Source organism: Argopecten irradians, chromosome 7 (assembly GCF_041381155.1).
Source record: "Argopecten irradians isolate NY chromosome 7, Ai_NY, whole genome shotgun sequence".
NCBI classification, from domain to species: Eukaryota; Metazoa; Mollusca; class Bivalvia; order Pectinida; family Pectinidae; genus Argopecten; species Argopecten irradians.
Window position 1 is genome coordinate 21750404 of NC_091140.1, and position 280028 is coordinate 22030431.

Genomic DNA, 280028 nt, shown 5'->3' on the forward strand with positions numbered 1-280028 from the left:
ACCAATGTGTCTATGAAGTTTCATGGAAATGTCTCTTCTGGTTTTAGAGTTATGCTCCGGAAATGATTCTTACACAAAAATCTGCCATTTTCAGCAATGTTTCCATGGTTACAGAAAAAAGTACAAAAAGTGAAAACCTTAAAATAGCAAAAGGCACTACTAGACCATCAGACCAATGTGTCTATGAAGTTTCGTGGAAATATCTCTTCTGGTTTTAGAGTTATGCTCCGGAAACGAACCTGGTACAAAAATATGATATTTTCAGCAATGTTTCCATGGTTACGGAAAAAATGCAAAAAATGAAAACCTAAAAATAGCAAAAGGCACTACTAGACCATAAGACCAATGTGTGTATGAAGTTTCGTGGAAATATCTCTACTGGTTTTAGAGTTATGCTCCGGAAACCATTCGTACGGACGGACGGACGGACGGACGGACGGACGGACGGACGGACGGACGGACGGACGGACGGAACCCATTTGTATATCCCCCGCCAACTTCGTTGGGCGGGGGATAATAAAAAAAATACAATGTCGTTAATTTTCTACGGTAAACGCATTATCAGTATGTCAGAAAGAAAAAATAACTAACATTAATTGATCAAGAAATCGGAGCCAGGTTGATCTGGGATTAAAAGAATAAAAGTTTGAATCTAATTGACGGCCATGACATGATGATAAGCTAGTGTCACATTCAGATCAATCGTTTTTAAAGTGAATAGTCGGGCAAAGAAAACAAGTCTAAATTTTTCATTGGCCTTCCAAAAGTTCTCACATATTAATACGATGGTCAAGTTCTGCTTAGTTTCCCAGTTCTGACCATTAAAGTAAAGAAAAGTTGAAAGCATTGAAAGCGAGGCTGTGTGGAAATGTAACCACGGACATAGTGAGCCGGGAGGACGTTTTAGAATTCCCATACTTTAAATTAATTTCTTCGTACGCAGACAGATTTTGACGAGAGATTTTTATTTTTCCATTTCATAAGAAATTATACTGGGTACATTCACACCATTTTTACCGACTTTAGCCATCCTTGCCCGACTGTTCACTTTAACATTAGTTTTACGTTTATTAAATATAAATTTATATAGGACAACTTCGATTTTCATCATTACCTATCATTATTTATTCATTTATACATAATATTGAGAAAGTGAAGACTTACGAAGTAACTCAAACTCAAACAATTGTCTTTGTCAAAGTATGAATCTTAACTTTGCTATCACTCCGATACTTTTTTGCATTAGCAATTCAAGCTTACTGATTATTTAAATGTTTTAAGAAAGAAAACGTATCACCCTGCTAAAAAGAATGACGCCACTGTTATGTTGACCTTACGTTTAAAACGTATCACCCTGCTAATTAGAAGGACGCCACCGTTATGTTGACTTTACGTTTAAAACGTATCACCCTGTATCACCCTGCTAATTAGAAGGACGCCACTGTTATGTTGACTTTACGTTTAAAACGTATCACCCTGCTAATTAGAAGGACGCCACCGTTATGTTGACTTTACGTTTAAAACGTATCACCTTCTTAATTAGAAGGACGCCACTGTTATGTTGACCTTACGTTTAAAACGTATCACCCTGCTAATTAGAAGGACGCCACCGTTATGTTGACTTTACGTTTAAAACGTATCACCCTGCTAATTAGAAGGACGCCACTGTTATGTTGACTTTACGTTTAAAACGTATTACCCTGCTAATTAGAAGGACGCTACTGTTATGTTGACCTTACGTTTAAAACGCATCACCCTGCTAATTAGAAAATTAGTTTTTTAACAAGTTTCATAAATTTAGTTTTTTCTCATTACGTATGAAACTATTACCCTGTCAAAGCGAGGGACGCCACTGTTACGTTCACCTTACGTATAAGGTTATGTCTAGTTACTCCACCAGGAAGTTCAGTAAGGTACTACACCTGAAAGTCATCCATCCGTGTAAACCTCTGCACACCATACATGTGATATAAGCAAACCAAAACTTGTTTACAAAACTAGGCCTATTGTTGTTTAAATTGATGTTCTCAAATATTGATTAATATTAATATATTGATTATTATATGTTTAAAAATACACAACAACAAAAAAATCCTAATCATAACAGTTAAATTTGGTTAAATCCTAATATACGTGTTTCTCTTTTAGAAACTTAATTAGTTTCATTCAAACATATGAATAAATCTGCAAAATGAAAATATCATATTACCACTTTGGCCTACAATTTAAAAATTATATGAAACTTAGTGAGCTCAGATTAGCGAACATAATTTTCTGTATAATGAAATGTGTAAAATTATAAACAAACGAGTAAACATACAAATGATGTACATGTATATGGTTTCTGTGGATATTGTTTTCGAACGACAGTGATCATGATATCACAATTGTATTTCACATTTAAGTAAGCACTAAATGATCTAATAATAAGTTATTCACTAATCGACATATACTAAAACAATGATAAAATTTAAAGTAAGGAATTTCCATTACCCAGAGAAATATCACTCATGGTATATTTCGAACTGGTCAAGTTTTCTTTCATTTGATGACAAATGAACTTCAAGTTGAACAGGGAACTGACGAATCGCCAGCTGTGAATCAAACCGCCCATGATACGTTAGGTACACGTGCGTTCGAGAGTAACACAATCGACTGACAAAGACTGTGTGATATAATTGAAATAACAAAATAATCATGAGAGTAATGTAAACATTCCACACTTAATGTACTTCCAGAGAACGATATCCACCATCTTGAGTTGTATAATAAAATTTGAATTGAAGTTTCGACCCTGATAGTGGTTAAATAAATATTGACAAATAAAGACTCGTGAATGATAACAGATAAACAAGGTAGGTGTTCCGTGAGAGAGAGCGTCCCTTGCCTAATAGCTTTTTGACACACAACTAACATATTTTGGTCTAAACTGGACCATTCGGAAAAAGATCCCACAATCCCTCAAATTCATTAATTAGTATGTCTATGTAGGTTATTTAATAAAAATGAAATACGTTTTAAACTCTATCTGTGTTAAGTTTCTCTTGAGTGACAGCAATTGAATCACAATGATCATAACGGAGATTAATCATGAAAAACCCATCACGTCTTTAAAAAGCAAAAGAGCATTTGTGATATCCTACACAGTAAAGCAATTCTGGTAGTCGATGGAACATATATCTTCATTCAAAAAAGTCACAACTTTTAATTCCAACGACGATCCTACAGCCTTCACAAGAACAGACCCCTTATAAAGCCAATGATGATTGTATCAACAACTGGATACATCATTTCTGCCCTTGGCCCCTACCATGCTGATGTAAAAAATAATGATGCAAGTATTATCAAGCATAACATTAACTTCAATATGGAAAACATGCGGGAGTGGCTGCAAGAGGAGGATGTTCTTATTGTGGACAGAGGTTTTCGAGATTTGGTTGAATTTCTTGGCGAGATAGGTATTGAATCTCACATGCCAGCATTTCTTCTAAAAGGACAGAAACAACATTCTTCCGAAGAGGTATTTTTATAATTCAAGTACACTTTATGTGTAATAATAATGTTTTGAAGCAATAATGCATTCATAATTTACACACACAGTGTACTTTGGCGCATTATAAATCATAAGTATAAACATATTGATAATAAGATTGATCTTTGTGGTCACTTGTTCAACACATTAAAACAAGTCCTCAAACTCTGGTTCATAGGTAAAGGGTTTTTATCCGGATACTCCGGCTTTCCTCCACTTTATAAACTGGTACATCCTCAAATGATCCTGGCTGATAATATGATATTTAACCAAACATTTCAAATCAAATATTGGCAATGACAGAAAAGTAGTTGAATATCTTAAGTTTATTACAGTAGTTTTGATACAGATATAGTCTGAACATTTGCACTTTTTAATTTTATATTAATGTTTGCACACTGTTTTGCAGGCCAACACTTCAAGACTTGTTACAAAGATCAGATGGGTAGTGGAATCTGTCAATTCAAGGATTAAACAATGGAAGTACCTAGCCAACATTGTCCCTAATACACAGATTCCTTATATTGGTGATTACGTCAGGTTGATCTGTGCCATATGCAACAAATATAAGGGACCTCTGAGTGCTGGGAATCCTGATGATGACCAAATACTTGCTGCAAAGATGAAGGTATGTGCACTTTAAAATTAACTTAAAACAATGTGTTGCTTTTTATTCTGTTATAAAGAATTACCAGATATTTGAAATAATTGATTGTGATGGCATATATTCTGAATACTCTGTAAGCTTTTTAATATGCAGATGTAATATTAGTATAGAAGTTCAAAATACGAGTAATTGAACAAAATTCTATATGCCATAATATTGCTTCCTTCCTCAAATATTGTTGATACAATGATTGTTTTATTCATAATGATAAAGATGGTAGACAAACAAGGAATTCACACAGCTGTTATGTTTTATTACTTATTCAAACAGGTCCTGAAAAAAAGAAGAATGTGCTGCAAGAGCGAGTAACTGAGGAAGGTCTTGATAGGAAAACACATGCATGGAAGAAGCTGGATGCAGCAGATGCAGTGCCAGATTTCCCTTCCATGAGTGAAGAAGAACTGCGTGATATCACTATCGGTATATACCAGCTACAGATGGCCAAACACTATACTCAGGAACACATGACAGAGGATGGTAGATTCCAGATCGTGTTAAATGAAGATTTTCCAGGAATTCTCAGGGCACAAGTTCAGAGCCGCCATACCTCATCTAAAAGGTACTGGCTGTGGGTGGAATATAGTCCTGCAGTTGTAAAAAGCTGGTATTGGCAATGTCAGGCTGGTGCTAGAGTGGTTGGAACATGTTGCCATATTGCAACAGTTCTATGGTATCTGGGGTATGCCAGACATTCTGTTGACATCTTACCCAGTGTCCAGAATTGGTCGAAATATCTACAAGATGCATCAGAATTTCCAGTGTTAATGGATGACAGTGATATCAGTGAGGAAGAATGAGATTGTGTAAGAATGGCTTTAAAGTTTTCTTGTTTACATCTGTGAATTAGATATCAGTATATCATGACCAGACTAATATATATTGGTATGTCATTTGAATTCTAAACCACCAATAAATGTTTTCCTTTCCAAGATTTGAATGTAAAAATCTGCTAGAGTACTAATGCTAATTGATGCATTTTGGTCACTTAATTTGTTTATCAAACTTTGACAGATATGTTGTTGTGAAAGGGTTAGTGTTTGAAATATTACCAATTTTAACTTTATGAATGTTTAACATTGACAGCAGTAATGCATGCAGATGCTTTGTAAAAATGATTAAATGATTTGATTGATTTAGACTCATTTTTAAAAATATTGATGTTAGACATAATCATCATATCATTCATCATTCAAACATTAGTATGTCATTGGTTGAAGTGTTTAAACTGCATATATAGTGTGGGAATTTTTCATGTTTTTTTTGCTTACACCTTGATCAGATTTTTCATGCAACATATATTAAGTGCTACTTATGCTAGTCAGTCCATTCAGAGAAGAAATGGTAAACAAAGATGAGATGATTTCCAATGATTATATATATATGTACGCAATGTATGCCAGTTTTATAACTAAACACATGCACGTTCTGGTTCCACTGACTTGCTGATTTGAAGTGCAAATGAAAATAATCTGGTACATATTTAACATGGCGTTTTAGTATCGTTTTTTCCAAATTAAGAAGCATTTATTTGTAATTAAGTAATGTTCTGCTTCTTATTAATTTCTAATAGTAATATAATAAATTCATTCTATGATTGTTGATGATGAAAATATCATGATGACGATGATGATTGTGAATGTGGTTGTGGTGTCGGAGGCATGTGCAGATGTTAATGGCTGATGTTTGAAAATATTTTATGATACAACCATACACTTGTATTTGTTGCTGTGATAATTGCAGATTAATTGATATGTCAGTATTATCGATAGCAATAATATTTATCGATAGTAATAATATTCTCAGAATATTGATAATTACTTTTAAATTATTGTTGATTGTACATGTATGCATGTTGATTATTTTTGTTAAAAGTAGCATTGCCAGTTATGTAATTTATTCGGTTATTTTGTACTGAATGAATGAAATAGGAATGGATTATAAAGGGATAAAGAGGGGTACATGACATAACGTGATTTACAGAACAGGATGCGAACCTCTGGCACACCGTGAAAAGTTGTAAGTTCGTAAGTCACTGGCGCGGCTGAAAATGCTCGTAAACTTGGCCTGCTGTACATCAGAGTCTGTCATCTTTCATTATTGCACTTGGGAATTTCAATAAATTAAGAGTACTGCCATTTTTCTTTTTTAAATTGTGAGTGTATAATAATTATTGTAGATAGAAGTTATTCTAATCATCTTTATATCATTATTTCATATTGTGTCTAAATGTTTGATAAATGATGTTGTTATGTTCTCAATAATTTGATTGATATAAACTTTCAGAAATGTAAAAACTGTCTTGTTTTTATTTAACATTATCCTTAAATAACAAAATTACAATCTTTCTGACAGCTGAAATACAAAAAGGGAATAACCAAAACTAAAATTTCAACATCTAAAAAAACTTGTTATGTTGTGTTTTGAGTGCCTAGAAAATTGTTGTTATAGAGAAAAATTGGTTGCTATGGTGTTACTATGAGCTGTAAAAGGATAAAGTTTTCTGAAATGTGACATGCTTTGACTATTTCATATTCATGATACATAATGCACACTCTCCCACTAAATATAGAAGTTGGGACATCCTTAAAGTGACAAAACTGTCTATTTTAGCATGAATACAGTATACTGGTTGCCAGGCCTGTTGCTAGGCAACAACATGTCAGAATGCTTTGAAATAGTGTTTTTATAAATCTCATATATTGGTGAAAATAAGTAATGAAAATAAAAGGAATCTGTGTTGGGGCCAAAAATGGCCCTTATTGCACCTACTCCTTTGTATTGGTATATTTTAATAGTACAGTTATAAAATACACTCCCAAAACAAACAAAAAAACAAACAAACACTTTGCCAAAAAAAAAACACAGACAAACCAAATCCCGCACTATAATATTGTTATTGATATTGTTGATTATATCTCGCCGTTTATGTTTATGTTTCCTAAATGTAAAAGCGTAATTGCTTCCAGCTGATATTGTATTGAGATAAACATTACGTCAAGTAGGCTTTGCTTTGATAGGTTTCTCGTATCAATAAATGGACCAGAACGTACCTATTTTCATTGAAGTATATACGTTTATATAATGGAGAACTTCTTTAACGACGTATTTTTATTGAATATCACTACAAGTTGAAACATATCTTTCAATATTTTCCTGTTTAAACCGACTTTATACATGCAGTATATCTTCTCCAACTTGATCTCCCATTACTGGAATACCCCCCATTCGCCGAACTGATCACATGGTCCCGACAGTGACTCTTTATGTTTCATGTAACAAAGCCCCGCATAGCTCGAACTGCTACCCGTCGAATACCCCTTATTCCTCGAACAGTATCTTATCCAATTTAATACTATTTAACCATCTACTCTTCAAGCAGGTGTTTAACTATTCAGATTTGTTTATCTACAACATGTTGTATTCATTTCTATCCAATGTTATGACTATTACAAACAAAAGTCACTTTTATGAATAATTGAAATGCTCTAAAACAAAATGATAGTGTTTCTTAGCATACATGGTTTGTCATAATTCTTATTCAGAAATAGATCAAAAGAAACCTAAAGGATATCCTCGTGAGAAATTTGTTCAGTTTGACGAAATTTTATCTTGTGTGTCATTAATTAACAGTCAGGGTCACATGGAGTTCCAAACTTTACTTGTAATAAGAATCCATTGTATTCCCAAACACAACATTGATCTTCAGAAAACACAAAGTCACTTATTTAGTATGTGTAAGGTTAAAAACATTTTTTTTAAAATATACAAATAATAAGTCACTTAATATATAATAAACTACTTGAAATGATAAAATGACCACAGTGATCTGCCAGGGTTTTCTAAAAACCTAAATGTGTACATCTAAATCCTAAGTCTGTTTGCACTCGATATATAAACCTGTTTCTTAAGTTTGAATGTCTAGCTATTATAAAGCGAAGAATTTATACATGGTTTTGCTAAGACGTACTGTCGGCGACATTCCTGGAACTTCACGACACTTAACGTGGCTGATCGTACCCAGTTTTGGAAGGATCTGATGGCGACGGATTGCCAGGAGTGGTAGGCTTGACAAACTGGCCATTAGTTGGAGGAATTCCCGAGGTGCTGCCGGTACTGGATTGGCGAAAAGAGGGGTGAATATCCGGGGTACTTCCATTCACGGATCGTACATAAGAAGGTGGTATACCCATGGTTCCTATTGTCCCGGTTTGGTCATACCCGGCGTTGTAGGGGTTGGCTGTGTTGCTGGGTGTACCAATGACGCGCTGCTGTGTGTTTCCCGGTATGACCATCAACTCTGTAAAACAATAGAAAGACCCATAAATCTTACATTAGCTGATGGATATCAATTCAATAACAACAAGGTCAACGATATCAACAGAAAAGATGGTTGCGCCCATAAAAACATGTGGTGTCTGTTCCAACAATTGATTGGACAAGATTGTCACCTAAACGTCTGTCGGAAGCGGATTTAGGAGAAATTCATGACATTAAATGTGACCTTTATACACAGGGATAAATGGACAATATACATTTTATATTTGGGTCCGAAGATGACCGTAGATCTACGATATGAGTACTTACGTCGGGCTGGTCGTCGTTGACTGGACATACATCTTTGGGTTCGTAAACAAATACGAATCACGATGAGTATGATGAGAACTACAGAAACTCCTCCAACTGTGACGTAGCTAAATTGTGAAACAAAATCATGCTTAAAAATAGTCACAATACATACGACAAAATAATTAACTTCGTTAGATATCCATCCTATAGTACCAACATCGTGAAACAGCGTTACGTCAAATATCGTGTGTCAGATTATTTGATTTGGCAGTTGTGCTATATGTTATCGAGTTATTGTTCAGGACCTGAAACCTGTCGCACAAGGCCATGGTAAGATCTGTATGCACTGTTCGAAACTTTCAAATTTTAGCACATATTCTTTTCAAAGCAAGTAAATAAAATGTCGTAAAATAATAATTAATCGTTATAAATAAAAATATCATACAGCGAATTGTTTGAAATTGGACTTATATAAAAAAGTATCTACACAAATAAAAATCCTGTTAAAAATGCTCCACCGCCGACAAAGCATAAATGATATTCATCATTTGAACAATAATTAGTGTTTAATCGTGTGTATGTATGTATAATTAACACAAAAAATAATATAAAATAATTTACTTCGCCTTTGGTACATGCGCAATCAGTACTTCATTCCATATAGGATATAGTAGCACGGAAATTTTTTCGGGATGCAATTAATTATTTTTATATTTTTAACTTGAAGTAAAATTAGCAGCTCAAACTTTTCAATGGTGATAATGGTGTAAATTAAGTAACTTTTGTAACTGAAGAAAAATACTAAATCGTCTGCTCCTGTTTTTGATAGTGAAAAAAATACCATTTGTCAGCGGTGGAGCATCTTTAACAGTATCTAGCACCCAAAGCTAGGAAAAAACAAACTTTCACGATCACAAACATTATTATATGGCTGTGTGTTTTGCTCGCTCCTGATTGGCTGAAACTAACACTTTCCCGCCACGATACAACACGATATCAACCAGAAAATTCCGAACTATGCATTGTGACGTCATCCCAGGTTGATATAAGATTCCAGAACCCCCAGGTCGTACCCAAATATAGAAATCTTGAATTGTGACGTTCTGTAAAATGACGTCACAATCACTTCACAGGTTGATATAAGATTCCAATAGCTCCAGGTCGTACCCAAATATAGCGCAAAGGGAATTTCCGTGACGTCAAAAATCTATTGTGACGTCATCATTCAGCGAGATGTAACGGATAGCAGCAGGTTTACTGGAATCGATGTGACTCTGCAAATATTTGTGTGTGCATTTTTGTCAGAGTTTTCAAATTATAATTAAAATGGTGTTTTCTCTATTTTATTGATATTATCAGCCTTTTATTTTCCTCCTCGAAATTATTCAACCGGATTATTGAGTATCGGGGAGAGGGGCTACTCAATATCATGAAGAGGAAATACATGTACATATACATGTAGTCAAATGGTTTACATTAAGTAAATGCCATATAATAAAACAGATATCGACCTGTTTTCAGGTGGATACGGTGATTTATCAACCCTCGAAAGTGATATAACCCTCCGCCTACGGCCTCGGGTAATATCACTTCCTCGAGTTGATAAATCACCGTATCCACCTGAAAACAGGTCGATATTTGTATAATGTCAGTTTTAACTTTTAAGTTACGCACAACGTATTTTTAGAAACAATGTATAATCATGGTGACATCATAATGACAATTGCTATGGCAATTTGTTTTCATCCAATGAACGAAATTTGTGACATAAATATGCCACCCTACCAACCCATATATCACTAGATCGGATGTCTTGACCGTGGCGATACTCTAACATCTAGATAATGTGTAAGGTAACAATTTACCTGTGGGTGGATGTCCAACATTCGGCTTCTTTTACTGCAAGCAAATGCGCTTATAACTGATTTGTTTGAAAAGAAACAAAATATAGACAGAAAAATCGAGCACTTACATCATAAATGAGAAGTTGGTAAATCATAACGTCTCAACAACAATAAATTATTGGATCAAAAGCCAATTGAATACTTCCAATTGTTGTAAAAACTCTTTTTAGTATCATTATATGGTGGCTGAACTTAGTTTCTTGTATGACTGGAAACATGTTAAAAGAATTTGAATACTCACCAAGAAATACCAACAGGAAAGCGGCAACAGAAAATAGATGTTGACCTGAAGGCGCCATCTTGTCAATACAGGTAAATTGCTGCACGCTTAAAAATCCGTTGCATTGCCAGCTTTTAGGCAGACGATTCTACTTGTATCTCATAGGTAGAGAACGGTTCGTACCTTCGTGTCTAACATACATATTTACAAAACCATGCAGTCTGAGTATTGCTGAAGCAAAACGTGTCCCCTAGCGTAGGTCCTCCATAAACTATTAAAACTGACTTAACTAAACTATTAAACATGGGCTAGGAGGGTCCCATATGCACCCCTCCCCCCCCCCAAACCTCCGAACCAATATTTTTCTGAACACCTACCCACTGTCACAAATCCACAACAATGTTAACATTGCATAAGTTTGGGATGAACCCATCGATTTCGCTAAAAATTGAAAAATAGTCATACATTAAAACATTTTTCAACCGAAGTTAGACAAAAATGAGGTTATACGGGGAAAATGACCCACAATTAGCAACCAGATACAGGAAAAAAAATCCAATATATGGCAGTGATTATTACGCCAGGATAAATGAAAAAAAAAAATCGGATTTTTTTCAAAGCTCAAAAAATGTGAGAATTTTTTTCAGCAAATTTTTCATATATTAGTGTTTGTACCGCATCAAAAAAATGGGTTTCCCATAAACAAACTATTCTATTCTTCTAAGAATTTTTGAAAACTTATCAAACTTTTAACAACAACAACAACTACAAAACCAATTTGATTAACATGTTATAGGTTCCGGTGTATGACCGTACATCAAGATGGCCACCATTCTTCGAATTTACACCAAAAAAAAAAAAAATTGAAGAATAGTACATAACACAAATATTATGTTCGAACATAAGTTGTAGACAAATGTGGAATCAAAATGGACCACAATATTTTTTTAAAACGTCATAATACACATATCAGGACCAAAGTAAATCCCAATATATGTGTAGTGATTTGTACGGAAGAAATAAAAAAAAAAATATTTTTAAGCTCAAAAATGGTGATTTTTTCAGCAAATTTTTCATACTTGGCTTGACGCAGCAGAAATGTTCCCAACAACAAATTATTACTCGTAATCAGTTATTTAAACTCCGATCAATCAGTAAAAAACAAAAACAAAAACAAAAATATATAGAAATGCAAAAAAAGAATTATTATTTTATACCCTCAATTTTGTAGATTAGCAGCGTCTCAAAAATAACACAACACCTACCGATAGCGTAACAAATGTAACCTAAGCTAAGCCTGTGTTTTCCGTTAATATCATTTAACAGTTCCCAAAGCGTTTGTGTCTTTGAAAATGAGCACATTCATTGTTTTTTCCTGATGCATAAGCATTAAGCAAAATGTCATTAAAATGTGTTACTACAATGTACACTTAAAAGGTCTTTCACTGGTTTCTCAAAGGATAATCCATATAATCAAAGTGCGGTAGGTTTTCTCCGCCTCAGCTGACCATTATCCACTGAAGAGACTCGGCATATTCTGGATAGCAGTACAATGCAGTCCCGATCAGAGTACACAGAGATATCAGTATCCTATTTCATCGAATGCCAGATCTTAAGTCTTCGATGTCGAAGAGATCATGTTTACACCTGCATTAACCAGTTGTTGTTTCTAGCCATTTAAGACCCAAGTCCATGACCAGAGTTCATGATCAGGAATAAACAGTGTCCAGGGATGATGCATGTGATGGGTCTCTCTTTCAAGATTCTAACTTTATCGTACGTATATGCTGTTTGTTTCAGACATTCCCCGGCATAAAAATGGAAATTACACCAGATGCACATTCTTACAATGGTGGGAAGTTGGTTCTCTTTAGCACATAACTCCATAATTCGTATGAAGTACAATTCATCAATGGACCCTCGTGCAACCATAAATGGCACAGGTGATATCATCGAGGTCATTAATGAGGGCATAAATGTTTAATGTTTTTTCATTGGTCTGACTTTTCCCACTCCCTTGAAGGTGCTGGTTGTGTCACATCTGGTGTATGCGCAAAGAGACCATTGAAGACTCTCCAGTAAAAAGTTCTCTAAAGTGCTTTCCAGACTTGGCAAAGAGTAAAACTTCACTGCAGACCTCATTTATGACCTCAAAGAATCCACCTGTGCCACCTACGGTCACTGAGTTAAAAGAATGAGGAATTGTGCTTCATACGAATTAAGGAGAACCATCTCAACCCTCCGCAGAATGTTGATCTGGTGTCTTTTCCATCATGCCGGGGAAGTCTGGAACATCATATACGATATGTGAATCTAGGTGAAACTAGGTTGGAAACAGGAAGAGCTCCCACATCCCTGAAGCCGATGTTTCTGATCTTAACTCTGACCATGGACAGTTGACAAGTTAGAACCACGATGGTAAACCCGGTAATGTAATGTCACATCAGGTCACCGAGGTCGAAGACGACACTCTGGCGAGAAAGCACGCACAACGAAAATGATTAGCATTAAGAACTAGTGAAAGAAATATGTGACACTGTAGTAACCACTCTTATATTTCCTTGCGTTATACACAGGAAATAAACAATGGATGTGCTCATTCTAAAAGACACAATATGTTTCGAAACGTGTGTCATGGTATTTACGGAACTTTAATTTGATACCCTATAGCTATTAGTTAGCGTTTTGCTGTAATAATTCAGTTTGAGAGGCTACTAGCCTACAAAATTTTGAACATGAAAATGGATTATTTTGAAGTCCCACTTAGATATTCAGCCAACTTTAAATTCAAATTTGTTAAGATATAAATCGTCAATAGCCAATGTTATATTCATGAAATTCCAAGACACCAGGAAACTGTAGTGTTAGCGGTTTGGAAAAAAATGCCGCATCCGGTAATGTTTTGTAAACCAAATGATGGGTATAACAATTCTCTTTTGCATTTCTATATATTTTTGTTGTTGTTGTTTTAAACAGATTCATAAGAGGTCAAATAACTGATTGTGAATAATAATTTGTTGTTGGGAAACAATTTTGCTGCTTCAAGCCAAATATGAAAAAATGCTTAAAAAATTACCATTTTTGAGCTTAAAATATTATTTTTCATTTCCTGCGTTCAAATCACTACATATATTGGCTTATTGGTCCTGACATGTATTTGTTGTTCTATTGTGGTCAATTTTGATACCTCATTTGTCTACTTCAGTTGAAAAATGTCAATGTTATGACTATTTTTCATTTTTCAGCGAAATTCGAGATGGTGGCCATCTTGATGGACGTCATAACCGGAATTTATACGATGTTAACATTGGTTTTGGTTGTTTTTGTTGCTTAAACTGATTGACAAGTAGTCAAAAAACTTTTTATAGAAATAATAGATTGCTGTTGGGAAACATTTTTGCTGCGTCAAACAAAATACGAAAAATTTGCTGAAAAATTCACCATTTTTGAGCTTTAAATCCGATTTTTTTTCATTTTCCTGCGTAGAAATCACGACATATATTGGATTTTTTGGTCCTGATATGTATTTTGTTGTTCTATTGTGGTCATTTTGATACCTCATTTGTCTACTTCGGTTGAAAAATGTTAATGTTATGGACTATTTTTCATTTTTTAGTGAAATTCGAGATGGCGGCCATCTTGATGGACGTCATAACCGGAAGTTCATCCCACTTATGCAATGTTAACATTCGGATTTGTGATCAGTGGGTCATAAGGGTTCAGAAAAATATTTGGTTCGGAGGTTTGGGGGGGGGGGGGGTGCATGTGGGGACCCTCCTAGCCCATGCCTACTTTCGTTATATCCACACCTGGACAAACTGGAACCAGTTCAGAAGAAAAAACAACTGTCCATCACAGAGAGTCCAGGGTTGGATATACCATTGTGATAGTAACCCCTGGAGTATTGAGGATACATGCTGTGATAATATTAAGCTATAAGATGTACATAAAGAATCAAAGAATAAGCGAAGTCCAGACAATTATTTTGTAACAATAACAGTGGTAGCATTACCTACATCTATCAATCATAAAAACTTGATTGCACGTTACTTTGATGATTTTAAAATTATTATAGGTGTTACCTCCCTTACGGGCAGGTATCCATTGTGACGTCATTATTTTGTGTAATCGAAATTCACGTCGTTTTCTCTAAAAAGACACTACGCTCGCAAAAACGCATCATGTCACAATAAATCGCTGCACATAAGGACAGATAACTCTGTAATATGCAAACTGATGTTCTATTTTCATGGACATCGGAGTTGGTAAGATGTACTATTTATCAAAAACATGTGTTGATATTGGATTATATCCTCCCAACAGAAGGGCCAAACAGACCATACTAGGATGATTATGTTATGACGTAACATACACGGTCAGACAATTGAACTAGTTTGTAGCAACCAAATTCCATCAAACTGTTTTAGTATTCTAAGAACCTTTACTCAGTTATTGTAATAATCATAAACTTTTGAAAATAATTGAAACGACAATCTGTACTTTTCGCTTTTCTTTAACACGCGAATATATTAATATGAGTATTTTGCTCAAATATAAGACAAATGGAGACAAAATGAAATATTGAGTGTAAAGTACCGTTTTCTTTATAGAAGACCACAGAAATTTTTAAACACTTTTATAATTTGTAGAATCACGACTGAATTATTCAAAAAAACACTTTTAATCGTGGGTAGGTATATTGGATATTACCTTTTAATGGAAAGCATACCACTACTTCTCTAACCTGACCAGGATATTTATTAACGTGCAGTGAATTAAACCAGAAACCACATTCAAGCATGCAGCTTTCTGATTCATGCAACCATTTCATGTAATTTAAATACATTTTCTAGATTTCGGATAACAGCTCTTTAGATTCCTTTCCTTTCAACGTGTACTTTATTGGTTTGAATAAATAAACAAAAAACAATGTTTACTCATTTTAATGTTTTAATGTATGTTTTTGGTACATCCTGTTACGTATCAGTAACTAAGGTTCGTATATAGGGCCATTCTATTGAATTTTAACTGCAAGCCTATTGATCACTACTCTGTTGCAACTAGACAGAAATATCTGATCTAGTATTATTATGAACCTACGGAAGTGTCATATTAATAGAAAATATGTCGTTATAACCACTTATGTATCTTGTAATAACGACCTTAGGTATGTCGTAATATCGAATAAGTATCTCGTAATGCAATGTATGGCATAATACCGGCTTAGTATCTACTTAGTGTCCTACTAACAAATAAGTAATATCGTGATAACGACTTAGCTTTGTCGTAAATAACATTGTTACAAAGTCGTTTATTTAAGGAATAGAATAATATTTGCTGTTGAGATTATGAGGGTATTAATGATAATGGAGCACGTGTAAATTATGTAACTCCGGCGAAGCCGGGTTACATAAAATTTACACCGGGCTCCATTATCATTACAAACCTCATCAAAATAAAAAAATATATTCCTTATATTTACAGTTTTATACGTAAATTAATATTATCTATTCGCGCGACAGTTGCATATTTTTTTTATTAAAATACATATATTTTGTTCTCTCGCGTCATCGTCAACGAATGCGATTGACCAGCTGATTTTTAGAATCGAGTCATTCATATCGTCCCACCAAAAGTGGGGTCATGACCCCACGTTGCTACACCAACGACTATTCCCGTAACATAGAATCGCCGCACGTGTTGCACTATAAATATACACTGATAATGATAACACTAGAAAGCATGGTTATTGAGTCCATGTCAGTGCAAACTGTAAATGTAACGACATAACCAATTCGTTTTTACGAGATTACGGTATAATTCAATTTTGAATTTTATGAACCAAAACTAACATTAATGTAAATTGTACCTTGTTATTGGCGTTCAGTTTCCTTCCTGTGAAACGTACGGTTCGATTTTAAACAAAATAACAGTTTAATGTAACCACATAGAACTCGAGCAAAGCACCTATAAATTTCATTAAACAATCATCATTATCACTATGTATGTCGGGTGATGGTACAACTTGTAAGACTATATTTGGTTTATAAATGCACAAAATTTTTAGATAGATACTGTCGCGTTGACGTTTTCTGAGCATATCCTGAACCAGTGAAGCGTGTCGAGTCTATTCATAGTATTGGTCATAGCTAAAAATGATCTCACAGTTGACATATCACACACATATGGCTTATAGGTAATCATTAAATCATTGAAAAGAGACAATTAGAAAAAAATGATCATGAAAAGAAGGTTGGTTCAGAAAAATAAAATTCAACCTGTCTATTTTGGGCAATTCCAAATTCCAACATTTTCATGAAATATTTTCTCTCTCGTCGTAATACGTCAAAACGGTTAAACTATCAAGGCCACTGGTAAAATGTTCATTCCTCTTGCATTTAAGTTCTGGAGATAACAAATATGCTCAAAGTTCTCAGACGATTTTCATAATTCGATGTAAAATATAATTGTTGGTGAATAACTCTGTAACAACAAGAGATGATTTCTTCAACTGTTTATTGTTACATTTAAGATGTGTGAAACTAAATATATGTTACTGTACAAACGATTAACACAAAAGTTTCATTCTTATCTTAAAAGTCTACCTTTTATTGGGAAATAGTTTGTGCTGAAAAGTCGATAATACTGGGTTGAGGGAACAGGTTTATCATAGATGTGATATAATACAATAAAACAAGAAATCAACTATGATATATTTTTGATAGAATAACAAGTATTTTATACCTCACTTTCATTTAGAATGTTCTGATTGTATCAAACTCGATATGGCCATTGAATAGTTAGATTATTTACACCCGGAATTGGAGGGGGAGGAATTAACCAGGGAATCTAACCCCTCAGCAGAAAAATGACCAATAACCACAGCAAAATAACTTGGAAGCTCGCACGTGGACCGATTCTTTGACGTCATATGCAACGTCAACCAACAATTTATTTTCTTTTTCAGCCCGACAAATTTAGTAACGCTGTTGGGAAATGAGTATGTCGTGTCAAAAGTGAAATTCTCGCTTTCAAATTCTTATTGGATGCGGCTAGGTTCAGGCGACCAATAAAAACGCAGTTTTTGTATGTCACCAAATCTGAATTGAAGTGATAGTAGTGACCTACATTTGTAAATATTGAAGCGTACAATGACTGTCAACAACCGCTCCTAGCGGAGTCATATTTACTCAATTATAAAATTTAGACCAGCGCTTAATGAAGTACATGGATACGTTGCTCTTCAAACAGATTGGGAAAGTAAATACGTGCGTGGTTTCTGTTTCTCAAAGTTAAACAAATTATGCAAAGATAAACTGCGATCTCCTGACAAAATTGGACACTGATGCATGAAACACACTTCGCTCTCGAGAAAATAGTTCTTTCGAGGGAGACATTTCTACAGTGGCGTAGCGCCCGTGCATGCTTGCATGCTCAAGCATGCAAAAAATAATCTGACTTACATTTTTGTACAGTCAGAAAAAACACAATATTTGAATACACGTAACGCTGCAGAATATAAATTACGTATGAATTCATATGATATGTCCAACTGTATGCCTAACATAATTTTGTGCACATTTGAAAGACTTGAAGATTGGCCATTCTGGAAACTTATTAGAATGGTCTATATATTTCCGGTTACCAAGTTGTTAAATTTGATTATGTTTGAATCTTGTCAAAGACAGTATTAGACTTCTTCACCAAAATCCATCAAGCAAATGTGGATTTTGAATCGGGAAACACTTACGAATACCAAAATAAACAACATCGCATGAAAAGTTAGAAATATTCTAAAATATTCTAAAAACGTATAATTATATTAAAATGATATCAAAACAACTAAAATAGCAATTGCAACATGTTCTTGGCCTTAGTAACGAAAAAGTGAATTTTTCAATTTTGGTTCGCTTCCTGCCCCGTTAAAACGCGTGATAAACCATTTTGACAGTGGTCTTTGACTCGCTGTCATAAACAAACCAACACGTAAGCTTAATTTTAATTTTGTATAAAATATTCGCCATTAGTTTTTCATCAGTTAGAATAACACAAAATACTCCCATTGCTTAAAAATTTAATTTTTACAGCCAAAATCCGTGTTTTTGTTCGAGCACTTGTCAGGGGAGTCTAGTATAGTACGATTATATGTATATAAACAAATCACCATTGTTCTAATTTTGTGCATAGTTTTGCATGGTGTATCACCTAAATATCGTGACCTCCATTTAACCATTGGTACGTCCGTTAAAAGTTACCATAGTTCTAAGTAAAATGGTTACTACATTGTAACAATTTCCCGTCAGCTTCTGGGGGGCTTCGCCCCCCATACCCCCTACCGGGGCTTCCCCTGGATCCTGAGCAGGGGGCTGTCGCCACCTGCACCCCCAGGCATGCAGGCCTATCCAGACCTAGCTACGCCGCTGTTCTAGATGTATCCCTCCACAGAGGCCATAATTGTGTAATAATAACATATCAAATAAACAACCCTACATGTAAATATAATATACATTGTCACAGACAAAAGTATATTATAACACAGATTAATAATTAACAGGTGTTCGAGAATAATATGCGATCTCAATGCCATCGAAAATAATCATAATGCCTTAAATCTCTATCAAATCCAGGGAGACATTCAGTCTCTTATGAAAATCCTGTGTTTGTTTGTTTGTTTTGTTTGTTAGATTAATTAACGTCCTATTAACAGCTATGGTCATGTAAGGACGGCCTCCCATGTATGAGGTGCGTTGCGTGTATGTTGTGCGAGGTGCGTGTTTCGGGAGACTGCGGTATATTCATGTTATTTCTTCTTGTATAGTGGAACTGTTGCCCTTTTTAAAGTGCTATATCACTGAAGTATGCCGCCGAAGACACCAAGCAACACACCCCACCCGGTCACATTATACTGACAACGGGCGAACCAGTCGTCCCACTCCCTGTATACTGAGCGCTAAACAGGAGCAGAAACTACCACTTTTATAGACTTTGGTGTGTCTCGGCCAGGAGACAGAACCAAGAGCCTTCCTCGCAGGGGCGAACGCTCAACTCAAGGCCAAAAGTGAGGCGGTGCGAGGGAGGCATTAGGAAGAAGAGAAAAGATAATATCCTAAATTTAGTCGCCTTTTACGATCATGCAATAGGGGCAGCAGGTACAATTCTAACGCCCTACCTGCAGGGCCAAAAAATATCCTGTGTGAAAAACGAACAACCTGTCTGCGGTTACTACAATTACTCTTAGTTTAAGGAACAATTTAAATTGTAATCCTCCATTAGAAGAATATTGATGTAAATTGGGCGAGGGGAATGTGAGGATGAAGATCAACATCGTATCTAAACACGGGGTACTTTTGATGGGATAATGGTGAGATTCCAGGTGATCTTATTCTGATATCAACAAAATTATCCATCGAGCAACATTACAAAAAGTACGATACACACAATGCCAAAGATAATCAGAGACAAATAAAAAATCACGAAACGACATCCTTAGTACTAGTATTCTCTAATCAAAAGTAAATGTGAAAAAATTAACCAATCACACCATTATTATGTTTATCAATGCTTTGCTAGCTATAATATGAAACAGCCAACAAATCAGTTTCCATAAAGTTTTTTTTAATTGCGTATTAAGTTTACAAGAATTCAGTTCACGCTGTGTAAAAGAATGTCCTTTAATTTCGGGCGAAATCCGTTGATTGCCTTCACTTTAAGTCCCCGAAATCCGTATGAGCTCGGGGGTGTTTGCACTTCACTGGTGGATATGGTAAGTCCATACATCATCAGGGGATGTATTGACAACCACTACAGAAAGTCAAATGCTTCACTAACCGTCTCTCCTGTTTTTTCAAAAATGGCCTCTACTTTGAGTTCGGTGTGACCGAAGGTCATTTGCACCTTGACTTGTCGGTCACGTCCTTTAGACGAATCTGGCAGGAAAAGTTTCAATTTCCCTATCATGATACATTCGGCATCAGTTACGTACAAAGGTGCACATGTCATGTTTGAAGACACATAAACGGGGAAGACCATATAAGTTTGATCGGCCCTGGCAGGTTGATATGACCGTACTACTTGAGGCTGTCCGATGTCGAAAGGATCGCCAGCCTGCACATGGACGTCGAATATGCTATGACACCAAAAGTTTCCATCAGAACTTGTAAAAAGTTTTGAACTGTCGTGTACTGCCATTTTAAATGGGTATGACGTTTCTATTCCATATGTAAATTTGCAAACTCTCGACTTGATTGCTTGCGGGTCTTGTCCAAATATGACAGTTCCTTTAAGAACAGCTAGACCAGCTTCGTTTGGTACAATGAACCGTAGAGTTAGAAAGTTTTGCTAATTTCGTCCTGAAGGATAAGAGGTTCCGAAAATCCACCGACCATAAAGATACTCTTCACTCCTCTCAAATTCGGCTCCTCCAGCAGCTTCTTCACATGCGACACGATATGCCTTGAAGGGTCGTCAAACATTTGCTTCGCCAGATCTATACAGACTCGAAGTTTATCACCTGTGACTGAGAGTCTACCTTCGAAACATGGCAACGATTTCACAATCGTGGAAATATCTCGGCCGGCCATTCAAATCCTTGCATGCATCGTTCAACGTGGTTGGAATCTTGAAGGTAATTTTATCATTGGTGGCATCATATGGCTTCATTGTTCGTTTTTTCACTTCAAACTCGCGGAAGAGTTCCATCATGTCATATTTGTCTTTTTACATAAATCGTTCTAAAGCATCGCTGCCAACAATATTAGACAGAAGGAGTTGGTAAGCTTGGTCCACCTTAGTACCTCCCCAGTCTCCACCATTGGCCTTGTGGATTTCTCTCAGGGATCCATCCCGCTGTGTACAGTTATGTCTATCGTACCACCTAAAAATAATTATATTTTTTTTGTGTCCTTGTAAAATGTATTTGTTATACCGTATAGACGTGTAGACGTGGCAATCACTGCATCGTATATATTGATATATCGATAAAGTGGTAGAATCGTGTCACCACGACGAATATCATAGCATCAATAAAGCGATAAACTTCGCATCACTATGGCGATATAATAGCACAGTAAGTAACCATACGGCGACATCATAGTATCAATAGATCGACATCATAGTATCAGTATATCGACATCATAGTATCAATATATCAACATCATAGTATCAATATATCAAAAACATCATAGTATCAATATATCGACATCATAGTATCAATAGATCGACATCATAGTATCAATAGATCGACATCATAGTATCAATATATCAACATCATAGTATCAATAAATCGACATCATAGTATCAATATATAATACATCATAGTATCAATATATCGACATCATAGTATCAATATATCAACATCATAGTATCAATATATCAACATCATAGTATCAATATATCGACATCATAGTATCAATATATCGACATCATAGTATCAATATATCGACATCATAGTATCAATATATCAACATCATAGTATCAATATATCAACATCATAGTATCAATATATCGACATCATAGTATCAATATATCGACATCATAGTATCAATATATCGACATCATAGTATCAATATATCAACATCATAGTATCAATATATCGACATCATAGTATCAATATATCAACATCATAGTATCAATATATCGACATCATAGTATCAATATATCGACATCATAGTATCAATATATCGACATCATAGTATCAATATATCAACATCATAGTATCAATATATCAACATCATAGTATCAATATATCGACATCATAGTATCAATAGATCGACATCATAGTATCAATAGATCGACATCATAGTATCAATATATCAACATCATAGTATCAATAGATCGACATCATAGTATCAATATATCAACATCATAGTATCAATATATCAACATCATAGTATCAATATATCAACATCATAGTATCAATATATCGACATCATAGTATCAATATATCGACATCATAGTATCAATATATCGACATCATAGTATCAATAGATCGACATCATAGTATCAATAGATCGACATCATAGTATCAATAGATCGACATCATAGTATCAATATATCGACATCATAGTATCAATATATCGACATCATAGTATCAATATATCAACATCATAGTATCAATATATCGACATCATAGTATCAATATATAAACATCATAGTATCAATATATCAACATCATAGTATCAATATATCGACATCATAGTATCAATATATCGACATCATAGTATCAATAGATCGACATCATAGTATCAATATATCAACATCATAGTATCAATATATCAACATCATAGTATCAATATATCGACATCATAGTATCAATATATATACATCATAGTATCAATAGATCAACATCATAGTATCAATATATCAACATCATAGTATCAATATATCGACATCATAGTATCAATAGTATCAATAGATCGACATCATAGTATCAATAGATCGACATCATAGTATCAATAGATCGACATCATAGTATCAATATATCAAAACATCATAGTATCAATATATCGACATCATAGTATCAATAGATCGACATCATAGTATCAATAGATCGACATCATAGTATCAATATATCGACATCATAGTATCAATAGATCGACATCATAGTATCAATATATCAACATCATAGTATCAATAGATCGATCATAGTATCAATATATCAACATCATAGTATCAATATATCAACATCATAGTATCAATAGATCGACATCATAGTATCAATATAATAATATCATAGTATCAATATATCAACATCATAGTATCAATATATCAACATCATAGTATCAATATATCGACATCATAGTATCAATATATCGACATCATAGTATCAATATATCAACATCATAGTATCAATATATCAACATCATAGTATCAATAGATCGACATCATAGTATCAATATATCAATATCATAGTATCAATATATCAACATCATAGTATCAATATATCAACATCATAGTATCAATATATCGACATCATAGTATCAATATATCGACATCATAGTATCAATAGATCGACATCATAGTATCAATATATCAACATCATAGTATCAATAGATCGACATCATAGTATCAATATATCGACATCATAGTATCAATATATCGACATCATAGTATCAATATATCGACATCATAGTATCAATATATCAACATCATAGTATCAATATATCAACATCATAGTATCAATATATCGACATCATAGTATCAATAGATCGACATCATAGTATCAATATATCAACATCATAGTATCAATAGATCGACATCATAGTATCAATATATCAACATCATAGTATCAATATATCAACATCATAGTATCAATATATCGACATCATAGTATCAATAGATCGACATCATAGTATCAACATATCGACATCATAGTATCAATTTATCAACATCATAGTATCAATATATCAATATCATAGTATCAATATATCAACATCATAGTATCAATAGATCGACATCATAGTATCAATATATCAACATCATAGTATCAATATATCGACATCATAGTATCAATATATCGACATCATAGTATCAATATATCGACATCATAGTATCAATATATCGACATTCATAGTATCAATAGATCGACATCATAGTATCAATAGATCGACATCATAGTATCAATAGATCGACATCATAGTATCAATAGATCGACATCATAGTATCAATATATCAACATCATAGTATCAATATATCGACATCATAGTATCAATATATCGACATCATAGTATCAATAGATCAACATCATAGTATCAATATATCAACATCATAGTATCAATAGATCGACATCATAGTATCAATATATCAACATCATAGTATCAATATATCAACATCATAGTATCAATATATCAACATCATAGTATCAATATATCGACATCATAGTATCAATATATCAACATCATAGTATCAATATATCAACATCATAGTATCAATAGATCGACATCATAGTATCAATATATCAACATCATAGTATCAATATATCAACATCATAGTATCAATAGATCGACATCATAGTATCAATATATCAACATCATAGTATCAATATATCAACATCATAGTATCAATATATCAACATCATAGTATCAATATATCAACATCATAGTATCAATAGATCGACATCATAGTATCAATATATCAACATCATAGTATCAATATATCAACATCATAGTATCAATATATCGACATCATAGTATCAATATATCAACATCATAGTATCAATATATCAACATCATAGTATCAATATATCAACATCATAGTATCATATATCATCAACATCATAGTATCAATAGATCGACATCATAGTATCAATATATCGACATCATAGTATCAATATATCAACATCATAGTATCAATAGATCAACATCATATTACCAATATATCAACATCATATTACCAATATATCAACATCATAGTATCAATAGATCAACATCATAGTATCAATAGATCGACATCATAGTATCAATATATCGACATCATAGTATCAATATATCAAAATATCATAGTATCAATATATCGACATCATAGTATCAATAGATCGATATCATAGTATCAATATATCAACATCATAGTATCAATATATCAACATCATAGTATCAATATATATACATCATAGTATCAAGATATCAACATCATAGTATCAATATATCGATATTATACTATCAATATATCAACATCATAGTATCAATATATCGACATCATAGCATCAATAGATCGACATCATAGTATCAATAGATCGACATCATAGTATCAATAGATCGACATCATAGTATCAATAGATCGACATCATAGTATCAATATATCGACATCATAGTATCAATATATCGACATCATAGTATCAATATATCGACATCATAGTATCAATATATCAAAATATCATAGTATCAAGATATGACATCATAGTATCAATAGATCGACATCATAGTATCAATAAATCGACATCATAGTATCAATATATCAAAAACATCATAGTATCAATATATTGACATCATAGTATCAATAGATCGACATCATAGTATCAATAGATCGACATCATAGTATCAATAAATCGACATCATAGTATCAATAGATCGACATCATAGTATCAATATATCGACATCATAGTATCAATAGATCGACATCATAGTATCAATATAGCGACATCATAGTATCAATAAATCGACATCATAGTATCAGTAGATCGACATCATAGTATCAATAAATCGACATCATAGTATCAATAAATCGACATCATAGTATCAGTCATATATATCGACATCATAGTATCAATATATCGACATCATAGTATCAATATATCGACATTCATAGTATCAATATATCGACATCATAGTATCAATATATCAACATCATAGTATCAATATATCAAAACATCATAGTATCAATATATCGACATCATAGTATCAATAGATCGACATCATAGTATCAATAGATCGACATCATAGTATCAATAGATCGACATCATAGTATCAATAGATCGACATCATAGTATCAATATATCGACATCATAGTATCAATAGAATCGACATCATAGTATCAATATATCGACATCATAGTATCAATAGATCGACATCATAGTATCAATATATCGACATCATAGTATCAATATATCGACATCATAGTATCAATAAATCGACATCATAGTATCAATATATCGACATCATAGTATCAATAGATCGACATCATAGTATCATATATCGACATCATAGTATCAATATATCGACATCATAGTATCAATATATCAACATCATAGTATCAATATATCGACATCATAGTATCAATATATCAACATCATAGTATCAATAGATCGACATCATAGTATCAATATATCAACATCATAGTATCAATATATCGACATCATAGTATCAATATATCAACATCATAGTATCAATATATCGACATCATAGTATCAATATATCAACATCATAGTATCAATATATCAATATCACATAGTACCAATATATCAACATCATAGTATCAATATATCAACATCATAGTATCAATAGATCGACATCATAGTATCAATATATCGACATCATAGTATCAATATATCAAAACATCATAGTATCAATATATCGACATCATAGTATCAATAGATCGATATCATAGTATCAATATATCAACATCATAGAATCAATATATCGACATCATAGCATCAATAGATCGACATCATAGTATCAATAGATCGACATCATAGTATCAATAGATCGACATCATAGTATCAATAGATCGACATCATAGTATCAATATATCGACATCATAGTATCAATATATCGACATCATAGTATCAATATATCGACATCATAGTATCAATATATCAAAACATCATAGTATCAATATATTGACATCATAGTATCAATAGATCGACATCATAGTATCAATAAATCGACATCATAGTATCAATATATCAAAACATCATAGTATCAATATATTGACATCATAGTATCAATAGATCGACATCATAGTATCAATAGATCGACATCATAGTATCAATAATCGACATCATAGTATCAATAGATCGACATCATAGTATCAATATATCGACATCATAGTATCAATAGATCGACATCATAGTATCAATATAGCGACATCATAGTATCAATAAATCGACATCATAGTATCAGTAGATCGACATCATAGTATCAATATATCGACATCATAGTATCAATAAATCGACATCATAGTATCAGTATATCGACATCATAGTATCAATATATCGACATCATAGTATCAATATATCGACATATAGTATCAATATATCGACATCATAGTATCAATATATCGACATCATAGTATCAATATATCATGACATCATAGTATCAATATATCAATAAACATCATAGTATCAATATATCGACATCATAGTATCAATAGATCGACATCATAGTATCAATATATCGACATCATAGTATCAATATATCGACATCATAGTATCAATATATCGACATCATAGTATCAATATATCGACATCATAGTATCAATATATCGACATCATAGTATCAATAGATCGACATCATAGTATCAATATATCGACATCATAGTATCAATAAATCGACATCATAGTATCAATATATCGACATCATAGTATCAATATATCGACATCATAGTATCAATAGATCGACATCATAGTATCAATATATCGACATCATAGTATCAATATATCGACATCATAGTATCAATAAATCGACATCATAGTATCAATATATCAACATCATAGTATCAATATATCGACATCATAGTATCAATATATCAACATCATAGTATCAATATATCAACATCATAGTATCAATATATCGACATCATAGTATCAATATATCAACATCATAGTATCAATATATCGACATCATAGTATCAATATATCAACATCATAGTATCAATATATCGACATCATAGTATCAATATATCAACATCATAGTATCAATATATCAACATCATAGTATCAATATATCGACATCATAGTATCAATATATCAACATCATAGTATCAATATATCGACATCATAGTATCAATATATCAACATCATAGTATCAATATATCGACATCATAGTATCAATAGATCGACATCATAGTATCAATAGATCGACATCATAGTATCAAGATATCGACATCATAGTATCAATAGATCGACATCATAGTATCAATATATCAACATCATAGTATCAATAGATCGACATCATAGTATCAATAGATCGACATCATAGTATCAATAGATCGACATCATAGTATCAATAGATCGACATCATAGTATCAATATATCGACATCATAGTATCAATAGATCGACATCATAGTATCAATATATCGACATCATAGTATCAATAAATCGACATCATAGTATCAATATATCGACATCATAGTATCAATATATCGACATCATAGTATCAATATATCGACATCATAGTATCAATATATCGACATCATAGTATCAATATATCGACATCATAGTATCAATATATCGACATCATAGTATCAATATATCAACATCATAGTATCAATATATCAACATATAGTATCAATATATCGACATCATAGTATCAATATATCGACATCATAGTATCAATAGATCGACATCATAGTATCAATAGATCGACATCATAGTATCAATAGATCGACATCATAGTATCAATAGATCGACATCATAGTATCAATATATCGACATCATAGTATCAATAGATCGACATCATAGTATCAATATATCGACATCATGGTATCAATAAATCGACATCATAGTATCAATAGATCGACATCATAGTATCAATACATCGACAACATAGTATCAATACATCGACATCATAGTATCAATATATCGACATCATAGTATCAATAAATCGACATCATAGTATCAACATATCGACATCATAGTATCAATACATCGACATCATAGTATCAATACATCGACATCATAGTATCAATAGATCGACATCATAGTATCAATAGATCGACATCATAGTATCAATAGATCGACATCATAGTATCAATAGATCGACATCATAGTATCAATATATCGACATCATAGTATCAATATATCGACAATCATAGTATCAATAGATCGACATCATAGTATCAATATATCGACATCATAGTATCAATAAATCGACATCATAGTATCAGTATATCGACATCATAGTATCAATATATCGACATTATAGTATCAATAGATCGACATCATAGTATCAATATATCGACATCATAGTATCAATATATCGACATCATAGTATCAATATATCGACATCATAGTATCAATATATCGACATCATAGTATCAATATATCGACATCATAGTATCAATATATCGACATCATAGTATCAATATATCGACATCATAGTATCAATATATCGACATCATAGTATCAATATATCGACATCATAGTATCAATATATCGACATCATAGTATCAATAAATCGACATCATAGTATCAATATATCGACATCATAGTATCAATAAATCGACATCATAGTATCAATAGATCGACATCATAGTATCAATATATCGACATCATAGTATCAATAGATCGACATCATAGTATCAATAGATCGACATCATAGTAAATCAATAAAAATCGACATCATAGTATCATATATCGACATCATAGTATCAATAGATCGACATCATAGTATCAATATATCGACATCATAGTATCAATAATCGACATCATAGTATCAATATATCGACATCATAGTATCAATATATCGACATCATAGTATCAATAGATCGACATCATAGTATCAATAGATCGACATCATAGCATCAATAGATCGACATCATAGTATCAATAGATCGACATTATAGTATCAATAGATCGAACATCATAGTATCAATATATCGACATTATAGTATCAATAGATCGACATCATAGTATCAATATATCGACATCATAGTATCAATAGATCGACATCATAGTATCAATAGATCGACATCATAGTATCAATATATCGACATCATAGTATCAATATATCGACATCATAGTATCAATATATCGACATCATAGTATCAATATATATCGACATCATAGTATCAATATATCGACATCATAGTATCAATATATCGACATCATAGTATCAATATATCGACATCATAGTATCAACATATCGACATCATAGTATCAATATATCGACATCATAGTATCAATATATCGACATCATAGTATCAATAAATCGACGTCATAGTATCAACATATCGACATCATAGTATCAATATATCGACATCATAGTATCAATAAATCGACGTCATAGTATCAACATATCGACATCATAGTATCAATAGATCGACATCATAGTATCAATATATCGACATCATAGTATCAATATATCGACATCATAGTATCAACATATCGACATCATAGTATCAATATATCGACATCATACTATCAATAGATCGACGTCATAGTATTTTCTTGGCGTAAGTTTTTGATACGTTACTGTATAATATGACCTTAGTCAGAGATGCAATCAGAGCACGTACCTCCAGCGTCCAACACCATATATTTTGACCCCGGAGTAAAAGCATGCACATCATCCTCTCCATTCCGTTCCACGGGTTGGTACTTGCAGTAGAGAGATGCAACTTCCGGTTCTAGGGCGATCATCAAATGACCCTGTTCGATACCAGACTTCAACAAAATACGGATCATGCAGCATGTTATATTGAACAGGCTCTACTCTACAAGGCTGATCTCTAGTTATCAATATTTCATATTTTATAATTCAATGCTTTTCGGTTTGACAAAGATGAGTGAACAATGTCAACACCAATAAACAGTTTGAAAGGATCTTTATTGTTGTATTTCATTAAGTCTTGAAGTTGAAATCAAATTATTTTACATTTGATGGATTTATCTAGTTACTATGGTGGCATATTTCTGCCATCGAATTGCCGACTTACGACTTAATGATGTCGACATAATTAAGGCATTATGTCGACATCATATAGGAAGATGTCGACATCATATAGGAAGATGTCGACATAAACAGAAGAATATGTCGACTTACCACATGTACCTGCCCACGTAATGATTCCAAGATAATTATGTAGAAAGTCGGTAACTCGGCGATTAATCGTGTTTATGCTCGGGTGTGACACCGACTTGTCAGTTATTGATGTCGACATCTAAACTAAAAGATGTCGACATCTGGTCTTGAAAGTGGAAATCAAAGGCCACTCTTTCATGACGCACTGTGTATATGCAGCAAGGTACCATACAGCAGAGATCGACGTTGATTTTGTTAATTCAGGTTTTTATTTATTTGATTTCAAAATTAAAAATTGTGATCCTGCACATCCCGGCCATGCAGCTGTAATTAACCTACGTGTACGTAGCTGTTAGTCCGAGCTGAGGAAGTTAGAGTGCAAGAGGACTCTGCTTTGTACAACGAATTTCCATCCTCTTGGCCATAATTATTTTTAATATAGGGGTACATTGTATAACCGTGGGTTGGAAATTCGTTTAAAAGCTGTGTGTGTGTTTTGTGGATTGGCATTCGTACCAAGTCTATGTACTACATACCGTACTATACTATATTAAAAAATGAATGAAAAATTAAAAAAATGCAAAACAATGATTTTTTTCATGTTTTATTTTCTTGCGAATCACGAAAAAATACCAGTTACGTAATTTAAAAGCCATAAAGGTCACAGTACAGGTACACAATACACATTGGGAAACCAGCTTCACTTGTTAGCTTGCCCTGTCAATACATATATATATATATAGGTAAATATTTACATCCCTCGATACACTTATATAAAGGCACAATGAATTTTTGTTACGGTCTTAATAGCCAGATTCAACCTTTGGTCCTGCCGGGACTATTTTTTGTAGTAAAAACACGCGTTCTTTGTAGTCAAACGTGGTAAAAAAGTCACGTGCTTATACTTCATTCAGGCCATTGGCCGGAGTATACAATTGTATTATGGGTAACTAGTGATCACGTGATTGTGTGTTTACTTCCAAATATGGTGATAGTTTGCTTGCCATTTCTTCGGAAAAAGTGATCTATTTGAAAATATTTGAACTCCAAAATGTTATTAATATTGCATGCATATGATTCTGACTTGCACATATGTACTGTTTTACTATAAATAATGAACTGAAATGAGTTATAAAATTGTCATTTCCTCGTTTTGTAAATACATGATGTAATGCGAATTTACCAATTCAATAGGTCTAACCGTCAAATCAAGGATCAGCGAAGATCGGCTACTCCCGGCTAAATTCGTAGAATTATAAATTTATCTTGATATATATATAATTACCCGCTTTAGGTTTCAGAACAGATACATACATTTTTTATAACACAGAGAAAATAAGATCTTCGTCAAAAGGCCAAATTATATATACTAAATACCAGGTCAGAGAAAATTACTCTATTTGGAAGTAAACACACACTCATGTGATCACTAGTTACCCATAATACAATTCCATATTTATTTCGGCCAATGACATGAATGAGGTATAAGCGCGTGACTTGTTTTACTACGTTTGACTACAAAGAACACGTGTTTTGTGCCATTATTGGGCAAATCCCCCGCGGATCGTGGTTTCATTTCCACCATTTGAAATTGCTAAGCAATACTATCATATAATTGTTTATTTTCTTTACAAACAAATAGTTATAAGCTTCCGTGTAGCGCACTTAGCTTTTTGGGAATCTAATACATGTGTACACATACTAAGGACACTGATGTGCATGCACGGGCGTATGTGCTTACATGGCAGCTTCACACCTGGTAATTTGGGACCTAGGACCTAACTCATTGTGCTTCGGTAGGTTCCGTACGAAAATGTATCATTTTGTTTGTCAGAAATACTCTTCATATACTGAAAGGTCTCAAGGCCCTCTACCAATATTGTGAATTTTATGGCCCTGGGGTCTCAGAATTGTCCCCAGGGGATAGGGTCTTTACCATAGTTTATATAGGGAAACACATTTATGAGCATTATTTGCTCAATTTTCATATGAAATGTAACAGATATAATGGAATCAAATACTTTTCATAGATTAAAAGGTTAAATTGATATCATCACTGACTGATTTCATGGGCCTGATAGGCCAATATATGGTGCTTATATACGGTGTATGTCTTTGTTTCACTCTGTATCCGAACTCAGGTGACCAATCAGAAAACAAAAAACATGGCTGACAGGTGGCTATTACTGCTATTTAAATAAATAGACTTCATTTTTAGTTTTCCCATGTTATAAAACATTTCCAAGAGGAAAGAAAAAGGTAAAGAATTACAGAAATAGAGAAAAGATCCACCTTTTATTGGCATGATTTACATCAGTCAGTAGTGGGTACCAAGTTAATTAAACTTTAATGTGCAGCTGCAGGGGCGTAGGAAGAAAAGGGTTCTCCTGCACATTTTTCGTACTTCATTTTAGAAATTTTTGCAGCTTTGCGGCACATTTCCTAAAACGTTCAATCACGTTACGTTCAAACCTTTAACAATAAAAATTCAATATACATGAACAAGACTAAAAATGTCCATCAAGGGATTCTACTATTTCAAAAATGTTTCTTAAAATTTTAATTTGTTTATATGTCTTAGCAAGACAATTAAATCAATTCATTATTTTTTGAGTTAATCAACAATGTGCTGAAGGTGTGAAGCCGGTAATGATATGACGGCATTCACAATTACAATTTCTAGAAGCAGGTAACTTTAAGTCGCTTTAAAATCCTCAAAATACATCGTAAAACTCATCTTGGCCATTCTAAATCGTAATATTTTTTTTTCCCGGGGGAGACCTCCGGACCCCCAAAACACCAAAATCTCGCGCACTCGGCGCTCGCAAAATCATCTACATAGTATTTTTTTTGTTTCCGGGTGAGACCCCCGGACCCCCCCCCCCCCCCCCCCCCCCCCCCCCCCAACACCAAAATCTCGCGCATTCGGCGCTCGCAAAAAAAATCATTACAATACATCGTAAAAATTACCTCAGCAATTCAAAATCGTCATATTTTTCTGGGGGAGACTCCCGGACCCCAAACACCCAAATCTCGACCCTTCGTCGCTCGCACGCCATTTTGCTTATTCATTAATTTCCTGTTAGCGTCGCCACTGTCTAAAGATGTGGATGTGTACAAGGATTATATGTAATGATTTATGAGAAAAACATGAAAGTATATATGGTTGCGTGTTGAATTAATCTCCTCGTGTGGGAGTGAAGTCTCAAGTGTCTTTTGACCGGTGTAACGTTGAAAATGGACCCCCGTTGAAAACTGACCTCGGGTCATTTTTCAACGTTGAAAAATGACCCCGAAAACCGTTGAAAACTGAACTTCAGCGCACTTTTCACACCGACCCGTTGAAAACGGACCCCGTTGAAAAGTGACACTTCTCAGGAAAAGACAAAGATAGGCTATGCCTGTTGTCTGATCCCATTGACACATAACATCTTTTGTACAACAACACCACACAACACAACCACACCACAACACACAACACAACAACACCACAACACACAACCACGCAACAACAATACAACACCACACACCAACAACAAAACACAACAACAACACAACACGACACACAACATCACACACAACACAACATATCACACAACAACACGACACACAACAACACAACACACATCACAACCACACGACAACACAACACACAACACAACACCACACAAAATACAGCCACATAGCATCCAACAGCACACACAACACAACACACCAATAACACACAACATAACAACAACACAAACACACAAAACACAACGATGATAACAATACAAAATTTCATTTCAAATCGCGGTGATTACGTAATTTAGATATCAGCCTATAAGGGGGGGGGGCTTATATTAAGAATGGCGATAACAGAATTCGAGAATTATGTTTGTGCAACAGCTACATATGTGAATGCACTAAGGTCATTTTCAAGAGACCGTCCGTTGAGAGTTTGCCAAGGTCATTTTTCAACGGTCATTTTTCAACAGACCTGCCGTTGAGAATTGACCCTACACGCTGTCAATTTTCAACGGCATGTTAAATTTTCAACGGCATTCGGGGTCCGTTTTCAACGTTGAAAACTGACCCGAGGTCAATTTTCAACGAAGGTCCATTTTCAACGTTACACCGGCATCTTCCAGTGTCTGTTGTAAGCAATTTACAATCTTCTTAATAACCAAGAACCTCATACATGGACATGATATTGGGCCATAGCATGCTGGGATTAAGGGATACAAAGTTTGTTCAAATCAATGATCTTGACCTATGTGCCAAGTCACAGGGCTGAGACATATCTATTATTTGTTTAAAAGTAAAACATTATTTATAACTGTGCATATCGAAATTCAGGTGACTGTTAGATATATATATCCTTATTGCCTTCTGCTCATTCTCAACTCTCATCCATTTGTAAGCAATTCTAACAAACTCCTTCTCCACAACATGGTTTTTCTCACTTTACAGCAAGTTCAAAAACAACAACAATAAAATTACGATCATGAATATTTTGTATTGTTATTTATTTATTTTTTTTTTGCAAATTTTCAGCAAAACAAACATGTTTCAAATTATATTAATACACATATTTGATTAATATATTTAATCTGCATTTATTTTTTTAATTAAAAAAAATGAAAAAAAAACCTATCCTAGCAAATGTACATGGTTTGTCATTTCAATCAAGGGAGATAATCCGTTTTGAGGGATTCTCCACAAAGTGGAAAAGTTAAGATTATAATTCACTTTCCATGCATTATTCAACCAAAAAATTAGCCTGGGACATTTCCTGGTCAACGTCAATTATAATTTCAACACAAATTTATTAGATGATGTTTCAAGTAATTTTCAAGTATATACATGAACTTTGACATCTGGCACAATATGTAATCTTCAATTTATCAATGTTTCACAATCAAGTCTACTCTAAGCCTTCTGTAAGCTAACACAAACTCTGCCTTTGTGTGATATAATTCAAACAGGGTTCAAAACACAATGGAACACAGCTCTATACAGCTCTATCTCACCTGGCCCACATATTTTGGTTCCCGTTGGATGGAAGGTGTCCTAAGAAATGTCTCGTTGATAGGCGCTGAAGGTTGTCTCCCTTCTTCCTACCTTTAGATTCTGGTCCTGTAACATCAGCCTCCATGAAAAGATCGCAGATAATTTCTATTCTGAAATTGTGAAATTAATAGATTATGAGAATGTTAACTTTCATGACTTCACACAAAAAGCTTTTGATGTAAATATTTTATGCTCCCATTTAAAGATGATCCACCGCTGACAAATGGTATTTTTTTTTATCTATCAAAAACAAAAGCAGACGATTTAGAATTTTTCTTCAGTTACAAAAGTTACTGACTTTACATCATTACCACCATTGAAAAGTTTCAGCTTTTCATTTTACTTGAAGATAAAAATATTAAAAATAATTAATTGCATCCCGAAAAAATTCCGTCGCACTATGTCCTATATGAAATGAAGTACTGGTTGCAGAGTAATTAATTATTTTATTTTTTGTGTGTTAATTAGACATATATACACACGATTAAACACCAATTATTGTTCAAATGATGTGTATCATTTATGTTCTATCGGCGATGGAGCATCTTTAAAACATTCATATGTACTTGATCAAAGTTCCGGATTCTTTATTGTTTTTTTTAGCATTAAAATGCAACTTCAAAGCCCAAATTATTGAATCCTTAAGAATTAAGACAGATATATTTTCTTTTCCATAGTACATATGCTTCATCAGCTGACGTTATGTGTTTGTACTTGTATTTCATCACCTTGATACCCTTTGAACAGAAACACATATAAATAATATTATATATATTTCTGCTTTGAAGCACTGGGTGTTGACTCATTTTTTTGTAAAGACTGCAATGTCAAGGACATGAAAAAAACTTCTTCCACCATTTCAATGTCCAACTTAGGAAAAACCAACAATGCTTTAAAGAATTTGAAATAAAAATAAACTCATTTACTGACGTGCGCATCTCCTAGCATTTGTGATATAGTATTTACAATGTAACCAAATCTTTTTCAACAGATTAAATTTTAATGGCTCTCATATTATTGATCTATCAACAAAGTGTTTAGCTGTAAAAATTCAATTTAGTCTGACTATTTGACTTACCTGTCTACTGCTCCCACGCGCTTGTGTAGCTCAAAACACAGTCAGACGGACAATTCTGTTGCCATTATGTTGATTCCATTACATCTGCTACATTTCCTATGAAAATCGAGCAAATAATGCTCGTAAATGTGTTTCCCTATATAAAACTATGGTAAATTTGACCCTCTCCCCTGGGGAAAATTCCGAGACCCCATGCAGGGCCATGAAATTCATAAAATTGGTAGAGGGCCTTGAGACCTTTTAATCTATGAAGAGTAATTCTGACAAACAAAATGATATACTAATATAACCAGTAGTATCTAGGCATTTTCGTGCGGAACCTACCGAGGCATAATGTAGGTCCCAATTTAGCACAATTAGCCCGTGCATGCACATCATTTTCCTTAGCATGTGTACAAGTACATGTATTAGATTCCCAAAAAGCTAAGTGGGCTACGCGGAAGCAAACCATTTGTTTGGAAAGAATTTGGAAATTAAACTATGAAATGATAGTATTGCTTAGCAATTTCTAATGGTGTAAATGAAACCACGATCCGCGGGGGATTTGCCCAATAATGGCACAAAACACGTGTTCTTTGTAGTCAAACGTAGTAAAACAAGTCACGTGCTTATACCTCATTCATGCCATTGGCCGAAATAAATATGGAATTGTAATATGGGTAACTAGTGATCACATGATTGTGTTTACTTTCAAATATAGTGATTTCTCTGACCTGGTATTTAGTAATCTTATTTTCTCTGTGTTATATGTATCTGTTCTGAAACCTAAAGCAGGTAATTACATATCAATATAAATTTATAATTCTACGAATTTAGCCGGGAGTAGCCGATCTTCGCTGATCCTAGATTAGACGGTTAGATCTATTGAATTGGTAAATTCGCATTATATCATTTATTTACAAAACGAGGAAATATCAGTTTTATAACTCATTTCAGTTCATTATTTATAGTAAACAGTGCATATGTGCAAGTCAAAATGATATGCATGCAATATTAATAACATTTTGGAGTTCAAATGTTTTCAAATAGATCACTTTTTCCGAAGAAATGGCAAGCAAACTATCACCATATTTGGAAGTAAACACACAATCACGTGATCACTAGTTACCCATAATACAATTGTATATTCCGACCAATGGGATGAATGAAGTATAAGCACGTGACTTTTTTTTACTACGTTTGACTACAATGAACGCGTGTTTTTACTACGAAAAAATAGATGCAGATCTATGTATCCCGAGTTTGGAGCTTAAAACCTCAAAAACCTAACATACGAGGAACGCTTAGAAAGACTAAATCTTCCAACTTTACAACATCGGAGAACTAGAGGGGACATTATAAATGTTTTTTAAAATAAAAAAACATAATATGATCGTAGAGTAACTGAGAACTTTTTGCAAATGGACAGTACAGGCAGAACGACAGGTCACTCTGAGAAAATTTTTAAGAAACGTTGCAATTTAGAATTAAGATAGAAATATCTTCAGTAACAGAATAGTAGACATATGGAATAAATTGCCGCAACATATTATAGATGCAGATACTGTATACAACTTTGAAGTAATGTTAGATGAACACTAGACAAACATTTGTTTTAAAATCTAATAGTCTATATTGTAGGATCATAGCCATTGATATACTGGAATTTATTTACTTATTTTATGAATGTATATATTGTTGATATGGATATAGAGGCTTCCAGCCTGCATCCATCAATTGTCCTAATAAATCCTAATAAAACTGCGTTCCGGGAGGATTTTTAGTCGAAAGGTTGACCGTAAGGAAAATTCGTTGTGCCTTTATATAAGTGTATCGAGGGATGTAAATATTTATGTATTTATATATGGACAGGGCAAATTAACAAGTAAAGCTGGTTTCCCAATGTGTATTGTGTACCTGTTCTGTGACCGTTATGGCTTTTAAATTACGTAACTGGTATTTTTCGTGATTCGCAAGAAAACAAAACATGAAAAAAATCATTGTTTTGCATTTTTTTTTAAATTTTTCATTCATTCTTTTAATATAGTATAGTACGGTATGTACTACATGGACTTGGTACGAATGCCAATCAACAAACACACACAGAGCTTTTAAACGAATTTTCAACCCACGGTTATACCCCTATATTAGTAAATAATTATGGCCAAGAGGATGGAAATTCGTTGTACAAAGCAGAGTCCTCTTGCACTCTAACTTCCTCAGCTCGGACTAACAGCTACGTACACGTAGGTTAATTACAGCTGCATGGCCAGGATGTGAAGGATCACAATTTTTAGTTTTGAAATCAAATAAATAAAAATCTGAATTAACAAAATCAACGTCGATCTCTGCTGTATGGTACCTTGCTGCATATACACAGTGCGTCATGAAAGAGTGGCCTTTGATTTCCACTTTCAAGACCAGATGTCGACATCTTTTAGTTTAGATGTCGACATCAATAACTGACAAGTCGGTGTCACACCCGAGCATAAACACGATTAATCGCCGAGTTACCGACATTCTACATAAATATATCTTGGAATCATTATGTGGGCAGGTACATGTGGTAAGTCGACATATTCTTCTGTTTACGTCGACATCTTCCTATATGATGTCGACATAATACCTTAATTATGTCGACATCATTAAGTCGTACGTCGGCAACTCGATGGCAGAAATTGTTACGTCTGGGGCTGATGACAAACATCAACAACACGTGTTCGCCATTATAGAACTACTTTTTATTGACTAACAGACAGACAGGTTGTATTCTTACGCAGGGCGTAACTAATGACTGGAACCAAACTATATAAATCCGGATCATAGCAAACTAAATACATAACATTTCCTCCCTTCCAATTTAGAAGTACCAAACTATGAAAGATGTACATGTTTCTCAAATGCTGTTTTTACCGTTACAGTTAATTTATTTATTATATATATATGATGTCCATAATGATCAGTCAATGAATGTTCTATCACGATTATTATCTAAGGATTTATCAGAGAGTATCTCTCGTCATACACCTTAAAAGTTATAATGACTAGACAACACATAATGACTAGATTTAAGTATATGTAATTTGATGAGTACTATTCAAGACTTAGTCTTGACTGATTGCACAGGGATTATTATGCCCAAATACACAGTGCCACTGCCAATCAGGTTTTATCCCTATTGATAACGATATAGTAGTTCACAAATCTAATTTCACAGGGGCACGAATGTTCTCCCTTTTTGGATAGCGTCGTGTCTCTGTTGGAACTGAGTTGGCTGGCGGTGTCACTACCTCCAGTGTGGCTGGTGGAGCCGTGATAGTTTGTTGGTACCGGTATAGTCGATGGTGCTAAGCTGACTGGTGGTGTCGGTGCAGATGATGGCACCATTACCTCTGGTTCCGGTTCCATAGCGATCTGTGTTGCACGAACTTGGTCTGTATGACGTCTCCAAATACTACCATTGCCAGTATCAACTTTGTATGAAAGCGGACCAGTTTGTTGTGTAATCTGACCTGCAATCCACTTTCCCCCTCCGCGATAGTCGCGAACCAAAACTTGCTGGCCGGTCTTAAACTGGCGTACTTTAGACCCACAGTGAGAAGATATCTTCATTCGTTCCTGTCCCTTCTGAACTCTCGCGAATACATTTGGTTTGAGACAGTCTAATCGAGTCCTCAGACTTCTACCATACAGTAATTTTGCTGGGGTTTCGCCTGTTGAAGCGTGTGGTGTGGTTCTGTACTTGAGTAAGAAGTTACTAAGTTTATGTTGGAGAGATCGGTTGTCTCCCTTGGCTTGTTTCATAGCCTGTTTAAAGGACTGTACAAAACGTTCGGCAAGTCCGTTTGTCCGTGGATGGTACGGTGCTGAAGTAGTGTGTTGAATGCCGTTCTGTTTCAGGAATTGTTTGAATTCCTCACTTACAAATTGTGGCCCGTTGTCCGAGACAATCTGTCGTGGCATACCTTGTTGAGAGAATAAGATTCGTAATTTCTCAATGGTGTGTGTGGCTGTTGTAGACTTCATTGGGTAGACCTCAGGCCATTTACTGTGAGCATCAACAATGATGAGAAACATACTGTTGAGAAACGGCCCGGCAAAGTCAATATGGAGCCTATCCCAAGGGGTGGTTGGCCACTCCCAGGGATGAACTGGTGCGGCTCGCGGTGTATTACTCGTAGATTGACATCCAGAGCAGGACTTACACATGTTCTCTCTATGTCCGAATCAATGTTTGGCCACCACACATAACTTCGAGCAATGGATTTCATCCTGACTACGCCCACATGCCCATCATGAATTTCCTGTAGTACTCTTGTTTGTAGCGTGTTAGGGACGATAACTCGGTTACCCCATAACAATACATTTTGATGTACGTTCAGTTCTGTAGCACGGTTACGAAAAGGTTTGTACACATCGTCACATGGAAATTCTGTACTTCCTTGTAGAACAGCCTCCAATACTTTCGACAGTACTGGATCTCGCATTGTTTCCTTGCGTACTTGTGTGTCCGACACTGGTAATTGTTCTATCTGTGAGGTATAGAACAAAGATGAGGTGTCTGTATAGTCACCCTGAGTCTTTAAAGGAAGTCTGCTGAGTCCATCAGCATTTGCGTGGTTATGAGTGTTCCTATACTCAATGCTGTAGGTGTGTCCAGAAAGAAACATGGCATACCTTTGTAATCTTGCTGCGGTCATGGTAGGTATCGATTTGTTTGGATGCAAGATGCTGACCAGTGGCTTGTGATCGGTCACTAAGGTAAAATGACGTCCGTAGAGATATGTGTTGAACTTTTGTACACCCCAATAGAGACCCAAGGCCTCCTTGTCGATCTGTGAATATCCCGTCTCAGCCTTTGTCAGTGATCGTGAAGCGAATGCCACAGGTCGCTCTGTTCCGTCCTCTGTGATATGGGAAAGTACACACCCCAATCCATAAGGTGAAGCGTCGCATGCTAGCTTTACTGGAAGCTTAGGGTCATAATGACAGAGAACTTGTTCCGACGTGATAAGTTCCTTTACCTTCTGAAAAGATTGATCACACTCGTCTGTCCAGCACCATTTGTTGTCATGCTGTAGTAGTTGATTCAGTGGTGCCTCCACAGTAGCTAGGTTAGGAAGGAATCGGCGGTAATAGTTTTACCAATCCCAAAAATGAACGCAGCTGTGTCATATTCTCTGGTTTAGGGGCTTTCACGACTGCCTCGACTTTATCTGGAGATTTGTGGAGTCCTTCGCCATCAATGATATGGCCACAATAGGTGATCTTCTCTTTAAAGAAATTACATTTTGACAAGTTTGCTGTAAGGTTGTAGCTCTCCAGCCGATCGAGTACAGTGTTAATGTTCTGTAAGTGCTCTTCATCAGTTTTACCACTAATGATCATGTCATCCAATATGCATGAAGTAAATGGAATGTTCTGTAGGACTTGGTCCATAGCCTTTTGCCATATAGCCGGAGCAGATGAAACTCCAAATGGTAATCTGTTATACCTAAACAGACCCTTGTGAGTGTTTATGGTGAGCATTTCCTTCGAGCTTTCCTCCATTTCCATCTGGTTGTATGCATTTGTCAAATCAATCTTTGTAAATTTCTTGCCTCCAGCCAGAGATGAAAAGATATCCTCTATCTTCGGTAGAGGATAATGCTCTACCTTCATCACTGGATTGATTGTGACCTTATAGTCACCGCACACGCGCACTTGTCCAGACTTCTTTAAGGCAGGAACAATAGGAGACGCCCAGTCACTGTACTGTACAGGACTAATGATGCCACTATCCTGTAGTCTTTGTAGTTCAGCTTCTACCTTGGGTTTTTAATGAATAGGGTACGGTACGAGCTTTGTGAAATTTAGGCTGTGCGTTCTCCTCCAAGTACAGCTGAGCCTTAATACCTTTAAGTTTTCCCATTCCAGTAAAAACAGTCTTGTGTTTATCAAGTATTGCCTGTAGTTCCTTCTCTGTATGTGAAGTGTTTGTATCCTGTTGTTTTGAAGCCTTCAAATTATTGATTTCTTTCCAATCGAGCTTGAAATGTTGTAACCAGTCCCTTCCGAAAAGTGCTGGTCCCTTCTGTCGTACTACTAGTACGTCTAATTCAGCAGTTTGGTCATTGATACTGACTGGTATCCTCAAAGCTCCCACAGGTATTATTTGTTCCCCGGAGTATGTCCGTAGTTTTATTGTACTACGCCTGAGAGGCCTGTTGCTGAAATGTTGTTTATATGTCACCTCAGGTAAGATGGATACTGAGGATCCTGTATCTAATTCCATAGGAATAGTGCTGCCACCTATGTTAGGTTTCACTATGATAGGGTTGACAGTGTTTACATTGTTAATTGTGTCCATTTGGAACATAGGCTCAAATGTATCATATCCCTCCTCCCCAGGACCTTCATCTACATACCTCACTGTTTTTCCATGTCCAGATTTCTTCTTAGACATACATGCAGCAACAATATGTCCCTTTTTGTTACAGAAATGGCATGTAGAGTTCACATGTTTACAGTTGTCGAATTTGTGTGTGGTTGCTCCGCATCGCCAACAGGGTTTGAAAGTACGAGTAGATTTATTCACATGGCCCCCTGTTGCTCCACTAGTATGATTGTTGTGATTGGAGTTACCTCCCTTCCCCCGACGTTGTGTATGGGAATTTATTTTATTTACAGGTTCTGAACGTTTGTGTTGTAGCTCGAGTGCATCACGACTAGCTGTTTCCATAGCGACAGCAGTTTTCACAGCCGTTTCTAAATTAAGCTCTGTCTCAGCAAGTAGCCGCCGTTGTATGTTGTCTTTATGAATACCACAGACAAAACGATCGCGTAATGTGGTCTCCAAGTGGTCTCCAAAATTACAGTGTATCGAAAGTTTCCGCAACTCTGCGATATATGACATGGCGCTCTCGTCCGAACGCTGATCTCGTTTATGGAAACGAAAACGCTCGGCGATCTCTGACGGCTTGGGGCATAGGTGGTTCTTCAATATAACAATGATATCATCAAAAGTTTTATCAGCAGGCTTGTCTGGAGCACATAGGTTTTTTAATAAACCGTAAGTTTTAGCACCAATTACTGTGAGAAACGAAGCCACCTTAACATCACCGTCAATGTTGTTTGCGGTGAAATAGAGTTCTGCCCATTCAACATATGTTTCCCATGACTCGATTGAGTCATCAAATTGTCCGATCTTACCAATAGATCGAGTGTGACGTTGTGGTGCGTTTTCACCCATTGTCGTAGGTTGTACCACAATCCTCGTCGCCAGAAATGTGTTACGTCTGGGGCTGATGACAAACATCAACAACACGTGTTCGCCATTATAGAACTACTTTTTATTGACTAACAGACAGACAGGTTGTATTCTTACGCAGGGCGTAACTAATGACTGGAACCAAACTATATAAATCCGGATCATAGCAAACTAAATACATAACAGAAATATGCCACCATAAGTTTCCATGCACAAAAACAAACTTATTTAAAGGAAAGCAATGATCTAAAGATAACATATTTAACTAAAACAAACGTGAACATTTTAGTTTTCTATGGTTTAATTCATTTATTTAGGGAAAGGTATATAAAGGACGTGTTTGGTTATGTGATGTAGGTCGTCCTCAGAATTGTTACAAGATCATTTTCATATCTTGTCTCACTGTTTATAAAAAAGTGCTCTATAACCGTGTGGTCTATCAGTTCAAAACCGCACGTTGATTTTTACCCAATATATCGACACGCACCTGTCACCAGTTGCGGACTTCTTCTCGACTCACGTTATACCATACATATCCCATCATTAGTAATCTGTTATTGATGTAGTGTCATGACAATTTACACAATTTACGAAGTCACCAGCTTTCAGATTATAAAGAAATCGATACGGTCTCAGACACAATACATTACAAAGTTTTGTTCCCTTACGGGTAGGTATTAATTGTTACGCAATTATTATGCGAGTTACACGTCATATTTTTCAGTGAAAACGACGTAATATTCGCTCATGAAAAAATGACGTCACAATAGATAACTACCCACAAGGGCAGGCAACTTTGTAATATGCAAATACTGAATACTTATAGGAGAGTTTTGATGGACACTGTCGGCCAGTGTACATAAAACATAAAAGGAAATTAATTATACGCTACCTTAGCCACGATAATACAGCGGTCAGCGGACCCTCGATAATCCGTCCGAAACCCAAATCGACGTCCAGATTATTGAGGGTCCACTGCATGCTGATTTTCTGTATAAACTCAACTAAAAAAACTTACCACTTCCGCTGCCTCCCGCATAAACTGTTTCGCGCTGTCTGACCAGATTGCCGGGACAGTGAGGACCCAGAGAATTTCCGACTCTTTCATGATGCCCTTGGTTTTACATGTCGTGATGGCATGATCCTTCAAATACTTGATTGATGCAGTAAAAACCTTGTCCGCTCGCATGGGCTGGCCCTGATCATCTTTGAGGGTGAACGATCGATTTAAAGACTGCGTTGCAAAACAAAGAGAAATAAAGAAGTCTCTTTAATTCAATGAATTGGCGTTACGATTGTTGATCAAATACACTTTTAAAATGTCACAATGCGTTTCGTATAGCGTAAAACAGCTGGATTTGTCGTATTTATAATATAATACATCGCGAACATTAATTACCGCGAACATAAGTACCTTTACAGATATATCTTTATCAATGGGACTGATTCATGTACCACGTGATATCTGATAACGTTTGTACGGGACTATTGTTTCTATTGGTGATGGAAGACGTTAAAAGAGGATATCCCGCGCTAACGTCATTTCAGCGGGAATATTGCAAAGAGTTAGATTCCATCACCACTGGAGAAACTAGTCCCACACAAACGTTATCGGGTATCACGTCCCATTAGTCTCTTTCAATATCATATTGCTATCTAAGACATAAAATGAAGAGGAAATGTTAATTAATTTACAATTATTTTTATCTGATCTATCGTCACAGTATTGATCAACATATTTTAGTGTCATATTTTATTGATGTTAGTAACACATACCAAGTTTTCGAGAAGTTGCATTTTAAATCGTTGAAAATAACGCCATCCATTATGTTTTTTTAAGGTCAGATTAGAATATTTGTCCTCCGCTATAAATCCAAAGGAGTGGAATTCCTCATCGGGACTGAAGAGAACAGTGGTAGAAGTCTTCAAAGATATCAGGTTGCCTGACGCTGCAGTCCAGTAATTGGATGACACCTGTAGTGGGTCTCGTTGGAATTCGGCGCGATACGAGAAGGCGTACCCCGAGTATGTAGTTCCAAAGTCAATGGCGACATCAAGTAGATGTGGCCCATCAGGAGGTCTCCTAGCTGCACCTAGAGCTTTAGTAGCATCAGCTGGGTCTCCACTAGATCTGAAGTGTTGATCAATTGTCTTATAAATTCATTTTTTTCTAATCTCAATTTAAAATTAGGTTTTGCTTTGTATAAGTCTTACGACAATGAAATAAGACTCATAAGTCATTGTTTTATTATTTATAACATTCATATGTTAATTTAGATATGATAACCACTTACGAGAAAAACTTGAGTTATGCCTCTGAGAATACAAATAAATATAGCACTTTGTTCATACACTAACATATAAATAAGGGCACTATAAACAGATTCATTATGGAACTATCTTTACCACGAAAATGATTTTAATCAGGTTAGCACATTTAATATGTATTACATAAATGTAAATACTATTCCTACGCTCCAAAGAAAGTATTTTAGCTCAATCATGATTTAGCCCAGAAACGACAATGATTGGTAAATCATTATTGATGCAGATATGATTGGATCATTAAGTATAGAACTCATTAAACCTAATTGTTTTAATAAATCTCCACATACTGCTTATTCGTGGACTTTTTACTGGAAAAAAGACCACGCTTTATCTTCTTCATAGTGAAAGTTTCCTCTTTTGTAGTCCTTGATTACATCTGAAATAATAATAGTAGATTTTACAGCACATATTGTCTTCTTCACCAGAAATTTCACAAATTGCACCAACATTTTAAACATAATACATGTATGTAACAGACCATCCTGAGTGGATTGATCGATTATCTATTAATCAAGTACCCAAATACCTATACGTATATAAATCTATACGTTATCAAACATATTTCCATTTGCTTTGGACTGACTACTATATAACGTTACCAAACAAAAAGGGAATTTATAAGATCATACATCTTCTATAACTAACGCGCGTTATTCAATTTGTCTGTAATCCTTTGAGAATTATAGGACCATAAATCACCCCAAGAAGGAAGTTTAATGCTGAAATTATTCTCTACATAGATAACACACGAACGTCCTACATATGGACCCTGCCAACGTTGTTTATATGCCCAATATGCCTGTTGCTATGTTGTTAACTCGTAAGTTGCATGTAATTTTGAAATCTGCTATTTAACCTATCTAAAATTTACAAATAAATGTTGAAAAGAAAAGTGTATTATTTTTCTCTTCTCTTGAAGAATTACAAACAATCAAAAACATAGATCATGACATGGGACAGATTAGGATAACGAGTTTTAAATTAAATAAAACCTCACCTTTTTATCTTTTTACTTCCTTGTAACATTAAAGGCGAAGTAAAGGACTAAAGAAAACAAATGCGCGTAACAATGTCATTGTTATCATATTTTACGTTATTCAAATTCTAAAATTTTATCAAGTATTCACAATAAGTTGCCAATCCTTAAATAATATTTTTTCAGCATAAAAATGATCATTTTACTCCCTGTAATCATCAGGTAACCACGGCCAAATCTATTCACGCAATTATTATATTTACTTATGTGGTTTGATGGTTTATTTGGTAATATGTATCTCTTTACATTTATCAAAGTTGTATGGGTCATAATTTCCATACTGGCGAATCAGGAAAAGCTTTTAATATGTTATTCATCACCAAAAGTCACCAACATCTTGACAATATCAACACCTACATGTACGATGCAGAAGTTCAATCAAATAAAGTTTGACTGCCACACTTATATTTACGGATGAGGTCATACGGTCATGTGATCTGCAATTTCATTTCACATTTCACATTGTTATTACTGTATAAATTGAGGGTATGTTTCATCCAATCATTCGTAAGGCATAGAAACATGAACCTTTACATAAATAAATGCTGTGTTGTAACTAATGTTTATAAGGCATTAAACCCTTTGTCTGTCCATTTGAATGATTTTACAGTTTTAACTCATCAAACCTTATGGTCTGCAATAGATAACCGAAGCAAAAATAACTTATGAAATGTTCATCTGGTTATGGCACATATAGATTAGAGGTATATATATCCATGCATACTTACTACCAGTCAGCTTTTATCTTCCATTGCTAGTTCAATAGTTTTCTTGGTATCAAAGAACATGTATGTATATATATATAGTGACACATTGATAATCAATATGTGGACAACGCATGCACAACCTCCAAAAGAACTAAGAAGACAGATCTGCAAACAAGTTCGATTATGAGATAAGGTGGTCATATGGCAAAGTGGTGTCTCTTTAAAGTTTTCAAGAAAAAAATTAAACACTTACATTTGTACATATATACATGTACGGTAAACAAACTAGGTTATAGTTCGAGATAGTTCTCGTCAGTAAAACGTCTGATACATAACTTTCATTTTGCAAGCTTATCAAGAGGGACGCAACCATTTTGGGTCAACCTAAAGGATGACGGTAGGTGCTGCTGTGGTTGCGTCACTTGAAGGAGTGACAACGTCACCACGCATGCGTCTAACTTAAACAGAGGTAAATGGTACTTCATGTCATCTCGGATGAGGTTGTGTTGGTGTAGCATGATGTAAATAGCCTCCTATATTCCTCGCTGCTTACATATCAGGTCAACGGTATGACTAGTCTCCATGTCATATTCTCAGAAAGCCGAATGAAATGTTATAACTCCGTACAACATGCCACAAGGACCTGGCACGAATTTTTTTAACCAACAGTATACATATATATATATTATAGTATTAAGGGTATGAACTCGGCGGTTGAGAAAACGGACCTGAATTTTTTAAGACCGTGATTTTTTTTTAATTAACTGTCTCTATACACCATTGACGTACATCTAAAGAGATATAAGTTATCTTTCCACTGAGTGCTAGCTGAACAAAATTGGCCAAGTATTGACCAAGTTATGGCCTGGTGAATCGTGAAATTTACGAAAAATATGCTAGGTAGACATTTCCCTGTCCGCTCGAAATGTCATCTCGGCTCGAACGGGTACCTTAAAAACCAAGCCGAAATCACAAAAACAGGATTGTCAACATTATCCATAACTGTGTTCATCCACAATCTCCTTTGGAGGTGTCATGTCCCGTACTTTGTAGAAACTCCATTTAAACATCATGCTACTCACTTATATTAACCAGTGCGCCATAAAACATCCCACTCATAATCCGTGAAAAGAAAAAATTGCATTGCCAACTGAAAGCAGCTTAATGCTGATATTTACCATAGATAACATTTTTATAATATTTGAATATTTAATGGACGGACAAGACATTTTTCCGCGTTTAAATTATGATTAATTTGCTGGCAGTCCATAAGCAACTTAATGTATTTTATAATTATTCCAAGCTATGGCACCTTAAAGTTAACATCGATAAGACGAAAGTTATGGTTTTTGGTAGAGGGAATCTATCTCGAGATATAAGGTTCACTTTTAATGGTAACAACGTGGAAATTGTGAAAAATTTCAAATATCTTGGTGTTTATTTCACCAAAAATGGCTTCACGCAGTTTAATGTTAAGAAATTATATGAAAAGGGTATAAAAGCGATGTATGGTGCCATTGCTAAATGTAGGAGTCATAATCTATCTATTGATTGTAATTTAGATATTTTTGATAAAGCTATAAAACCTGTTATATTATACGGTTGTGAGGTTTGGGGATTTTGTGATTATAAACTTTTAGAACGTCTCCACCTTAAATTTTGTAAACATATTCTTAAGTTGAAAACATCAACACCCAACTTCATGGTATACGGGGAACTTGGTAGATTCCCATTATCTATCAGTATTAAAGTTCGCACGATTGGCTATTGGGCAAGGATGATAGAATCATCACATAACAAGCTTAATTATAAACTGTTCCAGATTACTAATAATTATAATACACAGTGGTTAAAATGTATTAAAAGTATTTTTGAAGAATGTAATCTTGTTAATGTTTTCGAGAGAAGGGAATTCACTAGTTCACATTGTTTGAAAAAAGTTATTTTCCATGCCCTCAAAAGTAATTTTATATATAGTTGGAAAAATGATGTTTTCAACTCTCCGAAAGGTACCAATTATAGAATTTATAAGCATGATCTGATTTTTGAAAACTATTTGATTGTTCTTCCTCCACGTCTGGCGAAGGCCTATTGTAAATTTAGAACATGTAATGTAAAACTAGCGGTTGAATGTGGCAGATGGATTAATATACCAAGACAACAACGATTTTGTAGCATGTGTAACTTAAACGAAATTGGAGATGAGTTCCATTATTTATTTAACTGTACTGATGATCACTTAGTATCCAATAGAAAGAAATTTATGTCTAGATACTATTATGAAAGACCAAATACTTTTAAATTTGATACTCTATTTAATTATGTAGTTAACAATGAACTTATTTCACTTACAAAATTTATAATTATTATACAAGACAGACTTAATTCAGTTCATTAATATAACCAGTATATTATATATGTATATTCTAGTAGATGTGTAATATGTACTGCACTATTTCATTGTTAATGCTGTTTACATGTATATGTCCTGTTTATATATTCTCTACACTACTGTTTGTATGTTTACGAGAATAAAATCTTTGTCATTGTCATTGTCATTGTCAATTGAACAACTTGCAAATCACCACTAAGGTTATATGCTAGCAGTGCTTTCCAAATTAGTTACAGCTACCCTTAGATTATCTGACTCAGGCTACCTTTTACCTAGATCAGAAACTTAATGTAATTAAGGACTTTTACCTTATATTGATGTGTTTCGTTTGTGAAGTGTCTGGTGTGTGTTTTTGACGAATAATTATAACACGAATCCAGTGAAAGATAATAGACTGTCGATTACATAATGGATAGTTCTTACAAGTCCCGATTAAGTTTTCACATTTACCTTCCACATAACTATCAAATTTACGAAAACTTCCCTCACGAAGCTATATAGCATGTGTGTCGTTTCTAGAATAAAGCAATTCTGTTCTACATATAAGGTGTTAGAAGTGCGTCTGATATCCCCATTGCATGATCGTAAAAGCCGACTAGATTAAGAATTGTGTCTTTTTTATTCTTCATGGCCGCCTATTTTCTTCCCAACGTCTCCATGGACATAGGATCTATTTTGGCAATGAGTTGACCACTGGGCCCGTTACCATACAAATATTTTCTCAGGCAGATTTTTTACTAAAGTTTATGATTTTTACATAGTAAAACATCTGTCTGAGAAAGGTTTATGGTGCCTGGCCACCGGTCTCTTTGAGGAAGGCTCTGGGTTCCGTCCCCTGGCCGAGACACACCATACACTACTGTAGTCTACAAAAGTGGTAGTGTCTGCTCCTGCTTATAGCTCAACATGTAGGGGTTGGGACGACTAATTTACCTGCTGTCGGTGGAGTGTGACCAGTTGATATGTGCTCGTTCATTATCTGTTGGCGGCGTGCTTCATTGTGATAGCATTATTAAAAGACAGTTCCAATATCACAAAAATCCACAACCAAAACACTGTAGTCGTCCAAGCAAGTACGCATTTCACACACGCAACACACCGCATGACTGCAGGTCGTCCTTAATGACTTTGACTGTTGGTAGGGAAAGCTAATCCAACAACCAACAAACCATTTGCTGATTTTAAACACTTTTCATAATCTAACCATGTAAGTAAAAAAGTACTAAAATAATGATCTCACATTCTAATTTTTGCTTTAGACATTTTAGGATGTTTTCGATAGACAGTGACTATCACAGTTATCTTGCTTTGTGGATGGGCATTTGGTATTTGCCGAATATCGGTGGATGTCCTTTCAAGTCGTTGCCTTGCACATTTCAAGCTTCAGTGTCTCACAATATTTATTTTAATACTTGATGAGATTGACGTTTGCCTTCACCTTGCTGATGATAATGAAACAAGCTTCATAAATTTGAAAAATACCTCAACAAATTAACGTGTAATTGTATATATTCTCTGTGTATCACTTTCTGTTTTAGATACATCAATGTTGGAGGAAGTGGCACTTTTATGGTCATGGTTTTCTGCATAACTTGTTGTTTACGATACAAACGTTTAGTGGAAAGGCGCCATTCAGATACCAGGCGTAAGTGTCCATCAACATATCAAATCCAATGTAAAATTCATACTATTCCTACAGCCTAATGTTTGTATAAATCATGTGCATTTGTTTTAAATCTTCACGCCATAAAACCATCAATATACATTAAATATCAATATTTCTTATTGTGAAGGCGCTAACAGATTCCCAAACTGTAATGATCTTCAATGGCTAAATCAGCTATGCTATTAGGCATCTTAAAGGTCTTTACACATGTAAGTAAAATTGACCATTTGGCCACAATAACCGTCAGTGCCTCTGGTTAAGATATGGTTATTTTAACAAATTGGCATATTTTGCCCAACTATCTGCATTCATTCGCTTTCAGTATTTGGTTATGTAATCGACGACTTGGCCTCTGTACCCAGGGCCATGTAGATTTTGTGTGGTCAAGTGATTTGAATTTTGTGTATTGTTGAAATTGTTGTGGCGGCTATTGTTGTCGGCAGTCATTTGGCATTAATTGTTAAGCGGTAACCAATATAACATTAACATACAAATACAATGATAGAATTAACATGCGTAGTATTATGTGTTTTAATCTTATTTTCAATGAAATATTTGGATGATCTACCTCCTTCAATATGTAATTGATTTGGTGACGCATTAGAAATATTTCCATGTACACTGTATATTAAAGAATACTTACTGACTTGATCAGCAATAGTACATTGTAAGCTAAGGTTTGTTATTATATCGGTATCATTAGGTGTGAGTTACTATAAGTACTACACATAATTTATGATCTACTATTCAAATTAAGTGTCCCGTGTGTATATAGATTTAGTTCAAAGTTGTCCTTATTCTATATTTAGCGTGTACCTCTCGGTACAGCTATAAGTATTCCATGATGAATGCAAGTCATATAGATCTCAAAATTGATGTTTGATACGAAGATGATATATATTTTACACTTCATTTACTCATCACACCAGTAAAATTACTTACTTGTAAATAACGGTTGTGGGTATGAGGATACCTCGGATGATTTTTTCGTGGTTATGGGTTGGTCATTTTTGCCGTTACTGCATTCTTCCAATTGCATCCTCTTACAAAGGTCAATAAATCTCTTGCTAACACAGTTGAGTCCACACATAATCCCTTTTCATGGCCAATCAGAATTACGCGACCATGAATGGATCCGGCTGAGCAAGTGTGGAGTCGGACATAATAAAACTATTGAAAGAGAGAGGTGATTTATGAACTCACCCTGTTGTAATGATTTGGCCAATCAATTTGTATCTCGAAATTGAAAAGGACCAACATACCAATGTTGACAAGATTTTTAAAAAGACAATGCAATACGAAAACTCAATGTTGACAAGATTTTTAAAAAGACAATGCAATACGAAAACTCAATGTTGACAAGATTTTTAAAAAGACAATGCAATAAGAAAACTGCATTTATTTAAATGAGCTTCAAAAACGTTCTAGAAGTAATGTTAGGGTTAATTATCATATGATAGCTGAAAAGCAACTTTAAAGGTAATGTATACTAAGAAAACGTTTTAACTCTTCAGTAACCTTTATATTAACAAATGACACTTTGAAATTGACCGATCGCTAGGTGTAATATAGCCATGCCTCGTGCTCGCAACTCACGTGTACCTATTTAATGTCGGAGCAAACGTAGAATACACATTTGAAAATATATGCATTCTATCAATTAAGAATGGCATTGGCTTTAAATATAATTCATTTACACAATTAAAGTTTCCAACAATTTGTTTTAGTTTTTTACCTTTAACTTTTGCGCATTTTCTTTCGATCGTTGAACGGAGCTTGATAATAGTCCCATTGCAACATTTCCCAGAGTCAAAATGGGTAATGACAAGTACAGGTTATTGCATTGCTTTTGAGGAATAAGTGATATATTAGACTCCAGGGAAGCGAAGGTGTGACTAGAAATAACTGAGTCAATGTATACTTCTTAGGCCAAAAAAATGTCTGCTTAGGGTTACATTGGCAAAAAAATAGGGTCGGTCGGTCTGTCGGATTTGTTTTCTTTTTTTTAGTGTTTTTCACTCTAAAATGATGGCCGGAACCGGAGTCTGAGATTGAAATCCCGACTTTTTAAAAACAAAAAATCTTCGTTTGATTTACATTATGCTTCAATACTAGGAGTACTCGAATTTTAATGCATTAGTTTACTGCATACTTCCAACCACTCATAACACAAAAACCATACAATAACCTTTACATTCACAACCAACACATTGGACGTGCGTTAATTCTTTATTTGTTAAAATACCGTGAGGGGTTGTTGTAACAACCGAATATTGTAGATAAAAAACGACATATGTAAAGGATGGTATACCTGGTGTACCGCTGCACTATCAGTGGCTGATCCGATGTAAAGGATGGTATACCTGGTGTACCGCTGCACTATCAGTGGCTGATCCGATGTAAAGGATGGTATACCTGGTGTACCGCTGCACTATCAGTGGCTGATCCGATGTAAAGGATGGTATACCTGGTGTACCGCTGCACTATCAGTGGCTGATCCGATGTAAAGGATGGTATACCTGGTGTACCGCTGCACTATCAGTGGCTGATCCGATGTAAAGGATGGTATACCTGGTGTACCGCTGCACTATCAGTGGCTGATCCGATGTAAAGGATGGTATACCTGGTGTACCGCTGCACTATCAGTGGCTGATCCGATGTAAAGGATGGTATACCTGGTGTACCGCTGCACTATCAGTGGCTGATCATCCGATGTAAAGGATGGTATACCTGGTGTACCGCTGCACTATCAGTGGCTGATCCGATGTAAAGGATGGTATACCTGGTGTACCGCTGCACTATCAGTGGCTGATCCGATGTAAAGGATGGTATACCTGGTGTACCGCTGCACTATCAGTGGCTGATCCGATGTAAAGGATGGTATACCTGGTGTACCGCTGCACTATCAGTGGCTGATCCGATGTAAAGGATGGTATACCTGGTGTACCGCTGCACTATCAGTGGCTGATCCGATGTAAAGGATGGTATACCTGGTGTACCGCTGCACTATCAGTGGCTGATCCGATGTAAGAATAGTGCACATGGTGATCCGATGTAAAGGATGGTATACCTGGTGTACCGCTGCACTATCAGTGGCTGATCCGATGTAAAGGATGGTATACCTGGTGTACCGCTGCACTATCAGTGGCTGATCCGATGTAAAGGATGTATACCTGGTGTATGCACATCAGTGGTGTCCATGTAAAGAGGATACTGGTGTACCGCTACTATCGGTCTGGATGTACCTGGTGTACCGCTGCACTATCAGTGGCTGATCCGATGTAAAGGATGGTATACCTGGTGTACCGCTGCACTATCAGTGGCTGATCCGATGTAAAGGATGGTATACCTGGTGTACCGCTGCACTATCAGTGGCTGATCCGATAAATAAACGGATTGAACCGTATTTCATTAAAGTAAAACACAAACTGTGGTGCATGTAAAATACCGTATAGCAAGTTATTTTCTTTTGTCAAAATTTCGCGATGGTGACTTAAATCAAAGAAAATTACATTTCAAGGATATTATGTCGTGTTCTGGCAAAAAGGGAACTTAAAATGTAGATATTTCAACTATTACTGTATTTGACCCACTAAGCGCACGGGGTGCTTAAAATCGAAGCAAATGAAGGGGTGCTATTAGAACCAAATTTGGACTAGTCTTCCATAAAATAACAGCACATAGTAAGCCATAAATCAATTTGTACTGAAATCAACACAGAAACCGATACAGATTTCATATTTTTCGAGCTGTATTTAATATATTTAAGTAAAGTTAAGGCCTAAAAGGAGGGAGCGCTTACAGGGATGGAAACTCTTATTGGGTGACGCAATATTAATCTCCGACATCACATACAATATAAATACATATCAGATAAAAACAATAACTCCACATTCACCAAATCTTTCATACAGTCTATTTCTAATAAAGGAGGAAATCATACAGATATATTGGCAACATAAAATGAAATTTACTGGCATATGATGATGATATCAACATATGTATATATAGTATTCTTTATATAGCATTTCAAGATAGTAATAATCTAGTGAAAAATTAGGAGTGTATGTAAACATCATATAATATTTACATCATTTCTACATCATTTATATAGATATTTCATATAACTTTATATATACATATTTTCTATGTAAGTTACATCACCGGGTTTGGTTTGATTGGCTTAACATTCAAGTACATCCTGTCCCCTGGCCGAGACACACCAAAGTCTATAAAAGTGGTAGTTTCTGCTCCTGCTTAGCGCTCAGCATACAGGGAGTGGGACGACTGGTTTGCCCGTTGTCAGTATAATGTGACCGGGTGGGGTGTGTTGCTCGGTGTCTTCGGCGGCATGCTTCAGTGATATAGCACTATAAAAAGGGCAAGAGTTCCACTATACAAGAAGACACAACATGAATATACATGTACCGCAGTCTCCTAAAACAGTAAAAACACACACCTCGCACTGTCCTTACATGACCATAGCTGTTAATAGGACGTTAATTAATCAAACAAACAAACAAACAAACATCCGGGGTCATTGAAGGTCAGTTCAGGTTTACAAAGTGTAAGAAACACCGGGGTATCCTGATAACAACAACCGACCAGCAGTCAGTACCTGACAACTGATCTACACGAGACTTAATTCGTGACCTAGAAGAGGATGGCATATGGTAGGATGTTAAAAACGCCCTCTTTAGTCGGCCCCTACATCACCGGGAACAGATCTAGAAGACACGACAACCGATTTATAGGTCCAACATCAAAACCACACACCATAAATTCGTTATTCTAAGGATGTGGAACAGACCAATCAGCATAAATTTAAAAAGTGGTCTTTATAGCCAATCAGTCTTTATATACAGGAGTCTAAAATTGGCCATTTGGACCATAAGAAAGTGGACTTAATAGACAGGTGGTCTTTATACAGAGGTGCTCGCTAAGGTTGGTTTTACGTTCAACGTTGTGATGGCAGTATTTCTTATGTATTTTATCTTATTTCATCAATAAAAATGTGACTGCAGTATTGTGAATGTATATTTTTTTCATCAATTAATTAAATATTTCATCTTCTTTCATCAATAAAGATGACGATGTGACTGCAATATTTTACACGTATTTTATCTTATTTCATCAATAAAGTTTTGACTGCAGTATTTTATATTCATATTACCTAAACTTTTTAATTAAGATATGATTGCAGTATCGTTTGATGGTTTCCGCATAACATCTGCAAGGGTCATCTGTTATAGCAACACAAATCTCGTCTTTTTATGTATTTTTTTTTTGTAAAAATTATCTGCGGTATCCTGGACAGTTTTCACCTTTCGTACAATGAGCAATCCATATTCCAGTAAGGAATATTTCTCAGGACAACGAAGTAAAAGATCACCACACACCACACAATTTTAAGACCAAAGATCATATTATTTTGCTATCCTTAACGAAAATCTTCAATAAAATAAATAAATAAAATAAAAAGTGAAGTATTAGACACTGACATCATCTGAACGCGTGAATGAGTATAGTTAAACATAATATCCACATGATTGAGTATAGTTAAATACAATATCCACATGAATGAGTATAGTTTTAAAACATAATATCCACATGATTGAGTATAGTTAAACATAATATCCACATGATTGAGTATAGTTAAACATATGAGTATTTCGCCTTATCATATTACAGAGTTAGTTCCCTTGCGGGTAGGTATCGATTGTTACGTCATTATTTTGTGAGCGCAATTCACGTTGTTTTCTCCGAAACATATGACGTTACGCTCGTAAACATATGACGTCACAATCAATACCTACCCGCAAGTGCAGATAACTCTGTAATATGCAAATTCGGAATAGTTAAATACAATATCCACATGTAAAATTTCCATATTTGTTTTGTACATTTGGTGTTTTACCACTTCCTAAATTTGATATGTACGTATGCCTTACAGCACCTTTTGTTGTCACAGCAACAGCAACAGAAGCAAATACAGCAAGAAACGAGAAATACCACGGCAATGATCATAATGATGACAATCCATCTGTAAAATAAACAAAACATATGCTGAGTAATTTGAAATTGACCAAAAGATAGATCAATACTTATTGTTACATATATAATAGACCTATTTTAGGGATTTTTTAGTATAATAGGGTTTGACGGAGAAAACCCCTTTATCAACGATGATTATATTTAAACAAGAGGTCAAAGGACTAAAAGCTGTCAACATTTGCAATAGTCAAGTAAGAGATGAATTAAATATGGTGTCGTGGCCATTTTGGATTTGTGAACAATCCTACAAATAAAAATACTTGATCGGGACCATATACAATGGCGTATGCATGATGTACATATTACGTAGCTCACGCATGACGTTTTAGTCTGGTATTAAACAAGAAAAGGAAATGTGTTTTGATGTTTAAGAATTCATAAAGCTGATTTTGTTAAGAAAGGTTCTAGTCTCATTGTTCACCCATGCGTTCAGCCGTGTTGTTGCATCAATACTTTCTGATTTTCACTTTCCTTTTCTGTGAATAGCATTGATGACTCAATCTGATTAAAACCGCCATTATACACTACGTTATGGTGTATAATAGTGATCTGTATTTTATTCAGATTGATTGATGACTAGGTCTAGTATACGATGTTTTCTACCAAGGGTGGCGCAAAATATTATTTTCATAAAATCACAGAAAAGGAGCATTCTTTAGACTCCATAATCTCAAATTAAGTCTTCCTATTTTTTTATACGCACACATTCTGACGGAAATAGTCGACACATAACCAGGTCCTTTCACTGCTCTCGGCCCGGAAGTCAATGTCGTCACAGCAGTAATACCGTTTTGTGTCATTAGAAGACTTGTAGCAACAGTAGTCCTTACACCACATGACCTCGTTGCCCTTGGTTACGGTGGTGTATGATGGATTGGTCTCTGTACTATCATTAATATCTACCTTTCCAGTATGTGCTAGGCAACACTCGCTTCCAGCCGCCCCAGAAACTATGGAAATAAAATGTTTTACTTATATTTGCAGATCATGAGGATAATATGATTGTATTAAACCATTTACGAATATTTTGAAAATATAAAAGTGGTCATTTACAATAATGGCGAGTTAGTATGGAAAACGGACATCGAAAAGAGATTGGAGGGGTGAATTAGAAAATGTTCAGCATCTCTATAATGACTCAACCGATTAGGAATAACGTGCAATACCAGATCGAACAGAAACGTATCATGAAACCACCAGACATATGTCACCACTTCCGACATATGACTATCCGTTTGTCATTTGGTACTGTATTCCGTAGTATACAGAGTGGTGATTTCGTGACTTAGCCGTACAGCCAAATATTTACTTTGAATCTTTAATTAATCATAGGAACTAGCCTACCATAAACAGTATGTGGTAGGAAATGTTTAGGATCTCTATGGACTCAACCAAATGTGTGACTTCAGCACTGTGAACATAAAAGGTCCACTACCTAATCTAATAACGACGGCAATTCCTCAGAATTATCAATCTCGTTTGACATTCCATTTTTAAAAAGTCGTTTCGGAAAGGTACAAAGCCTTTTTAAAAGAGAACAACAATTTTTCTGTTGATTGTTATAAATATTATTGCCATAAATGGTGAAAACTATTATCATTACTAGTCTAGTAATTAATTATTATTAATTAGAATGCTTTAATGAATCTTGATATATTTCATCCTTTCACCCTTTTAAGGTATTTATTTCTATCTAGTATTTGCCTATTTTCTTGTATGTAAATCATCATTATTGTAGTACGATACTCTATGTTAATATACATGTATTTTTAAAGCTGATAACGAGAAGAAATTTCGCTAATACTGCATCACACATATTTATAATAATATACTTAAGATGTTTCAAGCTAATACTGCATCACACATATTTATAATAATATACTTAAGATGTTTCAAGAAGTTAAAGGTCACCACGTGCACCATTCTCTTAGGCCTACCTAACAGGCCAATGCCAACAGAAACACAAAGTATCCAGGCAGCCATCTTCTCATCCTCGGTAACCCAGGCGATATATACACTAACGTAATATCCGGGCCGACGATGCCATCTTCTGTAACCGTGGGATGGATCGCAGGTTTATTTATAGAACGGAACGAATTCTATGTCGTCATTTCCGGAATTGAACAAGGTGCGTGGGTACGTTTGAATGTGTCTTATCTCAGGAGAATGTCATTATTTAGTCCAATAATGTACACTGCATCACAAAACTGTCACGTAAGTATTCTTTTAACACTATTTGATAGCGATATTAATATGTTAATCCTCAACATTAGGAAAGAAGTTGAGTGAGCACCCCGCGCTTGTATAACCCGCAACCCAAAACGTTCCTTTATGTCCGGAACCGTTGCGCATCATTGGTATTTTATAGACCTATCCACATCAATCCGCCATCTTGAAATTTTAGAGTTATCCTCCCCTTGATCGGAGTAAAGACACTTCCGGTTTTCGTTACGTACACTGTAATATAGTAACAGCTTACTACCTTTGGAACGAATTTTCCCGATTTGTTACACGTTTCTTTGCTGTGTTGCTGCTAATATTATTTGAATTACATATTTCCATATATGTAGGTGTTTTTTTATCGTAAATATTGGATAGTTTCCCAACATTTTCGTTCATTTTTTTTGAGTGGGCGTGGCCGATATTAAAGTTTCAGTGGAGGGTTCATTCAACTTTGTAAGTCCGATCTTATGTCTTCCATCTTCCCCGAGAATGTATTAAAGCATGGTGAAAATAGCATGTGGTAATGTATCCACTTATTACGATAATGTATGCGTTTATTCCGACATTTTCTCACTAAAACCATCATATATATGTACCAGAAACATGCAATGTATACAGGTTTTTGTATACATCTTACATGTATATATATGTGTATGTTTGTGTGTACATATCGAAGTTTTTAAAAGAACTCGGTACATTCACTGGCATATCATGCCTAAATTCCAAACTAGAAAATCAAGATGTTCGTCTGCAGAGTGAGACTGTTTTTGACCTTCAATTGTACCTTTGAAAGTAATTTACAAGTACATTGTACATGATCCAAATTGGTGATGAAAACCACTACATGTAGTTCACGCACCGTGTTTACCTCTCATATGTGGTGTCTATTAAAATATAGGAGTCTTGTCATTTGAAATAGAAATACAATGTATGTATGATTTTTTTCCTCATATAAACAGCACCCTTCCATCCAAAAGTCTAAAATACAATAATGACATTTGTGCATACAAAGATTTTTTTTTGCATATGTTGTAATATTTTCCATGTGTTCTTTCTGCACCCAAGGCTCTGGAAATAAAACTGTTACATGCAGCTTACCATCACCAAATGTATTGCTTATGTTTATCCTACTTGTAATAGTTTAAATAAATTATTTTTGTGAAGCCAAATCTTACATGGATTGACTTGTACCTTGAAAGGTTTGCTTTATGAAAGACTTTGTAAATGATGATAGTCAATTCATTCTAATAAGATTTTTTAATGCCAATCATGATATGTAGGCCTACCTTTATGTAGATAGATATATTTCAATATTTCTTTTCAAAATGAAAAGCACACTCTTTACACATACTTCATAGCAATATGTTGGTGATTTATTAGATACGTATATCCTGAAAGTGGACATGGTTTCAAGTAAAAAAAAATAGACAAATATGAAATGATCTAATCCTAAAAGCAGATGACAACAATAGGTACAGGTATTTGTTGCTGTCTAAATGAAGAGGAAGCTGAATGAATGTACATGTACAGTATGTACTTGTTTTTTTGTGTGTGTATATTTATGTGAATTGTACTCCACCGCCTTCATGAAGAAGTTAAACCTGTTACCTCTTCCATTTTTGTGTTAATATTTTTTTAAGTGAAACATAGATTGTCAACAATCAAACAAATTATTTATAGATTGATGATTACTATATAGTACAAATAATGCAAGTACATACATCAAACCATGTAGTGATACAAATGCACTTTGATAATGTATGATACTACAGTAACTTATGTAAAAATGCATAAAGTCTTTTAAGAATGCAGTAACTATTCTAGAAATATACATCTATACATTAATCTCATTTTAGCCAGTATGGTACCTTCAAACTTAAGAAACATAGAATCAGGGATCCTATATATATACATGTACATGTATATCAAAACTGGGAAGAAAACCTGGCCTATCTACATGTATTTTACATATTTAATATACATTATGTATATATACATGTAAATCAATACAATAATTGTAAATCTCTTGTAAAGTTACAGAAGCTAGTATACTGCCCAAAACAAAAGAAAACAATATCTTCAAATCTTGGTATTTCCAATATGACAGATATCTTGTAGTCTTCACTAGCCTCATTGAATTTTCCCTTTATGGGAAATGGCCATGACAATAACCCATAGGGAAACTGTGAAACAATTTTACACTATGTAGCTTATATATATTAAGTCACATCATAGATAATGGTAATTGTAGGTAGGTTTGAAGACAAATTTATTTATTTTTGTAATTGGAAAATGGATGGTGGGACATAGAGAATTCTGAAAATTGATTCTTTTATGCCCTCTTGAAAATATTCAAGTTCATATGATCTTTTCCCTACCAATGCATCCAGAATGGGTTATTATTGAGGTTAGTTTCAAGCAAGGATTTATAAGTGTCTGTGTCCTTGGTTTAAAGATTTTATAGCTCTCAAATCACTGTGACCTGGCTTTAGGCAAGTACAATAGCCAAATATGCATTTTAATCGTCACTACAAGTACATTGTTGCAAGACATAAACATACACTTATACATGTACACAATTACCACATTAATTTAGACTCTAGAGGAAGATAGATTGCATGTTTCCAGATGTGGTTTATTAGATGACAGCTTCAGGCTACAGGTACGGTACATACTAGACTTTTAAGTGGGGAAAGTTTACAGGTTATGATTTTTAATTTCCGCAAATTTTATTATGCATGAAAACACACATACTGTAAATGGATTAGGTAACAGGCTAAGTCTATATAAATCTTCTCCATAGTGGTGTAATACATATATATTGATTATATTAATTTAGTTTTATTTAACTACTCCATACACACACACACACACATATTCATTCTCTTTTCATTCCGGTAGGCTAATGGTTTATATTCAATCGTCGAATTTAATTAGGATTGTGAATATGGACTTTATGTGTACATGTATAAAAATATTTATACATGAATTATTTTTTTATAACATTAGATAACAAAAGGACATAAATTGGAATTTGTACAAATGGTTAGATATACATGTAGTTCAACAGAGACAATAGAGATGTCATCTTAAACATTTACCAGGTAGTTGCAGAAATACATTTATACCGTGTGACTTTGGACAAGATAAATCATATCGGTTCCTATCTTCATGTGAATCTATGTCACCAAAGTGGGCAACTCCATCTTAAAAAAAAGAAGATCACTGCATTGTTTCTATTGACAAAGATATTATTTCAATATTCTAGAATTATAATTCAAGAATATAGCAGAAATATGCAGTCCAGCAGGATTTTCATTATTCATTTTAGCTTTAAATATACCTAGCAATGGTGCTAAAGTTATATCAGGATGGAGTGTGTTCCAAATTGGCATGACATCAGGAAAGAAGCTATTGCCAAAATTGATCTAAACGAAGAAGAACCTACACTTTATGTTACCTCAGATTATGTAGTTATGTACAGGTTATGATAGTAGAAATGTGTACATTCATACAAGTACATATATAGATAACAAGATGTTGTTAACATAGTATTACTTTATTCAGTCAAAATACATTAACTGACATAAGTTTGACATTCTGTCAATAATAATTAGCATCAGCATAGTTTTAATGTAAATAAATGTATTTCTATGAAGTTTGTGTTGGTATGCGACACGTCAATCTACTACACGTACATGTACCTGGTCGAAGCAGATACATATACATAAGTGTACATGTGTATTATGAAGACGCAGTATTTACATATAAAAATATATTGATCTATTTCACTGAAAACGGCAACTTTTAAGTGCTAGAATTAAACTAAAAACGTTTACAAAAAATAGGATATGTAGACGTTATATTTGTACCTGTCAAATTACAGTCAACAGTAATACAGGGTGTATATGTAAAGTATCTACAAAATGTAGGCCTACGCGTAAATTGTATTACGGCGATATCATCATACCGCCATTATCACGTCACCGGCGACTTAGATTCGGTAGTTTTTGCACTAAATTTAACTTGACAGTTAACAATATTCTTTCATGATGTTTAAGCAACAGTTCAATATCCAAACGTAACTCACATATACCTCTAACTTTTCGTAATTAACTAGTTTTACGTGAAAGATCGGCTGACGTTTACTACCATACAATGCTCTGTCCATGTAAACCGGAAGTTGCTTTACTCCGGGCGCCACTATCGCTTTACAAAGGACGATAACTCAAAAAAAGTTATGTGGATACGTCTATAGATGTTCTAAAATAAGGTCGTTAGCCTTATGATAATTTCAGGTAGAATAAAAAACACTGAACTGCATATAAATTTAGAAATATAACTTCATATTTATGTCTTCATTTATGGAATTAAATGCAAGGCTCAAGTACAATATTATTTTCCACATAAACAATTCTATCCCTAATTGACATATCACCAGAAACATATGTTTCTGATATCACATATCCAGGGCCATCTGCAGATCGGTATATTATATTATTGTGACAAGAGTTTCATTGGTCTACTCTAGATCTGGTATTGAATGTGTTCAGAATTGATATGATGACAATTCCATGAACAATATAAAGAAATACATACTTAATAAATCAAAATTAATTTTCAAAAAATAATGTAATATTCATTACAAATAGAGTAGTAATTTCAAAAATATCAATGTATGTTAATCGGAATAATGTTCATGACAATTTACAATTGTAATTTACAATTTATTTCAGATATGACTGCATGCAGTTTGATAGATTCATAAATACATGTATGGTTATATTTTAGGGCATTGACCACAGAGCCACTTGGACCCCACATGTTTGGCCTTTTCAAATGCCCGGTAAACAGGCAATGGCAAACACATTTGATGAAAACTTTTAAGACATTCATTGTCTTCACAAGTAGCCCAAAAGATTGACCTTTCTTCCAAGCTTACCTCACTTTGATCGCACGTGCATACTTTGCATATCAAGTCAGATTCTGAGGTAGGCAACTCGCACTGGTGGGATGATTCAGGAGACTGACAACTTTGTGATACGTCCAACTCACAGAATGATGATGAAGACGGTTCATTTGACTCGTCAAGAGAAGATAGACACAGAGGTTGAAGTAGACTGAGTGGAATTAGCGCAAATAGGACAAAACCAATCACTGTTTATTAACAGACTTAAGTCAACCTCAGCATGCACGGAGGTTGGCAAGTAATCTCTGTGAAACCAATGACAGCAATTAGCATTGTCACACCCAACCCACAGAATCCCATTGTCCTCATCATCTGTCATCCCAGTCGCCTTGCACAAATTTGGCCGTCGGACCCACCTGGATTAAAAGTTGTAAAAAGTAAATGATCAGTTTATTAGAAATTAACTAAATATTCACTCATGAAAAGTTTTACTAAATGTTTTCGCCAGATTATATCCAATGACTTGGGAATCATTAACACAACTTACAAGATTTATGCAAATTTTGATCTTCCATTTTGAAATAATTTATAAGTACCTTGAGTGATCCAGATTTCGTTTTTTCATTGTCAGTAGACAGTAGTAGTGATGTTGTTTTTTCTTTGGTTCTGAAAAAAAAGTCAAAAACACTTGTAAATGAACATTCATACAGTTTCCATGTTTAATACTATTTAAAAAATTTGGTTAACAGTTTATTCAATTAAAATGACTATAAGAAAATTTCTTCAACTACCTTTTTAGAATTCCTTTTCCTTTTTGATTGTGTTTCTGGCCCCTCAGAAGTGTTACCATTGTTTTCCTGAAAGCAATTACAAATGTATATGTATTCATGTGACTTTAATGAGGAATGCCAATTCCTGGTAATAGATATAGTACACTGTGTATATTTGTTAGTATTTTCATTAACACATTTTTAATTTTTAAATCCTGGATGTCAACCTTTTTATCATATTTAATTTCTAATATTTTCAATGTATGGCCATTTTAAATTGGATATTATATATTATTGTTACATGTATATATACCTCCAACATCGATAAAGCAGAAGCAAATATGTCTAGTCCATGTGAGGTCTTTTGTTGGCTCTGAAAGATAAAGTTAATTGTAAATTTGAGCACATTGAATAGCAAAAAGAAATTGCTCTCAAGAAAGTTATGAGTTGAGCCCCCCCCCCCCCCCTCCCCCTCCCACCCCCGCACTTATTACCGTCATTTATTACTATTTCAACTGCATCTATCTTGGTTCATATTGATATGAAAGTGTAATTTTAGTTTGATTTTTTACCTTTTTCAAATTTCTTCTCCGTTTTGGATGTTTTATTATTGGCAACTCTAGATCTTGATCCGTTTCTGTTGTCCATTGATCAGCCTGACTTGATGTTTCCTGTAAACATTTCCCATTCTTATACAATGCCACAATTTATCCTTTTTATAGCATGATAAAAAAGAATGAAAGACCATATTACATAAAACTTTGTACATGTACAGTGTACATGTATATATTTTATGAATAATTTTGGGACATCTCTATATTTTTTTCTCTTATTAGTGAATGTAATTATTTTCACTATCTATTAAAGTTATATGTGCCGTATTTTTCATAGTCACGAACCAAGAAGAGCTTTTAATATGCTATTCAACTCCAAAAGTTACCAACATTTTGAGAATTACAATACTTTCGATGTATAGGTTTTAATTTTACAAGTACAAAAAGGACTGAAAATGATTTTTGGCAGTACTGCCAAAAATCATTATATTAACATCTTCAGTGTAATGAAATGAGTACATACGGTCAGACCATGAAGCCATCTTGTTGTCCACAATTTCATTACACATTTTCACAGTATTATTAGTAATTGTTAAGTGATTTCTGAAGGTATATTTCCATCTAAACATATATATGGCATAAAAAACAAGAATTTCACAGTGCATAACCAATGTGTTCTAACTAACGTTTATAAGGCATTATATACGATTGTCTGTCCATTTGAATGATTTTCACAGCTTTATTCATTAAAACTTATGGTTTTAAATAGATTATTGAAGAAAAAATAACATGTCCAAATTTTCGACCAGTTACGGCACATATAACTTTAATGTATCACAATTAATTCAAGGAAGTTTGAAATTGTTCAATAATGCTGATAGCAGTTTTCTTTTTCTGATATATAGGACTTTTTATTCTTTATATCACATATAAAAATCTATTATATATGTACTTTTGATGATCTCTTCTTATTGCATTCCTTTGCCTTGAGTTGATTGACTATTTCATCACCAGAATAAGGTAAAGTCAAGGTCATTGTTAATAAGTTGGATGATTTGTTAAGTAAGCTAGGCCAAAACAAATTATATGCATGTTTCAGGTTACATGACTGAAAAAAATAGGGTAGGTCGGTCGGGAATTTATTGTATTTTTTTTGGCCTAAGCATCACATTTATTTCTTGTTTCAATAAACATTTAAGAAAAAGTTATAGGTTAAGTAGGTGTTGGAGGAAGAATCATTTTATTCTTTCATGTGAAGCTGCAAATGGAATATTTTAATTCTTCAAAATAAGAGATGTCAAATGGATAATAGTTTTAAATCTGGTATTGTTGTTCACCTGTTATAACTCTTGATGTTGTAACTATTCTAGTGCTTTTCTGTTTTTTAGCAGTTCCAATAATTGGAAGGAATATGTCTGCAAGCTCAGCTGGAATCAGACCCTGAGTGACCAATGGGTGACCTCTTACAAACTGGCCACATGTTTCACACAATGGGTCTGGTCTACAGATAGAAGTGGATTGGTTATCTCCCCCTGGACCAGGTTGTGAAAATTCTGGGTCACATGGAGTAAGCTTCCCCTTGTCTTTTGCATTCTCATCAACAGGACAAACCCCACACTTTGGGAATCCAGTTTTTATGTTGTATGGACTAAATACTTTGTCCACAGCTGTCCTAAGAACCTGAGCAAATCTAGAATATAAAGGTATAATTCCTTTATTTATATTTTGATAGGAATAAAATCTCCAAGTCATTTACATTTCCTTTTTTAAGTTTTTAATTTTTTTTTATTTAAAATTTATTTCAAAGATAAAATTATAGCTCAAAAAGTTACACCATTCATTTAGGAGACACATACAAGAGCAGATACATTTGTATTGGATAGACCACATGATTTATGTTGATGATATGAATATGATACTATAGATTAATTACCTATTTTTTCCTATAATCAGGTTTGGATTGGCATAACCCAGACTAACAGCCAAGCCAGTGACAGCTTTTTTTAATGGTCGGAGGAGAGCGACATCTAATTGCTGTAAAATGTGGGTGGTATGTGGAGGTAGGCAATACAGCTCTACCTGATTATCCCTGGCTGTCTCCACAAGATCAAGGGACAAGTGGCTCTCATGGTTGTCCATGATTAGCAACAAGGGGCGCTCTTTAGTGGCATGGACAAGAAACACCTGCTTGAACCATTTATGGAAAAGTTCACCATCCATGTAGCCATTTGGAGAGGTTCCAAAAAGCCAGTCACCAGGAATTCCTGAAGAATTAATTTACAACTTATTTGAAAATATGTAATCATTGGTAATTTTGCTAGTTTTCTTTTACTTCTTTAATTAGCATTTTTCTAATAATTGAAGATAATATTTTGTTTCTGTTCATAATGATATAACACATTTATGTAAATGTAGAGTGAGTGTTAAATGAGTTTATGTATTTCATTATGCATTATTCTTTTAGTCGATTTATTATATGATAACATTGGTTTTTTAGATAACTTCGTGAAATCACATACCATCTCTATATGCTCCACTTGGAAAGCTTTTCTCATATATGACAAAAGTTGGAAGAACTTTGCCACCTCCAGACACACAAACATTGGCCGTAGTATGAGAAGATGTCACAACTTGTCGTGAATGTGAATGGGTATTTGTAACACACACCCTGTCTTCAGCAGCCAACCCCTTCCCAAACCCAGTTTCATCGACATTGTATATCTGGCTGGGTTTATTGCCAAGATCTGTTTTGATTAACACATAAGTAAGTACCACATTTGTGTGTAGGAAAAACATAATTACAAACAGAAATGATGACTTAAAATAGTAAAGTGCTAAAAAAATACACATGTACCTGAAATTGTTTAAAAAGGGAGATAATCCATTCCAATCATTCATTATTTGACATATTTTCTGTGATGTTGTAAATGTAAAACACTTGCTTTAACACATTGCTTACCAATAAACATGCATTCAATATTTCATATTGGTACTACTACAAGCAAAACTTAAAGGAGAATCCACTAAATTGAATACTTTTTTATCAATTAACTATTTATACATATTGTTGATCACACTGTTTTGATCTTGAATTTTTGTTTGAACCTACCAAGTCTCTCTATTGTTTCCTTTAGAAGATTGAAATGGTTCATCATGACTGTAGAATTTGACATTCTGAGCCTTCCCCGATCCAGAGTCTGGGCCTTCCTCATTTTAAGTTCTGGATGGCATGCCAAAAAGCTTCTAAACCACTTGTAGGATGGACCATTCTGTCCCACATTGCTGCTTCTTCCTTTTTTTTCGTGATTATACCTCTCACAAACAGTTTAATTATCTTAAAAGTGAGGGGAAGTGAACGTTCTTGGCAATATTGCATATAAGAAATGAGATGCACCTCTTCCAGCTGTGAAAGAACTCTAATAGGCTGGCCTTTAAGTTGATCACGGCAATGACGTTTTAATGTCATATGGCTAATATGGTGTTTCTTTGCTGATTGCCTAATGGGCTTGCCAGTTTTGACCTCTTTTATTGCATCTGTCAGGCGACTTTTGTCGTAATTCTTTTTTTTTATTTGACTAAATAAAATAAATGAGAGAAAGTTTTCAGGTTGTTTTATCATTTCCATTATAATTAAGAATTTAATCAGATTCAAAAATTTTCCTTATACACAGACATTAGCTTTACAGGAAAATTCGAATTGAACATCATTAAGAGCTTGGTATTGGCCATGGATTGACTTGACTTGTTGGAATTACAGAACATTTTCTTTCTATTTGATTTATACAGCACAGAATTAAGTTCTAATTTAAAGCGTACATTGGAATGTGATGTAGGCTACAGAAATGTTTGTCTCTTTTTAATGTATTAAATGTATTGTTCATGAATAACTCTATATAATAATAGTTCAAAAAAATTGAAAAATCCGGATTTTTTCAAACATTATTATAGAGCACCTGCCTGACCGACATGCGCACATGATCAAAGTAAAGTAAGATGACCTTATACCTTATAAAGGGTGAAAATAAATTTTCTTTTGTTGTATAAAAAATTAGTTAAAAAATCATATTTTACAAATTTTTTTATATATTTTTTTTCCAGAGAATTTTACATATTCAGAGATACATGGTTATTTCACTCACACCATACACACCCACTCATGATCACATCATATTCAGTATGATATCATTATATTGCCATCTTCATATATCATCATCATTCTAAAAAAATTACCATCACATTCACATCATTCAGCCTCATCAATGATCATCATTCGTACACGCATCATCATTAATTAATCATACCCATATACTATTATTTACCAGAAAAATTATTCTATTATAATCTATCAGGTAGTTCTCATCAAAGATAATCATAAACCGATAGACCCACTCACATCATCATTCAACATGACATAGATACAATATCATCATAATAAATCATCATCATCGACAATGATCATCATATACACTTACATCATCACTAATATGATATCAATACGATTGTCATCCTCATCAATTGCCATCATACCGACACACAGATCATCATCCATAATGATATCACTGTTTTATTACTATTCTTATCAACAACACATTACATTATTCATCCTTGTCAATTCTCTATCACCCTACATGCATACTACAATAACATTACATTTCAACATGACTTCTATATATAGTATTATTATCAGAATTCCCTAACCATTATCATACATAAAATGTGATCAAATCAAAAATCTAAATCTCTGACACATTCATACACACTTAGAAACCCAAGCGGACATACTTGAGACACGCACGTACAAGTCACACTCACACGTACAAAACACACACATATACAAGACAATGAGAGAGAGACAGGGAGAGGGGGATGAGAGAGAGAGACAGGGAGAGGGGGATGAGAGAGAGAAAGAGTGACAGAGAGACAGGAAAGAGAAGGGATATGTGAGAAAGAAGTGAATGTTCTGAGAGTAAGACAGAGAAGTAACATGTGGAAAGTACCAAAGAAGGCTTATATACCGGCGGTCCGGCGTCAATTACTACAAGAAGCTTTACTTTTCTCCATAACCGCTGGTCGAGATTTAATAGTATATGGGGCTACAATTTTACAATATGATGCTAAACCCCCGGGGGGCTGAGGGCGGGGCCAAATAAATATAGAACAACACATGGACATATAAAGAGTTGAAACCAAATGGGATTACAATGGGCATCCTTATAAGGGTGGGGTTACAACAAGTTTGGGGTATGGCCACATATTTTTCTCCTGAAATAAGCATGAGATAGTAAGTGTATCGTTTTTCTTGGGTGTTCTGAGAAGGGGTAAGCCCCCGGGTGGCCCTGAGGGGCGGGGTATAATATTACTCTTTACCATAAGCAATGTGTCTCTGAATTTTATAGTAATCTTGAATCAAATTAACCAAAACCTTAACATTTAATGAATCATGTAAGCATGTGGTTTTATATATTTTTGTGTTTAGAAAATTTAGTGTAAGAAAATTAATTTCATTGTCAATTCTGTTGTAAATATCGTTGCTTGTTTATTTATGGCAAAGGGAATAATAAGAACTTCTAATAAAGCTTCAAAGCTTGTCAGAAAATTTTGAACCTCATTGCATTCCCATAAGATATGATTATTTGTCTACCATCTATAATGCAAAAAGTACAGTGTGTATTATTTGTAAGACAAGTCTTGTAAATAAAACAGTTGGTCGATAAAATATTATGGTTTATTCGAAATTATAACCATTGGAATTTAGTAATGAGATTCACCTTAAATGGAAGAGAATATATCTTTTTCTATGTGTCAATATTGAAATCAAATATAGTTCCCCATTTACACTGAGCAAGTTTAATATACTGGTGTTTTCCTGTAGAAATACAATAAGCACTTTATAAAAGTCCTTAGAACCTTTCTTCTTTTTCAAAAAGAATTTCAAGGTCTGTAGATATATTATTGGGAATGGTAAAACACTGTTTGTGAATTTGATTTTTAAAATAATTGTTAATGCTTCCTAACAGTCCATGAAACCGAAGATAGTTTGTTACATTGCCATGTAACTCACAAAATTCTTCGAAAGAGTAAAAGGAGCAAGTTGTTTTAGCCTTCATTAAATCATTTATTATCATTATTCCATTCTTAAACCAGTTTAAAAAAACTGGGGGTTTTTATCAACAACTATATTCTTATTATACCACAAAGACGCTTTAAGCCCAGAACTATTGTATTTCTTGTACGGTTCTTTTAATCTAAGTTTTTACCGTGCATTAAATCTTGGTTCCATAAAACATATCTATTGTAAGCTTGACTTCGTTTTATGTATTCACAACCATAGTTTGCTAAAATATGAGGATTTATCCAAGTTTTTAAAATGCATAACCATTTTCCATCTAGGCCATGGGCTAGGAGGGTCCAACATGCATTCCCCCAAACCTCCGCACCAATATTTTTCTGAACCCTTATGACCCACTGATCACAAATCAAAATGGCCGCCATCTCGAAATTCACTAAAAATTAAAAAATAGTCATAACATTGACATTTTTCAACAGAAGTAGACAATGAGGTATCAAAATGACCACAATAGAACCTATTCTGACCTAAAAATCCTTCTTATCCAGTCAAGTTTTAAATTTCTCCTCAGGATTTGGTAAAGAAATGAATAGATGTTTCAACTTGGATATCAATAATCGTTTTATTATACTAAACTCTTCCTATTGGAGTCAGCTTTCTTTTACTCCATCCTACAAGGCGAGTATTTCACCTAGGTAGCGTCCTGATTGAAAACTTATCTGATCAGACTTTATTAATTTATCTAAAATTAGTTTATGTCTACTAGCTATTGAACCAGAGTCAATTTTATAAACAATATTTAAAAAGGGAGATTGGTCTCCAATTTTTTATGAAATATTTTGATTTATTAGCCTTAGGAACATGTATACAAGTAAGTATGGCTGACATTAGGTAACTGATAATTGACCATTTAAAAAAAATTAATAAAACGTACAATAAAATTCCCTAGTTGCTTCCAAAAACATTTTTTGAAATTCTGAAGTAAAACCATCTGACCCATGGCTTTTATTATTTTTCATGTTTTTAAGTGTTTGACAGCTTCTTTTAAACCTTCTTAAGTAATTGCCTCTTCTTGGTTTAATTTAGGGATTTCGTAGTTTCCTTGAAACTCATTTAAGTTAATGTATGTCCCTGATATCACTTGCTATCCCATGTAGCTGTTCGTAAAAAGATTTGAAAATATCCCCTTGTTTTGTGATAACTTCCCCATTATCCCGTTGTAATTTTGGAATTGTTTTTGATGCGAAATTCCTGTTTTCTAAATTGGATAAATAATATGTTGGCTTTTCAGCTTCATCAATCCATACTCCTTTGCCCTTACCATAACCCTTTAATTTAATGTATGCGAATATCTTCTATTCTTTTTCTCTGACTCAACTTTTCTAAATCTATATTAGTCTGAGTAAGATATTGTTTTTTCTCTGATTTCTAATAATAGGATTTCCAAAAATAGCTGGTCATCTATAACTAATTATAACTCTGAATCAGGAATGGTATCGATCATATCTACATTGTATACAGGAAGACAGTATCGAGTCTTTATTTCTTTAATAATTTTATTTATGGCATTAAGAAAATTTTGGTCGCGTAATAATGAATTATTAAATTCCCAAAAAGCTCTACCTTTATTAAATCAATTAAATTTTAATGTATTAGTTGTGTATGTGGAAGGAATGATCTGATCTATAACCCGAATCTATGTGGATACTGGTGGTTTGTGTTTGAGAGACTGTGGTATGTTGGTGATGTGTCTCCTTGTGGTTTATGTGTGCTTGAGAGACTGTGGTATATTGGTGATGTGTCTCCTTGTGAATACTGATGGTTTGTGCTTGAGAGACTGTGGTATGTTGATGATGTGTCTCCTTGTGGATACTGGTGATTTGTGTTTGGGAGACTGTGGTACTTTGTTGATGTGTCTCCTGGTGGATACTGGTGATTTGTGTTTGGGAGACTGTGGTACTTTGTTGATGTGTCTCCTGGTGGATACTGGTGGTTTGTGTTTGAGAGACTGTGGTATGTTGGTGATGTGTCTCCTTGTGAATACTTGTGGTTTGTGTTTGAGAGACTGTGGTATGTTGGTGATGTGTCTCCTTGTGAATACTTGTGGTTTGTGTTTGAGAGACTGTGGTATGTTGGTGATGTGTCTCCTTGTGGATACTGATGGTTTGTGTTTGGGAGACTTTGGTGATGTGTCTCCTTGTGGATACTGATGGTTTGTGTTTGAGAGACTGTGGTATATTGGTGATGTGTCTCCTTGTGAATACTTGTGGTTTGTGTTTGAGAGACTGTGGTATGTTGGTGATGTGTCTTCTTGTGAATACTTGTGTTTTGTGTTTGAGAGACTGTGGTATGTTGGTGATGTGTCTCCTTGTGGATACTGGTGATTTGTGTTTGAGAGACTGTGGTATGTTGGTGATGTGTCTCCTTGTGGATACTGGTGGTTTGTGTTTGAGAGACTGTGGTATGTTGGTGATGTGTCTCCTTGTGAATACTTGTGGTTTGTGTTTGAGAGACTGTGGTATGTTGGTGATGTGTCTTCTTGTGAATACTGATGGTTTGTGTTTGAGAGACTGTGGTATATTGATGATGTGTCTCCTTGTGGATACTGATGGTTTGTGTTTGAGACTGTGGTACTTTGGTGATGTGTCTCCTTGTGGATACTGGTGGTTTGTGTTTGAGAGACTGTGGTATGTTGGTGATGTGTCTCCTTGTGAATACTTGTGGTTTGTGTTTGAGAGACTGTGGTATGTTGGTGATGTGTCTTCTTGTGAATACTTGTGTTTTGTGTTTGAGAGACTGTGGTATGTTGGTGATGTGTCTCCTTGTGGATACTGGTGATTTGTGTTTGAGAGACTGTGGTATGTTGGTGATGTGTCTCCTTGTGGATACTGGTGGTTTGTGTTTGAGAGACTGTGGTATGTTGGTGATGTGTCTTCTTGTGAATACTTGTGGTTTGTGTTTGAGAGACTGTGGTATGTTGGTGATGTGTCTTCTTGTGAATACTGATGGTTTGTGTTTGAGACTGTGGTATGTTGGTGATATGTCTCCTTGTGGATACTTGTGGTTTGTGTTTAAGACTGTGGTATGTTGGTGATTGTGTCTCCTTGTGGATACTGGTGGTTTGTGTTTGAGAGACTGTGGTATGTTGGTGATGTGTCTCCTTGTGAATACTTGTGGTTTGTGTTTGAGAGACTGTGGTATGTTGGTGATGTGTCTTCTTGTGATACTGTGGTTTGTGTTTGAGAGACTGTGGTATGTTGGTGATGTGTCTCCTTGTGATACTTGTGGTTTGTGTTTAGACTGTGGTATGTTGGTGATTGTCTCCTTGTGGATACTTGTGGTTTGTGTTTGAGAGACTGTGGTATGTTGGTGATGTGTCTCCTTGTGGATACTGGTGGTTTGTGTTTAAGACTGTGGTATGTTGGTGATGTGTCTCCTTGTGGATACTGGTGGTTTGTGTTTGAGAGACTGTGGTATGTTGGTGATGTGTCTTCTTGTGAATACTTGTGGTTTGTGTTTGAGAGACTGTGGTATGTTGGTGATGTGTCTTCTTGTGAATACTGATGGTTTGTGTTTGAGACTGTGGTATGTTGGTGATATGTCTCCTTGTGGATACTTGTGGTTTGTGTTTAAGACTGTGGTATGTTGGTGATGTGTCTCCTTGTGGATACTTGTGGTTTGTGTTTGAGAGACTGTGGTATGATGGTGATGTGTCTCCTTGTGAATACTTGTGGTTTGTGTTTGAGAGACTGTGGTATATTGGTGATGTGTCTCCTTGTGGAAACTGGTGGTTTGTGTTTGAGAGACTGTGGTATATTGGTGATGTGTCTCCTTGTGGATACTGGTGGTTTGTGTTTGAGAGACTGTGGTATGTTGGTGATGTGTCTCCTTGTGGATACTGGTGGTTTGTGTTTGAGAGACTGTGGTATGTTGGTGATGTGTCTCCTGGTGGATACTAGTGGTTTGAGTACATGTGCAGGTATGTGTGACTGAGAAAAATAATATATGATTGGATGCAATATCAAGCTTCTAAGGTTTTGTTTAATCATAAGCAAATTCCTATTTTCAAACATGACTTTTGAGTATCATGTTCTTGATTACTGCTGCCATGAGAAGCCCCTGGTTGTCTTACTTTCATCGGACATTATTCCGAAACCTGTGGCCTCTCATCTCTATAGAGCAACCATTCAAGTTGCTGAATCCTCTCTTAAATTTGTTGTAGAGAATACCAGATAACATAAATACCCTCTGTAGGCAATTAGTTTAGGCAGGAATACAAGTCCCATGGTGCATTTCACGCCAAAAATCATATCTATAACAATTGTATCTATTTTCAAATATGATGCTTCGGTTAGATAAGAGAATGTTCATATCAAGTAAACAGAATACGAAAGTAAATTTAGAACATGTTGAAGTTATTTTTCCTATTAACCAGGCAGTTCAAAATCAGAGTTAGATGTTTTAGCAAAGATGTGGAAATTATCGTTTTGAGATGTATATTATATTTATTTTTATGTCTTTGACCACTGATTTGGTCAATTAAAGTCTATGAAAAATAGTCGAATCCTCGATATACGGCATGATTGACCATTTCAGTGTAACCAAAATGTTTCATGTGGTAGAAAATCAGACACTCAGCTATGGGTTTATAGGAACTCAGCAGTTAGTATTTTAGTAATGACGTAATGTTTCAACAGTGTTTTATCGTGATAAACATATAAAATTATTGGAATACTGACTAGCGAATGATGTCACAAGAACTTTCTATCTCTGATAAACTATATTACAGACATATAACAGAAAAAAAGAAACAAAAACAAGACGAGATAGTTTTTTCAACTATTTTAATATAAATATGCATCATATTTTGAATAACAGTTTTGAACAATGAAGAAGTATACCTCAGCTGGACATTTAAAGTGTGTCTATTGGGTTTAATAAATATGATATCAGATCATTAATTTATTCATACCTTTCAACTTTTTTAAATTCTCTTTTCCCTTTTGCTATCAATTTCAGTGATACATATTTAGCCAATATTTCCACATGTGCATGAATTATATCATTTCCAAGAAAACTTGAATCACCAAATTTACAGAAGATCTGTAATTATGTTGTACATTTAGAAGAATGACTTTATAAGGCAAAGCTTCAACTTTCCTTTCAAACTTTCTCCTTACATTTTTTACTGAAAAAGCGTGCTTTTGCAGTATTGCTACGGCCCGGATGACCCACTAATTTAAATGCGATTGACCTCTCATTTGCATGCGATTTTTTCTTTTTTCCTCTTTCTAGAACAAATATGCTGCCATAGTGCAGTTTAATTGTAATAAACAACTTCTATGGCATTTCATTAAATAGAATAGTTTCAAACATGTCTACAAAAACTATAGCATGAACGTCTATAATTGAAAAATAGTGAGGATAATTTGCATCAGTGGTAGCGATCGGTGGCCTAATTCTCGCCAGTCGTTTGCATATATTTATGTAAACATCCGGTTTGGGTAACACTAAATAAAGGAATTGTCAGGATTTTGGTATGTAAGTATCTAATTGTACTTTGATGTATACATTCATAATCTATTATATAATGACAATTTTTTTAATTCATCGTGACGTAAGAAAGATACAAAAGTTGTTTGTTTTTACATGTATTATATTGATAGTCATTTTGGAGAACAGGTACGTTCGTATATTGTGATCATGTCATTACGATGGCCCACTGAATTTAACCAAGTCTCACTCAAACAGACGCTTGCTAACTACGTACGCATCAAGCGTCTGGGTGATCTATGCAGAAGCTAACAAACACGATAAATTCTGAGTTACGCTGGCTCCTTATCATTTCGCACGGATTGTCAACTAACGCATCCTTTCATTAACGAGGGAATATTTAATACATGGATACAGATACAATATCGTGACACTCAGGAATAGTGTAAACGGCCGAATGTAAACAAAGACGTCATCAAGCAAAGCGGACCTGTGATGTACATATAACTTGCAAGTCAAGAGACATTTTCCATTTAATTATCAAGCGTAATAAATGCATTCTCATATCTGAAAAACACCGAAGAATATTTGAACACTGCATGTTGCAAGCCACCTTGCTAGTAAACCACGGAATTCTTTTCGTATTTGGAGACATAAGCAGTGAAAATCGTAAGTTTCATTTCGTTTTGCTTCTTTGCCTATCATGCCTATGGGTCGGTATATTATTATATGAACTATTTGACAGACATCGGCACATGAAGTGAACTTACAACATCATGAGTATGTGTGAATTCCTGCTAACATCCATATAATCGACGTTTTATTTTATTACAACGCAACGAACAAAATTTAATATCACTTTAAATTTGAAGTAGTTTGTTGTTATATTAGCAGTTGACAAGATTCATTTTTGGTATTATTTTCTAATGCGATGACATCAAATTTAATATTAATGCATGAGTCAATTCAATTTACCAGATTGTCAATATGTCTATAAACACCACAAATCATGTGTTTATTTGTAGGCAAAACAATGCATGATATAGATCCATAAAAAATACGTACATATGTGTGTAATACACATGTGAATACAGAATTTCTTTAGATAAATAGAAGAATTGTAATGCTAGATTTATTTAAGACAATTAATATCTGGGATTTCGAAATTGGCGGTATGAACTTAAAACATCGATTAAACAGTCACTACATATAGTCCCGAGATCTCGTGCACAGCAAAATCCCGTCAAAGTCTCGGTTAATATAATTTCCGGAATATATAGCAACGAAGCGCACCGCAGCTTCGTTACATATAACTTCATGGATTCAGAGAATTTATAATAACACTTACCAAAATAAACAATAACCTGTGCACTGTAATATATCATACATGGTAAATTTACACTTGCTCAATATTACCAGTATTTGGTTTAAAGTAAGTTTTGCTAACAGTAAAAAGCATTGTATTTCATCAATGTGTATCAGGTATAGGAGACAAATTAATTATGATGCTAATATATTTAAAGATGCTCCACCGCTGACAAATGGTATTTTTTCACTATCAAAAACGGCAGCAGACGATTTAATATTTTTTTTCAGTTACAAAAGTTACTTACTTTACACCATTACCGCCGTTGAAAAGTTTGAGCTTCTAATTTCACTTCAAGTTAAAAATATAAAAAAAAAATATAAAAATTCTGTAGCACTATATCCTATATGGAATGAAGTACTGATTGCGCTTGACCCAAAGGCAAAATAAATTATTTTATATTTTTTTTGTGTTAATTAGACTTATGCATACACGATTAAACACTAATTATTGTTCAAATGATGAATATCATTTATACAGCTGTCGGCGGTGGAGCATCTTTAACTCAAAGTACTTGTATACATGAGTCCAATTTCTTCCTTTTGTCATTGTTAGATGATTTCTGTAACTTTTTTTATAACAAATTAAGAATATTGATATATATGTTAAATTTTATAATTACAGGACTCATTGGCTAGTCATCTGAAGCAGATTCATAATTGTTGAAGACTGGAGATTATCAGGATTACTTTGGAAGCAGTGAAATGATTCTAAGGATGACTACCAGGCATATATTAAACTAGCTGCGACAACATACATGTAGCTCTGGACAACAGGCATATGGGTTGGCGCTTCTCATTCGCATTGTTTCATAATGCCAATTAAAACACCAAAATACAAAAAAAGTAAATCCAGTATATTTGCAACTTTTGCAAAGAGTTGTCACCATTTGACATACTGCCGATTGTTGTCTGTGGAGAGATAGAAGGTGTTTAAACTTTTAACTTCACAGACTGACTCACGTGTTAGTCTTTCTGTTTTGTTGTAAAATTCAAACAAACAAAAAAGAGTTTTCTTGGCTTGAATGAAACACACTATATATGTTCTGACAGACGGTCATTATCAGAACTACAATTCTGTCCCATTGACTGTAATGTTGCAAAACATCAAGTGATGACAATTAGCGAGTGTCGAGTAACTTTGCATTTAGATATATATAGAAATATCCTACATTTATAATATAATATAAACTGATAATTTATTTACCCATCATCACGTCTGAATTATCATTACTACAATGTATATTTCAATGATTCACATCTGTGACACGGCCATATAAGTACATTGTATATGGAATGACATTCATTTGTTTGCTACAACAGAAACATATTAAACAGTTTTACTTGTTGACTTTGTGCAGTGTGTTCACCAAAATGACACAAATTAACACTTCTGGTGACATAGCCCGTTGGTTGTTCCCATCAGTTGATGCCTCTATCAAATGTTTTTACAACTGTTTCTGATCTTGTTACCAATACATGTATAAACAGTTGTAAGTAATGTGACATTAACAACAAGTTGCCAATAATGTGTGATTACATGTACGTTAATTTCATATCCTTAACATAATTAAATGGGGAAAAAAAACCTTTAAAACATAACAAACAAAGTATTTATTTTAGTACATAAACATAAAAAACCCATCATTGATTTACAAGGTCAAGGGGAGTAACTTGTAGATGACAATTTCAAAATTGACTAGGGTACACGAAATTCGGCAGTCCAGAAAATTTGTAATCTGGACGGTTTAGGCTGGGAACGAAGGTGTCCAGATTATCGAGAGTCCAATGTACATGCATATGTCAATGTATACAAATAACACACTAATTTTGAGAATGGTTGTTTTAATATGCTGTTAAGAATTCTCAGTGTCCATTTTATGCATTATATAGAGACAGTATCATACTGAATCTGACTTTGATATGACTTTTCTTCAATATTGCAGCAAAGTATCAAGAACTGCTCATTACTTACTAATATGCCTGAATACATTGTGTGTATCACAGAAGAGAACTAGAAAAAAATAATGTATTGTGATGTTATTTCATGTTTGTATTAAAGTATTTTTGAATAAACATAATTCAAAACAATTCAGTTTTGATTTTGATGCAGTAACCAATTCTTTAAATGAACATTTGACCCTTAGTTTTTGTCATTTCATTTCTTCTCTTGATAATTATCTAATTAATTGCCTTTTGCCCTTTCCTCCTGTAATAGATCTGTACCACATAGTTCATCGAAAAAAAAATACTTGTACCGTATTTATTATATGCATTGCACATAGTTCTTTATAAATGAGGTCTGTAAACAACATTTGCAGCATAAGCCATGAACTTTGTAAAAATGCCATCAAGGGATATCCATGTGTCAGATTATACTTTCTTCTTAATGGAGTCTTAATGTTTCCCTTGTTGTCATTTTACTGCAGATTGTTATTAGCTGTAGGTCTCCATGGCCTTGTCCTCAAGATCAATTATCAAATAATCATAACTACAAAATTTTTTCTTTATTTTGTTATTCAGACTATTATATTCAAACATTAGAGAAAAGGTCACATGACACTGACTATAAATATTTGTTGAAACTGTTGAATTCAAGATAGGTTCAAAGTTCAAATCTAAAAGAAATTTTCTAGCATTTTCTCAAAATCTTCTCATAATTTTTAGATTCATCTTTTGATATGAGGAGGAATGGTTGTCTGCAATCTTAACAATTTATCCAAAATTAATGAAATGAATACTTGGAAGATAAATAACCCAACTAGATAATGACATGAGACTTGCAAGAAAATACACACCCTAAAATGTTACTAATGACATATTTGCCTTCTTTGAACTAAATTTTTGTTACATCGATGCTTTTTCAGTTCAGTACTTACAGTACTTTGATTCTCCTTGCCTGGTACATCTTTCCAAACTTTCGCATAAGATCCTGATACAATGGCCTGACATCTTGTGGCATTTCTGTAATCCCTTAAATATCCTCTCAATTTGTCGTGTAATCCTGACTTGTCGAGATCTATCCGATCCTGTAATTTTCTCTGTGTTAATGAAGTAACATTCAAGAACAGCCAGATAACAAAGATCGTCGGAATGTGGAGTTTCTCTTGTGCTCCGCCTGACCATAGTTCTAACTCATCCTTGATATGGAGGAGATAGTCATTTTCAGGATCATAAAGACAGACAGTAACATGCTCAGATGTTGCTCCAAATGTTGGAATTAAGAAACCTGACAGTGTTGCTGACTGCATGTTAACTTGAGCAAAGCCATTTGTTATAGCTTGAGCTAAAATTTGATTCATCACTTTATGTTCTAAGAGAATAGATTCATCCTCACAATCATTAACTTTCATCTGTTTAAATGGCGGTACATCCCTGCCACTGTCCTGATCATCCTCATCGTCATCATCTGTCTTAATTCTTTTTCTTCCAGGAACTGTAACAGCCATTGTTTAGTTCAGCAGTATATCTACTCTGCCCTGCCATGTTCCACTCGCACCTGTTTAAAATATGGATGTATTGGAAACAAATAAAAGCTTACCTATTACACTAATCAATACAGCTACAAATAAAAGTTTACCTATTACACTAACCAATACAGCTACAAATAAAAGTTTACCTATTACACTAACCAATACAGCTACAAATAAAAGTTTACCTATTACACTAATCAATACAGCTATAAATAAAAGTTTACCTATTACACTAACCAATACAGCTACAAATAAAAGTTTACCTATTACACTAACCAATACAGCTACAAATAAAAGTTTACCTATTACACTAACCAATACAGCTACAAATAAAAGTTTACCTATTACAACTCAATACAACTACAAATAAAGTTTACCTATTACACTAACCAATACAGCTACAAATAAAAGTTTACCTATTACACTAATCAATACAACTACAAATAAAAGTTTACCTATTACACTAACCAATACAGCTACAAATAAAATTTACCTATTACACTAACCAATACAGCTACAAATAAAAGTTTACCTATTACACTAACCAATACAGCTACAAATAAAAGTTTACCTATTACACTAATCAATACAGCTACAAATAAAAGTTACCTATTACACTAACCAATACAGCTACAAATAAAAGTTTACCTATTACACACCTATTAAAAGCTTACTATTACACTAACAATACAGCTACAAATAAAGTTACCTATTACACTAACCAATACATAAATGCTTACCTATTACACTAATACAATACACTACAAATAAAAGTTACCTATTACACTACCAATACACTACAAATAAAAGTTTACACTACAATTACACTACACCAATAAAGCTACACAAATATAAAGTTTACCTATTACACTAACCAATACAATACAAATAAAAGCTTACCTATTACACTAACAATACAGCTACAAATAAAAGTTACCTATTACACTACAATACAGCTACAAATAAAAGTTTACCTATTCACATAACAAAAGCTACAATAAAATTTCACCTATTACACTAACCAATACAGCTACAAATAAAAGTTTACCTATTACACTAACCAATACAGCTACAAATAAAAGATTACCTATTTCACTAATCAATACAGCTACAAATAAAAGTTTACCTATTAACAACCAATTACACTAACCAATACAGCTACAAATAAAAGTTTACCTATTACACTAATCAATACAGCTACAAATAAAAGTTTACCTATTACACTAACCAATACAGCTACAAATAAAAGTTTACCTATTACACTAACCAATACAGCTACAAATAAAAGTTTACCTATTACACTAACCAATACAGCTACAAATAAAAGCTTACCTATTGCACTAACCAATACAGCTGCAATGATATATTTGTTTTGATAAAATTTGTATAACTTTATCCTGAGTTATTCCCTTGCGGGTAGGTATCCATTATAACGTCATTATCTTTCAACGAAATTATCTAAAAAGTATGACGTTACATAATACATTCCCAAACACATGACGTCACAATCAATACTTACTCACAAGGACATGTAACTCAAATACAAAACATCTGTTTCACAATACCATGATTGGCTTTGATTTGATACATTCCATATCCTGTTTCAAATAATTAGGGCTTTTCACCATGTGGTGAAAAGACCTATTGTTTTTGTTCTGTTTTTTATTATTATTCTTCTACACTTTTTTTTGTGTCCAAAAGATCTTCAAAATGGTAAGAGGTATGCCAATGGCCTTATTGTTATATTGTATGGCATGAGTTGAAGGGGTGACCGCAACATTTTTAAGTAGGTCAAAAATCCAAGATGGCCGCCATGACGTCATACCTAAAAAGTTTAAAACAGCCATAACTCAAAAACCGTTTAAGATACAGCAAATATTTTTGATGTTTTATGTAGATCGTATAAAAGACTAACTTTTATTCAATTACAGCAATTAGGTCAGAGGTCAAACAAAAAAGTTCGCTATGGGGTCAAAGTTCGCGAATTTTTATTTTTTTTTGATTATCCGAAATTTCTTTTTACATATCGATGCAGAATGTCATTCTGATGAATTTGGTGTCTTTTATTTGTTGGTAGCACTTCCGGTTAATGCTGTATGCCATTTTGAAAAACAATCCTTTGATCTTTGCTAAATTCCCGCCAAAATGTTTAACATTATATATTGTCGAACTGAATGACTAATATAGTCTGTAATTGCTATAGAAAAGACCCCTCTAATGTTCTCTAACGTTTGATATGATTTTTATCTTCATCAAAAAAACGATATGACATAAAGACAATGACTACTGCTAGGTTTATTATCGGGATTCATTAGTAGTAAGTAAGACTCATGATGGATTTAGACTTTGCTTGATATTGAATATGAACTTGGATAGCACAAAAACTTTCTATGTATGAATGAAATCAAAATTGCAAATGGAATGCTGTATGACTTTAATGATTATAAAGTTCCTTAAAAATGAAGATTGGAACCAAGGTCATTTAAGGTCGTGCCAGGTTTAGGAGGTAGAGTCAGTAACTTCACTTAGGTTTTAAACCTTGAGGTGGAGGGCTAAAACCTCTGAGGTGGAGGGCTAAAACCTCTGAGATGGAGGGCTGTGGTAATACGGTATGTCTTAACCACTTGGCAATTGCCATCCTCTTATAGAAGCCAAAGCATTCCATAAATCTTCATATAAATCATTGAATGGAGAAAGCTAAGATACCCGTATAATCTGTGTTAAATGTATACCACATATATAAACCCTGACATCTCTCACCTAGCCTCCATCACATTTGTCAACCTTTAATTTGTATATCCCTATCTTAGTGTGAGAGCCCGCTGCCGATCTAGATCCCCCCCGCTTCCTACGCCCCTGTATTTGTCAATAACATCATTAAGAATTTGAAGAAATTTTTCATATATGTCATTAACATCATTTGAATGGCCAATTAGAGTATCTCAGTCTATTGATTGTAATTCGTTATTAATGAAATCCCAGTTGGCACTTTCAAATTGATAAAAAGTTTTTTTGTAAGATTTTTCACGCAGTGTTTTGAAAACAAGATTTAAAAGAATAGTACAATGGTCACTACAAGTTGGAGGTAGTACCTCAGTGTTACTAACAATGTTAGGATTGTTTGTAAAAAAGACATCAATACTTTTAGCAGATGTGTCAGTTATGCATGTTGGTGTTTGGATTAGGCTGTCTAGTTGGTATTTTGTTAAAATAGTGTGTACATGTGAAGTGTTGGGGAGTCTCATCATGTCCTGATTGATGTCACCAGTAATGATTACATTAGTGTTCAAGTCAATCAAGTTTTCTATAAGATCATCAAAATGTTGCCAATAGTTAACTCTGGAGTTAGGTGGACGATAGATGCAACACAAAAGATTTTTTTTATTAGAGGTTTGCACTTCTATAACTAAATTTTCAATATTGGGGTTTTCCAGATCAGTTCGTCTGGTAGATATTAAGTTTTCTTTGGTAAAAATCAGTATACCACCTCCATTATCTTTTTCTCTATCTCGTCTGAACATAACTGGGTGTGAATTTAGTGCCAAGCTATCATCAGTTATAGTGTTGTTTAAGTGTGTTTCAGTTAAGCAGACTATATCATATTCCGAAAATTCAGTTTCAATAATATCTGATTTGTTTCTAAATGATCTCACATTAGAAGGAATAACTGACAAGTTAGATAGGTAATGTCTCTCAGGGGGTTGACCAGGATTGGGATGAACATCACCACTTAGAAGTATTAATAAAGTTGACAAATAGAAAATTAAAAGAAAAAGTATTTTATAATGTATACATATGACATTTATGAAACCGTTTGGGCTTAGTAGAAAAGTGTAGTCTATTGGCCCTGGATTAGGATGGATGTCACCAGATAGCTCCAATAAGAAAATACTCTGATGGGCAAACAAAACATTTTTGATTTGCATAGCAATAATTTGAATTATTAACATGTATAGGGTAAACAACAAATAAGCACTTCCACACACACATTCATACCAAAAGTAGAGATTAATATACATTTTAATAGAATATTACTGCTAACTTTAGTAGGTAGCAGTTCAATTAATATAAGAATTACTCTGAAAGAAGAGTATTTATGTAACATAGACAAGTTGTTATTTAGTTGCGACTTCACAAAGGTAATTAATTAAGTAATATTTGGTCTAAATATAGATCTGTGGTTACATATAAGATAATATATATACAAACAGCAGTTTGGATACAGTCAAAGGGGGACAATAAAATAAATAAAATAGAGTAGCTAGAATAGTATGTACATTGTAGCTTGTTAACAGCAACAACGGATTTGAATACAATCAAAGGGAGACAACCAGTAAATATAGTATAGCTTGTAATTGGCAATAATTGGTTTGGATACAGTCAGAGGGAGACAACCAATAAATAAAATAGAGTAGCTAGAGTAGTTTGTAGCCTACATTGTAATTAGCAACAACACATTTGTCCTGTTAATTATCTAGTGATAAGTATTTAGGTAAAAATTATGAGCAGAAAACACTAAAATACAATATGTAAAAGCCAAGTCTTGCTATTTTTTTTAAATACTCAAATTATTTGATCTATTGATATAATATAGGCATTATTGCTAACTTATTAGTGGCTATTTATATCACTATACAGCCATAAAAAGGAGAGATATTATAACATAGTACAAGAATAGCTAATACAAGGTCAACTCATAAACTCTGAACGAGATAGTTTTAACTAGTCCGCTAAACCTGCCTATATTATTAGTTTTTTTTTAATTTTTTTTTTGCCTAATATATAGTCAGCTCGCGGTACCTCTTAAAAATGTGAAATCGTAGGCCAGATTTGGCTACGCTACGCTACGTCAGCGGCATATTTCTAATATATATATATTTGCAAAAAAAAAAAAAAAAAAAAAAAAAAATTAAAACGCCTAATAATATAGGCAGGTTTAGCGGATCATGTACACGTCTGTTCTGTAGCTAAAACCGGCAAGGTATACATTATAATTGGAAATGGTGTAACAATAAATTAACTGATGTGAGCGAATATAATCAGTATAATGCATAAGATCAAAATTAAATTCAGGGATAACTCGTAGAATTACAAATAACGTTTCGTATTTCTTCACGGCTATGTGTAATATGTATTTTAATGCGTTCACGTATCGATATAGATATTATGCTCATCATAAGCGACCGTGCTTAGTCACATGACTTCAAAGACTCGATCTGACCGTTGGTCGGAATATTCCCGCTTAATCCATTGTTCATGAGAAGTCCGGCGAACTGACAACACAATTTTGAGCTTCCGAATTGCAACACTTTATAAAGGCAAAAGGCAAGTCCGTTCTGAACATTTCATTTATATGATATATAATATGATATACAATACAGTATTGTTTAGATTTAAAGACTTATTAACAAAGTCTTACATTCCCGTATGTGAAGTAATACTGGCATAAATCACAGGGACCTGGCAAGAATTTTATAACCAACGGCAACGGTATTTATCTCTCCTCTCAAAAAACCTAAAACCACATGTACGTTTTTTGTATTGTTTTTCTCTTTGTTTGATATAATATGTGAGCCACCGAACATTGAACATACTCATGAACATATCTCAGTTTCTACATGCAATTTCTACATGTGCACACATCACAATCATTTGAGTTATCGCACAAAATTACAATTACATGTATTTTTTTTATGAAAACCATGAACTTCTCAATATTTTAAGGTTTAAGACCCTGTTTAAACTAGTGATGTTTTTGTATGCCTATACATTGTATATCACTGTATTCACTTCTTAGGTGTATTTGCATAACATACATATACATGTACCTTAGTTACTAAACATCCTCGATATTCCAGGGGTTCCGATCACTTACGATCTCTATACGAGCAGAGATAGTAAGTGATCGGAACCCCTGGAGTATCGAGGATGGTTACTAAAAAGTGTCAATGCATCCGTACTAACTTTACTAGATATAATACTGTTGACTCTGTATAGGCTGATGTGTTGTTTGTAAATTTTGGCAAATTATGCAAAAAATGTAATTTTTCAGTTTTGCATGTCCACAGGGTTCAGTACATATTTCTGTCACCAAACAACCATGTCATTATGTTTACTAGTGTTTATAGCATGTAGTAGGAACGCTGGTTTGACCGGATTCGACTTTATAAAGGCATACACATATACATTGTTTGGAAAATTTGACATTATTTAGGTTTTCTTCAACTACAGCTTAGACATGATATATTAAACAGGGTCTTAAACCTTAATTGCCCATTCAAGATCTCATTTTACACTCTTCTATTTCAGGTTATACACGGTTATTTCAGTAATACAAACTTTATTCTAGTCCTACATATTTTACTATTAATTTGTATGGATATACATGTAAAACCTGGTCAAGGCACAAACACTGATATATTGACTATATTCCACATAAATATTCGCAGCTTAAGAAATAAAATAACTCACCTCCAAAACATTGCAGGTGAATTCCACGTATAGTATGCATCACCGAATCTCATTTAGACAGCACTATTTCTGATGACGATATACAGACCGTGTACATTCCTATGGTGGAGGTGTTGTCGTCTATATATTTTATTATATTTATGCCAAACGTTGTCTTGACTTAGAATTTCCATCAGGTGAAGTCGTATGGGTAGAATATTCTTTAATAATTCCTCATACCTCCTTTACACAGTTACAGACCCAATGATAGTATAAATCCTCTTTGGGAACAATTTGAAAACTCCACTGAAACCGCACTTGATGAAAATCGGCATGTAATAATAGTTGAAGACTTGAACATTTGACTCTCAGAAACCCGTCACATATACTTAGTGATAGTATACGTCCATATTCCTTTTCCAATGTCATACACTAACCTGCACGTGTAGGTCAAACGCGCGCTTTGTCACTAGATCCCGTACGCGTGCTGGTCAGCGATGCGTGCGAAATAGAGCTTGCCGGTGTTATCGATGTATGTAGATCACGATATATTTCTGATCATGATATCGATGCCACTATGATTGAAATGTACCAAGGATTTATAAGTGAGATATACGTCCTTGAATGTACTAATAATTGTTTACGTTCGATCTGGTGACCATGGTATAAAAATGCTAATTACCGATCTTATACAAAATATGCCAGGTCCCTATGGTTGTTATTTAGAGGCGCTCAATCATGTAATGATATGAGTAAATTTTTTTTTCTGAAAAAAAAAAATACTCGGACCATGCCCATGTTTGTATTCCCACTAAAAATATTATTATAAGACCTAATGATAAGCCGTGTTTACCTATGAATTACGACATGAAATAAGAGTGAGAAATAGGTTACATAAAAAAAAACTTAAACGTAGCTATCCATTGCTAAATTTAGATAAATTTGAAAAAGCAATAATTTTAAAACGCAGAACCAGGGAATTATTTTTCGCTAATGTAAATGGACTATTAGACAATTTTGCCAAAAACAACCAAAAAGATTTCTGGAAACTTCTGCGTAATTTAATAAAGGGTTGTGATAGAGTTTCTAATATCCCCATTAAGATATCATGTTAATAATACTATTATGGTAGATAATGAACGAAAAGCTAATGTTTTAAACGATTACTTTATATCTATATCAACCTTATGTGATACTGGTGTTCCCTTACTATATGTTAATACCAGAACACAAAGTCGTTTGGGCGATGTTTTTTTTACGCATACTGATATTATCGATATTCTAAGTTCCTAGACATAGGCAAAGCTGTAGGTTTTGATAAAATATTACTGTAATAAATATATATATATGTATACTGTTGGTTAAAACATTTCGTGCCAGGTCCCTGTGGACATGGTAAATAGACTTATCTGATTAAAATACTTATAACCACTCCGTTCAAAAGAGGATCTGACAACATCCCATAAGAGGTCATGTTCGCATGACCTTTATACCACCTGTACATCAAATCAAAAGCATTTTCTACTCCTAGCTACATCAATTGAAAACGCCATTTCGTCCCAGTATAAATATACACTTAGCTTTGTTGTGCTCTTTGGGCGAGATGACTATGTACATTAAATAATTCTGACTGGTTTTTTTAAAACTGTTTCGTCCCAAAACAATTCTGGCAGCAGCAATATTTTTCAAAAGGTCACCAGAACGTGACCCCTAATGGGATGTTGTCAGATCCTCTGATCAAACGTGCATAGTGATAATAAGGATCTGTATCTTAATCAGATTGGGACTAGTCTGGAGTAGCTGGGGCTAAAAAGGCTAACTTTGGTCATATTTACTGAGCAATCGGAACTCCTCGGGCATTCTCTAAAGAATACAAATAAAAAAAGAATATTTTCTCGTTTACGGAAAGTGATGAAGGTTCCCGATTGATTTACTGAGTTAAAGGCCCTCTGGGCCTCTTGTACTTATTATATTTGGTGATTTAATATCCTGGTTGAGGATTATTTTCAGAAATTACCAGAGATTATATAGTACATGTAGTTTGTGTAATACATAAAGGGAGACAATCTGTTCCCACTCTATAACATTAGTCTAGGGGAGACAATCCATTCCTTTATAACATTACCTCCCTTTAATAGATAATGCTTTAATTTCTTTTTTCCTTTTCCCAATTATCATTTCATCTTTACAATATATATAAACATATAATTACATATACTCCTATACATACACTTTTACTCACTTTCACACCCCCATTCAAATTTCTGATTTATATTGGTCAATCAATCTATATCCATCTTTCCATACTTTTGTTAGCCTTCTTTTTTCTTATAAATAATCATAATCTTTATTGTATATTTTCAGAATATATTCCACACTCATTTGCTTTCATTCTCTTACTCATTCATCATGGTTTAAGATAAAAACATAAGAAACATTTCGTTATGATTTTTAGTTATAATTCTTTAGTATATTGTCACTGTAACTTTTTGTAATATAATTTTTGTGAATTTAGAATTAAGTGTTTTTATACCCCGCCCAACGAAGTTGGCGGGGTATATACAAATGGGTTCCGTCCGTCCGTCCGTACGAATGGTTTCCGGAGCATAACTCTAAAACCAGTAGAGATATTTCCACGAAACTTCATACACACATTGGTCTTATGGTCTAGTAGTGCCTTTTGCTATTTTTAGGTTTTCATTTTTTGCATTTTTTCCGTAACCATGGAAGCATTGCTGAAAATATCATATTTTTGTACCAGGTTCGTTCCGGAGCATAACTTTAAAACCAGAAGAGATATTTCCACGAAACTTCATACACACATTGGTCTTAATGTCAAGTAGTGCCCTTTGCTATTTTAAGGTTTTCACTTTTTGCACTTTTTTTCTGTAACCATGGAAACATTGCTGAAAATGGCAGATTTTTGTGTAAGAATCGTTTCCGGAGCACAACTCTAAAACCAGCAGAGATATTTCCATGAAACTTCATAGACACATTGTTCTTATGGTCTAGTAGTGCCTTTTGCTATTTTTAGGTTTTCATTTTTTTGCACTTTTTCCGTAACCATGGAAACATTGCTGAAAATATCATTTTTGTACCAGGTTCGTTTCCGCAGCATAACTGGAAAACCGGTTGAGATATATGCACGGAACTCCATAGGCACATTAGTCTTATGGTCTAGTAGTGCCTTTTGCTATTTTAAGGTTGTCACTTTTTGTACTTTTTCCTGTAACCATGGAAACATTGCTGAAAATGGCAGATTTTTGTGAAAGAATCGTTTCCGGAGCACAACTCTAAAACCAGCAGAGATTTTTTCATGAAACGTCATAGACACACTTTATGTAGGACTTCTAATTTTGTATTATGCTTTACTTTTAATTTAATATACATGCAGTAAAACTCAGATATATCAAACTCAATTACTATGAACATTCACTTAATTCCTATGTAACTCGTCGCTGTTTAAAACAAATCAAAAATCGCACTGTTAGCTGCTGAACTTTGTTAAAGCTAAGATCAATTCTGGTATTTTTCAAAGAAGCAAATATTTTTAAAGTCGGTTTCACTTTGTTAAAAAAATATAAATATGTTTGTATATATTCTTCAATTGCAGTTGGGTTTTAAAATACTTTCCCTATACTCTGACTAGCATATAAAATTAATGCATTAATTGATTTAGCTCTCCATTGGCGGGGGATCTGAATGACTATGTCCTTGTTTATGATGGCATCTAGTTTATCTTTATACAAATATCTTGCTATCTATACAGGTGGTCCTGAGATGTATTGTCTCCCCTTCATTGGTCAGCCAATCAAAAACGTTTTGCAAACTGATCGTCGCCGAGCTGTGCAGGAGATCAAAGGGATCCGAACTATTTACCGTTAAAAGTTTTGCTAAATAATAAGCGGTATCGCTGTAATTGAAATTTATTGATCATTTTACACTTGAACAGCAAGCTGAAAACAGCTAACCGGGTGTCTCTCAATCCATTTGATATTTATTATAATTTAATTATATTAATTAACTATATGTTTCAGTTTTCCCAGATCCATTTGACGACAGGAAAGGCAACATGGTAAGCATCCTTGTATGAAGACGGATGGTTCACCTCCATGAATGGTATACTTGAGTCGTGAAAAACTACCAAGTGCATTTAGGTAAGTATACTCTCACTGTGACAACACCCGGTATATCTGCCAGGTTAATGCATTTTCATCAATTTGTGCGCAAATGTGCCATGCGACATTGCGATAATGTGCCATGCGACAGTGTGTTTGTCACATGGCTCATTGTTGTATTGTCGTCATGTCGCCCATGCGACAGTGCGACAAAGCCTAAATCAATCACCATAGAAATCAGAAATATCTAGTTTTCGACTTATCAATTGGAAGGGAAAGTCGACCATATTGATTGACGTTTCGAAATAAGCAATTGATATATATATTGCCATTACAATAATTATGTATTTTCTTCTCTCGCAATGGTAACCACGATGTTTCAGTTTTCCGAGGCCCTACGACGACAGTAAGGGCAACATGGTAAGCATCTTGGATGACGACGGAGGGTTCACCTCCATGAATGGTATACCCGAGACCCGAGTGACGACAGGAAGGGCAACATGGTAAGCATCATTGGATGACGACGGAGGGTTCACCTCCATGAATGGTATACCCGAGACCCGAAGTAACGACAGGAAGGGCAACATGGTAAGCATCATTGGATGACGACGGAGGGTTCACCTCCATGAATGGTATACCCGAGACCCTAGTGACGACAGGAAGGGCAACATGGTAATCATTAGATGACGACGGAGGGTTCACCTCCATGAATGGTATACTGGAGTCGTGAAAAACTACCAAGTGTTTTTAGGTAAGTATACTCTTACTGTGACAACACCCGGTATAAAATGTGCCATGCGACAGTGCGATAATGTGCCATGCGACATTATGTTTGTCGCATGGCTCATTGTTCCAATGTCGCATTGTCACACATGCGACATTGCGACAAAGCCTAAATCAATCACCATAGAAATCAGAAATATCTAACTTTCTACTTATCAAATAGAAGGGGAAAGTCGGCCATGTTGATTGACGTGTTAAAATAAGCACTTCATACATATATTGCTATTACAGTAATGATAGATTTTCTTCTCTCGCAAATGGTAACCACGAAACGTGGCCGTTGTTGGAGACTATATGTTTCAGTTTTCCGAGACCCGAGTGACGACAGGAAAGGGCAACATGGTAAACATCCTTGGATGACGATGGATTGTTCAATTCCATGAATGGTATACTGGAGACCCGAGTGACGACAGGAAGGGCAACATGGTAAGCATCCTTGGATGACGACGGATGGTTCACCTCCATGAATGGTATGCTGAGAGTCTTGAAAAACTACCAAGTGCATTTAGGTAAGTATACTCTCACTGTGACAACACCCGGTATATCAGCCAGGTTAATGCATTTTCATCAATTTGTGCGCAAATGTGCCATGCGACATTGCGATAATGTACCATGCGACAGTGTGTTTGTCGCATGGCTCATTGTTGTCAATGTCGTCATTGTCGCCCATGCGACAGTGCGACAAAGCCTAAATCAATCACCATAGAAATCAGAAATATCTGATTTTCGACTTATCAACTGCAAGGGAAAGTCAGCCATATTGAATGACGTTTCGAAATAAGCACTTCAAATATATATATTGCCATTACAGTAATGATATATTTTTTTCTTTCGCAAATGGTAACCACGAAACGTGGCCCTTGTTGGAGACTATATCTTTCAGTTTTCCGAGATCCGAGTGACGACAGGAAGGGCAACATGGTAAGCATCCTTGGATGACGACGGATGGTTCAACTCCATGAATGGTATACTGAGAGTCTTGAAAAACTACCAAGTGCATTTAGGTAAGTATACTCTCACTGTGACAATACCCGGTATATCTGCCAGGTTAATATATTTTCATCAATTTGTACGCAAATGTGCCATGCGACAGTGCGATAATGTGCCATGCGACAGTGTGTTTGTCGCATGGCTCATTGTTACAATGTCGCATTGTCACCCATGCGACAGTGCGACAAAGCAAAAATCAATCGCCATAGATTTCAGAAATATCTAACTTTCTACTTATCAAATAGAAAGGAAAGTCGGCCATGTTGATTGACGTGTTAAAATAAGCACTTCATATTTATATTACCATTACAATAATTCTATATTTTCGTCTCTCGCAAATGGTAACCACGAAACGTGGCTGTTGTTAGAGACTATGTCTTTCAGTTTTCCGACAACCGATGACGACGGTAAGGGCAACATGGTAAGCATCCTTGGATAACGACGGATGGTTCACCTCCATGAATGGTATACTGGATATCCGAATGACGACAGGAAGGGCAACATGGTAAGCATCCTTGAGTGACGACGGATAGTTCACCGCCATGAATGGTATATCCGAGACCCGAGTGACGACAGGAAGGGCAACATGGTAAGCATCCTTGGATGACGACGGATGGTTCACCTCCATGAATGGTATACTGAGAGTCTTGAAAAACTGCCAAGTGCATTTAGGTAAGTATACTCTTACTGTGACAATACCCGATGTATCTGCCAGGTTAATGTATTTTCATCAATTTGTACGCAAATGTGCCATGCGACATTCGATAATGTGCCATGCGACAGTGTGTTTGTCGCATGGCTCATTGTTTCAAATGTCGCATTGCGACAAAGCCTAAATCAATCACCAAAGAAATCAGAAATATCTGATTTTCGACTTATCAAACTGCAAGGGAAAGTCAGCCATGTTGAATGACGTTTAAAATAAGCACTTCAATATATATATTGCCATTACAGTAATCATATATTTTTTTCTTTCGCAAATGGTAACCACGAAACGTGGCCCTTGTTGGAGACTATATCTTTCAGTTTTCCGAGATCCGAGTGGCGACAGGAAGGGCAACACGGTAAGCATCCTTGGATGACGACGGATGCTTCACCTCCATGAATGGTATACTGAGAGTCTTGAAAAACTACCAAGTGCATTTAGGTAAGTATACTCTCACTGTGACAACACCCGGTATATCTGCCAGGTTAATGTATTTTCGTCAATTTGTACGCAAATGTGCCATGCGACAGTGCGATAATGTGCCATGCGGTAGTGTGTTTGTCGCATGGCTCATTGTTACAATGTCGCATTGTCGCCCATGCGACATTGCGACAAAGCCTAAATCAATCACTAAAGAAATCAGAAATATCTAATTTTCGACTTATCAAGTGCAAGGGAAAGTCAGCCATATTGAATGACGTGTTAAAATAAGCACTTCATATATATATTGCCATTACAGTAATGATATATTTTCTTCTCTCGCAAATGGTAACCACGAAACGTGGCCGTTGTTGGAGAATATATGTTTCAGTTTTCCGAGACCCGAGTGACGACAGGAAGGGCAACATGGTAAGCATCCTTGGATGACGATGGATTGTTCAATTCCATGAATGGTATACTGGAGACCCGAGTGACGACAGGAAGGGCAACATGGTAAGCATCATTGGATGACGACGGATGGTTCACCTCCATGAATGGTATACTGAGAGTCTTGAAAAACTACCAAGTGCATTTAGGTAAGTATACTCTCACTGTGACAACACCCGGTATATCTGCCAGGTTAATGCATTTTCATCAATTTGTACGCAAATGTGCCATGCGACAGTGCGATAATGTGCCATGTGACAGTGTGTTTGTCGCATGGATCAAATGTGCAATGCGACAGTGCGACAAAGCCTAAATCAATCACCATAGAAATCAGAAATATCTAACTTTCGACTTATCAAATAGAAGGGAAAGTCGGCCATGTTGATTGACGTTTTAAAATAAGCACTTCATATATATATTGCCATTACAATAATTATATATTTTCTTCTCACGCAAATGGTAACCACGAAACGTGGCCGTTGTTGGAGACTATATGTTTCAGTTTTCCGAGACCCGAGTGACGACAGGAAGGGCAACACGGTAAGCATCCTTGGATGACGACGGATGGTTCACCTCCATGAATGGTATACTGAGAGTCTTGAAAAACTACCAAGTGCATTTAGGTAAGTATACTCTCACTGTGACAACACCCGGTATATCTGCCAGGTTAATGTATTTTCATCAATTTGTACGCAAATGTGCCATGCATGCGATAATGTGCCATGCGACAGTGTGTTTGTCGCATGGCTCATTGTTCCAATGTCGCATTGTCGCCCATGCGACAGTGCGACAAAGCCTAAATCAATCACCATAGAAATCAGAAATATCTAATTTTCGACTTATCAAATAGAAGGGAAAGTCGGCCATGTTGATTGACGTGTTAAAATAAGCACTTCATATATATATTGCCATTACAATAATTATATATTTTCTTCTCTCGCAAATGGTAACCACGAAACGTGGCCGTTGTTGGAGACTATATGTTTCAGTTTTCCGAGACCCGAGTGACGACAGGAAGGGCAACATGGTAAACATCCTTGGATGACGATGGATTGTTCAATTCCATGAATGGTATACTGGAGACCCGAGTGACGACAGGAAGGGCAACATGGTAAGCATCCTTGGATGACGACGGATGGTTCACCTCCATGAATGGTATACTGAGAGTCTTGAAAAACTACCAAGTGCATTTAGGTAAGTATACTCTCACTGTGACAACACCCGGTATATCTGCCAGGTTAATGTATTTTCTTCAATTTGTACGCAAATGTGCCATGCGACATTCCGATAATGTGCCATGCGACAGTGTGTGTATTGTTCCAATATCGCATTGTCGCCAATGCGACAGTGCGACAAAGCCTAAATCAATCACCAAAGAAATCAGAAATATCTAATTTTCGACTTATCAACTGCAAGGGAAAGTCAGCCATATTGATTGACGTTTCGAAATAAGCACTTCAAATATATATTGCCATTACACTAATTATATATTTTCTTCTCTCGCAAATGGTAACCACGAAACGTGGCCCTTGTTGGAGACTATATCTTTCAGTTTTCCGAGACCCGAGTGACGACAGGAAGGGCAACATGGTAAGCATCCTTGGATGACGACGGATGGTTCACCTCCATGAATGGTATACTGAGAGTCTTGAAAAACTACCAAGTGCATTTAGGTAAGTATACTCTCACTGTGACAACACCCGGTATATCTGCCAGGTTAATGCATTTTCATCAATTTGTACGCAAATGTGCCATGCGACAGTGTGATAATGTGCCATGCGACATTGTGTTTGTCGCATGGCTCATTGTTACAATGTCGCATTGTCACCCATGCGACAGTGCGACAAAGCAAAATTCAATCACCATAGATTTCAGAAATATCTAAGTTTCGACTTATCAAATGAAAGGAAAGTCGGCCATGTTGATTGACGTGTTAAGATAAACACTTCATATTTATATTACCATTACAATAATTCTATATTTTCGTCTCTCGCAAATGGTAACCACGAAACGTGGCTGTTGTTAGAGACTATGTCTTTCAGTTTTCCGACAACCGATGACGACGGTAAGGGCAACATGGTAAGCATCCTTGGATAACGACGGATGGGTCACCTCCATGAATGGTATACTGGATACCCGAATGACGACAGGAAGGGCAACATGGTAAGCATCCTTGAGTGACGACGGATAGTTCACCGCTATGAATGGTATATCCGAGACCCGAGTGACGACAGGAAGGGCAACATGGTAAGCATCCTTGGATGACGACGGATGGTTCACCTCCATGAATGGTATACTGAGAGTCTTGAAAAACTGCCAAGTGCATTTAGGTAAGTATACTCTTACTGTGACAATACCCGATGTATCTACCAGGTTAATGCATTTTCATCAATTTGTGCGCAAATGTGCCATGCGACAGTGCGACAAAGCCTAAATCAATCACCATAGAAATCAGAAATATCTAAAGTTCTTCTTATCAAATAGAAGGGAAAGTCGGCCATGTTGATTGACGTATTAAAATAAGCACTTCATATATATATTGCCATTACAATAATCATAATTTTCTTCTCATGCAAATGGTAACCACGAAACGTGGCCGTTGTTGGAGACTATATGTTTCGGTTTTCCGAGACCCTAGTGACGACAGGAAGGGCAACACGGTAAGCATCCTTGGATGACGACGGATGCTTCACCTCCATAAATGGTATACTGAGAGTCTTGAATAACTACCAAGTGCATTTAGTTTAGAATACTCTCACTGTGACAACACCCGGTATAACTGCCAGGTTAATGTATTTTCGTCAATTTGTACGCAAATGTGCCATGCGACAGTGCGATAATGTGCCATGCGACAGTGTGTTTGTCGCAACATTCATTTTTCTAATGTCGCATTATCGCCCATGCGACAGTGCGACAAAGCGTAAATCAATCACCTTAGAAATCAGAAATATCTAATTTTCGACTTATCAACTGCAAGGGAAAGTCAGCCATATTGAATGACGTTTCGAAATAAGCACTTCAAATATATATTGCCATTACAGTACTGATATATTTTCTTCTCTCGCAAATGGTAACCACGAAAAGTGGCCCTTGTTGGAGACTATATGTTTCAGTTTTCCGAGACCCGAGTGACGACAGCAAGGGCAACATGGTAAAAATCCTTGGATGACGATGAATTGTTCAATTCCATGAATGGTATACTGGAGACCCGAGTGACGACAGGAAGGGCAACTTGGTAAGCAACATTGGATGGCGACGGATGGTTCACCTGCAGGAACGGTATACTTGAGTCGTGAAAAACTACCAAGTGCATTTAGGTAAGTATACTCTCACTGTGACAACAGCCGGTATATCTGCCAGGTTAATGCATTTTCTTCAATTTGTACACAGATGTGCCATGCGATATTCCGACAATGTGCCATGTGACAGTGTGTTTATCGCATGGCTCATTTTTCCAATGCGACAATGCGACAGTGCGACAAAGCCTAAATCAATCACCAAAGAAATCAGAAATATCTAATTTCCGACTTATCAACTGCAAGGGAAAGTCAGCCATATTGATTGACGTTTCGAAATAAGCACTTCATATATATATTGCCATTACAATAATTATATATTTTCTTCTCTCGCAAATGGTAACCACGAAACGTGGCCCTTGTTGGAGACTATATGTTTCAGTTTTCCGAGACCCGAGTGACGACAGGAAGGGCAACATGGTAAGCATCCTTGGATGACGACGGATGGTTCACCTCCATGAATGGTATACTGAGAGTCTTGAAAAACTACCAAGTGCATTTAGGTAAGTATACTCTCACTGTGACAACACCCGTTACATCTGCCCGGTTAATGCATTTTCATCAATTTGTACGCAAATGTGCCATGCGACAGTGTGATAATGTGCCATGCGACATTGTGTTTGTCGCATGGCTCATTGTTACAATGTCGCATTGTCACCCATGCGACAGTGCGACAAAGCAAAAATCAATCACCATAGATTTCAGAAATATCTAAGTTTCGACTTATCAAATGGAAGGAAAGTCGGCCATGTTGATTGACGTGTTAAGATAAGCACTTCATATATATATTACCATTACAATAATTCTATATTTTCTTCTCTCGCAAATGGTAACCACGAAACGTGGCTGTTGTTGGAGACTATATCTTTCAGTTTTCCGAGACCCGAGTGACGACAGGAAGGGCAACATGGTAAGCATCCTTGGATGACGACGGATGGTTCACCTCCATGAATGGTATACTGGAGACCCGAATGACGACAGGAAGGGCAACATGGTAAGCATCCTTGAGTGACGACGGATAGTTCACCGCTATGAATGGTATATCCGAGACCCGAGTGACGACAGGAAGGGCAACATGGTAAGCATCCTTGGATGACGACGGATGGTTCACCTCCATGAATGGTATACTGAGAGTCTTGAAAAACTGCCAAGTGCATTTAGGTAAGTATACTCTTACTGTGACAATACCCGATGTATCTACCAGGTTAATGCATTTTCATCAATTTGTGCGCAAATGTGCCATGCGACAGTGCGACAAAGCCTAAATCAATCACCATAGAAATCAGAAATATCTAAAGTTCTTCTTATCAAATAGAAGGGAAAGTCGGCCATGTTGATTGACGTGTTAAAATAAGCACTTCATATATATATTGCCATTACAATAATTATATATTTTCTTCTCACGCAAATGGTAACCACGAAACGTGGCCGTTGTTGGAGACTATATGTTTCAGTTTTCCGAGACCCGAGTGACGACAGGAAGGGCAACACGGTAAGCATCCTTGGATGACGACGGATGCTTCACCTCCATAAATGGTATACTGAGAGTCTTGAATAACTACCAAGTGCATTTAGGTAAGTATACTCTCACTGTGACAACACCCGGTATAACTGCCAGGTTATGTTTTTTCGTCAATTTGTACGCAAATGTGCCATGCGACATGCGATAATGTGCCATGCGACAGTGCGATAATGTGCCATGCGACAGTGTGTTTGTCGCAACATTCATTTTTCTAATGTCGCATTATCGCCCATGCGACAGTGCGACAAAGCGTAAATCAATCACCATAGAAATCAGAAATATCTAATTTTCGACTTATCAACTGCAAGGGAAAGTCAGCCATATTGATTGACGTTTCGAAATAAGCACTTCAAATATATATTGCCATTACAATAATGATATATTTTTCTCTCTCGCAAATGGTAACCACGAAACGTGGCCCTTGTTGGAGACTATATCTTTCAGTTTTCCGAGAACCGAGTGACGACAGGAAGGGCAACATGGTAAAAATCCTTGGATGACGACGGATTGTTCAATTCCATGAATGGTATACTGGAGACCCGAGTGACGACAGGAAGGGCAACATGGTAAGCATCCTTGGATGACGACGGATGGTTCACCTCCATGAATGGTATACTGAGAGTCTTGAAAAACTACCAAGTGCATTTAGGTAAGTATACTCTCACTGTGACAATACCCGTTATATATGCCAGGTTAATGTAATTTTATCAATTTGTACGCAAATGTGCCATGCGACAGTGTGATAATGTGCCATGCGACAGTGCGACAAAGCCTTAATCAATCTCCATAGAAATTAGAAATATCTAAAGTTCTTCTTATCAAATAGAAGGGAAGGTCGGCCATGTTGATTGACGTGTTAAAATAAGCACTTCATATATATATTGCCTTTACAATAATTATATATTTTCTTCTCACGCAAATGGTAACCACGAAACATGGCCCTTGTTGGAGACTATATGTTTCAGTTTTCCGAGACCCGAGTGACGACAGGAAGGGCAACATGGTAAGCATCCTTGGATGACGACGGATGGTTCTCCTTCATGAATGGTAAAAAAGAGTCGTGAAAAACTACCAACTGCATATAGGTAAGTATACTTTAACTTACATAATTGTAAAGAAATTATTCTAAATAATGAATGTTTATCATTTTTTGCAACTATACGTCATTCGAGAACTCGACATGCGCCATGCGACAGTGTGTTTGTTGCATAGCGCATTGTCGTACTTGTCAAATGACATATTGTCGCACTATCGCATGGCATATTGGCGCACTGTTGCATGAACCATTGTCGTATTCATTGACGTTTCGAAATAAGCACGTGATATATACTGCTATCACGCTAATTATATACCTTTTTCTCTCGCAAATGGTAATCACGTACGGTGGCCGTTTTTAGAGACTATATGTTTCAGTTTTCTGAGACCCGAGTGACGACAGAGAGGGCAACATGGTAAGCATCCTTAGATGTCGACTCATTGTTAACCTCCATGAATGGTAAACTGGGGTCATGAAAAACTACCAACCGCATTTAGGTAAGTATACTTTGATTTACGTATTTGTTAAGAAAGTATTCTAAATAATGAATTTTTATCAATTTTATCGACTTTTCGCCATGCGATAACTCGACAATGCGCCATGTGACAATGTTTTTGTCGCATAGCGCATTGTCGGACTGTTGCATGGCATAATGTCGCACTGTCGCATGGCGCATTGTAGTATTGATTGATGTCTCGAAATAAGCACATCATACATACTGCTATCACACTAATTATATACTGCTTTCTCTTGCGAATGGTAACCACAAGAGGTGGCCGTACCATATGTTTTAGTTTTCCGAGACCCGAGTGACGACAGGAAAGGCAACATGGTAAGCATCCTTGGATGACGACAGATGGTTCACCTCCATGAATGGTAAACTGAAATCGTCACGAACTACAAACTGCATTTAGGTAAGTATAAAAACGTGACAAACATATATCCAGAATATCTGCTCATATTAATTGTAAAGACACTGTTATAAATATTGAATTTGTCTCATGGTCGCATGTCATATTTTCGCACTGTCGCATGACTCATTGTCGTATTCATTGATGTTTCGAAATAAGCAAGTCATATATACTGTTATTACAATAATTATATACTTCTTTCTCTGCAAATGGTAACCACGTGGGGTGGCCATTTTTGAAGACTATATGTTTCAGTTTTCCGAGACCCGAGTGACGACAGAAAGGGGAACATGGTAAGCATCCTTAGATGTCGACTCATGGTTAACCTCCATGAATGGTAAACTGGAGTCATGAAAAACTACCAACTGCATTTAGGTAAGTATACTTTAACTTACGTAATTGTAAAGAAATTATTCTAAATAATGAATGTTTATCAATTTGTGCAACTATACGCCATGCGACAACTCGACAATGCGCCATGCGACAGTTTGTTGCATAACGCATTGTCGTATTTTCGCATAGCATATTGTCGCACTATTGCATGACCCATTGTCGCACTGTCGCATGACACATTGTCGTATTCATTGACGTTTCGAAATAAGCACGTCATATACACTGCTATCACACTAATTATATACTTCTTTCTCTCGCAAATGGTAACCACGTACGGTGGCCGTTTTTAGAGACTATATGTTTCAGTTTTCTGAGACCCGAGTGACGACAGAGAGGGCAACATGGTAAGCATCCTTAGATGTCGACTCATGGTTAACCTCCATGAATGGTAAACTGGAGTCATGAAAAACTACCAACTGCATTTAGGTAGGTATACTTTGATTTACGTATTTGTTAAGAAACTATTCTAAATAATGAATTTTTATCAATTTTATCGACTTTACGCCATGCGATAACTCGACAATGCGCCATGTGACAATGTTTTTGTCGCATAGCGCATTGTCGGACTGTTGCATGGCATAATGTTGCACTGTCGCATGGCGCATTGTCGTATTGATTGATATCTCGAAATAAGCACATCATATATACTGCTATTACATTAATTATACACTTCTTCTTTCTTTCACAAATGGTAACCACGTGAGGTGGCCGTTTTTGGAGACCATATGTTTCAGTTTTCCGAGACCCGAGTGACGACAGGAATGGCAACATGGTAAGCATTCTTGGAGACGACGGATGGTTCACCTCCATGAATCGTCACAAACTACAAACTGCATTTAGGTAAGTATAAAAACGTTAACAACGTATATCCAGAATACCTGCTCAGTTTAATTGTAAAGACACTGTTCTAAATAATGAATTTGTATCAATTTGTGCGACTATACGTCATGCGACAACTCGACAATGCGCCATGCGACAGTGTGTTTGTTGCTTAGCGCATTGACGTATTGTCGCACGACATTTTGTTGCACTATCGCATGGCATATTGACGCACTGTCGCATGCCCATTGTCGTATTCATTGACCATATCAATATAAACTACTATCACACTAATTATATACTTCTTTCTCTCGCAAATAGTTACCACGTACGGTTGCCGTTTTAGAGACTATATGTTTCAGTTTTCTGAGACCCGAGTGACGACAGGAAGGGCAACATGGTAAGCATACTTGGATGTGGACTCATGGTTAACCTCCATGAATAGTAAATTGGAGTCGTGAAAAACTACCAACTGCATTTAGGTAGGTATACTTTGATTTACGTATTTGTTAAGAAACTATTCTAAATAATGAAAGTTTTATCAATTTTATCGCCATGCGATAACTCGACAATGCGCCATGTGACAATGTTTTTGTCGCATAGCGCATTGTCGGACTGTTGCATGGCATAATGTTGCACTGTCGCATGGCGCATTGTCGTATTGATTGATGTCTCGAAATAAGAACATCATATATACTCCTTTCACATTAATTATACACTTCTTTCTTTCACAAATGGTAACCACGTGAGGTGGCCGTTTTTGGAAACCATGTTTCAGTTTTCCGAGACCCGAGTGACGACAGGAATGTAACATGGTAAGCATCCTTGGATGACGACGGATGGTTCTCCTTCACGAATGGTAAAAAAGAGTCGTGAAAAACTACCAACTGCATATAGGTAAGTATACTTTAACTTACGTAATTGTAAAGAAATTATTCTAAATAATGAATGTTTATCATTTTGTGCAACTATACGTCATTCGACAACTCGACATGCGCCATGCGACAGTGTGTTTGTTGCATAGCGCATTGTCGTACTTGTCAAATGACATATTGTCGCACTATCGCATGGCATATTGGCGCACTGTTGCATGACCCATTGTCGTATTCATTGACGTTTCGAAATAAGCACGTGATATATACTGCTATCACGCTAATTATATACTTCTTTCTCTCGCAAATGGTAACAACGAGTCGTGGCCGTTGTTGGAGACTATGTTTCAGTTTTCCGAGCCCCGAGTGACGACAGGAAGGGCAACATGGTAAACATCCTTTAATGATGACGGATGGTTCGCCTCCATGAATGGTAAAAAAGAGTCGTGAAAAACTACCAACTGCATATAGGTAAGTATACTTTAACTTACGTTTTTGTAAACAAACTATTCTAAATGATGAATTTTTATCAATTTGGCATGCGACAACTCGACAATGCGCCATGTGACAATGTGTTTGTCGCATAGCGCATTGTCGGACTGTTGCATGGCATAATGTCGCACTGTCGCATGGCGCATTGTAGTATTGATTGATGTCTCGAAATAAGCACATCATACATACTGCTATCACACTATTATATATACTGCTTTCTCTCAAAATGGTAACCACGGGAGGTGGCCGTACCATATGTTTTAGTTTTCCGAGACCCGAGTGACGACAGGAAAGGCAACATGGTAAGCATCCTTAGATGACGACGGATGGTTCACCTCCATGAATGGTAAACTGAAATCGTCACGTACTACAAACTGCATTTAGGTAAGTATAAAAACGTGACAAACATATATCCAGAATATCTGCTCATATTAATTGTAAAGACACTGTTATAAATATTGAATTTGTCTCACTGTCACATGACATATTGGCGCACTGTCGTATGACTCATTGTCGTATTCATTGACGTTTCGAAATAAGCACATCATATACACTGCTATCACACTAATTATATACTTCTTTCTCTCGCAAATGGTAACCACGTACGGTGGCCGTTTTAGAGACTATATGTTTCAGTTTCTGAGACCCGAGTGACGACAGGAAGGGCAACATGGTAAGCACACTTGGATGTGGACTCATGGTTAACCTCCATGAATGGTAAACTGGAGTCGTGAAAAACTACCAACTGCATTTAAGGATTGAATCTTGCTTTGGTCGATTTCATGGGGTGATGAATTGAGTTGCTCTTGAAACAAATTGAATGACCTACTGCGAAGTATATAGATAAAAATGGTTATGGACCAGTGGAGGGCTGACATAACCATCGCGAAGTTATGATTGGATACGTAATAAACACATGGAATATAACATATGAGGAGTACATAAATAAAAATGGTTATGGACCAGTGGAGGGCTGACATAACCATCGCGAAGTTATGATTGGATACGTAATAAACACTTGGAATATAACATATGAGGAGTACATAAATAAAAATGGTTATGGACCAGTGGAGGGCTGACATAACCATCGCGAAGTTATGATTGGATACGTAATAAACACTTGGAATATAACATATGAGGAGTACATAAATAAAAAATGGTTATGGACCAGTGGAGGGCTGACATAACCATCGCGAAGTTATGATTGGATACGTAATAAACACTTGGAATATAACATATGATGATTATATAAATAAAAATGGTTATGGACCAGTGGAGGGCTGACATAACCATCGCGAAGTTATGATTGGATACGTAATAAACACTTGGAATATAACATATGATGATTATATAAATAAAAATGGTTATGGACCAGTGGAGGGCTGACATAACCATCGCGAAGTTATGATTGGATACGTAATAAACACATGGAATATAACATATGAGGAGTACATAAATAAAAATGGTTATGGACCAGTGGAGGGCTGACATAACCATCGCGAAGTTATGATTGGATACGTAATAAACACATGGAATATAACATATGATGAGTATATAAATAAAAATGGTTATGGACCAGTGGAGGGCTGACATAACCATCGCAAAGTTATGATTGGATACGTAATAAAACACTTGGAATATAAAATATGATGAGTATATAAATAAAAATGGTTATGGACCAGTGGAGGGCTGACATAACCATCGCGAAGTTATGATTGGATACGTAATAAACACTTGGAAATATAAAATATGAGGAGTACATAAATAAAAATGGTTATGGACCAGTGGAGGGCTGACATAACCATACATTGTTTATTGAATCTTGATATGCGCTTAATTGCTGATGTCATTTTGCAATATGGCCAATATATACAGGCATACTCTACTACAAAATTCATGTACATGTATATCATTTACGAGATAGACTGATGTCTAACAGTTTCTGCACGCATACAATAGACAGTACACTACATTTGTAACACACCAAAAAAATAACAGGTTGAATATGTGTCAGTTTAACGTAATATGTTCATTTTTCATCTTTTCAATTGAATATTGTTTTCATTTCCATTAAAATTGTCGTCTCTTAATAAATATTGCTATTGTTGGATTGAAAAAAATCAACAGACTGAACTCAATAGCAGTGACACGTTTTTGTTCTTTTTTTTAAATGATGGAGACAGTTTTCCCCAACTCCTACTAACAGCTGCAACATTGCACCAATACTCTTCTCACTTTTACATACCTAAATATAAGTACATGCAGCTACCACACAAACGCTTTAACATATTTTGTCTTTGTAACTACGAGGGGGGGGCATTTTCTGTAAGCCTGTAACAATAACATTGCAAGATAATGGATTCAAATTATTCGATTTTTCTATTTATTTTTTGCCATTCAATATATAAGGAATTATCTGTTAAGAACTGTCCTTTATTTCCTACTTACTAACAGACATAACAATACCATATGTCCTGTTAATGACCAAATGACATGATGACATGCTAAATTAGATTTGATGTTCGTACCCAATCCTTGTCCCTGACTGCCGAGGCCATTTCATGAGTGCCTCCCCTGCTGTGTAGATATTAATTGCTTATCTCCGATATAATATTTGTGTTTTGATGGAAAAGATCTTAATTGAGGTTTGCTGGCTTCTGTCAGTCAAGTACCTTTATATCACCCTACACGACACTCATTAGTGTATCTTTTTGACTTAAATACTACTATACCGTTTTATATTCTGGCACATTTTAACCTGTACAATCATGCAACAAACACACATAAACATAGGGTGCAATTGGAGGGCCTCCACGTGGCGCACCTGGAAACACTGGACATTTAGACCGATACAGATTGTCTGTAGCGCGTTTTTTGTCAAGTGGCTAATCTCCATAAAATAGTCTTCTTCAATTTTCCATAAAATGTATTTTTTTGACTCGGACCTGTACATTATAGATCGTTTCCCTTCATTTCATCTGTGACATTCCTTTACTTTAATTTTTCTTGAAACTGGGATATGATTTCCTAACATAATGAAAAAGCTCCAAGAGTTATCTCCCTTTCGCAAGTCTCTTCATTTAATCTGCGACACTCCTTCAGGTGTCGCCCCACTAGTATGAAATGAGAGACGTAAGGTGCGATAACAGAGTTATCATGTTAACACGACAACGTTTACCTACCAACACGCTTATAACCGCAAGTTAATTAATAAGGAAACTGACAGATTCTTTGTAACGATATTTTAAAGTTAAGTAAATCCTGGCGTGATCTATCGACTGAGATAGATGTTGACTCTGCGAAAATTCATTTGAGGGAGAAATTTTGGGTCAAACAGGCAAAAGTCGACATTTTCATCGCTAGTTTCTGTTTAATTAGTTCTAGCAAACAAACACTCATAGTTGACAAATTGAGATTTTACACATTAAAAGTAATTCTGAACAAAACGGTATTTGAAAATGTTATAAAGAACAGACGGTCTTGGAAATGAGTGGTATTTCACAGGTTCCCAGTAAATTTCCACGGCAGACGTGATATTTTGGGACTTGGGCCGCGCCTTCCTTCAAAGCTATTCTGACCGATTGGACCGACGAGTGTGCCATTCACAAATTGGTCGTATTTATAAAAAATATCTGTTTATTCTATGATATAATTACTTGAATTTTATAAAACATTTTATAAGTCTTGCAATGATATCCAAAAATTACAGGAAATTATCTGGACCTACATCTTGTGAGGAGACCTTCTCATAGCTCTCAATTAACTGTTTGGCAAAGATATGGCTACCTCCACAAGGACGGTATGGTTATCTGATGGCGGAGAAGACAAGCATCTGCATGTAGCCTGTAACAATGGAGAAGACATGAAGACTCGAGGGAAGAAAAAATAACAAACACGAAGCCTTTGATACCATAATGAGGTAAGCCAGATCTGCTACAACGATGAGGAATGGGTTAGGAAATATGGAAATTACGATAATGAAGGAATGTCAGAGAAACAAGGTACTGATGAAAATGGAGGGAACATGAAACTTGTGGAAATGAACATGTTTGATGAAAAGTTTAAGTCCAATTATCAGACACATTCTTCAGTTACAAAATGATTCAATACACGAAAAAGTCATAGATGATGTAACAGAAGTCATTGATGTTGGAATCATTGTAATGAATACCTTTCAGTTGGCATTCATAGCCAATCAGACGACCATCAGGATAATGACAACCATCAAGATAGTGACGACCATCAGATGGCAGACATTCCTGGATAGTGACTAAAATTAAAATTGGTACTTTCCCAGGTATAATATGTTTTTGAGAATGAACGTTTTGTGTTATTTCTGTAATACTCCAATATTTAGTAACAGTGCATAGCACTTGTTGTTCGACTTGTTCAAGCTGTGTTTAAACAAAAATACACAGTGTATTACTTGCAGAAATGTTTCATTTCACAAAAAGTGTTATAAGTAACCAATTTATGTACTTTTTATTTGGCAAAAGTATCTGGCCATGATTTATAAGTCAAAAAAACGGCAAATCAAAGTGATACACATGTAAGCAGCCATGTTGGTTTTCTAAAAAGGAAATGGTAATACTTCTAATGTTATTTTTTTCGAAAATATTCTCAAATTAAGTAAACATTAAGATATGGATATATTTACTTTTTTATTTAATTTTTTCTTTGAAGAGACATTGGTAATTTTAGTAATTAATATATGAATATAGAAATGATTAATTTGATTAAGAAACGGCACTTTGATTTATACTGGATTTATTAGTGTTGAAATTGTTATTTCAGAAATAAGAAATTTGAAATAAATTTACTTCAGTTATTTCAGGAAAATACGTTATTCAACTTATTGATCTTGAATCAACTTTAAATATCAAAATACCACGACCGTTGTCTCTGCGCCGGTTTCTGTTACTTCTGTCCGGCTCCCTTTGCCACGATTCCTCAAGGGCCATACCAGATATACTTTGGGTCTGCCCCTTCGATGACTGTTCCTCTTCTGTTACAGATGCCTAGTCCAGGTCAGCAGTTTGTTCCGATACCAATACAGCCATCCCGCCTCAACAAAGTCCTGTCCAGGTGGTTCCTCAAAATGCCATTCCGACTCAGCAGTTCGTCCCTATACAGATACTGCCATCCCCTCCTCTACCAAGTCCTGTCCAAGTGGTTCCTCAAAGCACCACTCCATCTCAGCAGTTTGTCTCGATTGTACCACAGGAATCCACGATGTCGCGTCTACCATCACCACTTCGTCCGTCACCATCCAGCCCTGGCCCATCGCGAAGCAGCAACTCGTACTACAAACGTCAAAACGAAGAGGTCGAGAAAGGCAGGGTTGTGAGGACTGCAATATTATCATTTGAAGAATGGACAGAGACGATGAAGGCTAGAAGCTACATACCACCAGAGAAATCCCAAGATTTAGGGATCCCTGATCTCCGTTTACATATACCAAGTGCTGAACAACAAGGCACGAGGGGGGATATAAATATTTTAATGCTGCCTAGCAACATTGCTAGAAGGTCCCAAGCCCTTGAAAAAGCAGAGGGGAAATATTTGTATTCACTGAAAAAACCCCAACAAACACTGTGATAAATCGTGTAGTGTCGATAGCAATTCCTATGGTGAAGTGGCTATCACAATTGTCACTAAGTGGCAGGAGGAGACCCGGGTTCGATTCCTGGTGGGAATTTCAGCACAATTGGTTTGTTACAGCTTTTTTGGTCATATTTTGATATCTCGAGTCATAATTATATGAAGGATCATTCAAAGATAAAATTCTTGGTTCATGTTGCGAATTAAATTGTGTAATTGTATATGATATTTTCATTTTGGGGTCATTTTGCAAATTAAATTGCGTAATTTTATGTGAAATTTGCATCATTTTTTCTTTTCATTTAAAAAAAGCGAACAAACACTGTGAAAGACCATGTAGTGTTGAAAGCAATTCCTATGGTGAAGTGGTTATCACAATTGTCACTATGTGGCAGGAGACCCGGGTTCGATTCCCGGTGGGAATTTCAGCACAATTGGTTTGTTACAGCTTTTTTGGTCATATTTTGATATCTCGAGTCATAATTAGGGCTTTTCACCACAGGGCTTTTCACCATGTGGTGAAAAGACCTATTGTTTTTGTTCTGTTTTTTTAGCTCACCTGGTCCGAAGGACCAAGGTGAGCTTATGCCATACCGTGGCGTCCGGCGTCCGGCGTCCGTCGTCCGTCCGTCCGTCAACAATCGACTTCTTCTCTATAACCGCTGGTCGGATTTCAACAAAATTTGACTGGTAGCATCCTTTTGGGCTACTTACTGAAAATTGTACAAATGATGGGGCGGGGCCAAAAGGGGTCAATTTGGCTATTTTCATTTTTAAACGACTTCTTCTCTGAAACTAAGCATGGGATAGCACCCAAAATGCAATGGTAGCATCCTTATAGGGTGGGGATTCAAAATTGTACAAATGATAAGGGCTGACCCCCCGGGGGCCTGAGGGGTGGGGTCAAAAGGGGTCAATTTGGCTATTGCCATATAAACAACAACTTTTTCTCTGTACCTAAACATGGCATTACAGTCATAATGCAATGGTAGCATCCTTATAGGGTGAGGATTCAAAATTGTACAAAGGATAGGACTTACCGCCCCGCCCCCCCCCCCCCCCCTGAGGGGCGGGGTCGAAAGGGAGCAATATTTGCTATTATCATATAAACGACTTCTTCTCTGCAACTCAGCATGGAAGAGCACTCTGCAATAGTAGCATCCTTATAGGATGGGGATTTAAAATTGTACAAAGTATAGGGCTGACTCCCTGGGGCCTTAGACGCGGGGCCAAAAAGGTCAATTAGGCTATTATTTTCATATAATTACTTCCTCTCTGAACCTTTGTATTGGATAGCATATTTGTATGGTATCTATAGCATCATTATATGGTTGTGTTTCAAAATTAAACAAATTTTGGAGTCAATTGTACTAATTTTTCTCATTGTAAGAGTCTTTGTGATAATTACAAAAAAAAAAAAAAAAAAAAAAAAAAACAGGTGAGCGATACAGGGCCCTTTGGGCCTCTTGTTATTATTATTCTTCTACACTTTTTTGTGTCCAAAAGATCTTCAAAATGGTAAGAGGTATGCCAATGGCCTTATTGTTATATTGTATGGCATGAGTTGAAGGGGTGACCGCAACATTTTAAGTAGGTCAAAAATCCAAGATGGCCGCCATGACGTCATACCTAAAAAGTTTAAAACAGCCATAACTCAAAAACCGTTTAAGATACAGCAAATATTTTTGATGTTTTATGTAGATCGTAATAAAAGACTAACTTTTTATTCAATTACAGCAATTAGGTCAGAGGTCAAACAAAAAAGTTCGCTATGGGGTCAACGTTTCGCGAATTATTATTTTTTTTGATTTTGCGAAATTTCTTTTTACATATCGATGCAGAATGTCATTCTGATGAATTTGGTGTCTTTTATTTTTCGGTAGCATTCCCGGTTAATGCTGTATGCCATTTTGAAAAAACAATCCTTTGATCTTTGCTAAATTCCCCGCCAAATTTAAAAATGCTTATAAATCACTACAGTTCTTTTCAAGATTTCATCAATAGGGCAGAAGTTATCTATTCGGCTGTAAACTGCATGCAGAGTTCACTCTTCGCTTCAAAAGTCAAGGTCGATCTTCATGCTTCTTAACTTCATTTCTAAATACATGTGGGAATGATCGCGCAAATTGTTCTATGGGAAAGGGCTTCACACAATTTGGTGGAAAATTACCTATTTTTTGTTTGTTTTTTTTATCAAATTTTTTATTACATTATCGGGCCGATCATATTTATATATCAAGGATGCCTTCTTAGAAATTGACGGAATTCTTTCGAATTCATTATCACATAACGAATAGATTTGTGTTTTATGTTATTTTCATTTTGTTATAAAATTTTGCAAATGTAAAACACTAAATTCGTGTACCCATTTTATTGAAAAGGCTTTTATCTCCATTTGAAAAAAAACATTCACACTGTTAAATTGTAATTGTTACAAAGGCAATATCCTATGGTCAAAAATTATCACACTTTTGTCATAATGCAGAGCTATTAGTCCCGATTCCCGGGGGAAAAGCACATATTGTTTGTTACAGGCTTATTAAAGTCAACTTTTTATGAAAATAACAAGAACAGTTTCAAATATAAAATAATTTGTATATGGTCGATAATTTTTCCGTAAATACAAATTCATTTTAAAAAAAATTAATATCGGGACACCGTCCATTTAACACGTTCATGATAATACATTTTTTTTATCAAAAGGTCATCCAATACGTAAATCTGACATATATACAATTTGAATAAGCAATTTGCGTGCCCCGGAGTTTTGGTGAGGTGATCAATGTTACATTTTACGGTCACGGAAATATAGCAGTTGAGGGGTTGTTTTTATCACATGGTTCTTTCACATATTCAGAATTCTTTAACTGTCGAAGGACAGATATATCTGGATCAAATTATCGATGAAAAGTTACATAATAATATTAAGACCACGATCGAGAGTATCGTGGGTAGCGATAGGCCAGGTGTCTCCTTGCAGGCGGTATATGTATGGTGATTTTCAAATTACATTATTTTTTTCAAGATGAAATAAATGATTTATTTTAATTACTGGATTTATGTACATGATTGTATTCAATTTTTCCAGGTTGCACATTTTTACCTATAAATAATTACTATCAGCTGATATCGTTTTTGCGAAGTCTTGAGATGAGGACTGGTTCTTGCAAGTAACTTATCTCTGTAACGTTTCCCTGTCGACACTACAAATATAAATCTTGTATTGTAAAGCGTACATGTACATTGACCGTAGCATTCTATTTATCCTGAATAGTTTGGATTAGGGTCATGTTTGCATGATATATTTACAAAACGCAAAGCAAATTGTCGAGATGTTATTGCACGCCAGTTCGTTTTAAACGAAATCTTCATCAAAAAATCTGCACGTTAACACTAAACCAAATGAGTTGCTCCTTTTTACTACAAGTGATTTTAATATAAGAAGCCATATCTTACTATTTGTTACACACTTGTTTTGTACTGACTGCCTATTCACTTACTAAAAAGTGACGTCACTTGGATGTTGAATGTTCAAGATAAAAATTGAATTCATCCAGCAAACGAAGAAAAGTGAAAAAATTACTGATCGTAATATTTTCCTTTGCAACATTATAAAAGTATTTATTATCCGATTCGGGTTTTTAACTAATGTCGTATTACACCTAGCTAAAAATGCATTGTTTCTTGATATTATTGATCCTTTTGTTGATTTTAAATTCAAAAATGAAGAAACACAGGAAACGAATCTCAGATATTAGGTCATAACGCAATTGTTTTTTTATTTTTTTTCTGATAGATGGCTCAGACGTGGGTTGACACAGGATCGTAGTGATAAAGACCTTGTGACAATTTTGCACGGAGAAAACACAAAAAGACGATTTTTACACTTTTGTCATTACACTACATTAATTTTGCATGGAATAAAAAAGTTAATTTCAATGAGAAATTATGGGTAAATACAATTACATTTTTTAGATTATTATTTTCTACTGCGTTATTGCAATCGTAACCGATATTACTATACAATAATGCATGAAAAATATGTTTTCGTTAAACTGCACAACTACAGGGTACAATAGCACAGTCGATGTCGGAAACAGATCCGATTTCGATGCACTCAAGGTCAAGATTTCATTTTATCGGTTTCGGAATGCCGGAAACCTTTTGACTAGAGATTTATACATTTCATAGAAATTTTAATGTCGAAAGATCGTATTTTTAATATGAAAAGTTACAAAATATAGGACCACGATCGAAAAATCGTGATAGCTGATAGCCAACCAAGTGTTTGCCGCGGTGCATATTCGGTTTTGTCGGAACGAAAGATTGAAAATACTTGATTTTTTACACACAATGAATAAAATAAATCAATTTCAAACTTAATTATATGTTGCTAAAGAATATCATGCCTAATATGTTTTTTACGTGCAATGAGCTTCATAATTTTGCCGATACGATCTAAAAAGCATTGTATATATTGATAAACAAACTTCTAAGATTTACATTGTAGCCTAATTCCTGTTTATCCTGCAAATTTTTTCTTTTTCTTCAGAAGATGGTTTCAAAACCGAATGCAAATTGCCTGTTATTCACACGATTTCGCTCAAAGCGAAACACATATTGATGATCAAAAAAAATGCATTCACATATGCCGAATGAGTGGTACTCCTTAGCTACCGTAACGAAATGAATGCCAAAATAATGAAACGTCACTGTTTGCAAGATACCTTCACTATTTGATTTTAAACTTTTAAGTGACGTCATGGAATGTTGGGGATCAAATCAACAATTTAGAAAGGAATCAGAATAAAGAAATTAATATTTATTTACTGACATCGTAATATTTTCATAAACTATTACAGGAAATTCTTATTACCTGGTATCGAATTTTGTGCATCGACTAATCTCGATATTCCTCTTGAAAATATTGTTTATTGATATTGTTCGCGCTCTTTTTGTTGAAATATCGCAAATTCGAAGTTTCAGAACGCTTGTTTTCAATCGGAATTAAACCGTAATAAGACCTACCAAGGAATTTTTGCACAGGGGGAACAGGGACAAAAAAAGATTGATTTCACAAAAAGTGTAAGAAAAACAGCAAAAATACATTAATTTTGCTGGAACACTAAAAAAATCATTCTGATTTCGGAACAGTTGGAATCATGAAGATACCTCTAACAGTATTTTTATTATTATTATTATATATTATGTAAGTTAATTATTATTCTACACTTTTTTTGTGTCCAAAAGATCTTCAAAATGGTAAGAGGTATGCCAATGGCCTTATTGTTATATTGTATGGCATGAGTTGAAGGGGTGACCGCAACATTTTTAAGTAGGTCAAAAATCCAAGATGGCCGCCATGACGTCATACCTAAAAAGTTTAAAACAGCCATAACTCAAAAACCGTTTAAGATACAGCAAATATTTTTGATGTTTTATGTAGATCGTATAAAAGACTAACTTTTATTCAATTACAGCAATTAGGTCAAAGGTCAAACAAAAAAGTTCGCTATGGGGTCAAAGTTCACGAATTTTTATTTTTTTGATTTTGCGAAATTTCTTTTTACATATCGATGCAGAATGTCATTCTGATGAATTTTGTGTCTTTTTATTTTTCGGTAGCACTAAATCGGTTAATGCTGTATGCCATTTTGGAACAATCCTTTGATCTTTGCTAAATTCCCGCCAAAATGTTTAACATTATATCTTTGTCGAACTGAATGACTAATATAGTCTGCAATTGCTAGAGAAAAAAGACCCCTTCTTAATGTTCTCTAACGTTTTGATATGATTTTTCATACTTCAATCAAAAAAACGAAAATGGCCGCTAAGACCGTCATATCTTAAAATAATTTAAAAATCATTTCAACTCACTAACAGTTTCCTTTTCACGCAGATTTCATCCCAGTAATATTTTTTTGCAGACAATGCTTATGCTTAAACTTTATCTCTCTACATGTTTTACAAAAAATGGCAACATTCCGGTTTTTCCGGTAAGAGTCAAATGTTAAAGTTTCCTGTAACATACATCCAATACATGTACGGAATGAATTTCCTCTTTATTAATTAGTATATAAAACTTCCCAAAACCGATCCCTCCCCAAAAAAATTCCGGAAAACCGGACAGATTTTGAGATCGAAATAGTCAAATGTAATAAAATTACACTTCTGAAAAACCGGCCTTTACCTGAGTGACACCGATAGATTGCATTGAGGTCTGATCAACCCGACCGTGAAATACACACGTACATGTACATTATGTACCTGTACCATAGTGTTGTCGCATGCCAAGTCCTGGGGCATGTATACAGAATGTGAAGGCACACGGTAATTATACCGATATGGTGGTGTAATTATTTAATCAATGTCTATTGTTTAGATCTATAACGAAGGTCTACCACGTGCACGCGGTTTGTTTACTGTAGGAAAACAAGCAGAGCTTGTAATAAAGAGAAAGTTTCGTATTCAAACCACACGGTTTTTTTTATTTACATATGTAAAGTTGTTGGGATAACGTAAATTATCTGTATGAAGAAGCCGAAGCATGTATTGTTTTAGAAAACTGACTATGTCATATAATGACCGGCATCGACTGATCATCGTGTGATTAGGACCATAGGACACGTATGTTTCATGCTTGCGAGGTATGGGGGTTCATCATCGAAAGGGTGTGATATAGAAAATAAAAAATCACTTATCATTTTGTAAGAAGATCCTCAAAGTTAGAGATCAACTTGTAACGCATATGGTATATTTTGAATTAGGCCGGTTATCCATTAGAATGATAAAGTATTGGCTTAAATAATGGTCTCAAATAACTGTATTGATGAATTCCGCTCTTTTTATATTTTAAGTATTAAGCACACTGGTTAATTGTTTCCAATTGGATAAACCATGTTTGTTAAACATTGTCTTTTTTCTATTGGGTTTTGGTATTGTATGGAATCATCCACTATCTGTATAACCATAAATTATATTATGTTTGATAAAGCTCAGCAACTTTTGAGAGGTTTATTGGATTCCTCATCAAAATTTATATTATATATGATTATTGTGAATAATTTTACTCTACAATACTATTTGACCAAATATATAACACCGAAATTACAGAATTTGTTTTATCTAAATTTCGTCTATTCTGCTCATTAATTTGGCGCATCGAAACAGGCAAGATATACCGGCTACTGCTAGAGAACAAAGATTGTGCCATGGTTGCAATTAGGATGTGGAGACGAATATCATTGTTATTTTAATATGTATTTAATTATCATGATTTAAGGAAAGAAATATGTAAAACCTTTTTATTTGACGGTAAAACCATCTATATGTACAAGTTGATTACAATTGATTTGTTTAGAAAAATATAAGTGATCTTACGTAATACAGCAAAATTTAATTTTATGAGGCCATGTAAAATACGATCCACGCGCTCTCATGTAATCTTCAGTAAAGATAATCAATCTATTTTTGTAGACAGGGGCGTATATAGAGTCTTTTGATCATGTGCATGCCCTAGGAGGGGTCTGGCGGGGCCGCCCTAGGCCCCCTGCTGGCGTCCAGGGCAGCGCGCCTGGTCCTTAGGGAGATTAGGTGGTATGTTTCAGGGGTCGAAGACCGCCCCGTCGGTAGGACAATGTATTCCTATAGGAATTGTATGGCCCCGAAAATAGATGATTTTGATTAATATACTCTTCACACACACATTGCTTTAAACTCATTATTTTATTTAAAATCAAATGTCTTGTTCGTAACACTGTTACCCACACACACTTATGACGCACAATGTTTTGTACTTTACACACAAAGTGTATATGCAAAAATTAGCCATATAAAAGACACACACACACTGTCCATTCTTGAGTGACTCTAAATGGGGATTTGAGGATAGATTGACGGAACACACCTTATGTTTACAATTTTTTTTCTATGTGAAAAAAAATCGAATTATACACATATATGTGAAAAAAATGAATGAATATGTAAAACAGCGACCCTCATATTATAAGGCATAAAAGTCGCCCCACTGATAGAAAAAAAAATCATGATATTTTGCCTTCTTAAAAGTCTATCTTGACGGGAAGTTTTATTTCTGTGTCAAGTAGATTGTGCATTTACTCTCTGGGTTGGGATGTTGGAACAATAATCCCCATAATATCTAGATATAGGTGGCCTTGACTAAATAGAATCTAGTCCGCTAAGCCTGCCTAGATATTATTAGTTTGTTTTTTGCCCAAATATATAGACTTTATATCTGGCAAAAAAATAAATAAAAAGCCTAATAATTAAGCAGGTTTTAGCGGACTATCTAAGTAGAATCTACTTTGTGTCACTATAATTTGCGAGGTGTCACTTTCGATATTTTGGACTTTGCGTGTCTTTCGATTTAAGCTTGAAAAAGCCATCTTGTGTCTTAAAAGATTCATATTAACGCATAACGTATATTTCAGTATTATTAATTTTAGATAAATCATCTACGTTAAGGTTATTTTAACTTTGATCTTAATTTACATTTGACTTTGACGGATCGACATAAATGTTTTTAACTTTACAAGACAATGAATAACTCATACTAGGTTTTTTTTATGTGCAAGCCCGGGCCTTTTTTTTATAGAGCAAGCTACGCCCCTGGTGACGACATATCTACGTAAAATTCGTCCGGAATATTGCAAGAATTTTATTAACGAACAACATTACGTATAACTTAAACGCCAGATACAGATCCTACTGATGGCTTCTTCGTCATTGCTTCGATGACCTGGTTGGCCGCGCCGGGCACAGGTAAATCTGTCTATCACAGCGGGAGGCTGAAGTGTGTAGTCTGCGGATGAGGCTTGCACACATCAAGGATTTATAAGTGAGATATGTCCTTGCACACATTAAACTTAAAATAAAGGTCATCCTTCATTACACAATGAGTATGAAACACATATTGAGCATGAATGCTTGGAAGTATATTGGTATAGCTATCAAGCGGTCGTAAGCTACATTACAGACGATACTTATGAATACTTAAGTCATGACAAATTTGTTATCGACCACAAACTATTTTATTTAGGGCCTAGCTATAATTTAAGACATGTACACGATGTATTAGACTATACTAGTAAGTGACGTTTTTTTGACATAGATAATCAGTGATGTTTTGTTTTAGTAAATGGTGTAAAATTCAAATTAGTAGAGAGAAACTTTAAGGCACAAGATATAGGGGAATTTCAGTGAACTCTTTTGAATGATTAGACAGATCTAGTACGTGGTCCTTCAATATTTGGCTCGGCTAGATAGACCGTCTCTATACTATTTGACTGATGTCACCAACATTAGTCCCGGTCGCTGAAAATTTGACCACCGCTATAAAATTAGACGGAGGTCATCAAATTCGACCCGACCCTTAAATTAGATTCATTGCTGTAATATTAGACTGAGGCCATCATAATTTGACCCAGTTGCTGAAAATTAGACTCGTCACTGACAATTAGACCACCACTATCAAATTAGACTCGGGTCATCAAAATTAGACCCGCCACTGAAAATTAGACCACCGCTGCAATATTAGTCTGTGGTCACCAAAATTAGACCGGTCACTGAAAATGTAGGACCCATCACTGAAATTAGTAGACTACCGCTGGAATATTAGACTGTGGTCACCAACATTAGACCGGTCACTGAAAATTAGACCCATCACTGAAAATTAGACCCGTTCACTGAAAATTAGACCCTCACTGAAAATTAGACCCATCACTGAAAATTAGACCCGGGCACCTGAAAATTTAGACCAATCACTGAAAATTAGACCGCTGCTGTGAATATTAGACCGGGGTCATGGAAATTAGTACCATGGTGGTTATTTTTAGACCAGTTTGCTCAGAATTAGACTTTTTCTGATTATTAGGTCATTTTCTCTCAATATTCGGCCTGTTTTGAAAATTAGGGCAATTTCTGTCAAAATTAGGCTTTTATGGTCTTCCAGTGTAAGGGGGATAACTCCTACAGCGATATTATCAATACATCCTATATAAGTTCATATAATCAATTTAGGTTATATAATTTTCTAGAATATTATCATGTATAAAAAATATGTTTGTAAACATGTTGATTATAAGTAGGGATCTAGAATGATATATTTTCCAGACCGTTCTATGTGTTTATTTGTTTACTGTGTTTAGTTAGATATTTCTAGAAATAGAAGGTTTCTCCAATATTCTTGAATTAGAGTATAGCTATAATATATACTCCAGCTGTCCAAGGCTTATCAGAACTGTAATGAGACCTGTAATTAGACATATCAAGCGTTGTACAGCGCCATATAAGATTCTATTGGGAGAGCTATTGTGACTTTATCTGTGGATTATTACAACACTTTGTGTGGATTTATTCTGGGTCATAACACTGTACTATTCAAAATACCTCATAATTTAAACCCGATCCTCTTGATCCGTTTCAGAGAGGGTGTAATTAATATGAAAATAGTTGCTAAAGTAACCTTTTCTGGTCCCGCACCTAAGGCCCCCGGGGGGTCAGCCCTATCACTTTTCACAATTTTTAATCCCAACCCTATAAGGATGCTATCCAAGCTTAGTTGCAGAGAAGAAGTTGTTGATATGGTAACAGCCAAAGTATTCCTTTTGATCCCCACCCCTCTGCTCAAGGGGTTAGCTCCATCATTTGTACAATTTAGAATCACCCTCCTTTGAGGATGCTACTATTGCATTATGAGTGTTCTCCCATGCTCAGTTGCAGAGAAGAAGTCGTTTATATGAAAATAGCCAAATTGTCCCCTTTTTGGCCCCACCCCTCAGGCCCCCGGGGGGTGTCAGTCCCATCCTTTGAACAATTTTGAATCCCTACCCTATAATGAGGCTAACCCTTGCATTGTGAGTGCTATCCCATGCTCAGTTGCATAGATGAAGTACTTTATATAAAAAATAGCCAAATTGACCCCTTTTTGACCCCGCGCCTCAGGCCCCCCATGGGGTCACCCCCATCATTTGAACATTGCAGTCAGTAACCCATAAGGATGCTACCAGTGAAATTTTGTTTGAATTCCGACCAGGGTTCTTGAGAAGGTCGGTTGTTGACGGACGGACGGACAACGGACGCCGGACGCCACGGTATGGCATAAGCACACCTTGGTCCTTAGGACCAGTTTGAGCTAATAAATCATTATGGATTATGCGAAAAAAGAGAACATTATTTTTACATCCAAACTAGTCACCTGTGTTTTTTGTCGTTTTCTGCCCTGTAGATAGGGCAGTCGTAAAAGGCGTGTAAAGTTAAAGTATCTTCTCTTCTTCTTAACTTATTAATTTTCTTCCTTTTAAGTATCTTCCTTGACATTGCCTCACTTTTTTCCTTAATGAGTGAACGACGTTAATACAATAAACTAAGCTAAACCGATCAGTTCCAAGAAAGCGACAAGCAAACCAAAAAGCCAAAAAAATGCAAGATGAAAGATTATACACAGAAATTTTGGGAACAATTGAACATTATCCAATGATACATAATAAAAGAACGCAAAAGGAAATGGAAATAAGTGTTACAACACACATTTATATGTATCTTTCATATATTAAAATATAATTTTGCCTGTCGATTGATGACAATATTAAACAAGTATCGACTTTTTTAGGTTAACACGTCCAGGAATTGCTAACCTGAGAAAAGTGATATTTCCCGAGACCGGTGGCCGAGGGGAATAAAATGTTGATATTTTTTTCTATATGAAAATATTTTTATATAGTTTTTATATGATACAAGCATTGCCGTTTGATGAAATTCCGAAACTAATATAACACAAAGATAAATGAATTATGTATTTATTCGAAACTTAAACAATTAAACAAAGAGTACTTTTGAAATTGCAAAAGTGTACACTGAAATGTATACACTTAAACATCTTTAAAGGAGAAAATTACTGTTTCGTGTTAAAATTGATTGTGACATTGCCACAATTATTAATTACTGACAGTTGAAATCGCAAATTTGTGTTGTTCATCCAAGAATTTATAGATGATTCAGTCACACCTTGAAGTTGTAGCGCCATTTTTTTGTGGTTTTGGTTTTGTGTCTACCTGGGTTTGTGACAATAGAATTGTAACAATATTGTTTTTGACAGTTTTTTCGACACGTGTACAGTCATTAAATTTAACATCATCATCCCTGGAATCAAACTCACTTAATACCTCATTCATTTGAGAATCTGTTAATAACATGAGGTCTGCTTTGTTTATGTTGGCAGGTCATCGTCAACATTGTTCTATTTGTTTTCGTCTTCCGGGGTCCTTGACGTTTTCATTAATGGTTTCAACAGTTTATTGAGATGAATTCGAAGAGACAGAGGGCCTCAGACTTTTCGTGATAGTATCCGACATGTTTTTAATGTCCTGGTAAAGGTATTGTGTCCAACAGGGACGTTGTCATACAAAAAGACACCACTGGGATATCTACTTGGCATTTAAAAAAAACACTTTTTTGGTTCAAATGCCTCTGGTAACGAATGATGGACTTTGCTAGACACATATGATCGTCTGAAACATATAAAAGTAACGACATACCATATTGAATGAAGAGAAAGAATGAGTTTTCGATCTTGAACGAAATGTTTACAAGGCTAATTTACCTATCAATACGCTTATAACCGCGATTTTGGTAATAAAGAAACGATAGGTACGAATTTGCTGAAATTTTGCATGCTGATAAATCTTGGCGTGGTCTATCTTTTGGCATAATTTTCATAACTACTAACGTTTCCATCCGATAGTTTCTATTTAACTCGACCTAGCGAACAGACGCTAAACGTTGACAAACTGCGATTCTTCACATTAAAAAAATAAGTTATTCTGAATAAAACGGTAGCTTTGGTTTTTGGAAATATTATGAAGAACGACCACAAGACGGTCTTGGAAAATGGTAGCAGTTCGCAGGTTCCTAGTAAATTTCCACGGCAGACGAGATTTCGGGACTTGTGGGCCGCCTTCCTTCAAAGCTATTCTGACCGATTTCAATATTTTCAATATTTCAACCCAGATGCATCATTTGAAATTAAGTGAGAATTTGTGCTCACGAAGCATCCAGACTTTTGGTAAACAATTGTAAACTAATCATGACTGAAGTGCTGAAGCAAAACGGATGTATATTTAATTTGAACTATAAAAAGTCGGTTAGTAATTTTTTTTGGTTTACTAGTCCAAATGACAAAAAAATTAACATCACAGAATGATTTTTAAAATTGAAGTAATTTCGGTTAAGGTACATGTATTGTACCATTAATATGCTTTTGAAACATTCTTTACATATTTTTTTCTTTTTGATAAAATAGGGTTAGCAGAGACTTATACATAAGTTGATTTTTATTAGTTTAACATCCTATTATCAGCCAGGGTAATGTAATTAATATAAGAATGTGCGGTTTGTTGGTGGAGGAAAGTTGGAATACCCAGAGAAAAACCAGCGACCAGCGGTCAGTACCTGGCAACTGCCACAAATGGGATTGACACTCACGACCTAGAGGTGGAGCTAGGCTTGTGGTAATATGTCGGGACATCTTAACCAATTGGCCACCGCGGCTATGACATTTATATGATAATTATATAATTACAAGATATTTCAAAATTATTTATGTCATGCCATTATTTAAATCAAATATCAGAAACATAATTTATTGCAGGATCATATAAGGAGATGATAGAGAAAAGTCGGAGTACACGCCACGGATAAAAATACGGAGAAAAAACACACTTACCAGTAGTCAGTACATATGTACTTGGCATCTACCCAAAATGGGATTCAAAGACATTATATATTTTTTTATCATTTTTGTATTCAATAGACATAATATATAACATTACGTTCCTTTCACAGAAGGACTTGCATACAAATTTCCATATTTAAAAAGATTATTCTAATCTTGAACACAAACTTTCACCGCTTTCACATTATTTACAGATATAGTCATAATTTATCCCTCATTTCTTCTCAATTATTCAATAAATTCAAAATAAATTGATATTTGTAATTGCAAATAATTAATTAACATGTGTGTGTATATATACCAGGTAATGTAAGGTAAGGGGAGACAACTATAACGTAAAAAATCGGTGGAAGGGAGACTTCTCCGTATCACATATTCTTACATTCTATTACAAATTGATATAAATGCTTTCTTACTTTTAATAATTTCAGTGGTAAACATATTAGGTAATGTTATTTGTTAATATGTACTTTCTTCTTCTTTTTTTTACATTTTAAAATTTAAATTCTAATCAATCCATAAGTAGGTTTAAGGAGTATGAAAAACACAATAGTATTAAAATGGATTTCACAACAAGGGGAGCTAACTCTCATAATTGCTTGATAGATTAAATAGTTATTATAAATACATATAGTTCTTAATTCACAGGTTTTGTAATAAACTTCGGTATTTTGAAACTATCAATTCCTTGTTCCCATTTAGTTTGATTTTTATGTATAAGGACAGAATATTCTTTTAAAATTTGAAATGCTGATGTAGGAGAAGTTAATTTGTTTTGGTATTTTTTTTATATTCTTGATCTTCCATATAACCCATTTAGTTGTAATTATGACTGTGTTAAAAAATATTGTATTTTTCAATAAAATATCAGTGCAGTCACCGATCATCATTTTCTCCTCATCAATATTCCATGTCATATTTACAGTGTCAAAACTTTCATTATTGTAAAGATAAGCATGTATTATGTCTAACAATTGTGTTGTGAATAAACCGTTAAAATTGGTTAAAGTCTCATTTTCAGTCCATCGGATCTATTCATTAGACTTAGTTTGTTTTCGGTATATATTACCCTGTGTATACTTTTCCATTGAAATTCTTTCATTTTATTAGAAATTGCATAATCGGTATTTCCAAAAAATTTCCAAACATTCATCCAGTCCATTTCCTTATGAAATTGAGTATTCCATTTAATTTCTGTTTTTTGTCTTATAATTGGTGTAGTAATAGTATGCAGGGTTTTCAATTTAAGTTCTTTTGGCTTTACTATTCTAAAATGATTTACATTAAAAAACACATATCTCTAATTTATTGTTAACATATATATGTTGTTTGTGTTCTGGTTCATTACCTTTAATAATTTCAATATATTTTCTAGGTATAGCTTTCTTTATTTTAGAAATCTCTGCAATCCAATTATGATTAAATATAAGTTTCCTTAAAAGTTCTTGGTTGTTGATCAAGTTTTTCCTGTTCACATCCCATATGTCAGACACTTTAGTGATTCCAGTTTTCGAAAAAGAAGATAAAAATAACGTTTGATTATTATGTTGTGTGTTTTTGTTACCGAATAATGGTTGTGACAAAATTTGTGGTATTCCATTAGGTACTATTTTAGATTTCATATTTGACCATGCTTTCAAAATAGCGTAATTTAGGAATTTGATTGCTAATATTTAATCCATTCAAGTCAGAACATCTGGCTAGAAAATTGGTTTGCATATACTTATAATCAAATATTTTGACGTAGTTTTATCCAATAGCATTCCATGCCTCGGTTTTTGTGTGCATAATTCTGTAAACTGTTTTTGATTTGTATATTTTCTACAAAATCTGTCAGATTTATCATTTCAATTCCTCCATTCAATTTACTATTACAACAAACTTTTCTTTCTATCAAATTGACTTTCCCATCCCATATGCAGTCCCATATGATTTTGTTTATTTCCTGTACATACTTTTCAGGAATGCCTCTTGCTTACATCTAAAATCCTAACAAGGATATGAGATAAGATTTGATGAGTAGGGTTTTCCCTTTAAAAGTGAGATGTTTTGTTTTCCATACTTGAAGACAATTCTTAATCTTTCCATACATTATTATTATTTATCACATGTTCATGAAAGAGCAGTTTTTGACCATTTTTGGTTTTTGAATAACGGGTCTTTGTTTTTGCACCTAATGCATCTTCATACACTTTTAGTAGTTTAAATGTTTGTTCTATAGATTTCTCAGTTTTATTCATAAGCTGTGTATCGTCCGCAATCATATTTAATTTTGTTTCAATATCATCTGATCCTGGTAGCTGTGTTCATTTTATTTCTTTATTCAGATCTGATAGCACGTGTTTGTGGCTCTGCCTTTATAATATAAAGTAATGGCGCTATTTGGCAGCCTTGACGGGTTGATCTTGATATTTCAAAATAGGCCGACGTATAGCCATCTGTGTGTATACATGTTTTTGAGTTTATCAAGAGCATATATATCCAATTGCAAAAATTATTTCCAAATTTCAACTCATGTAAACATTTCAAAACCCACCCCAACTCAATCCTGTCAAAAGCTTTCTGTTGGTCTAAAAATATTATCGATCCTTCTTGATGTTCCCTTTTACAATAGTCTATTACGTCCTGTAGACGTCTATAAGCATCCATTATGTTTCGCCCTGATACAAATCCTTTTTGGTCGGTATGGATTATTCTTAGTAAAATTATTTTTAATTTAATACTTTTAATTTTTGCAATTATTTTGTAATCAGTATTTAAAAGGGTTAGAGGTCTCCAATTTCTTATATCTTCTCTTTCACCTTTTTTTATATAACAATTTTGTAATACCTTTATGTTGAGAATTTCTTATAATAATGTAATCTTCTCCTAGGGATTTATTTGATTTTAAATTATTTATTGCTTTAGTAATTTCTTCTTGTTCAATAGGCTTATCTAGATGCATACTTTATTCATTAGTTAATTTATTTTCTATACACTTTGTTATGTATACAGCTTAAAGAGTTTTTTTTTATAAAACTTTATCTGCTCTGTGATTTGTTTGTTTGTTTGAATTTTACGGCCCATCGACAACTAAGGTCACTTAGGGCCAAACTACAAGTCATGCATTAATATCAGGATAAAAAGATCAGGGTAAGAAAAGGCAAGTAAGGACTAAAACACAGATTGTAAACGTTTATTTGATAAAAAAGAGGTTTGCATGGGATAGAATAGTTTTGGCTAAAACACATGAGAAAACTCATGCACAATGTTGATGAAACGATGAAATGTTGAGTTGATACGATGATATGATGAGAAAACGTTCATATTTTGTTTAATATGCCGATCTCTTTGAGATAATTGAAAATACGATTATGTCTCACGGCATGAAACAAAGTGTACATGTCGGAGACATCATAGTACTTATATCGTATGTGTTTAAAATCAATACAATGCAATAAAACATGCTCCACTGTGAGAGGAGAATCACATGCATGGCATGTAGAAGGATCCTCCCCTCTCAATAGATAGGAGTGTGTAAAATATGTGTGTCCAATGCGGAGCCGAGAGAGAACAACTTCCTCTTTCCGGTCTCTCCGACTGGACAGGTTAGGATTAAGTGTAGGTTGTATAGGAGATTTCAGAAAAGATGGCGATGACGTCACACAAAGGTACATCCGGGCGCTCAAAGGTACAACTCCGTTATATCTACACATAAACATAGAGGGAAAACAGCCCCTTGCGATGTTTGTTTACATTTAATTGTAATAAATAGTACGACAATCCGAGAACTATTGCGTTATTTGAATTACAAAAAGGGTAAATAAAAATATTTAACAATAATATTTAGATATAAACATCTGGTATTTATATATTTTACTCCGTTTATACTCCATTTTCTACCGCCACGAGAAAAAAAACACGGTCGCCATTAGACCTACGTATAAACATTGACAGAAGTTACAAAATTGACAGAAACTACAAATTAAATTCCAAGTTTCCCCAAATATTATACTGATATTTTAATAAGCAATTACTGTTTTCTAAGTCTTACTTGGTAAAACACCTTACGATGTGTGATTATGACCAAATTAAAATTTGCCTTCGTAGATACCCCAAGCGCACTGCAGCCATTACGTACAGTACTGCCGAGATCCCGAATTTCGTCATTTTTCATAGTCACAAAATTATTATGTATTCTGGTTAACTTTTTCGTTAGAAATTTTGGAATTTAGTTTATAACATTCAAATGAGTCATTTTATAGTTACTTTTTTTATCATATTTTTAAACAAAACTTCGAGTATTTTAGAATTCTCAAAGCCGTGCGCAATGTGTCCTGGTCGGCATTTATACATTGTAGTAATTACGATCTACATTGTAGCTATATTCATAAATCTAAATGTAGTCTATCTAACATGTATTCAAGTTATTTAAAAGTAATATCACCTAAATTTGGGACTTCACATAACGGCACACGGAATAAAAGTGATTAAAAAATAAAAAAATAAACTCATGAAATTGAACGATTTCACTATTTTATTTTTCGAGATATCGGCAGCCATACTGTACGTCTACGTGCACATACATGTATATCTTCATTTATGTGTAACAGTGGTTTATACCATTCATTTAAAATAATATATACATAGGAAATAACGAAAGATATATATTTTACAAGTACTTATTAAGATATGTGTTGGTAATTACGTATAAATATTATTAATTTCCCAATTATCGGCTGTTGCCCGAGGTGATCTACCAGCGAAGCCATGCACGAGCGACCGTGGTCTGGCCAGGTGGGTTCACTTTTCGTTATATTTATATTAAATAGTGTTATGAACAGATTTTTCGTGTATAACAGAAATATGATACATTGAAATCAATTATCTATTCATAACTTTTTCACAACGTGGATTTCTACGTGTGAACAAAAAGCGGGTACGTGTGACGGCCCGGCACCTCTTCGCAAGCTGGCTTTAACACTAAATCTAAACAAATATATTTAGCAATAAACAATTGTAAATATAAATGTCTGTAACCTCTGAAACAATAAGAAACTATTTTGAAATCAGAATTTGCAAGTATGAAAGTGTATACTTTTGTCAACGTATCGATTATGTATCAGGGATGTACGTATCTGTTATTGTTTTTATTAGTCGCCATACCGTGTTTGTACCTTTGAGGACCCGGATGTTAACTTTCTGTGAGTACGTCACGCCATCTTTTCTGAAATCTCCTATTTTAAACAGTTTATTGTTTGTTTCGGTAGACCACCTTTGTTGCCAATGGTGTTTAATGGCTGACTGAATATAAGGTTTGATGTCGGTGTAAGGTAGTTTCAAATGTGTTTGTGCTAGGCGAAGAGCAGTCTTAGCTGCTTTATCGGCCTTTTCATTTCACTTTATACCGACATGGCTGGGAATCCAGAGATAAGAAATTTGAGTTTTAGAAGACAATCGAAATGTTCGCATTAAAAGATTTTGGATTAATGTGTTTCTAGGGTTTCTTGATTTCAAAGCCTGAAGAACCGAAAGAGAGTCGGAACAGATAATTGCCTTTTCAATGCGGTGTTCTTCGATATGGTCAAGCGCCAGACCGATAGCACATGCTTCCGCAGAGAAAATGGAGGCAACATCCGGGAGTCGGATAGAGGAGTAGTGATTAGATGTACAGCATGCTGCCGCAACATTATCACCATCTTTTGATCCGTCAGTGTAGATCTGAACATGGTCAGGGAAAGCCCTAATGCACTCCCGAAAGGAGGATATGTGTTCTTCGGGTAATGCACTAGATTTTGCCCTCTCGTGTAGAGATAAATTGATATCAGGTGTTTGAATGAGCCATGGTGGTACATCTGATACGGGTGTACTCGTCAATGGTGTCGAAATTTATATTTAGTTCCAGCAAAAATTTTGAAATTCTGATGCCAAATGTTGGTATGAGCTTTTGATTTTGTGTAAATATTTCTTGATGTTGTGGATTGAATACAAGGTTTAAATGTGGGATTTTTGGGGTTGGATTTCAGTTGAGCAGCATACTGTAAGGATAATAAGGGCTTTTCACCATTTCGGTGAAAAGACCTATTGTTTTTGTTCTGTTTTTTATTAGGGCTTTTCCCATTTCGGTGAAAAGACATATTGTTTTTGTTCTGTTTTTTATTATTAGGGCTTTTCACCATGTGGTGAAAAGACCTATTGTTTTTGTTCTGTTTTTAGGGCTTTTCACCATGTGGTGAAAAGACCTATTGTTTTTGTTCTGTTTTTTATTAGGGCTTTTCACCATTTCGGTGAAAAGACCTATTGTTTTTGTTCTGTTTTTTATTATTATTATTATTATTACAAGCTAACCGATATTTACATAATATATAATTTTCAGTCATGTGGACATGACGTACATAGGAATTATTTTACATAATGAATAATTTGCGTGCCCCTGTGCTTGGGCTGAGGTGACCAATATTACATTTAAGGGTCCCGGAATAGCAGTTGAGATGGGTTGTTTTTATCTTGTACATACGTTCCTTCCACATATTCATAATTCTAAATACATGTATAACTGTCGAAGACAGATATATCTGGATCAAATAATCGATGAAAAGTTACATAATACATATGTATAAGACCACGATCAAGTGTATTGTGGGTAGAGATAGGCCTAGGACGTCTCCTTGCAGGCGGTATATGGAATTTTCAAATTATTATTTGCCTAGATGAAATAAATGATTTGTTTTAATGTCCATGAGACAGGAGTCATCTCGTCTTTCCGTGTCAACACCAAAATAAAACTAACAGGCCTATTCAAGGACACGTCCTTGGCCTAGCTACTGTAAGATACTGACCATGTTTATATCCGATGTAAATCCTCAGATATATAATTATTTATTCTGTAGTAATAGAGCTACATGTACATGTAGCCCTCGCCAGATATTGTGAATAGTTTGAATAGGCATGTTTGCATGATATATTAAAAAAAAAAATGAAAAAAATTGCCGCCGGTGGAGAATCGAAAGATCAGAAGATCTGCACGTTAACACTAAACCAGATTTCTGCTTTTTTATATACATTTTTTTATGAGGCTACAATGTAAATCTTACAGCGTTTGTGGATACAATGTTTCGTTTAGTAGATGAAATTCAAGAAATATTGCACAAAAACATCATTAACATGCTTCTGAAACATATAATTAATGATTTGAATTGAATATGTTTGACATTGTGTGTAAAAAATCTATTTTGGTCTTTCGCCGTCGTAAACCGATGAAACCGCGGTACCACTGGGTTGCGAGCAGCTATCGTGATTTTTTGGTGTTTTTTTTTCCTATTCATTAAAAAAAGCGATCTTTGAAGACTTGACTTCAGACTATCTCTAGTCCATTTATGAGTGATTTTTTTATAAGAAGCAGATAACATTGTTGTATGATAGAGTATTTCCTTATAGGAAAAAAAAAAAATTGTAAATGTAATGTGCATGTAGCTGTTGTTTCAGCATGAAGAAAAGTGAAAAAAGGATAATAACACATTGATCACAAATCACAAAGTTTTTTGTTGTTCTTTAATATACCTGGTATACGATAATCTTTGTTATTTTATTGATTTTTTTCTGATATGCTCGAACGTCGTTGAAGACACCCCCTGAGAGGAATGAGCTAGATTTCGCCGAGACGAAGCACACGCTCGTGTTACGTTGATACGGAGAAAACGACAGTTTTCATTTTATACCATGGAATATCCAAGTTATATTATGCATTGAGAAATTGTACAATACAATCCTTTTTAGATTATATCTTTCTACTGCGTATGCATCGTAAAATTCTACTAAGTTGCATGAAAAAAATCACGATAACTGCAGGTACAGGTATAGTAGGCCTAATGTTATACAATGCACAGTCGATGTCGAGAACAGATCCGATTTGATGCATTCAACTCAAATATAAAGAAATGAATGCTATAGCCGAAACCTTTTGGACTCAGAGATAGTCAAAGATCGCTTTTTTAATGAATAAGAAAAAATAAACACGAAAAAATCACGATAGCTGCTCGCAACCCAGTGGTACCGCGGTTCATCGGTTTTCGACGGCGAAAGACCAAGATAGATTTTTTTACACACAATGTCAAACATATTCAATTCAACTCATTAATTATATGTGTCAGAAGCATGTTAATGATGTTTTTTTGTGCAATATTTCATGAAATTCATCTACTAAACGAAGCCTTGTATCCACAAACGCTGTAAGATTTACATTGTAGCCTACGTATGCCTACTGTTTCTTTTTGTCAAAGTGACGTTTAAATAATGAAATGTTCCAAGATAAAGTAACACCATTATTTTAAACTATATTAAGCTGCATATGAGTGCAAATTGTCACCATAATACCGCAAATGAGTGCTTATTCAAGCCTTCAAAACGTCAGCTTGCAAGGTCGAATCACCCGGGCTCATAAAGGCTAAAAAGTGACGTCATTGGAATGTTCGGGATCAAATCGTCAAATTTAGAAATGGTAATCAGAATAAAGAAATTAATCATTTATTTACTCACATCGCAATATTTTCATATCGCAACTGTTACAGGAAATTCTTATTACCTGGTATCGAGTTCTATGCCTGATTAATCTCGATATTTAGTGTTGAAAATATCTGGTTTATTGATATTATTCCGCTACTTTTGTTGAGTTTGAATTCGCAAATTCGAAGGGCGTCAGAACGCTTGTTTTCAACCGGAATCAACACCGTAGTGATAAAGACCTTCCAAGTGGATTTTTTTCATCTACATAAAAAGTTGATTTTCTCAAAAAGTAAGAAAAATAAAATACATTAATTTTGCTGGAACACTAAAAAAATCATTCTGATTTCGGAACAGTTGGAATCATGAAGATACCTCTAACAGTATTTTTATTATTATTATTATATATTATGTAAGTAATTATTTTTACAAGCTAACCGATATTTACATAATATATAATTCATTTTTCGCAATTTTCAGTCATGTGGACATGACGTACATGTACATAGGAATTATTTTACATGATGAATAATTTGCGTGCCCCTGTGCTTGGGCTGAGGTGACCAATATTGACATTTCACGGTCCCGGAATAGCAGTTGAGATGGGTTGTTTTTATCTTGTACACACGTTCCTTCCGCATATTCATAATTCTAAATATAACTATCGAAGACAGATATATCTGGATCAAATTATCGATGAAAAGTTACATAATACATGTACATATGTATAAGACAACGATCGAGTGTATTGTGGGTAGCGATAGGCCTAGGACGTCTCCTTGCAGGTGGTATATGGAATTTTCAAATTATTATTTGCCTAGATGAATAAATGATTTGTTTTAATGTCCAGGAAACAGGAGTCATCTCGTCTTTCCGTGTCAACAACAAAATAAAACTAACAGGCCTATTCAAGGACACGTCCTTAACCTAGCTACTGTAAGATACTGACCATGTATATATCCGATGAAAATCCTCAGATATATAATTATTCATTCTGTAGTAATAAAGCTACATGTACATTTAGCCCTTGCCAGATATTGTGAATAGTTTGAATAGGCATGTTTGCATGATATATTAAAAAAAAATGCCGTCGGTGGTGAGAATCGAAAGATCAGAAGATCTGCACGTTAACACTAAGCCAGATTTCTGTTTTTTTTATATACAGTGGGTTTTTTTTTATAAGAAGCAGATAACATTGTTATTTTTGTGATGATGTATAATTGAGTATTTCCTAATAGGAAAAATAAAAATTTGTAAATGTAATGTGCATGCAGCATGAAGAAAAGTGAAAAAATGATAATAACACATTGGTCACAAATCACAAAGTTTTTTGTTGTTCTTTAATATACCTGGTATACGATAATCTTTGTTTGTTATTTTATTGATTGTTTTTTTCTGATATGCTTGAACGTCGGTGAAGACACCCCCTGATAGGAATGAGTTCCTAGATTTCTCCGAGACGAAGCACAGGCTCGTGTTACGTTGATACAGAGAAAACGACAGTTTTCATTTTATACCATGGAATATCAAAGTTATATGCAATGAGAAATTGTACAAAACAATCTTGTTTAGATTATATCTTTCTACTGCGTATGCATCATAAAATTCTACTAAGTTGCATGAAAAATCACGATAACTGCAGGTACAGGTAGGTCTAACGTTATACAATGCACAGTCGATGTCGGGAACAGATCCGATTTGATGCATTCAACTCAAATATATATATATAAAAAATGAATGCTATTGCCGAGGCCTTTTGGACTAGAGATAGTCTGAAGTCAAGTCTTCAAAGATCGCTTTTTTAATGAATAGGAAAAAAAAACACCAAAAAATCACGATAGCTGCTCGCAACCCAGTGGTACCGCGGTTTCATCGGGTTTACGACGGCGAAAGACCAAAATAGATTTTTTACACACAATGTCAAACATATTCAATTCAAATCATTAATTATATGTTTCAGAAGCATGTTAATGATGTTTTTGTGCAATATTTCTTGAATTTCATCTACTAAACGAAACATTGTATCCACAAACGCTGTAAGATTTACATTGTAGCCTACGTAGGCCTACTGTTTCTTTTTGTCAAAGTGACGTTTAAATAATGAAATGTTTCAAGATAAAGTAACACTATTATTTTTAAACTATGTTAAGCTGTATATGAGTGCACATTGTCACCATAATACCACAAATGAATGCTTATTCAATCCTTCAAAACCTCAGCTTGCAAGGTCGAATCACCCGGGCTCATAAAGGGCTAAAAAGTGACGTCATTGGAATGTTGGGGATCAAATCGTCAAATTTAGAAATGGCAATCAGAATAAAGAAATTAATAATTTATTTACTCACATCGCAATATTTTCATATCGCAACTGTTACAGGAAATTTTTATTACCTGGTATCGAGTTCTATGCCTGATTAATCTCGATATTAGTACTGAAAATATCTGGTTTATTGATATTGTTCCGCTACTTTTGTTGAGTTTGAATTCGCAAATTCGAAGGGCGTCAGAACGCTTGTTTTCAACCGGAATCAACACCGTAGGGATAAAGACCTTCCAATTGAATTTTTGCATCGGGGGAACAGGGACATAAAAAGTTGATTTTCTCAAAAAGTGAGAAAAATAAAATACATTTATTTTGCTGGAACAGTATAAAAATCATTCTGATTTCGGAACAGTTGGAATCATGAAGATACCTCTAACAGTATTTTTATTATTATTAGTAGTATATTATGTAAGTTAACAAGCTAACCGATACTTACATTATATATATCATTGGCTTCTTAGGTAAAATATATGTTTTCGTTTAAATATCACATACAGTGTATATAACAATAATGACAATAAAAAAGCTAACCGAGTTTTATAATTTGCGTGCTCCTGTGTTTTGGCTGAGGTGACCAAGATTGTGTTTTATGGTCTCGGAATAGCAGTTCCGACTGCTTGTTTTACACATCTTCATAGAAATTTAACTGTTGAAAACAGATATATCTAGATTTAATATCCCATAAAAAGTTACATAATATAAGACCACGATCGAGAGCATCGTGGGTAGCGATAGGCCAAGGACATCTCCTTGCAGGCGGTGTATGGGATTTGCAAATTATTTAGTCTAGATGAAATAAATGTTTATTCTTATTACTGGTTTATGTAAATGATGAATGTTCTTGCAATATTTCAAACGTTGAACATTTTTATTTTGCTAAAATTAATATCGATGCTGCTATCGTTTATGCGAGGAGATGAGATGAGGAGGTTTTGCCGAGTCATCTCGGTTTTCCCTGTCGACACCAAAATAAAACTTGTATTGTAAGATAGTGACTGTGTATTTTGTTTATCCTGCAACTTTTTCATTATATATACAGAAGATGGTATTTAAAACGAAAGCAAATTGTCTGTTATTTCCACGATTTCACTCAAAGCGAAACGCTTCTTTGATGATCAAGAAAAGATGCATTCACTAAACCAAATGAGTGTGTACTCCTTTTGACTACCGTGGGAAATATGTAAGCGACGTCATTCCGGTGATTGTGACGTCACTGTTTGGCGGGACTGACTGCCGTTTCATTCACTCCTACTAAAAGTGACGTCATTGGAATGTTCGGGATCAAGTCATCAAATTTAGAAATTGAATCAAACGAAAGAAATTAAACATTTATTTACTGACATCGTAAGATTTTCCTATTACATATATTACAGAAATTCTTATAATCCGGTATCGAGTTCTGTGCCCGACTAATGTCGATATTAGTGCTGAAAATGCATTGTTTCTTGATATTGTTCCGCTTCTTTTGTTGACTTTAAATTCGTAAAATGAACTTAACCCACGAAGGGCGTCAGAACGCTTGTTTTCAACGGGAATAAACACCGTAGTGATAAAGACCTTCCAAGTATGGCAAAACTGAATATATGGATCGGGGAAATAGGGACACAAAAAGTCGATTTTCTCCAAAAGTAAGTAAGTTACACTACATTGATTTTGCTGGAACACTTAAAAAATCGTTCTGATTTCAGAACAATTGGAATTATGAAGAAACCTCTTACAGTATTTTATTATTATTATTATATATAATGTAAGTTAACAAGCTAATCGATACTTACATTATATATATAATTGGCTTCTTAGGTAAAATATGTGTTTTCGTTTAAATATCACATACAGTGTATATAACAATAATGACAATAAAAAAGCTAACCTAATTTTATAACATATAAAATATAATAATTCATTTTTCACAAAAAAAATAATACGGGCAGCCACTTGAAACATCATGATATACACGTGCATATCAAAAGGTCTCCAATACTTTTAAATGACATACGTATCAAATTACTAGTAAACGTTTCTGTCATAATTTGCGTGCCCCTGTGTTTTGGCTGAGGTGATCAAGATTGCATTTTACGGCCTCGGAATAGCAGTTGAACTGCTTGTTTTACACATGTTCATAGAAATTTAACTGTCGAAAACAGATATATCTAGATTTAATATCCCATGAAAAGTTACATAATATAAGACCACGATCGAGAGCATCGTGGGTAGCGATAGGCCAAGGTCGTCTCCTTGCAGGCGGTGTATGGGATTCGCAAATTATTTAGTCTAGATGAAATAAATGATTATTCTAATTACTGGTTTATGTAAATAATGAATGTACTTGCAATATTTCCAACGTTGGACATTTTTATTTTGCTATAATTAATATCGATGCTGCTATCGTTTTTGCGATGAGATGAGATGAGGAGGTTTTGCAGAGTTATCTCTGTTTTCCCTGTCGACACCAAAATAAAACTTGTATTGTAAGATAGTGACCGGGCATTCTGTTTATCCTGTAACTTTTTCATTATACATACAGAAGATGGTATTCAAAACGAAAGCAAATTGTCTGTTATTTACACGATTTCGCTTAAAGCGAAACGCTTCTTTGATGATCAAGAAAAGTTGCATTCACTAAACCGAATGAGTGTGTACTCCTTTTTACTACCGTGGGAATTATGTAAGCGACGTCATTCCGGTGATTGTGACGTCACTGTTTGGCGGGACTGACTGCCGTTTCATTCACTCCTACTAAAAGTGACGTCACTGGAATGTTGGGGATCAAGTCAACAAATTTAGAAATTGAATCAAACGAAAGAAATTAAACATTTATTTACTGACATCGTAATATTTTCCTATTGCAACTATTACAGGAAATTCTTATTATCCGATATCGGGTTTTGTGCCCGACTAATGTCGATATTAGAGCTGAAAATGCATTGTTTCTTGATATTATTCCGCTCCTTTTGTTGATTTTAAATTCGTAAAATGAACTTAACCCGCGAAGGGCGTCAGAACGCTTGTTTTCAACGTGAATAAACACCGTAGTGATAAAGACCTTCCAAGTGAAAATTTGCATCAGGGAAATAGGGACACAAAAAGACGATTTTCTCCAAAAGTAAGTAAGTTACACTACATTAATTTTGCTGGAACACTTAAAAAATCGTTCTGATTTCAGAACAATTGGAATTATGAAGATATCTCTTACAGTATTTTTATTATTATTATTATTATATATAATGTAAGTTAACAAGCTAACCGATACTTACATTATATATATAATTGGCTTCTTAGGTAAAATATGTGTTTTCGTTTAAATATCACATACAGTGTATATAACAATAATGACAATAAAAAAGCTAACCGAATTTTATAACATATATATAATATATATAATTCATTTTTCACAAAAAAATAATACGGGCAGCCACTTGAAACGTCATGATATATACACGTGCATATCAAAAGGTCTCCAATACTTTAAAATGACATACGTATCAAATTACTAGTAAACGTTTCTGTCATAATTTGCGTGCCCCTGTGTTTTGGCTGAGGTGATCAAGATTGCATTTTACGGCCTCGGAATAGCAGTTGAGACTGCTTGTTTTACACATGTTCATAGAAATTTAACTGTCGAAAACAGATATATCTAGATTTAATATCCCATGAAAAGTTACATAATATAAGACCACGATACAGAGCATCGTGGGTAGCGATAGGCCAAGGACGTCTCCTTGCAGGCGGTGTATGGGATTTTGCAAATTATTTAGTCTAGATGAAATAAATGATTATTCTAATTACTGGTTTATGTAAATAATGAATGTACTTGCAATATTTCCAACGTTGGACATTTTTATTTTGCTATAATTAATATCGATGCTGCTATCGTTTGTGCGTGAGATGAGATGAGATGAGATGAGGAGGTTTTGCAGAGTCATCTCTGTTTTCCCTGTCGACACCAAAATAAAACTTGTATTGTAAGATAGTGACCGGGTATTCTGTTTATCCTGCAACTTTTTCATTATACATACAGAAGATGGTATTCAGAAAGCAAATTGCTGTTATTTACACGATTTCGAAAGCGAAGCTTCTTTGATGATCAATAAAAGTGCATTCACCGAATGAGTGTGTACTTTTTACTACCGTGGAAATATGTAAGCGAGTCATTCCGGTGATTGTGACGTCACTGTTTGGCGGGACTGACTGCCGTTTCATTCATTCCTACTAAAAGTGACGTCACTGGAATGTTCGGGATCAAGTCAACAATTTTAGAAATTGAATCAAACGAAAGAAATTAAACATTTATTTACTGACATCGTAATATTTTCCTATTGCAACTATTACAGGAAATTCTTATTATCCGATATTGGGTTTTGTGCCCGACTAATGTCGATATTAGAGCTGAAAATGCATTGTTTCTTGATATTATTCCGCTTCTTCTGTTGACTTTTAATTCGTAAAATGAACTTAACCCGCGAAGGGCGTCAGAACGCTTGTTTTCAACGTGAATAAACACCGTAGTGATAAAGACCTTCCAAGTGAAAATTTGCATCAGGGAAATAGGGACACAAAAAGACGATTTTCTCCAAAAGTAAGTAAGTTACACTACATTAATTTTGCTGGAACACTTAAAAAATCGTTCTGATTTCAGAACAATTGGAATTATGAAGATACCTCTTACAGTATTTTTATTATTATTATTATATATAATGTAAGTTAATTATTACTTCTTCTACACTTATTTTGTGTCCAAAAGATCTTCAAAATGGTAAGAGGTATGCCAATGGCTTTATTGTTATATTGTATGGCATGAGTTGAAGAGGTGACCGCAACATTTTTAAGTAGGTCAAAAATCCAAGATGGCCGCCATGACGTCATACCTAAAAAGTTTAAAACAGCCATAACTCAAAAACCGTTTAAGATACAGCAAATATTTTTGATGTTTTATGTAGATCGTATAATAGACTAACTTTTATTCAATTACAGCAATTAGGTCAAAGGTCAAACAAAAAAGCTCGCTATGGGGTCAAAGTTCACGAATTTTTATTTTTTTGATTTTGCGAAATTTCTTTTTACATATCGATGCAGAATGTCATTCTGATGAATTTGGTGTCTTTTATTTTTCGGTAGCACTTCCGGTTAATGCTGTATGCCATTTTGAACATTCCTTTGATCTTTGCGAAATTCCCGCCAAAATGTTTAACATTATATATTGTCGAACTGAATGACTAATATAGTCTACAATTGCTATAGAAAAGACCCCTCTAATGTTCTCTAACGTTTGATATGATTTTCATCTTCATCAAAAAAACAAAATGGCCGCTATGACGTCATATCTTAAAATTTAAAAATGCTTATAACTCACTAACAGTTCTTTTCACAGAGTTCATCCAATAATATTTTTTGCAGATAATCTTAAGCGTAAACTTTTTCTCTCTACATGTTATTACAAAAAATGGCAACTTCCGGTTTTCGGTAAGGGTCAAATGTTAAAGTTCCTGTTTTTAACAATAAACTTGAAAACTTTTCTCCTGAAGTTCTGTAAGGTCTATGATCTTCATATTTCATATATAAGATGTCCAGGGGATGGGCTATGAAGTCAGATATTAGGAATGACCTTGACCCATATTCAAGGTCACATGAGTCATATATGTTCAAATCTTTAAATGACTCAACAATAACCAAAATGACAAGAGTCTTCATACGTTCAAGGTCACAGGGGTCCAGAGTTTAATATACATACCGGGGTATATATACTTAACAACACCGCAAGTCAAATGACGTTAAGGCGCATTCGATCTCGTTATCATTTGCTCGAACGAATTTGGAAATATTAATTGGATTAAGATGAGAGTTCTCTTCGGCTGATCAAACTTAATCTGCGCAAAGAAAGATAAACTCCCCCTAAAAACCTATGTAACAGTATACATTTTCTTTAAAGTGATTGTTGTTCATATGTTGGTAAGCAAGTCGAAATGACTCAACAATAACCAAAATGACAAGAGTCTTCATACGTTCAAGGTCACAGGGGTCCAGAGTTTAAATATACATACCGGGGTATATATACTTAACAACACCGCAAGTCAGATGACGTTAAGGCACATTCGATCACGTTATCATTTGCTTGAACGAATTTGGAAATATGAATTGGATTAAGATGAGAGTTCTCTTCGGCTGATCAAACTTCATGCAGATCTTCACTAAAACATTTTTATTCGGGGCTAAAAGTCAAGGTCATTTATTGGTTACAACTTCAAAACCCATGCATTACCTAGTTCTTAACTTGCCTGGCAATGACGGTATTGTAAACTAAATATAGTGAAAAGCCCGCCAAATTGTCTATGACAATTTCTAGTATTATCATTATTCTTCTACACTTTTTTGTGTCCAAAAGATCTTCAAAATTGTAAGAGGTATGTCAATGGCCTTATTGCTATATTGTATGGCATGAGTTGAAAGGGTGACCGCAACATTTTTAAGTAGGTCAAAAATCCAAGATGGCCGCCATGACGTCATACCTGAAAAGTTTAAAACAGCCATAACTCAAAAACCGTTTAAGTACAGCAAATATTTTTGATGTTTTTTGTAGATCATATAAAAGACTAACTTTTATTTAATTACAGCAGTTAGGTCAAAGGTCAAACAAAAAGGTTCCCTATGGGTCAAAGTTCACGAATTTTTATTTTTTTGATTTTGCAAAATTTCTTTTTACATATCGGTGCAGAATGTCATTTTGATGAATTTGGTGTCTTTTATTTTTCGATAGCACTTCCGGTTAATGCTGTATTCCATTTTGAACATTCCTTTGATCTTTGCTAAATTCCCGCCAAAATGTTTAACATTATATATTGTCGAACTGATTGACTAATATAGTCTGCAATTGCTATAGAAAAGACCCCTCTAATGTTCTCTAATGATTGATATGATTTTCATCTTCATCAAAAAAACAAAATGGCCGCTATGACGTCATATCTTAAAATTTAAAAACGCTTATAACTCACTAACAGTTCTTTTCACAAATTTCATCCAAAAATATTTTTTGCAGATAATCTTAAGCGTAAACTTTTTCTCCCTACATGTTATTACAAAAAATGGCAACTTCCGGTTTTCGATTAGGGTCAAATGTTAAAGGTCCGGTTTTTAACAATAAAATTGAAAACTTTTCTCCTGAAGTTCTGTAAGGTCTAGGATCTTCATATTTCATATATAAGATGTCCAGAGGATGGGCTATAAAGTCATATGATGATGGTGGGCTAAAAATGTCAACTTCCGGTTTGAAGTACGGGTCAAATTTGAAGCCGTAGTCTCCATTTTATTTCATATTTCTTCTTGAGACAGCAAGAAAGATAACTTAAAAACCTAGATAATGCAGATTTTCTTTAAGTGATTACCTATCTCTTATCCAAATAAGATTTCTCATAATTCTATTTGGAATATGAAATACCAATTCCCATGCTACAAATATGAATGAATTTTACCTAATACATGAACCAATAGAATCGGGTTACCTTTTACCCATTACACTCAGGGGTCACTATCTTTATAAAAATAAAATTCTTTAATTCTTACAAATGCAAAAATATTTATTTAGACTAAATACATCTACACTAATTAAAAATTTTAGATCTCTTTACACTAACACATACAGCTAAATATTTGACGCTTTTATTTTGTTTAAATAGAGATGTTTTCTTCTTTAAATTACAGATCTCTCTAATTCAAATGCAGATTTTTTCTTTTAATTAAAATTGATATCCTCTTATTCTAAATACGATTCACTTATTCAAATTACAGAAATCTCTATAATAAAATACAATTTATCCTTCCCCAATGATGATTTCACTCCAAATATGAATGAAATTCCAATCCATGGAAGATGGTAGGAAGGAGTAGGGATTTTTAAAGCAAAAATTTAAGAAAATTTGCCCTTTTGGGGCACATGACCCTACTGCCCCTAGGGGTCGGACCTTTCTCAATTATATAAAAATATGATTGTCCTTCCCCAAGGATGAGTCATGTCCAAATATGGATGTAGAATTCACGGTCAAGGTTTAGGAGGATAGCCTTTTGTATATATAGTCTTTAACGCACGACGCACGGCGCGACCGATGGACGGCGGACGGCGGACGACGGACAAAACATCCCGATGACAAATATATATAGGGTCAATCCTGACCTTCGTTAGATGACCTAATAAAAGTTTACCTATTATTAAACAATTAACCCATACAGCTACAAATAAAAGTTTTACCTATTACACCAATACTACAATATTATAGCTACAAATAAAAAAGCTAATACCTATTAACACTAACACAATACAACTACAAATAAAAGTTTTTACCTATTACAAATAACCAATACAGCTACTACAAATAAAAGTTAACCTATTACACTAATCAATATAACAAAAAAAGCTACAAATAAAAGTAAAAGCTTAACCTACTTACACTAACCAATACAGCTACAAATAAAAGCTTACCTATTACAATATACCAATACAGCTACAAATAAAAGGTTAACCTATACACTAAATCAACAATAGAGCTACAAATAGAAAGATTTACCTATTACACTAACCAATACAGCTACAAATAAAAGTATTACCTATTACAAACCTAACCAATACAGCTACCAAATTAAAAGACTTAACCTATTACACTAATCAATACAGATCGCTACAAATAGAAAACCTATTACCACTAATTATACTACCTATTACACTAATCAACTAATACAGCTACAAAATAAAAGCTAACTATTATTACAGTAATCACTACAGCTACAAATAAAAGTTTACATATTACACTAACCAATACAGCTACAAATAAAAGTTTACCTATTACACTAACCAATACAGCTACAAATAAAAGTTTACCTATTACACTAATCAATACATTGCTACAATAACAGTTTACCTATTACAGCTAATCAAATATAGCTACAAATAAAAGTTTTACCTATTACAACTAATCACTACAGCAACAAATAAAAGCTTACCTAATATACACTAACCAATACAAGGCTCGCAAAGTAAAAGTTTACCTATTACACTAACCAATACAGCTACAAATAAAAGTTTACCTATTACACTAACCAATACAGCTACAAATAAAAGTTTACCTATTACACTAACCAATACAGCTACAAATAAAAGCTTACCTATTACACTAACCAATACAGCTACAAAATAAAAGTTTACCATATTACACTAACCAATACAGCTACAAATAAAAGCATACCTATTACACTAACCAATACAGCTACAAATAAAAGTTTACCTATTACACCTAACCAATACAGCTACAAATAAAAGTTAATACCTATTACACTAATCAATATAACTACAAAATAAAAGTTTACCTATTACACTTACCAATACAGCTACAAATAAAAGTTTACCTATTACACTAACCAATACAGCTACAAATAAAAGTTAACCTATTACACTAATCAATATAGCTACAAATAAAAGTTTACCTATTACACTAACCAATACAGCTACAAATAAAAGTTAACCTATTACACTAATCAATATAGCTACAAATAAAAGTTTACCTATTACACTAACCAATACAGCTACAAATAAAAGCTTACCTATTATTACACTAACCAATACAGCTACAAATGAAAAGTTTTAACCTATTACACTAACAATCAATAAAGCTACAAATAAAAATTTACCTATTACACACTAACCAATACAGCTACAAATAAAAGTTTACCAATTACACTAACAATACATCTACAAATAAAAGATTACCTATTAACACTAATCAATACAGCTACAAATAAAAGTTTACCTATTACACTAACCAATACACCTACAAATAAAAGCAGCTTACCTATTATTACACTAACTGCAATACAGCTACAAATAAAAGATACCTAATACTACACTAATCAATACAGCTACAAATAAAAGTTTACCTAATACACTAACCAATACAGTCTACAAATAAAATTTTACCTATTACACTAAACCAATACAGCTACAAATAAAAGAAATACCTATTACACTAACCAATACACGACTACAAATAAAAGGATTACCTATTACACTAACCAATACAGCTACAAATAAAAGATTACCTATTACACTAACCATCAATACAGCTACGCTACAAATAAAAGTAATTTACCTATTACACTAATACCAATACAGCTACAAAAAAATAAAAGTTTACCTATTACACTAACCAATACCAGACTACAAATAAAAGATTACCTATTACACTAACAAATACAGCTACCAAATAAAAATTACACTAACCAATTACAAATAAAAGTTTTATAACTATATTTACACTAACCATACACAAATAAAAGTTTACCTATTACACTAACCAATACAGCTACAAATAAAAGCTTACCTATTACACTACAATAAGCTACAAATAAAAGTTTTACCTATTACACCTAACCAATAACAGCTTACAAATAAAAGTTTACCTATTACAGCTACCCAATACAGACAAATAACCTACTAAACAAAAGCTACAAAAAAAAGTTTACCTATTACACTAACCAATACAGCTACAAATAAAAGATTTACCTATTACACTAACCAATACAGACTAACATTAATAAAAGTTTACCTATTACACTAACCAATACAGCTACAAATAAAAGTTTACCTATTACCACTAACCAATATCAGCTGCAATATTAAAAGATACCTATCTACATACAAATACAAATAAAAAGTTTTACCTATTATCACTAACCAATACAGCTACATAATAAAAGTTTACCTATTTACACTAACCAATACAGCTACAAATAAAAGATTACCTATTACACTTTTTTAATAATACAGCTACAATATAAAAGTTTACCAAATTACAATAACCACGTAAGCTAACAAATAAAAGAATACCTATTACACTAACCAATACAGCTACAAATAAAGGTTTACCTATTACACTAACCACATACAGCTACAAATAAAAGATTTACCTATTACACTAACCAATACAGGCTGCAAAATAAAAGTTTACCTATTACACTAACAATACAGCTACAAATAAAAGTTTTACCTATTACACTAACCAATACAGCTACAAATAAAAGTTACCTATTACACTAACCAATACAGCTACAAATAAAAGATTACCTATTTACACTAATCAATACAGCTACAAATAAAAGTTTACCTATTTACACTAACCAATACAGCTACAAATAAAAGTTTTTACCTATTACACTAACAATACAATTACCTATTACACTAATCAATACAGAGCTACAAATAAAAGATTTACTATTACACTAACCAATACAGCTACAAATAAAAGCTTTACCTATTACACTAACCAATACAGCTACAATAAAAGTTTACCTATTACACTAACCAATACAGCTACAAATAAAAGATTTTCCTATTACACACTACAATCAATACAGCTACAAATAAAAGTTTACCTATTACACTAACCAATAAGCAGCTACAAATAAAAGTTAACCTATTACACTAATCAATATAGCTACAAATAAAAGCTTACCTATTACACTAACCAATACAAGCTACAAATAAAAGTTTTACCTATTACAACTAACCAATACAGCTACAAATAAAAGTTTAACCTATTACACTAATCAATACAGCTACAAATAAAAGCTTACCTATTACACTAACCACCAATACACTACAAATAAAAGTTTACCTATTACACTAACCAATACAGCTACAAATAAAAGTTTACCTATTACACTAACCAATACAGCTACAAATAAAAGTTTACCTATTACACTAACCAATACAGCTACAAATAAAAGTTTACCTATTACACTAACCAATACAGCTACAAATAAAAGCTTACCTATTACACTAACCAATACAGCTACAAATAAAAGTTTACCTATTACACTAATCAATACAGCTACAAATAAAAGTTTACCTATTACACTAACCAATACAGCTACAAATAAAAGTTTACCTATTACACTAACCAATACAGCTACAAATAAAAAGCTTTACCTATTACACTAACCAATACAGCTACAAATAAAAGTTTACCTATTACACTAATCAATACAGCTACAAATAAAAGTTTACCTATTACACTAACCAATACAGCTACAAATAAAAGCTTACCTATTACACTAACCAATACAGCTACAAATAAAAGTTTACCTATTACACTAACCAATACAGCTACAAATAAAAGCTTACCTATTACACTAACCAATACAGCTACAAATAAAAGTTTACCTATTACACTAACCAATACAGCTACAAATAAAAGTTTACCTATTACACTAACCAATACAGCTACAAATAAAAGTTTACCTATTACACTAACCAATACAGCTACAAATAAAAGTTACCTATTACACTAACCAATACAGCTACAAATAAAAGCTTACCTATTACACTAACCAATACAGCTACAAATAAAAGTTTACCTATTACACTAACCAATACAGCTACAAATAAAAGCTTACCTATTACACTAACCAATACAGCTACAAATAAAAGTTTACCTATTACAATTACCAATACAGCTACAAATAAAAGTTAACCTATTACACTAATCAATATAGCTACAAATAAAAGTTTACCTATTACACTAACCAATACAGCTACAAATAAAAGTTTACCTATTACACTAACAATACAGCTACAAATAAAAGTTACCTATTACACTAACCAATACAGCTACAAATAAAAGTTTACCTATTACACTAACCAATACAGCTACAAATAAAATTACCTATTACACTAACCAATACAGCTACAAATAAAGATTACCTATTACACTAACCAATACAGCTACAAATAAAAGTTTACCTATTACACTAACCAATACAGCTACAAATAAAAGTTTACCTATTACACTAACCAATACAGCTACAAATAAAAGTTAACCTATTACACTAATCAATATAGCTACAAATAAAATTTTACCTATTACACTAACCAATACAGCTACAAATAAAAGTTTACCTATTACACTAACCAATACAGCTACAAATAAAAGATTACCTATTACACTAATCAATACAGCTACAAATAAATTTACCTATTACACTAACCAATACAGCTACAAATAAAAGTTTACCTATTACACTAACCAATACAGCTACAAATAAAAGTTTACCTATTACAATTACCAATACAGCTACAAATAAAAGTTAACCTATTACACTAATCAATATAGCTACAAATAAAAGTTTACCTATTACACTAACCAATACAGCTACAAATAAAAGTTTACCTATTACACTAACCAATACAGCTACAAATAAAAGTTTACCTATTACACTAATCAATATAGCTACAAATAAAAGTTTACCTATTACACTAACCAATACAGCTACAAATAAAAGTTTACCTATTACACTAACCAATACAGCTACAAATAAAAGATTACCTATTACACTAATCAATACAGCTACAAATAAAATTTTACCTATTACACTAACCAATACAGCTACAAATAAAAGTTTACCTATTACACTAACCAATACAGCTACAAATAAAAGTTTACCTATTACACTAACCAATACAGCTACAAATAAAAGTTTACCTATTACACTAACCAATACAGCTACAAATAAAAGCTTACCTATTACACTAACCAATACAGCTACAAATAAAAGTTTACCTATTACACTAATCAATACAGCTACAAATAAAAGTTTACCTATTACACTAACCAATACAGCTACAAATAAAAGTTTACCTATTACACTAACCAATACAGCTACAAATAAAAGATTACCTATTACACTAACCAATACAGCTACAAATAAAAGTTTACCTATTACACTAACCAATACAGCTACAAATAAAAGTTTACCTATTACACTAACCAATACAGCTACAAATAAAAGTTTACCTATTACACTAACCAATACAGCTACAAATAAAAGTTAACCTATTACACTAATCAATACAGCTACAAATAAAAGTTTACCTATTACACTAACCAATACAGCTACAAATAAAAGTTTACCTATTACACTAACCAATACAGCTACAAATAAAAGTTTACCTATTACACTAACCAATACAGCTACAAATAAAAGATTACCTATTTCACTAATCAATACAGCTACAAATAAAAGTTTACCTATTACACTAACCAATACAGCTACAAATAAAAGCTTACCTATTATTACACTAACCAATACAGCTACAAATAAAAGATTACCTATTACACTAACCAATACAGCTACAAATAAAAGTTTACCTATTACACTAACCAATACAGCTACAAATAAAAGTTTACCTATTACACTAACCAATACAGCTACAAATAAAAGTTTACCTATTACACTAACCAATACAGCTACAAATAAAAGTTTACCTATTACACTAACCAATACAGCTACAAATAAAAGTTTACCTATTACACTAACCAATACAGCTACAAATAAAAGTTTACCTATTACACTAATCAATACAGCTACAAATAAAAGTTTACCTATTACACTAACCAATACAGCTACAAATAAAAGTTTACCTATTACACTAATCAATACAGCTACAAATAAAAGTTTACCTATTACACTAACCAATACAGCTACAAATAAAAGTTTACCTATTACACTAATCAATACAACTACAAATAAAAGTTTACCTATTACACTAACCAATACAGCTACAAATAAAAGTTTACCTATTACACTAACCAATACAGCTACAAATAAAAGTTTACCTATTACACTAACCAATACAGCTACAAATAAAAGTTTACCTATTACACTAATCAATACAGCTACAAATAAAAGTTTACCTATTACACTAACCAATACAGCTACAAATAAAAGATTACCTATTACACTAACCAATACAGCTACAAATAAAAGTTTACCTATTACACTAACCAATACAGCTACAAATAAAAGTTTACCTATTACACTAACCAATACAGCTACAAATAAAAGTTAACCTATTACACTAATCAATATAGCTACAAATAAAATTTTACCTATTACACTAACCAATACAGCTACAAATAAAATTTTACCTATTACACTAACCAATACAGCTACAAATAAAAGTTTACCTATTACACTAACCAATACAGCTACAAATAAAAGTTTACCTATTACACTAACCAATACAGCTACAAATAAAAGTTTACCTATTACACTAACCAATACAGCTACAAATAAAAGATTACCTATTACACTAACCAATACAGCTACAAATAAAAGTTTACCTATTACACTAACCAATACAGCTACAAATAAAAGATTACCTATTACACTAACCAATACAGCTACAAATAAAAGTTTACCTATTACACTAACCAATACAGCTACAAATAAAAGTTTACCTATTACACTAACCAATACAGCTACAAATAAAAGTTAACCTATTACACTAATCAATACAGCTACAAATAAAAGCTTACCTATTACACTAACCAATACAGCTACAAATAAAAGTTTACCTATTACACTAACCAATACAGCTACAAATAAAAGTTTACCTATTACACTAACCAATACAGCTACAAATAAAAGTTTACCTATTACACTAACCAATACAGCTACAAATAAAAGTTTACCTATTACACTAACCAATACAGCTACAAATAAAAGTTTACCTATTACACTAACCAATACAGCTACAAATAAAAGTTTACCTATTACACTAACCAATACAGCTACAAATAAAAGATTACCTATTACACTAACCAATACAGCTACAAATAAAAGTTTACCTATTACACTAACCAATACAGCTACAAATAAAAGCTTACCTATTACACTAACCAATACAGCTGCAATGATATATTTGTTTTGATAAAATTTGTATAACTTTATCCTGAGTTATTCCCTTGCGGTTAGGTATCCATTATAACGTCATTATCTTTCAACGAAATTATCTAAAAAGTATGACGTTACATAATACATTCCCAAACACATGACGTCACAATCAATACTTACTCACAAGGACATGTAACTCAAATACAAAACATGTTTCACAATACCATGATTGGCTTTGATTTGATACATTCCATATCCTGTTTCAAATAATTTTTGATAGATTTGTATTCTGAAGTGAGTGGCTAATATTGCAAGTTCTTTTTAGTTTGTGCAAATTCTTTTAGTTATAAGACACAGCAGCCTATTTGTGATCAGATCTTATGACATTAATTCCATTCCAAGGTCAATATATTTCAAGTTCTAAGGGTAATACAAATCATGTATATATGAGAGCGGATAATTATAATAGGTGAGGCACAGTACTTACAGTGAAAGTCTTAAATGCAATGTTTGAACTAATGATCCTACCAACTGTTGTATTTCCTTTGGGGATCTTTGCCTTACATCCACAATCACAGTCTTTCGGAATTTGTTTTGCTAAGTTATCAATTTCATACTCTTTGTTTGGTATCAACTGAGAAAACAGATGTTGTGCCAAGGCAACTTTAATATTGGTCTCCTTGCATCCAACGGTTGATGTAGATTGGATTGCTGTCTGAATGGTCTTTTCATGGTAATCTTTGTCTGAAAAAAGAAGATTTATATTAATCAGTACCCATATTGGAGGTATCATTTATTTATTATTTGAATAAGTAAGCTCACTAACAGGATGTTTACTGGTTTGTTATACAATGTACTTTTTAATCATGGAACTAATGCTTGCTTTTTAGGCTCTTATGAACGCAAAATAAAATACACTACTTTATTTTTCCAACCATTTCCTAGTTTGACATACAAACTTGAAATCTCTTGCATTTGCTGTCTGGTATTGTACATATGTTTACTCCGTTTCTATTGAAATATATATTTATTATTATTTATCTCCACTAGCTTTAGATTATTTTTGCAATATACAAGTACATGTATAACCAAAAACAAGAAATAACTAATAAGCTCCATTCTTTTTCTTACTGTGACTGATACATACCCGTATTTAATATATCGGGTTACCCATACATTCAACAGATATCTTTATCTTAAATAGAGATATCTTTAATTCTTGTCCAATCAAAGATACTTTTATTTAAAATTGAGATATCTCTATTTAAAATTAAGATATCTCTATTTGAGTTAAAGATATCCTACCTTTTATTTTGTTTAAATAGAGATGTTTTCATTTAAAATACAGATATCTCTAATTCAAATGCAGATTTCTCTAATTAAAATAGATATCTCTTATTCAAATATGATATCTCTTATTCAAATACAGATATCTCTATTTAAAATACATATATCTTTAATTGAATTAGAGATATCTGCAATTACTTTGCAATACAGATATCTCTATTTCAAATACCGGTACAGATATCTCTGTTTGAGTTAAAGAGATCTGTATTTACACGTGTTTGCTCAGTGCAAAGATTTATTTTGAAACACAAAGAAAATAATGATTACTCCCTAATCCTGATCAGTGATAACGAAACGCTTGTAATTAAATTGGACTATACGTACTGAATCCATATGCATGCATGACAGATATATATATAGGTCTAAACCGATATACTTAAATTGTTACTTGGAGGGGATTTCTAACAACAGAACATGGCAACAGTTCTACGGGAATTTGAAACAGATTGAACAGTTGTAGCTATACGCAGTACCATTGAAAGCGGATACAACACTACCACTTTACTTCCATCAAGCGCAAAAGGGAGAGTCAAAGAAGCAGTTATTTTTCCTATTTGATGGTTAAATACAGAGATTTCTATTTCATGTCAAATAAAATTATCTTTAATTCAAATAGAGATATCTGTATTTCAAATAAAGATATCTGTATTTCTACAACAATGTGATATCTCTTATTCAAATACAAATATCTCTAATTCAAATAAAGATACCTCTATCTAAATTTATTTAAATTACAGATATCTCTATTTGAATTAAAGATATCTTTAATTTTTATATTAATAATATCTTTATTTTGAATACAGATATCTTCATTTCAAAAGGTAACAAGAGATCCCAGAGGAATCTTGGTGCCCACCAAACATTGATCTATGTCTGACAATTGTCAGATGGATCTTTTCTTCACTTTTCAAACTTCAACTATCAAAATTCAAGATGACGACCAGTCAGCCATCTTGTTGACCGATCAGAACCAAAAGCCAGTATGCACAACTAGGGCCCAAGTGGAACCTACATAATTATGTAATTTTGTGAACGATCTATTCAGTACTTTTTGAGAAATAGTGGTAACATTTTTTTACTACCAAAATCCATGATGGCGGCCTTGCGGCCATCTTGTTGACCGATTAGTCCCAAAACGCAATATGCACAAATATGGCCCTAAGGAACCTACATATGAAATTTTAGATTGATCCCTTCAGTTCTTCAAATTCTGAGAAAAAGCGATAACAAACCTTCTGTACTTTCTGAGAAATAGCGACATCAAACCTTAACTATCAAAAATCCAAGATGGTTGCCTGACGGCCATCTTGTTGACTGATTGGTCCCAAAATGCAATATGCACAACTATAGGTTTTATTAGTTTAATGTCCTATTAATAGCCAGGGTCATGTAAGGATGTGCCAGGTTTGTTGGTGGAGGAAAGTCAGAGTACCCGGAGAAAAACCACCGACTAGCGGTCAGCACCTGCCAACTGACCCACATGGAATTTGAATCCGCGCATCCCAGAAGTGGAAGGCTTGTGGTAATATGTTGAAACATCTTAACCACTAGGCTACTGCGGCGGTCCTAGGGGAACCTGAATATGAAATTTGAATAAGATCCATTCAGCACTTTCTGAGAAATATTGATAACAAGAATTGTTAACAGACGGAAGGACGGACCATGAACTACAGACGAAAGGCGATTTGAATAGCCCACCCGGCCATCTGATGATGCCATCATGATGGTCCACTTTAAATCCCAAACGGCTTGCCATATGTTGCAGGATAAAAAGAATACATGGTCAGTGTTTTAAAATTTAAGCTGTATTTTGCCTTGGAACAGAAAGACAAAAGTGGCTCGCCGCTTTCTTAACTCTCGCCAAAATACAGCTTATACTACTAGCTTATATTATCATATTTATACAATGGAGACACTGACCATGTATTGATTCTTTATCCTGCAACTGTCCCACATACTGACCGATAACTACTGTCGTATAAACTTGTGCTTTATCCGTCAATACGAAATGCTTTATCCGTCAATGCGGTCACGTGAATTTTTTTCCACTTCCAATGGAACTTTTTCATACAGACAGTTGCTAGCGACAAAAAGCACACACAAAATTCAGACCTCCATAGATAAAAATTGAGTTTTTCACAAAACTGCGGAAGTTTTGCAACTGATTCTTTCATTTAAGTATTTATTATTGTAATTTAAATCGCCATACATTTTTTGTCATTAATTTTGAATGATGAAATTCCTTTTTGATGATTTTTCTGTGACTTTTTTCAAGTGGAACATAAAAAATTGCACGGATTTTAATTTTCGAAGTTTGCGTCTGCTGTTATATAAAATCCTGCGTCCAAAAAATGGAACTATTAATCCTTTGGAAGAAGAAAATAACTGATACAAAGAAATAAAAATGATTATGGAAACAAGTAATGATGATTTCCAAAAATTTCCAAGATTATGGAAGTTATGAAGTCATTGTGTACGTCTACACCATACCCAGACCAGGTGAAATAATTTCGGTACTGCAAAATACAGTAGCTGATTATCGAAGAAGAAAAGCAAACCACTGAAAAAAATCACATGATACTTAAAGATGCTCCACCGCCGACAGAGCATAAATGACATTCATTATTTGAACAATAACTGGTATTTAATAATATAAAATAATTTATTTTGCCTTTGGTGCATACGCAATCAGTACTTTATTCCATAAAGAAGATAGTGTCACAGATTTATTTCGGGATGCAATTAATTATTTTTCATATTTTTAACTTGAAGCAAAATAAAAAGCTCAAATGTTTCCATGGTGGTAATGGTGTAAAGTAAGTAACTTTTGTAACTGAAAAAAAAATCGTCTGCTCCCCGTTTTTGATAGTGAAAAAATACCATTTTTCAGCGGTGGAGCATCTTTAATATTTTATTTTTATTCTTTTTTTTTTTTAACTTTTGAAATCATTTTCAATTTTACAGACAATTCATTTACCATCATAGAATCTACTTACAAAAACAAAAGTATTCCATTTGTACCAATTTTACATAACATTCACATTCATACTTTTACACACCCTCATGTACACAGAGGGAAGCTGAAGTTGGTTCCGAGTTTCGAGTTCCGAGTTCCGTTTAAGCTAAACGGAACTCGGAACCAGTTCCGAGTTCCGTTTAAGGAAATTTTCTATCATTTTAGATAAAATCATTCAATATGCCTAAAACATATGAATAATGTTGCTTGTTGTCATTTTTCATGGGTTACTAGTGGTAAATCCACTCTAATTTAGTTTTCGATCGACTTCCATTTCCCAGTTCCGTTTAAGTAAAACGGAACTCGGAACCAGTTCCGAGTTCCGTTTAAGGAAATTTTCTATCATTTTAGATAAAATCATTCAATATGCCTAAAACATATGAATAATGTTGCTTGTTGTCATTTTTCATGGGTTACTAGTGGTCAATCCACTTTAATTTAGTTTTCGATCGACTTCCATTTCCCAGTTCCGTTTAAGTAAAACGGAACTCGGAACCAGTTCCGAGTTCCGTTTAAGGAAATTTTCTAACATTTTAGATAAAATCATTCAATATGCCTAAGATATATGAATAATGTTGCCTGTTGTCATTTTTCATGGGTTACTAGTGGTAAATCCACTTTAATTTAGTTTTCGATCGACTTCCATTTCCCAGTTCCGTTTAAGTAAAACGGAACTCGGAACCAGTTCCGAGTTCCGTTTAAGGAAATTTTCTATCATTTTAAATAAAAGATATCAATGTGATTAGTACATATTAGAAATGTTGCCTGATGACTTTTTAAGGGATAAGTATTGGTAAATCCACTTTAATATAGATTTCGATCAACTCCCAGTGCCGAGTTCCGTTTAAGTAAAACGGAACTCGGAACCAGTTCCGAGTTCCGTTTAAGGAAATTTTCTATCATTTTAGATAAAATCATTCAATATGCCTAAAACATATGAATAATGTTGCTTGTTGTCATTTTTCATGGGTTACTAGTGGTAAATCCCCTTTAATTTAGTTTTCGATCGACTTCCATTTCCCAGTTCCGTTTAAGTAAAACGGAACTCGGAACCAGTTCCGAGTTCCGTTTAAGGAAATTTTCTATCATTTTAGATAAAATCATTCAATATGCCTAAGATATATGAATAATGTTGCCTGTTGTCATTTTTCATGGGTTACTTGTGGTAAATCCACTTTAATTTAGTTTTCGATCGACTTCCATTTCCCAGTTCCGTTTAAGTAAAACGGAACTCGGAACCAGTTCCGAGTTCCGTTTAAGGAAATTTTCTATCATTTTAAATAAAAGATATCAATGTGCTTAGTACATATTAGAAATGTTGCCTGATGACTTTTCTAAGGGATAAGTATTGGTAAATCCACTTTGATATAGATTTCGATCAACTCCCAGTGCCGAGTTCCGTTTAAGTAAAACGGAACTCGGAACCAGTTCCGAGTTCCGTTTAAGGAAATTTTCTATCATTTTAGATAAAATCATTCAATATGCCTAAAGCATATGAATAATGTTGCTTGTTGTCATTTTTCATGGGTTACTAGTGGTAAATCCACTTTAATTTAGTTTTCGATCGACTTCCATTTCCCAGTTCCGTTTAAGTAAAACGGAACTCGGAACCAGTTCCGAGTTCCGTTTAAGGAAATTTTCTATCATTTTAAATAAAAGATATCAATGTGCTTTGCACATATTAGAAATGTTGCCTGATGACTTTTCTAATGGATAAGTATTGGTATATCCACTTTAATTGAGATTTCGATCAACTCCCAGTTCCGAGTTCCGTTTAAGGAAATTTTCTATCATTTTAGATAAAATCATTCAATATGCCTAAGATATATGAATAATGTTGCCTGTTGTCATTTTTCATGGGTTACTAGTGGTCAATCCACTTTAATTTAGTTTTCGATCGACTTCCATTTCCCAGTTCCGTTTAAGTAAAACGGAACTCGGAACCAGTTCCGAGTTCCGTTTAAGGAAATTTTCTATCATTTTAAATAAAAGATATCAATGTGCTTTGCACATATTAGAAATGTTGCTTGATGACTTTTCTAATGGATAATTATTGATAAATCGACTTTAATTTAGTTTTTGATCAACTCCTATTTCCGAGTTCCGTTTAAGTAAAATGGAACTCGAGTTCCGTTTAAGGAAATTTTCTATCATTTTAGATAAAAGCAGTCAATGTGCTTTGGACATTATAGAAATGTTGCCTGTTTCGAGTTACGTTTAATGATTTTTTTTATGAATAAACTAGGAACCAGACCTGAGTTCCGTTTAAGCCGATGTTTGCCTAGAGATTGCTGTTAAAGACTGAATATCCTTATACTTATAATTGCATCGCAATACGGGTTCCTTATAATAATTAAGTTGTTCGTCTGCCTGTTGGTCGGTCCGTCCGTCTGTATAGTTGTCTGTCCGCCCGTCCGTCCGGCTGTCTCGCTTTTTGTTACCACTTTTTATTAAAAGACTTAAAGGAACTGTTTCAAATTTCATTTGTAGGTTACCATGGCCCCCATGTTTTGTATACTGCATTTTGGGACCAATTGGTCAACATGATGGCCGATAAGCATATATTTTGGTTTTTGATTGTTGAAAATTGTTACCATTATATCTTAGAAAGTACCAAAGGGATCGGTCTCAAATTTTATATGTAGATTTCCCTTAGGATCTTGTGTACATATGGTATTTTTGGATAGATCTATTAAAACAATTGCTCTGAAGGACATTAGTTGTCGATGGGCCATAAAACTCGTTCAAACAAATTCAACAAGATGGCCAAGAGGCAGCCATCTTGTATTATTAGGTGATACACAATTGACTACTGCTAGGTTTATATGTACATGACTGAGCGCAAGTGTGTCGATTCATGCGCTTTATTTGAGGGCCGGTAGGCGTGTTCTATCAAGCAGAGTTAAAACAAAATGGCGACTGTCCGTCCTTAGAAACGCAAGAGGTTATCTGTGGAACGATTTCTGAAAAAAAAATTATTGTTTTAAATCTCAAATGTATATTTTTTAACTTGCATCGCCAGCTTTAACATGGAATTTGCAAGCACGGGGTTAAAATGAATTCAGGTCTGGTTCCGTGGATCCCAGGATTATCTTGGTGTGTTGAACACACGAGCACCATCACCCAGCTCATCAGGGAAGCTAAGATCAAGCACGGAGACCTGACTGTCATCTGGCTGGACCTCGCTAATGCCTATGGATCAATACCACACCAGTTGATCCATGATGCGTTGCAGCACTTCCACATCCAGACCACGTCAAGGGGATACTCAGGAGCTATTTCAGCATCATCAAGCTCCGATTTACAGTGGGAAATATGACCACAGCGTGGCAGGCGTTGGAGAAAGGGATCGTCACTGGCTGCACCATTTCGGTGTCGGTGATCCTGTTCGTGATGGGGATGTTTCTGATTATCAAGGCAGCAGACAGAGAAAGTAGAGGCCCGAAGACGTCCTCGGGGATTCGACTACACCCATTAGAGGCTTCATGGATGATCTGACAGTGACTACAACAACGTATGTCCAGGCCCGGTGGATACATATTGCACTGGAGGAGACTATGGAATGGGCAAGGATGAAATTCAAACCCAGGAAGTCACGGAGCTTAATCATCAAGAGAGGCAAGGTCACGGATAAGTTCTCGATGCTTATCAGGGCGAAGAGATTCCTTCAATCGTCAACAACCCAATCAAGTGTCTGGGAAAGTGGTTTGCTGCTAGCCTAAATGACTACATCAGGAGGCTGCAAGGCCAGGTGAAAGAAGGACCAAAGGCGATCAACAAGACAGGACTTCCAGGGAAAGGCGTGGCTCTTCCAGTACGGATTTCTACCTCGTCTGACGTGACCGCTCACATTGTATGAGGTTACCACAACGTCAGTAAAGACACTGGAAAGAACCATCAGCAATTTCCTGCGAAGATGGCTAGCAGTACCCCCCAAGCTTCACGAGCGTTGACCTGTACAGCTCATAAGCCAAACTACAGCTCCCAATTTCATCACTGGTTGAGGAGTTCAAGGTGGCTAAGGCAAGACAGGTGATGACTGTGGGGGACTCAAAAGACTATAAGATCAGCTTTGCGGGCATAGAGACGATAACGGGGAAGAAAATGATCTGCAAGCAACGTAAAGGAGGCAGCTGGGAGCTGCCTGAGACATCAAGACATCGTTGGTACAACGTGCGTAGGACGCCAGGAACTGGATACAAGCCAGCCATGTGAAGCGCTGTGGGACATAAGATAAAGCCGGCAAGAGGAAGATGGTAGAGGACAACATAAGGAAAATGGAGGAGGAAATCAGGAAGGCCACAGTGGTTGAAATGGGAGCCCAGGGAGCATGGACGAGGTGGGGACTAAAGACAGAAGACTGTCTTGGTCGGACATCTGGTTTATGGAACCTTGCCGAATCCAGTTCCTGCTGAGGTCAGTTTACGACCTGCTTCCCTCGCCTATTAACCTTCATAGGTTAGGCTTGACTCAAACTTCAGACTGTCAATTGTGCAACCGACCAGGGAAACTTGCGCATGTACTATCAGGATGCAATGTCGCCCTTACGCAAGGACGCTACAGATGGCGCCATGGCAAGGTGCTAAAAGAACTGGCTGACATCCTGGAGAGGGAGAGGATTAAGAAGCGGAAGTCTGCTAAGGATTGCACATTCATCAACTTTGTACGATGCGGGGAGGGAGGACACACTTCTTCAACTGTTCACCAGGGGGGGTATCCTTGACGGCGCACAGAACTGGGAGATGAGGACCTCTGCTCGGGTTTTGAAGAGATTTCAGACATTGAAGGCCATATCCTCGCTGGGGTCAGCACCACCCAAGAAGAAGGCTAGATCTTCAGCTCCCAAGTGTACTGTGCGGTCGAAGTCAAAGCCTTGCTTCAAGGGCAAGAGAAGGAAAGGTAAGAAAAGTTCCTGATTCGTTTTCCCCTCCTTGATCGTTCCATACGAAAGGTCTCTTCTGGAGGACTCAGATACTGCTCCTAATCCTGCAGATGAGTCTTCGGGTTAGGTAACAATTCCCCACCTAGGAGGATCTCTATCTTCCTCGTCACCATTTTGTTGTAGCAGAACGTCTGTTCGCCTTCCCTTCAAAGTCATTGGAAAGAAATCACACACGAGATCTGCCCTTTGGGTCAAGGTTTATCATCTTTCATCCATAGATGGATCCGGTGAAAGCATTTGCCATTCAGGAGGAAGTAAGGACCATGCTTTAAAAGGGCGCGGTCGAGGAGGTAACTATGGTAGACTATACACCCGGTTTCTATTCCAGAATGTTTCTTATCCGCAAAGGTTGGGAGCTTGGCGTCCCATCAGAAGCTGCTTGTTGTTACGGGATTTCTACATTACGGGGAAGACATGTTCACATCTATTCTTTGGAGTGGAACACCCGTCTGATTCTGAAACGTTTGCTCAAAGTCGGCTTCATTCCTTCAAGACTCCGAGATGTACCCTTCCAGGACTTTGTCTTCTTCAGAAACCGTTTCAACACGGTTCAGGGTATTGTCCTTCTACCTTTGGAGAAATTCGAAAAGGCCTCTGAATTTCATCTCGGCTGGTCCAACGTCCATATTCCTTGGTTTCGGTGTTTTGTGTTATCTCAACGCATGGGGTTTCTCGGTGGTGTACTCTGAAAGGCAATTTAAAATATTCTCCAGGGGGTTTCGTTGTCTAGGCCAGCTCCAACCATGACCATGTTCACGGATGCGTTTATGTAAGGGTTTGGTACTTACCCTGACAGAGAACATCGACGTGCTGGAGATAATGGCTTTTCTGTTTGCTCTGCATGCTTAACAGAAGATTCTGCATTCCAAGGGGGTTTATGTGACTACGGACAACTCTACAGATATCGCGTATATAGAGAGAAAGGGAGATACGATATCACGTCCTTTGTGCCCTCGCTATCCGTATTTCCGTATTCTTCCCATCTGTCAGGAAATGCAGTTGACTATTTTAGACAAGAATCTTCAGGAAGGTTGAATGATCTGACGGATAATCTCTCCAGGCGCCACTAGCCGGTTCTAACAAAACGGCAGCTAAATTCTTCGATCTTCGAGGGCATTTGTCATGCTTGGAAAATGCCTCACATAGATCTTTTTGCCACCTTTGTCTCTCTGTGCCAAACCAAATGGCTTGGGCTGTGGACGCACTATCTCTGAATTGGTAGGAATTACATGATTATGCATTCCCCTCAATGCATGATTATGCATTCCCGTCATTCAACCTGGTGGACGGGGTTCTACAGAAATTTCGAAAGCATCATTGTCTCCCCTTTCGATAGCGCCACTGTGTCGGAGACAACACTGGTTTCCGGAGCTCTTGTCGTTTCTGGTGGATGTTCTCTGGTTTTACCACCTAGAACTATTCTACTGTGCTAGCCTCGGCCCGAGACCTTACATTCACGTCCTGAGATCCACTACCTTCACGCATGGAAGGTTTTTCCATGAGTCCTCTCTCAGACAGGCTTTTCTTTGGATATGTCATCTCGCATCGCCCGATCTATAAGGTCTTTCTCTTCTGGCGTCTACCAGTTACAATGAAAGATCTTCTGTGAGTGGTGTATCGGTAGGCAGATTGATCCGGCCATGGCCTCTGCCCAGCTGATTGCGAGTTTCCTTCTCTTGTAGACTAGAGAACGCCACCCTGTCCCTGGTAGTATTGTAGACTATCGCAAAGATACTGCCAGTGTACTTTCCATGGTAGACCAGAGGTAGAATCTTCAGTTTCGTTGTCTGCCTTGATTTGGGGGTTCAGTCTGGATAGGCCTATGGTTCAGTAGTTAGCTCCAAAGTGGAACATAGAACTCGTGTTAGGGGGCACCATAATGTTTGTAACTTTTCAGACTGTGTTCCTTCTTACTCTTGCCTCATGCCGCGATATATAGCTTTGGGCCAAAGATACCTCTGCCATTACCCTTCAGTCTGCTTTCACTGACCTTCACTGTCTCTGTCCTTCCATTCAGATGGGCGGATTTCCTTGGGTGCGGTTGTGGTGACTTAGTCTCTCACTACTCCTCCTCAGTAGACATTATATACATTTGTGGTTTTTAACTGTATGCGAGCAGGTTTCACAATGGTGCACCTCTTTTCACAAGGAGGTATATCCATTTTCTGTTCCTTTCCTTTGGGGGTTCATTCAACCTATTGTATTCTCTCTAAATTTGCCATTTGGCTGGGCTGTCTTGCTTCGGACTCTCTACTACGGAAAGACGCTTTGTTATACTGAAGTTGTGGTAGCGCATTGCTGAAGTGCAATTGAGATTTTTCAGTGTAAAACTAATTTTCACAACGTAATACTTTATGGGGTCCCACCCTTGTTTCTCCCCCTTTCCTCCTCAGTTATTTCCCCCTTATGGCTACATAAAATATTTTAGAAGAAGGAATACCACTCTATGTTACTCTCGTCAAGTACGAGATAAGGTACGCTAGGGAGACGGGGTTCACAAATCTTATGTTTGTCAAGGCTACAAAGATGGGACAGATAGCGTGTTTGCATTCTAAAGTTATGGTTAGTATTATATCCTGAAGAGTGGTTTTACATTGAAACACCTCAAATGTCCATTTGAAAGACTTCTCTGAATTTAAGCACGGGATATAACTCATATTGCAATGGTAGCATCTTGTTTGGATGGGAGTTCAAAATTATACAAATGGCGTGGCTGACTTCCTTGGGTTCAGACCCCCGGTTTATAACAAAATGGTTCCATATCTCTCCAAGGAAGCTTTAAACTGAATTAAAACTTTTCTTTATTCCTACAGAAGAAAATAGATTTTAAAGAATTTGAAATATTTTCACTGCTAGTCCTCGCCCCTCAGGTCTCCTGGGAGTCAGGGCCAACCATTCAAACAAGGAATCTTCAGCCGAAATTTTGTCAAAATTCATTAAGCCATTCATGACTAGTTTTTTTAGTTTTTTGAGATTTTTGTGAAGAAGTTGACAGACGGACTGACGACGGAAACCGGAGGCCGCGGCATAACATAAGCTCATCGGCCCTTCGGATCAAGTGAGCTTTATTAATGTCTTTAGAAGCGTGGTGTTGCACGAAACTTGGGTTTGGTGTCTAGTTTCGTATAAGGTTCTACGAAACTCAGGATTGTGTGTCAGCTTCGTTTCAAAACTCGCTATAGAGGTTTCCACTGTTTATTGTTGATAAATGCTTCCATTACAATTAATTGATTACATTTGTAATGACACATTTTATCATAAGTAGAATTAATAATAAACAGAAACCCGCTCGTTGATCAAGGATGCAAGCTTGAGGTTAAACAGAACTCGGATCCAGTTCCGAGTTACGATTAAGCTTAAACGGAACTGGGGTATGGGTGTTAGATCTGTTTCAGAATGCATTATGTGCTACAGTGATTAATTCTGAGTTGCATCGTTGCAGAAAGCTCAGAGTTCGATTCGAATATAACATATGTAATTAAACATGCAATTACAGGTAGGAAACCTATTAAACGGAACTCGGCTCGTTGCCAAGTATTCGTGTTAAACGGAACTCTGGTCTAGTTCCTAGTTCCGTTAAGCTTAAACTGAACTGGAAGTCGACCGAAAACTAAATTAAAGGGATCCACCACTAGTAATCAATGAAAAGGACAACAGGCAACATTTCTCATTTGTCTGATAGAATGATTTAATCTAAATTGATAAAAATATTCCTTAAACGGAACTCTTAACTGGTTCTGAGTTCCGTTTTACTTAAACAGAACTCGGAAATAGGAGTTGATCGAAAACTAAATTAAAGTGGATTTACCACAAGTAACCCATGAAAAATGACAACAAGCAACATTATTCATATATCTTAGGCATATTGAATGATTTTATCTAAAATGATAGAAAATTTCCTTAAACGGAACTCGGAACTGGGAGTTGATCGAAATCTGTATTAAAGTGGATTTACCAATACTTATCCATTAGAAAAGTCATCAGGCAACATTTCTAATATGTGCTAAGCACATTGATATCTTTTATTTAAAATGATAGAAAATTTCCTTAAACGAAACTCGGAACTGGTTCCGAGTTCCGTTTTACTTAAACGGAACTGGGAAATGGAAGTCGATCGAAAACTAAATTAAAGTGGATTTACCACTAGTAACCCATGAAAAATGACAACAAGCAACATTATTCATATGTTTTAGGCATATTGAATGATTTTATCTAAAATGATAGAAAATTTCCTTAAACGGAACTCGGAACTGGTTCCGAGTTCCGTTTTACTTAAACGGAACTCGGAACTGGGAGTTGATCGAAAGTTATATTAAAGTGGATTTACCAATACTTATCCATTAAAAAAGTCATCAGGCAACATTTCTAATATGTGCTAAGCACATTGATATCTTTTATTTAAAATGATAGAAAATTTCCTTAAACGAAACTCGGAACTGGTTCCGAGTTCCGTTTTACTTAAACGGAACTGGGAAATGGAAGTCGATCGAAAACTAAATTAAAGTGGATTTACCACAAGTAACCCATGAAAAATGACAACAAGCAACATTATTCATATATCTTAGGCATATTGAATGATTTTATCTAAAATGATAGAAAATTTCCTTAAACGGAACTCGGAACTGGTTCCGAGTTCCGTTTTACTTAAACGGAACTGGGAAATGGAAGTCGATCGAAAACTAAATTAAAGTGGATTTACCACTAGTAACCCATGAAAAATGACAACAAGCAACATTATTCATATGTTTTAGGCATATTGAATGATTTTATCTAAAATGATAGAAAATTTCCTTAAACGGAACTCGGAACTGGTTCCGAGTTCCGTTTTACTTAAACGGAACTCGGAACTGGGAGTTGATCGAAATCTATATTAAAGTGGATTTACCAATACTTATCCATTAGAAAAGTCATCAGGCAACATTTCTAATATGTGCTAAGCACATTGATATCTTTTATTTAAAATGATAGAAAATTTCCTTAAACGGAACTCGGAACTGGTTCCGAGTTCCGTTTTACTTAAACGGAACTGGGAAATGGAAGTCGATCGAAAACTAAATTAAAGTGGATTTACCACAAGTAACCCATGAAAAATGACAACAGGCAACATTATTCATATATCTTAGGCATATTAAATGGTTTTATCTAAAATGATAGAAAATTTCCTTAAACGGAACTCGGAACTGGTTCCGAGTTCCGTTTTACTTAAACGGAACTGGGAAATGGAAGTCGATCGAAAACTAAATTAAAGTGGATTTACCACTAGTAACCCATGAAAAATGACAACAAGCAACATTATTCATATGTTTTAGGCATATTGAATGATTTTATCTAAAATGATAGAAAATTTCCTTAAACGGAACTCGGAACTGGTTCCGAGTTCCGTTTTACTTAAACGGAACTGGGAAATGGAAGTCGATCGAAAACTAAATTAAAGTGGATTTACCACTAGTAACCCATGAAAATGACAACAAGCAACATTATTCATATGTTTTAGGCATATTGAATGATTTTATCTAAAATGATAGAAATTTCCTTAAATCGGAACTCGGAGTTCGAGTTCCGTTTAAAACGACGGAAATGGAAGTCGATCGAAAACTAAATTAAAGTGGATTTACCACTAGTAACCCATGAAAAATGACAACAAGCAACATTTTCATATGTTTTAGGCATATTGAATGATTTTAATCTAAAATGATAGAAAATTTCCTTCAACGGAACTCGGAACTGGATCCGAGTTCCGTTTAGCTTAAACGGAACTCGGAACTCGGAACCAACTTCAGCCTCCCGTACACAGACACATACTCATTTATACATTAGAGTTTACTTTCATTATTACCTACATTCAGATATTTCCATACACCCACATTCATTCAGACATACATGATATTTAGAAGAGGCGGAGAAGATAGGAAGGACAAGAAAAAGTTGTATAGGAGGAAGGAGTCGAGATGCGGTTATAAGTAATTTTAGCTAATTGTAGAAAATTTATTGTAAAAGTAATACCGGACAACCATCCCAAAGCTCATATGCATATTCTAATGGGTAAAATAAAAGATTTATAAAAACCTGGTAGAGCATCTCTTTTTAAAATGAATTTTAATTTCCTTAGTTACATGCTAATTATTTTCATAGCAGAATGATATATAGAGTTCATGTGATCTCCCCATTTAACATTTGAATTAATTGTTATACCAAGGTGTCTATGTTTGTTCTTAAAGTTTAAGAATTTACCATCAAATACAATATCAAGGTCTTCGTCAATTTCTTCCGAATTAGTAATAAAACCGTTCCAGTTTTGTCAGGATTAAATGTCACTAGCCAAGTTTTAGCCCAAACGTTCAAATATTCTAGGTCTCTGTTAACACATTGTTCAGTATCTTGACAGGAATATGAATAGATGCAATCCGAAAGCCTCTATATCCACATCAACAATTTATGTACATGGAATAAATATATGATCTATTTCTAGTATATTAATGGCTAAGTTTTTACTCAATACATAAAATGTTAAACTTTAAAACGAATATTTTCCTAGTGTTTATCTAATATTACTTCAAAATTGTACAGTATACGGTATCTGCATCTATTATGTTGCTGCAAATTATTCCATACATCTATTATTTTGTTACTTTCTCAATTCTAATTAAATTACAACGTTTCTTAAAAAGTTCTCAAGAGTGACTTCTTGTTTTACATACTAGAACTTTCCATTTGGATTTTTTAAGTTACTTACACCACAATCTATCATGTTTTTAACTATTAACAGGATCGGATTTTGATGAAAATGCACAGTTTGTTCACATTGATAAGTTATTTATACAACTTTCGCAGATTTTTGAAGAAAATTAAATTTGAAAAAAGTTGATTCTCTTCTTTAATTATAATGTAATACTGTGTTATATTGTCAAAAACTGCAAAATACAGAAAAAAATAGGATTTTGTTAATAGCATACAATATGCAGCTGACCCTAAGGTATCTGAATTCTCACAAAATATTTTGCTTGTCACCGACTGACCACAAAACGGCCCGACGTGCTAACCCTGCGCTCACATCAGTAGTGGTAAATTAAAATTTCAATTTTAATGTATTTTATACAGGCAAGTATTTTTTTTAAATATTAGTGTTTCATATTAATATTTTGTATGTTGTTATATTCCGTGCTATTTTTCTGAGAGGAGGGTCAAGAAATTTGCTTATATGCTTTATAAAAATGATTGAAAGAATCATTTTATGTTTATGTCATATCTCGTCGTTTATCATAATAAACGACAATTTTCAATTCATATCATGTTGTTGGTTTTCATTCACTTGCTTGGTCCAACAAGCTAGCCCTTGTCGACATTACGCGCCGGTATAAATATTATTAAAGGTGATGATATACATGTTTTCTGTCAGGTCACTATTCGCCGAGGCACAAATGAGGAAATTACTCCAAACAACATTTGATTGATCTAGACCTACAGGTACGAGTGTTTAAAGCAGTATTGTCGGGATATGTTCTGCTATTCCTAACAAGGTCTTTGTTTGGTGTTGTTACCTCATCTAAGGCAATCGATATATTTTCTTGTGTTGATATCGTTTATATGAATCTGTTAAATTTTTGTTTCGAAAACGTAGATCTTTAAATCAGAGGAAATTGTTTTAGCAATCAATATAAATACTTTCTATTTTTACCTTACTTGTTTGTAAACAATATAAATACTATCTGGTTGTACATAACTTTGCCTGTTTTACCAGTTTGTCGATTTTCAGTTGCGTCTCTATGTAAGCGTTACCTTCGCGTTAAACACACCTCTTGATTACAAAACGCTCATCAATGTTGCCGTCAGAGTAGGTTCATAGCTCAGGTATCGGATAGTACATAAGCAATACGCCCATAGACAATGCAAATAGACCGCTATATTGTCTACCGAAAACTCGGTCTTAAAATTTCGTATGACAAATTATTCGGACTTTGAGATGTTTCCGCTGTGTCATTCATCCTACAAACCGTACGTCATGGTGAAAGCTGCAACATCTTTTTTTAATGTTCATGTGATTTATTCCTTGTGCTCTACGTTGCCGTATAATTTATCAGTCACCCACGATATTACATGGCTTGTTGTTTTTGTTTTTATGTTTTTTTTGCAATAAGTCCTTCTGCGACGCCATAAATGTAGTTCTTTTAACTGTAACTGTGACCATTTCAGCAGCTCTCCGCGATAGTTTTCTACAAGAAGTTATGACTGAACTCGGGTCTTGTGTCTTCAATACTATCATAAGTAAAAATTACATTTTATTTCCTCGAACTATTTCAGGCAAAACGTCCTTTTCCAGGACGATGCTACCAAAACATTCCTGTTACCTATAACTTTTAAATTTATACTAATTGAACTTTTCCCTTTTGTTTTCCCTTTTCTTTGATTTTCATTGTTGATTGATATTGTATCTCCATCTGGAGGAAATAAAGTTTGATGATGAGGAGGAGGAGGATGACGATGGTCACAACTTCAACTTGTGATAGATTTTTTGTCTATCCTACTTTAAATGTACGTACGCGTTTGGTTGCTTTAAGTCATAAACATTTTGTTACACATTCAGCTTTGCTTAATATGTTAGTTATTTCAAATGCATGTCTTATGCATTTTCATTAATTTCTATAATGGGTGAATAAAATACAAAGCTTATACTTTTGCTGATACAAAATTTATACCATTTTTTTTTATCAAATATCGTCCACCACTTCCCCACATATTTTTGGAGTAAAACAGCATATCCGTCACAATAATCTTACAGCGTGACATCAGCACCGAAATCATTCGTATCACCTTCCCAGATTATGGTGTTAGTAATGTGTTAGAAAAAAAATACAAAAACAAAAACAAAAAATATTACAAACAGTGCTTTATTTTCATTTTACATAAAATAGAAATATACTTCGAAAAATAACCAGACACGAATTATATTCGCAAAAACACAAAAATAAACAAGCATTTTGGGAGACAGAATACTGACATCAAACAGTTTCAGAACATAGATACACATTTCTTTCACACAAAGAAAAGAAAGCTACATGCTTCAGAATAAAAATTAATATGATCTTTCCCTACCCAGAGGGTAGGACAGGTTATAACTATCCGAGGAGGAGGTTCACCACTGTCTATCCCGAGTCTTGCCGAGGGTTAGACTGTCGTGAATCTCCTCAAAGGGTAGAGATTTCCCTGTCCTACTCTCTAGGTAGGGAATAATCCGTTTTCTGTCCCAAAAATTTCCCTAGAAATGTTAAAAACTACAAATACTTTATTAAACAAAACCCAACAGTAATCAATAAATCAACTTAGAGATTTCTACTTTACTTTGTCTAAAACTTTGTTCAATTTGTTGCACTTTGACAAACAAGAATCTATATAATTTGAAATATTCACAGTCATAGAAAAAACTAACTATTATTGTAAAAAAAAAACAGTCAAATAAGTCTTTTTACCAACGGAAATATGTGAAGGTGGGTGGAATTCCGATTGCGATATCATCAAATCAAAGGTCAGCACGCGCTTGAAGCACGAGCTCGAGTTCGAATGTGATATTGATTGTCCAATTGGACTGCACTGGTTGATTTTATTTACATATGACGTTTTACAACTTCCGGTTTATCACAAAAGCTACATGCTTCTGAAAATCAATGTATTGTTAGCAAGATTCAAGAAATTTTGTTTAACGTCGTATTTCAGAACAAAATACATCTTTAGCACACGTACTGTAGTGAATTTGCGACAAAGCATATGTTATTAAAATATTTTACAATGTTTGTTTCATAACAGCTGCTGATCAACATTTTTTAAGAAGAACTAGTTTACCTTAGGCTGTAAGGTTGATACGGAGTTTGTTTATAAGTAGATTTTTATCTCAGCGAAAAGGAAGGTATAGTCCAGTAAAAATACGAAAAATAGAGGCCTAACCTCCAAATAATTGCAACAGAATTTGTTTTCTGCTTTTGGGGTTGGAGGGTGTTCGTATTTTACCATGAAAAAAGTCGCCAAAAATCAGAAGTTCGGAAAGTCGTTTTTTTCAAAACCCGAAAAATAATGAAAATATAAAGAAATCACACTTTTGACCACTTTTAAAGTACAATATCTGCTATTTTTTGCAATACTTGAAATATGAAAATCGGGTATATAGTTAGAAAAACATTAGGTAAGTACAAATAAGTTGAAATGATACAATAATTCCAGTCAATCAAAGAAATAAAGAAGGATGAAAACGGCTCAAAACCTTTTGAATTTAGCTAGCATTACCGTTTTTGTTCTTTTTAGATGCAAATATTTATAAAAACTTACCCTGAACAATATCAGTTTTATGTTTTATGTCTTAAAGGGTTACTTTTTCTTTGATATTAATGCATGATCGATAATACATTAGCTAGAAAAAAAAACTAAATATTAACCTGTCAAGTTGACTGATCGTGCCAATTTGAAGCGTTTTTATACTTAGAATTTTGGCAAAACACCCATTTTGGTAGTTTAATATTTCGGAAAATAAAAAAGCAAATGCTTCCAAATATGTTATATCATTTTTTGTATATTTTGTACTTGTTATTTTGATCATTTGTTGTAAAAACGGTATAAATATGCACATCTTATTTAGTATTAAAAACTTCCTATCACGTTAATTTGGCAGAATACCAAAGTATGTCCATAAATCTGCGATACAAAAATCTTATTTTTTTCGAATATGCTTTATTCGTTTGTCTTAAAATTTTGCCAGTAAATAAATCAGAACTGTGATGATTTTCAGCTATAAAATTGAAATTGAACTTTAATTTTATTCCTTTATCTCATTGAAAATTATGTAACCCCCATCCGGTTCCATTATGGAAAAATGAAAAACTGTCCTGTTCAAATATTTGATCAAAAAGAAACTTTAATCCCACTTTATGAAGAACGCTCCATTATGGTGGTAATATCTGCCAAAGGATTTTGCAACATGATTAGTCACAAAATAGATATTCACATTTTTGATATTTCAACTTAAGGACTTATCCAATTAGAGAAGTTAAGTCAAATTGGCACTAAATGAGGATTTGGTCGACCTCACGCCTTTTTTGTGTGTGTGAGTATAGCCTACATAGAATCTGAATTGATAACTATCTAAACACTTGAAACGGTACTTACTGAATAATTTTTGAATAAAAAAGACATTATAATGTAATTTTGACTTCAAAATATCGTTGGAAAAGGCCAAAAGACCAACTTTGAGCAACCATGTTATCTCAGGTAGTGGAAGTAAAAACTTTTTGAAGCATTTAATCAACAAGTTTTATTTAAAAAGAAGAGTATCAATTGTATTGTTGATAATAACAATTTTTTTATCTTAACAATCCAGTAAAAGCGATGTATCTAATGAATAACCATGTAAGTTTATATTTGGCTTCAAAGTTGGCAAATTATGCAAATATCCTTATTTTTCTGATTTTTGGGGGGTCAAGAAAAACACTTTCCCAAATTTTTTTTTGTGGCGACTTTTTTTTCTTGTATAAAACAAACGTGGACTAGTATGTGTGTGTGAGAGGGAAGGCGATGGCGTCTGTGTGTGGTTTTAATTTGTGTGCATATCTTTTGTATTATCACAGTTTTAACATCATAATTGTTTTCATGACCGATGTCGGCTCAGTAATTAAACATAAACGATTTTCAACAGGTCAAGCTTCCAAGTCTACATTATGTCTCAATTTAGAACATCCCATTTCTCTGAACGAAAAAAATGTCAGATTTGTTCAATGGTCACTTCTGTGTATTCACGAGTCCCCGTACAAACTTATAGATTATGTTGCTGTTAGTAACTCCAAGAAATATACCGCATATAATTTTATCATATTAAATTTATGTTCCTTTTTTTGTATTTGCTAACAATACCACTTAATCAACTGTTTGTCCCGTGAGGGCAATAAGTACGCAGGGTCCATACTAAATGTATTAAAGTCTTTTGGATTCCTGCAGGTGGTTTTTGGACCGAAAAGGTGTTTTGTCATATTTTGATACAAGGAAGTTTTGTTTCGATACATGTTAGTATAAGTTTGTTTTTCTCCGCTGTTGGTCACTTTGCGGAGATTGTTTAAGTTGGTTTCTGTTATTATCCAATTTTTTGATACTTTTTATTGTCAAGTGAGAGATGATAATGACCTCGTTTGTATCATTTTCCCATTTCATGAGGATAACATGTTTAATTCTATTGACACAATTTTAGGACAGAGATTTGAAGACAGTTAGACATTGTGTCAGCTCCTCGTTTCTCAAGTCTAGTAAGTTGCTTTCGGTCCTTGGTTATAGCCGGCGTTGTACGGGTCGGCCGCCATATTCGGCATGGCATGATGTTGGTTTGATACCGTATTTGTAGTGTTAACAACCGTCACACCTGGGTAAGAAATAAAAGAACGTCATCAATACAATTGCCACTGTTTCTGTATCGATTAACTATGTTGGAGCAAATATGTTTATTTCCCAATAACTTGAGTGCAGAACGTGACCCGATTCGGTGCGTATGGATGCATGTAAACATTGGCGGATTTTCTTTGACATTCCACAAAATCACGTGTCAATGTTTACAAATAATAAATGTACGAGACAATTGGAGACATACAATAAAACAGATCTTATTTTGTTGAATGTGTTATGGCTATTTGACACGAATAAAATGTTTGTGACGTCAAAGCTAAAGGGGGATGGGGGGGGGGGGGGGGGGCGGATGAAGCTGTCAGTCAACTGACATTTTTCTGAATGTCTGTTATGCACGTTTAAATATGACGGTAGTATAATTTTGACGGCGAATAGCACAAGGTAAAAGATTGTATCTGATGTTCTGGTTGATTTTATTGTTTACGCAATTTACCTCGTGCTTCATTGGGTTTATCATTTCATAAACTAAACAAAGTAAGAGGTTGATCCTTAAATGTCTGAAAAGATATGGAATACTACTTCAACATTCGTTTATCCCACAGAGTGCGCACTTTCCCTATTACAATTGGCAAATAATTTAAAAAGCTTTACTGCTAGAGTAATACATCTTATTTATTATCCAGATGTTATTGTAGCGGTATGAATTTTAACATGAACGCTTGTTATTTCTTGGATCAATTCAGTTTTATCATATGTTATTGTCATAAATAGCGAATGAATTGGGCATATGTTAAAGCTAACTTAACGCTCATTTATCACAATTTACACTAAATGGAAAAGTCATAAGATAGCGTTAGATATAAACAAACATCATCAGTATTTTATAAAAGTGAGAGAGGGAGGGATAAGCATATAACATCAATATTTTATATCTTATTTACAATCATTTAACATGTAATTATGCATTGATGGTAAATTTTAAAGGTCTTGTTTGTATTTCAAAGGTCCGCATATATGTTTTTATGATAAAGGTAGATTTTATTCATCTGAATATCGAAAATCGAAAAATAGTATATGCTCGACATAATTGTTTTAATAATGCCACTCCAACGTTGAAAAAATGTTAATCCTGATCCATTAGAACTGTTAAATCGGTCGATTGCTAACGTAATACATATATAGGAGGCTTATAATTGATATATATATTTTTTTCTTATTTTTTTTTTAATCTCTGACTTTCTCTGATTATGTTTTAATTTGTATACTAGTAACTTTATATTTTCATGTGATTCATTCAAATACTGCGTGTGTGGTAAAAATAATATAAACATCATAATCAATTCACAACAGAGAAATCAATACGATATGTTTTGATTATTAAAATGAAAACAATAATTTACAATAATAATTGTGAAAAGAAAGTGATTTTAAATTGAAATGTTGTAGAAAAAACCTTTAAGAATTACGACATTTGACGAATATTCAAATACACACCTGGATTCGCACCATCAGGAGCCATGACCACAGTTTGTCCAACCCTTGTATTGGACCGACAGCAACAACACCAACAACAGACACAACATCCAATGATTGCTGCCAGACAGCCTATACTGATGAGGATAGGGGCCCAGCTAAAACAAAATGGCAACAGCCAATTAAATATACCACACAGTAGGGGTCCGGCTAAAACAAAATATCAACAGTCAATTAATTATACCAGACAGTAGGGGTCCGGCTAAAACAAAATAACAACACAACAGCCAATTAAATATACCACACAGTAGGGGTCCGGCTAAAACAAAACAACAACACAACTGCCAATTAAATATACCACACAGTAGGGGTCCGGCTAAAACAAAACAACAACACAACAGCCAATTCAATATACCACATATTAGGGGTCCGGCTAAAACAAAATAATAAGAGTGTTGTGTTAATACATCTATGCATGTGCGTTTGTGTGTACTGAGTACATATCTTTTGACAAGAATATATATGTATGTATGTCAATGACGGTAGGAGTAAGAATAGGCCACGTTAACGTTTTGTGTGTTATATATAATAAATAATAATAAATTGAACTGGCTCTATATAAAGATGGGTGAGTATGAGGCTAAATGTGTGTATGTGTGTTTATTTTACATGTATGTGTATTCTATACATGTGCATTCTTGATATATGCAAAAAAAAACTTAAAAAATAAAAAAATAAAACAATTATAAAAAAATTTATCCCTGCTTCCGTAAAAAATAAATAACAACGGTCAATTAATTAAACTAGACTGTAGGGGTCCAGCTAAAACAAAATAACAACAGCCAATTAATTATACCAGACAGTAGGGGTCCAGCTAAAACAAAATAACAGCAGTCAATTAATTATACCAGACAGTAGGGGTCCAGCTAAAACAAAATAACAGCAGTCAATTAATTATACCAGACAGTAGGGGTCCAGCTAAAACAAAATAACAACAGTCAATTAATTATACCAGACAGTAGGAGGTCCAGCTAAAACAAAATAACAACAGTCAATTAATTATACCAGACAGTAGGGGTCCGGCTAAAACAAAATAACAACAGTCAAAATACAACGTCAATTAATTATACCAGACAGTAGGGGGTCCAGCTAAAACAAAATAACAACAGTCAATTAATTATACCAGACAGTAGGGGTCCAGCTAAAAACAAAATAACAACAGTCAATTAATTATACCAGACAGTAGGGGTCCAGCTAAAACAAAATAACAACAGTCAATTAATTATACCAGACAGTAGGGGTCCAGCTAACAACAACAAAATAACACAACAAAATAACAACAGTCAATTAATTATACCAGACAGTAGGGGTCCAGCTAAAACAAAATAACAACAGTCAATTAATTATACCAGACAGTAGGGGTCCAGCTAAAACAAAATAACAACAGTCAATATCAATTAATTATACCAGACAGTAGGGGTCCAGCTAAAACAAAATAACAACAGTCAATTAATTATACCAGACAGTAGGGGTCCAGCTAAAACAAAATAACAACAGCCAATTAATTATACCAGACAGTAGGGGTCCAGCTAAAACAAAATAACAACAGTCAATTAATTATACCAGACAGTAGGGGGTCCAGCTAAAACAAAATAACAACAGTCAATTAATTATACCAGACAGTAGGGGTCCAGCTAAAACAAAATAACAACAGTCAATTAATTATACCAGACAGTAGGGGGTCCAGCTAAAACAAAATAACAACAGCCAATTAATTATACCAGACAGTAGGGGGTCCAGCTAAAACAAAATAACAACAGTCAATTAATTATACCAGACAGTAGGGGTCCAGCTAAAACAAAATAACAACAGTCAATTAATTATACCAGACAGTAGGGGTCCAGCTAAAACAAAATAACAACACAATAATATACCAGACATAGGGCAGCTAAAACAAAATAACAACAGTCAATTAATTATACCAGACAGTAGGGGGTCCAGCTAAAACAAAATAACAACAGTCAATTAATTATACCAGACAGTAGGGGGTCCAGCTAAAACAAAATAACAACAGTCAATTAATTATACCAGACAGTAGGGGGTCCAGCTAAAACAAAATAACAACAGTCAATTAATTATACCAGACAGTAGGGGTCCAGCTAAAACAAAATAACAACAGCCAATTAATTATACCAGACAGTAGGGGGTCCAGCTAAAACAAAATAACAACAGTCAATTAATTATACCAGACAGTAGGGGTCCAGCTAAAACAAAATAACAACAGCAATTAATTATACCAGACAGTAGGGGTCCAGCTAAAACAAAATAACAACAGTCAATTAATTATACCAGACAGTAGGGGTCCAGCTAAAACAAAATAACAACAGCAATTAATTATACCAGACAGTAGGGGTCCAGCTAAAACAAAATAACAACAGTCAATTAATTATACCAGACAGTAGGGGTCCAGCTAAAACAAAATAACAACAGTCAATTAATTATACCAGACAGTAGGGGTCCAGCTAAAACAAAATAACAACAGTCAATTAATTATACCAGACAGTAGGGGTCCAGCTAAAACAAAATAACAACAGTCAATTAATTATACCAGACAGTAGGGGTCCAGCTAAAACAAAATAACAACAGTCAATTAATTATACCAGACAGTAGGGGTCCAGCTAAAACAAAATAACAACAGCCAATTAATTATACCAGACAGTAGGGGTCCAGCTAAAACAAATAACAAACAATAATTACGCCTAAAAAAAACAACAGTCAATTAATTATACCAGACAGTAGGGGTCCAGCTACAAACAAAAATACAACATACAGCTAAAACAAAATAACAACGCAATTAATTATACCAGACAGTAGGGGTCCAGCTAAAACAAAATAACAACAGCCAATTAATTATACCAGACAGTAGGGGTCCAGCTAAAACAAAATAACAACAGTCAATTAATTATACCAGACAGTAGGGGTCCAGCTAAAACAAAATAACAGCAGTCAATTAATTATACCAGACAGTAGGGGTCCAGCTAAAACAAAATAACAACAGTCAATTAATTATACCAGACAGTAGGGGTCCAGCTAAAACAAAATAACAACAGCCAATTAATTATACCAGACAGTAGGGGTCCAGCTAAAACAAAATAACAACAGCCAATTAATTATACCAGACAGTAGGGGTCCAGCTAAAACAAAATAACAACAGTCAATTAATTATACCAGACAGTAGGGGTCCAGCTAAAACAAAATAACAACAGTCAATTAATTATACCAGACAGTAGGGGTCCAGCTAAAACAAAATAACAACAGTCAATTAATTATACCAGACAGTAGGGGTCCAGCTAAAACAAAATAACAACAGCAATTAATTATACCAGACAGTAGGGTCCAGCTAAAACAAAATAACAACAGTCAATTAATTATACCAGACAGTAGGGGTCCAGCTAAAACAAAATAACAACAGTCAATTAATTATACCAGACAGTAGGGGTCCAGCTAAAACAAAATAACAACAGTCAATTAATTATACCAGACAGTAGGGGTCCAGCTAAAACAAAATAACAACAGTCAATTAATTATACCAGACAGTAGGGGTCCAGCTAAAACAAAATAACAACAGTCAATTAATTATACCAGACAGTAGGGGTCCAGCTAAAACAAAATAACAACAGTCAATTAATTATACCAGACAGTAGGGGTCCAGCTAAAACAAAATAACAACAGTCAATTAATTATACCAGACAGTAGGGGTCCAGCTAAAACAAAATAACAACAGTCAATTAATTATACCAGACAGTAGGGGTCCAGCTAAAACAAAATAACAACAGTCAATTAATTATACCAGACAGTAGGGGTCCAGCTAAAACAAAATAACAACAGTCAATTAATTATACCAGACAGTAGGGGTCCAGCTAAAACAAAATAACAACAGTCAATTAATTATACCAGACAGTAGGGGGTCCAGCTAAAACAAAATAACAACAGTCAATTAATTATACCAGACAGTAGGGGTCCAGCTAAAACAAAATAACAACAGTCAATTAATTATACCAGACAGTAGGGGTCCAGCTAAAACAAAATAACAACAGTCAATTAATTATACCAGACAGTAGGGGTCCAGCTAAAACAAAATAACAACAGTCAATTAATTATAGCAATTAATTATACCAGACAGTAGGGGTCCAGCTAAAACAAAATAACAACAGTCAATTAATTATACCAGACAGTAGGGGTCCAGCTAAAACAAAATAACAGCAGTCAATTAATTATACCAGACAGTAGGGGTCCAGCTAAAACAAAATAACAACAGTCAATTAATTAATAATAACGAATGAAATAGTCCCGTCAATTAAATAGGATATATACAACGATAAGTACAACATTTCAACCCATTTTGAATATTTTCATAAAAAATATCCATGTATTTCAATATTGATCATTTTTCAGAATATGTTATATTCTTGAGTGAATGATCATACTGACGTAAAACCCAGTCAATTCCTGGCCTTTTCAACTCTTATTGTGGTATTAGTACGCCAGAGCTTAACTGCCAATGTAAAATATACGCCAGAGCTCAACTGCCAATGTAAATACTGGAAAATATCATACAGAGCTCAACTGCCAATGTAAATACTGGAAAATATCATACAGAGCTCAACTGCCAATGTAAATACTGGAAAATATCATACATTGGGCTTAGTAGCAACATATAGGTATTGTGCAGTGGTAATGTAAATAGTTATACCAGAAAGGCTATACAGATGATAAACGATAATTCAAAGCAAAATTGAAAGGGAATTTCTCACGGTTTTATCTACATTTGTATAATGTGTCATTCATTAAATGAACCAAGGAAAATTATCACTGATTAAATTTTCTTTCATTATCTCTTCAGATTGTTTATTTATATTATTCATCTATATGCAGTTTTTGGATATTTTCAGTTTTATTTATTACGATGTTATAATTTACGACATTTTCGAAGTAGGACCTGACATTCTCTTCTTTGTAGCCTATTACTACTTTCACTTTTACTTCAGAAATATTTTTATTGATCTGTTGGCATGTATTTTGCAATGTGTATATGTAAGACGAAGCTTAAATGCATAGCAGACCGTAAAGATATTAATTATATGTAGTTATTGAATAAATGATTCTATTCCTCTGGTATATTTATTTCAAATGTGGGGTTGCAAAATCTGCCCACACTCCGATTTTTCTTTCAAATTTTGCAGTGTTATAGGTGTATGTACGTTACTACTTTATATGTGCTTTTTATCTATTTTGCCTTTTTAAAAAGGCATAGAGGGCCTAAAATGATGTTTTTCAAATATACCCTGGGTTGTGAGAAGGGGACCCCTTATGTCCACCTTTATTATTATTATTTTTGTTAATGAAAAATATTTAGTTTTAATTGTATATCCGTTTAAAAATGATATTTACTAATAATTTTGACTACAAATTCATTTTTCAAGCAAAAAATGTCAAATTTTTCACACAATAAAGATTAAGGCTATTTGGTTTGCACCAAATATTTCACATGTTATCGATTTTGTCCACACTTTTAAATCATTTTAAAAACATGTATATGTATAATCTTATAAAAAATGAAATCCTAGAAAATAGCATTTCAAAGGCTGTAATGTAGTAGGAGAGGATTTTATAAAAAAAATAATTAAACTTATCCTAGGTGAATGTAAATTCAAAATTGACCATAGTTACCATATTAAAATAGCAAAGTGATAGAATTTTGTAAGCAAACAGATATTCTATAAAATCAGTGCATTTTTTATCTTGTATTTTTCCTAACAGTACAGAAAACCTAACAACTTGATATGCACTTCGGTGAAGCACATTGTTTCATTTTTAATATCAGAAGTCAAATAATAATAAGAAAGAAATGTATTTTCGTTGGTAAATCAAACACAAAGATACAAATTAAGGTTATCCTTCCCTCTAATGTAAATCAGAAATTATTTGAAATTGAATTAATGTAGATTAAAGACCGATCAGGGCCATTTATTTTGTTACCATAACAACAAACTATTTCAAAACTGTTACTATAGTATTCGGCATACCTCATGACCAATATATACAAATTTTCACCTGTGACTTCTCCATTACCGCTGAAATAGCATTAGATACCAAAAATATCTAAATTTCAACAGAGCATTTCGAAAGTGTTCCTATCTTATTCAGCATATTTTATAACCCCTATATACCAATTTTTACGATATCTGACAATATCTAAATTTATAACCAATCAGCGGTCTCCATTTTGTAACTATGACGACCAAACTTTTTTAAGTGATACCATGCTATTCAGAATACCTGATAGCCCCATTGTACCAATTTTCACTTCAATCTGACATTATGTTAATTTCAGCCAATCAGAGGCCTCCATTTTGTGACAATTGGCTAGGTAAGAGGGTCTCACATGACCCCCCCCCCCCCCCCCCAAAAAAAAAAAAAAAAAAACAACATAACCCATATTTTTCTGAACCCCTATGACCCACTGATCACAAATCAAAATTTTACCCTAGCATAAGTTGGGATAAACTTCCGGTTATGACGTCATCAAGATGGACACCATCTCGAATTTGACTAAAAAGAGAAAAATAGTCCTAACATTGAAATTTTTCAACCTAATTACAAAAATGAGGTATCAAAATGACCACAAAAGAACAACAAATACATATCAGGACCAAATAATCCAATTTATGTAGTGATTTGTACGCAGGCAATGAAAAAAAAAATCGGATTTTAAGATCAAATGGTAATTTTTTAGCAATTTTGGGTTCGGTGGGGGGGGGGGGGGGTTGCATAGCGGACCTTTCTAGTCCATGGCAACTAATATTTTTCGAAACTGTTACCATTATATTTAGAATACACGCTGTATTTAAATGACACAAAAATTGTTTTCCCGGATTTTAATTTTAAAACTTATTTACACATAGACAGAGAATGTCCTGAGTGTATTTTAATACAGGGCAAAATGAGATGACAAAGAGAAATATTTCGTTTTCCACTTTTCTCAAAAGTGTTGTTTAATTGTTAAAATAATTATTTAAAAAAAAAACTTTCCGTTATAAATCTGGAAAAAATGACTGAGATATAAAGTATACGATCAACTTAAATGATTAATGAATAAAAAGTAGAATATTTAAGAAAGGATGACTTATTTATACATATTTGCGAAGGTAGCTTTATTGAAAATGAACGAAAAGATTGCAGGCCCTTTGGGCCTTTTTAAAATCACAAAAGGAAAAAGTAGTCTTATTTTAAAGGGAAAACCAGTAGTACTTTCGATATGCACATTTTTTAAGAAAATTGGACTTTGGGCAGTTTCTATGGGGTTTTTAAAATTAGCTTGAACACCACCTTTACTCCTGTGTACACCATACATGTTAAGACCCAATAGCTTGGCGATGAATTGAATTCAACTATAATGCATGAACCGCATGACTTCATTGTTTTTAAATTTCTATTTACACATTTATGGAAGCCTTTCCTCTGTAATGAGATATAGAAGAGAAGATAAACTGATATATTGTAAAATTTTGCTTTATCAAACTGGCATTAGCCAGATATTTTTAGCCACGATTTATATAAAAACATCGTAATTTATTTACTTCAATCTGATTAAAATACAAATGGTTATAATCACTCCGTTTTATAGAGGATCTGAGAACATCATAAGGGGTCATGTTCTGGTGACCTTTATACCACTATTGCTTCAGACCAAAGGTGTTGTCTACACCTATCAATTGAGAAATCTACATATAAATTTAGCTCTGTTGTGCTCTCTGGACGAGATTTTACACGAAAATAATTCTGACAGTTTTATCTTTAAACTATTTCGTCCAATGAAATTCACTTCCAAGATTCTGGAAGCAGCAATTTGATTGGCAAATTCGGAAGGTCACCAGAACGTGACCCTTAGGGTTATAGGATATTGCCAGACCCCTTATCAAACTGGATTTTATAATTTACTTTGGATGTTATCTTGTGAAGCTTTTATCTAATAGACCCCAATCCCTTTTCCAGATACTACCATCTGCTTTCAGTTTCATTTTTGTTAACAGTGTGCGTGTTTAGACAGACTATACATATCAGCGGTAAAGGAGAAGTCACAGGATTGATTTAAAAAGTATTTAATTACTTGTTTATTCGTACTTGACATTCTATTAAATTATTTATAAAATTAATATACATCTGTATATATAGATAATTCATTAAAAATTATAATACATAGTTCGTCCTGAACATATATTATGACAAACTAGATTATGAACTGATGTTATATGGTGATACATAAACGCATTATAGATAACCATAGACACGCAGTACATGTTAATCTTCAATGGTACTTATACATTGTTAAATGTCATATCCTATCTGGTTTCTTATCTGTCATAAATGGCGACACGTGCTATCATAACAAAATCTAGATCCATGAACTTAGAGTTTACTGAATAAAACATAGAAAATAAAAAAATCGTATATTGGATCACATTAAGACATATTTGTTGCAATGAACTTTTGTATGGGTACTCAAAATTATATTCCTTCTTTTAAAACTAAACTTAAATATCCTTGCAAGAAACAACAAATATTTAAATCAAATCACAGAAAAGAAACAGAAATTAAAAACAAAAGAAATACAAATTTATGGAAAAAAAGAAATAAAGAAACTGAAATTAAGATAAACAATAATAATCAAGAAAGAAAATACTAATTGAAAACAAAAAAAAGAAATTAAGGAAAATAATACTGACACATTCTTAGCGAAGTAGTCTGGACAGAGGTCTTCTCGTTCAGAACTAGGGGCCCGCAAGAGGATGTTGTTACAGCAGTAATAGCTAGTTAGAAAACAACAGTAATCCTCACACCACATCTCCTTGTTCTCAGCTGCAGTAAGAATCCCGTAATGGGCCAAACAGCACTCTCCACCTTCAACATCCTTGACTAATTAAGGAAAAAAATTACAGATAAATTAGTATTAGAAAATGTAAGTTCAGGTATATCATAAACCAATAAAAATACTTACTTTTAAAATTTAGGACTAATTACTATTTTCAGAAAGCATTACATTTTGACTTTGAGATCATGCAAGGATAATAAATAATTTTAAAATGTTATTTTATTATTTTCGACCATGGTTACTAGGCTCGCAACCTTATTATAAAAAGAGTGTTATCTAAAAGCTTTCCAGCAAGTCTCCTTTTCAGTCGGTCGTTTATCGTGACAACCTGTTCATATTTAAAAGCATATTCATTTTAGAATGGATTAACAGCTAACCAGTGAAAACGCCATCACCCTATCCAAGACTGATTTGTGTTGTATATATTGCCATTTTGTTACTTAACCAAGAAGACATCTTTTTGAAAACAAAAACGTGTATTGTTTCATATTACACTAATTAGAATAAAATTGATCTTTGTTGTATTGTTACGAACATGTTATAAGATATAATTTACCTAATAGACAAAGTCCAACGAAGACTAACACTGTCCAGGCAAACATTATGTTGTTTGTATCTGCCACAAGTCTTTCCCTGCAATTTCCAGACGAAAAGGAACAGTCGACGCCGGAATTCGGGGTTACCTTACCTTTGGCGGGTCACGTGATCACTGTGCTTTCAGAAATCGAGTCGATATTTTACACTCAATCTTACGAAGCATTGTACAATGTGCACGTGACCATTCCCGAATAGATAACCCTAGCAATTTCACAAATGTACATGTTGTGGGTAATATGTATAAACCAAAACTGAAAGTCTGATTATGGCTTCAAATTGCCATATGATTAATAGATACGATATTTTTACCTTTATTATGTATGCTACAGATGATAAACTTGTACATATGTCAAGCATCTAGTAAGTAGAATTTCTTTCAATAATCTTCAACATAAAGCCTATCTCTTTTTTCATTTGGTGTTTTAATAGTTATACCATCTACTCTATTTGTCTTGCATATTTAGAATAAGAAAGGGATTTTAATTTTGTATAAGGGATATATAAAAAGATATGTGCATGTAATTTCATAATCGCTTTGCCATGTTGGGGATTCATGCAATTCTATAATTTATATAACACTATTGATAATGGAAGGATGCCCTTTTATCGTTCAATTCTCACAATCGTTACATTTACATGTATCTGCATAGAAAGAAAAAAGTCACTCGCTATTCTTTCACGTTCGCTTTTCAAATAATCGATAATTGAAACAGTGTGGTATGTATTAAAAGGTGTAAATAACATTTTAACAATTAGTTCTATCCTATTTTGACTAAGTTTTGAATTAAATTGAAAGTACAAACATATAATTGTATAGTTGTGGTAGAGCCTTGATATATTGAGAAGTGTTTACAAACTATTTGTTTAACATATACACATAATTGATACAAATAGGGTGATTAAAGTTTTCTGGAATATATTTAAAAAAAAACAAAGGTGAAGAGTAACATTGTGGTTGTGATCTTATCGCTTACCTGGTATGTGAAAGCACTGTGGCGAGGAGAATACAGGTTGAAGTCTTAGAATTTCTTCGTAGGGGGGCGCGTTTATTGGGCCCGCCTACTAGATCCTGTCCCTGCGGTCAGGGTCATGTATTTGGTAACTGATAACAACCTATGCTCCCCTTCCCTTCACAATGTTTCTGGCATCATGCTAACAATTCATGCAGAACCCTTGATGACTAGTAGCGATTTAAAGGATAAATTTACAACTTTTACCCCTATTGCGCCCCGCCCCTCCTGCAGCAGAGGAGTTAGAGCCAAGAACCTGGTCCTCTTCCCCCAAGGATATTTCTGGACAAATTTGGTTACAATCTATGCATATCTCAATGACTAGTAGCGGTTTAAAGAATCGCCCCTCCTGTCACAGGAGGTCAAAAGCCAAGATTTATACACTATTGCCCTTTCCACAAGGATGTTAGTCAAATTCGTAACAACTATATGACTAGTAGCGAGACTGGTAGCGAGTGATTTTAAAGATATGTTGACGGACGGACGTCGCGCCATGGCATAAAGTTCACCTGCTCTTCGGGCCAGAAGACCTAAAAACTTATATTTTCTATTTTAATCATGATGACCAGACATCAACGAAAACAATGAGATCACATGGAATATCTCTCACTACTAGTATATAGCCAAACTTAAAATACCCAGGTTCTAAAAGGACTTTAATGTATCCTGACCGACATGTGTTTGGTTTAGTTAAGTAAACTAGAGAAATAGCATATAAAAGTGTTGGCGCATTAATGTTGGCAAAGCCAAAGAGAAATCATGTTGAATAATAAGTTTTTTGGTCCCCGTCAACCCCCAACCCATAGATCAGTGTTTACTACATAGCTGAAGTACATATTTGAGGAAGGCCTGTACACAGGTGATGAATCTCGACAAAAGGAGTATTTCCGAGAAGCTACCTGTAGTTTTGTTTTCGTTTCGATTATACTTTGTATAAATGTTTATCAGTAAGACATAACACACGTGTTGCATGACAACCCCTGAAAATGTTATCGATAAGTAAACAAAACGTCTGTGTAATCAATATAAGTAACCTAGAGTTTATTTCAATGATCATCAAGCAATGGGATCAATAAATGGTGTATAACTTGAAAATATAAACGTTTATTTCAAAAGGTTGTAACATATCCTATAATCATGCAATATTTTGTATAATATAATGAAGCAAACAATTTATTTCTACACAGTTATGGTATGTAGCGAGGTATAGTGGGATCATCATCCATATAGAAACATATGTTATCTTTTTGGCCAAATTAAGTCATACACACGATTTCACAGTAGATAATTTAACATTACATCCTTTTTCGCTTTTGAACGTATTTGCATGTGTTGTTATTTCATTTTGTTTTAATAAAAGCACATTTTATCTTGTGCAAATTGAACAATTAAACATTTCAAACTGATGCCTTTATCATTATCACACTCACGACGTCATACCTTCAAACAGTTCAGGTAGCAGTGAACAGTAGATTTGAAAATTCAGCAAAATAATGTGCAGGCTTTAATTATGTACACACAGCTTTTTAACACCTATAAAAAAGTATATACATTTTTAATCTACACAACATTTGCAATTGTCATGCAGAGTTCATTTTTGGACAGGTCTGCTTTTTGTTGTTTTGTGAGCCTGTAAAAACCATCGTAACCAAACTGTCGTGATAGCGGAACTGAGCCTATTTCAACATAGGTATAAAATCAAACTTTTGAGCAATCTTACCCCGTACCGCGGCTATCAATTTTCTGCTGCTACAGAATTGAGTTTTAACGTCTTAGCCGCACATTCGATACCCTCTAAACCATTAATCTCGAACCCATTTTGGGGAATTTCTTTATGCAAATGTGAAGCCTAGCATATAATTCTCTAGATTGAATTCACCAATTTTAGGACATATACATTTTTTTAATTTTTCATGCATATAATAAAACAGGGGCTTTCTATTAATAAAAATCTCACCCATGGCCATTCGGTCTAACTGTACACTGCTACCTCAACGTTAAAATGTTAAGTTTCATTTTCAATTCACTGGTTTGACCTACATTACGTAAATAGACTCCAAGGCAATCCAGTTATACGGCATTCCTGAAGCTGCCATCAATAATAACATCCGACAGTGAGTTAGACAAGATGAATTTTAGTATTGTCTTGATTTCAGTTGGAGTATGTCTCCTAGGTAAGTCAGTGCACGTGGTAATCCATTACGGACTTGGCCAAGCTCAGTTCAATTATAAGGAAGTAATAAGTAAACTATGTATTCACTGAAATTCATACTAACTGCAATACACACATATACATATAGTGTACATTTAGTCTCATCTGCAATTCATATATTTTTCACATATGTTTTAATTTTATGACTGTCATATGAATTTGATGAGTGTTACATCGTACTCTAAGTTTACACAATGACAATGTTGATCGATTATAATCCTTCCATAATACTATGGTGCATCTTTGTTGGGTATATCGTTATGTTATTTACTAATACTACATCGCCTCCCACATTAGTCGTGGAAACGCTGGCGTTCATGGAAGATGGTGGCATAAACAAACTGAGCTTGGCCAAGTCATCCTTTACATCAGTCAGAGTACATGAACAGTGATTGAAAAATGTATTGCCAAAATCTAAAAAGGGTTGAACTTCAAACTTGTGGTGAATTTAGAGACTTTGCATGGAAATCTACTTCTTGGTCATGCTGGATCTTTTGAAATCAACGTACAGACACATCCAGATGTAGGATAAGATTCATAATAAGATTAACCGCCTCAGGGCTCAGTTTCACGAACATTCATTTAACTTAAGGAATTTATTAACTTACAATTCCTCATAGAAAAACATTACAGATTTCCTGTAATACTTTTTCTATGGATAATTTTTACTTAGTTAAATCCTAAAGTTTAAGGAACGTTCGTGAATCTAGGTCCATAACTGATAATATTGGGCGTGTTTTTTTTTAGTTTGTTTTATTCTTTTTTCCCCTATTTGTTAGTTTCTGGAGCGATTGCAGGCGAATGCTGTGTAGCCCACATTGGAGACCCAGTGACACAAGACAATGATGCTATATGGTGTAAAGACTATTGTTGTCATAACAACACACGGTACTACTGCTGTGACGACATCAACTCCCGGACAGACAGCGAGGACAGGGAGAACCTTTGTGCTGACTACTTCCGTCAGCATGTGTGAGTTTAGTCTGTATTTCGACCCAAACTGCATTACGTCTATATTTCGACGTGTCCTATTTGACTTTTTTTTCGATTATGTCCACATTCAATTAACACTGTCACTCAGTTTAGTCACTATACAATCATAGATAACTCACATTCCATTTAATCTGTAGCTTCTCAATACTCGATTTATAAGCGAGTAGGCGTTAGCTGAACTTTATGTAACAGGAGAGGAGAAAATGTAGCGGCCAGACCGGGATTCGAACCCGGGACCTCCGAACACTAGCCGAATGCTCTACCATTGCGCCACCTGGTCACCGATGATCGAACCAGCCCAATCCAGCTACAATTATTTGAAAATGGTTTATTTAATCTGTCTAATTCTGAATAGGTTTTACACCAGTAATTTATTAAATCTTTTTGTTTTAAATTGATGGATGCAAAACAAAACTATATCGTCAAATTTTGTTTTCATAGAAGTACTTGGGTTTTTTGGGGGGTTTTGTTTGTTTGGTTTTTTTTTTACCATATTTCAATTAACTTTTGTTAACAGTTTGGAACAATAGATTATATGTCCATTATCATTTGTTTATTTTGTTATGCATAAGTTAGGTGCTACACTTTTAAATTTGCGTTACACCACAGTAATATTTGTTTATGTTACAGATGGGTTCCCGTAGTTATCGCCCTTGGATGTGTCGCTCTAATCGTTGTCTGTTTCATTTGTTGTTGCTGCTGTTGCAAGACAAACTGTTGTAAGGTATACGCGTATGTAAAGTTCAAGTGAATATTTTCAACTGCTCTTTATTGCATAGGCGAAATATGACTTTTCACATGTTTGGATTTGTACCTTTCATGCAATTTGTACATATTCTACTTTATTGGTATGTTAATTTTTTGTATTCACGAACTTCTACATATAGTCTATTTACGATGCTTTTAGAATGTTTTATGTACTTATGATAACCATATAGTTAACACTAATGCAATGTCCTGATGTAAATTATACTTGTCTAAATATGTAACTATTGTTCAATAAAAATGTTGTTATTTCTATTTTTAACACTAACGCAATGTGATATTATAACTTGTATATATTTGTAACGATGTAACCACATTATATTAAAACATATAAGGATTAGTATTGTTATTAAAATAAATGTCCTTTTTTTACCTCGTGTATAAATATAAAAAAAATCATATTACATGTAATAGAAATGCGTTGCTTCCGGTTTCAGATTAATTTTTTTTTATATTTCTTTTATTTTTCCAAATTATCGTACATGTATAATACACAACATTATATCAATCATACTTCCACAAACAGAAAAAATAAAATCACACGCAAAGACACACATACTCCTCACACAAATAGTCATATAAACAAAACACTGCACAAAAGACAACACTAAAACTACATTTTGCAAAACATAACAATATACATTAGAAAAGCATTTAGATTAAATTATATAACTTTAAAAAAGACTATGGTGGTCAACTACTTGGAAAAATATACCTGGTAAAGCATTAAGAGAGAAAGGTATGGCGACAATTTTTTTTGAATAATCATGATCATTCTAGTAAACTTTGCCATTTTACCCATTTCCTGTCAAATTTAACTTTCAGTATATTATCACTAATTTGTATATTAAATTTCTGAATAGTGTACTGATCTTTAATATGATTGATGAAAGCTGTGATAGATAATGGTGTGTTTAGACATCTGGACTTATATATATACCATTTAATCATAAGAACTATTTCATTATCAATTTCACTATTTGTTACTCTATTATGAAATCCGAAAAGCAATGTTTCTTTATTAAATCTAAAGGGAATTAGCAGAGCATCAATAAAATATTCCAAAGTGTTGTAAAACTCTTGAATTTTGTAACAGTCCCAAAATGCGTGCTCAATAAGTTTCTATTTCATCGTTACATAGCGAACAATAAGGGCTTTCTGTAATACCTAATCTAAAAAGATGAACATTTGTTGTAAGTATATGATGGTTTATTCTATACTGTAGCCACTGCAATTTTGTATTTTGAGAAACAAGAAAAGGGGTTCTGTAAATCATTTTCCATTTATCATTGTCAAAGTTAAAAAAGTCTTCCCATTTTTTCCGTCCTGTTGCAATAGTATCATTTGAACTGAGTATATTGTAAAAATCTTTTGCACCTTCTTTACTCTTAAAAGATATATTGGCATGTAAGGGAAATTTAGAGTTACATTTGTCATATCATGATTGGCAATATATCTTCTAACACTAGTAGCAATGCCTTCAAACTGGAGAAAGTTGATGTTTAAATCATACCGTTGACAAAATTCGTTGAAAGTATATAAAATGTTGTTTTTTTTATAAAATCATTAACTACAGAAATCCCTTTTCTGTACCAATCGTGATAAAAAATACTTTTGTTTTCAATTTTGAATAAATTGTTATGCCAAATGGGTGTTTTTAATAGTGATTCAACACCTTTTTCCAGTGATGTATTTTTTTGTTCTAACATATACCAAGCTTTTAAAACATCTTTCCAAAAAAGATTTTTACATTTTTTTATCACAATGAAAAATATATTCATTTCCACAATATGCTAGTTTATTCAAATCAATAAATGTTTAAACTATGGTCTTATATTTACTATCTCCAGTGAGAAGTCTCCTTATCCATATTAGTTTTAGAGAAGCAATGAAAGAATTAACATGCACCATATTAAGACCCCCTTCATAATATTTCTTAATTACCACATCTCTTTTGATTTTGTCAGTTTTACCATTCCAAAGGCAGTCGAAAAGTTCTGAATTTAGTTTTTTAATGAAATCGTCACGAGGATTAGGTAAAGAGATGAACAGGTGATTAAATTGAGATATTAGTAGAGATTTTATAACATGTAATTTACCTATGGATGTAAGGATTCTTCTTTTCCAAGACTGAATAAGAGATTTTAATTTAACAAGTTTTTTTATCAAAATTTAGTTTTGGTATACGATGAAGGTCAACATGGAATTCTATGCCTAGGAGAGTAAACTCAGTATTTCCCCATTTCAAATTCCACTCAGGATAAAAAATTTCATCACTATATTTTTTATTGCCAATCCAAATTATTTGAGTGTTGCTAGAATTTATTTTCAAGCCAGATAATTTAGCATATTCTTTTAATTCTTTCATTGCTTCTTTAAGAGACAATTTTGATCCATCTAAAATAAGAGAGGTGTCGTCTGCATATTGAGATATTAAAATTGGCTGATTTTCTACACTGATGCCTTTTATGTTATTATTATTCCGAATTCTGATGGCTAAGATTTCTACACAGAGAATAAATATATATGGAGAAAAAGTATTGTACTGTTTACTTTTTAAAAATGAAAAAACTTCTTTTCTTTTATTTTTATCCCCTAACCCTTGACAGTTATCAGAGATTATTTTGGCACCTTCCATCGTACGGTTATATAGCATTAAGTAATAGCTGACCACATTGAATATATTGAAGAAAGAACTGTAAGGACATGAATATGAGACACAAACAAACACAAAAAACACAGAGATTTAAAACAATACTTTTTGGCATAGAAATAGCCTGTATGAACATTCCATTACAAGTCTGGCCAAACAAATATATTGAAGAAATATATGTCTTTTGTAATTTACAAATTTACCTCATGCACAAGAACAACTTTTACTTAATTTACAGCAATTTGATTTTTTCTCACATCATAAACTTATACGTAAACATACTAACTTTGTACACATGTAAAGTAAGTTTTCTGAATGTATAGCAGAAGATAATGGAACTGAAGAAGAATAGCACACCAGTTATCTCCCTTTTGCAGTACCAGTATTATGGATATACATGTACAAATAAGAGTCAAATTTTATTACACTGTGTGGTTATCTTTTAAATATGAAAATTACCATTTTTGTAAAAGGGATTGCTAGCTATATAGATAGATACTGGAAATTAATGACACCAATTACTCCAAGATTAAGTCTGATGTCTGTGACTTTATATTAAGCATAAACTTCATTATTATATTGAAATTACCAGAAATGAAAATAATTTAAACACTGAAATCAGAGCTATTAGATTTCAATAAAAATGGATGCAATGTATAATAAGTAAATGTATGTAAATCAATATTGTTTTATCAGTATCTATTTACGAAGAAGTATTGTACATTTACATTGTAAATACACAGATTAATTTTAATAAATCATTACCCCTGCTAATATGGAGAGTGCAAGGTTTTGAACTTTCTTTCGGTGATTGAAGCGTCATATTTTGAAGGGATTTTTATGACGTCACATTCACCGGAAGGTGCGACTAATGAAAGGTAAATCATACTATATCCACTTTGTTTTGGTATTATGAAATCAACGTATTCTAGAAGTATTCAAAGATGATGAAATCCACTTACAGAAAGCAAACACTCGATTGAGGAAACTACGGGAGAATCGAGCTGCTCGACTGAAAATTAAAAAAAAAAAATACTTGCAAACATGCAACTTCTTTGTAGTCAAAGAAACACACACCAAGATGCATATCATCATGAAAACACATTTAAATCTACAAGCTTATATTTCTACACAGAGAATAAGTATATGGAGAAAAAGTATTGTACTGTTTACTTTTTAAAAATGAAAAAACTTCTTTTCTTTTATTTTTATCCCCTAACCCTTGACAGTTATCAGAGATTATTTTGGCACCTTCCATCGTACGGTTATATAGCATTAAGTAATAGCTGACCACATTGAATATATTGAAGAAAGAACTGTAAGGACATGAATATGAGACACAAACAAACACAAAAAACACAGAGATTTAAATCAATACTTTTTGGCATAGAAATAGCCTGTATGAACATTCCATTACAAGTCTGGCCAAACAAATATATTGAAGAAATATATGTCTTTTGTAATTTACAAATTTACCTCATGCACAAGAACAACTTTTACTTAATTTACAGCAATTTGATTTTTTCTCACATCATAAACTTATACGTAAACATACTAACTTTGTACACATGTAAAGTAAGTTTTCTGAATGTATAGCAGAAGATAATGGAACTGAAGAAGAATAGCACACCAGTTATCTCCCTTTTGCAGTACCAGTATTATGGATATATACATGTACAAATAAGAGTCAAATTTTATTACACTGTGTGGTTATCTTTTAAATATGAAAATTACCATTTTTGTAAAAAGGGATTGCTAGCTATATAGATAAATACTGGAAATTAATAACACCAATTACTCCAAGATTAAGTCTGATGTCTGTGACTTTATATTAAGCATAAACTTCATTATTATATTGAAATTACCAGAAATGAAAATAATTTAAACACTGAAATCAGAGCTATTAGATTTCAATAAAAATGGATGCAATGTATAATAAGTAAATGTATGTAAATCAATATTGTTTTATCAGTATCTATTTACGAAGAAGTATTGTACATTTACATTGTAAATACACAGATTAATTTTAATAAATCATTACCCCTGCTAATATGAAGAGTGCAAGGTTTTGAACTTTCTTTCGGTGATTGAAGCGTCATATTTTGAAGGGATTTTTATGACGTCACATTCACCGGAAGGTGCGACTAATGAAAGGTAAATCATACTATATCCACTTTGTTTTGGTATTATGAAATCAACGTATTCTAGAAGTATTCAAAGATGATGAAATCCACTTACAGAAAGCAAACACTCGATTGAGGAAACTACGGGAGAATCGAGCTGCTCGACTGAAAATTTCAAAAAAAAAAAAAAATACTTGCAAACATGCAACTTCTTTGTAGTCAAAGAAACACACTCCAAGATGCATATCATCATGAAAACACATTTAAATCTACAAGCTTATATTACAGTGTACCTACATAATGTGTACATTTCCATATTGGGTCTTGGTGAGTAGTGTCTATGGTCAGTACATTGTATAAGATAACTCATCCCTGAATTTTTAAGTTAGAGACCCTCGTTCGACAGTACTAAAAATACCAGCTTTTTAAAATTGTCTTTTTTTTTAATATTAGTATATGAAATACGTTCTGATCGCTAGTCTTGTGAGTCTGGTATGAAGTTGCATCCCTCAGACCCAAAGGTTACTTTGTAAGATGGATGATAATCTGGATTTATGATGGTCCTTTGTAATAATTATTGTTATATCCCCAGTGCCTCAATAGTTTCCCAGGGCATTAGGTCATAGTAGTAGGCCGTGTAGACTACATCAATAAAATCCTCGACTGATCAGTTGTTGAACAGCCCATTTCACTATGGGGTCGCAAATTGTCTGTATACAACATTTGTTTGACAGTGGAAGTATTATGACTCCAAATCAGGCTAGTATTTTGGTGCGTCTGGGCTTCAATCTAGATGTTATGAACAAAATATTACCGTGGATCATGGCGCCCCCCATTCCCCCGGCATAGAATTATCTTTGTCCGTCAACGACAGAAGTGTTTTTGTGAGCTTTTCCTTGTTCTTTAAGCTATTTGATACACACAGGTAAAAGACACTTTAAGTCTGCATGGAGACAAAAACATTTCCATTGCCAATATCAAAGATGACTACTTGTCAGCCATGTTTTCCAGATTTGCCCAAATAATTAGCACACCTAGGGACTAAGGGGAAGCTATAAGAAATCTTAAGAAGATACCTCCCGTAATTTCGGATTAAAATAGTGATAAAAACCTTAAAATGCCAAAACCAATTATGACTACCTGTCGGCTATATTGATTTATATACACCAAGGGAAACATGCTAATCAAAATTATAGGGAAATCCCTTTATCGTTTTTTTTTTAGATAGCTGTTACAAACTTCAATAGACAAAATCCACCATGGCTTACCATGGACCTTTTTCTTTTTTTTTCTCCGGTCTGTCTAAAAATATTAAATGCAACCGAACCGAAGACACCGAACAACACACCCCATCCGGTTACATTATACTGTCAACGACCTATGGATCACATGCCAGCACGGATGGACGAAAGCCGGTTGGAATAGCCCATAATCTGATGGGTTTTTTTTCACGTGGTTCCATTACTGCGGAAAGCATAATATCTACATGCCAGGATTTGAAACCATATGCGGTCAGCATATGTAGAGATGTTGGCGAGATTTTACTCGTGCCCTTACACACACACAACACGCACGTTTTTCTTTACACAACCCAGGTTAATCCTAATTATAATGAGAATTATAGGTATGCTTATGGAAATCGTTATGACTTGCATTATATTTTCAAAGAAGAATTAAATTTTTGGAAGTCATTTGATATGTTTTGCGTCCCTAGATACATTTTCCTTGTAACATTCGACGTTTACTTTCCTCCACCGGGTACTTGTTCTGCTATAATGTATTTTCACTAATGCAGTAGAGTGTAACTTATTGCAGCTTATCGAATAATGATCGGCAATGTTAAAGATTTAATTATGTTCTATGACATCAGCCGACTTTGTTGGCAACAATCCCACTATAGTTGTAAGAAAGAGACTATTATTGTCGAGTCCTTAGCAGGGAGTTTAATATGTAAAAATATGGGTCTTGTGTCAAGGAAACAGTTTGGGTGACGCCATGACATTGCAATCGTGTTGATGAGGTTGTGTTGTTCTTTTCAGCAGTTTGGAGCATGTGGAAAGTACTCTTTGTTGTTGACTTCAGTTTAACGGTATGGTGATGTTGATCATCCACGTAAGCGGCTTTAACAAAACGAGACCCTTTTTGTAAATTTCTGTTCCTTTTGATCGACTTTTCAGTAGCGTTGCATCCTCGATTATCCAGGGCTTCCGATCACTTAAGATCTCTACACCCCTGGACTATCTCATAGTAAAACTGGAGGCAACAGAATAGAACAGGTAACTAAGTCATTTGATGTACATCAAAAGAGCCGTATAACGGCACACTGTGGTTGACTCTGTGACTTTGATGTTAGGCGTTGCTCTCTCTGTAGTCTGTGATTGGTCAAATGTTTTCCGCTGAACTGCCTTCAATTTCGCTATGAAATAGTCCAGGGGTGTAGAGATCGTAAGTGATCGGAACCCCTGGAATATCGAGGATGGTAGCGTTGAGACTCGAGTGTGTATGGTTATCAGGAAGTTTGTTATCTTGCTATTGGTAGTTCAAATGGCCTGATCATCAAATAGGGATATTTTTCGTTCTAATATCGTGTTTGTCTTGTACAATTTTTCATTTGCCGATTCTAGCTCGAAGATCTATGCAAGCAGACAGATTGCCAACTTCTGCGCATTTGGTAGTTGTGTGCCTGGGCTTTTTATCATCATATATTTTCTCTCTAGGTATTTGTCATTTGTTATAACATAAGATTTATTCTGGTTCAGAAATATCATAAGTTCTCTGAACTAGATCTCATTTAGTGCATTACTATTAATGGTTTTTTTTTATAGTATTTTTGCTTTACAACTGAAAAAAAATCTTGATATTCCCAATGATTGTCAATCTTATTCCTAATTGTTAATACTACATGTTCTGTCAGTTGATTCAAAATGATTTACAGTTCTAATAGAGAAATAGTTCTTTCCGAGTGACGGTGTTGATCTTTTTTGGGAATATTTTATGAAATATTACTTCACCAGTACTCCAATACACATGTATTATTGGCAGGAAGGAAAGCAAAGAAATTAACCGTCTCAATTAAAGCTGGTCGCCAGTCAGTTATCTTGTTTTTGGATTGGTCTCTAAGTCAGTCTAATTAAAATAGACTTGTAATTCCGCTCCCACTACGATACTATATAGCTACGTACGTTACACTCCAATACAAGATCTAGCAATACCCCGTTAGGGGTCACCTTGTATTGGAGCGTAACGTAGAGTATCGTAGTGGGAGCGGAATTACAAGTCTAATTTTAATTAGATTGGTCCCAAAATGTGATTCGCACAACTAAGATCCAAAAGCAAGCAACATATGAAATTTCAGAAAGATTTCTCAATTGCTTCCTAAGAGTGGCAATGACAACCTTTCTTTGTCTCAATCTTTTAAGATGGCCGTCTGTTGGCCATCTTGTTTGTTTCCGATTGGACTGAAAATGGGAAAGTCGGGGATATAAGGAACATACAAATTAAGTTTCAGAAAAAATAATGACCCTAATTGTAAAAAAAACACGCATGAAATTGGAATTTATTCTAAAAGTATAGGCCTAAATCAAAGTTACAACACTATTTTTATTGGTGTGCTTTCTATCGGGGGTCCTGTTAAGCTTTTATTTGATAATTATCAAACAGGAAGCCCCTTTGGGCCTGTATCGCTCAGGCTAAGAACACAAGATACCAACTTGAAAGTTTTGATTTGAACTTAATCTATTGATTTCTACAGAAGGATTTTAAAGAATCATCCCTCATGCCCCTGAGAGGCCAGGCCCACCGTTTATACAAAATTGGTTCCACTTCACCCAATGAAGCTTCAGACCAAGTTAGAACAAAATCCCTTCATTCCTACAGAAATTTCCTATATTTCCCCTATACGCCCCTGGGGGACAATACCAACCATTTGCATAAAATTGGTTCCCTTTCACACAAGGATGATACAGACCAAATTTGATCAAAATCCATTCAGTCATTTATGACTAGTAGGGATTTTCGTGAAAAGTTGACAGAAGATGGACGGATGACGGACCAGGTGAGCTTAAAACGAAATGCAAAGAAGAGACCCTGAGGGCCTGTATAGCTCACCTGGCTTGTAATGCCAAGTAATGTTCTGAATACAGTATCATTGTTTCTTTTCTGAAGGAATTTAAAGATTTACCGGTACCTCTGATTTCCTTATAAGACCCCATTCTTTCTGCTCCAGGGGCTCGGAGCCAAAATTTATACAAATTCTAGATCTGTTCCCCTTTCCTCAAGGATGTTTCTGGCCAAATTTGGTTACAATCCATGTAGAACTCTATGACTAGTATCGACTTATATAATTTACCTCTATTTCCCCCTATTGGGCCATGCCCCTCCTGCCCGCAGTGGGTCAAAGCCAAAAATTTATACAAACTCTCTTCCCCTTCCCCAAGGAAACTTGGTTACAATCCATGTAGAACTCTTATATGACTAGTAGCGATTTAAAGGAAATGTTGACAGACGCCATGACATAAGCTCACCGGCCCTTTGGGCCAGGTGACCTAAAAATATAAGACTAAGACATAATGGTTTTGTGTTTTAATCGTTTTAATGTTACGCAGATCATATTTTTCTTCTCTTTCGATGAATGTGACCAGAAGAATATTCTGTATTTTTGTTGGATATTTTACATGTTTCTTGTAATGGAGTATCTCCTGAGGATGCTAAGGACACACATAAATGCTGAAGAACATTTGGTTCACCTCCTAAATCATCAGACACAGCGCCAAGGGCTTGATCATCATCACTGAAACATGAACAAATTTTGTCTCTTGAAGTAGATATCTGGTTATCAGAATGTTGGTTGACGTTTTCTGTAGAAATGATAGAGTCCATGGACATATTTCCTGAATCTGAGGTAAAATTCATTGAATCCTCAGATGTTTGACTCTGATAATCATTTTCCAACAAACTTGTTTGACAGTTTTCAGAGTCTATATTGTCACACAAGACAGATGTCTTATAATTTACATCCACAATCTCTATAAGATTCTGTTCCATTTCCTCATCACAATGTCCATTCTTGTCAACAATGTCTACATTTACAAAACATTTTCTCATCTCTACACAGCTACTGTCTCCATGACTCCTGTCTCCATGACTATTGTCTCCATGACTACTGTCTCCATGACTATCGCCTCCATGACTATTTTCTCCCTGACTACTGCACTGCTCCTTTTGTGAAAATGAATTGTTGTGAGTTAGTCTTTCCGTTAGTTTATCCTTTTGTGAGGCCGTGACAGCACTGTCTGAATACTCATCTGACTTAATAACCACACAACAACTAGTATTCACAGAATTGAAATCCTTGTTTTCTCCTAAACCAGTGGTGGTATCGTCAATGCCTGTGGAATCTACATGTAGTCTATCCTCTACTGAAGCCGTGATATCTTGTGTGGCAGTAACGTTGACATTGACAAAATCATCTGATTTAATCTTCCGTAGAACAGAATTATCCTTCTTAGAATCTTTCCTAGATTTCTTTGCCTTTGGTGTGGTGACTTTGTGCTTGTCAGGGCTCTCTGTTCGTTGTCTGTGCTTATCAGGGCTCTCCATCTCTAGTCTGTCCTCAAAAGGTGTGGTAATATCATCGTTATCCTGGACATATTTCTTCTTTACACCCGACAAAACAGCAGCCATAGCTTTCTTTGCTTTCTTTGGCCTTTTCTGAAATTCATGACAATGATAAGTGTTGAATATTCTGTTCTTTATCATATTACTCATTATTCCTTGTATAGTGTTTAAATGATGTTCAACCAACTGGTTTTAACAAATTGACTTATTGGCAAATTTAACCATAATGTTCAAAAGATATTAATGCAAGGTTTTTAAATGTAAATTTAAGAAATTACTATTTATAATAACTGCTCATTTAGAAAACATTCAATATCAATGTGGTGCACTTCTACTATTCTGCATTCGCATATTACAGAGTTATCTGCCCTTTCAAGTACACAATGATTGTGACATCATGTGTTTACAAGCATAATGTCATACTTTTCAGAGAAAAGGATCTGAACTTCCCTAACAAAATAATGACATTTCAATATATACCATATTAAAGGGAGGTAACTCTGTAATATGTCTAGATGGAATAATCAGGTTACACCAGGTGGCATTTTTTAGAGGGACAGGTAGTGAAAGGTTTACAAGGCTTACCTTAGGATGTGGCTTATCTGGGTTATGTACATCTTCATGTTTCTTCAGTTTTTGCTGAAAAGAAAGATATCATAAACACAAATCATATGATGGTAAATTGCAATTTCCAGCATTACACTTTCAAACATTCAGAGTTAATTGTTAACATTGACCTATACAATGTGTTGTTTTGAACTATCAATGTAACAAAGTACAATGTATATTAGTATACATGAGATACTGAGTTATATATAATCCACAAAAATATGCAAAGACAAATTAATTTGCAAAATTTAAGTTCAGGTTTTCCCACAAAATAAAGTTTGCATTCAGTCTGATGTTTGATGAACACATGTATGTACAGAATGTGCTATTGAATGTAAACATACCTCTGAGGTAAATCGCCTGTGACAACCTGGGTGTGGACACTCTTTACGATTTCCATCATGGTAGGAACGAATGTGAGCCAGAAGATTTCGTTGGTCAAGATAAGAGCGTCCGCAATTGTCTCGTGGACAAACAAATTGTTCTCTCTCTGATGAATGAACACTCATATGCTGCTTCAGCCAACGCTTGGTACTGAAGGTTTTCTCGCACTGTGGGCACTTTCTCTCTACAATCGAGATTAATATAACGTTCAGATGTCTACCTTATGTAGCAATGCATTACAAACTACTTCCTTAGTTGTCCAACAAAATTAGTGTGATCATTATTAGTCTAAAAAATGTAAACATTTTAATATTTAATCATATTCTTATTTCTATTTTGAAAAAGCACTTAAAACTTTCTTATATGCTTAGACATTATTTTTCATCTGTAATTGTTTTTTCAAGGGAGATAACTCGACTTACCCAGAGCATGCTGTGTAGCTTTATGTTTTCTAAGAAGTGTCCATTTTGTGAATGACTCTGTGCAACCTTGTTCATCACATTTGTATCCTATCAGTAAAAATAAACAAATCATGAACCACAAATATATTGTACATCAATGACACTTTACACTGTCCATTAACTACTCAGAATTCACGAGTTACATCAGCTATATAAATGTCAGGGATCATTTTGGCTGAACAAATGCATGAATCATTTTCAAGAATTTGACAATTTTAAAGGGGCCATTTACAAAGAAATATAAAGACATCCCTTAGGGCCAACGGCCAAAGGGCCTTCTCCAAAATGATCTCTGATATATGCAAACATAAAACAACAACCCTTTCTGATGATTTCTGGAGTTAAATATAATTGTAATTTACCTGTATGCACTTTTTCATGACGGTGTAATTTGCTTGGCACCAGAAACCTCATGCCACATCCTTCGTATGAACACCTTCAAAGAAAAATATGAACATTTAGAATCCGGGCATCAAACTCCCTAGCATTATCAATATTAGATAATGACATATATTTTTAAAACCTCATTGTTTTTGCTTTTAAAAATATACGACATAAAAATAGTCCGATGTGGTACTTACAAAAAAGGCTTGATCTTTGTATGTTCAAATTCATGTACTTTGAGATGTTGATTTTTCCTGAAAGATTTCCCACATCCATCATATTCACACTGTAAAAAAATCAATTTCCACTGTAAGTCTGTAAGATCTTCACAGTATAAAATCCAGCATAAGCTGCTCATACGGAAAAGTATAGCAAGTCTACAGATGGCAAGCCTTCTGCTGACAAGCAAAAATCTTCCATTTTATGTTGATATATTCTGATCTTCTCGACATATAAATTTTAAGATTACATCTATTATTAACTCATTAAATTATATTGAAAATAGAAACAAAATAACAAATCTGCTGAGTACCATCACATGTGTCCTGACAGATAAACAGCATACCAAAATCCATCTATGTGAAGTTGTTTGACATTTTCTGACACTTGCAGTCATTGGTCGATTACTTACCATGAATTTACGCTGGCTGTGTTTCCTCTTTATATGTTTATTGAGATTCTGTACCAAGGTGAAGGTCATCCCACATCCTTCAACTGTACAGCTGTATAAAAAATGGACAAATGAAAAAATATCTTTCACATATTCGCACTCTTTAAAAGATGCTATGTGCACATGTTAGCATTGATGAAAACCTACAGTATTGGACATTTTCATATAAACACTACAACATACACTGTGTCATCAAAATTGTACCATATTGTTACTTGACTCTCTCTTTAAATATAAATGAAGTAGTTTAGACCGTTTTCAGATGAATTTGCTTGAAAATTGTTATAAATATACAAATCCTCAGAAACTATTGACCAGTCAGTTTGCCTGTTGACCGGTGAGGAATTTTTGCCCAAGCTTACAATTGTGGACATTTTAAACATAGATGGCACCAGACCCAACTATTCTTTTGATGAACAACTTTCTCAACAGGAACTACGACAAATTTAAGATTGCATTACAATGATTTATTCAGGTGACAAAACAGTTGTTTCTTGCCATGTCAGTCAGCAGTAAATCTCTTTCTGCTCAGTATTGGACCAAACATATAAATTCCTTTGGCCAGTTTATAGGGACATGCAGTAAGCTTACGGTTTGGTCCCAAACTTTTCAGTAAAAAAGTTTAGATTGTTAACTGACATAGCATGAAATACCTGTATACTGTCATCAAATCTATCTTATAATCATATAACCATATAAACAAGGACATATCTAATAAAAATAAATGTTCACAATTTGTTCAGATATCAGAAAATTATTCACATGTTATCGAGTCACCAGGCAAGTGGGTTTCTTTATCAAGAGTATTACAAAGCAAGCCTCTTATAACTGAGCCGAGTGAAGTTAAACAGTGCCTACCGAACTGGCGCCTGTGGAGCTTCATCAAGCACATGACTGTTATCTTCGTGTCGGCGTAGATGGGAAGAGCGTGCATATCTTTTATCACAGCCTGGAACTACACACTGAAATGGTTTCTGGAATGTAAAAAGTGATGCACGCTGATAAAAAATAGAAATATGTCTGTTAGACATTAAGTGCTCGCTAAATCCTTAATTTCCGATATGAAATCATTCTCTGCAATAGGTGTACGTAGCACTTTCGCTCATTATCCTTGGGATATTGCAAGGAGATCAGATGGTTTACGCCCTTGGTTCATTGTAATAAATACTTTCCTTTACTTCATCAAAACTTTAAATGTGAAATTACTTTAAAGTTCTTTGTTACATAAAAGTGTGTTTATTATCATATTGATATTGATACGATACACTTGTTTCGCTGTTCAAAATAGTAGTCCGCTAAAACACCGTCCAGTCTCTGTGCATGTGCACGTGGTGAATTACCTGTTTCATGCTTGAACGCCTTTCTGGGGTACATTAGATCTATAGAGCTCAGACACTCACTGATATGTTATAATGTGTTCTTTTTATTCGGTTTCTCTTATGCAAAGCTGTGTAATTTGCAAATGGGGTCTATGGTCACAGGGTTAATAAGCGATAGTACAACATACACCTAGGATCTAGGATGATGCGAAATGAATTAAAGTTATCCGTTTCGTCACTTTTTTTTTTATTGACTATATAAACCTGAATTGCATTGTATCATTCCGGAAGTTTTCAGTCATTCAGATGCTTGGAATATCGTGACCGATGCAAGAGTTTGTATGATACGTCGCTTGAAGTTTACACAAAACAAATGGGTTTAGCACCGTGTAATGTCATTGTTGTTAATTTATAGTAGATTATTGCTGACAAGTATATCTTAATATATGTTTTTGAAAGTTTGGTGTCACTAATTCATGGCGAAATCTATTAAACGGTATCAGACACTTACTTCAGGTATCGCGTGTGCAGTTGGAATCTGCGCGTAGCGGATGTACACAGACTCTACACCCGACAAGGATTTTAATAGTGTAAGTACGCGCGCACTAAAAAACTTCACCAAAATAACTAATAATCTGAAAAATGAGCAAGTGAAGCTAGATCTTCTGAAAATTGGTCGTCCCACGTGCACATATATATGGCATGGGAGTTCATCTTATAAAATATGCTCAATCAAACAGGAGAGTATGCTAGTGGTGTAAAGATAGTCAACTTATTGACTTATTACAATAACTTTGCTCTCAATAGCAATAAGTCAAAAGCTCATCGCAATATTGCGAATAATTATTGATTGTTCATGATATAGTATCTTTTTCCAAATCATATCCTTTTAATATATCCTATATTTAGTTCAGGATACATTAAAAGGATGTGCCTTGGAAAATTATTTCCTGGAATTTAGGTGGTATGTATAGAACCCGGGTTGATTTGTGTTTGGGAGGGGGAGTACTGTAGCAGGTTTAAATTGTACATAGTAATACAGTCGCCTTCTAGCTTTGCGCTAGGATGGATTGTATACAGATATACTAGAATTATTTAAAGAGACAATGCAGTCTAAGAGAACATTAAAATTTGTACATATATCGGGAAAAAAAACAGTTCTAATGGAAATTAGATCAGTCGGTTTTACTGTGATATGCCTGAAAAGCCCATGATTGTGACATGTGTGTAGATGTTCAAACTCACTCGCAGTCCGCCATTACACATTGTGGTCGAACTTATATGCCGAACCCTGTCCCTTGCTCGTAGAGTAATGCAAATTTTGTCTAGAAGTGCTCAAATCGCTATGACAGTAGTATGTTTACCTTGGGGTACGGACAAAAGCCCCCACGGACAAAAGCCCCTTAGGACATAAGCCCCTAGGACAAAAGCCCCTTGGACAAAAGCCCCTCCATACTAATGGAAAAGAGGACAAAAGCCCCTTCATTTTTCAAAAATAAAGTAAAAAAAATATATATATTTGTACCATTTTTTTTCTTCAAATATACATGTAGTTCAAAATAAGACACAATGTAATAATTTACTGGATTATTGGGATTTTATTAAAAATATAAATAAATTGATTTAATGATTTATAGAAAACAATGTAAAAAAATCATATTGATGTTAATCTAATTATGACACTATATGATAGAAATATTTTGTATTAAACATACTTTCCTAATTATCTATATATAATCAATGCAAACATCAAGCTGTTAGCCTGGTAGGTGTGTTATTATAAAGTAAACATTAATGGCTTCTTGTATATATAACATTCTAATGTCTATGTATACATGTGTGTACATGTTTTTTTTATTCTTTCTTTGATATCAATAACTCAAAAATTAAAAGAATTCAAATGATCACATCATAATTATACATTTTTGTTATGTTTGACACTCTTCTCTTATAATACCAAAATGTATCAAATAGCAAACAAATATTTAAAAAAATAGAAATAAGAAAAAATACATTATTTTATAAAGAAGGGGCTTTTGTCCGGAGGGGCTTTTATCCTAAGGGGCTTTTGTCCGGAGGGGCTTTTGTCCTAGGGGCTTATGTCCGGGGGGGCTTTTGTCCGGGGGGGCTTTTGTCCGGGAGGGGCTTTTGTCCTACACTCGTTAACCTTATTAGGTGAATTGTCTTGCCTAAAAATCATTTTACCACCTTCTCAGTGGTTATGTAGTTTATTTGTTTAACGTGCGTGACTTGGCTCGGGTATGGGTACAGTGTCTATATTGTATAGTACTGTCTATATTGTATAGTATTGATCAACAATTTGATATTTCAACGATATTAATTAAAATACTAAACAAAGACGCGGAATTTGTCAATATCTTACGTTATATGTTTCATAAGAAATGTAGAACAATACATTTATGCCATATTTTGCTTCTTGGTTATGTAAAAGAATTAGCCTGAGTGAATTGTCCCTTTAATTATTTGGAAGATTGAAACATTTGATTTTATTTCTTATTTTTTATTATTTTTTTTTTCTTGTCGAATACCAAAGTTCATCAATGTTGTTTTGATAAATCTCATTCTGTATGTCATTCAATCGTTCATATTTCAGCTGTATTTTGCAGTTAACGTTACAGTAAACTACATGAAATCCTGGACTTCAGAGACCACAATTCCTTCATTTTAGGAGCAAACAACAATTGTTTTGAAATGACCTTTCAAACATACCCCGGTGTTAACAATTACGTTTTATAACGTCCTACAGTCTAGTCTTACTGTCTACAGTCCTATAATCTGTCAACCCGGAACAACCTGTCAGTGTCAACACGTGGTTTAGCCCGATATATCCTACTGTATATAATTTGGTCTTCCACTGATTCTGAAAAAGGTCAAAGATTATTTTAGCATATTTACCTCTCCAGTATGTGACCTCTGGTGAATTTTTAGTCGACCAGGTCTTGAAAATGTTTTAAAACAGTCAGGAAATGAACAAATGTACTCTGTGGATGTCGTCACGTTGTTATCGACCGCCATTTTCTTGTTCTCGAATTTTTTCGTTGAAGTACACAAAATCGAGAAAGGTTCCGAATGAAAAAGATGTTGACTAAAATTAGAGTAAACAGTGCGTGTTCGGATTGCCGGATCTCATATCATATATATTAGACTCTATGTACAGTAGATAAGATAATAAGCAGAGTAAAAGAAGATTCCAAAATTAATCGCCTTACAAATGCGTGCAGTCAAAGAAGTTATGCTTTAAGGATGTATTCTTCTGAGAAGTCATTTTATAAAACTTTTTCTCACATCCTAGAGTTTTGGAAATAGGAGTTCATGCCATAGAAGAAATGAAAGAAAAAAAAACCATATATCCGTGTGCTCGTTTTTGAGCTATTGTCATTCAAAGATACCTAGTTGACAAAATGTTGGATTTTATAGGATTTTTAACACAAAAACATTTAATACCCCAGACATGTTATACATCTGAAGGCTGCCAATTTAAGATTGGGGCCTTGGGGTCAGCCTTCAAAAATATAAACAAATGTCCCCACACAGGAGGGCTCTCATTCACCACACCACTTACACAAATGTACATGTACTAGATGACTCATCACATTCATACCATTAACATTAAGACATTTATCACGAAACAATATCACTTTCACTCAATCTTTCATAGTCTATCTATGATTAATGGATAGATAAATTGAAATTTAACAACTGTACTAGAAAAACATATCAGCATATAAATGTAGTCTATATAAAAATCATCTAATGTTTCTAATCATATCTACAGTATGTATATATTTGTAGAAGATAGATTTATTAAATCTGTTTTAAACATTAAATATTTGTTGGATGTCCTGTCATGTTAAAGTAAATTCTTGTATGTTGTTTTGTTTTTGGGCAGATGTTTTATGAATTTTGTGCATTTTAAAAGGTGCGTTTTCAATTCGGTTATGTTTAAGTTTGTCTTCTTTCTTGACATCAAATATAGGCCTACATAGTATTTTAAGTAAAGTATAATAAAGTTGATTGACTCTATCTCTTCATTACAAAGGTTGCATGTATCATTTGGTACTTTATTTATCATTTTTAAGTATGAATTGGTTGGAAGTATTTTGTTTTGCAATCTGTATTGGAACCAGTGAATATTTTTTGTCTTTTGTTATTTGAAAAAGAATCTTGTAATAATGTTGCTAAACTTTCTGTGTAAAGTGTGTCACATTTTCCCATTTTGTCTCTGCTATGTTCCTCAATGTATTCAATTTATTTAGTTTATCATACATATCTTTGGTTCCTTTTGTGTTTTTTAGTATAATCTGAATGTGGTGGCTATAAACGGTCTATAAAAGTGTTGTTTTTTTTTGTTTTTTTTTGCCTTTTGATGTTGTTATGTCTACAATAATGTTGAATCGATCGAAAAAGTCCCCTAAATAATAAGAAATTATCTGACAATATTTTAAAAAGTGTTTTTAAATTCTTCGAAATTAAAAAGAAGACCCATTTTCATAGAAGTGTGATTGGTCTCCAGTTTTTATCAGAATTTTGCCGTTTTGACCATATACACGATCAAAGATTAAAGCCATAATTTCCTAATGAGGTGTTTGATATGTATTGATGTTTGCAGAATTTATTTTCCAGTGGTCTTCTTTAAAAATATACCAGTTATGATTAATGAGACTCCTATTTTTTCTCAGAACAACAATATATGATACCCCTTCCCCATAATTTTGAACTACAAAATGCACAATTTTCAGCCATTTTTGCCAAATTCAAACCTTTATAGAAAAAATATGGTATTAAACTTTTGTAAATATTTTGCATATCAATAGGGAAAAGGGTTGCATCTTTCTAAATGGCCGCATTTATAATGAGTCATTTCTTAAAACCCCCGTATAGAAAATCTAGTAAGAATAGTAATGTGAGTTATTGACAAAATTTGCAACTGGCAACTTACTTGTACATGTACATATATATTGATAAATTGTATTTGAAAATCTCATAACTTCTTTCTTCTATGTCTAATCGAGACTTCAACGGGCCTGAAACCTCAGAGGAGTATATCCTTAATACACAGAGCTGTCAGCACTAAATATATATGTATAAAAAACTTTAATTTATTATACTGTATAGTAAGTTTTCAAGTAATAAAAATTTACCATTATTTTTTAACATCTGCTTATTTCATATCATAGTCAAGCAGATAAGGTGAGAATGATACCTGCCTCATCATTATTGTATGATAGTGAAAGGTTTATAGGCATTTTCGCTTGGCTATAACTACTTTTCGTTTAATCATTGTTTTGTTAGTATAAAAGTTAAAAAAAAAATTCTTTCCAAAATTGTACTCAAACCATCTGAAAATTACTGAACTTTTGTAACATATCAAAGTTATTCTTCTGTACGTAATTATTTAAAAGAGTATATATCTAAAAATAAAACCTAAGAACACACAGATGTAAATCTGCCGATCGTGAAAATGGCGGAGTTGCCAATCGCTATGTAAATATGTTTCTAATAGTATTTATCCCGTTTTTATCATCTTATTGACTACGTGATACAGTGTACCATCTCATTATGCAAAGATAATCATCATTTTGTTATAATGAATTAGCTACCGAATGCATAAATTTTGATATCGAGATAAGTCATCTTGTTATAACGAATTCTGATATAAATTGAATTATCGTATACGTTATCTAACTTGTTGTATTGTAACAAAAACAGAAACAAAACCAAAAAAGTGGGAAACTAGATATGATAGTATATAAGCTTCCGTTTTTTCCTCTACACCAACGCCTCACTTTAGCCGTGAGGCGAGCCCTAGTGAGGAAGTCTCTGTGTAGTACTTTCTGTTCCTGATTTAAGTGCTCAGCGTAAAGGGAGTGGGACGACTGGTTTGCTTGTCAGTATAACATTTATGTTGTTCGATGTCTTTGGCGACATGCTCAGATAGCATTATAAAAATGTACCGCAGTCTCCTTAATGCTAGGTTTACACTATGTTCCCGGCGACATCGGTAGCCCCGTTTGCCCGAAACGTGCTGCGCCGTGGAATGTTGGCTATTTTTGTCTCTGTATTCAAGTTGAGCTAGGTCTTGTGAAGTTTTTGCCACGGTCTTTTACGGATTACGTGGTGGACCGTGGATGCAGGGGAAAGTGCTGTTCTCTGAGGTTAAAGGTACACTACGGCTTTAGCACGGTCTATCAAGGATACCACTACGTTCTCTCTAGGCCTGTTACGATCTGATGAGGTCTGCTACGTTTTACACGTTTTGATCAAGCTCCGATACGCTTTTCACAGTCCGACAAGGCTTACTAAGGATGAAAGTCTGATTCCGGGCCTTTTTGGAGCAAATGAAACAATATTTATAGCCGAAAATGTTATTTCAAACACTTTTTAATTACAAAATGTGTTAAAAGAAAAGGAAATCTTAACTATATTTGGTATAAATATATAATTATTATAGCCGAGTGTTTCTACGCATTTTTTTTTCTGTAATAGTTCTCACTTAATCTGCCTTTTACAATAATAGATTTCGTATAATTTGATGGTTTAAATGTGTTCGATAATGACTATTTCTATCTATTAAAACAAATAATTCCAAAAAGTAGCAAAATGCACCAGACAAGGCAATGATACTCTATCATATATTGCTTGCAACGTAAGACCGTAATAGGACGTAACACGCCGTATTACGTCGGGCTTTCAACCGCTACAAGCCGTGATGTGCCTTGACAGAACGCATCAAAACGGCTATCATCCACCTTGACTTGCCGTCAAAACCTTGACAAACCGGCACAAAACGTGCAGTCAATCTGAATCAACCTTGGCAAAACGTGGAAAAACGCAACAGGACGTCACAAAACTTGAAATCATCGTGAGATTCCCGGGAACCATCTGGAAGTTTTGTTACGGCCTCGTACGCGCTGTTACGTTTTGTTACGTCAATGCCATTTTATTACGTCCTGTGGCGTTCACCATCTGTACCGTGACTGCCGTGGCAAATTTTTTGACAGTTTAAAAATCTGGCACGGCATCCACGGTAATCACGACCGCTCACGTTTGTCTATCACGTCCTTCTGCGTTGTCTCACGTTGTCTCGCGGTCACCACGTTTTGTCCACGGTGGCCTGAAACGGGGCTGCTGTGGCCGCCGGGAACATAGTGTAAACCTAGCATAAACATGAAGGAGATCGAGGAGGACGTCCTTAAGTGGTATTATCTGTTTAATTAACTAACTAAGCATGTGGCAAAGGTCCTTATAAATGGTTTAAAGTGAAAGATGAAAAACAAGCCTCGCATATACAATGTATGTTGGATGTTTTAATAAGACATTTTTGAACAATTATTTTTTGGTTGATTTCAAAATAAGCAAATCCTGTTACACATCAGGTATGCTGTACGTTTCCACGAACTTACTGTATACATTTATAAGGTATTGCTCCGACAAAAATAACCATTCATTGATAAAACAGGCCTACCGCATTTATCCCGTCAGTGACCGTTGACCATAGTATAGAAGATGAGTTGCCACTGAATTAAGTTATTCACTAGTAACCAAAATCAGTGGGTCTTATTTAATTCGAAGAGAAGACCTTCGTATGCAACAGTAAATAATCACCGGGTATACGCGGTTTCCGCTCCTCAAACTTAGCATTTTTGACATATTAAACGTATTAAGAAAAGCTTCAAATGAAGAGAATGGTCAGTATTATCCGTTTGCCGTGGTCACGATCGTCAGTTAAATAAAATGTCTATAAAGTGTGATGAAGATCAAATAATTCAACTTCGTCTTGTAAATCCGAGATGAACATTCCCATTGTCTACGTTATTTCACAAATATTGATAAAATATTCCTGTTTTTATGCCGGTTACTGTGAAATATACGCCATTTAAAGTAAAACTATTGCTTAATCCTATAATATGGTAATAATACCTATAGTATGGTTTATAAAACACAGAAATTGATTCCATATTTTGACTTGATATTTAGCCACGTATTTATGAGTCCTCACGGTTGTAGGCGACATCCATGTTACCAAGTGATTTGCTATTGGCACCTGTCCATCCCGATTATAATTATACAGATTAGATATATATATGTGTGGCTGTGATACTCGTGACGACACTTGATAACGACGACTGTGACGCTACCCCATCTCTCTGGCTCCTCTCGCGCTGGTTTACAGACTACGTGACAGTATATATCTATATAACCTCTCCCCGTATACCTTACCCAGTCACTTTACACCGTGACATGGTTCTGGACCAGGGACGCGATATAGACGTTACCTACAAAGGTAAGTCATTGTTTTATATATATATTGGTAATGTAGTATATCTCGGTATCAGTTATTTCTTCGTTATCTAACCACGGGCTAGGCGATGGACTCTATGTCAAACTGTTTATAAATATTATAACATAGATAAATATTGACAAACAGAATTTCATTGCATTATGTTGTTATAATCTAAACATTTCCGCAAAATGCTTACCAATAGGCTTCTTCAAGTTTTACTAGAAATACTTAAATACAATAATTATAATTGGCAAGGCCAAGGTCAAGTCTGTGTATTGCGTGTTCATTAAAAACATGCGATATTCTTGTGATGAGAGTTCCCGTAGAAAGATATACCAACAAAGTAAAGTACATGAACCATGACGATATAGACAATGACCCAATATGATTGGGTTCCGTTCGGTGCCGAAGAACTTTTTTCTTCCGTGTCCTTTCCCAGCCATCCTAATGATCAGATCATACAAGATCTACAAGGCGCACGCATTTTATTATTATTACAAAAAGTCACTAGATTTGAAACAGTATGTCTGTTGTTTTCTTTTCTAGTCAATGGTAATTTTTCAAATTATGTTGTTTAACTAACACCCGGAATAAATATGGTAATAATGACTAAAACATTTCATGCATTTATTATTTTACCAACTAAGAATACAGAAACCAACATATTCATGAAACATTCACCAACAATACTAACAAAAACATAATGCTGACATTCGATCTTTTGAAGACTTGGCTGACATTATCTTCAACATTTAAAATATCATATGATATTCAAATTATCCTATATTTCACAGAAAAACATGTACTTCTTACGCACTGTTTTTATCATCGGCAATTATAAATACACTCTAAAGATATGATATAACACACCGAAATTCATTTTAATGTTTTACCACTAACCTTTTATTTACTTAACATTATTACTATTTTCTTTCATTTCATTTATATCAGCATTATGCATTGTGTTCAACTGTTACAATTCAATTCTCAGAGGTGCCTTGAAAATAGAACACGAGAATGGTGCCTGTCGCCAACATTGCATTTTAGTAAGAGGCGATTTTTGATATCCTGTAGGTTCACCCCCTTAGAGCGTATAAGACTCTTGAACAGTGATAGATTCTAGACTTGTTCGACATTTGTCAGTATAATGTGAATAGTCGATGTGTGCAGATCGGTATCTTCGTCAGTGATCTTAGTGAAATAACGCTATAAAGTGGACAATGGCACGCTTCCATTAGAAGACACACAATGGACTTACCATAATTTCCCAAAACATGCAAACACATACCAAATATATGTAATTACGACACGTTCGAGGGGGGACTAAAATGACTTCTTATTGATAGAATCTAAGCAAAATGAAAACAAACTGGTTAAGATGATAAGACATGCTAAGTATTGCACGGTATATAGTTTTATACTTCCTGCTATTAGTCAGGTCTTCAGAAAAATCTGTATTTTTAGTGGGATAACACTATATAAAAGGGCAAGATATTCAACTTTTACAACTTTTACAAGGCGACAAAAAAATATAACACAAATATACCACATCCTTCCAAAACTCACAGGTATTTCACACACCACAACACATTGCATACATATGAGGCCTTCCTGAGTAACTCTGGCTGCCAATACGATGTTATACCTACAAAACTAAACCATTTACTGCGGAAAGCTGGCTTGATAAATGTTTAAGTTGTTGTTTTGATCTACTGTATGTTATGTACATGTATGTTTTGCTATCGATCCCTTTTGTATGGATGTAAAGAAGCAATAAATTTGAATTGAATTGAATTGCAATTTCTACGAAATGCTGTTTTTCTCCCATACTTCACATGGATATCCCGCGGTTGCTAGGGAAAAGATATCTCTATCTTACACAGGGGAGTAATATTATGTAATCGTGTTCGTTTTGTTTGTCTTGATAAAGGGGCAGATCGCCTTGAAAATTTGACAATTTTTTTTGTCCACACAGTTAGAATTACTTCTTTGTCCCATATTTACCATTTGAAGTAATTCGTATCCTACAGACTTACGTTTGATGGGAACCCGTGTCATCTGGAAAATCATATTGATATTACTTCTTTGACCCTTACCCAGGTGGTGTAAGACAGCTCACACGCGCTAGACAATAATGTTACGTCATTAATACATGCGACGTAACTGCGGCGCGCATTGTAGATGACGTCATCAATTTCGACGCATAACGACGTTCCTGCGATTATGGCGTGAAGAAAAAGCTGAAAACCAAGTGGAATTTCATAATTTTTTTCTACTAAGTATGAGCCTCGGGTTGACAGGCCAAAATCTTTCACTCGGGTTGAGATATCCTTGTTCACGTTACAGACCCATGTAAGATTTTATTTATCTTACACAGGGGGGTGTCAGACAGCTCACACGCACTAGACAAAAACCTGACGTCATCAATACATGCGGCGTAGCCGCGTCGTGCATTGTCGTTCACTTCATCAATTTTGACGCATAACGACGTTCCTGTGATAATGGCTCGATGAAAAGCCTGGAAAGCAACGAGAATTTCGGATTTTTCCTATTAAGTATGGGAAAAAAGAATCTTACATGGATCTGTCAAGTGAAGAGGGATATCTCAACCCTCGTGAAAGATTTTGGCCGTCAACCCTCGGCAAGCCTCGGTTGACAGCCAAAATCTTTCACTCGGGTTGAGATTAATATAATCTTTACCCCCTTTGGGGTGAGACAGGAGAATCCCAACCCGAGGGGTAAGATTCTTAAGTTGTCAAACACGAGGCTTTGCGATACGGTGGTTTCAAGATCAAAAAACGACGCGGGTAAATTATCGCCTTCCATTGATTATGACGTCACGGAACTCACGTCAAATGATGACGTCATTATCATTGATTGGTTGAGTTAATCGACGGTAAATTTTTGCTTACTGACGTCGTTTTGGGATCTCAAAACCCCTTAATACAAATGAATATTGATCTAAAAAGTTCAGAATAGATAACAAATACAAAATTGAATATAATCTGTACGTGTTAAAAGACAATCAGTATCATATCTGTACTTATTTTCTGTTCAATTGAATGTATGCCACGTATCTCTACTATCCAGAAAATATTTACTTTCTGCCATGTAAGATACTACTAGTGCTCTTTATTCAATTAAAGTGTGCTACAGAATACGATTTTATCAATGTCATAGCATATGCCTGTAAATGTAATCGGTAACACTTATCATTTTACCCTATATAATTCCATTATATTTCGATACTGATACTTTCAATCAATTCTCCATCAGTAATGCGAGTGCCCAATTACCTCGTGCGTTATTTCCGTAACCATATGCGGCTGTAAATATAATCTATGACATTTATCATTTCTCGTCTTTAAATCAACATTTTTATCCTAATATCAGTGGTCTCATCTACAAGTCCTTTGTATTTTCTTGAACGTGACTCTGAAGTACTTTTTTTTTAATTTTCAGAAATATATAAATTTGTCTGCCATCATCTGATAAATTCAAAATCATCATCGACAAGGTAACTATCTCTAGAAATATCTGGTTTAATAAGCCGTTTTATTGCAGTAATATAGCAACTGATGAATAATATACAAACAGGTAAACACCATTTTTCTTTAACTAATGCATAAATATATATAAACATATCGCTTTAAAATAAAATTGTGAAAGACACATCATACTGTACATGTGACTTTCCCTAGTTTTTAAATTCTATTCAAGGGCGTATGACAATTAAACGTACTAGTGGGGTAATTAACACATGTATAGAAATTCGTCCACCTGATGGTAATTTCACCACGAGACCCATTCTTGATCTGCAGGATATGTCCGATTGTAGGACGTTTTCACCTGTGTTTGTTCACTGAGGCGTGATATCATGTGCTCCCCATCCCACGCGTCGGCATGACCAGCTGACCCCAGTAACAATGGAGTCCGGATCCGCTGTTGTGCACGTCTATTGTTATCCTTCGTCATTCTACAACACTTCTCGTGGGACTTGTTATATACCTCATTGACTATAAACATATACTAAAAATACAGCATACTATGCATTTGATATTTGATTCACGGGACTTCGCTGATAAAAGGTTTAATTTGATTGCAAGTGTAAAATATTAATACATGTGTAGTATGTTGTTGTTTGATGTTTATATTAAAGATGAATATTTAAGGTAACATTTTAAGGTAGTGAGTGTTTTTTTTTTTTTTTTTTTTTTTGTCAACAGGTCTTTAGCGAAGTTTTTGTTCTCTGCCATCTTGAATTAAACTTTGATCAACCTATATGTCTTGGATTTGGAATAAAAAATTGAATTGAAATGCATTCCTTCTCTCCTTTAAAGAAGGAAATATCATGGAAACAACTATATCCCCCAAAATTAAAAAAAAAAGATATGAGGTGCATGAAGTCTATCTAAACGAGAATGATAATATTTACCCGAAAGCTCATTCTGATTTTGTTAATGGTATTTAATATTATTTGTGGATTGCTTACTATTTAGTGCTTTTGTGATTCAAAAACGATACTGCAGTTTAAATAAGTACTGCAATGCGCAAGTAAAGTAATGCCTTGCAGAAAATGTTTGGATAATGAATTATCTGTTGACATTTTCATCATAATATAAAGTGCTTAATATGCTCCGGATTTTATCAAGAAACGACAGATACAAAAATATAAGAAACAAAGTCTTGTGACCTGCAGAAAGCATAGGATTTGAGCCTGAGAAGATCAAATTAAACGAAGTATATTAGCTTTAAAGACAACACAAGAAACAATAGTCTAAGTCAGTGACAAAATCCTCATAAACAAAAGAGCAGACAATGCTACTGACTTCGGAAGAAAAAAGTATTTCTGGCTTTGATGAGTATTTTGAGTGAACATTATGGAGTTTCGGTTTTGTTGTGGTATAATTCAACACTTAAATCGAACAAAACTGGTCAAAAAGACAATATATACCATTACCGATTATGGTCATGTATATTTCCTTAATCAACACAAGAAGAACTCGATACCAAGGTAACATACAGTGCATTTTATTGATATGTTTTGGATTTATGGAAAACACATGATGCGACTTTTTTGGACTGTAACCTTATAGTTTAGCGGTAATCAAACTTTCGCGTTGTTGAGCCACGAATACTACACTAAAATATGGTTGTGTTATTGTATTTGCTGTATATCGTTCATGTAGATGATTCCACTAACTCATTATTGCGGTAACCTATTCAAGATCATATTTGTGCCAAATGTGTTTACGCGAAAATAAATACGTTTAAAGTATTTTGTATATACGTTGTGTGTGTATATATATTAAGTTTGATATTTATTTCTACGTTTCAGTTTCCCTCTTCTGGAAATGATATTGGAACACAACATTTTATTTTTTGGAATGTGACGACACTATTGAATATGTCGAGCCCAGATCTCAAAACACTGTTTCATTACAATCACAATCGTCCTAAATCGACCCCATTACTAGACACCACCGATGCCGACTTTCCCCAGAAAAGAAGCACCCCTGTGATAACCAACGTTATATCTAAGAAGAACACAAGTTTCTCTACACCAAACCAAAATGAGTTCGTGGACGTTACCAAGACGCCGTCTACGAGCGAAACGGACAACGAATCTACCCCTCTCCTGGGTAATAGGTAAGTACGCTATTTCTACCTATATTGATAGATAATATGTCGATTTCGATATGCCAAAACGACGTGGGTGAAGTACGATTTAACGTCGAATAACCTTCCGATGTTTATGACGTCATATATTGACATGACTTTTCTGACGCCACATTAACCGGAAAGTAGGACTACTCGACAGTAAATCGTTCTTTACCCACGTCGTTTTGGTATCGTATTTCTTCAATGTCACGTTGTTTGATTGCATGAAAACTATCTTAATAAGATGTGTTTTTTGTTCAGGCGCATCAAACGATATCTGTTGGATTAGGTAAATTCCATTACTGTAAACAAACTGATTTTCGTCCGCGATCAAATTTTGTGGACAAGCAGAAATCGCGAAAATTGATGGCGAAATTAATCGCGAAAAAGTGTCAAAAATATGTAAAGTAGAACCACATCTAGAAAACAAATTACCGCGAAAAGTAAATAGGCATGATGAATCACGAATTTAAGACGTCGCGAAAAGAATGGACTTACAGCATTAACATCGATAATCATCATCTGGTTTAAATTAACTGAAAAGTCACATTTGTCACTATACGAAAGTTTGTCAAATTGAACGTCATTAACATATCATACAATTAATATACCATGAGTACTTTTTCGCCGTAACATGTAATATAATTACACTTTACATAAATATTCTTTAGGAACAGTATAATTTCTGCAGGGTCATAATGTACAACTATTGGATATCATATAAAGACATGGTATTTTCTGTAACATATTTTAAGTTAAGTTACATGCTGACCTAGATAAACGTAAATAAAAGGATATGAAACAAAACAGATAGTGAATAGTGTGCAATGTGTGGACACAGAAATTTCTCTGTCCTTGAGGACATAAAATGATATATCTTAATAAACAGCTAAAGTGGTATTACGACATCAAAGGTGCATAAATTGGACAAGCTTACCAGTAAATACCAGGTTACGCTGCACGGTATGAGGTAAAATGGACAAGTTGAAGTGGATATTGTTAGCTTGTAAAACAAGACAACTTGATGTGTTGATTCATCAACAATATAAAAACAGATTCTAGAAGAACGATGTTAGCTGACATTTTATCCAAACAGAACTTATCCTCTTTGGATTTTCGTTCCGGCTTATTTTAAGGCATTTCTTAAAGACTTCTAAATGGGTTTAAAATAAATGTACTGATATCACTTGGCCTTGATTAGACATAGAACACAGACGTAAAAATGTAATGAATAGAATATTCCATGTTTTTTATGGATAACAGTTATATTTCATCTCGTGAGGTGGAAACTTTAATATTTTTTTTTTCATCCCACTTGATGAAATGTAAATGTTGTTCATCAAGAGACAAAGAATATATATGAATTAACTATGCGTGAACTTAACCAAGACAATACAGTATTTGGGGTCGAAGCTCGAGCTAATGCCATTTAGCAAGAAATCTTACATAAGAGTTTTGGATTCTGAGAATTTTTTCCTCTGTTAAGTACATGTGTATATGTAAATATAGTAGTAAATGTTAAAATAACGTGACGTTATGGAAATAGTTGAGAAATATTTTGTCCATGTCGGGTTTTAACCAAGAAATGCCTCTGAATAATATAACAACATTAAAATTTACATGAATATGCATAATCATTACTCGGAGAACAAAGCGTTGCTTCTATATTTTGAACTTTACTGATCATAATGTGTGAATGACATTTCTCTCTTATCAAACTTATCGTCGTCGTGCCAATGTTCCATATATAACCAGTAGTAAACACAGTTTTTGTAATACTTTGTTGTATGTTGTAACTGTATAGCATTTTACTTTTACCTTGACTGCTCTTTGTTGTTTTATTTCCTTAAAGATGTCTCCTTCATTGACACCTGTCCTCGCATGACCCCATTTAAATACTGTATAAGCAAAAATGACACTAAGCTATTGTAAGTCACGTTACTTTCATCGTAGTTAAGATATATATGGAACATTAAGCACTCGCGAAAATATCCACGTTCACAGTAACCAAAAATATGATTGTATATACATTGTATTATAGTAACCAAAAAATGATTATTATACCATTGTATATACATTGTACCATAGTAACCTAAAATATGATTTTTATACCATTGTATATACATGTATATTACATTGTATTATAGTAACCTAAAATATGATTATAGCATTTTATATACATTGTATTATAGTAACCTGAAAATATGATTATTATAGCATTGTATTATAGTAACCTATAAAATATGATTATAGCATTGTATATACATTGTATTATAGTAACATGAAAATATTATTATTATAGCATTGTATATAAATTGTATTAAAGTAACCTAGCATTGTATATACATTGTATTATAGTAACCTATAAAATATGATTATAGCATTGTATATACATTGTATTATAGTAACCTATAAAATATGATTATAGCATTGTATATACATTGTATTATAGTAACCTGAAAATATGATTATCGCATTGTATATACATTGTATTATAGTAACCTATAAAATATGATTATAGCATTGTATATACATTGTATTATAGTAACCTGAAAATATGATTATAGCATTGTATATACGTTGTATTATAGTAACCTATAAAATATGATTATAGCATTGTATATACATTGTATTATAGTAACCTATAAAATATGATTATAGCATTGTATATACATTGTATTATAGTAACCTGAAAATATGATTATAGCATTGTATATACGTTGTATTATAGTAACCTATAAAATATGATTATCGCATTGTATATACATTGTATTATAGTAACCTATAAAATATGATTATCGCATTGTATATACATTGTATTAAAGTAACCTACCATTGTATGTACATTGTATTATAGTAACCTATAAAATATGATTATCGCATTGTATATACATTGTATTATAGTAACCTGAAAATATTATTATTATAGCATTGTATATAAATTGGATTATGGTAACCTGAAAATATGATTATTATAGCATTGTATATACATTGTATCATAATAACCTAGCATTGTATAATATACATTGTATTACAGTAACCTAAAAATATGATCATTTAAAATTTTATATACATTATATTATATTAACCTAAAAAACATTAATGATATAGCATTGTATGTACATTGTATTATAGTAACCCTTGAAAATATGATTATTATAGCATTGTGTATACATTGCATTATAGTAACCTAATAAACATGATCATCATAGCCATTGTATAACACTTCTTTTACACTATCCTAACATATGATTATTATTTCCATTCTATATAACACTATATTTCAGTAACTAAAAGTATTATTATTATAGCATATGTTATATATTTCAGTAACCAAATGTATGATTATTATAACCATTGTATACATTATATGCATTTCATATTATAAAGTAATCGGCCCTTTCGTTTGGTATTGATTGTGACGACATGTGTTTATTAGCGTACGTCAATTTTCAGAGAACCCGACGTAAATTTCGCTCACAAAATAATGACGTCACAATGGATACCTACTCGCAAGGAAGGTATCTCTGTAATCTGCAAAGACAGACTTCACTATATTACAGTAATCAGTTATTGGATTATGATATTTTTTTCCATTTTAAGTATATGTAAATATGTCAATGTCGCAATAGATGTTAAAATAACGTGACGTAATGGAAAATGGTGCGAAATATTTATGTCCTGGTCAGGTTTTCACCCATCAGAGATAGTAACCGAGAAATGCCTCTGAATGATATTACTACCTCAAAATATACAAGAATATGTATAATCACTCCTCCGAGAACAACGCGTTGTTTCTATATTTTGAACTTCATTACCATACTGTATAAATGGCGTTTCTTTCCTATTAAAATTGCTATTGTTTTATCGATGTTTCATATATAACTAGTAGTACACAGTTCTTGTAATACCTTGTTGTATGTTGTAATTGGATAGCACTTCCCTTTTACTTGTACTGCTCTTTGTTACTTTATTTCCTTAAAGATGTCTCCTTCATTGACACCTGTCCTCCTATGACCCCTTTAAAATACTGCATAAGCAAACATGATAGTAAGCTATTGTACGTCACGTTATTTTCTACATGGTGAAGATGTATAGAGAACATTTAGCACTCGAGAAAATATCCATTCACAGTACTCAAACATATCATTATTATAGCGATTGTAGATACATATAATGCAGTACCAAAAATATTATTATTATGACCATTGTATATGCACTATAAAACAGTAACATAAAATATGATTATTATAGTCATTGTATATACACTATAACACAGTGCCAAAAAATATTATTATTATAACCATTGTATATACACCATATAACAGTCACCAAAATATGATAACGATAACATTGTATTTACACTATTCAGTATCCAAAAATATTATTATTATAGCCATTGTATATACACTATAATACATTATCCAAAATATTACCATTATAACCATTGTATATACAATATAACACAGTACCCCAAGATTTTATTATCATGATCATTGCATATACACTATAATATAGCACCCAAAAATATTATTATCATAGTCATTGTATATACACTAAAATATAGTACCCCAAGATTTTATTATCATGACCATTGTATATACATTATAATACAGTAACATAAAATATGATTATTATAGCCATTTTATAACACTAATAATACAGCAACAAAAATATTATTATTATTGCCATTCTATAACACTATTTTTACAGTCACAAAAGTATTGTTATTCTAGACATTGTATATAACTATATTACAGTAAGTTAAAATATCATTATTATAGCCTTTGTATAAAACTAGTTAACTGTACCAGTAAACAAAAAATCTTTATTATAGCCACTTTAGGCACTGAATATATAACTTAATTACAGTAACCAAAAATTTGATTATTATAGTATTGCATATACACCTTATAACAATAACCAAAATATGACTATCATAGCCATTGTATATACACTATATTACAGTGCCTAGAATATGATTATCATAGCCATTGAATATACATAGCCATTGAATATACACTAGTAACCTAAAATAGTGTTCCTATAGACTTTGTATATACACTATTATAGAACAGTAACATAAAAGATGATTATTATAGTCATTGTATATACACTATAATACAATACCCAAAAATAGTATTATAATGGCCATTATATATACATTATAATATAGTACCCAAAAATAGTAGTATATTAGCTATGATATATACACTATAATATAGTATCCAATAGAGTAATATATTAGCTGTAATAAAGTACCCAAAAATATTATTATCATTATTATGGCCATTATATAGACACTATAATATAGTACCCAAAAATAGTATTATTATGGCTATTATATATACACTATAATATAGTGCCCAAAACAAAAATAGTATTATTATAGCTATTATATATACACTATAATATAGTACCCGAAATAGTATTATTGCAGCCATTATATATACATTATAATTTAGTACCCAAAAATAGTATTATTATAGCTATTATATATACACTATAATATAGTACCCAAAACAAAAATAGTATTATTATAGCTATTATATATACACTATAATATAGTACCCAAAACAAAAATAGTATTATTATAGCTGTTATATATACACTATAATATAGTACCCAAAAATAGTATTTATTAGCTATCATATATACACTATAATATAGTATCCAAAAATATTATTATTATAGCCATTATATATACACTATAACATAGTACCCAAAAAATAGTGTTATCATAGCTATTATATATACACTATAAGATAGTACCCAAAATGGTATTATTATAGATGTTATATACACTATAGTATAGTACCCAAAAATATTATTATTATAGCTATTATATATACACTATAGTATACTACCCAAAAATAGTATTATTATGGCCATTGTATATACACCATATTACCATAGACAAAATATAAATTATGAAGCCAATATATACAATGGTCTATATAATTGTACTGTAATCAAAATACATGATGTATGATTATAGTATCATAACTAATGTATGTATACTGTATCACAGTAACTTAAATATGATTATTATATTTAGCCATTTTGAATACACTATATGGCAACTGGTTTTCATGGTGACATATTTATTGGATGTGTTCTATCAATGACTGTTACTTTTTGTCTTTTTAATATTGTCATTTGTCCGTCATGTGAAATGGACGAGATAGCTATCAAACAGGAAGTCTGATAGGCAGCAGATTTTGTACATAAATAAATAACATCATGATGAAGTTATCTAAAAGTACCCGAAATCAATGGGACCGGTTAATTAAAACTACTAATTACATTTTCCACCTGTATGTATTTCTGACAGAATATGCTACTGAAGATTGACTTGGATTGTATGTGTTATCATGTCATTGCAGTGATTCCGGGAACAGTGGTGTATTCATGAAGGAGATGACAGGAGATTTGAAGGAAAATGTTGGCAACTACTTCCGACTGAGCAATTACAAACAAATATTACATCATTTCAAAATATTTATTCTTCTTATACTGACTATCATCTTCTGTGTAAGTATTGTTATCGGATTTGTATATCTTATCGCCATAGCATATAATGCTGTTTTGGTATGATGTGGACTATACAAATGTATTCTGCTATAAATGCAAAATTCAAACCGTTGCAATTATTAACAGTATTTTTGTTGTACCGGTATAATAATGAAATTGTAATCGTTGAATATTCAATGAGGGCTTCCTTTTTGTAATTGAATGTAACACTGAAACTATTGCTTTTCACAGCTCTGATATATTCCCCATTTAGTGACACCATATTTATTGGTTGTATAATTTTTGTAGACTATCATTACTGCTAACAATGAATCAGAAGAGAAATTTTGGACAACATCCATTGACAACATAAAACCAACAGGTGAGATCATTAATAGAATGTTCTAAAATTATATACGTGTACTATCTAAATAAGTTTTTTATACGTCAAAATCATCTAAAAGAAACAATGTCCTAATAGTATTTTTTAAAATAATCATTTTATGTAGATAAACTAAATCAGTTTGGCTTGGCGTCTTCAATCAATTGCTTACCGTAAATTACTTTGGCAACAATTATAAATCCTATATAACTTGATGCTTGTGTTTTAAAGTCGTTAAGGTTACTTTATTGGGGTGATATTTTCGCAATTTGCAGGACATAGCTTTGATCGCAAAGTTGATACGTAAAATACTGAGAAATAGTTTACTAAGATAAACTCTGAAAGCTATATAGTGAAAAATTAAAATCGCTAGAAAATAGATTTCTCGTTTTAATTCAAAATCGGTAAAATGGCCCGCGTGAATAACCGGCTGTATGGACTTGATTAAAAATCGACAAGTAAAGAGAAACAAAAATCTAATATCATTCCATGTTGTTCCTTACAGTATCAATGTCACATGAAGCTGACGGACTGCTAAAGCTAACGTTAGACGGGCCTATTAACGCAAAAGACGAAACAGACCCGAACATGACCCATTCTATTATAACCGTCGATATCCTTCAGGAGAATACAGTAAGTACAATATTTATGTAATTCATTGTATTTCATACTTAACAGGGTTATCACAAGATTGCTAGGGAAATCATGGCTTTGTCTTTTACGTGGATAGGAAAAAGACTGCTCAGATGCGCTAGACAATAAAGTAACTGAAATGGTTGCCGACGTTATTAATTTGAACGCAATATGACTTTCCGGTGATGATGGCACTATCTAAATGTTTTTTTTTTAATTATTATTTTTCCTTAAGAAATGTGAGAAAATAAACAAGAATTTAGCATATACCTAGCATACATCGATAAATCGGGTTACTTAACCACGTCTTTCTTTATAGTGGTATTGGTGGGAAAGGGAAGTTGTTCATGACATGTACCACTTCGTTTTTGAATTATTGTTGTTAAATGAGTTTTTATGGATGATCAAATTTAGGATATAGACTACTCTTACAATAAATCAGTAAATTCGACATATAAATTAAAATTTTTATCTTACCTATACTTTTAATATTTACCCCCAGTCTGTAGTTCTGGCGACAAAGCAATGGGAGGTAAATCATACCATTTTATTACTGGAAGAGACGGAGGAGGTAGAGCATAAATTCTCTAACGTCAGTGAAGCGTGAGTTTAAATTCTCTAACGTCAGTGAAGCGTGAGTTTCTTGTCACAAAACTTTTTAATACAATGATTGCCATGTGAATGTTAGTGTTCTGCTCGAATATCTCACGTGACTAGCTGTTATCGTATACATTTTTTCTTTCTGTTAAAATACAGTCAATAGTTTAATCTTGTTAACTTTATCCAAAAAACGTAAATTGTATTAAGATATTATGAATTTATGTAACCTTGCTTATTTTGGTACAAAATTGCAGTTGAACAAGTGAGAGCATTTGTAATTATCGCTAGACTAACGTTATGGTTACCACGGAAACATATTTGTTTACTTTATTAAAAGGTCTTTCCGTTTTCCCACCATTGACCTTTGTTTATTTATTTATTTTGCTATATTTATTTTATTTACCAGAGAAACTGTTATCGTACGATTTACCACCAATTCAACTGAGAGTTTCCCCATCAGGTGGAAATTACACGTTACACGTAACGAGGAAATAGTCGTTGCTGCAGTCATTCTAGCTTTTGTCTACATCCTCATCATTTTTGAGGTTTGTTTATTATTTTAACGTCAAGAGCACTCTCAATAGACACTTGTTAATTATTGCAGTTACTTATATTTATAGTATCTATAAATTAAAACAGGGATACTCAGTTGCCATGGAAATTGAAGTAATCAAAGTTAATACATGCAGTTTCCATCACTCTGAAATATATTCATACTAAGATTTTTTTTTTTTTTTTTTTTTTGCAATAATCTGATATGCTAAATGGGTGAAAATATTAGAAGAAAGATATCACACGAAATATGTACATGACCGCTCACAAAAACATTTAATTGTTTACATTGATTTTCAGCTTGTCCACAGAACTATTGCTGCCATAATAGGCTCCTTGGCGGCAGTAGCTGCGTTATCTTATTTTGAGAAGGTATGTAACCATCTCTTGTATTAAATTTTGCGAGCGATCAAAATTCGTGAAAATAAAAATGGTTTTACATTTACAGTAGAAACTAAAATAACTGCCAGTCATAAATTAACTTGCCTGTTTCATTTAGCATAAAAACTCGAGTAGCAATCAAATAAACTGGGTTACAGCAAATCTCTTACACTTTGTCCATTTTTATATATACTTTGTCTTTTCTTCAGGTTTTTTCATCAATACAATATTATGTACAAAAGATAATCAATGATCATTCATATCATATTTAATTTTTCTCACTTATGTTGTTAATTTTATTCATACACACCCTTACAATCTTGCATAGTACTTTTCCATATTCTGAATTTGTATTTGTCAATTCATTCATCATTTATGGAAAATGATATTGATGCTGAAAGACTTGGACAGAAATGACGTGACATTTGGTTTGATATCCACAGCGACCATCACTGGAAGTCATTATATCCTGGATTGATATGGAGACACTTATGTTGCTTTTCGGAATGATGATACTTGTCGCCATATTTTCTGAAACCGGGTTTTTCAATTTCTTTGCCCTGAAGGTAAGTGACGACAATATGTAGATAAAAAGAGAACTTGTGTTCAAATTAAACATTTATTATTACTTTTTATCAATATAGAGAAGAGGAACTGTATTTTGGGAGAAATATCGGATGACGTATGAGTTAGTGAAAATACTCATCATTTTAGCAATAATTGGTGGTTAATCGTGTAAATATATGTCTAATTGACACACACACAAAATCATTTAAGATACATATATGTAATTTATTTTGCTTTGGTGTATGCGCAATCAGTACTTCATTCCATATAGAACATAGTGCCACGGATTTTTTTCGGGACGCAAATAATTACTTTTTTAAATATTTCTATCTTTGAAGTAAAATTAGAAGCTCAATCTTTTTAATGACAGTAATGGTGTAAACTAACTTTAGTAACTTTTGTAACTGAAGAAAAATACCAAATCGTCCGCTCCTGTTTTTGATAGACAAAAAAAACGTTTGTCAGCGGGCGTTGGATCATCTTTGATGTCTCATTTATTATTACACTTTAGGCGTACAAGATAGCAAAGGGACAGGTCTGGAGCCTTGTTACACTGCTGTGTTTATTTAGTGCAGTAGTTTCTGCGTTCCTCGACAATGTCACAACAATTCTCCTTCTAACGCCAGTCACTATAAGGTGAAGATTTACACATATTTATTCCATAAAAGTCTCAGTCAAATAAAACGTCAAAATGCGATTCCGTTTAATTAATTGGTTTAAAGCAGTTTATTAAGTATTTCTAATCATTATATGTTTGCTTATCAGCGTTTTCATCATGCAATTGTTAAAATCATTGAATCATACATGTTTGGGGATTTTCCTGATTATCTTAATTAAGGACATCATTTTAAAAGACTAAGAAATAAAACAACTCTATGTTACAGCCATTTCAGATTTACTATTAGTGTTATCTAGATATCATTTTCTTTTTGGGTGTTATTTTATGACACTTATCATCACTTTAAGATTGAAGCAGAACATTTTTTTTCAAATGTGATCATTATCTTTTTCAGACTATGTGAAGTTCTAAACCTGGATCCTAAAAATATACTTATCGCCGAGGTTTTGTTCTCTAACATCGGGGGTACAGCTACAGCAGTGGGCGACCCACCAAACGTCATCATTGTCTCCAATAAGGAAATGTCAGATAAGGTAATGGGCATTTCTGAAATGCTATACATTATTGAAACTTTCTTCATGAGATGAAACCCTCGAGAGTCTGTTAACTTATATACCCTTGCCATCAATTTTATCACATATACCAAATATGATCCATACTGTTTCTCCAGCCCCCCCCCCCCCCCCATTTTCGCCGATTGAAATGTTCCAAAAATGCCCATTTGAAAGAAAAAGGGTCCTCCTGCACATTTTTCGTAGTTCAATTTTCTTAAATTTCCTAAAACGTTCAATCATATAATATTCAAACCTTTTAAAGTAAAAAGCCAATACACATAAACTAGACTAAAATGTCAATCAAGGGATTTTACTATTTAAAAAATGTCTCTTAAAAGATTCAATTAATTAATTATTATTTAGAGTTACACAACAATGTGCCGATGGTGTGAAGCCGTTATGTTCAAATCGAGCATGGTTGCATAACGGTATGACGACATTCACAATTATCATTACTAAATGCGAGTAACTTTCAAATAAAAAAATGTCATGTTAAGAACGCTTTAAAATCATTAAAAACACCAAAATCTCGCACCTTCGGTCGATCGCAAAATCTCAGCCAATCTAAATCGAAACATTTTTTTCCCGGGGGGAGACCCTCGGACCCCCCAAACACCAAAATCTTCGGCTTTGCTAGCAAAATCATCGATATACATCGTAAAAACCACCTCAGCCATTCTAAATCGTAATATTTTTTTCAGGGGAGACTACCAAACACCAAAATCTCGCTCAAACGCCAATTTGGCAAATTTGCATATTCATAAATTTCCTTTTAGCGACGCCACTGTCTATAGACGTGTACAAGGATTATATTTAATGACATATGAAACAAAAATAAAGTAAATATGGTTGTGTGTTGAATTAATCTCCTCCTGTGGGTGCAAGGCGCGGGGTTGGTACAAAATATTGAGGACCTTTGCCCTCACCCCCATTACTTTTCATCTTCCCACGCCACTGTTCTCGTTGGATTAGTTTTGCGTTTGACACAAGCGTAAAACACTGCTCTTAACATAGTGTAATAATTTTCACTTTGGTGGTTGTAAGGTCCAAAACTTACAAAAAATCGATTCATTTGCATTTTTTCATTCATTTCTCTTTAGGACTAAGATTTCAATTATAAGGTTTGGGTTGTATACCAAGAATTCAGTTTAAATTCGACATATTTTTGAAAAACTATTGCCATGTTGGCATTTATATAAAACTATCATTTCAGGGTATCGACTTTGCCGAGTTTACCATACACATGGCTGTAGGAATAGTGTTCGTGTCGTTCGCGGGCTATGCGGCACTACGTTTTTATTACAGAAATATGGACTCACTACAAAACAAGGATCCTCCTGAAATAGCAGGTAATGTTTGGAAGCTATGAATTATTATCTTTAAGTATCTAACAACGGAATCGATCACAGTCTGCAATTTCTATCGATTTATTGTATTAAATATAAAACTAAAAATGTCTCGTATTTGTATATTTAGTTATCTGTTCGCGTGGGTAGGTATTGATTATTAAAGAATAGATTTTGATTTTGTTGAGGTTATGAGGGTATAATGATAATGGAGCACGTGTAAATTATGCAACCCCAGCCTTATATTTTCAGTTTTTCACGTAATTGAATATTAATTATTCTCGCGACAGTTGCATATTTTTTATTAAAATATCCATAATATTTTCTCTGCCGTCATCGTCAACGAATTCGATTAAACAGTTAATTGAAATCGAGTCATTCATGTTCCCACCAAAAGTGGGGTCATGACCCCACGTTGCAACGCCAGCGACTTTTCCCGTGACAATAGAATCGCAGCACGTGTACAATCATTATACACTGATAATGATAATACTAGTAAGCATGGTTATTGAGTCCATGTTAGTGCAAACTGTAAATATTGACGGTTATTTGCTAGCGTAACGTCATATTTTTTCGGAAAAATGGCGTAAGGTTTGCTTACAAAATAACGACGTCATATTCGGAATCATTCCACAAGAAAGATAACTCTCTTATTTTATTAATATTATACTAATATCAGTTCAAGCCCAAGAATCATGAAACAGCCTTAGACGTACGTTTTTTGTTTGGTCAATGAAAATGAAATACCTTTACACGTATTTGTAACGTCATCTGTGATTGGCTGAGTCTAAACTTAAGACTGTTTTGGACTTAAGACAGTTCATCATCTTGGGGCCATATTTATATCTATTATTGTTATACTTCTACAGAACTGAAACACGAGATAGAACTATGGGCCAGAATTATATCTATTATTGTTATATTTCTATAGAGCTGAAACACGAGATAGAACTATGGGCCAGAATTATATCTATTATTGTTATATTTCTATAGAGCTGAAACACGAGATAGAACTATGGGCCAGAATTATATCTATTATTGTTATATTTCTATAGAGCTGAAACATGAGATAGAACTATGGGCCAGAATTATATCTATTATTGTTATATTTCTATAGAGCTGAAACACGAGATAGAACTATGGGCCAGAATTATATCTATTATTGTTATATTTCTATAGAGCTGAAACACGAGATAGAACTATGGGCCAGAATTATATCTATTATTGTTATACTTCTATAGAGCTGAAACACGAGATAGAACTATGGGCCAGAATTATATCTATTATTGTTATACTTCTATAGAGCTGAAACACGAGATAGAACTATGGGCCAGAATTATATCTATTATTGTTATACTTCTATAGAGCTGAAACACGAGATAGAACTATGGGCCAGAATTATATCTATTATTGTTATATTTCTATAGAGCTGACTGAAACACGAGATAGAACTATGGGCCAGAATTATATCTATTATTGTTATATTTCTATAGAGCTGAAACACGAGATAGAACTATGGGCCAGAATTATATCTATTATTGTTATATTTCTATAGAGCTGAAACACGAGATAGAACTATGGGCCAGAATTATATCTATTATTGTTATATTTCTATAGAGCTGAAACACGAGATAGAACTATGGGCCAGAATTATATCTATTATTGTTATATTTCTATAGAGCTGAAACACGAGATAGAACTATGGCCAGAATTATATCTATTATTGTTATATTTCTATAGAGCTGAAACACGAGATAGAACTATGGGCCAGAATTATATCTATTATTGTTATATTTCTATAGAGCTGAAACAGAGATAGAACTATGGGCCAGAATTATATCTATTATTGTTATATTTCTACAGAGCTGAAACACGAGATAGAACTATGGCCAGAATTATATCTATTATTGTTATATTTCTACAGAGCTGAAACAGAGATAGAACTATGGCCAGAATTATATCTATTATTGTTATATTTCTACAGAGCTGAAACACGAGATAGAACTATGGCCAGAATTATATCTATTATTGTTATATTTCTATAGAGCTGAAACACGAAGATAGAACTATGGGCCAGAATTATATCTATTATTGTTATATTTCTATAGAGCTGAAACAGAGATAGAACTATGGCCAGAATTATATCTATTATTGTTATATTTCTATAGAGCTGAAACAGAGATAGAACTATGGGCCAGAATTATATCTATTATTGTTATATTCTATAGACTGAAACAGATAGAACTATGGATATCTATTATTGTTATATTATAACTGAAATGAGATAGAACTATGGGCCAGAATTATATCTATTATTGTTATATTTCTATAGAGCTGAAAACAGAGATAGAACTATGGGCCAGAATTATATCTATTATTGTTATATTTCTATAGAGCTGAAACACGAGATAGAACTATGGGCCAGAATTATATCTATTATTGTTATATTTCTACAGAACTGAAACACGAGATAGAACTATGGGCCAGAATTATATCTATTATTGTTATATTTCTATAGAGCTGAAACACGAGATAGAACTATGGGCCAGAATTATATCTATTATTGTTATATTTCTACAGAACTGAAACACGAGATAGAACTATGGGCCAGAATTATATCTATTATTGTTATATTTCTATAGAGCTGAAACACGAGATAGAACTATGGCCAGAATTATATCTATTATTGTTATATTTCTACAGAGCTGAAACATGAGATAGAACTATGGGCCAGAATTATATCTATTATTGTTATATTTCTATAGAGCTGAAACACGAGATAGAACTATGGGCCAGAATTATATCTATTATTGTTATATTTCTACAGAGCTGAAACACGAGATAGAACTATGGGCCAGAATTATATCTATTATTGTTATATTTCTATAGAGCTGAAACACGAGATAGAACTATGGGCCAGAATTATATCTATTATTGTTATATTTCTATAGAGCTGAAACACGAGATAGAACTATGGCCAGAATTATATCTATTATTGTTATATTTCTATAGAGCTGAAACACGAGATAGAACTATGGGCCAGAATTATATCTATTATTGTTATATTTCTATAGAGCTGAAACACGAGATAGAACTATGGGCCAGAATTATATCTATTATTGTTATATTTCTATAGAGCTGAAACACGAGATAGAACTATGGGCCAGAATTATATCTATTATTGTTATATTTCTATAGAGCTGAAACACGAGATAGAACTATGGGCCAGAATTATATCTATTATTGTTATATTTCTATAGAGCTGAAAAAGATAAACTATGGCCAGATATTATATCTATTATTGTTATATTTCTATAGAGCTGAAACACGAGATAGAACTATGGGCCAGAATTATATCTATTATTGTTATATTTCTATAGAGCTGAAACACGAGATAGAACTATGGGCCAGAATTATATCTATTATTGTTATATTTCTATAGAGCTGAAACACGAGATAGAACTATGGGCCAGAATTATATCTATTATTGTTATATTTCTATAGAGCTGAAACACGAGATAGAACTATGGGCCAGAATTATATCTATTATTGTTATATTTCTGCAAAACTGAAACACGAGATAGAACTATGGGCCAGAATTATATCTATTATTGTTATATTTCTATAGAGCTGAAACACGAGATAGAACTATGGCCAGAATTATATCTATTATTGTTATATTTCTATAGAGCTGAAACACGAGATAGAACTATGGGCCAGAATTATATCTATTATTGTTATATTTCTATAGAGCTGAAACACGAGATAGAACTATGGGCCAGAATTATATCTATTATTGTTATATTTCTATAGAGCTGAAACACGAGATAGAACTATGGGCCAGAATTATATCTATTATTGTTATATTTCTATAGAGCTGAAACACGAGATAGAACTATGGGCCAGAATTATATCTATTATTGTTATACTTCTACAGAACTGAAACACGAGATAGAACTATGGAAGAAGGCCGCCGCCCGAGTATCGGTAGCTACCAGAGAGGAAAGCATCATGAAGGCGTTATTCTTACAAAAGTCAGTCCAACGTGAGAACAATCTTGTAAGGAGGTTATACAGAAAGAAGTAAGTGTGCAAACGATGAGACTCAGGAAAAGGGGAAATTACAGATTTTTAATTAAAGTCGCAATATACTAAATAGCTGCAAAAAGTTTAAGGTTAGTCATTTGGTTAGTGAAGTCATTTCATGTATGACAAATTATGTCAGTAGTATACCAATGTCTTATATCAGATCGTTATGCTTAGACAAAGAAAAGGCACGTTATACAGTGTTTTCATTGCAATGTCAAATACACTTCATTTACAGTAGAAGCCGTTAGATTTATATTTTCTTTAGAAACGCATTATTTGGAGGTATGGAAAAATAAAGAAAGCATGAAGTGACGATTTTGTATTTCTTCCAGCAAATATCGTTAAATGTTATTTTGGAAAAATTATATAGATGATAATGACAGCAGGGAATAAGATGTTTCTTTTGTTTGCAGACGCTCAGATATTAAAGATTTCCAACAAAATGTTCAAGATCTGGAACGAAAGGTAACACCTAAGTAACACATCTCTTATTACATGAGTGCGCATTTCTAACAAAACGAACGGAAATGACTGCTTATGCACAGCACAAGAACCAGAAAGTGCAATTATGACTCATTGAACTGTACAAAAAATCTAACTCTATCTTTCTAGTCATCTAGAACTTAAATCGCTGTATCGATATAGCAATGTTTTACTTTATAACTTACTACTTAAGAATTTATATTATTGTTATGTGTTTGCAGTATTTTATCACAGACCAGTGGCTGTTAATAAAGAGCAGTTTTGTACTCGCTGTCGCCATCCTCTTTTTCTTCCTTCAGTCGTTCTTGGACGGCATACATCTCAATATAGGTAAAATATATTTATGATACAGTCTACACAGTGCATCAAAACGAAATGATTAGCAACACGTAGTAGAGTAGATAAATCAAAATCTACTCCATACCACGAGAAGGTACTGAATGAGGTCTGCTGTAGATAATTTTTTGTGGTAGTATTATTTTAGCACTTTTCATGCCAATATTTTGACTTTAAAATATGATATAGCTCTATTTGTATTTCTGTATATTGTTCATACAGCCATTATGGTGAAATTCATTGTTCTGGTGTGTTCAAGATCATGTTTGCGCCAAAATCTGATTGTGCAAAAATAAGAATGTTTACAGTAACCGTGTACAGTAAAAGGTCGGGAAAGGATTGAAAAGTCTTTAAGTAAATAAGTGTCATATATCGACCTTTATGTCATAAAAGTTTCAGTTTAATCAATCTATTTCTTATTTTCTCACTGTAAAGGATGGATAGCTGTAATGGGGGCTATTCTGTTAATTGTCCTTGCCGACATCGAAGACATGGAGAATACATTACACAAGGTGGAGTGGGCGACACTCATATTCTTTGCCGCTCTATTTGTGTTGATGGAAGTAAGTTTTAATTAATTAAGTATGACTTTTGACAGAGAACATATGACAAAATATCCAGAGTAGAGTAATGTTGGCTTTAAAGGATATTAGAAAACTTTTAAGTCCAGTCTCTCCCAAGATTTCATACAGGTCTCTTCGTTTCCGGAAATGAGGGACCGCAATGAACCAAGTGAGAGTTCTTTTGTTTATCTCCCAAAGGTTATGATTTTGCTGTAGTAAATAATTATGCGACAAAAAATATTTATGCGTTTTAATCTTAAATGAACATTGTATAAAAAAAAGATGGTAAATATTGAAATGAAATGACTGTTCTAAAACAATATGTTTTAAAATAGCCATATTAAATATTTGAGTATACCCACTCGTATTGTTTGGATGCGAGGTATTAACATTTAAAGCATTATAGAGTGGTACCACTTTACTGTTCCGTAGGCCCTGAAGGAACTCCAGTTGATAGACTGGATAGGGGACAAAGTCAGCGACGTCATAAAGAGCGTGGACGAGGAACAGAGACTGACCGCCGCAGTGATGGTCATCCTGTGGGTGTCCGCCTTCGCCTCCAGCTTCATAGACAACATTCCATACACCACCGCTATGGTAATTGATCGTTTCCTTTTTAATGTTTAATTTTCGGTAGGAGATGATTTAACGGAAAGTGGAAGCCTGTATTCTCCTCTCACTAACATTTTGTTACAATCTATTTTTAAAAGCATATTTCATCTCATAGATCGGTATATCAAACACAATTACATGTATATCTAGACCAAGTTTTTGACTTCATTGCATACTTTTTTTGCACTAGGAATATTTCATTTTTACATAATGCATTTTATCAGATTTAATGAAATATTTTATGGGAATTATCTAACAACGACGTCTTTGTGATACAATCCCTTATTTTGACTAACAGATTTACACAATATTGTATGTCTTTATCCAATGATTACATATGTGATAATGGGAGAAATTAACACAGAATAGTCCAATCAACTAGACTGGCCACTAGACCCTAAGTTGCTGATAAGACTTTCTCAGCAGAGTTCTTTACTAGATTATCTCCCCTTAGTTTAAAACTAGAATCAGACATGCAGTAGAGCATCCTCGATATTCCAGGGTTTCCGATCACTTACGATCTCTACACCCCTGGACTATCTCATAGTGAAATTGAAGGTAACTCAGAGGAAAACATCTGACCAATCACAGGCTAGCAAAGTTTTCCTTTGAAGACTACAGAGAGAGCGACGCTTAACATCAAAGCCACACATTCAACCACAGTGTACCGTTATACGGATCTTTTGATGTACATCAAAGGACTAAATTACCTGTTATATTATGTTGCCTCCAGTTTTATTACGAGATAGTCCAGGGGTGTAGAGATCGTAAGTGATCGGAACCCCTGGAGTATCGAGGATGGCAGTAGAGATAAAACTTATCAAGCCAATTTTAAGTTATATTTTTCAATGTTCTGGTAACCAGTCTACCAATCAGCATGTATCCCCAGTCTGGTATATATTGAGATATTGTGTACTGACAGAACTACAATTCTTTTGTCCTCAGATACCAGTGTTGATCCATCTGGAGGAAGACCCGGACCTCAACCTCGACATCCTACCACTTACGTTTGCCCTGGCCTTCGGGGCCTGTCTCGGAGGTACAGTATTTAAGGATAAACACAAAAATCTCAGTGTACTCTAATTAAGGATGTATTCTTCTGAGGTTTCAGTCCCGTTGAAGTGTCGTTTCGACAAAGATCAAAGAAGTTATGAGATTTTCAAATACAATTTATCAATATCTGTAGCAAGTTCCCAGTTGCAAATTTTGTAAAACAAATTACAGTTCTAACTATAGCAGATTGTTTTATACGGGGATTTTAAGAAATGGCCCATTTTGGCGGCCATTTTGAAATTGTGTCTTTTTTCGCTTTGGGTAGAGCCAAAGTTTTACCATTTTTTTACTGAAATTGTTTTTACTTAAATCATCACTGCACCAGCATTTTAGCTGTATCGAGCTAATTTTTGCTGTAAATCTTTACTTGGTTCGTGATAATGAAGATATTGAGCATTAATGTGTGAAATGATTCACTTTTTTTAACTTTATTTTTACATTTAATGGTAATTTGAGCACTTTTATTTTTTAATCTAAACTACTGGAAAATAACAAATATTCAAGTGGGGCAAAAAAGTAAGCACACGGACCCCCCACTTTTCTGCCTGATTTTGAAAGAACAACCCTTTCCTTATTGATATGCAAAATATAAACAAAAGTTTAATACCAGAACTTTTTCTATATATGGTTAGATTTGGCAAAAATGGCTGAAAATGGTGCATTTGGGTAGCTCAAAATTAAGGGGTAAGGGTAGCATATGTTATTCTGAGATAAAATATTAGTCTAATTAATCAAAACTTGTATATTTTAAAGATGCTCCGCCGCTGACAAATGGTATTTTTTCACTCTTAAAAACAGGAGCAGACGATTTAGTATTTTTTTCTTCAGTTACAAAAGTTACTTAATTTACATCATTACCGCCATTGAAAAGTTTGAGCTTCTAATTTTACTTCAAGTTAAAAATATAAAAAATAATTAATTGCATTCCGAAAAAAATCCGTGCTACTATATGTTATATGGAATGAAGTACTGATTGCGCATGTACCAAAGGCGAAGTAAATTATTTTATATTATTTTTTGTGTTAATTATATATATATATATATATATATATACGATTAAACACCAATCATTGTTCAAATGGTGAATATCATTTATGCTTTGTTCTTTAAAAGAAGACTACTGGAAAATAAATTCTACAAACATTAATACATATCAAACACCCCATTAGGAAATTATGGCTTTAATCTATTGTGTATATGGTCAAATTGCCATAAAATCCAATATTTTGTCAACAGGGTATCTTTGAGTGACAGTAGCTCAAAAACGAGCACACGGACATATTTTTTTTTTCTTTCATTTTCTTTCATGGTATGAACTCCTCTTTCCAAAAATCTATATGAGAAAAAAAGTTTAATACAAGAAAATTTTGACTTCTCAGAGGAGTACATCCTTAATCCTGTAATGAGAGTACACTAAGATCTAGGTTATTCAATCTACTATAGAAATTCTCTTCAATATTCCGAGTTCATCGTGGGACTCTCATTTTACCTTTATGGGCTGATAAAGTCAATTTTTTTAAGCCAATGAAAATGCTCGTTAGAAGACAAATCGGATTATTATAGATTAGGACCAAACAATTCATTGATCTATTTATCATTGTACGAGCACTTGCTACTTATAGTTCAAACTTATTTCTCCGACAGGTAACGGGACACTGATCGGAGCGTCAGCCAACGTAGTGTGTGCGGGTATAGCGGAACAGCATGGCTATGGTTTCACATTCCTTGAGTTCTTCAAGTAAGTAATAATCAAAATACTATACAAACGTGTAAATCATAAATGAACAAAGTAGAACTATGAAATACTGCAGGAAAAACAAGATTTATTATAAGGTTGTAGCGTTGATGAATCGTACGTCTCTAACTCTTCAGGAACGTCCGGTTCAGATTTCCTTTTACTTTTTACAAGTGCCATGTCTTAACACCAGTTTTTATTTTGGCCCCGTGTAAAGAATTTGATTGAATTAAGTTTCCGTAATCTGGAGAATGAATGTCTATTGTTACATTTAGGTCAAATACCAATTTCAATTTTGAAGCATAAACATATGTAGTATCACCCTATTGTGATGTTTGTAACTGAACTAATAAATCAAATTTATCTGAAATATTTCAAAACTAGTATTTTACGGGTAAAATTCCGTCCTTACGTAATACATATATGATGTTGGTATGCGGGGCTAATACATATATTCAAGAAAATGACACTAAGTTATGACTTCATAACTTACATCTTGCTATAAAGTTTGGTAGTTGTATAGTGATAAATTAATGTCTATGGCATTTTGTTTCAGAGTCGGGTTTCCGATGATGATTGTGACCAACATTGTGGCAATGGCTTACTTAGCGATATGTCATATCGCCTTTCAGTGGCACTAGTGGTTTGTGTTGGTGACTGGAAGGGATTCGCTTTTATTAAGACATTTTTAAATGTTTGCTGTCGCATGTTGTGTATGTGCCTTGGAATACTAACACTAGCTTGTTAATTGTGTATTGGCGCGGCTTCCATTATAATGCCAGTGTTTGGATTATAATTTACTGAGATTATTTATGTTACTATTTCCTCACATTTATAGTCCATGTGATAATGGATGTCTTGTGTGAGCATTATTGTCAATATTGTGATGTTTTGAAGATATTGTTAAATTCATTATCGAACCTCCGGGAAGGACCTTGAGATATTTTTGAAATATACACGTGTGCTTGCGACTCCCGCGGTGTTAAAAATTAAGTAAAATGTCATTATACATATTGGTTTGAAAGAGAGAATGAAAGAAAAATGAATTTGTGAGCTTCGCCTTTGCGTTCTCGATTTGCGTTACTTGAAAACCCATATCTGCAGGGTAAAATGTTGATCTCAAGGCTATCATCAATACTCCATCGGAATCATTGTACGTCTCCGAACAATATCCATTTTTATTACAGTGTATTTAGTCGTTTGATATTAAAGTTTCAGTACAGATAGCATACCTTGTATAATTAGATAATATCAATGAATATTTTTGTTTTACTTAATATTCTTAATCATCATTAACTTTATTCTCGATGCTGATTCAGAATTAAATGTATTCATGATGGACGACACAATACTCATTACAAACACAATTGTTATAATACTCAATAGATTCCGTTTTGTACAGTGAACCAGATACATGCATAATTAAGTCTTTTCAACGGGTTTATGGCACATAGAGCTCAATAATGATTCAAATACTGAAAACAATTGTAAATCTCTTCGTCATATCAAAGACAAGTTCATGTATCTAATTGAATAACTACCTACTGACGTAGGTAGGTAATTACTATCACTATACACACCTAGACAATCGTTAAGTGTGTGTATCAAAAAGATACCTTTGTTTATGTTTCAATATGATACTTATGAAGTATTCATTGGTGTCTACGTTTGTAAAGTTTATATGTAACATTTGATTATTTTTTTTAATTGAATGTCATTTATCGATTTGTTTCATAAAATTGTTGCCGGGAAATATTAATAAGAAATATCGCCGTTATTTAAAACAATTATGTTATGCTTCATCGTTATTAAAGTGATACCACCATCAAACAACGTTGTCTTGTTTTATTATCTTTTAGGATTGATATTCATTTTGACTGCGTATATGGTAGTATGAACGCAGTTGGCAACAAACATTTATGGAGAAGAGCTCAATAGAATATGTGTTGCCAACTGCGTTCACACTACCGTTACGTATACACAGTCAAAATGAAGACCAATGCTTATATTTACATCCCTGGTTTGGATGAAGGCAAAGAAGAAAAATATGTAAATATATCGCAGATATCCCATAATTATAGAATTTAGTGCCTATCCACATGATTTGATACATATTTTTGAGATGAGAATAAGGTCGATGACGTTTATCCGATAACAAATAGCGTGATGCAATTGATATACCAAAGTAAGTCAAAATGATAGATCCTCAGAGAAAGTATTTATTCCAATTTGACTTCAATCATGTTAATGAGATCCATGAAAAGTGACCCAATTAGCTATAAGTTATTATATATTATCACGTTAGTTTACTTACTTGTTTCGCTTATCATAATCAACAAGAATAATTCACATGCCTCTATCATAAATTACAAAACTGATTCCTTACAAATATTTTGCTTCACTCTCTCCAAGTATGAGGTATACATGATGTATCAATTCCTGTCCTGGACAGGTTTAGTTACACACATTCATGGTCAGTTATTAATGAAGAGACTAGACACATGACATAGTAAAAGTCTATCTATGCTAAGAGCTAGAGCTTAAAATCTCTGCTACAATAATGTAGTATTTTATAAGACATAAGTGTCTTGTAAGAAAGTGAGATTGGATAGGATACATTTACATATACTAGGCATATGCCTTTCCATTTCATGTAGGGGGCATAAACAGTGCTTGAGAGAAATATGATGCACAATCAATGTCAGGTGTCAGTTTCTAAAACTAGGACATACACATTGCAAGGGACATAACTCTCCAATTCATCACTTATGTGCAATTCATATTGTTGAATCAAGAATCCCCACACTGTTGTTAGCTCACTGTAGATTGCAAATTAACATGTACAAAATGTACTAAGTACAATGTACATGAGGTCCAAGTTCATTAATTCATTTTGATATCTAGCTATAGATGTTTTTCCCTCAGTCATCTTCATCTCGACGTCGTACATTACGAGCTCCAGAGGCAATTTTTCTCTTTTTGAAAGCAACTGCTTCCCCCTGGGCTCCGCCAAGGGAGGTAACTTTTTTCTCTCTGAATTTGTCCTTTTTTGGTTTTGGTTGCTGTTCTGATTGATCTGAGGGTTGTTCTGTGGGTGGCTCACATTCACCTGGGAGGGGTATACAGTTTACAGGGAGGGGTTCCTGAGGTTCCTCAGGGACAGGCTCACTTTGAATTTCCGTCCTGTTTACACAACAAAAATCGGTTTAAGTACATACAATGTACATTTTATGAAGGATAAACAACACGCCAAAACAGAACTACATTGACAAAAAAGACAGAAAGAAAAAACATGGCAAATATATGTGAATATATACACTTGTTGTATATTCTAATATTCTTTGGATTATTGTAAACTAAATTCTTTTTAGAGTGCAGGTTTCCAAATTCAACATTTTTTTTTCAATTGAAGCTTAATAGTCGCACCAGAATGCTGATTTAAGGTACATATTTAATTTTTTCACATACTTTAGGATAAAGTGACCATTTTCCTAAATAGTAAATCCTACAAACTTTACCATCATTCATCATAGCATAATGAAAGCCTCAATAAGTCATTTCACTTGATATGAAATCATCAACATGCAGCATTCTAACATTGCATGAAATGACAATCTTATCCTATTCAATAAGGCTTTTTAAACTTGCATAGAGGACTGATCAGGCACACAGCTGTAAGTTGTTACCATAAAACCAGTTATTTTTACGCAGGTCAGACTTTTCGCAATTTGATCTAAAAACGAGAAAGTTACCTGGTAGGTATTTTAAATTATATGATTTAATCATTTATTTATATTTCATGGATCAAATTTAAATGATCAAAGCAATGTGACTGGAAATTATTAAAATAACCGGCTAAAGGGTATTTGTAAAACATTACTCACGTATCATTGGTAGTGACCCAGGATCCGTACACGTGTTTGACAGGCTGGTGAGGCTGGGGTCCAAAACTCATCCCCAGTAATGCTTCTGTATCGACATTAGATGCTGAGGTATACACTGGCTCTTCATATACATCCTTAGAACATACAAGGATAAAAACACAGGTATCAAAATGACCTACTCTAGGATATACAGGTAGAGGGTTTGTTAACAATACATTAAACATGAAGTCACCAAAGTCATATATAACATGTCAGATATAAAGAACAGCATATTTACAAATAAAGTACCTCATACATTTATACAAATAAAGTATTATTTTTCTACAAATCCAGTATGATATACATATAAATATAATGTGCATAGATTATCGGAAGATAGGTTGGGAGTGGAGATTGGGGAGTGTCTTCCACAACATTTGACAACTTGTGATAGGCGACAATTGAAGGAAATGTTGATGGACCATTCAGGTCAGGGCAGCTAATAGCTTAACATATGTCAATGACACATACTAAAAGTATGTATGAAAAAATAGCTCTGTGAAATGATACAAGTACCTGTTTTTTACTTTCTTCTATGGCTTTTTCTTCTTCCATTTTTTTCTGTTTCTCTTCTTCCCTTTTTTCCTGTTCCTCCAAAGACACAAATTTCTCTGGTGCCTCCCAAACAGGCACTGAAGCAGGTTACATAGGATATTAGAAATCACATAACAAAAAATGTGTAAAACAGAAAAGAAACATTTTTATGAAATCACAATGGGACTGAAAAATACTGACATGTGTAGCACTTAATGCATTTCCTACATTTCATAATATTTCCCAATTGCTACCCTGTGACCAATGTTGTACATATACCATTGTGTTCTATGATGTTATAAATCTCCATGTGTTCCATGATATTATACATTAACATGTGTTCCATGATGTTATGCATTAACATGTGTTCCATAATGTTATACATTAACATGTGTTCCATAATGTTATACATTAATATACATTACCTTGTGTTCCATAATGTTATACATTAACACGTGTTCCATAATGTTATACATTAACATGTGTTCCATGATGTTATACATTACCTTGTGTTCCATAATGTTATACATTATCTTGTGTTCCATAATGTTATACATTACCCTGTGTTCCATGATGTTTGACATTACCATGTGTTCCACGATGTCAAACATTACCATGTGTTCCATAATGTTATACATTACCTTGTGTTCCATAATGTTATACATTACCCTGTGTTCAATCATGTTATACATTACCTTGTGTGATAGTGTGCCAGTAATACGAGTAGCCTTCTGGAGATTTTGCCTCTAACCATTCTCCAGTATCTTCAGCTGGCACCTTTTCTTTTTCAGTTTTCTTTTCTTCCTCCTCTTTCTGTTTTATTTCTTCTTCTTTTTCTGTAGAAAATTGAATATGAGTTACATTGTAATGGCTATTCCTTATGTTAAAAAAATAAAGTTATAATTTACCTCTTGTGTGTTCTGTTATTTACTTGTTTGATTGCTCTAGAATATAATGATGGCATAATATTTATGTGGTTCTGTTTATTTAATTTTTGTAGCTAAAGCTATAAAAGGACCCATACGCCAGGTTTTTGGAGGTTGTAGAAACCTGCAGTACCAAGAGATGTTCACTGACCTAAGAAGAGTACCTAGCAACTGTCCTACATGGATTTAAATTTGTAACTTTCCGGTAGAGTGTTTGTGGTAGAACCTAAAGCAATGGACCACCATGGAATGATAAAATCTCTTAAGTGATATAACATACCCTTGGCTGCCTTAATCTTTGCATTGTACTGAGCTGCTAACTCTGGATTCTCAGCAAGGTCTTTCTTAAAGGCCTCTAGTGCAGCCTAGAAAAATCATTCAATTTTTACAGTATGGTAAAAGATAAGTTAATAACATCTGTTAACAATAATTACCTAAATATTTCCCTGTATCCAGGCAATATTTCTCAAAATAAACTTAACTGAAGAATACACATAGGTAAACAAGAGATCCCAGAGGAATCTTGGTGCCCACCAAAGAATGATCTATATCTGACAAAGGAAAGATGGATCTTTTCTCTACTTTTTAAACTTTTTCAAACATACTACATATAAAATTTGAGACAGATCGCTTCAGTACCTTTTGAGAAATAGCGGTAACAAACTTCAACTTTCAAAATCCAAGATGACTCCTTGGCGGCCATCTTGTTGATCAATCGGTCCCAAATCACAATATGCACAACTAGGGCCCTAGGGGAACCTACATGTGAAATTTGAGAAAGATCCATTCAACGCTTTCTGAGAAATAGCGATAACAAACTTTGAATATAAAAATCCAAGATGGCTGCCTGGCAGCAATTTTGTTGATCAATCGGTCCCAAATCACAATATGCACAACAAGGGCCCTAGGGGAACCTACATATGAATTTTGAGACAGATCCCTTCAGTACTTTCTGAGAAATAGCGATAACAAACTTTGAATAACAAAATCCAAGATGGCTGCCTGGCGGCCATCTTGTTAACCGATCCGTCCCAAAATGTAATATACACAACTAGGTCTCTAGGGGAACCTACATATGGAATTTGAGACAGACCCCTTCAGTACAATCTGAGAAATAGCCATAACAAACTTTAAATATCAAAATCCAAAATGGCGGCCTGGCGGCCATCTTGTTCACCGTTTGGTCCAAAAATGCAATATGCACAACAAGGGCCCTAGGGGAACCTACATATTAAATTTGAGAAAGATCCCTTCAGCACTTTATGAGAAATGGGGATATCAAACCTTAACTATCAAAATCCAAGATGGCCGCCTGGCGGCCATCTTGTTTTTCCTATCAGCCTCAAAATCTGTATGGCACTACTGTAGTTCTCAAGAAATATTGATAACAAACTTCAACTGCCAAAATCAAAGATGGCTGCCTGGCGGCCATCTTGTTTTTCCGATCAGCCTCAAAACCTGTATGGCACAACTAGGGACCAAGGGTAACCTCCATGTGAAGTTTGAACAAAATCCCTGCAGTAGTTCTCAAGAAATATCGATAACAAACTTCAACTGCCAAAATCAAAGATGGCTGCCTGGCGGCCATCTTGTTTTTCCGATCAGCCTCAAAATCTGTATGGCACAACTAGGGACCAAGGGTAACCTCCATGTGAAGTTTGAACAAAATCCCTACTGTAGTTCTCAAGAAATATCGATAACAAACTTCAACTGCCAAAATCAAAGATGGCTGCCTGGCGGCCATCTTGTTTTTCCGATCAGCCTCAAAATCTGTATGGCACAACTAGGGACCAAGGGTAACCTCCATGTGAAGTTTGAAGAAAATCCCTGCCGTAGTTCTCAAGAAATATCGATAACAAACTTCAACTGCCAAAATCAAAGATGGCTGCCTGGCGGCCATCTTGTTTTTCCTATCAGCCTCAAAACCTGTACAAGGGTAACCTCCATGTGAAGTTTGAACAAAATCCCTTCAGTAGTTCTCAAGAAATATCGTTAACAAACTTCAACTGCTAAAATCAAAGATGGCTGCTTGGCGGCCATCTTGTTTTTTCCGATCAGCCTCAAAATCTGTATGGCACAACTAGGGACCAAAGGTAACCTCCATGTGAAGTTTGAACAAAATCCCTGAAGTAGTTCACAAGAAATATTGATAACAAACTTCAACTGCCAAAATCAAAGATGGCTGCCTGGCGGCCATCTTGTTTGTCCGATCAGCCTCAAAACCTGTATGGCACAACTAGGGACCAAGGGTAACCTCCATGTGAAGTTTGAACAAAATCCCTGCAGTAGTTCTCAAGAAATATCGATAACAAACTTCAACTGCCAAAATCAAAGATGGCTGCCTGGCGGCCATCTTGTCTTTCCGATCAGCCTCAAAATCTGTATGGCACAACTAGGGACCAAGGGTAACCTCCATGTGAAGTTTGAACAAAATCCCTACTGTAGTTCTCAAGAAATATCGATAACAAACTTCAACTGCCAAAATCAAAGATGGCTGCCTGGCGGCCATCTTGTTTTTCCGATCAGCCTCAAAACCTGTATGGCACAACTAGGGACCAAGGGTAATCTCCATGTGAAGTTTGAACATAATCCCTACTGTAGTTCTCAAGAAATATCGATAACAAACTTCAACTGCCAAAATCAAAGATGGCTGCCTGGCGGCCATCTTGTTTTTCCGATCAGCCTTAAAATCTGTATGGCACAACTAGGGACCAAGGGTAACCTCCATGTGAAGTTTGAACAAAATCCCTACTGTAGTTCTCAAGAAATATCGATAACAAACTTCAACTGCCAAAATCAAAGATGGCTGCCTGGCGGCCATCTTGTTTTTCCGATCAGCCTCAAAATCTGTATGGCACAACTAGGGACCAAGGGTAACCTCCATGTGAAGTTTGAACAAAATCCCTACTGTAGTTCTCAAGAAATATCGATAACAAACTTCAACTGCCAAAATCAAAGATGGCTGCCTGGCGGCCATCTTGTTTTTTCCGAACAGCCTCAAAATCTGTATGGCACAACTAGGGACCAAGGGTAACCACCATGTGAAGTTTGAACAAAATCCCTTCAGTAGTTCTCAAGAAATATCGATAACAAACTTCAACTGCCAAAATCAAAGATGGCTGCCTGGCGGCCATCTTGTTTTTCCTATCAGCCTCAAAATCTGTATGGCACAAATATGGACCAAGGGGACCCTCCATGTGAAGTTTGAACAAAATCCCTTCTGTAGTTCTCAAGAAATATCGATAACAAACTTCAACTGCCAAAATCAAAGATGGCTGCCTGGCGGCCATCTTGTTTTTTCCGAACAGCCTCAAAATCTGTATGGCACAACTAGGGACCAAGGGTAACCTCCATGTGAAGTTTGAACAAAATCCCTTCAGTAGTTCTCAAGAAATATCGATAACAAACTTCAACTGCCAAAATCAAAGATGGCTGCCTGGCGGCCATCTTGTTTTTCCTATCAGCCTCAAAATCTGTATGGCACAAATATGGACCAAGGGGACCCTCCATGTGAAGTTTGAACAAAATCCCTGCAGCAGTTTTTAAGAAATAGTGATAACAAGCATTGTTTATGGACGGACGAAATAGTGATAACAAGCATTGTTTATGGACGGACGGCGGACGACGGACGACGGACGGCGGATGACGGACCACGGACGCAGGGCAATTTGAATAGCCCACCATCTGATGATGGTAGGCTAAAAATGGCTTAAAGAAAAGTAATACAATGAAGTGTCTTCAGTATGAGTTCGACTTAGGTCCTTGTATTTTTTTCAAGGAATCTCAACCTGTTATACTTTTCCTTCAATTTTCAGTTAGGCTTCTATCAAACATCAACCCCATTAATGTTAGAAATGTGGAAATATTTTCTATTAAAGATACATATGGAGTTAATTCTTAAGCTAAATCCAGATTTCTTAATTAGACAACTTCTTGACACAGTAGCGTGTATACTGAAATCATAAATGAAGTACCTCCTCCATTTTCCTGAAATCATCCTCTGCCTCTTGCCTCTTCTCAGCATCTTTGGTACTTTTTTTCCTAACCTACAAATTTATGTATAAATGAAAAACCGATTTCATCAGCTGTAAACTGGCGATGTCTGCACTCAGTTTGCATTGAACCTTAACTTTTTTGCATAACAATGGAAGGGAAAATGTAAGACAAGAGAAATATTTTAACAAAGTCTTGTGTCTACAACCTGTTAATACGAATAGACATGTATTTTAGATATGGCACAGTGAAATCTTCTCATTACAGGGCAAATAAGGAATGCATTCATGTACGACATAATATTTGATAATAATTGTGTGGTACAAGATATATATTGTACTAGTATCTTCAGTGGTGATCAAACTTTACTCTTTGTAATGATGTTAGTGCTGGATCATCTTTTAGCATCATTCCATCACCAATAGCAACAAAAAACCTGCACAATCATTATTAGGTGTCATGTGGTATGTGAATTAGTCCCTTTGGTTCCTTCTAAACATGTAAATTTAATCGTTGCTTCAGATGTTGATCTTATAAACTTGTATAAATACATGTACAGCTGAGATCTTTACTACAAACTTCAGTGGACCTCATAGAGGTACTCTGGGTGTCATGACCTTTTATGCCACAGTTGACATTGTCAACTTGCCATTGACCTTGACCTTACTAGTATATTTGCGTGGGTGTGGAGACTTTTACTCTCACTGACCACTTAGGTATTTAAGGTCTGATCAGTATAATTCACTTAGGTATTTAAGGTCTGATCAGTATAATGTATGGAACAATTCACATCAACGATAGAATTATATGTTATTTAATACTTACTTCATCAATCTTCTTTTTGACATTTTCTTGATGCTTTTTACCTTTTTCATGGAAGTCAACGCTCTAAAAGATAAATATCAAATTTAGTGAAAACGATAAGTTTTATGTCACTGACAACTACCGGGTATAAACACAAAGATTTATTGCATATGTAACGTAGTTGGACTGGGTCAATCTTTGATGACTAAGTAGCTGAATCAGTAGAGCAACCAACTAGTGTTCAGAGGTCAAGAGAACTTTTTTCTAGCCACTATGCTATTTTCTCTAGATCTCCTGTTACATATTTGGCAAGCTTGCCCGTCCCTATTGCAAGCATTGGGGAGTATGCTGAGTTATTGTGACTTCGCATGTACAGACTTGGTGAAAAGAGGGAGCTTAAGGAGTGTAACAAAATGGACTAGATCATTCATTGGAGACCAGGTAAGCTTTGAACCAGTAGAGGCTAAGAGTACTCAGGTAGTGTTCAGAGGATGTAGGATCAAACCCCAATCAAAGTTTGGCTGTTACATTTTCTCCTATAACAAATATATAAAAACAGCTGTTTATATATGTCTGCCAATATAATACAATGATTGCATTTAATATAACAAATAGGTGAGAGTATACATACTGGTTTATTATCAGTAATCCAACATTTGCAGAAGTCGCAAAACTTCTTAGGTTGTGATTTCCAGTAGGTAGCCCTGAAATGTTAAAAATAATTAACAGAATTATGATGTGAAATAAGGACTTAATTTCTGTTCAGTTATATTCTCCTCAACAAAGTGAGTGCATGGATCTTTAATTAAATCTTATGAAACATAATCTAGTAAGAACATATATGCATATATGCTTCAATATCCCTAAGGTTTGTATTTTACAATTGTTGGACACTAAAAGTACTATCAAGTATAAAGAAACATTAAACAGAAACCACTAGAACAAGATACTCTGGCCCTGACACCAGACTTAGACATTATGACAGATAGATGTCTGGTGTAGATCCAGAGCGCACTACATGAAAAGCTGGAATTTGACAACACCATTTGGTATCGGCCGGCCAGGTCATCTTCTATTCAGATTAACCACCGAGAAGCGCCACTTAAATTTGTTCTTTTTAAAAAATGGATAATTTGTCTATCCAAATATAGTAATTATCGATACATCGAGATTACTGATGGGCAATTTAATTTACATACCATGAGATAATGGCGATGATGAGGAAGGAAATTTAAAATTGTGGAAAAGAAACAACTGTATTGACATGATATGACCTGGTTCAATACCAACAGTGTCGGTGTATTCCAGCTTTTGATATAGCAGTACACTCTGGTCCTAGACTAGACATCTGTCGAAGACTGATGTCAGGGCCAGACCAGAGTACTCTTGGGCTGGTATAACTGGATCACAAAATTCATTTGTAGTTGTACAATGTGAAGTCCTAACAACCGAGTCAAAAATAAGCTTTAATAACAGGGATTTGTAATTATAAATTAATGGTATATGATATCGTCGCGACTCTGGATATATCATGTTAATTAGTTTACCCAGTGGTTTAATTATAAAATAGAGTGAACAGTCACACGAGAACTAACATCAATAAGAGAGAGGAAAGATCACTGGAGTGATCATAGTGTAACCACAACTCTGTCTAAAATGACTCTGTTTAGTTGAAATTTAAAGTGAATTAAGTAGTTCTTAAAGCTCCGATACGCACATAGTGGTCACAGGCTTCTGCCTTAAAACTGGTTGGTAGATCAAAGTGAAACACAACTGAAACACATGTCGGAAGTTTACAAAACGACGCATGCTCAGTAGAACATATACAAACGGAAATCTACGAACTATCCCGAAGGCGACACGGAATGCCTTTTATGGATACTGTTGTTAACCTGGCGCTGATTGGTCACAAATTCACTTCTATAGATTATTGGCAAAATATTGGCCAATCGAATGATCTGTAAGGTATAGCACAAATGAATTGCGCATGCGTATAGGAGTGCACCTTTGTTGTCCCTGAAAATCCAGGGACCAGCATAACGTTTTGCTGCCACACTTATGGGAAAGTGGCACGTTCTGAAATAATATAGTGTCGTCTACCGGATATTTTCTGTGGTCTTCGAAAGTCAACATTGAATGTTTGTTCAGTAGATAAAAATGGTAAGTATTTGTGTCTGACATGAAGCACATGAGCTTGCAAGCGAATGTTTTGGTTGGTGGCGGTTTAGGTCGTGGCACATGAAACCTGTGTTTATATCGTGACAGGTTGTGTTATGCTAACTTGATGTTTAACAGTAGAAAACAATTCAGAGTTAAATTCTGACGAAACAACGCTTCTGTTCTTTCACCATATTTTGAAATAAGACTTTAAGAAAGCAAACAAAGTATTGTATTTGTCTGAACGTTCAGGTCACGCGTCTCAGACATAAACATAACCTACTTTACATGTAAAGCCATAACACTGACCTATATTTGGAATTTCTTCACATCAGATCTCCAGGAGGTTCCATGTTTCCATTTTAGAGATTAAAGTTAACAAATATTATGAAGGACTCTTGTTTCACAACTCTTTGCGTCAATAATAGTTTTTCAACAACAAAACTGAATAATTCCTTCCCAATGTAGCAATATGGCTACATTCATAGCCTCTTTTTGACTTTACTACTATATTTACTACACACCACTATGATATGGCAATAAGTGTCAAATAACAATGTTATTGAGTAAAGTTGTGATTTTGGATAAGATCCCATAATGTTGTCATTCAAAAGCTAATTTTGGAAGTTGATGTTCTGACAGCTTTTACTGTGTCTTTAGATGTACTAGTTAACTTTATTTTATATCATTTTTCAGGATCAGACGGATACAGGTAAGAACTCAAACAAGCTAGAAATTTTAAAATTTACAGCAATATAAACATGTCCTTGGATTATACATATAATCTACATGCATGTAAAATAATTTTTCTGATATATGTTAATATTGTGATCACATACTTCAGCTAGATTGTCTGGTAATCATTTGATGAAAAATTAAGTCATAAATGGTAAATCTCAATTTACTCTCTTCAATTTCATGAGTTCAACAAAAATCATATTGTGAATCCAAATCAATGAATGAAATATTTATTGATCAGACTGGGGAGGATGGAGTGTACCTGGACAGGTAGATGGTGATTCATTTCAAAAACATGAAGATTCCAACCACAGCCTGGCAGATGCTCGCTCAGATTCTGTCTATGACAGCAGTAATATGGGTGTAAGTATATTTACTGTGAATTAATTACCAGTCAAACTTCAACATTGAGTGGTATCTCTATATAAGTTGTGCGACACTAAGTAGTTTGGAAATCCAAAGGTATTGACACAAAACCAGAAAAGCTACATTTGTAATTATCCAGTTCATCCAAAATCAACTAAATCTACATTGAAATGTCATTTCAATTCATTATCGTACCAAGTAATCACAGGATAAGTTGAATTTGACATAACACTTTCAATAGTATACTATACACAAGTTATTGTATCTTTGATAAAAATTAAATTTTCAATGAAGTTTTGGTTTCGAGCTATTAGATGTATTTTACATTTGGTGGTGTGGTTTTTTTTCTTTTGCAGGGAGAAGATGATTATATGAGTAATCTTGGATTGTATGATGGCTATGACAGTTACAATGAAATGTCTGGCAGCTCATCGGATGATGATGGAGAAAATGAAAAACCTGGCTATGGCAATTATAACTTCCAGGCAACGGGACAGTCTACACCATTTAGATTCATCAATGGCAAGGATGGGATGGGTATGAACGAGATTTCATTTACCCCAATCTAATTAAAATAAGGCTTGTAATTCCATTCCGATACAAGAAATAACAACTTCCTGTTTTTAGGGTCACCTCAGCATGACCCCTATGGTGAACCAATCAATGTGTCGCCTGTTAAATCTTCGGTGTGCTCATACCTTGCGGAAGTATAAATGGCTACTAGAACCTCCGGAGATGTTCCAATTCTAGGTCAAGGGTCATGCTGATGTGACAGGAATAGACAATTGTTAGCTCACCTGGTCCGAAGGACCGAGGTGAGCTTATGGGATACCGCAGCGTCTGGCGTCCGTCGTCCGTCAACAATCGACTTCTTCTCCATAACCGCTGGTCGGATTTCAACAAAATTTGACTGGTAGTATCCTTATGGGCTACTAACTGAAAATTGTACAAATGATGGGGCTGATCCCCCGGGGGCCTGAGGGGCGGGGCCAAAAGGGGTCAATTTGGCTATTTCCATATAAACGACTTCTTCTCTCTACTAAGCAAGAGATAGCACTCATAATGCAATGGTAGTATCGTTATAGGGTGGGGATTCAAAATTGTACAAATGATGGGGCTGACCCCCGGGGGTCTGAGGGACGGGGTCAAAAGGGGTCAATTTGGCTATTTCCATATAAACGACTTCTTCTCTGAAACCAAGCATGGTATAGCACCCATAATGCAATGGTAGCATCCTTATAGGGTGGGGATTCAAAATTGTACAAATGATGGGGCTGACCCCCCGGGGGCCTGAGGGGGGGGGTCAAATGGGGTCAATTTGGCTATTTCCATAAAAACGACTTCTTCTCTGAAACTAAGCAAGAGATAGCACTCATAATGCAATGGTAGTATCGTTATAGGGTGGGGATTCAAAATTGTACAAATGATGGGGCTGACCCCCGGGGGGCCTGAGGGGCGGGGTCAAAAGGGGTCGATTTGGCTATTTCCATATAAATGACTTCTTCTCTGCAACTAAGCATGGGATAGCACCCATAATGCAATGGTAGCATCCTTATAGGGTGGGGATTCAAAATTGTGCAAATGATAGGGCTGACCCCCCCCGGGGGCTTCAGGGGCGGGGTCAAAAGGGGTCAATTTGGCTTTTTCCATATAAATGACTTCTTCTCTGCAACTAAGCGTGGTATAGCACCCATAATGCAATGGTAGCATCCTTATAGGGTGGGGATTCCAAATTGTGCAAATGATGGGCTGACCCCCCGGGGGCCTGAGGGGCGGTGTCAAAAGGGGTCAATTTGGCTATTTCCATATAAATGATTTCTTCTCTGAAACTAAGCATGGTATAGCACCCATAATGCAATGGTAGCATCCTTATAGGGTGGGGATTCCAAATTGTGCAAATGATAGGGCTGACCCCCGGGGGCCTGAGGGGCGGAGTCTAAAGTGGTCAATTTCCATATAAATGACTTTTTCTCTGCAACTTAACATGGGATTCGCTCATTATGCAATGGTTACATCCATTTAGGGTTTGGATTCAAAATTTTGCAAATGATGGGGGTGACCCCCCGGGGGCCTGAAGGGTGGGGTCAAAAGGGGTTAATTTAGCTATTTCCATATAAACGACTTCTTCTCTGCAACTAAGAATGGAAGAGCACTTATAATGCAATGGTAGCATCTTTATAGGTTTGGGATTTGAAATTGTACAAATGATAGGGCTGACCCCCGGGACCTTAGACGGCAATAGATGTGAGGTCAAAAAGGTCAATTAGGCTACTACTTTCATATAAATTACTTTGTCTCTGAACCTATGTATTGGATAGCATATTTGTATGGTATCAATAGCATCATTGTATGGTTGTGATTCAAAATTAAACTTTGGGAGTCAATTTTGCTTATTTTTAGCTCACCTGGTCCGAAGGACCAAGGTGAGCTTATGCCATACCGTGGCGTCCGTCGTCCGTCCGTCCGTCCGTCAACAATCGACTTCTTCTCCATAACCGCTGGTCGGATTTCAACAAAATTTGGCTGGTAGCATCCTTATGGGCTACTAACTGAAAATTGTACAAATGATGGGGCTGACCCCCCAGGGGCCTGAGGGGCGGGGCCAAAAGGGGTCAATTTGGCTATTTCCATATAAACGACTTCTTCTCTGAAACCAAGCATGGGATAGCACCCATAATGCAATGGTAGCATCCTTATAGGGTGGGGATTCAAAATTGTACAAATGATGGGGCTGACCCCCCGGGGGCCTGAGGGGCGGGGTCAAATGGGGTCCATTTGGCTATTTCCATATAAACGACTTCTTCTCTGAAACCAAGCATGGGATAGCACCCATAATGCAATGGTAGCATCCTTATAGGGTGGGGATTCAAAATTGTACAAATGATGGGGCTGACCCCCCGGGGGCCTGAGGGGCGGGGTCAAATGGGGTCAATTTGGATATTTCCATATAAACGACTTCTTCTCTGAAACTAAGCATGAGATAGCACTCATAATGCAATGGTAGTATCGTTATAGGGTAGGGATTAAAAATTGTACAAATGATGTGGCTGACCCCCCGGGGGCCTGAGGGGCGGGGTCAAAAGGGGTCAATTTGGCTATTTCCATATAAACGACTTCTTCTCTGAAACCAAGCATGGGATAGCACCCATAATGCAATGGTAGCATCCTTATAGGGTGGGGATTCAAAATTGTACAAATGATGGGGCTGACCCCCCGGGGGCCTGAGGGGCGGGGTCAAATGGGGTCAATTTGGCTATTTCCATATAAACGACTTCTTCTCTGAAACTAAGCATGAGATAGCACTCATAATGCAATGGTAGTATCTTTATAGGTTGGGGATTCAGAATTGTACAAATGATGTGGCTGACCCCCGGGGGGCCTGAGGGGCGGGGTCAAAAGGGTTCAATTTGGCTATTTCCATATAAACGACTTCTTCTCTGAAACCAAGCATGGGATAGCACCCATAATGCAATGGTAGCATCCTTATAGGATGGGGATTCAAAATTGTACAAATGATGGGGCTGACCCCCAGGGGGCCTGAGGGGCGGGGTCAAAAGGGGCCAATTTGGCTATTTCCATATAAACGACTTCTTCTCTGAAACTAAGCATGGTATAGCACCCATAATGCAATGGTAGCATCTTTATAGGGTGGGGATTCAAAATTGTGGAAATGATGGGGCTGACCCCCAGGGGGCCTGAGGGGCGGGGTCGAAAGTGGCCAATTTGGCTATTTCCATATAAACGACTTCTTCTCTGAAACTAAGCACGGTATAGCACCCATAATACAATGGTAGTATCCTTATAGTGTGGGAATTCAAAATTGTGCAAATGATAGGGCTGAACCCCCGGGGGCCTGAGGGGCGGGGTCAAAAGTGGTCAATTTCCATATAAATGACTTTTTCTCTGCAACTTAACATGGGATTACGCTCATAATGCAATGGTTACATCCTTATAGGGTTTGGATTCAAAATTTTGCAAATGATGGGGCTGACCCCCCCCCGGGGCCTGAAGGGTGGGGTCAAAAGGGGTCAATTTAGCTATTTCCATATAAACGACTTCTTCTCTGCAACTAAGAATGGAAGAGCACTTATAATGCAATGGTAGCATCCTTATAGGGTTGGGATTTGAAATTGTACAAATGATAGGGCTGACCCCCGGGGCCTTAGACGGCAATAGATGCGAGGTCAAAAGGTCAATTAGGCTACTATTTTCATATAAATTACTTTGTCTCTGAACCTATGTATTGGATAGCATATTTGTATGGTATCAATAGCATCATTGTATGGTTGTGATTCAAAATTAAACTTTGGGAGTCAATTTTGCTTATTTTTCTAATTGTCTGAGTCTTGTGATAATTACTAACAAAAAACCAGGTGAGCGATACAGGCCCTCTGGGCCTCTTGTTCTAATTGTCAGAGTCTTGTGATAATTACTAACAAAAAACCAGGTGAGCGATACAGGCCCTCTGGGCCTCTTGTTAGATCTTGTATTGGAGTTTATTGTAGAGAAGCAGAATTGCAAGTCTAATTTTAATTTGATGGCATTAACCCTACTTAGCTCTAAAATGTACTTTCCCTCTTTTGAGATGAACGGGTTTGAAATTATTCTGTTCTATCACAATTGCAAGCAGCTAGCGGTATTGATAATAAAATTAAAATCCACATTTGCATTTAATTGAAAAGCATTTAAAAGATAAAACTTAACAATAACCAAATATTTTCTTTATTTGTAGCAACCTGTGAGAGATGTGGAGCTGTGGGGATCAAACATGCATTCTACTCCAAGTCTAAACGTTTCTGTAGTCTGTCATGTTCCAGGAGCTTTGCTACTGCCCAGAGAGAAGGCAAACCTAACTCTAAAGAACCAGCAGCACCACAGGTAAATATGCTCTTAATTACAGGTGATTGCCACCTTTGAAATCTTGTATTACTAAAAAATGGCTATCCTTTGCAATCTTATCCAAGAGAGGTAAAAAGAAAGTGTTTCCGGTAAATTCCATCAGACTTGCTCATCTCCCTATCATTGAAATTCTGAAACTATCAGAGCTTGTTGTGGAGGGAAACATAATAGTCCATTAAGACACAGTTACAATTAATATCTATTTGTTGCAGAAGAAAATCCCTGGTAAGAAGCTGAACTCTCCAGGGAAGCAAACTACTCAACCCATCAAACAGACATCATGGCCAAAGACTATCACCAGTCGTATAGGTAATGGTTAATCCATCATGTTACATTTTTGCACGGATTTGATGCTGGTCATTAGGCAATGATTTTTGAATGCATGGATTTTATTCTAATTATTCATATCGTGCCAAATTCATTCCACTAATGCCGAAATTAGTTGGTTTGACTGGTTTTATAACATTTTTACCATAACTACTTGTATTGCACGTGATAAGTATGTGTTTTGTTGTGAATTATTATACAACAAACAGTGATTCAATGTTTATATTTTACAGGTGGAGTACGAGGGTTTGACTGGGGACCATACCTGTCTTCCACATCATCAGATGCTGCATCTGTCAGCTGTTTCAGACATGTAAGATAATTGATAAGGCGCTTAATCAATAACATTATAATGGTTGAGTTAATCTCTGTCTTGACAAATATCTTAAACATGAAAAAAAATCATAGAAATTTAGTGTCAAATATTTCACTCAAATTTCTTACTTGGCAAAGTTTTGCTATAAATAAAATTATTTAGAAGTGTGCTGTGTCATAAAGATTATTGTTGATCTGGGGTTCACTTTGTTTTAGAATGACTTACCAAACATTAATGTTTTATTTCTTCATAACCTTAGTGTCCCATGTCTGACAATTGGCTCAACATCACAGTTGGGATGAAAGTAGAGATACAAAACCATGAGTGTGATCTCCCTGACCATGCCTACTGGATAGCTACTGTTGTCAAGATAGCAGGTACACAATACAATACATTTTACCACAAAAATTAGGTATAGATTCTATATGTTTAATATATAACAATGTAAAGAAGTAGAGAGGAAGCATAAAGTGTAAAGATGCGTCTTTTCTTCATGTGGAGACTGTTAGCATTAAGTTTTTTTCAGACATTTAAAGTGACAAAAGTTTAATGAGCTAAAATTCCTGTTTGTAACTATGGTTTATTGTATTGTTGATTACTGATTGATGAACTTTGTTTGTAGGTTACAAGTCACTGATGAGGTTTGAGGGATTCGGAAGTGATTCAAGCTCCGATTTCTGGATGAATCTATGCACTCAAGATGTTCACCCTGTGGGATGGTGTGCCACAATTGGCAAGCCCCTTGTGCCACCAAAATGTTAGTATAAAGGACCAATCGTATCATTGTATAATTTTATTCAGTCTTTCCATATTAATTGTTACAGAGTTACTCCTTTGTTGGTAGGTAGATTTGTGACATTATTACTATGTGAGCAAAAATGACATAGTTTTCTCTGAAAAATATGACACTTTAAAAAATACATAATGTAACAATCAAAACCTACCTACAGGGACATGTGACTCTGATACCCAAATACAAAATACCATACAAGGTGTCAAAACTTTATTAATATTTTGTGCAATGCATAGTTATTACAAAACTGAATTGATTTTGTTTTTGCAATGAAATTCTAATCTTCTCAAAATGAATGGCTCTTTGTGAAGTTAGAAGAGTCTGATTAATTTGTCTATTTTTGTGTTGCCTACAATGCAAGGGCGAAACTTAGGTATCACTATGTTCGCATCAGTGTCCGGGAAAACAGTGCGATAACTGAAGTGTTCGATTTAACCTGTATATAGTGAGATCTTATTGGTCAAAATCTGTCGATTTTTACAGGACCTTAAAATAGTCAAAACATTTCGCTTGAAAACTTTAGTATTTATTGTCCGATTTCAACCAAATTTTGTCTATTGCTTAATATCAATGAGATCTTAGATGGGTTCGAAACTTTTCAAAATCCATCAATATTTGCAAGAGTTATGGGACTTGATTACTTCACCTAAATTATTTTGTAGTAGTTTGTGTATGTGTTAGGGAGCATTAATGAGAATGTATTTGTATAAGATTTTGAGAGAGATTCTTGTGTTACATCTTGCAGCAATCCAGCACAAGTACTTAGACTGGAAGGAGTACCTGGTGAAGAGACTGACAGGCTCACGTACACTGCCGAGTAACTTCTACACAAAGGTAAATATTGGTGAAGGATGCTGTATCAACACAAGATATCATTTGTAGATATTTGTTTGGTTACATGTTTTTGATGACTCGGCAAACTATCATCAGAAAAAATTTACAAATTACAGAACAAAAAATGACATGACATCAATATTTTGCTGAAAGGTGGTCAGCAATTGTGGTCACTTTAAGGGGAAATGAAATTCAATTTCCACAGCAAATATATATAAATAGCAAGAAATGTAAAACCAAATATTTGTGAAATATTTGTAAATAATGATTAAACTTCCTGATTCAGTCTTTATTAAAATTACTAAAATGTTATAACATTTAAAAATAGAAATATAATTGGTTAATGTATTGATATTTTATAAGGTATTGTTTATGGAATTTATATGAACAGCTGTCACTCAAAACCTTTTTGTGTAGTATGGTTGCCTTTGTAGACATTATATATTTTGATCTGTTGTATATTTACTGTTTACAGGTTGTGGAGAGCATTGGTAATCATCGATTCAGGAAGGGAGTACATGTGGAAGTTGTGGATAAGATGTGTGTATCGGCCATGAGAGTGGCTACAGTGGATGAAGTTATAGGAGGGCGTTTGAGACTGCAATATGTAGATTCTAAGGTAGCTGTTAACGTAAAGTTGCTTTCACTGAGTGGAATTGTTGTCTTGAAATAATTCCAGTCATTTTCAATATTGTGCTAAAATTTATTTTTAACATCAGAACCATTTCCTTTTCTAAGGTAAATTATTTGATTTTACACAGGATTTACAAAAATCAGTTGCTTCTTGAAATTGAATATTGATTCGGTATATGACGTTTTCTCAGTTTTGGAAAAATCAGATTCCTACAACAATGGAAAGAACCTTTTTTAAGGAAATTTTAAAGCTGCTATGCTGCATCATTTGTTTTACAGGAGGAAAACGATGACTTCTGGTGTCATATGAGATCACCCTTAGTGCACCCTGTCACCTGGTCTCAAAGATCTGGCCACAAACTTCATGCAAGTCAAGGTCAGTATTATATATACCAAATACTGCTACTTGGTGGTTAATCTCTGCATGCTTCGAAGCTAGGGGCTATGTTCAAGTGAATCTTTCATTAATTCTTAATTATTTGAAATCGTTTCATGTAACACAAGTGTTTTAATAGAAATTGAAGTAAAAATACATGTGCAACTTATACCTAAATGGATAATTGTTGTTGTATCGTTACAGAATATAAAAACCAATGTCTAAATAAAATCATCACTGAGAACTATCACCAGAATGACGCTGTGCCGGACATGTTTCACACGGTAAGTGTTCATCAACATAGATTCAAAAACCATTGTATGTGAAAACCCTATCCTAAAATTTGTTACAATAACACATGTAGGATTAGATGGAATCGTTCATGGTTGTGGAGCTCTGTTGTTTAAAAGCACTCTGAATTTTAAAATTTGCACTTCACATGTTTAATGTCACCAATAGCACCAAGTAGTATGATACACATTTTCTTGTTTTGCATTTATTGTATATAGAGGGTAAAATAACATACAATTTAGCTGTATAATAACATATTTTCATTTTTTATTGGCACCAGAAATATTGCCTGAAAATATATCTTTGTCCGTAGTCGATGTAATTGATAAATCAATTGTTCACATAATTGTCTTAAGCTGTTCAAAATAAATGTTTAGCTTAATTTTATTTCATTGAACCAAAATATGGAAGTTTGCAGTTGATTGAAAAGGATTTAATTGTGAAACCTAGACACTGATGTCTGTTTACATATATTTGTTTTAACAAAGTTTGTTTTCTGTTCACAGGGAAAGGAACCACAGGGAGATCTAAGATTCCAAGTCGGAATGAAGTTAGAGGCCATTGATCCACTCAACCTTTCTGCTATTTGTGTAGCTACAGTCATGAAGGTAGGTATCCTGTTACTGTGGATCAATCATTTTCAAAATGTCTGTGTAATAAACTTGAAGTTAAGCTTTTCTTAAAAGTTTTGTTTGTTTGCATGACCACTCTTGGGCCTGAAATAGGATTTAATCTAACGTAAAGGTATTATTGTTTCTTATTGTAGAGAAATTCATGAATTAAACATGAATTCACATTTTTAATACCCATACAGCATGTATACTAAACATTTTATATATGTAGGTACTGAAGAACAACTACCTGATGATTGGTATTGATGGTTCTATGGCCCAGAATGGCTCAGACTGGTTCTGTTATCACACATCCTCACCGTGTATCTTCCCTGTAGGCTTCTGTGAGGTCAATGGACTTGACCTCACGCCTCCGCGAGGTAATGAATGCCCCAAATGGCCCTTTGTTGTACAATTTAAGCTGATTGATATATATGTTAACTGGAAAAGAAACACTATCAATCTATAATTGTCTTGATTACTGGATAAGAATTGACAAATTTGATCAGACTGACTGTATATGAATTGTTGTCTGAATATATCGTGAACTGCTGAAAGGATATGAATTGATAAGAATTTACTGAATAACTTTTGATACCTTGAGAAGAATTTGGTTGCATGAAGTATACTTTGTTGGCAAAATAAGTTTCACAAATTAAAGCTAAGTTGATTGTATTCTACAATCAGGTCTAATATATTTGGTCCTAAAGGATATAAGACACTGCAAACACAATATATATATATGTGTGTGTGTGTGTGTTATTTAAAACGTGATTTGTAGATCAAATGATATTTGTAAAGTCCTTTACTCTACAGGTTAATGTGACTGAGATCAGTTTTTATAGATTGTTTTGTTTCTTGCAGGATACAAGGGCCAGTTTAAGTGGTTTGAGTATTTGAAGCAATCTAAGTCTACAGCAGCTCCTGTCAAATTATTTGATAAGGTGAGAAGTCTTAAAATTAAATTTTGTTAAAGATTTTATTCTTAATCTATGATTTATTCACATTATTTTTGCTCAATTGTGGATAGTTACTTCAGGAATATTTCAATATGATAATGAAAGATGATATAATACATTTAATTCTGTCAGTTGTAAATAATTTATGAATTGATATTTATATTTTAGGAAATTCCAAAGCATGGATTCAAACCTGGTCATAAAGTAGAGGCTGTTGATCTCATGGAACCAAGGTATGTGCATATGAGCCTCCTATATTCCTCATCCTACTTTTATTTTTGAGAAACTCCTAAATTATACAAAAATGACTCAAACAATTTTCTTCGGTTTTGCATTATCCTTTTCCCAATACTGTTAAAAATAATGAAGAAACTTCATCTTAATGAGTTATTTTTTAATCTTTCATCAAAAAGTCATTGAAAGAATTCTGAATGCATGTCATACTTTCTGTAGACAGTGATCATCCCTTTAATTAATACCCAATGACAGAAAGAGAGAGCGTGTGTGTGTGGTGTGATATCTACAACTGATATTAAGAGGTGTGCTAGGACCATAATTAGATGATACAATAAGAACTTGTGATTATTCTCTAGACTTATCTGTATGGAGACATACAATAAGAACTATTCTCTAGACTTATCTGTTTGGTGATGATTATTCTCTAAACTTATCTGTATGTAGACATACAATAAGAACTATTCTCTAGACTTATCTGTTTGGCGACGATTATTCTCTAAACTTATCTGTATGGAGACATACAATAAGAACTATTCTCTAGACTTATCTGTTTGGCGGCGTACAATAAGAGATTGTGATTATTCTATAGACTTTTCTTTATGACGACATACAATAAGAACTATTTTCTAGACTTATCTGTTTGACGACGTACAATAAGAGCTTGTGATTATTCTATAGACTTTTCTGTTTGGCGACGTTCAATAAGAGCTTGTGATTATTCTATAGACTTTTCTGTTTGGCAACGTACAATTAGAACTTGTGAATATTCTCTAGACTTATCTGTATGACGACATACAATAAGAACTATTTTCTAGATGTATCTGTTTGGCGACACACAATAATAGCTGTTGATGATTATTCTATAGACTTTTCTGTTTTGCAACGTATGATAAGAGCTTGTGATTATTCTATAGACTTTTCTGTTTGGCGACGTACAATTAGAACTTGTGAATATTCTCTAGACTTATCTGTATGACGACATACAATAAGAAACTATTTTCTAGATGTATCTGTTTGGCGACACACAATAATAGCTGTTGATGATTATTCTATAGACTTTTCTGTTTTGCAACATATGATAAGAGCTTGTGATTATTCTATAGACTTTTCTGTTTGGCGACGTACAATAAGAACTTGTGAATATTCTCTAGACTTATCTGTATGGAGACATACAATGAGAACTATTTTCTAGACTTATCTTTTTGGCGACGATCAATAAGAATTTGTGATTATTTTCTAGACTTATCTGTTTGTCGACGTACAATAGGAGCTTGTGATTATTCTATATATACTTTTCTGTTTGGCGACGTTCAATAAGAGCTTGTGATTATTCTATAGACTTTTCTGTTTGGCGACGTACAATAGGAATTTGTGAATATTCTTTAGACTTATCTGTATGACGACATACAATAAGAGCTTGTTGTTATTCTATAGACTTTTCTGTTTGGCGACGTTCAATAAGAGCTTGTGATTATTCTATAGACTTTTCTGTTTGGCGACGTACAATAAGAACTTGTGAATATTCTCTAGACTTATCTGTATGGAGACATACAATGAGAACTATTTTCTAGACTTATCTGTTTGGCGACGTACAATAAGTGCTTGTGATTAATATCTAGACTTTTCTGGGTTTTTTTGGTCGAATCTACAGCCGAACTTCTGCTGTTTCCCCTAGCCAAAAAATGCCTTATTTCCCAATTTTGAAGTCAAATTTCCTAATAAAAACTTATCAAAGTCAATTTCATTTGTGTTGATAATTTGAACCAGATTTTCATTCCTAAAATGTGTAAATATAGTCTACAGACAAATAATTTGGGATTAGAAATAATTTTTATTTCACAAAACGAAAACAAAATCAAAATGAACATCACTAGGTGCACCTTCAGTTCAGAGACGTTTTATAGATATTCAAGCTTATAAAAAAAAAAAAAAAGTTAACTGCTTTTAAGTTATATAACAATGTGTCCAGAGTTAACTTACATTATTAGTTTTTTCATTTTTTTCGCTTACATTATTAGTTGTCTAATTATTATTTTTTTCGACATCAGCAAGGAGTTTTTTTTTGCGTAAAAACAATCTCTGTTCAAGGTAGGAAGTAGCACTTGGGATCTAATAATGGAGCCGGAATCCAGTTTCCAGAATTCAGGAATTAAGAAAAAAATTAATAGAGAAACAAAAAAAGTTTTAAAAATGCAATAGCGCTGCAAATTATTTGTTTTATTTTTCTTCTAATAATAGAAGGAAAATATCATGTTAAATAGAATTAGAAATATGTATTAGATAATTCTAATATTTTGTTTTTCAATTTTCTAGTTAGTACAGTACTGCAATAAAAAATGGTATGGGGGGGGGGGGGGCAAGTGGAATTTAATTTCGGGCAATTGCAAGCAAATTATTGGGGTCTACTTGCCCAAGGCAAGTGATTTTGAAAATTTTTTACAACCCTGAAATTTTTCCCAGTTTTTTCCAAATTCCGAGTTATTTTCCCAATAGAAAAGGCATGGGTTGTTGAAAATGGAAAGTGAACAAAAACACTGCATACAATAAGAACTTAGTTTATTTTGTAGGCTTATCTGTGTGGCGACAGTTAGTAAAGTAGTGGGCCGACTACTGCGTATCCACTTTGATGGCTGGGAGAATGAGTATGACCAATGGGTAGATAGCGAGTCTCCTGACCTCTACCCTGCAGGCTGGTGTGAGGTCATGAACTATGGCCTTGAAGGACCAAGGGTGAAAGGTTAGTAAACATTGAAAAGCAATTGTCATTAAATCATATGTTGTATAATTGCTCTATTGAAAGATTCAGCAGTTATTTATTATAAATTGGGTTTTTTTGATAAATTTTCTTCACATGAGCTGGTAAAGTAGTGCTCTTACATTAGGATCCACTTGAAACAAGTTGGATTTTCCCAGAAGTCATTTTAGTAATAACTTTGATAGTCCAAAGGACTAAAACCAAATTCTTTGTTTATTTTAGTTGAACCTCCTGCACCCATCCCTCCAGTACCTAAGCCAAACAAGTCTGCAGACAGTCACTCTAAAAAGCGCAAGGGCAAGACGCAGATCTACAAAGGTCCGCGCAAAAGTAAGTCTACAAGTTAGTGTCATTTTACTCACTCTTTTTACATTTTTTGATTGAAATTATTTGTATCATAAAACAAAATCATTAGTGCTATTTATACATCAAGAGTAACACCTTCAGAAGGATGTTCAATATTAAGTCTTGTTTGTTATGTAAATGTATTTTGAACATTTATAGTAACCATGATATAAATGAATGGAGTTACATTTGTTAATCCATTGCTTGTTTAACATGAGATTGATATTTTAACAAGAAAAATCATCCATTTTACTTTTTGCATCAACTTTTGGATAAAGTGTTGTTTGGCTCAAAAATCTAAGTAAGTTTTTAAAGCATTACAACAATGGTTGTAGTATCAACTTTAACTTCAGACTTTTAACTTTTTTCTCATCATTGCTTAGTATCATATTAATGTATTTCTTAAATAAAGAGTTGACTTGGTATATATACTACAGAGAGGAAGCCTAAGCTGATCCCAGGCAGCACCATGCTAGATATCCATAGAGATCTACAGAATAACGACCGTGCCTCAGGATTTCTGTCCTTCGGCAGCCGCACACGGTCTGCGCACTCCGAGCCCAATACACTGCCACCCTTGGATGAGGGACGGACAGGTTCAGTCAAATGTTAGTATTTCAGGCCAGGTCATATGTTACTCTAGAAAGTTCACTATTAAGTCTCTCATCCCGAATGGGCTCAACGGACATGAAATGGTCATATTTGATAAGATACAATAAATTAGATCAGCATCAAGCAATTCAGGTCAAAGCTGAGTATGATGGTTTTTATAAGCAAGGCAAATCATTTTGTTTGAATATCAAATGAATGAGGTGTAAATGTTAAATGCGAACATACACAGTGACTTTTGATTTCCTTTTACAAACAACAATACATGTATAGTGGTAAGAGTTTGGAAAAATAAAGTAGCTAATTAAATATTTTATCTTTGTTTCACAGTCAAGCAGGAGATCGATGATAGCAGCAGCACAGCTGATGGTCCACCCACACTAAGCCCCCATGCCCCTGGGGGTGCTGTCATAGAAAATATCAAGACAGAACCAATGGACACTTCACCAGCCCCTCCTCCCACTACTGGTCTGGCCTACACCAAGACTGCCCTGTCCAATCTCCTCCTGTCCAAGTCACCACTCCGGGGCTCCTCATCCGACCTGGCCAAGGTCATAAACGCTAGCCCACTTGCCCATGTCATGACCTCTGAATCTGGCAAATCTGGGTCATCAGATATGAAGAAACCATCATCACCCTCATCATGGACAGTGGGAGACGTCAATCATTTCCTGAGAGATCAGGATTGTGGTGCTCAGTGTGACAGCTTTACAAAGCTGGTAAGGACTGAAATCTTTGTAGGATGTGTGTATACAGACTGAAGGGCAGATGATTAAGGCAAGGAATTGCAAAGTCATCGTCTTCAATAATAATGTGTTAAAATTTTGTTTTGATGGTCTGTGATTAAACTTCAAACACAATTTGTTTCCTCATATAGCTCATGATTGAAGTTTTGCCATGGTCTCATTGAATTGAATTAACATTAGTTCAGCTTTTTTTTTCATGGATATCAAATTATATATTGATTAACAATATAACAAGCATATTTACTTTAAATATACCAAAATGATTGTGCCATGTGCTAGGCTCTATTATGAAAGGAAACATAATCTCTATCAAGACATAATATAGTTTGAAATGGGAGATACTAAACAAACTATGATATTAATCTCCATATTAATTCTGTATATCAGTTCATTTACCTGACCTTTGTTCTTTTAAAGGATAATGCTTAAAAAAAATCTTCATTTCTGTTTCAGAACATTGATGGAAAGAAACTTCTGGAATTGACACGAGAGCAATTAGTCAGTTTAACTGGAATGAAAGTTGGTGCTTCACTCAAAATTTATGACCTTATTCAAAACTTAAAAAATTCATCGAGAGTCACCTCCTCATAGCAGTATTAGTATTTAGTTAGTTGTTTTAAAGTTTTATAAATTACTGACACTTCTACAAGCCAGTACAATTATTGATACATTGTGTGTTTGTACAACAGGACACCTGAAGTTTGGACACTTTCAACAGGACACATTAACTTTGGACGCCAGTTGCAATACGATGAACCACCTTATTCACCAAATACTTGTACGTCAAATTTGGATACACTTGTCAAATAAAAGAAATCCGGAAGTACAGAATTTTGATACATATATACAAACACGGCTTAGAATCTGCTAGTGCTCAAGTACAGAAAATGCATTTCACCTGCGATGGGTTCAAGAGGAATATAGAACTCTAATTTTGGACAATTGTACTACTGCACATGGGATATCGGGATAAAATTATGATATATCTGATATATAGACGTCTGTACAAGACACATTGTCTGTCTTTAGATGGGGAAAAATCGAGGGGAGAAATATAGACACCTACAACAAACCTGCATGTGTCAAATATTGAAATCAAACCAATGGATATAGCAAATTATGTAGATGGACAGAGCTACTGTTCATCATGCCAGTATAAATCAAATGTGAACATCGGAATCAAACCAACAATATATACATAGGTTGAAAACTGGGTACACCTTCTTCCACTGGTCTGCTGTTCTGTTGTATTTCTACCATAATTGCATTTAGTATTTGTTTTCTAGATTTATTAGTAGCTATTATTGATATGATTCAGAGTGCAATTACCATTATTGACAAGATTTATTATAAACCACTTTATTTTGGCTTAAATGCTCAAATGCAAATTCAAATCTTGTGTATGAATGCACGACTGTTAGTATTTATTTATAATCTCTTAATCTTGAATATATGTACTTCAAAAAAGGTGGTGCAAATAATTAAAGAGTTTTTATTAAAACATGCAGAATTGTAAATGCAGAAATAAAATGGTTTATAGTGTATGTAAAAATTTATGTTGATCATTTATCATCATAGCATAGCGTAAATGTTAAAGGAGAAAGAGGAACAATTTGATAGTTTCTTAAATGCTGTACACATCTTGTGTCTATAACATTTTGTCAGATTCTGAATTTAACAAAAGATGGAGTATGTCGTAATTTGTTACTATGATGGGATAGATCTGAAATCAGATGCTGACTACTGTTAATAGTAGCTAATATTATACCGGGTAATTAACTCGTAATTTGTTACTATGATGGGATAGATCTGAAATCAGATGCTGACTACTGTTAATAGTAGCTAGTATTATACCGGGTAATTAACTTATGGTTTAGGTGCGTTAGCATACATGTTGGATATATATTTTGCGTGATATTTAATGTCTATTTTCTCGATTTTGTTCTTTTATAGGAAAATCTTTATAATTTCTCTCAAATTGCAAAAAGCATTTTAAGAAGAAACATTGCATTGATGTGCTCACTTTTGATAATAAGAACTAGGATATCAACACTATTGTTTCATGTTGATATGATGTATTTTGATGTTTAATAGGTTTCTTAGTCACTGTATGTATATGTTGTTATGGAACAAATCTACTGCAAATAGATTCAGTATGAGATTGCAATATTAGTTGAACGAGTCATAATTTCATCTATAAAATGTTGTACAGTGTTTTTTGCCTGAAAGGCCAGTGCTATGATTTGTTTACTATAATTAACCATTCATTTGTGAACATAAATACTGTATTAATTTACAGACCGATGTGATAAATGCCACCCTTAATAATCACCCACATATACCATTGTTTATCATTGTCACATAGGGCAACCTTGGTCAGAAGTTAACTGAGGATGTAGGTTTTATAAATGAAATGAGTTAATAAGAACATTATGATATTGTTTTAAAATTAGTCATCTGTTCATCACATGTCAAATTTCGTCCTAGTTCCTTGTTAGATGCAATTTATATTGAATGAAAAATATTAACAAGAACATATTGTGTTATTATTTATTGTAGTAAACTTTGGAAATTTGGGTTTCCTGTTTGAATTTCTGTAAATACATAGTGAACTCCAAATATAACAGGATAAACGATTGACCTAAAATGTCATATAATATCTCATAATTTATGTGTATTAATTATACAATTTGGTTTACACATTTATGTATGAGGAGTTTAAAATAGTCGAGATGTTTTCAGGCCGCTATTTTGGATTTTAATAGGCCTATTTCTCGGAAGTACTGAAAGAATCCCTCCAAAATTTCATTTGCATGTTCCAATTGGCCCATATATACAAATAATTCTGTCAAAACCATTTTGTGACTGACCAGGAAAAAACATAGCTGATAGCAGCCATCTTGGATTTTGATACTTTCTTGGAAAGAAATACATGTAGATCCCAAAATGATGTAGCTATAACGTACACTTTTACCGTCCTTGTTGATTAGTCCCACCTTCCTTTGCTTGTGACGTCACATGCATAATTCACATCAAAGCATGCATCACAATCACCGGAAGGTGGGACTAATCGACCGTAAATTGTACTTTACCAACATTGTTATGGGATCTCAACCACCATTCATACTGGCAGCATTTGATTGGTCCAGAGTTCTCCACCTCAATTCGGAAGATAACAAAACATGACTGTTGTCATATTGACCTCGACAGGTTACTGTTATGCTTTGTGAGAAATTTTCCTGTGTAAACTGTATTTAATATTTCAAAGGAAGAAGAGAACAGAAAAACACTAATTTGACTGAAACAGATCATTACATGATGGGAGCCAAGATCCCAATCCTCGATAATCCAGGCTTACTATTACCGTCATTATATCCATCCCTAGACTATGTCATAGTTAAACTGGAGACAGCAGAACAGGTAACTTAGTCCTTTGATATACTTCAAAAGAATTGTATAGCGGTACATTGTTGTTGACTTTGTGGCTTTGAAAATGCCCTCGCTGTAGTCTTAGAAAGAAGTCTTTGCAGGCCTTTGGTTGGTCAGACTTTTTCTCTTGAACTGGCTTCAGTTTTACTGCGAGATAGTCCAGGGGTGGAAGTAAAGTCAGTAATAGTAATCCCTGGAGTATCGGGGATGCAAGATCCCTATGGGGACATGTTGGTGCGAAATATAGTTTGGTTCCTTATGCAGATTTGGTTTTAAAACTGAGAGATAAGCAGCAGTCATTTTGAATGGAAATCAATGCATGTACTACGTGATACATGATAAAGTTTGTTCGAGACTATTTTTTTCTATCGATTATGGAATGACATCAAAAGATGGTATCCCGCACTCACGTCATTTCAGCAGGAAGACTACAAAGAATTAAGTCTATCACAGGGATTCACCACTGGAAAACTAGTCCCAAAGTTGTCAGGTATCATGTTATGTGAATTAGTCCCATTGAGAAACATCTATCTTTGTAGTTTCATTATGCTAATCTTATCAAATGTTTCAATGAATGGGAAAAGTACAGCAAAGAACATCTTTTATATGAAGAGGTTTGAAGCTGGAAAGTCCACTCTTCTTACATCAGATGACTCCAGGTTAATTGGTATATATCAGCAGTAAATCATAATACCAATATCCTAAGTACTCCAGCTCTAGATCTGAAAAGTCTACTTTTGGCTATACTATTGACTCCAAAGCTCTCCTCTGGCAGTTTGCCCATTGGGCTTGAAATTTTCTAAATCTTGTTTTACTCCAAATAACTGCCCATTTCATATGTAATCCAATACAAAAGTTAAGAGAAACCAGCATTTCACCAAAATCTTAACCAACTTAAACAGCTCCCGACACCAGGCAATTTCAAAAGCCTCCTTTCGAGTAATTCACGATTTACTTGCATTGCTAGTTACAAAGGTGGGTATTTTTTGAAGTATTTCTTGATAATCAATGGTTAGAAAAAATAGAAATTTGTTAACTAGCCCAAGTAAGCACTGGTCAACAAACGTAACCCTACAGAGATTGTTATATAAACTGCATCCTGTCAATCAGTTGTCCAGTTCATAGCCTCTTCCGGAGTAACTGGGTTTCCTTCATCAGTATTCTGTCTGTTGTCTTTCCAGACTTTGTTACTTTCTTGTTTCCAACGGAATTTTTTCTTTGTGGTTGTGCATAAACCATTATTGGACTACATATTCGTAATAAACATGAACATTGAAGAGGAAGTGTGTTCGACTATAGCAAGCTGGCGACAATCATGCATTTTCATACTTTTATTTCTTGATAACTATTATCAAGATAATGATAAGATATAGATCTATAGATTTATTAGCAAATGTTTGGATAAATTCTCAATATATTTCAATTTTCCACAAGCATTTTTCATGGTTAGGTTTAAAGGTGTAAATTGGCCTGGTTGGTGGGTTATGAAAATTTCTTGAAAATGGCTTTACAGTCATTAGTGCATTCAGGTAATTACTGATGTAACATTTGAATTAATGTCCGAGGTCTCGCATGAAAATGAAATGCTTCACAGTATATCACAATCTACTTGGTATGACGTACTTTCCCAGTAAAATTTCACAATTAACTTGTAACAAAAAACTATGTACAACCACATGTTTATTTACCAATGTTTATGGGATGAATGTTGATGACTGAATGAATAAAAATGTTTTTTTGACAAACAAACATATACAAGTGACATGACCTAGTTAATGGACACTACTACAAATAACATGAAAAGTTTGTGAGTGTGGGACCGCCACCAGGGGCCCCATCACCTCCGCACGCCTCAGTCTTTACACCAAAAGTTACACGCTCTGCTCAACTTGAGGTGTATCCAAACACTAAGTCACTATCGCTGCAGAGGAAACTATGCTTGGGAAAACTCCTCCGTGACGACGCACTATTTCTCCTCTTCACAACATTCATCACAACAGCCCAAAGACTGCCCAAAGTCAACATGAAATTAGTGATTAAAGTTCCAATGAGAGATGAGAATGATGAATGCTGAGATAAGGTTTCTTTAAGAAATCCAGAAAGTACTTTTGATCCAATTTACCGATGTCCTCCAGTTTGTTGTGCAAATACATCTATTGTGTCTCCATCTTCCATGTCAAGCTGTGAAAGACAAGACAAAAGGTTAGTATTTAAATGGAGAAAATAAACTTTCACACCCATCAAATAAGCTTATTTCAAAATCTAATTTCAATGACTCAAGAAAAGATAACCTAACCCATTAACTTAATACTAAATGTAAACATGGACAATTTTGACAACAGCAGGAGACTTTCATTATTTCTAATTTCCATGTGACCTTTGGATTGTGTGCAATTCTAAAGTTTACTTTTTCTGGCAGTTTTAATTTTAACATATTTTAAGTTAAAGGGCACAATAAAGCAATTTTAATTGACTTTCATTAATAGCTGCCAAAAATCTTGGTTATTTCCCTTTATCATTTCTATGATGAACTAAGTACCATAATGCCTTTAAATGTGTTCTGGTCATGGATAACTCGACCCAAGTCTCAGTACAATTACTAAAATTCACAAAACCAACCAAAATTCTGAGGCAATAAGTCAGCAAAATAGTTTGTTTGCAGCTGTTAAACAAAACCAGATGATAGTTTAAAAGTCGCTTAACAAACAAAATTCAGTTAACTTGTTTGATGTACAAAATGTGTTGGTGTGTGTACATGTACATGTTATTTTATGATAATCATGACAGCACTAATTGAGTATCATTTTCTTCAATTATAGGAGCTGAAACTGGGCAAAAATTTTCACATAGCTTACAAGTTTTTTTGTTTTTCTTTAGTAATCCATTGAAAGAGGTTTGATAAGAAACTCATTCAAATGGACAGATAGCCTGATATACATTAAATTAAAAGACAATAGTCTATGCACCCACTGTGGAAACATTTCTGCAGAAGTCACTTTACAATCACTAATAACAATGTTATTTTCAATTAATGTTAAATAAAGTTGTAGACCACAACTCACATTTCATTGCTGCCATAAATATAAAGCTGTTCTTAATTTTTCAGTACAAACAAGAATTATGGCACCCATAACTTTAATGTAAACCCAATTAATAGTCTAATATAATAACTGAAATTCTTATTAGCGATATATTCTTGGCCAAACAATGTAGATACATAGAATTACTTACTCCAGTAGGGGTATCTGTTTCATTGATTGGATTACCGTCAAATCTAAACCGTAAGGATTGAATTTTCACTCCCTGAAAAACATACACAAGCATTGATTATATGCATCACAAGTTGGTTCATCCTCCTCAACAGTCAAAACCCTATATTAAACAAAGCAACTTCCACATAAGCTTATTCCAGACCAAACAAAAATACCAATGTCTCATAAAAAATAGTTATCATCAGCACTTCAAACTGTATTATCAGATTCCTGATGTTTTTCAATTGAAGTAGGACTTGCTCAGGGCCGTTCCAGCAAAACATATATATGGCACCCAGGGAAGGCACTTTAAAAAATAGTATGTGCCATGGTGGGTTCAAAATAAAATCACTTCTGTGCCAAGGTGGCGTTTCAATAAAATCACTTCTGTGGGTGGGTCTATCAGAAGCATTTGTAACCTTTTGAAATAAAATGCAAAATTTGTGTTTTATAATGCTGTCAGTCATCCTGACTGCAAAATAACTGTTGAGAAAAATGTTAATTTCTGACAATACTAATAGCTTGTTCATCTTCAATAAAAAAACAATTTATTTTTTATGGGTGTTTTGATATAATAATGGCAGAATATTTATCTAAAACATGTTATATTCAATCAAACTTGGCAATGGTACAGAGAAACAAAAGTTTTTGGCAAAATACTGATGTAATCAACAGATTTTATTTGAATTTACTTGTAGTTGAGGAAAAAGTGGCAGTTCACAAGCGCAAGTGTGAATGTTCAGATGTCTACTCTTTCATTACGCTTGCGCAACACTTCAGTATCTTAAGTAGATTTTCTGCTGGTTCTAGGCAGACTATTCCTTTATACAAATTACATAATAGATGTAGCACATCAAACAATAGTTCACTGCACTATATACAGTACAATTTTGTCCTTGGACTCTTCGGTGATACTAGAAATCAAAATATGTCAATTCAAAAAGATGTCGGAGCTAAATACAAAATTAAATCGCTTCTATACCATGATCTTGTTTACAAAAAAATGGATATGTGTGGGGGTCAACAAAATTGAAAATTTCTTCTATCTGTGGGTATCCAAATTTCAAAGTGCCTTCCCCCCCTACCATATATGTTTTGCTGGAACAGCCCTCATGAACAAATCATGATAATACATATAAAAAAAATTTTAAGCAAACTTCCATTATCCCCAAAACATTTCAAAATCAAAACCCTGTCTACTTTTACACAAGTATTTTTTTCTTAAAGATGCTACATCGTTGGCGAATGGTATGTTTTCCTTATCAAAAATACAAGCAGATGACTTAGTAATCTTCTTCATTTAAAGATAAAAATATTCAAAATAATTGCATCATGAAAAAAAGTTCATGGCACTATGCCCTTTATGGAATGTAATACTGATTGTGCATCTATCAAAAGTAAACCGGGTTAATTTGTGCAAGACATGCATTTACATCAGTGAATACCTCTTATTGTTCAAATAACCAGTATCACTTATGCTCTGTTGGTAGAGGAACATCTTTAAAATCCTTCCCTTTTTCAACCCAATATGCACTCCTCCTCTTTTTCAGACTTCAATTTCACTTACTTACGTTTAAAGGGAGAAACTTTTCTCACTAATTTCTTTTGAAAATTGATTTATGACTTACTTTGTAGAATACATGTAATATAGAAACTTTGCTTACTGATTTCTTTTGAAAATTGAATTATAGCTTATTTTGTAGAGTAATTTTATGAAAGACAAGTCAAAATTTGTTTCTGTTATACTCCCCCTGTCCTGATCTGTTCCAATTTTATAAGTGCCCTGGGTGCTTATTGGGTTTAATACGGTAATTGCAAACTGTATAAATCTTTTTCTATTCAAATACTACATGTCACTTATCCAGACTTGGTCAGGGAGGGAAATTGGTTTTTCATGCCCTTTTTAAACACTTACAACTCTGTCACAGTATGCCATCATCAATTTCCGTAGAGGTGTGTTTTTCTTGATTTTGAAATGTACCACACTACCATCTTGACCTGTGACTTTTAAGTTTATGTGTTCTGCTGGTCCTTCTGGCTTTACTATCTGCTGTTGCTGTTGATCATCTCCCTGTCAAGCAAACAATTATTGCTATAGTAGGTAATAGTGATTTTTAAAATTTTCAACATATTTTTACAAAAATCTTTCATTTTCACAAAATTTCAAGAGAATTCCACATTTACATCAAGGCATCATCAGGATTACTCCTACATGTGTACGAGATCTTATTACATCGATTACGAGATCTGCATGTCTGCTATGTTGCTATCAGTATTCAGCGACCGATTATTTATCGCAGTTTTTAAAAGTATCGAAGACAATTTATATGGCATGATTATATAAAAGATTACTGATGACTTACTTGTTGATTATAAATTAATTCATTTCTGCACATAATTTTGTATGACAACCCCATATAAAATTATATGCAAGTGGTTACTTTCTCTGAAGGATCGGTATAATATAATGGGAATGACAGAAACATAAACTTGGATATATGTATAATCATGCAGCCTTAGCGTTCAGACCATCTCCATATCCTTTTCAAGCACAGAAAATGGAAAAGTACCATACTATTTAATTTAACAATTTTACAGAGGGATACATACACGCAATTTTAAAGATTTTTCTGAATTTAATAATGACCTCATATCCGGGGACACCCGGCAAAAACCCTTATCTTGGTAAAATTCTGCAAGACATGTGTAACGTTTCTACAATAAATCAAATTGTGCAAATGATTGCTAGAACAAGTGAAAGATCCTAGTGTTTGCACTATACTTTCGTTCATACTCCAAATCACCAGTTATCGGGATCGCGGATGGCGATCCAATCACAGACGTATTTTACTTGCACGATTAAAAGGTTTAAAATGTACCTTTTTGGACAATACACTCACGAACTTAATGAAATGGAGTTTTCACTGAACATGTGGGTAATCCAAAATACCAAATACAATCTATGGTCAGGTTAATGTTCTCCCTCCAATCATTTCTTAATCAACGCAACTCACAAACATTAAAAAACTTTCAAATCCACCTGTTCTTGGTGTAATAATTTTTTGTCCAGGAAATAAAAATACTATTGATTAGTCCGGAATATAATATTGAAGAACCGCGGGAAATCAGACATCACGTCGAGAGAATACCCTTGTTTCGCCAATTTATTTATTACTTGATCGCATTAATTCATTAAAACTTTTACATTTTCAATTTAAATCTACGCGTTACCTTAGTTTCTGACATCGTGAAAAATACGTTTAATTTCTTCTTGGTGGCTTATTCCCCGAGTGGCGTCGTGTTATCGGTCTTGTTTGCGGAGAAAATGGCGCACAAAGGAAAGGGGTACCGGGGCCTCATCAAAGCGATATGTAACACGCTTTCTGATTGGTCAACATTGGAAAAACTCTCTAAACACAAATAAAGATAAAAATAGAAACATTTCATTGATTTTACCGCAAAAACGATCAAAAATGATAAGAAAATACAGAGAATGTACACATATGAGTATACTTAACTACAAATTTCATGATCATTGTGAATTTAATTTTTTTCCATTACATTTTTGTTTTCCAGTCTTGACCAATGAGATTAGACGTTCCTTAGTGTTCCGCAAACCGGATGGAACCGGATTGAAAAGTAGGTCACGGGGTCGACGAGTACAATTTTTTCTACGCAGTTTTATTTGCAAATCCAAGTAAAGAAATTTTCAAAAAATGCTTTTTACAAGATTAAGCGTTATGCTACAGTTGATGATTTATACAGTGTATATTTTCAATAAGTGTAAACGAAATCAGAACCTGAGTCTTATATCAGAAACATATATATAGATCTAGTCTCTAGACAGAACCAAAAGATATGTAAAAAAATCTTGGACAAAACTTACCTAAAAAAATAAAAATATCAGTTTGTTATTTTAAAACCAGTTTTATTCGGATACATGTTTACAAGATGGAATTTAACATTTATAGTAGGAACGAAAAAGTCAGGACATGATACTGACTTGAGATTGTGCTGCGGGAAAATGAGTTCTAAAAAAATGACATATTTAAAATTAATGACGTAGATGAAATCCTTGTTTATGATGAATTTATATACTACTAGTAATATCTCTAAATCTATGATAATACAATGGAGTTTTCACAATACATTTGATGTAATTGGGTGAACGTACATGAAGATTGCAAACCCATTGACTGGAGCACAGATACCTCCAGTTAAAACTGGTTTCTTTACTTTTTACTTTTAGTATAGGACTTACAAATATATACACAATATATGCATATGTATGTATTATGTTCCTGATTTAAGTATTTTGTTTTTAAGATAATAATGTTTTCATATAAGTTACACAAGGAGAAAAACTTAAGTTTTGACTTAAGTCTGCACTTTTGTTTCGAGAAATCGCAGCCTAGTTCTCATATAAAGATATTTTAAAATTATTTTTAGAGCATGAAATCCAATACTGTGAAGTTTATCGAATAAAAACATATATAGACATAGACACACATTCAGGGGTCTATCTGCCGATTGTAAAAATAACAGAGTTGCAAATCTTCCTGATGGACGTTACGTATATATATATATATATATATATATAGATAATAAATAAATGTTGAATATCCTTGTGATGGGATTTAAATAGAAAAAAACACCTAAAACAAATCTGCGATCGATCTCTAACGTTTTCCCAGCTGCCGCTGTTCTCCAGGAGATGTTTATTATATAGCATTGTCTAAATATTCCTATTAAAATTATCCAACGTACATTGTAGCAACATATTGATTCGAAATGGAAACGCACTCAGCCATAATTCCTATATTGCATGTACAAGTCACAAGGCAATTATATACATGTATATATAGCTTACGGCCGATGCATATCATTTTTATCATATTATGTAATAATTTAAGGTAACAATATATACCTTCCGGCAATTTGGGTCACGGATGAACGAACAACATCTAATTAACCAACCAAAGCAGATATATCCAAATAGTCTAGATATGGAAAGCATGCTTAGCCAAGATATTTAGTATAATGAGTATTCAGTAAAACTCTCCTTAGGCAAGAGTATTCATTACGGATACTCTGAGTCTCTTTAGACTAGTAAGAATAATCTCCTTAGACAAGGATAATTAGTACGAAGTGCCTTCTTAGGCAAGGGTATTCAGTAAGACTACTCTCTTTAGACAAAGGTGTTCAGTATACGATACTCCCCTTACCCAAGGTACTCAGTCTCTCCATAGTCAAGGGTATTCAGTAAGATTACTCTCATTAGCCAGGGCATTCAGTAAGATTACTCTCAATAGCCAAGGGCATTCATTAAGATTACTCTCCTTAGACAAGGATATTCACTATAGATTGTCTCCTTAGACAAGGGCATTCAGTACGATTCTCTCCTTACCCAAGGTACTCTCCGTAGTCAAGGGTATTCAGCAGGATATTCTCCTTAACCAAGG

The 280028-nt window shown here is 34.4% G+C and overlaps 10 protein-coding genes, 3 long non-coding RNA genes and 3 pseudogenes across 16 annotated transcripts; 5 read left to right on the forward strand and 11 right to left on the reverse strand.

The window, feature by feature from the left end:
- Nucleotides 1–3187: 3187 nt before the first annotated feature.
- On the forward strand, nucleotides 3188–5892 carry LOC138327843 (uncharacterized). The gene is made up of 3 exons (XM_069274264.1): nucleotides 3188–3520; nucleotides 3942–4164; nucleotides 4470–5892. The coding sequence occupies exons 1-3, from the start codon at nucleotides 3260–3262 to the stop codon at nucleotides 4994–4996; spliced, it is 1011 nt and encodes a 336-aa protein (XP_069130365.1). The 5' UTR covers nucleotides 3188–3259; the 3' UTR covers nucleotides 4997–5892.
- A 1241-nt stretch (nucleotides 5893–7133) lies between these two features.
- LOC138327842 (uncharacterized) lies at nucleotides 7134–11022 on the reverse strand. Its single transcript, XM_069274263.1, has 4 exons — nucleotides 10911–11022; nucleotides 10631–10664; nucleotides 8784–8890; nucleotides 7134–8496 (listed from the first exon to the last, which is right to left on the reverse strand). Exons 1-4 carry the CDS (start codon nucleotides 10966–10968, stop codon nucleotides 8198–8200), a joined length of 498 nt encoding a protein of 165 aa, XP_069130364.1. The 5' UTR covers nucleotides 10969–11022; the 3' UTR covers nucleotides 7134–8197.
- Nucleotides 11023–20690: 9668 nt separating this feature from the next.
- LOC138327844 (heat shock 70 kDa protein 12B-like) lies at nucleotides 20691–47563 on the reverse strand (annotated as a pseudogene).
- Nucleotides 47564–58261: 10698 nt separating this feature from the next.
- On the reverse strand, nucleotides 58262–61092 carry LOC138327848 (uncharacterized). Its single transcript, XR_011209114.1, has 3 exons — nucleotides 60822–61092; nucleotides 59588–59834; nucleotides 58262–58873 (listed from the first exon to the last, which is right to left on the reverse strand). It is a non-coding gene; the product is annotated as an uncharacterized lncRNA (long non-coding RNA).
- Nucleotides 61093–65887: 4795 nt separating this feature from the next.
- LOC138327846 (uncharacterized) lies at nucleotides 65888–67464 on the reverse strand (annotated as a pseudogene).
- A 509-nt stretch (nucleotides 67465–67973) lies between these two features.
- Nucleotides 67974–70615, forward strand: LOC138327847 (uncharacterized). Its single transcript, XR_011209113.1, has 5 exons — nucleotides 67974–68360; nucleotides 68729–69043; nucleotides 69294–69638; nucleotides 69838–70104; nucleotides 70478–70615. It is a non-coding gene; the product is annotated as an uncharacterized lncRNA (long non-coding RNA).
- LOC138327845 (uncharacterized) lies at nucleotides 68655–70578 on the reverse strand. The gene is made up of 4 exons (XM_069274265.1): nucleotides 70450–70578; nucleotides 69860–70084; nucleotides 69274–69604; nucleotides 68655–69030 (listed from the first exon to the last, which is right to left on the reverse strand). The coding sequence occupies exons 1-4, from the start codon at nucleotides 70550–70552 to the stop codon at nucleotides 68655–68657; spliced, it is 1035 nt and encodes a 344-aa protein (XP_069130366.1). The 5' UTR covers nucleotides 70553–70578.
- A 4475-nt stretch (nucleotides 70616–75090) lies between the features above and the next one.
- Nucleotides 75091–77552, reverse strand: LOC138327083 (mucin-4-like). Its single transcript, XM_069273071.1, has 3 exons — nucleotides 77540–77552; nucleotides 77079–77362; nucleotides 75091–76599 (listed from the first exon to the last, which is right to left on the reverse strand). Exons 1-3 carry the CDS (start codon nucleotides 77550–77552, stop codon nucleotides 75091–75093), a joined length of 1806 nt encoding a protein of 601 aa, XP_069129172.1.
- A 915-nt stretch (nucleotides 77553–78467) lies between these two features.
- Nucleotides 78468–82356, forward strand: LOC138327849 (uncharacterized). Its single transcript, XR_011209115.1, has 2 exons — nucleotides 78468–79569; nucleotides 80891–82356. It is a non-coding gene; the product is annotated as an uncharacterized lncRNA (long non-coding RNA).
- Nucleotides 82357–83075: 719 nt separating this feature from the next.
- LOC138327084 (uncharacterized) lies at nucleotides 83076–153855 on the reverse strand (annotated as a pseudogene).
- Nucleotides 153856–173688: 19833 nt separating this feature from the next.
- On the reverse strand, nucleotides 173689–185650 carry LOC138327850 (uncharacterized). Its single transcript, XM_069274267.1, has 4 exons — nucleotides 185492–185650; nucleotides 184790–184979; nucleotides 176025–176161; nucleotides 173689–174549 (listed from the first exon to the last, which is right to left on the reverse strand). The coding sequence occupies exons 1-4, from the start codon at nucleotides 185535–185537 to the stop codon at nucleotides 174434–174436; spliced, it is 489 nt and encodes a 162-aa protein (XP_069130368.1). The 5' UTR covers nucleotides 185538–185650; the 3' UTR covers nucleotides 173689–174433.
- Nucleotides 185651–199857: 14207 nt separating this feature from the next.
- LOC138327851 (uncharacterized) lies at nucleotides 199858–207802 on the reverse strand. The gene is made up of 9 exons (XM_069274268.1): nucleotides 207648–207802; nucleotides 204271–204386; nucleotides 203374–203464; nucleotides 202940–203028; nucleotides 202721–202794; nucleotides 202320–202406; nucleotides 201858–202081; nucleotides 201490–201543; nucleotides 199858–200997 (listed from the first exon to the last, which is right to left on the reverse strand). Exons 1-9 carry the CDS (start codon nucleotides 207765–207767, stop codon nucleotides 199894–199896), a joined length of 1959 nt encoding a protein of 652 aa, XP_069130369.1. The 5' UTR covers nucleotides 207768–207802; the 3' UTR covers nucleotides 199858–199893.
- A 4762-nt stretch (nucleotides 207803–212564) lies between these two features.
- LOC138327852 (P protein-like) lies at nucleotides 212565–241547 on the forward strand. 2 transcript variants are annotated; one of them, XM_069274270.1, is made up of 21 exons: nucleotides 212565–213036; nucleotides 216499–216553; nucleotides 218375–218685; nucleotides 225084–225231; nucleotides 225520–225592; nucleotides 226098–226225; nucleotides 226728–226828; nucleotides 227232–227370; nucleotides 227678–227749; nucleotides 228202–228324; nucleotides 228837–228961; nucleotides 229339–229477; nucleotides 230712–230847; nucleotides 234782–234926; nucleotides 235346–235397; nucleotides 235637–235745; nucleotides 236187–236314; nucleotides 236747–236911; nucleotides 237872–237965; nucleotides 239624–239717; nucleotides 240271–241547. In XM_069274270.1, the coding sequence occupies exons 3-21, from the start codon at nucleotides 218444–218446 to the stop codon at nucleotides 240353–240355; spliced, it is 2298 nt and encodes a 765-aa protein (XP_069130371.1). In that variant the 5' UTR covers nucleotides 212565–213036; nucleotides 216499–216553; nucleotides 218375–218443; the 3' UTR covers nucleotides 240356–241547. The 2 variants fall into 2 exon arrangements, with proteins under 2 accessions (XP_069130371.1, XP_069130370.1); XM_069274269.1 differs by lacking the exon at nucleotides 216499–216553.
- A 363-nt stretch (nucleotides 241548–241910) lies between these two features.
- LOC138327853 (WW domain-binding protein 4-like) lies at nucleotides 241911–251719 on the reverse strand. 2 transcript variants are annotated; one of them, XM_069274271.1, is made up of 9 exons: nucleotides 251612–251719; nucleotides 250526–250598; nucleotides 249916–249978; nucleotides 249072–249143; nucleotides 245378–245462; nucleotides 244867–245007; nucleotides 244154–244269; nucleotides 243599–243732; nucleotides 241911–242897 (listed from the first exon to the last, which is right to left on the reverse strand). In XM_069274271.1, exons 1-9 carry the CDS (start codon nucleotides 251701–251703, stop codon nucleotides 242636–242638), a joined length of 1038 nt encoding a protein of 345 aa, XP_069130372.1. In that variant the 5' UTR covers nucleotides 251704–251719; the 3' UTR covers nucleotides 241911–242635. The 2 variants fall into 2 exon arrangements, with proteins under 2 accessions (XP_069130372.1, XP_069130373.1); XM_069274272.1 differs by having other exon boundaries at nucleotides 251490–251625.
- Nucleotides 251720–251894: 175 nt separating this feature from the next.
- Nucleotides 251895–270420, forward strand: LOC138327854 (MBT domain-containing protein 1-like). Of its 2 annotated transcripts, none has more exons than XM_069274273.1 (22): nucleotides 251895–252054; nucleotides 252748–252763; nucleotides 253031–253152; nucleotides 253512–253692; nucleotides 257888–258033; nucleotides 258267–258363; nucleotides 258615–258694; nucleotides 258957–259074; nucleotides 259320–259454; nucleotides 260236–260324; nucleotides 260800–260943; nucleotides 261237–261333; nucleotides 261538–261617; nucleotides 262131–262232; nucleotides 262468–262615; nucleotides 263100–263179; nucleotides 263363–263427; nucleotides 265999–266168; nucleotides 266409–266528; nucleotides 266969–267139; nucleotides 267471–267859; nucleotides 268340–270420. In XM_069274273.1, the coding sequence occupies exons 1-22, from the start codon at nucleotides 252052–252054 to the stop codon at nucleotides 268475–268477; spliced, it is 2691 nt and encodes an 896-aa protein (XP_069130374.1). In that variant the 5' UTR covers nucleotides 251895–252051; the 3' UTR covers nucleotides 268478–270420. The 2 variants fall into 2 exon arrangements, with proteins under 2 accessions (XP_069130374.1, XP_069130375.1); XM_069274274.1 differs by having other exon boundaries at nucleotides 266409–266516.
- Nucleotides 270421–272977: 2557 nt separating this feature from the next.
- On the reverse strand, nucleotides 272978–277961 carry LOC138327855 (small ubiquitin-related modifier 2-like). Its single transcript, XM_069274276.1, has 4 exons — nucleotides 277798–277961; nucleotides 276482–276637; nucleotides 274547–274618; nucleotides 272978–273496 (listed from the first exon to the last, which is right to left on the reverse strand). Exons 1-4 carry the CDS (start codon nucleotides 277810–277812, stop codon nucleotides 273434–273436), a joined length of 306 nt encoding a protein of 101 aa, XP_069130377.1. The 5' UTR covers nucleotides 277813–277961; the 3' UTR covers nucleotides 272978–273433.
- Between the last annotated feature and the right edge of the window lie 2067 nt (nucleotides 277962–280028).

What these genes read in the sequence shown, in the direction of transcription:
- LOC138327853 (XM_069274271.1), bottom strand. Translation starts at nt 251,703, where the DNA reads ATGCGTCGTTTTGTAAACTTCCGACATGTGTTTCAGTTGTGTTTCACT. An exon ending in ATTTCAGGAAAATGGAGGAG is followed by an intron (nt 245,463 to 249,071) that starts GTACTTCATTTA and finishes TGATTTTTCTAG; the next exon opens with GCTGCACTAGAGGCCTTTAA. An exon ending in AAAGATTAAGGCAGCCAAGG is followed by an intron (nt 245,008 to 245,377) that starts GTATGTTATATC and finishes AATTTTCTACAG; the next exon opens with AAAAAGAAGAAGAAATAAAA.
- LOC138327851 (XM_069274268.1), bottom strand. Translation starts at nt 207,767, where the DNA reads ATGGCGGTCGATAACAACGTGACGACATCCACAGAGTACATTTGTTCA. An exon ending in ACAGCCAGCGTAAATTCATG is followed by an intron (nt 203,029 to 203,373) that starts GTAAGTAATCGA and finishes ATTTTTTTACAG; the next exon opens with TGTGAATATGATGGATGTGG. An exon ending in TCATGAAAAAGTGCATACAG is followed by an intron (nt 202,407 to 202,720) that starts GTAAATTACAAT and finishes TTTTACTGATAG; the next exon opens with GATACAAATGTGATGAACAA.
- LOC138327845 (XM_069274265.1), bottom strand. Translation starts at nt 70,552, where the DNA reads ATGAGGAAGGCCCAGACTCTGGATCGGGGAAGGCTCAGAATGTCAAAT. An exon ending in GGAAACAATAGAGAGACTTG is followed by an intron (nt 70,085 to 70,449) that starts GTAGGTTCAAAC and finishes TAATCAAAACAG; the next exon opens with ATCTTGGCAATAAACCCAGC. An exon ending in AAGTGGAGCATATAGAGATG is followed by an intron (nt 69,605 to 69,859) that starts GTATGTGATTTC and finishes TTAATTCTTCAG; the next exon opens with GAATTCCTGGTGACTGGCTT.
- LOC138327852 (XM_069274270.1), top strand. Translation starts at nt 218,444, where the DNA reads ATGTCGAGCCCAGATCTCAAAACACTGTTTCATTACAATCACAATCGT. An exon ending in ATATCCTTCAGGAGAATACA is followed by an intron (nt 226,226 to 226,727) that starts GTAAGTACAATA and finishes ATTTACCCCCAG; the next exon opens with TCTGTAGTTCTGGCGACAAA. An exon ending in ACATCCTCATCATTTTTGAG is followed by an intron (nt 227,371 to 227,677) that starts GTTTGTTTATTA and finishes ATTGATTTTCAG; the next exon opens with CTTGTCCACAGAACTATTGC.
- LOC138327842 (XM_069274263.1), bottom strand. Translation starts at nt 10,968, where the DNA reads ATGGCGCCTTCAGGTCAACATCTATTTTCTGTTGCCGCTTTCCTGTTG. An exon ending in TGTTGGACATCCACCCACAG is followed by an intron (nt 8,891 to 10,630) that starts GTAAATTGTTAC and finishes TTCACAATTTAG; the next exon opens with CTACGTCACAGTTGGAGGAG. An exon ending in TCAACGACGACCAGCCCGAC is followed by an intron (nt 8,497 to 8,783) that starts GTAAGTACTCAT and finishes ATTGTTTTACAG; the next exon opens with AGTTGATGGTCATACCGGGA.
- LOC138327850 (XM_069274267.1), bottom strand. Translation starts at nt 185,537, where the DNA reads ATGTTTGCCTGGACAGTGTTAGTCTTCGTTGGACTTTGTCTATTAG. An exon ending in CGTTGGACTTTGTCTATTAG is followed by an intron (nt 184,980 to 185,491) that starts GTAAATTATATC and finishes TTCCTTAATTAG; the next exon opens with TCAAGGATGTTGAAGGTGGA. An exon ending in GACTACTTCGCTAAGAATGT is followed by an intron (nt 176,162 to 184,789) that starts GTCAGTATTATT and finishes ATTTTGTTTTAG; the next exon opens with CTGGGCCCCTATCCTCATCA.
- LOC138327843 (XM_069274264.1), top strand. Translation starts at nt 3,260, where the DNA reads ATGATGATTGTATCAACAACTGGATACATCATTTCTGCCCTTGGCCCC. An exon ending in AACAACATTCTTCCGAAGAG is followed by an intron (nt 3,521 to 3,941) that starts GTATTTTTATAA and finishes ACTGTTTTGCAG; the next exon opens with GCCAACACTTCAAGACTTGT. An exon ending in TGCTGCAAAGATGAAGGTAT is followed by an intron (nt 4,165 to 4,469) that starts GTGCACTTTAAA and finishes TTATTCAAACAG; the next exon opens with GTCCTGAAAAAAAGAAGAAT.
- LOC138327854 (XM_069274273.1), top strand. An exon ending in ATGACAGCAGTAATATGGGT is followed by an intron (nt 253,153 to 253,511) that starts GTAAGTATATTT and finishes TTTCTTTTGCAG; the next exon opens with GGAGAAGATGATTATATGAG. An exon ending in TACTGTTGTCAAGATAGCAG is followed by an intron (nt 259,075 to 259,319) that starts GTACACAATACA and finishes CTTTGTTTGTAG; the next exon opens with GTTACAAGTCACTGATGAGG.
- LOC138327083 (XM_069273071.1), bottom strand. An exon ending in CTCTCAAACACAAACCACAA is followed by an intron (nt 76,600 to 77,078) that starts GTATCCACAAGG and finishes AACATACCACAG; the next exon opens with TCTCTCAAACACAAACCACA.
- LOC138327855 (XM_069274276.1), bottom strand. An exon ending in TGGCATACTGTGACAGAGTT is followed by an intron (nt 274,619 to 276,481) that starts GTAAGTGTTTAA and finishes TATGTTTTTCAG; the next exon opens with GGAGTGAAAATTCAATCCTT. An exon ending in AAACAGATACCCCTACTGGA is followed by an intron (nt 273,497 to 274,546) that starts GTAAGTAATTCT and finishes TGTCTTTCACAG; the next exon opens with CTTGACATGGAAGATGGAGA.